This window comes from Ochotona princeps, chromosome 2 (genome assembly GCF_030435755.1).
Source record: "Ochotona princeps isolate mOchPri1 chromosome 2, mOchPri1.hap1, whole genome shotgun sequence".
In the NCBI taxonomy this organism is placed as follows: Eukaryota; Metazoa; Chordata; class Mammalia; order Lagomorpha; family Ochotonidae; genus Ochotona; species Ochotona princeps.
This window is the reverse complement of record NC_080833.1, coordinates 96,841,920-97,129,248: the sequence shown is the minus strand read 5'-3', so window position 1 is coordinate 97,129,248 and position 287,329 is coordinate 96,841,920. Positions and strand designations below refer to the sequence as shown.

General features: G+C 47.7%; 4 protein-coding genes across 9 annotated transcripts; 2 read left to right on the top strand and 2 right to left on the bottom strand.

The window, feature by feature from the left end:
- The first annotated feature begins 22,829 nt into the window (after positions 1–22,829).
- SYT6 (synaptotagmin 6) lies at positions 22,830–77,593 on the top strand. Its single transcript, XM_004581899.3, has 7 exons — positions 22,830–23,046; positions 33,565–33,913; positions 35,612–36,170; positions 65,709–65,829; positions 70,634–70,805; positions 72,062–72,212; positions 77,264–77,593. The coding sequence occupies exons 1-7, from the start codon at positions 22,884–22,886 to the stop codon at positions 77,333–77,335; spliced, it is 1,587 nt and encodes a 528-aa protein (XP_004581956.2). The 5' UTR covers positions 22,830–22,883; the 3' UTR covers positions 77,336–77,593.
- A 45,050-nt stretch (positions 77,594–122,643) lies between these two features.
- DCLRE1B (DNA cross-link repair 1B) lies at positions 122,644–267,759 on the bottom strand. Of its 2 annotated transcripts, XR_009244900.1 has the most exons (5): positions 267,453–267,759; positions 266,630–266,795; positions 265,514–265,696; positions 258,214–259,501; positions 122,644–122,654 (listed from the first exon to the last, which is right to left on the bottom strand). XR_009244900.1 is itself a non-coding variant. In XM_058660080.1 (4 exons), exons 1-4 carry the CDS (start codon positions 267,639–267,641, stop codon positions 258,423–258,425), a joined length of 1,617 nt encoding a protein of 538 aa, XP_058516063.1. In that variant the 5' UTR covers positions 267,642–267,759; the 3' UTR covers positions 256,934–258,422. The 2 variants fall into 2 exon arrangements, 1 of the variants encoding a protein (XP_058516063.1); XM_058660080.1 differs by lacking the exon at positions 122,644–122,654 and having other exon boundaries at positions 256,934–259,501.
- Positions 178,693–238,596, bottom strand: HIPK1 (homeodomain interacting protein kinase 1). 2 transcript variants are annotated; one of them, XM_058660079.1, is made up of 16 exons: positions 238,233–238,596; positions 225,605–226,682; positions 214,745–214,868; positions 209,428–209,547; positions 208,553–208,639; positions 206,318–206,502; positions 205,859–206,021; positions 203,842–204,067; positions 199,575–199,696; positions 198,571–198,705; positions 195,637–195,779; positions 195,076–195,258; positions 194,432–194,638; positions 190,210–190,451; positions 188,421–188,551; positions 182,645–187,282 (listed from the first exon to the last, which is right to left on the bottom strand). In XM_058660079.1, the coding sequence occupies exons 1-16, from the start codon at positions 238,435–238,437 to the stop codon at positions 186,791–186,793; spliced, it is 3,843 nt and encodes a 1,280-aa protein (XP_058516062.1). In that variant the 5' UTR covers positions 238,438–238,596; the 3' UTR covers positions 182,645–186,790. The 2 variants fall into 2 exon arrangements, with proteins under 2 accessions (XP_058516061.1, XP_058516062.1); XM_058660078.1 differs by lacking the exons at positions 182,645–187,282; positions 195,637–195,779; positions 198,571–198,705; ... (7 more) ...; positions 225,605–226,682; positions 238,233–238,596 and adding exons at positions 178,693–179,845; positions 180,106–180,391; positions 181,004–181,123 and having other exon boundaries at positions 188,421–188,476; positions 195,076–195,289.
- On the top strand, positions 267,372–279,974 carry AP4B1 (adaptor related protein complex 4 subunit beta 1). Of its 4 annotated transcripts, none has more exons than XM_058660077.1 (11): positions 267,372–267,473; positions 268,291–268,444; positions 269,673–269,897; positions 271,017–271,147; positions 271,500–271,647; positions 271,956–272,452; positions 274,879–274,962; positions 275,678–275,781; positions 278,568–278,775; positions 279,023–279,304; positions 279,543–279,974. In XM_058660077.1, exons 2-11 carry the CDS (start codon positions 268,332–268,334, stop codon positions 279,968–279,970), a joined length of 2,220 nt encoding a protein of 739 aa, XP_058516060.1. In that variant the 5' UTR covers positions 267,372–267,473; positions 268,291–268,331; the 3' UTR covers positions 279,971–279,974. The 4 variants fall into 4 exon arrangements, with proteins under 4 accessions (XP_058516060.1, XP_058516057.1, XP_058516058.1 ...); XM_058660074.1 differs by lacking the exon at positions 267,372–267,473 and adding an exon at positions 267,764–268,056; XM_058660075.1 differs by lacking the exon at positions 267,372–267,473 and adding an exon at positions 268,062–268,185.
- The last annotated feature ends 7,355 nt before the right edge of the window (positions 279,975–287,329 follow it).

Genomic DNA, 287,329 nt, shown 5'->3' with positions numbered 1-287,329 from the left:
AATGGCTGCAATGGCCAGAGTTGAGCCGATCTGAAGCCAGGAGCCAGGAACTAAGAAGCTCTAGGGTCATCATGGGTGCAGGGTTTCAAGGCTTTGCAGGGAGCTGGAAGGGAAGCGGAACAGCCAGCATGTGAACTGGTGCCCATATGCGATCCTGGCACATGCAAGGTGAGGACTTTAGCCACTAGGCTACTGCATCAGGCTCAATGGCAGAGATTTTTATTAAGGTTATTAAAAGTATATTTGAGAAGTAGAGAGACTGTGTGTCTCCCAGCTTCTAGTTCACTCCCAAATGCCCAAAACATCCAGGGCTGGGCCAAGCTGAAGCCAGGGGTCTAGAATTCCATCTATATCTCCACGTAGATGGTAAGGGCCTAAGTATTTGAGCCGTCTTTTACTGCTTTCCCAGGCACATCAGCACGGAGCTGGATCATAAGCAGAGCAGCCAAGACTCAAACAGGTGTTCCAGTATGGGAAGTCATCATTGCAAGTGGCAGTTCAATCCACTGTGCCAGCCCATACAGCATGGATTCTTTATGTGGAGCCTCTGCACCCCTTGGGAGGAGTGTGAAGCATGGATTCAGGATGAAGTGTGGACATCTGAAACATGTGAGTGCAATACATTATGCACATGTCCATTTTTTCCGGAAATGTAATTCCATAAATCTATAAGCCTTCCAAAGCGATTCACGACATTAAAGAAGCATAACAAATGCATATGCTTATGGGATGCTCGGCCTCAGCTTTCATGGAGAAGGGTTGGGCATAAGTTCTGACTGTGTGAGGAAGCCTTGCCATTTGCTGCACAGCCTGAGTGGTTGGCAGTAGCTCCCAGCCCCGCCACTCTACAGATCATATGTCACTCCACCTAAAATGGCTTAAGTGCCATCAGATTTTGAATAGCACTCAGAGTCCTGCCATTTTTTGGCTTTTTGAAAGTGATGGACTACAGAAGAGACACTGGGGAGCAGTCAGAGATGTTGGACTCCAGGTGGACAGGCAAGTTGCCTTGGGATACACAGAGGATTGCTGTATACAGGAGGCTCTGGAGGGTAGATCAATAGATGGATGAATGTGCACAGGGGCTCATTTCCTGCTTTTACAGAGGAGGAGCTATCTCCAGGTAAACCACTTAACAGGGGAATGGGGGATGTGTGTTTGGCCTCACGCTTAAGGCGCCTACATCTTATATGGAGTGATTGAGTTTGTTTTCTGGCTCAGCTCCTGGTTCCAGCTTCCTCCTAATTGCAGACTCTGAAGGCAGCAGGTGATGGCTCACGTGATTTGGTTTCTGCTGCCTATGTGGGAGACCTGGACCAAATTCCTGGCTTCAGTTTTGGACATATTCTGCTGCTGTCGCAAGCATTTAAGGAATGAACCAGTTAATGGGAACTCCATCTGTCCCTGTCTCTAACCTGGGATGCCCACATCCACCATCAAAGGACCTGCATTCAAGTCTGTGCTTTGCTTCTAATTTCAGATTCCTGCTAATGTGCACCTGGGAGCCATTGGGTGACGGCCCAAATACCAGGGCCTCGGCCACTCATGGATTAAGTTTTGATCCTGACTTCAGCCTGGCCCAGCTTGAAAAATGAACGAGAGAATGGAAAATCTCTTTCTTTCTCTGGACATGTGTATCTTTCAAATAAAATAAAAATACATAACTAAAAATGTTAAAAAAAAATGAAATGGTCATGTGGCCAACATTGTGATATAGCACATTAAGCTGTCACCTGCAATGTGGGCATCACATATTGGAGCACTGGTTCAAATCCTGACTGGTCTATTTGCAAGCCAGCTCCCTGCTAGTGCACCTGCTAAAGCTTCAGAAAATGGCCCAGCTGCTTGGGTCCCTGACACCCACTGGAGAGAACTGGATGGAATCCCAGGCTCGTGGCTTTGGCCTGGTTCAGCCCCCAGGTGTTGTCAGGTGGAAAGTGAATCAGTAGATAGAAGATCTCTTTTCTCTGTCTCTGTTTCTCCCTGTCACTCTGCCTTTCAAATACATAAAATAAATCTTTTTTTTAAAAAAATAGAGTGATCAGTCTCAAAAGGTTGTGAGTTCCTTGTCACCGGGGAAATTCAAGCCAAGGTTGATCAAGCATGAGGAATGCAGAATAGGTGCGGATTCTAGGGTTCAGTTTTCTTTCCAGTGTCTGCTTTTCAAGCAATTCCTTTCATTTTGAAAGCTATTTCACTTTTCTTCATTTGATTCCTGTAAGAAGCCCCTTTTCACCAACCTCACTCACTAGTTTTTAAGCTTTTGTCTCCAAGTTCAAATTAAGGGCTTATGCAGGCAGGCTGACACTAAATAAACTGATGGGATTCTAAGCAAAGTCTCTCTGGATAATGCAGTGAAATATATTATTCTAAAATCTGAAATAGATAAGTAAAATAGCTTTTATTCTCTTTCTTGAACATCCTAGAAGCCACCAGTCTTGAAGATTGAGCTGTCGGAGTCAAAGGCTCTGAAATTAATGGAATGCAATTTTCTGTCATTTGTGATAAATTTCTGGCCTTTTTATGCATACGAAAGTCTTAGGAGCCGAAGCAAACCACGCCCCCCCCCAAACAGGAGGTTATTTCAACAAGCTTCCTCAAGCCATCCCTCCATTGTCTTTTCCTGATCACAGCTTTTTGTTTCACATTGAAGAACAATAAAATTAAAAATGAGAACAAGTGAGAGAGAGGAAACCAGTGGCACAGTTTTAATGTTCAACCAGCAATGCAAAGTGAATAAAAATGTTCTTCCATTTTAGACAAAGAACTTGGTTTAAAAAAAAAACACCTGTAGCGCCTTACAGAAAGCAGGTATTGGAATCAATGACATTTTTCTTTGCCACACTAAAAGAATTCATCTCGAATGCTATTTGCAGTGCTGGTACATCCTTGAGTGTTGTTGACAAAAAAAGAAAATTCCAGTTCAGATCTTTGTTTCTGATTTCTCCTTCAAACTTGGAGTTCTGTCCCTGGGTCTGAAAGAATCCAGATTTTTCCTGTTTTTGCAACAAGCCTTCCATGCTTTGGAATTCATGTTCTTTTCCCCCCCTTGGCCTCAGACCTTCTCCTTCAGACCACCTGAGTTAAAACAGCCTCACTCCACACAAACCCTTCCTTCACACACACACACACACTCTCCCCCGTTCCCATCACTTCTCCTTTTCCTGCATAAATCACTGCTCATTATCTATTAGCACCTTCTCTATTCCTTTCTTTGCTTCCTCAGTTGAAATATTGTTTCCATACAACCAGGGTCCTGTCTGTCAGGTGTGTGGCTTCTTCCCAGCTCCAGCAACCATAGCCAGTGAAACTGGACTTGAACCCAGAGCCCTTATCTCTCTTTGCCATGTTCACACTGATCGCTTTGGCCTGTCTCCTAGAATTCTGCAGCTGCTTTACAGCACAGTCCACACTATGCGATGGCTTCCCATTCTGCAGTCCGCCCTCCTGAACTCACCCCCATTCGCTGATTACTTCATCGACCTGTTTACTGCTCTCTCTCTCCTTGTCAGTTGCTTGGTGATTTCCATAGTCACATAAAGGCCTCTGGTCCTTCATGTCTTGGTTTTCCCCTGCCCCTAACCCTGTCTCCTCTTCTTCAGCCCCCTGGCTACTCATCATTATCTGTGATGTCCTCCCATACATTATCAGGACCACCACACCATCCCTTCTGCTATCCCTCAGCCCTGCATCCCAGTGCTCCCAGTGCATGCTCTGCCTCCCTCCTTATCTTGTGTAGATGTTCACATCCAACCACATACACACTGCTTTGTATTGTTGCAATTAACTCTTTTGACCCTGTCTCATTCTTGGTTTTTGCCCGGCAAGATTTCAACCCTGATTAAATCCACCTTCCTGCCTATTCCTCACCTGCAATTATGGCTGGAGAAAAAATACACACCTGTATTGATTGGTAACATTTTCAGTTCCTCAGGTGCACTCTACATCCCGCCAGGCAATGCCCCTCCCTCACATGGTTAACTCACTCTCCTATTCCACTAAGAGGGCTAGTCTCCTCTCATCACAGAAGCCCTGTACCTATGGTCCCCTCCTGGCTCTAAGCCAAAGAGCCAGCAGGGTATTGCACTGAAAACATAGATATTTCTGCTGTGACTGTTACCTTGCACACTGGATACACAAAGTGGATGTCCCCTCCCCTTGTTACAAAAGAAGAAGGGCCAAGCCCTCTGTCTGAGCATTGGATCTCTCCCCTCCCCTGTTCAAGGTCATTGCTCCTGCACCTGCTCTTCTTTCTTCAGTATCATCACTTTCCTCTCCCAACTAGATAGATCATGCTTTACAACTCACAGACTAGTTAGAATACCCCTCATCTTGAAAGCTAACTTCATTGACCCCACAGTCCTCTCCAGCTTTATTTCTCTGGACCTCTTTATTGCAAGATCCCCCTGAAAAAGTTATCTCTATAACCTCTCCCACTGCTCTTTCTTGCATGCTCCTCTATCATGTGTCTCTTCAAGCTCATCAATGGACAGTCATTTGTCAAAATCCTCAGTAGCCAAACCCAGTGGTTAGCTTTTGGTCTCTTACTACTAGATCTCCTGGCTGCTTTTGTTTTTGTTTATTTACTTATTTTAAAATTTAAAAACTGACATAATTTAAAATAGAGTTTATTGAATGCTTTGAAAGGCAGAATTACAGAGAGAGGGAGAGACAGAGATCTTCAGTCCACTGGCTCGCTCCCCAGGAGGCTGTAAAGGTCAGGATTTGGCCATGCTGAACCAGGAGCCAGGAGCTTCACCTGAGGAGCCAGCTCAGAAACAGAGCAGCCAGGACCCTGATCCACACTCATAAGGATGCCGATTTCACAGGTGGTGACCCAACCAGTCCTGCCACTGCTCCATGTTGAAATGATGGTTTCCGGGACATTGATCTCTATTGTTCTCCCACGTTACCCTGGCACATAATTTTCCTCTTCGTAGCATACAAATGGTACAAGCCTGGGGGTTCGGTTCTTGGGCCTTATCTCCTCTACTTTTTCACTGTGTCAGTTCTTTCATACCTTAAATTAAGTAGCTTATAAACAGCAAATATTTGTGAAGTTCAAGATCGTGATGCTAGGAGGCACAGTGCTGGTAAGGGTCTGGGTCCCATAGATGATACTTCCTTAGGTAAAGCTCTCAGGGGCCTCTTAACAGGGCACAAACCTGTTCCTGAGCATAGAACAGGCTTCTTGATGTAATGATTTCACAAAGATTGCATATCCTCATATCATCATCTTGGGGGCTAAGAGTTCAACATATAGATTGAGGGGTAAGAGGAGCAAAACATTCAGAACATAACACCTCATTCCAACTCTAATCTCCAAGATTTCTACTTCCCTGACCTCTCTCTGGTACTCCAAACTTGAATAGTCAACTCCCTTCTTATCTGTGAGTTATCTAATATATCTATGTCACACTTGACACAAGACAACTGAACACACAATCATACCATCCCTCACCCCCACCTCTCTTCCCCAGGAATCTAGCTTTCTATATGGTACCACAATCATGATGCTTCTCAGATAAAAAAAAATCTGCAAGTCATTGTTGACTGTTTTTCCTCATTCTCTCTCTCTCTCTCTCTCTCTCTCTCTCTCTCTTTCTCTCTCTCTCTCTCTCTCTCCTAGACACACACAAACCACATTTAATCCATTGGCAAATTCTTTCCAGTTTTACCCTTAAAATGAAGATGATCCCTATCGTTTCAGTTTTACCTTTAAAATGCTGATGATCTCTAATTTAGAATGATTGTACTTTTAATTCTTGGACTTTGCAATGGTGCAAAAGCAATGCAGGTACAGTAGAAACTGTACTGGGAAGTTAAGACTTTTATCTTTCCCTGGGCTAGTTACATATACGCAGTAGGACTATCTTATGATGCCTGGTGATGGATGTAAAGCACATCCCAGCTACCTCAAAGCAACACAAACCATGCTCTATAGTGTATGGTGTTGCTAAGCAGAGAGGTTCGCCAAGTGAAGTGTATTAAGTGCATTTTCCACTTATGCTTTCAACTTTTGGTGGACCCATTGAGATATAACTCCATCATCAGACAAGGAACATCTGTGAACCCAAAGTCCCAATTGGATCCAAGCCCTCATCAAGGCTCTCTTGGACAATTGTCACATTCTCTCAACTGGTCTGGCCACTTCCATGCTTGCCCCTCTACACTGACTTCATGCAGCTATAATGATCCTTTAACATGTAAGCCCGATCATGATCATTATTGCCCAGAATCCTTGCAGAGTGTTCCACTGCATTCAGAATAAAATCCCACTAAGGTCTACAAAGCTCCATCCCAGAACACCCTCTGCAGTCATGGGAATGTCCTATCTCTGTGCCATCCTATATGATAACCACAGGTCACATACAGCCATTGAGCACTGGAGATGTGGCTACCGCAGCTAAAGAAAGTGATTTGAAAGTTCCTTCCACTCTGATTCATTAAAATGTAAATAGCGACCATCACATTGGCCAGCACAACCTACATAACCTCCCTGGCTTTGCCTCAGAACCTCTTTCCCTTCCTAACTCCACTCCAGCCACCGTGGCCCCCAGATGCTCTTTGAACATTTCAAGTGCATTCTTGGCTGCTGGCCTTTGCCCCGGTTCTTCTTTAGGGAACCAACTTTCCAGAGATATTCAAATGTCTCACTCCCTCAGTTTGTGCTGGTCAAATGTCATGGCCACAAAGACAGCACTTTCACTCCCCATCTTCTTTCTCTCACTTAATAGTTCAGCTTCACACTGCTTGCCTGACACAGGATCGTCACCCCTCTTCCCTGTTACTTTAACAGTTTCAAGAGCCTGCTTTTCTCACCACTGCATCTCCTGTGCTCATTAGTAGAATGAATGAATGATGAATGAAATAGGCTCTTACCAAGAGCAAGCACCTGTGAGAAATTTTATGGGAGGATAGAAAAGAACAACAGGGCAGGGCTGGCTATTCACGTTCATGTATTGACTTGACACAGGCAGTAAGACTCGTGCAATGTAAACAGGCCTAACTGAAGGGCTGTAGGCTGAATATTAGGGGCAGTGGTGGGGTCTTTGAGTGTGGGAGAGATGAGCAGGTCTGCAAACATCAACATGAAGAAAAGAAATGAGGGAGGGGGGTATCCTGCAAAAAGGCACGGAAGGATAGGATTTGGCTAAGATTCCAGCAAGGCCTGTAGGCCAGGCGACTATTCTGAGCAAAGACCTGGAGGCCACAGATTGGACAGGAAGCTCTCCCTGCAAACTGCTCAGCACCACTCCCCAGGGTACCCGCTAAGGAAGCTCTGATCCAATCATGATGATATCTTATCATGGTATGTGTGTTGGTGGGTGCTGGCACTGTGGCTCATGGCTATATCAGCTAATCATCTACCTACTAGTGCAGGCATCCCATATAGGTGCCAGTTCATGTCACAGCTTCTTCACTTCCCATCCAGCTCCCTGCTTATGGCTTGGGATAGCAGCAGAATATGGCACAAAGCCTTGGGACCCTGCACACATGTGGTAGACCCAGAATAAGTTCCTGGCTCCTCGCTTGAGATGGACTCAGCTCTGGCCATTGCAAGCATTTGGAGAGTAAACTAGTGGATGCAAAATCTTTGTTTATCTTTTCTTTTCTTTGTAAATCTGCCATACATTAAAAAAAAAAATCTTACCATCAGGGTGGCTTTTGTTGCGTGCTTCATTTGGTTGTCTGCACCCCGCTCCCTCCACTGCATTCAATCCCAAATCACTTATGATGAGGCACAGGGAACCCCTTGGGGTCTTGTATTTAAGCCATTGCTCTTAACCAGTTCACCTGTAGTAAAGCACATACTTAAACTCTGATTTTTGTGTCTGTTTTTGCTTTAGGTTCAGGGGTGGGGGTAAGGTAACTAGCTGGCTCCTTAGGAAACTCAAGGGACTGAGGTTGTGGCATGACTGCTTAAACCTCTTCCTGTCATTCTAGCATCACATAATGGGCTTGAGTTCCAGCTGCCTCACTTCCAATCAAGTTTGCCTGGTCTGTGAAGCCAGCAGAAGATGGTCCTAGACCATGGGCACCTTCGTGAGAGACCTGGATGAAACCCCTGGATCAAGGCTTTGGCTTGGCCCAACCTGGCCATTATGGTCATTTGGGGAGAGAACCAACAGATAGAAACTCTCTTGCTTGCTCTCTCTGTCTCTTCTTATTTTGCTCTGCAACTCTAACTTTCAAATAAATGAAACAATTTTCTTTAATAAAGAAGTCTCAATTCCTCCCAAATTAGCTCTTAGAAAAGATTTATTCATCTCCTTGAAAGATAGAGTTACAAAGAGAGGTAGAAGCAGAGACAGAGAGAGATCTCCCATTCCCTAGTTCACTCCCTAGATGGACCTGGCTGAATTCAGGAATCAAGAGTTTCAACCAAGATCTTCCACATGGGTGCTAGGGTACAAGCATTTAGACTTTCTCGCACTGCTTTCTCAAGCACATTAGCAGGGAGCTGAATCAGAAGTGGAGCAGCTGGACACAAACTGGTCCCCATATATTGGTCCCCAGAATCACTCTAAATGTCATTTTTTCTTTTCTGGAGCTTTTCCAGAATCCGGGTGGAGTCAGTAGCACCATCATCTGGCTCCTACATCTCTTTGCACACACTTGACAAGAGGATATGGCACTATCTTCATATTCCCTGGGTACAGACAGCAAGCTCTTTCATCACCTGCCCTCGTCAGCTCAGAACAGGCCCTTGTGCATGCTCAGTAAACCAGAGAATGAACAGACTCCATGAACATAGCCTGTGAGAAGCAAAGCAAAGCCTTCAGTGATGCCTCAAGTTGAGCTTCACAGTGATCATGAGAGAGCTGGGGTATAGGATGGCCATTGCCCTGTCTCCAAGGGCACCCAGGTGCTAAGACACATCCCCAAGAAGCTCAGATTTAAAACAGAATTTTCTGGAAACCAGGTCCTGTCTTTGGAAAATTACAGGTTGTTTTGGTTTTTTTCTTTCATTCATTCCCATCCCAATCCCACACTGATGACTGCTCATGCATGGCCAATGTGTAGCTCATTCCTGGACCACCAACTCTGGAAGAAGAGATCCAGTGGTTACTATCATAATATAAGGCTTAGAATTTGCTTTAAAATTCTTTAAGAAAATAAAGGGGTTGGGGGAGAGGGCCAGGGTGGTGGTACAGTGGGTTAAGACATTGCTTGCAACAATAGCATTCCATGTGGATGCTAGTTTGTGTCCTAGTTGCTCCATTTCTGATCCAGCTCCCTACTAATGACCTTAAAAAGATTTGAAACATGCCCCAGTGTTTGTCACCTGTCACCCATGTGGGAGACAGATGGAACTCCTGGCCTCTGGCAGGGCCCCTCGGGCCCCAGAGGGTCACCTCTCCTTCCAGTGTCTCGGACCCTGTCCCTGCCCCAGTTCTGTCAGCATTGACAACTTCACTAATGACCCTCAGTTTCAACCTTTTACAAAGCAACGAGGCAACCATGGCGTCAAGAAGCTAAACAGAAGGATGAAGTGGGTTCTGCCAAGGTTGTGTAGGGATTAGGGGACCCCAAGGGGGTCTGTCCCTGGATGAGGGCATGACCTTCATCACAGTGAGAGAAATTTCTAGAAATAGCTACAGAAACCTGGGTGGATGAAAGCCAAAACTCCAGGCCCCTGGCTCTGCCCCCTGGGAGCAGCACTCACCCTCCCAGGGCCTTGCGTCAGGGCCCAGACCACCCAGCAGTGACAGCAATTAAGTCAAGAAAGGTCACCGATTCATAATTGATGTCTGTGTCTCCTGGGTGCAATTCCCCTCCCTTTCTAGCATCCACCTAGTATTGCCAGGGAAGGTACCATCTGAAGGAGTGCAGGAGCAAACACACCTGCTGACCCTGCCTGGGAGGGCAGACCACTCCCTGCAGCTGAGCACAACTCTTATCATGGGAATGTTCCTTTTCTCCTGTGGTTTAGTGCATTCATTTGGTCACCTGTCACAGGCAACTTAATCAAGGTCATGCTCTTGGACTTGAGGTCACTGAGTATTCACAGATGGCAACCCAGAGCTCCCATGAATGGAGCACTTACTGTCTGCCCTTTTCTGGGATTATCATACTCACGCCTCCTGACAATTCTACTGTTTTTAATTTGAAAGGCAGAGAGAGAAAGAATACATTGGTTTAACCCCAAATGCCTGCAAGACCCAAACTGTTTGGGCCAAGCCCAAACTGGCAGCCCAGAACTTCATCTGGCTCTCCTGCATGGGGGTCGGGATGCACATTAGAGAGGAAGCTGGATTTGGAAGTAGAGGTGAGACTAAAACCCAGGTGTGCTGATACAGGATGGAAACATCCCAGGCAAGAGCTTAAGGGCTTAACCACTGCACCATGACATCTCCCTTCCCTGACAATACTAACAGGTAACTGTGTTATCCCCACTTACAGTCAAGGAAACACAGGCCTGGGAGGGTTATATGCATTGAAGGAGTTAGTTACACCTGCAGGATTTGGACCCTCCTCCATCTGACTAAGCCCAAGGCCCAGGTTCTTAATCTCTTCGGAGTCTCAGCAATTGGCAATGCATTGCATAGAGCTGAAAGTAAGGATCACCTAGCTCCCTAGGTGAGAGTTGACTATGGCTTTAAGGTTGTAGCAAAGATGTTGGCACGATGTGTCCAGGAGCTAGAAGGAAGGGAAGCTTTCTGTCCTGCCCCAAATCCTTCACTCTAGCCCAAGCCACAGTGCCAACATCCTCCTGCCAGTATATTCCAAGCATTGCCAGGTGTTGATGGCACTGCTCTAAGGGCTGCTGTGGGTGGAGCCCAGGCCTCCCCGCCTCTGACAGTCTGAGTTTTCAGTTGAAAACCTCACCTGTTGCCTCTGGTCCTGAGCGGCCTGCAAGTTTCTTCTCTGTGACGTATTGCACAGTGAAACTGCTGCTGCAGAGCCCATGGTGAATGTCAGGCCCCCTCCATTCTTGATGGTTCATGTTGTTGACTTCCTGCACCCCACGTGGGAGACCAGGACCAAGTCCTAGGCTCCTATCTTGGCTTGACACAGCCCTGGCTGTTAGCAAAATTTGGGGAGCAAATCAGTAGCTGGTGCATCTCTCTTTCAAATAGAAGCAAAATAAATATAAAAACAGAAATAATTTCTGGTGGAAGAGGAGGACATACTCCACAGTCAGCAACTCTTCCCTGTGTTTAGGTACTTGGCGGCTTTGCTTCGCTCCTCTGTGAGAATGGGTTGAGCTTGCTAAAAATAAGCTTTACACCTAGGACCAGATTGTGACACAGTGGAATAAGCTGCTCCTTGCAGCTCCAGCTATATTGGGTGCCAGTTCAAGTCCTGAATGCTCTCCATGGGATCCAGCTTCCTGCTCATGTAGCTGGGAGGCAAAGGAAAACAGTCCAAGTACTTGGACTTCAGTTGCTCATGTGGGAAACATGGCTTCTGGCTCTGACCTGGCCTAGACCTGGAGACTGTAGTCATTTGAGGAGTGAACCAGTGGATGGAAGAACTTCTGCTGTCTCCCACACTACCTATTACTCTTTCAAATAAATAAATACATCTTCAATACACACCTCCCCCCCGACAAGAATAGGGTTCAGCACAATAGCTTAGTGGCTAAAATTCTTGCCTTGTATGTGTCCCTGGGATACCATATGGGTGCCAGTTTGTGTCCCAGCTGCTCCACTTTCCATCTGGTTCCCTGCTTGTGGCCTGAGAAGGCAGTTGAGGATGAACCAAAGCTTTGAAACCCTGCACCCACGTGGGAGACCCAAAGGAGGCTCCTGGCTCCTGACTTCGGATCAGCTCAGCTCCGGCCATTGTGGCCACTTCGGGAATAAACCAGAGGACAGAAGATCTTTCTCTTGGTATCTTCTTCTTCCTGCAAATTTGACTTTCCAATAAAAAAATGAATCTTAAAAAAGGAAGAAGAGGAAGAAGTAGAGGAGGAAGAGAAAGAAAATAACCTAATTACAAGCTTTGAAACTTCTGTCTCATCTGATCCACCAACCAGGAGTTACTGAGCTTTTGCAGGTGACAGACAAAAATATTGCAAGGGGCCCGGCGGTGTGGCCTAGCGGCTTAAGTCCTCGCCTTGAAAACCCTGGGATCCCATATGGGCGCCGGTTCTAATCCCGGCAGCTCCACTTCCCATCCAGCTCCCTGCTTGTGGCCTGGGAAAGCAGTCGAGGACGGCCCAATGTATTGGGACCCTGCACCCATGTGGGAGACCTGGAGGAGGTTCCTGGTTCACCGGCTTCAGATCGGCGCAGCACTGGTCGTTGCGGCTCACTTGGGGAGTGAATCATCGGATGGAAGATCTTCCTCTCTGTCTCTCCTCCTCTCTGTATATCTGACTTTGTAATAAAATAAATAAATCTTTAAAAAAATATATTGCAAGGACTGGGAATTCCAAAGCAAAGGCAACAGGGAAAGAATGTGTTGCTTACGGCTGCTCCTGACTGCTTGTGTTTCTGTCTCTGTCTGATCTGGGTGACACCCAATTATTTTTGTTGTTTTTGTTTGCTTGTCTGTTTTTAATTTTATTTTCTTTTTAATATTATTTACATAGTTGAGAGAGATGCACGCCCATGTGGACCTCTGATTAGGGTGGGTAGGGTCAGGTGTGGAGAAAGGTGGGTGGAACAAATGGTTCGGGTTTTTTTTCTCCCGTGTCCACATGGGAGGAAGGGAACGGGGCCCCTCCTTCCTGTCAAACTACATCAGCAGCTGGGGATAGGGGACTGTCATTTGATGATGCTTTAGAGTGTTCTGAGGGTGCTACCTGAGTGGTCTTGGTAGTTCTGAAATGTCAGCTTCATTGCTCCAGAGTTGAGAAAATCCTTCCAAGGTCTGTTGGCTGACCAAGTCCACCTTAGCGCATCCACAGACCCAGGAACGTGCTGCAAAGCTTGGCCAGGAGAATTGTCCAACCTGCTCTGCCCTCCATCCTTTTTCAGAGCAGTCAACATATGACACCTAATTAAAGGACTAGTTATGGCTAATTGCCTCGAAGTCAGAAGGTACTCAAAAGAAGAAAGAAAAAGCAGAACTGGAGTCAAACTCAGAATAAGGGGACGCTTCTCCCAAAGATGCTCAAAAGAATCTTCCAAGTCAAGTGTGCCTGTGATGTGGGGGAGGGGCAGTCAGCATTCTTAGGAGGAGAAAGGGACCCAGGCAAGATGCTTGCATGGCTTTGAAACTTTCTTAGCAGGGCTTGAGAATAGCTGAGGGTAGGATGGGCTACCCAAGTTCAGCTCACCAATGTGGAGGCAGGCAGAAACCCCAAGGATGTCTCATCCCCCACCTCACTTGACAATCATAGCGGCTTTCAGAGTAAACAACTGACTCCCTTTTGTCACACTGTTTGGCTTGCACAGTTGCATCCCATAAATAATAAAAAGCCTTCCCATCCCCTTACCCCCTTCACCTCCAGCCGCCATCCTCCATGCCGCCCCCACTCCAGGTGAGTACAGCTGTGCTGAAAGCTGCTGGGTTTTGCCCATTTTCATGCATAAGAGTCATAAAAATTCAGATGTGAGACAAATCAGGCCATCCAATCCACCTCCTGCTGGGGCAGCAGGCTTGCTTACCCTCAGTGGCTTCCCTGAGCTGGGAATGGGAGGCCTAGTGCCACCCCTATACCTGCTCCCCTGGGAGTGGCTTCTGCATCTAGGTTCTAGGGTGTGCTCTCAGCAGCCTCCCCCTCCCAGAGGCCCTCTGCAGGAGAGACAGCCTTGACCATCCTACTCCCTTCTTGTTCTCCCCACTTCTTCTGCCCTCAATACTTCCCAGGCACAGGAGGGGTCGGGGACAGGGGACTCATCAGCCATCACTGATTTCCTCTGCCCAGGTCTATGGGACACTCTACAGCCCACGGTGGGGGAAGCCCAGGCAGGAACTGAGACCTTGTTGGGTCCTAGGCTCCTCAACCATTATTCTCAGAAGTTTTTAAACTTTCCCTTCACCTATCCAAGTTGCTGATAGGGGCAATCAGTTACCAGTATAGAACAAAACACATTCTTGGACTGGCACAATCGCTCAACTGGCTAATTCTTCATCTTGCAAGCACTGGCACACTATATAGGCGCCAGTTCATGTCCCAGCTGCTCCACTTCCCATCCAGCTCCCTGCTTATGGCTTGGGAAAGCAGTAGAGGATGGCCTAAACCCCTGGGACCCTGCACTTGCATGGGAGAAATAGAAGAAGCTCCTGGCTGCTATTATCATTTGAGGAGCAAACCAACGGATGGAAGATCTTTCTCTTTTTCTCTCATTCTCTCTCTCTCTCTGCCTTTCCAACAAAAATAAATAAATCTTTAAAAAGCAAAAAAAAAAAAATATATGTTCACACCAGGTTTGGCTTCTGCTCCTTCAAATATCCCAAATAGACACAGCAGCACCCCACAGTTCAGGCTTTGAATGGGTTGTCTCTCCATTGCTGGGCCCGTGCCCCCTTTACCAGGGCACAAGAGAATCTCCAGGTGGCAGAAGGGCAAGTTTCTGTCTCTCTTTTTGGACACTACGGTGGTCAAGTCCAAAGTCAGTTGCCCCCCCACCATGCCCCTGCTTTGTCCTCACCACTTTGTTCTCAGCCCTACTCCCAACTTCCAGGGCTCTTGGCTAATTTGGGAAGCCTGAGAATCAAACTGAAGACCCTGAGAGTTCCACTCTGAGTGACTCTGTGGTGGGGAGACAGGGGTCTGAGAGGAACAAGCAAGAAGGGAAACTGCAAAGAGAAGTAAGGGAAAGGAGGGAGGGAGGGAGTGGGAAGGGAAACTTGCCTTCCTCATTAGCGGTGTTAATTGCACAGTAATGACTTTGTGTTATTCTCAGAAATTTATCCTGGAAAACAGTCAGCTGCCACAGCACACATATGCTCGCTTCTCAGCCAAGGCTTGATACCGGGAAACACAAGCAAGCACTCAGAAACTTCTGGAGATCCAAGTTCATTTGTGTTTACAGGGCCGTTCTGAGCTGTTGCCTCCCAGCTTCCCACACTCTCAGCAGTACCTCCACCAGGGCGGGCAGGCACTCTGAGCCACCCTCTGCTTTGCTTCCTGCCTGGCTGGGACACTCTGGGCCCTTGAACAGCAGCCAGCTGAGTTAGCCAGAGCATCAGAGCAGTGGGCTTCTGGGGATGGGAGAGGGTCAAGGTCCATCTGCTCGCTTGTCCTTCAGCTTGGCTCCAGGCAAGAAAGTGTGTGTGTCTTCTTCGTTCATGGGAAGCTCTAATTTGTGCCTGAAAATATTCAGTCACGGGCTGCTACTGCAGCCTGGAGGAAGTATGCTTCCCATTCCTTCCTGTGAAAGCCTCACCTAGCAAGAAACAAACCAGGGCCCAGCGGTGTGGCACAGCTGGTTAGCAGGCATCCCAGATGGACTTCAGTTTGAGTCCCAGCAACTCCACTTCCAGTCCAGCTCTCAGCTAATACATTTGGAAAAGTAATGGAAGACAGCCCAAATACTTGGGTTCCTGTGTCCACATGGGAGCCCCAAATGAAATTCCTGGCTCCTGGCTTCAGCTTAGTCAAACACCGGCCATTGCAGCCACTTGGAGAGTTAGTCCATATATAACTCTCAACCTGTGAAATAATAAATTCTTAAAAAAGAAAAAAGTAACTCTCAAAACTCTACTCTTCCATAAGCCGTCCCTGATTTGGCCCATTTAAATTTACTGTGGGTTTCTCCACTATCCCCCCCACCAATCCCCTTTCACGCTCCTTGACACACATACACTATGTAATATATCATACCCATTCAACTCTCCTCAAAATGATGCACTTGCTGGATGTAGATTTGATGAAGTGCTGAGGAAACAAGGATGAACAAGAAGCAGACCCTAGCTCGTGGAGTTCACAGGCTAGTCACAGCAAGCACAAATGGCTAAATTCTATGGCAAAGGAGAGTATTGACCAGGGTTGACCGGGAAACAGCAGAGTCAGCTCTGGGAGTCAGGGAGGAGGCTATTCAGAGGTCTTCTTGCATAGCAGCTCATTTGAGCCCCTAGTAAACCAATGATCACTGCTAGTTTCACCTCCATTTCAGACAGGAAGACAGAGGAACAGAAAGGATCCGCACCTGCCCAAGTCACACAGTTCATTTGAACCCAGGCAGCCTGGCTCCAGAGTGTCCCCTCTCAACCTCTCTGATCCTCCTCATGCAGTGGGCAGCAGCTGGCTGGGAAGGACAGCAGGAGAGTGTTCATGGCAGAGCACGGGCAGTTGCAAAGCTTCAGGATCTGGAGCAGATTCAGGTGGGGAAGAAGAGGAACTGCAAGAACCAACCAGGGTGGCAGAGGATGGGAGAGTAAGGAGGAAGAACGGAAATGATCACTCAAGGATCCGGGACCACGCCCAGGCAGCCCACAGGAGACATCAGGATGCTGTAGGCCTGAAAGTGTAGCCTGCCTCCTGAGGAATACAGCACCAGGGATCCTAGGGTGAAGCCTGGACTGATGGCTCCGTGACTTGGGATCTGTCAACTGCAGAAAACAACTAAGTCTACAGGGAGAATTGAATGATAGGATCCATGCTGAACAAGCAGCCTAGTACTTGAAAGATAATAATTTTGGAATTAAAAAATTCAAAACTAGGTACGGGGACCTAATTGAAATTCTAATTTTGAATGATAATAGTATTTCCACATAATAGGGTTTTAAGCCCTCTAAGTGGCTCCCAGGACCCACAGCGAATGTTCTGAGACAAAAGGAGGAAGGTGTCAGAATTAAGCCCTGGAGAAAACAGAGTGGAAGAATTGAGAGGGAAGGGCAGTCCCAAGGCACTCATACACACAGGAGAATTTCTCAGTTAATGTGGGTTGGGCATCTGCACCAGAGAGAGGTCAAAGAACTTATTTTCAATCAATTTCACATGTGGCCTTTCCACCACCACTGCCAGGAGAGCACGCTCTCTCAAAACAGAGCCGGTGCGCTCAGGGCTCCACAGGCTGTGCAGTTCAAGGCCAGGCAGGACAACAGAGCAACACAGGGCCGTGCTACCATGTGCTAGCAAGACCCTCAGTGGATGCCGAATGAATGAGTACGTGCCTGAATGGATGAGAACGACATGATAGGTTCAAGTTCTGGCTCTGCCACTTGTGGGCCATGACTCCTGAGCCGATTATTTTTTGCCCCCCTGAGACCTCACAGTGAAATGAGAATAATAAAATCCACCTCTCAGGGTTGTTGTTGTAGAAAATGTGATAGCATACGCGGGAGTGTTGTGTAAATGGTGCCATACCTTACAGATGCACAGAGTATTAATAAAGACTGGGGGCTGACTCACTACATTCATTTTACTGCGCCTCCAGCAAACAGCAGGAGCGCAGTGAAGGGTTGGAGCTATGTCTGTGCTACCGAATTCACAGAAGCTAGAATTCAGCAAATTTGTGTTCTCCGGGGGTGGGTTGGGGAGAACAGCCCCTTAAGTCTACAGGGGGCTGCAGGCCCTTGACCCTGAAATATGCTCTGTTGACTCATTCCACCTGAATTCTGCCAAATTCAAGCAGTAAGACAGCTCTCACAGGGCCTTTTTGGATTTGTCACTTTAATTAGTTGTGGCATTTTTTAGCTGATTTCCTTTCATTAGTGGAACAGCCAGGGTCCTGAGATTGCAAACTCTTTTCCAGGCTGCTTGGGGAGAATTCTAGGGTTTGGGTTCCTGGCCTTATAAGAATCCCAGCCTGGTTCTTTCTTGGAAGCTGGGCTCTGACACAGGCCACCATCTGGGTGCAGCAGGGACTCCTCAGGCTGCTCTCTGAGCAGTCCTAGCTCTGCAAGAGGGGATCAACCAAGCATGTCCTGAGCCATGAAGCTGCCTGCCCCCAGCCCTGCTTCTGTCACAGACACTGTCTTTTCTTTGGACCTGCCACTGGGACCAAAGGCCCCCTGCCCCTAGGATGGCAAACAGCCCTGAGCTTTGCAAACAGAACAGAACACAGAACTCAATTGCTCACTGCTCTGCAATTCATTTCCAAACATTTTTATTTATTAGGAAGTCAATGTCAACATATTGTACCTTTTTCTAAGATAAGAAGAAGCATGATTCACATCTCCAGCATACTCACCCGGTTCGATAAGCAAAGAAAGGGAATTGATCTGGAATGGAGAGTATGGATTCCAGTTCTCTGCCACCCCCTAGCTTGTGTGACCAGGGCCCTGTCACTTAATCTACCCACCCACCAGGCGGGTCACTGGCAGGCACTCATCATATCTTCCAAGGCTATAAGAAGGATTACATGAGATCAATTCCTTTTTAGCAATTTTCAGGGACTTGTGGCATGAAAGAATGCATGGTAACCCATGGACAGTGCCTGCTGGATGTTCTTCTGGGACCTGAGAGAAGGGAACTGTCACTGGTTTGAACACATGCCAAAGGTCAGTTGCAGCACATTTGTCACTTAACCTAACCCAAGGAATACTTGCATGTTGTGCATTAGGCCTCGTGAGTCTTACTCCAGAGATGTTCGGACAACTGAAGAGATTTGAAACAGGTCTAGCTGACTCCAAAATTTGTGCTGTTTGTTTTGCAAGGCTTCCCTCCCAGCCCTTGCCTTCCAAGACCATTTGCACCTCTCAAACAATGCAGAAAGAACCTTGGGTTCTAGTTGGGTCTAGTTCTACAAGCCATTTCAGAGATGTGTATCGAGGCTCCTGGATCCCAGCTGGCTTTGGCTCACAAAGCCAGGCTGGAAGCAGCAAACCTTGTCTAACCTCCCTGAGTCGGATCTAGAATACCATGTACTTGAGCAGAGCACAGGATGGAGATGAGAACTTGAAATGGGGGAATAACGAGCCACCAACTTAATTCAGCTCTGGCTCACAAGGTTTGAACTGCCAAACACTTTTCCCACTAGCAAAGCAACATCCAATTCTTTCAAAGAGTACCTGGGCACTGGCAAGGCTCCATAACATGGTCCTTCCCAGTCCAGGAGAAATCCTTGAGAGCTCTGATGATGTATGAAGTGACATCTTCTAGAAATACTGACAAATCTGTTCTGGCTGAAACTCCATAGGGATTCTATAGCAGAGTTGTGTCAAACAGTGGTACAAAGTTACTCCTCACTCCCAAATATGGGACCTCAACTACTTTCTCTGCCAGCAGAAGGTCAGATTCACCTGTTGTCTGTTTTCATAGAGTACATTAGAAACCTTGCTGAAAGTAGTCACATACCTCCGTAAGCAGAGGATGGTGAAGAGGAATAGGGCCCCCATTTGCTGTGATCTGCTGAACAAAGCAGTGGGTCTCCCCATGTCCATGCTGTGTCTCTCCCTGCACATCAGACAATGGAGCAATGAACGTCACAGACTGCTGGTTTCCTTCACATCTCTGCCAGGGGCTTGTAGGGAGGAGGGATGGGGAAAGGGCTCCCTATTTAGAAATTGCATTGAGATGGAAAGACAATATGACACATCAGCTCATGTCAAAAGAGCTCATTCTTCCCGCCTACAGCATTAGCAATTTCCTACCAAGGTTCAAGATTTTTTTTTTTTAAGAAAACATTATTTGCCTTTAGTTTATTGGTAGCAGAATTCAACAGGACGTTACTATTCCTAACAGGGTGAGTACCTACCTAAGGACAGAGACTGGGTTGGGGGTGGAGGAGTGTGCTTTGGCTATTTCTGAGAAAAAAGAGGGTAGAGGAGTGGGGGAGTGGGAGGCCTCTATGTTTGCCTCCGTTCCTCCTCCCTGCTTCCAAGCAGTCTGCCCTGGAAGCTAAAGATTCAGGAAGCTCCAGCCTTGGGCTGCAATGGGGGCAGAGAGCAGATAGCAGGGAACTGGATATCTGAAATCAGCCCTTTTGTCAGAGCCAGGAATGTCTGTTCTTTGGATGCCTCCCAATCCACTCCTTCAGCTCCATAAGAAATCCTGGAGTGTTGTTGCTAGAAGCAGCCACAAAGAGCTCCTAAACCAACTTCAGAAAAGGACAGGGGAGCCCAGAGAGGCAAGGTGAGGACCACATGGATGATTTGCTGCACCAGTTCTGGAAGCCAGGCCTCTTGGTGCCCTGGTCAATGTCCTTATTTGTCACTACACCTTACTGTCACTGCTTCCCAGAACGCTTTTTCCAAAATGCAAGTTTGACGAACAAACAATTCTGCCTTCTTTCTGCCACCTTCCCTCCAGGTCTAGAGGGTCCCCAGGAGTCTGAATTTGGTATCTTTCTAAAGGACGAAGGATAAGTGCCTTTTAGGATCAGGCTTGTAAGGTTACAGAGAGGAGAGCTCCCATCCTTATGTGAGGATTTTTTTTTTCTACATTGTGACTAAAGATATGACCACAATGGCTCCAGCAACCAACTGGGGCAGGGACAGGACATGAAGAGGACAACTAAGCTGATTTGTCTTAATGTAAAAAAAAAAGCACACTTTTTTACATTTGGGGGAGTATATGTTGCTGTACAGATCTCCCTCTGCTCTGCTGCTCTCACTATGGCCCTCTGCATCTCCTACACTGGTCTCTCTGTGTGTCTCTGTCACACCCTCTGCCTCTGTTTGTGCCTTTCTCTCTCATCTCTGACTCCAACTCTGTGTCTCTCTGCATCTCTCTCTCACACACCCTTCACTCCCCTACTCCAAACCCCAGAGCTGCTGATGGATCAGGGCCCCTGCCTGCAGCCCTGTCAGGGCAGAGCCACCTTTGTCCTGGTGGACTGAGAAACGCCAGGTCTGGAGCAGCCATTGGAACATCAGAGATGCTGCAGAACTGCCTGCAGAGTGTAGCGGCTGAATCCGGGAACGATGAGAAATTATCTGTTAATTCTCAGCTTCAGCCACCTGCTCTGCTCTGAACAGGCTCCTTGGCCTTCAGTTAAGATGCAAATTCCCCCACTCGGCATAAGTAAAGTATTGATCTCCCTGCATCACAGGCCTGGGCCCTTGAAACAGTCCTGTGTTTTTTCATTCTCTGCAAAGGCAAAACAAGGCGCTTTGTTCCCCAGGAACTCGAGAGGGGGAGGGAGAAATCACCGCGGAGTGAAAAAGTTGCCATAAATACAGGCAGAGAACAGTTCCTCTCCATTTGTATTTTGCATAAACACAATCCCCCAGCTCCCGAAACTGCCAATGGGAGTGTGGCCAGGGGACCTCCAGATTCTTGTCTTTCCCAGATACTGAGGTCTGTGCTGGGTGGTGTAGGGGAAGGTGATGAGGCCTCTGGACTCCTCAGGTGAATTTTGGGAAAGTGGAGATGCCTGAACCTCATCTGTTCTTGGAACAGTAACTCAGTGTCACTCTCAGGAAGACGACCTGCATCAGATCCTGTGACCTGGATTATGCCTGCTCAGTCCTGCCCACCTAAATTCTCAGATGTCATAAAAGGCAGGGCCCAAGGGTCTTGTAGAAACTGTGAACCCACTTAATTGTGAAAGTCTTCTCTTCTAATCCCTTGACCCATGCTACTACTGCGCTAACTAGACCTTCAGCACCATGGACAGGTCCAGGGTGCTGGTCCCAGGACCAAAACCAAGCAGGTTAAGCGAGGGTCCTGTGGGGGGTCTCAGCTTAGCTGTAGGTGCCCTGGACACTCTCTGATGGGATTAACACAAATCCAGAAGCTAACCAGTGTGGGTGGCATACATAGCACACGATAGGAGACTCTGGAGAGCTGGAGCCCCAGAATTCCCTTCTCTTGGAACATGAGTCTGCCAGAGCTGCTTCCAGTTAGTGAATTCAGAGGAAAGACCCGTCTTTCCTTCCTCCACCAGCCACCTGGGCATACAGAAACCCATCAGTTTCCAGGGCCGTCAGCTAAAGTTTCCCTCCTGGCTCTGGGAAGGAAAGGGGATTCGAGTCAGGAGCTTCAGGTGGGCCCCACAGAGAACAAGACCCACAGACAACAGGTGGTGGGCCTAAGACTCCCGTGTGGAGCCTCACGAGGCTGGAGTTCTCTAGATGCCAGAAATGGCCCATAGGTTTCCAGGACCAAGTGTGACACCTCAAAGACCTTCAGCTCCTGGGCCTCACGCTCCAGATCTGGGGGAAGCTCAGCTTCCAGGTTAACCTCAAACCCCTTCCTCCCAGCTCCCCCATCCCATCTGGCCATGGTGGTTCTTAGTGATCTCCAGTGGGGTGAGACTGATGAGGGGAGGAGAGTCTGGCGGGAACCGGGTACCCTCTTCAAATGCCCCCCATTCCTATTCAGCAGAAACTTTCACCCTCCCAGTTGCCATGGAGAGAGACGGCCGCTGCCTCCCGTCTCCATAGCAACGTGCGGGTACCGTGGACCACAGAATTGCGGGGCCCTGAAAGTCCTCTCGCAGTTCTCTGGACCCCACGGTCCTCGAAGGTCTTGCATCCACGAAACTGGAACTTGGGACACATTTGACTAACTTCTCCCGTTAGGGAGCTCGGTCAGGTCTTCCCACTCCCAGGGGGGTCGTCCCTCAGTCCCCTAGAGGTTATCTGTTGTGGTGCTACTTACTTGGCACGTGACTGCGCCCCGGTTGTCTTCCCAAACACTTTCTCGGTAACTCCAGAGAGCCCGCGCAGCGTTCATAATCACACCTTTTCTCCGGAGAGGAAAATTGAGGCTCTATGATGCCCAAGGTCACAGCAGACTGTGAAAGTGAAGCCGGACGCGGGTTCTTTCCCTTGCCTTGCCCTGCTCCAGGATGCGGGAGGCGCCCCCATCCCGTCCTCGCCTCCAACGCCCCCAGACTTAGGTCGGTCCCCTAGTGGTGGGGTGCTTGGTGGAGATGGGGGTGGGGGAGCGGCCGGGAGGTGCCAGACTTGCCAGCTGCCGCGGGATGCCACGTGAGGGGGCGGGACCCTGTGGAGAAGTGATTAAAAGCTGAACGGAGCCGCAGGGGGGCCGCTACGGGCAGGGTCTTCAGGGGACCGTCTTGCCCCGGCCCAGTCTGGCCACAGCGCTGGTTTAAACGCCTACTGGGCAGGCCTGGGTGTCCCCGGGCATGACCGGAGTGTGGGAGACCGAGAAAACTCGGTGCCAGGCGGCGCTCGCGGTCCTGGCCTCGCTGTGCCGGGCCCGGCCGCCCCCTCTTGGGCTGGACGTGGAGACTTGTCGGAGCTTCGAGCTGCAGCCCCTGGAACGCAGTCCAAGTGCGGCCGACGCAGGTACTTGGGGAACCGGGCCCCTTCCTTCCCGATTCTCACCCTAGAGTCTCCAGCCTCCCAAACCACTGTCCCCGAGGGCTCCAGGACCTACAGAGAACACCAGCTCGGGATTCCGAATTCAGAACCCACCCCAACCCAGCCTTCTGGCCCACCATCGCCCTCATGGCAGGGGAGATCCACAGGGAGACAGGGGAGAGCGCGCGAGGCCCCTCACGCAAGTGCTGCAGATGCCGGGCTTCGGGGACGCGGACCCACCCGTGCCTCAGTTTCCCTCCCTCGAGTCTCTCTGCCAGCCACCTGCCATGGAGGGGTGGGCTCGTCCAGATGGAGACCCGGCCATCCCGGGAGGAAGAAGGCGCGTCTCCTGGGGGCATCGCTGTCCCGGGTCCATCCAGCTAGTCAGTCCTGGTGGTGAACGTGGGCCGGGCCCGCCTGGTCACCCCCAAAGAAACTTGAGTCTGCAACTGGCACGAGGTCTTTGTGCCTGGCGATTAGGCTCCCGCTGCGAGCGCGCCGGCCCGGCGTTCTCCGCCCGGGGAGGCGGGGGACGGGTTGGGGGAGGATGTCGCGGCGTCCTCCCCCACCCCCGCGCCCCTATAACTCGCTCCTGCGGTCTGTGACTCACTCGGACTCGCGGCCGGTGCGCGACTGAGCGGGTTCCTTTCGCCGACTTTGCCAAGAGAACGCCTCCCGCCCCAGCTGCGAGAACCCTGCGCCGGACGCAACCCTGCTGCCGGGTCCAGGCGGGGGACCGAGCCGGGTCGAGCTCGCCGGAGCCGGTGAGTCCCGAGCCCGATCCCACACCACCAGGGGATCCGGGGTCCGGAGCGCAGGGGCGATGTCTCCCAGGAGTCGTGACAGCAGCCATGGCGTGTCGCGCCCTGGCGGTGAGAGCCACGGAGGTTAGGTGGTGAGGCTCGGCCGGCTGGCCGGCCCCGGACTGCACCTGCTGCACCCGGGCCCTGCGGCCACGCTCGCACATTGCGGCGCGGCTGCTTTGTCCCGATGTCCGGAGAGTCCCAAGCAGGAGAGAGTAGGGGGTCGCGTTCCCTCCAAGGGATGAGAAGGTGGGCCTGGGTGGGGGGCGCAGTGAGAGGCCTGGAGAAAACGCAGCGTGGGGGTGGGGAGACACTGCCAAAACGCAGGGTTCTGTTGAGGGGAGGATGCAGCAGGCTGCCCTCCTCCCTGTCCCCCAACCTCCCTGGGCCAGGGGATACCTGGGAGTCTCCCCGCGGGAAAGGGAAGAGGGAGCTGTGAGAGGTGGGAACTGGATCCCCAGGGACTTCTCCAGGGAACAAGAAGCCAGAGACAGGGGAGCAGGTACAGGTGGGGTAAGCTACAGTGGTGGCAGGTTCCTGGGCCTTCCTGTCACTAGACGTCAAGGGGCAGAAGTAGAGGTAGAGTCTGTAGAGATAGGAACACTCATGGGGGGAAGGGGTAGCAAGCCAGGACAGTGTGTGTGTGTGTGTGTGTGTGTGTGTGTGTGTGTCGGATCCACCATGTACATTGGGTATAGGCGGCACTGCTTGCTCTGTCCCTGGCAGTGTTTAATCAATCAATGGGCTGATGACTGCAGTTGAAGAGATAAAGGTTAGACTTTAAAAAAGAACTTTCCAAAGAGCAGGATGGAGATGGAGGCTGTGGAGCTTGAGTCTCCCTCTCGCACATTTCTCAGTACACATGAGGCCCAGCAAGTATCATCAGGCTGGTTCTGGAGACTCATTCTCTTTACCACCACCCAATACCTCCCACCAGCCACCCACCTTGGTTTTTCCTCCAGAGGAGGGAGTCATTTCCCACCCCCACCCCCTTTTCCCCAGTTCCCTTCCATCTTTCCCTCCAGTGATCCATCTTCCAGTGTGGATCTGTATCTCTCAAAGCTTAAAAGGTGTGACAGGTGAGATACACCTGTTAGGTTCCACCTGGGATGGCAGCTGCCTCCTCTTGCCTGCCCAGGGTACAAAGGCTGAGGGTGGCACAGGGTGTGAAGGCATCTGTTTGTTTGCAGCATACCCTGATAGGAGTGGTACTGATGTTCAGATACCAGCAGGATGCTCCTTACCCTGGATGACAGGTACTGGGTTGAGGAGGAGGGCTGAGAGCCTACAGGCCCAGTTGACTCAATGTGCCTGCCCTGCCAGCTGCTTCAGAAGGCAAGTTGGAGTTATCAGCCCTGAGGAACTTTAACTTTGGCTGCTGAGTCACAGGCCCCAGGATGGCTTGAGGGCAAGCTAGCAGAACACAGGGTCTTTGGGAGCTGCTGTGGGGTTTGGGATTATTCCATCTCTCTGCCTGCCCACTGCCTCCCTGGGCCACAGCCTAGGTGCAGATTCTCCAGCCTGAGAAATGATTCACCTATTGTAAAAAATGTGAACACCCTGCTCCCTTCGCCCTTTGGTTTCCCCTACTTCCCTACCACTCTGAATGTCAAGAAACATTCTGAGAGTCTGCAGTCATGCAGACTCCACTGCCACTTGCTGGGACCTCCCCTGTCCTCCGGTGTCTCTGCTAGGAATTGCACCAGAAACCTCAGTTAATGGGACCCTGGTTTGGAAACCCTGAAGATAAACTATCCCAACAAAAAGTCAGCTGCCTTTTCCTTTAAAAGCTATGAAGACAAAGGGTCTCCTTTCCTCTGTAACAATCCCCTGCTACCCACAGCAGGACACAAGCTTTCCACCATTCCTTGAGTTATTTGCCCCCATGGAGGTGGATGAATGTTTTGCCTAGGTTAGGTCAGATTGTGAAGAGTTAGGTGTAGATAGTGTGGTGTCTGGGTTTATGGCAGTAAGCCAAGATTCAGATGTGCTGCAGAAAAGGCAGGAATTACCCCCTCCTGGCTAGCAGCCTGCCATGGTTATCCCCCAACTTAGCTTGATGCGCTATTTGCCCATTTTGCTCATGACTGTTTTGTGATTCAGCCACCTGGCTTTAAAGTTGGCTTTTGCAATAGAGTGTAGATAGGTGTGTGTGTGTGTGTGTGTGTGTGTGTGTGTGTGTGTGTTTAACCAGCCTACCATGACAAATTAAATGTACAAGTTTCCTATAAGGAAACAATCAAGTACTCCTTGCTGAATGGAAGCAGTCTGGTGGAGTTTGTCTTCTCTGTGGCAAAATGTAATGCACAGTTCATTAGAATCCACAGGGATGATGTTTTTACTTTGATGTGTTTTGAACTTCAGGATTCTAGAAGCAACATTCAGCACCTTTGAGTTGAAAGTTTTCTTCACTGGTTTCAGGGGACCTTCATCTTCCCCATCCCTTGAGACTCTATGGCTAAGACGTGCTCACTTCTGACTACTCTAACTGTACTTCGCCTTGCCTATATGAGACATGCTGTTGTAAATGATTAGGACTGGCCGGGAGACACATGGAAAAGGCAAGCTTTCCTTGGGGTCTGTGTCAGGTGGTTGAGCAGAGAGAGATTGCTAAAAGCAAGTCCTGTCTGAACTGGCTGGCACCTCCACTAGGCCTGCTTGTCCAAAGACAAGGACTGTAAGTCCTGGCCACACTTGGGAACTGCATCCAGAGCGCCAGGACAGCAGGCATGACATCCAGGAGCCATGGGTGTGATATCTCTGTCCCAGTGTTCAGGGACAGTGGACCCTTGTCTTGCTACAGAGCTTTCCTCTGGCTAGTTGCATAAACAGGGAGAGGAGCGTAGAAGAGCAAGGACTGGTGTTGGCTTTCTCTGCCCTTCTCTGCTGCTCCAGCCTCGATTCCACATCTACAGGGCCCACATACCCTGACCAATAAGGCAGAAAAGTACAGTTACCATCTGCCAAAATAATAATCCTAATAATTGCTAAATGGGTGCTCAGGCTCTGTTAGCTATAGCAGTTCGCATCAGTCTCCCATTTATCTCCAAGTCCCCTAATGATGGCAGAAGCGGGCGTCCAGTCATGAAGCCTGGTGTGACCGTCATCAGCATGGCATTGTCTCTCCTCTTGCCGGCTTTTCCAGCAGCATTAATTCCCTCTCTGTTTGGACTCTGCTAATTATTCTCATCGGTAGCGCAGCCCGAATTTCTGAAAGAAGCAAAGGCAGCAAAGCCCTCGGCTCCCTCTCTTCCCCCTCCCGCCCTGAATTTTAATTACACCCAGCTCTCCTAATGAATTTATAAGCCATGGCAGAGAGTGTTATTAATCGACATGTCTGTGAGCCTCACTCCAAACCACCCTTGTTCTCCCAACATATGCATGTGTACACACACACACAACACACACACCACACACACACACACACACACACAGTCAGATGTTCATCAGGTGCCTCTCTGGATGCAGCTTTGCCAGGGGTCTGCATCTGCTGGGTCTGTACTTCCAAGGAGAAAAAAAAGGTGGAACTATCAGGGTACACTTATGTCTCCAGGTTCAGAAGTATCAAACCAAAGAGCATAAGATGTGTGCACCCTCTGTTCCTTGCAACTAAAACTTCCCTGGATTTTCTCTCTGGTCTTCGACTCTGTGGTGAACCACCTGTCCTCCTTGGGTGATTCAAGAGCCTGTCCTTGGACCTCCAAAAGTCCCGAATACTTAATGTTCTGTACCCTTGCAATAATTAGTCAACATTGGCACACTTGCTTTCTTTGTGAGAGGTGAATAGCAACGATGTAAAGATATAACGGAAGGGGCATGATGCCTACTGGATTGAAATCAATAACAAGCAGTGTGGCAGTGTGGATATTTAGGGTTCTGCCTAGTCTCTCCCTTCCCAGATTAAGTGCTGTTCCTTCCTAGGCCCCATTTGCTTGCTTGCCTCTGCCCTGCATGCTTTTCCCAGGTCTCCGCTGGTTTCTGAACCCAAGCTCAACTGGGCAGCTCCTGCTGGGCACAGCCTGAGCCTTCCCCTCCTCTGTGAAGTCACCAGCCACCCTCTCCCCCAAGGCCCCTGAGGGCAGCCATCTCCACCTTAGGGGGTGAGCAAGGAAAACGATTCTTCCTTTTGGCTTTCTCTCCCAAGCTTATCTTTGCAATCACAATCTGTTAGTGAGAATGCCTGTTACTGTTAGAAAATGGATTTTCCTGACACGGGAGCCCATTAGGAAAAAATGGGAACAATAGCCAGCCAAGGGAGCTATTGATGGAGCCTAACGCTAGGGGTGGAGAGGCAGGGAGGGGGCTTCTCAGGCTCTGTTTGTGGAGAAAGAGAAGTGTCAATGGGGAAGATAAGAAAGCCCTGGGTGCTAATTAATAACCTGGTGTTTTCTGGAGGAGGAAGGAGGCAGTGGTATCATCTGTCATACCTCCAAAAAAGTCAGTCTCATTTAAGGTGCTAAGAAGGTGCTGGCCCCCCTTTAGAGGCTCTTAACTTTCCAGGAAAGAGAAAAAGAACAGGTGTGTGTGTGTGTGTGTGTGTGTGTGTGTGTGTGTGTTAACTGTTTTATCCTCTGATCTGCGGTCTGACCTGCCTTGAATCTGGGTATTGCTTTGGGGCCATTCTGCACACAGGAAAAGCCATGGAAAAATCACATCAAGGGAAATAACAGCAGATTACATTTGGGGGTATTCACCACCTTCAGGGGATTGTGCTTGAAAGTCTGAGCTTACTTCATATTCACTGTGATTCTGTAGGGTAGGAATAATTAGATCTCTTACTCCTTAAGAGGGGGAAACCAAGGTTTTTCAAGCTTCAGCAACTTGTTCAAGGTCACTTGGACAGAAAGCTGTGTGGGTGGACAGTGCTTGGGGGTTGTTCTGGTGCCACTGCCCACCTGGGATGACTGCCCTGGGTCGCCTGAATACCTGAGGAGGTCCAGTTGTCCAGCCAGCAATGGAAGCCATGCATTTGGCCTCCACACAATACCACATCCAAAGCCTGTGTCCAGGGCCCTTTCCTGTCCCAGAGCCCACTGGCTAATCGGCTATGCTGGCTTCCCCGCGCCAGGTGGAGCTCCACTGTGACAGCACCTTGAATGATGAACTTCTTTCCCTGGACTTCCAGGAAAACTTCCAGGATAGTTTCAGTTACAATTTTTCTTCTCTGGGTTTCTTCTCATTCCTAAGGAACCCACTAGCTGACTGGTGGTAGCAGCAAAACAGTTGAGAAACAAATGAATCTTAACAGAGAATTGGACAAAGTGTGATCTTTAATAGCGCATCATTATGTCTTGAGATATAGAGAGGCTTAGCTGTGAATGAAATAGTTCTATTATCTCTGCTAAGGAGATTGCTCTTGGCACATAATGATAGGGTTAAATATCTCTCTGTGTGAGTGTTCCTGGCTTATAAGTGATCTGTGTACTAGACAAATTTCAAAGCAATGGGATGTTCAAAATCAGACTGGGTACAGGTAATTTTAATTCAAATAGCTATTGTTTACTACATTGCCTTACTATGTTCTAGGCCCTGTTCTCAGCTCTTCTGATATACTTTTGAGCTGCTTAAACCTCACAGGGCCACTATGCAGTTGGTAATATTGTTATCTCCATTTTAAAAATGAGCAAATGAAGGCACATCATTGGGAGCAGTGGAGGTAGACTTTGCATAAGTCCAAATGGACTTCAGGGTAACACTTCTTTCTGTCTGGGTGGGAGAAATGAAGAAGGAAGAAGAGGAAAAGAGGGAATCCTGAAGTTCTTTCAATTTCTTTTTTTTTTTTTTTAAGATTTTATTATTATTGGAAAGCCGGATATACAGAGAGGAGGAGAGACAGAGAGGAAGATCTTCCATCCGATGTTTCACTCCCCAAGTGAGCCGCAACGGGCCGGTGCGCGCCGATCCGATGCCGGGAACCTGGAACCTCTTCCGGGTCTCCCACACAGGTGCAGGGTCCCAAAGGTTTGGGCCGTCCTCAACTGCTTTCCCAGGCCACAAGCAGGGAGCTGGATGGGAAGTGGAGCTGCCGGGATTAAAACCGGCGCCCATATGGGATCCCGGGGTTTTCAAGGCGAGGACTTTTAGCCGCTAGGCCACGCCGCCGGGCCCGTTCTTTCAATCTCAATGTATTTTCTCCCATGCTTGAAGCCGCCTCTGTCTTCTTTGGAAGCAAGCAGGCTTGATCTAAATAGGAAAAGGGACAGGTCAGGACTCAGAAGGGTGATGGAGTTATCCGTCAAAGTTCTTGGCCCTGGAGGGCCAAGCTTCGAACAAGGAAGGAGTTTGTGCTGTCAGATGTGTTGACTTCTAGAGTGCTGTGGTATCCTGGTATGTGGGCCCCAGCAGGCCTAGAGGATGGAGGCACACATCTTGCATCACCTGGGTCTCTGCATAGCCTTGGGTGGTTATGGGAACCTGCCTGCCTTCCCACCCTCAGTGCATCTTTCATCAGGGGCTGAGGGCTGAGTTTAAAGACACGTGCAATAATTGTAAAAAGGCTAAATTCTCTACAATAATTCCCCTCCCTCCTCACACCTGCTTCTACTCTTACAAACCATGTTCATCCCCTTGTACCCTTCTGGGGGTGATTCACTGTGTGCTTAGGACCTAATTCTCCTAACATTGCCTGCTTGTTTGGAATCAAAAGCCCAGGCTGCCCTAGTCCTGGAACGAGATTCTCCAAGCATTGAAAGGGCCCTTTTTGGTCTTAGTAAGCTGTGTTGTTGAGCACTGGACACTGGTTCCTAATAGTCCAGACCCCCTGCCTTCCCTAATCACAGGCCCGAGGGAGCAACAGCTGAGAGTCACGTGTAGCTGTGATTGAAATAGCAACCACACCAAGCCAAATGGACTCCTTTGGCCTGCTACCTTCTCCCATCCTACTTTTTATTTATGAATTCTGTTGTTTTTTTGGTAGGGCTGAACATTTGAATGCACTCTGTGCTCTCTCTGGGCACCCCTCCCCTCTCATTAACATTCTAATTATTACCAGAGCAAGTAAGATGTATGATCAAAGGAAAACAAAGCCTAGAAGTACCTTTTGTTTTAAGGTGACTCATAGTTCAGAGAATGCATCAGAACAGCTGTAATGGAGCAGACGCAAAGGTCTGGGGGTAGCCGGGCTCTTGCAGTAAGGACATGGGTATCTTCAGTGACTTTCCTGGCAATCCCAGTGGGATGAAGGTCTGGAGAAATAGTCTCCAAACCAGTTAGTCATGAATTCATAGCAACAACTATAAAACGAATTTTGCATTACGCACTTTGGATATAGTCATGTTGAATGCATTGGCCAAACCCAACAATGAAATGTCACCACTAGTATCAATCTAGATATTCAAATTTTTGTTTCTTATATTTTAGATAGTAAAGAAGGATCAAAGTGAGCTGTGTCTTCTCTTGGGGCTCCCCCGAGGATATTCCACCCATGGAGACCTTTAGTCTGCAAGTGAAGCTGAGATCAGTGTGAAGATGAAGAATGAATCTCAACCCCTTTGGCCAGGGAAACGCACTATCGTCTCTGTGCAGGGCTGGGCAGGAGGAAGGGAAGGGCAGTATAGGTGGCCAGGATGTGAAGACTCTTGGCCAATGGAGGCTCTACCTGATTCCTGGGGAAATGACCTGCAATGAGGGAGATGGGCAGGACCCCTGAAAGGGTCATAAGCCTTCTCAAATTTGCCTGGACATGGAACAGCACCCCCACAGCCTGTGACATGTGAGAGCACCCTGCATGCCCCCCGACCCAGGGCTTCTTAACAACCCAGGTCTAATCCAAAACCTGGCGCGTGGTTAATGTTTAGGTTTCACCTTGGCAGAACTTCACTAAGATGAGAGACAATTGCAGCTGTTCTGTATGCCACTCATTCATCCCCATATGTCAGTTTCTGTTCCAGTTCGTGCATCAGGCAAACTGGACTAACAGAGGGTCCCAGCAGCCAAATCAGGGACAAACAGGCTGAGATGGTGGGAAAAGTGCCAGGCTGGCCAGTGGACATCTGGACTCAGGTCCAACCAGGCTCTGAATCTGACTGGGTTGGGACCACAGGCAAGTCCTTCCTGCAGGCTGCCTCTCCCATGTATAAAACCCACTTTCATTTCTAAAAATGTTTTAGGGTATAGGGACAGGCTAACTCAGGAGCTGCATCCCTATGTGCCTGCAGGGGACATGGAGGGAGGGCTGAGCTCCCAAGGATGTGGCCAGTTCCTGAAGTCACAACCTCTGCGGCAGAAGCCAGGGATCTGCCTGTGTGGTGGCTGTGCAGTTCCTTGATGCTTCAGTCACTGCACAGAGAGCTCTCAGCTCTCTGCTGGCTTGTGCACAAGTGACCTTCTGGGGAGCCTGCCAGGCAGACCATTGCTATAGAAGCTTCTGACTTTTCTACTCAGAGCTGGAAGAAGCCTTGGCTCACAGGTTCATTCTTAGAATTGGAGAGGCATGATTGGAGAGCAGTCTGCTTTTAATGATGTCTCAGAAAAGGACCAGAGTCTGGCATAGCAGGTTAAGCCTACGCTTTCGGTGCTGGCATCCCCTATGGGCATCAGTTTGAGTTCTAGCTGCTCCACTTCTGATCTAGCTCCTTGCTTAATGGCCTGGGAAAGCAGTAGAGAATGGTGTGGGTCCTTGGGACCCTACACCCATGTGGGAGACCCGGACAAAGTTCCTGGCTTGATTGGCTCAGCTCTGGCCATTGTGGTCATTTGGGAATTAAATCAATCAAGGGATAGAAGATCTCTGTCTCTCCTTCTCTCTCTATAATTCTATTTTTCAAATACAAATAAATGAATCTCTTTTAAAAATAATGTCTCAGAAAGGGAAGCATCCAGCACAGCTTTCTGGGGACCATGGACACCTCCTAGGGTCAAGTAGGGACAGACTGGAAGTATAGCAGTGAGTGCCTATCCTAAGGCCCACTGCAACACAAAGGTCCCAGTGGAGTAGGCACGGAAAAGGACAGCTCTGAGAGTCCTTTGTATTGCCTTTGAAATACACCAGGCAGATCAGGCATCATCTGTGTACAGGTGTTTCTTGCATCCTACTATGTGGAGGGTTCTGTGGGTGCAGAAGCAGTCAAGATTTGCCTAGAAGGATGTGCTCAACCCCCTCGACTTGAAGTCAGCTGCATGTTCATTGCACTCCTGTCCTGATCACAGTAGAGGGGGACAGACTGGGGGAATGAGGAGGCAGGCAAGAAGCTAGGCCCACCAGCTTCTGCCCCCCAGGGCCTCCCAGCCTGTTCAGGAAAAGAGCCATGTACCATGTACAGAAATGACTCTGTTCTAAGTCTGGCTGTAGTAACAGCTCTAATAGAAATGCAAACAGCATCCAAACAGGAACGCTTCATGAGTTTGCACATTTGCTTAGGCTGCCGTGATTGAAATTGCTTTTTCTTCCCTGGGCACATGACAGCAGGTGGTAGGGAATCAGCCCAGGTGCTCCCCAAGCTGGTAGGGAGTGGAGGTAGGGATCTGGGGGAAACTGGGCTGAGGGTGACAGCAGGCTACAGCGATGGTATTGAGTGGATGATTGCAAGTCAGCCCCCGAGCCCCTCTTTCACCCTGACCTGGTGGCTTTTCTCATAACCTTTCTTTTCTCTTCTTCCGTCTTTGTCCTCCTGCGTGTGCCCCCCTTCTGGCATCCTCTCCCCACCTTTCCCCACCTCTTGTCTGTCTCTGTCCCTCCCTGCCTGGTGCGTGCCGAGGGCAGGCACCTCCATCAGCCTCCTTGCTGTGGTGGTTATTGTGTCTGGCGTGGCCCTGGTGGCAGTTTTTCTCTTTCTCTTTTGGAAGCTGTGTTGGAGATCCCGGAGGAGCAAGGAGACCTCCAGCCCCACGTCTGCTAACCCCACCTTGGAGGCCGTGCAGAGCCCCAGCCCTCCCGGCACCATGGCGGACAAGCTGAAGGACCCCAGCGGCCTGGGTTTCCTGGAAGCAGCTGTGAAGATCAGCCACACATCCCCAGACATCCCAGCTGAGGTGCAGATGTCAGTCAAGGAGCACATCATGCGCCACACGCGCCTGCAGCGGCAGACCACAGAGCCAGCCTCGTCCACCAGGTGAGGGGTGTCCTGACTGCCCTACGCCGTCCCAGCCTGTCCTTGGACAAAGGGCTATGTTCTGGGAAGGAGACACCAGGGATGACTTCCTGAAAGGAGAAACTGAGGCAAGGGAGTATGCAAGTGATATACAGCCACCTGTGGTTTGTGTAGCAGAGTGAGTCAGGGGTTTCAGGTGTTTGGAGAAAGGACAAGAGGTCAAACAAAAGAAAGACTATGCAAAGGCCTCCAGCAATTTTAAAGTTTGTGATGCATTTCCAGGGATGTCAGCTGGCAGGGCACAGGAGACCAGGCGAGAGTGCTGCCATGCTGGCAGGAGGCTGCTTAGAGGACTGGAAAACCTCTCCCTAGTGCCTGTACCATAGCAGGTGTCTATGACAGCCTTGTGCTGAACACACGGTGCCAAAGCCTCCTCTACACACAGGCACTCATGTTTAGAAGGTGTGGAATGTACGTCTGTGAAGAATTGTGTTTACTCCAACCCACAGGCTCTTATGGCCACCTAGTCCCTGCAGTGTGGCTCCTGGCTCCCTCCCAGAGACCCCACACAAGGGCAGGGGCTCTTGGAGCCAGCCTGGAGGCCAGCGACAGGAGTTCTAGGGGTACATGAACACACCTGTTCTGCAGCTTCAAACACCTTCCCTAAGCCTCACTTGTCCCCACCCCAAAGCAGGACTTTGGACTCCTGCAAGGTGCCTGTGAGAAGCCAGTGGTGGAGTGTATGATAATAAACCGTAACACACACGTATGTCACTTATTAGACACTACTCTTCTGAGTTCTTTGGTTGCAGTAATGTGTTTCACTCTCACAGCAATGTTATGTAATTGTGATTTTTAAAAAAGGTTTATTTATTTTTATTTGAAAAGGCAAATTTTTTACAGAGAGAAAGATGAAACAGAGAAAGCTCTTCACTCCCCAAATGGTTGCAGTGGCCAAAGCTGGTCTGATCTGAAGCCAGGAGCCAAGAGCCAGGAGCTTCTTCTGGGTCTCCACATGGGTGCAGGGTTCCAAGGACTTGGACCTTAAGCACAAAGCTGGAACAAAAGTGGAGCAGCCAGGCCACAGACCTCTACCCACATGAGATGCCAGCACCTCAGGGCAGAGGATTAGCCTGCTGCACCATGATACCAGCCCTGCAATTTTGAGTTTTATTGTCTTTGTTTTTATAGCACAGAGAGGCTAAACAATTTGCCCAAAGTCATACATCCAGAAAGGGACTAAGCCAAAATCAGCCTCTGCCCTGTGACTTTGACACCCATGTTCTTAACCACTCCAATATCTGCTGTGTAATAAATACTGCATAGGTGATGTAGTGATGACAAAAGGCGTGCACTGGGAGGGTGAGCTGTCTCCTAAGGCAGCTCATGGCTCAGTGAAGCAAAGAGTCATGCCTGCTAGCAAAGAATGCCAGGCAGCAGCTACCGGACAGGCAAGAAAAGTGGTGTTGAGAGCAATGGTTAACATTTACTGAGCTTAATATAGACCTGGCACCATTCCAGCTGCTTTCCATACTCTAAGACCTGCCCCATTCCCAGCCACTTCGTGTACAAAGTGTATGCACAGGAGGAGTGGGGTCAGCAAGAGGGAGAAAGGTGCTCCATGTGGGCTAGGATGAGCCAGTGCCACCAGGGCTGTGTCCAACACCACTCCCTCCTCCCCTGACCTCACTCTCCCTGCCCACTTCTTTCCTCCATCAGGCACACATCCTTTAAGCGCCACCTGCCCCGGCAGATGCACGTGTCTAGTGTAGACTACGGCAACGAGCTGCCACCAGCAGCAGAGCAGCCCACCAGCATCGGCCGCATCAAGCCCGAGCTCTACAAACAGAAGTCGGTGGACGGGGACGACGCCAAGTCCGAGGCCGCCAAGAGCTGCGGGAAGATCAACTTCAGCCTCCGCTACGACTATGAGGCTGAGACCCTGATCGTGCGCATCCTCAAGGCTTTTGACCTCCCTGCCAAGGACTTTTGCGGAAGCTCTGACCCTTACGTCAAGATCTACCTCCTGCCCGACCGCAAGTGCAAGCTACAGACCCGGGTTCACCGCAAGACCCTGAACCCCACTTTCGATGAGAACTTCCACTTCCCCGTGCCCTACGAGGAGCTGGCTGACCGCAAGCTGCACCTCAGTGTCTTCGACTTTGACCGCTTCTCCCGCCACGACATGATCGGAGAGGTGATCCTGGACAACCTCTTTGAAGCATCCGACCTGTCTCGGGAGACCTCCATCTGGAAGGACATCCAGTATGCCACGAGTGTGAGTACAGCTCTGGTTCCCTGGCTGCTGGACGATTAGCAGCTCTGGAGAGTGTTGGCAGGGGGTTGAGGGTGGAGGGGAAGACAGCCACCATGGCTTCCTAAATGGTTCTGCACTTTAGGATGTGAAGCAGGACTTTCCAGTGTCCGTGGCTCTGTCCACCCTGAGACATATGATGGGAGAATTCTCATGAGGGTGGGAAGAGGGGGTATTTTTTATCTATTGCTTCTCATCGCACCTTCTAGGGTGTGTGTCTACCGGCTGAACCACAGGTTTGCCACCTATCAAACGGTGTGATGCATCCCTTTGGTCGTGGCTGCGAACTAAGCCTGGCCCACAGACTAAACCAGACATCAGTGTCTGCTCACAGTGTCAGCGTGTTTTAGACGCTTGGGCTAGGGAGCCAGAGCAGGCTCTGTGCTTCCGGATACATGAGGTTGTGCTTCAGCAAGGAAGCACTCCCAAGATTTGGTGGCCTAAGATAACCAAGGTTTGCTTCTTGTTCATGTTACGTGCGCTTTGCAGCTTGGCTGGGGGCTCAGCTCTGTCGTGTTGCCCAGGGATCCAAGCCAACAGAGGCTCCCTCTCTACTTGAGCTCTTCTAGTTAAACATCGAAAGAGGATGTGCATATCATGCCCTGTTTCTTAAATAAGGCTTCCACATGAAAGTTAAACGTGTTGCTCTCCTGCACGTTTCATTAACCAGAGCAAAAACACAGCAACTGCTACTGTCCAAGGGGCAGGAGCCAAGCACTCCTCTCACATGGCCAGAAGCAGAACTGGAAGTGAGTGAAGGACACTAATCACCACACACAGTGGAGCCCCATCCTTGTCTTAAGCCTGTATTCCCAATGCAGTCTGGGAGTTGAGGGAGCCAGCCTGAAAGGAAACCAGGCTAATGCATACACGGTGGGGGACAAGTGCTGGGCTGTTGATAGCCAGTTGAAGTTCCCTAAGGAATCAAGGTGCTGAGACTCAGGAAGCACAGTGTCAGCACAGGAAACTGGAGAGGGCTTGTCCAGAGTCCGCAGAGCTGAGGTGGACAGGATGCTGCCATCCACTGGGTTGAGGAGTTGTGCGGTGCAGCCTACAGGTGCAGTGGCTTGACTTCTTTCTAACCTGCGAGCTGGGACCCCAGCAAGGAGATTCCCACCGACCTCCTCTTGTGTCCTGAGTGCTAGCTGGCTGAGGGTCTCCCTCTATCTATTTTTTAAAGCTTTATTTGCAAGATAGGCAATAGAGAGAGGGAGAGATGGAAACTCTAAGGGAGGAAGAGAGAGAGAGAGAGAGAGAGAGAGATCTTGTATCCACTGCTTCATTCCCTAAATAGCTGCAATAGACAGGACTGGCAGGCAGTCTGGAGCCAAGAGCCTGGAACTCCATGTGGGTCTCCTACATGGGTGCAGGGACCTAACCATTTAGGCCATCTTCCCAAGGTGCATTCACAGGGAGCTAGATCAGAAGTAGAGTTGTCCAGGGACCCAAATCAGCTCTCCAACATGGGGAGCTGGCACTGCCAGCCATGGCTTAATGCACCGCCCCACAACACCAGCTCCTCTTTGGATATTTCTTGCACCATTGTCTCAGGGGAGGGATAACCCAAATCTGCTGGAAGGCCCTTGCTTTGGTTCACTCTGAGTGCAGCATGTCAGGAGGGAGGCTGGGACACAGCCCCACTGTTGTGGGTAGAGGGTACGTGCCCTGATTTGTTCAGGGACACAGCATGGCAGGTGCTATTTCTGCCTTAGGAAGAGTGCCTGGATTTTTCATCCACTGGTGCTGACTTTGCTGAGTGCAGTCTGGTGTCCCAGTGCCTGCCTCACCTTTTGCTTTCCTGAAATGTCACTGCCAAGAACAGCACGTGCAGCCGGCTGGCAACCAGACGGGGCAGGCTGGAATGGCAGCTGTGCACACGCCCTGGGCCCAGGAGCTGCACTCCATAAATCACCATGAAGCATGTATGTGGTGCAGTTCTTTCCTGCGCTCTCCCAAGGCGTGGTTGAGGTAAAGGGGTGTGTCAGTCAGGCAGTGAGATCAAAGCATAGGGGATCAGGAGAAGCACCATGAAAAAGTCTTCCCCATGGTTGCGGGGCCTGCATGCTGCCCTTCTCTGACTCCTAGAGTTTGTATGGGAGTTGGGGTCAGCCCCAGCAGGTGCATCTGCTCAGGCCACTGCTCCAGTGCTGCAGTCTAAAGCAGCGAAGTCTGGAGGTTCCTGCGGTTTACTTGCATCCACTGACCCTGGTGCTCCTAGGCAGGTGAAGGGGAGTCAGCACTGTGCAAGCGTGACTCTGTGTGCATCACAAGTCCCAGGCCACCAGGGACCCTTGCGTGCCTACTCTAGGCTGATCTGGAGCAAGGCCTGGGCAGTGCAGCTGCTAACACACACCAGGGACTAGAGGGCAAGACCAGGGCAAACCTGACTGCCAAGACACTTGGAAGCCTTCGGCTGTCCACAGCCTCAGAAAGGAAGTGGAGAAAGTTCATCGCATCCATTACAGCCCCAGGGCAGTGCTGCCACTGACCCGACCAGACCCTCCCTGCTGTCCATCTGGCTTTAGTCCCTCTCTCTCCACCCTTCTCCCCTCCTGCCTCTCCCCCAGTCTCATTATTTCTATATGAAGTTGGAGATTCATCATGATAATACAGCTGCCATCACCAAGGTTTGCTAACATCTCCGTAATCTTGCAGTTATTGCTACAGAGGCGCCAGACCCCAGTGCACACAACAATTCCTGTCACTGTTCCCACTCCTGCACTGCCGCAGTGGGAGCTGGAGGCCATAATTGGGGCCATAAATATGTGTTGGGCTTGGTGGTAGTGCTCATGGACTTAGCCAGTTTCCTGCCTCACCAGGGCCCTGCTAGGTCAGTGTGTGTGTGTGTGTGTGATATCGGGGGTGACACACTGTTCTGTATGCTTCCAGGAAACCTGCACTTGGGACCTGCAGGGAGGAAGGGCAGCCATTAGTAGCGCAATACCCCCTAGGCCTGGGATGAGCAGAGCTATAATGGCAAGAGCTCAGGCTGTGGTGCTGAGCCAACCTGATGCTGCATTCTAGCTTCTTCAGTTGCAGCATCAGGAAAATGGGGGTAGTAATGGCATACAGGGCATTGCAGCGTTCTGCAATGACACTTAAATGAAATGAAACAGACTGGCTACACAGCCCAGCTTTGCCCATCCCGCAGGTGTCTTCCTTGCTGGCTCAACCTTGAGCTGCTTTCATATCTCTCTGGGCTTGGCCTGGCTTCAATACAGGCTACCTGTTCTAACTTCTTGGTGAAACAGCATTGTTCCAATTTCCTTTCTTGTCTTAGCTGTGTCTTGTGTTCACTGTGTAACTTTGGGATAGCAATGTCTGGTTTCTGGGCTGTAGTTCACCAGTGTTACACCATTTGTAAAGTTCTAGGGTTCTCAACTTCGTAGTTTTCTGTCCTAGAGAGTTTCCTGACTCTTGGATGGCCCAGACCAGCCCAATGCCCGGGAGTATAGAGCCTGAGCCCCAGGGTGGTAGTTTAGCACTGTACAGAATTTCTGGAAATCCTGATGGCAGGGACAGCCAATCCTCTTTATGTCCTCGGGCTTGGCTTCCACAAGATCCTTGCCCCAGGGGAGGCCCCGGCACCACTGGGATGTCCTCCTGTCCCCATGAGGCCCTCTGCTCCTCCCACCCAGCACCTCACATGTCCCAGCTGACAGGGGATCTGCTGGTTGTTGTTTGTCACTCTTCTCCCAATGCCAAGAGCACAAACCCCTTGAACACATTGCATTCCTGGCCCCGCCCCCTCTGTGGGATGACAAAACCGGGCATCAAGGCTAAGAGACCTGTCCAGTGTTACCCTGCGAAAAAGAAGGAAGGCCAAGATCCCACCCCTCAGTCCAAGTGTGGCTGGAGGAGAGCGTGGCTACACGCCTTGAGACAGACAGTTGGGGCTGAATGCATATGGCTCACAAGGGACTCGGGAGACTGTTTTTGTTCTGGTTTCTCAGTGGGCTGGTTAGATCGTATCAGTCCTCTTAAAATTTGTCCATTTGGGGAGCCAGATTTTTTTTTTTTTTTAGATTTAGTTTACTTGAAAGTCAGAGTTACAGAGAGATCTTCCATTTATTGGTTCACTTCCCAAATGCCACAACAGCCCAAACTGGGCCAAACTGGAGCTGGAAACCAGTAGATTCTTCCAGGTCTCCCACATGAGTGTGGGGGCCCAAGGCCTTGAACCATTGCCTATTGGGTTCCCAGGCCTTTACCAGGAAACTGTATTGGAAGTGGAGCTGCCTGGACTAGAATCGACACCCACGTGGGATGTGGCACTGCAGGCAAAGGATTAGCCTGTATGGCATGGTGCCTGCCTTCAGGAGCCAGCTTTTGTGCTGACACTGGGACCCCTATTCCTCCTATGCACATTGGGTCTGACGTTGTTCCTTTTCTGCTTAGCAAGCATCCATTGGGTGCCAACTGTGTGCTAGCCAGTTACCTTACTGGGCACTTGCTGGGCAGTGGAAAGAATGGCAAAATAAGAGTCTCCAGCTCAGAGCACCCAGGCTACGGGAACTACAAAGGAGGTCCTGTGGCCCTCAGCCCCCAACACATCTGGGTAATAAGATGCTCCAGGAATAATTATGCAACTGCAGCAGAAGCAATGTGCAGAAGTGTTGAGGAGACAGGGAAGAAGCAAATCAGAGTCAGATGGGGTTGATTTGGAGCAATTTCTAGAAAAAGCATTAGCCTAGGCTTTGAGGACAACAAAAACTAGGGAGTGAAAAAACAGCAACAGAAAGGTAGGGGATGTGTTTGTTTTGCTTGGACTAAAAGATCTGGAGAGACCATCCCTTACCTAAGCTTGGGTTACTTTGCTTTGTGTGTCATAACTATTTGTAGTGTCATTACCATGGCCTATGCACCAGGCTGCGAATGCAATGACTTCCACACCAGTCCTGTCCTCAAGACCTCACAGACAAGAAGGCAGATCTTTTCTTCTGGAGGACAGGCAGCGCCTCACTGGCCCGTCATGTTGAGGCAAGATGGGCCTCCTAGAATGGAATTTCCTTCCTTGGCAGAGATTTCTGTTTCTTCTTGAACCCCAGTGAGGTTCAAGGGTGGTCACAAAAACCAAAGTTTCAGCTGACTGATCCACTGTGACTCATTACTTGTCCTGTGATACAACCTCCTAAAGGCTCATTGACCATCCATGCAAGGTGCCCACTGCAGGGGCCCAGGTCCATTCTGAGCAAGCGGTGGGTAGGAACATCACAGGGAAGCAGAATGAGCCGTCATGCACCCAACACATCCTCAATGAGCCTCGAAGAAGACAGCTGGGACCCAGATAGCTGGGGGTGGAAAAATGTAGTCCTTGTTGTCAGGGACCTTCCAGCTGAGCAGAGGAATCAGAGCAAGTAAAAATGCAGTCAAAGCAGTGGCTATGTAGGATGTTCATTGAAGCTGGCAGAGTGGGTGAGTGTGGTGGTGGGTCAGATGGTATAAGGAGGATTGGGAAGGAAAACTGAGCTTTGGGAGCCCCACCACCAGGGAGAAAAAAGAAGCCGGGCAGCCGATCACGAGCACCAGGTGAGAGGAGATCCAAGCAAAAGAGAACCAAGGGAGATAAAGCAGGAAGAGTTGGCACAGCAATGATCTGTCGGAACATCTTCTGGTTGCCATGCCCCATCTTAGGCACTGGGATGCAGGGGTAAACAAAGTCTCTGTCTTTGTGGGGCAGGGTGCTTGGAGACCTCCTGTGGAGAGGGTGCCACTTGAGCAGACCTAAAAGAGGGCAAGGGGGAGAGCTAGGCCTGGAAAAGAGGTCCAGGCTGAGGGAAAGACAAGTTCAAAGGTAGGAGAGCACCTGCGTTGTTCAAGGAGGTGAAGCTGGGGGAAGGGGTGTGAGGCTGAGGCAGAAATGGAGCTGGGAGAGAGGAGAGTAAATGTTACCACAAGAGACGGATGGAGCAGGAGAGGTGATTCAGGGTCTACAACCGCTCACAAGAATCATTGGAGCCTGAAGGTTGGGATTTGGCTGGGCTGCCAGGTCAGAGACAGACATTGGTTGGTTGGGAGGCTCTTGCCTTAAAAATACAATAACAGGGGCTTGAACAAGGGTGGTGGTAGGAAAGAGAGATGTAGCTAATTGATGGATGTAGTAGAAAGTAGAATCAGCAGTATTTGCTGACAGACAGATTGAGTGTGGGGTCTAGGCTAGAGAAAAAGAAACATCAAGATTTTCAACTTGAACAATTCATATCGTTGGAGGATCTTGGCTTGAATGACTTGTGCAGTTGGGGGATCTTGGGGAAAGAACCCATTTGGGGAGGAAGCACAGGAGCTTGTATTGGGATTTGTGATAACAAGACAGCTTTTGGAAATGCAAGTGGTTAGATTGTTGGATATGGAGTCTAGGATTCAGGAGAGAGGCCTGGCTTAAGGAACTCAGTGTGTGGAGATGTCAGCATGTAAATGGTCCTCAAAGTCACCAGCTTTTGTGGGGGCAGCAGGTTAAGTCACTGCCTGGAATAACTACATCTCATGCCATGATGCTGTTGGAATCCCAGTTACTCCACACAACTGATCCATCTCCTTGCTACTGCAACAGGAAAGCAGTGGGTGATGGCCCAAGTCCTTGGATTCCAGCCACCCATGTGGGAGACCTGGCTGGAGATCCTGGCTTCTGGCATCAGTTTGGCCAACCCCTGGCTGTTGAGGGCATTTGGGAGAGTGAACCAGCAGTTCAAAGATTCACTCACTTGATTGCTCACTCTCTGTCATTCTGCTTTTCAAATAACAAGAGTTTGTGAAAAACCACCAGAATGGTTGAGCTCTCAATAGGAATGAGTTTAGACAGAGCTAAGATTGAGCTTTAGGACACTCACAAGCTTGATGTGGAATCGCAAAGAACAGTCGGGGGCGGGGGGACTGAAAACCAGCACCCAGGGAAATGGGGGAAAATCTGGGAGATTGCAGTGCCTGGGGAAAGCTGAAAGAGAGAGGGGAGGATTGACTCTTTGGCCGCTGTGAGCCAGAAGGCAATATGCAGTCGGGAGAACTGACTGCTCCACTCAGCGTGAAGGAGGCACTCATGCGTCTTGACAAGAGTCATTTTGGTGGAGCCTGACTGGGGAAGATCATGTGTCAGAGGACCCGGGCATGGCTTGCGTTATTTTTAAGAAGCTTTCTGGAGGGGATAGGCTCTGAAGTGACATATAAAGGCTGGCCTTGCTGGGTGTCCAGCAGGCTGGTTCCATGCATGGGCTGTCTCCTGGGGCGGCTGCAGTGTGGGAGTGGAATAGGCAGAGATGCCATGCAGAGCCACTCAGGCTGAGACAGCCCACTCCATCCACCAGAGATCTGGGGCAAGACCCCAGCACTGCTAGTGTTCTGCCATGAATTCCTGAGTGTCTGGACACTCTCCCATGCAGGACAGAGCCAGGCTTGAAGCAAGGAGGAAGAGCTTTCCAAGGGAGGCTTGCAGGGTAGACTAGGGAGGTTCAGCAGCCCCAGGAGGTGTGAAGAGAGCCAGACTGACTGGGAGGCCTGCCCAGAGCCACAAATACTGCTCCCTGAGGCCCGACCTTGCAGCTGGAGCACATTGTATAATGCATGAAGATGGGCAGCCCTTCCCTGCTCTTCGAGCAGCCCACGTGAGCCGGGCTATGGCTCGCTTAGCTGCCTGGTCCCTACCGACTTCAGCCAGAGGCTAGGACTTCAAGACAACCTTGTTTTCCTTGCTGCTTAGAGAGAACTGCCTCACAGTCACAGTGTCCTAACTGATGCTCCCTTAGCCACACTCCCAAGAGCTGGTCCCCCTTGCCGTCCCTATCCTCTGTGTCCCCTCTGTTCCTCTTACACCCCTCCCTCAGGCTGCAGGGTGGAAATACCCTCTGCCCAGTGTATTTTTTCACCCCCAGCAATGCCCAGAGCATCTGGATGGGACTGTCTGCTTGCTCTTCTCACTGGAGTATAGGGGAAGGACCTGGTCAGGTGGTGAGTTTGACAGTTCTTCCAACCCGCATTGCTTCACCTACACCCACCCTCCCACCCATACCTTCTCACTGGGGCCAGTCAGGCCCAGTGGTTGTTCTTGGGGCCATGGGGTTAAAAGTTTCCCATGTGGTGCTTGAAAACAAAGCTAATCTGTCTAGACAAGGCCCTGACCTGGCCTGAAGCAGAGTTGCTCAATAATTGCTCTGCTGGCCGCAGGTGTTTTTATTGAAGTCGTTTTGAACTTAGTCTTGCATGATAGGTCCTGTTCCTGCAGCATCAGAGGAAGTGGCCTTATGAAGCTGCCGGGGGCTGCACACAGTGGAGACAGCATCTTCTCTCTCCCCGGGTAAACTTCCAACATCCAGGCAGCCCACCACCCTCCTGGGCTAGCTGCTGCAGAGCCCAGCTCCTCCCCTGGCAGCCAGACCCAAACCTTGCCACTTGCTCTAGCCTGGAGCTGGTAGAGCATGATGACCCTGATTATCCCCCAATCCAACATACTCCCCTACCCCCATTTGTATGCTGTGCCTCTCAATGTTCAAATAGCCCATCTTTCCCTTACAACGGAATGAATGGAAAATCGTTAGGCAACAAGCTCATGCACCAACAGGGTTTCTCCAACAAGGGTGTGCTTTCTGGGCTTGCCCCAGCTTGCTACGAAGAGTGTATGTGCTTGTCAATCACTTCTATCACCTGGGAACATGCAGTGACATTTCCTCCTAGAGACAGATTATTTGATCAAGGTGGAACAGGAGCCAGGCAGCCCCTCTGGACACTGTTGTGGAGGTTCTAACTCTGGCATCTTTTCAGGAGGAAGGGACTGCACTGAGCTCCCTAGATCAGGAGTAATTCAGGGAGACATGTCACCCTCTTGGGGGAGCTGGGATAGTCCCTGCAGGGTTGTGGATTTTCTTGCAGACTGTAGTGTTAAAACTCGAAGTTCCCATGGATTTGGGGGACAGCCAAACTGCCAACAGCCCCAGAGATGATCTAGCCAAACCTCTACCTACCACTCAGGAGCAAATGATGACCCTAGAAGTCCCACAGCTTGACCAGAGTGGCTCAGGGACTTGATGCCAATCTGGGCCCTGGGCCCTGGGCCCCCTGTCAATACCCTTCCCACTGCCTTCCTTGTCTCTGTGTTTTCAGAGGGAATTCCCATGCTCTATGTTCTTGCTATGTTTATTCTTTTTACTGCCACCTCTCCTCCTTCCTCCCCAGTCCTCTGCCCATTCACTATCTTCATTCTGTGCCCATGAGCCTCTCCAACCTACAGGCAGAGGCAGCGAGAGCACCTGGAGCTCAAGACATGATGCGTTAAAGACCACAAAGTTAGTCTCTCTCTTGCAAGGAGATCTGCTAAAACTGGAAGCAGGCAAACCCATAAGCAACATCAACAGGGAAACCCGAAGGGGATGAAGACCGTTCATCTCAGTGCCTGCCCACTGAGCCCACTGACTGCCTCCCCCACCCAACTTACATAAATATGCCGAGCTTGGAGGAGGAAGAAGAGTCAGCTCCACAGTCTAGATAGGTCTTGTCCAGCAGCATATTTTTATGGCAATTGCATGTCAGCAGCAATAGAGAAAAATGTGGTGTCTCTGACAGCCAGGCTTCCCCTCTGTCCCAGTGTCCCTCAGGAACCTGTGTCCATCTGGCCCTCATTCATCCTCATCAGCTGTCCTCTGCTGCCACATTTTCCTGTCATGTCTGAATTGGCGCTTACCTATTCACTGTGCATGAATATTTCATGTCTTTCTTTCTGGGTGAAGTCCCTGACGCCTTGAGGGTCTGTTCTCCCTAGGGCATCATTGAAGCCTGACATGGAGAGCTCCTTGTGGAATCCACTTGGCCTTGGAGGAGGAAATTAGAGTAGAGAGACTAGCTCCTGAGATGGGAGTGCTGGGGCGAGATGTCCAAGTCCCAATGGCCTGAGAGACACCAGGTGATTGCTGGGGAAGACGTCCTTGTCTGTCATTCTAGACTTCTCCGGGCTGAGGTTCTAGGCTTTCCACGGCTTGACATTCTCCCATTCCTGGCTCTGGGATTGCTTTCTCAAAGATCAGGGAGGGAGCAGAAGTAAGGTTAGGAAAGGGTAAGAGAATAAGACTCAGACACCTGCTGGTAAACTCTTGCTGCCTGGAGCAGGGGCAGGGTAGGGGGAAAGGAGGGAGGCTTGCCCTCAGGCTGCTCGGCTCCCAGGGTGTGGCACTCTGAGCTCCTTAGCCAGGTCCTGCCATGATCCCCAGTGAGGCAGCCTGCTTGAGGTCCCAAGGTCTGTGAGCAGCCAGAGCACCGACGTGGGCCAGGCAGCACTGTGGTGCATGCTCCAGACTCCTCTCCATCTGACTGTGGACAGAAGGGGGAACTCACAGCTCTCCCCAGATCCCTGCCTCTTCCTTCCTGAGGTGGGGAGATCCTGGGCAAGGCCCTTCCAAAAGTACTGGGGAAAGGAAAATTAAAAGCCTAAGTTTGGGTGCAAAAAAGAATTTGAATGTCATTTATAATTTTTTTTCATAATACTCATTTTCGGTGCACTTTTTAAAGACATGGTATATGTCCCTGGTCCACTTTGTCTGCAGTTTTCTGCCTCCTCTTACAAGGTCAACCTCCAATGGTGCTTGCTTTGTGGATGCAGTCTCACACTCCAGCTCCACTACCCAGAGCCACACCCAGTGAGCAGCAACAGTGGAGGGAAGATCTGTTGTGAAACTCAGCCTTATCCTCCCTGGGGTGCAGCCGACTGCAGTGGCCACCTGAGCCTAGGACTCTTTCCAGAGTCCTCCTGGCTTCTTTCCACCTTCCCCAATTGTGCTGCCTCACAACTAGATTAACACCCAAGGCTTCTCTTTCTATCCCTTTCACCCCCAGGCCAATTTAATTCTTTCCAGCCCCAAAGCAGGCTCAGCTTCAGCCTCTTCCCGGCACATCCAAAAACCAGCAAGGATTTCAGAGAAATCACTGTTTGCCTTCTCCAGGCACAGCAGGGACAGTGGGATGGTGTTGGCCTGGATTCATCCTCAGGGAAAAGCCACTGTGGTTTCCATTTATTTTCTCTGGCCACAGCCATTGGCATTGTGGGGGGGCCAGAACAGTGGATGCCAGTAGCAGGGAGGAGCTCTTCTCCAGAGAGTGTGGCATGTGGCGTGAGCCTGGCCTTCCTTCTGGACACTCCCTGCTCTGCCCGTCAGTCAGCTCAGGACAGTATGAGATCAAGAGGGAGGTTGCAGAGGGGAGAATTGCATGATGTCTCCGCTGCAAAGGTGACAAGGAACAGATAGACCAATCCCCTCCCCAGCAATGGGTGGAGAGTTCCCAAGGATGGGCTGTGAAGGGGTCCCAGACTTTGGTGGCTGTATCCCTGTGGCTACAGACTCTGAAGGTGTTGACATTGGTTTTGTGTGTAGCTGTGTCCTGTGGCCACCTTGAGAAGGTACACAGCTTATTGCCATCAGTGGCCCATTGTGGGGATGCTGTGGGAGTCAGGAGTGGTCTCGGCGTCCACCCTTGGATCAGAACCTGAAAAGAGGGTACAGGGGCAGTGCCTGACAGGACAGCTAGAATCAAAGAGAAAACTCTGAAGGAAAAAAGGGGCACCTCAGGGATAAGGACGACGGCTGCAGTGGTCCACCATCCACTCCTGAGTCCTTTCTGCAACCCCTTCTGCCAGGCCTCCAGGAAAACCCTATGTGGTAAATCAAGAAGCCAGCTCTGTTGATGAGGACAGGGGCAAAGCTGAACAGCCTTCCTTGGGGGGCAGGGGCGGGTGCTGGGTGAGCTCCCTGCCTCTCCAAGCCAGGACTGACTTATCCCTCTAGTGACACACTGCACTGTGGACTCGTAACAATCCAACTCGCAGGGACAGGAAAGCCACTCTGGTAGCGTGTCAGCTATGGTATGTGACACAGCTCCCAACTTAATGGGATAGGGCTGGCTTTAGGACTCCAGGCAGCTGCGTGACAACACTTCCCTCAGTCCTCAGTCAAACCATCTCCTGCTGAGTCGCTAGGGAAGGGCCCTGTGACAGCCACCCTGTGGAGAGCCCTGCCCACAATCCGTGGGTCTGAGAGTTGGCTGGGAAGGTAACTGGCAGGAACAGGTGTACAGAGCTGGGAAGGGCTGAGTGAGCACCTGCAGGTGCATGGGGCCTCAGGCGGGTTCTGGACCTGGGCTGCCAGCCCTGGGCAGGCTTTTAAGGGGGGGAAATAATGAGAACCAAGTTCTCCTGTTGTTTCTGGACCTTTTGGGCAAACTTAGGGGAGAGGAAAGAAGCTGGGAAAGAAATGGGTAGTGGAAGCCTTTGTAATTCTAAGTCTCTAAATCAGGCTGATTGATGCTTTTTTTTTTTTTTTTAAGTAAATTCCATCTGGGACACCCAGCTCTTTGGGAGTGTTCCCTAAGGAAGCATATTCCCTCCGCCTGATTTGGAGAGTTTCACCAGAGAAACACGGACCCAGCTCCTTTGTTCTCCCGTGTTACGGGAAAGGAGACACCCTCAGCATCCCTACCACCCACTGGAGCAGCTGTGCACACACACACACACACACACACACATATACATGTGTGCATGTACCAGCAGCCAGGGCTTTCTCCCATCCAATCTCACTTGACTGTTTTTCAGTTACCCTGCCCACCCCAGATGCCCCAATGAGGAGATCCTTCAGGATTCTAGTAAGAAAATGCTTTAGGAAGAAGAGGGTTTGCCAGACACCTTGTGTCCCGAGGACTAAGTAGCCACCTCTGACCCCTACTCCAGCTTGTGTCTCTCACAAGTTGGGAAGGATAAAGGCTGCCTCTGGGTTTTATCCAAGGGAAACCTGAGGTACCAATGAGGAGGCCCTACAACCGGCTCTTGCAGGGGCTGTGAGTTCCAGCGCAGGTGGTGCCAGCCTCAAGAAGCCTTGGGGAAATAGATTTGGAATGAGAGTCTGCTGTGTGGCCTCAGGCCGGTCACAGGCCCTTCTTGGACATCTCCACCAGGAAAATCCCTGGGCTGTGCTTGGGTCGTAGGACAGTGGCAAGGACATCAGCTTAGCTTCTTGCCACAACCGATTGCTCCTGAATCTGACAAAAGCATGCCCAAATGTTTATAAAGAACTTTTCCAATAAAGAACTTTCTCAGGGCAGGAAGCAATGCATATGCCCAGTTTATGGATGAGGGCAGCTGAGGAAATTTCCTGGAGTGACAATTTTAGCTGGTTATTGCTGTGTTTTATCGTTCCATGGCTCCAGGTAAAGTGTCCCGTCCTTGTTGTAGAGACTTTGAAAGATACACAAAGCTGTGAAAGAAGACATACAATGCACTAGAAGGTTCTAGAAAGAGGAGTGTGGAGAGCAGAGGGAGAGAGAATGTGAGGTGTGCTGGGCCAAAGCACCCAGTGGGGTGGTGAGGACGGGCCTGCAGCTGTGGTGGCGCCAGGGCCAGCCCCTCGCCATGGACCTCTGTCATCAGTAACTCCCCGAGTTCCTTGAGATGGAAGGAGAAGGAACAGCTGCTGCACCTCTCTTCCCAGACTTTGGGAGCCAGACCACCTCAAGGCTTCCTCCCCGCAGCCCCAAAGCATCGCGCCGCTGTTCAGCCAGTCAGCTCCACAGTGGGCGGAGCAGAGGGACAGTTTCAGGTTAGCCCCGCCTCCAGGCGTTAGGTGGCAGCGGGAGGTCTGGCAGGGACCAGTCCCCTCTAACAGGGTAGCGTCGACAGTCCCTCAGTGCCTGCCGATTTTGAGGGGGAGTACACCACTTCCCGTGATGCAAGGCTGGTCCCTCCCCACCAAGGCCCAGGTCCAGGCACTCCTGGTACAGGGACTGCATCTTGTTATTAACAAGAACAGCATTCACAACCCTCACCTTCTCTACAGCACAAATGATTGCTGTACTGTGTAACCCCAGGGCAAGCTTTTCTGGGAGGAATTACCCTAATTCTGCCAATAGAGAAATTTAAGCAGAGAAGGACCCAGTGAGTGGTCTAAGGCTGCACAGCAGGAGATCAAAGCCTTGGTGCATTTCATTTGTCGCCTTGCATGCTCCCAAAAGGATGGAATTAGCCCACAAGATACTTGGTAAGCTTTAAAATAAGTTTGAGTCATAATACAAAAGTGGCAAGTGATAGAGAACTATTGGTGTCCTACACGCCCTGCAGTCCCAATGCCACACTTGGCAATCAGGCCACAAAACCCAGTGTCCAGATGCTCAGTAAAACAGCAAAGCTACTCCTGGGACCTCAGACAGGAGAGAATTTTCTGCCAGGGGCCAGATGGAGAAGCCGTCACCTAAGGAGTCACATTACAGGTTCTTTGAATTCCAAAAACTTGCTTTGATGCCTTCGAGTGTATTTTTCCATCCATTACAAGAGGGTAATCATTAAAACTTGGCTCACGAATTTGTTGTGATGCATCAAGGAGATTCTTTTTTATTTGAAAGAGACAGATTAAAAAAAAGAAAGAAAGAAAAAGAAAGAGATAAATCTTTCACCTGTTAGCTTACTGCCCAAATAGTCATAACAGCCAGGGGTAGACCAAGTTGAAGCCAGAAGCCAAGAACTCCATCCTGCTCTCCCACGTGGAAAGCAGGAGCCCAAGGACCTGGCCTGTCTTTGGTTTTCTCAGACACATTAACAAGCAGCTGAATTGGGAATGAAGCAGCCAGGACTTGAAGCAGTGCTCTGATATGGGCCGCTGGAGTAGCAGGTGGCGTCAAGCCCTGGGGGACTTTTTGAAAATGAGTAACTGGGAGAACATCGGTGAAGCGCTGTCACACACCACTCTGCTCCAGACACATCTGCAGAGACCAACACCTGGGGTGGCACATGTAGCAATTCTCAGTGACTCTGGCTGTGAATCAGGCTGCAGTGCCAGGGGGCTTGGCAGCATGGCCCCAGGGTCTGTCTGGCGGGCTTCGAGCGCCATCTCCTTTCTTTTGAGCTGAGTGGGCTGTCCAATTCCATACACCTCTGCTTGTCTCCTCATCTGAGTCACAGGGGGATGACTGATTCCCATTTCCTAACGTGGAGCATTTCCCAGTGGCCAGCACACAGCAGGTGTTCTGGGAATACTGCTGTGTTAGAGGCAGGCAGCCCTTTCCCTTGAATCCTCACTGCCTTGCATGGGTCTTGTTGATTTGTGCACTCTGAGCCCTGGCCTTGTAGCTAGTAGGTACACACACACACGCATGGGAGACAGGCTTGGGAAGTCAGAGAAAGGGACTCTGGCATAGTCAGAGTACTGGAAAACTCCATCTGGCATCAACAGGGCTACACAGCCCCCCAAAGCCTATTTTCTCATCTGTAAACTGGAAAAGGTCTTTTCCACTGGTCACCAGAGGGTTCTTTCCTTGGGATGCTGCTGACTGCAGAAGGGACTCTGTCGGGACCAGTTCTCCCACCTGCCAGGTGCTGACCACCCCTCCCTGCAGAGCCAGGGCCAGTGGGTGTGGTGGCAGGAGTCACAGGCAGCAGAAACCACCACAGGGCAGAGTCTTCGGGCCTCCCACGCACTGCTGGGAGCCTGGGTCTGTTTGAGAACCTGTCTACCTCCTTGAGGCAGAGCTGCCTTGGCTGCTACAGCCAGCGAGATGGCTCTGTCTGGTGTGAGAGGAGAGGCAGATGGGGGCGGAGGAGGGAGGAAGAGGTGAGAGGAAATGTTGGCTGCTGTGTGGGAGGGCAGGAAATGCTGGGCAGGACTTGGAGCCAGCACCAGTGCCTGGGGGTAGCCAGGAGGCTGCGGGAGTCCAGGACACCTGCCACCTACCTGGGTCATGGGCGAGTGGCCTGCTTCTACTGTCAGGCCAGCTACTCCTGAGCTGGGAGCCAGTGTCAGTGCAAAGACACATCATCTTTAGGACAGGGAAGGAAAGATCTAGAAATCTCTGCCACGGAGCTCAGGCATGCTCCCATCCCAGCTCCAGGGCCAGAGCTCTGAGGATGCCGCCCCACTTCTCACCACTCTCCTGCTCTGTGCTGGTGCCTGGGAGGGAGGAGCTAGCCACCACCAGGGTCACCTGCTCACCAGCAGGAGTCATAAGCGAGCTAGGGCTGCGGATGACAGAGCTAATGTGGGATTCTGTCACTGTGGCTTGGGATGAGGAGAGAAGGAGAGGACGCCACTTCCCAAGAGTTCTACACTTCTGGGGCATTTTTGGGGTTCTAGAGCCAGGCTGCATCCTCTCTTGTCCTCTCCCATGCACCCTCACTTCTTCTCTGGGAGGAGTGCGTGGTGGGAACGCACATGGGGATAAGTGAGGCTGCCCAGGAGGATGGAGCTGGAAACCTGAGGTGTGAAGGTATGCTCCACACTGAGCCGTGAACCCTGCAGGAACACCCTCATCTGGTCCCAGGTTGCCAGTGGAGGCCCGGTGACTTCTCCACACCATTCTGCTGGCCTGCAGGACCAGGCTCTGAACCAGGCCTCTCGGCAGCTCACTTTGCTGCTTCCTCCAAGCTCATGCTGTGTGGAGAACTCCTGAACTGGAGCGTGGGGACCCGGAGAGGGCTTCAGGATGTCCTCTCCGACCCTGTTTGTTGAAGATGTGGCAGGCAGCGACATCCAGGGCCAGGATGGAAGACAGAGGCAGCCTGCAAGGGAGGGAATCCTGAAGCTGGAACTGTAGCTTCTGAAATGCAAGCTAGAAACATCCTCAAGTCCACCTTGCCAGAAACATCCTCAAGTCCACCATCCCTGGGGATGATGCCAGGGCAGCTGTCCCTTCCTCCTCTTCTCACTCACTCAGACACCCGCAGGGCACACCTGGGCCAGCACCTGTGGTGGGCATGGAGCCTCCGCCTACCCCAAGGCAAGATAGCAAGAGAATGAGGGGTTTGCAAACAAATGTGGCTTGGGTTCTCTTTAGATGCTGCCCAGTCAGGGATCTAGGGTTCCACAGGGAGCTGCCTCAAGCCTGTATCAGAGTGGGTCCAGGAGGTCGGCAGCTTTTAATGTTTTTTTTAGAAAAGAATTCATGGGCCCGGCGGCGTGGCCTAGCGGCTAAAGTCCTCGCCTTGAAAGCCCCGGGATCCCATATGGGCGCCGGTTCCTATCCTGGCAGCTCCACTTCCCATCCAGCTCCCTGCTTGTGGCCTGGGAAAGCAGTCGAGGACGGCCCAATGCATTGGGACACTGCACCTGCGTGGGAGACCTGGAAGATGTTCCTGGTTCCCGGCTTCGGATCGGCGCGCATCGGCCCGTTGCGGCTCACTTGGGGAGTGAATCATTGGACGGAAGATCATCCTCTCTGTCTCTCCTCCTCTCTGTATATCTGACTGTAATAAAATGAATAAATCTTTAAAAAAAAAAAAAAGAAAAGAATTCATGATATGGTTCCATAGGCTCAGGGATTCCCCCTTCTACCCACCACCATTTCCCCTACCACTGCTTTCCCACATATTATTACAGTAGTATAGCCCTTGAACCACAGTCACAAGTCCAACATTCTTTTTCGTAGGGTATCATGGCATTGTAGGTGTAGACAATGTTAGGTAGTCTAGTATCCTATTGTCAAAATACATGTAACAGTTTTATTGGGAGTGCTTTTACTTGGGAATAGAGATGCATACTGCAATGTATCTAAACTTCTCAGTATGAAAGTCTCCATTATACTGTTCATCTATGAGAATATATGTGTATACCTGTTTACCTATATTATTTCTTTAACTTGTGTTTTGCATGAAGGTTGCTTTATATCAGAGAGAACGTACGATCTTTGTTCTTTGGGGCTTGGCTTATTTTTTTTTTAAAGATTTATTCATTTTTATTGGAAAGCCGGATATACAGAGAGGAGGAGAGACAGAGAGGATGATCTTCCGTCCAATGATTCACTCCCCAAGTGAGCCGCAACGACCGGTGCTGCGCCGATCCGAAGCTGGGAACCTGGAAGCTCTTCCAGGTCTCCCATGCGGGTGCAGAGTCCCAAAGCTTTGGGCCGTCCTCCACTGCTTTCCCAGGCCACAAGCAGGGAGCTGGATGGGAAGTGGAGCTGCCAGGATAGGAACCGGCGCCCATATGGGATCCCGGGGCGTTCAAGGCGAGGACTTTAGCCACTATGCCACGCCGCCAGCAGGGGCTTGGCTTATTTCAGTGAACACAATGGTCTCTAGTTGTACATTCTGTTGCAAATGGTGTTGTTTTTCATGGCTGACCAGGCAACTGTCACAGTCACACATCTGGGAAGCAGTCAGAGGGGACAGATGTTCATTGACATATGCAAATTATACGCACCTGTGCATACTATGCGATCTACTTTCTCCTAACTATAACTTAGGGTGTCCTCCCTCCCCCTCCTCTAGAAACTTCTATTCTGCTCTCTCCTTCCATGAGACCAACTTTTGAAGATGTTGCACGTGAGTGAAATCACACAGGATGTTGCTTTCTGTGAAGAAGAGGATTCAAACAAGCCCCTAGGCCTGCCTGTACTAATTCCCTCTCAGAGCAAACTCACTTATGGTCGGATGACCATCCAAGACCCCAGCCCAGCCTCCCAGCTAAGACTCAGAACAGAGTTCTTTTTCTCGATGCTTAGCTGTGAATCTATCTGAAGGCCAAAAAAAAAAAAAAAAACCTGAAACATTTAGAAGGTGAAAGAAACCAAGTTCTTTGGTTTTGGAAGGGGAGGAGATGGTATAAACTGGGGCAGTCTTTAAAGTTGCTGTGTGTCAGTTATGATGGAACGATGGGTGGGGATTGGTGGATGGTGGGGCAGTGAAGGGCAGATGAGGTACATAGTGTCCCATGAGGCATCAGTGAGACGTCATGGAGAACTTGTGGAGTCCCAGAATGCAAAGCACCAGGAACTGGGAGTGAATGTTTTAAAGTGAATGTCCATTGCTCCATGCAGCCCCACATGGAGGCTGGGACTGCGAGATGGACCAATTAATTCCTCATGCCTCTCACAGCCCTCATGGCAGAAGGACATTGTCCTGCTTGGATCTCACACCAGGTGACCCAAGTTTGAGATATGATGCCATCTGCAATCCCAGGAAGCCCATGGGGACTGCAGACCACGTCCTCATGCACCCTCAAGACTTAAAGAAGCAAGGAAATGCAAGTGAAGAAGGATCAGCGAATAGCTCATTTGCCCGGTGCTTCTACATGTATGGGTCGGAGGGAAGGGCCTCTTGGTTCAGTTTCTATACTGATCGTAAAAAGAGGCTTATTATCTCCAAGTTCCAGGGATCCAGAAGTCTCAGGGCATGACACCTGCATCTGCTCTGCCTCTGGTGAGGGTCTTCCTGCTGTGTCATAAGAGGAGGGAGGGACTGATTGGCAGGCCAGAGGATGCAAGCCAAGTCAGGCCAACACCATCCCGGAGACCCCAGCCTCATGAGCCCCTTTAATCCTGATGGCCTCCCACACCCCATTAACACATGACTTCCAGGACTGAGTGTCCAGCACAGTGCACTCAGCAGGGGACATATTCAAAAACCAAAGCAGGTGCCTCCCAAGTTCTGGTTGGAGAGACATGTGCAGCGGGCATGGGGTCCTGCCAAGGAGCTGCTGCCACATGACTGTGGCCCGGGGGCTCTGGCCACTGCTGCTCCAACTTCCTCCCTCCCATCTCAATCTGCCATGCTGCACAGCACTTAGGAAGATTGTGAATGACATAGCATCAAGAAGTGACAGGCTAAGGTCAGGGCCATAGGAACTGGGTGAACAGGAGGCAGATCTTGCAGTCTGAAATGCCAGGTGTCACCACCTATCTGTCTCCTTTCCAAAGGGGACAGACAGGGGCAGGCAGAGGAGCAGGCAATACTCCAAGTTCCGGAAACTCCTCTCCAGTGCTTTCCAATAGCAGAACAGCAAGGAATTTCACCTCTGAAAACTTCAGAGGACTTTAGCACTGCTGAGCCTCAGTAACCGGCAGTGGCAGGTGGCAGCCTGGGCGGGGTGGGGAGGAACAGTGGTTCTTCCAGAGAGAGCTGAGTAGAGAGATGAGGAAGAGCCTGTTCTTCCCAGTCAACACACTAGAGTTCGAGCCAAACTCAGCACCAGGAAGCCACAAGCAAATGATGTTGCATTGACGAATTTCAGTGTAATTTAGTGATCATCATGAATTCTCCTGCAGAATATCAGGTGAACATAATAAATCTAGTATGTATTAAGTTCCCAGCATGTGGTCTACACAACTCAGAGATGCTCCCTAATAGCTAGCCCCCTTGTCCTCTCTTGACTTTGATCACCAAAATAAGTAGGTTAAAAGAAGGGGAGCAAACTTCAAAATCCTGGCCAGGGGGCAAATGCTGTCAGTCCTTCTGCCTCCAGAAATTCGAAGTCATGTCTGTTCCTGAGGCTTCTCCAGAGCTCAGGAAAACACAGGTGTTAGACTGTGCCTGCTGCTGAGGGTGCAGTCCAGGATGTGGCATTACTGATGATTTTCAAGTGCTGGTGATGCTGCCCATCAGGGCACACACTTGGACAGCTATGGTAAGAAGCAACCTTTGCAGACCAGTGTCCAGCGTCTGTTAAAACACTTGAGAGCTGTTTTCCTAAGCCTGCTAAACTCAAGGGAAGCCAAAGCCCTTGTCAAAATGTAGCCATCCAGTAGAAAGGAAAAGGGCAAAAAAAAAAAAAAGTGAGTAAATCAGTATGAGGACCAGGACCAGTTTAGCATGTGCCTAGCTCCATCCATCCAGGACCTCATCTGTGTCCAGCAGAGACTCTGTTATGGTCCTGCCTTTTGTGTGACAGCTGTGCTATCACATGACTATGGGCACATTAGGACATGATGCACTTCACTGAGAATCTGATGATGCATGACCCCGGGCAGGTGTAGAGTCTCCTCGTTGGGCTTAATACTATAAACCCAGGCTAGCTAAGACTACCCCAAGGGGCTCATCAATAATTCAGATCCAGATCCCATCTGCAAAGGTTGCGAGTCAGTGCATCCTGGGGACAGCTCAGGAATCAAGTCCCCCACCTCGTCAACTGACTAATGCAAGTGCTTTCTGAGTGATCCCCTAAGTCATTGCACAGTGACTCAGAAGCCCAAGCGGACCAAAGCTGAAGTTCAGCAAGAGCCCACTCCATCACCAGCTCTTTCTACCACCCCCTTAACCATAAAGCTGAGCTGTGGATGAATTCAACAGAGGTTTTATCAGTGTGGATTATATACCAGATGCTGTGCATCCTCTGAGGATACAGTGGTGATGTGAAATACGGAGTCAGGACCAGGGCAAGGCAAGCAAGGCAGATAAGGGGCTAAATTGAAGCAGATGCACACTGTTGGGGTACAGAAAGGAGCCAGAACTTGTCAGGGGCTGGAAGAGAACCTGTGAGGCTACAGCCTGGTGAAGGAGACATGGCCTGGGGTGACTCTGAAGCTAACCCCAGGGCAGATGTTTGGACAGAGGATAAGTTACTGCCTTGGATGCTCACATCACATGTCAGAATCCCTGAGTTCCAGCTCTAGCTCTGCTTACTGTGTTTTGTTTTTTGTTTTCTCTATGAGCTAGCTCCAACTCTATAGGACCCAACTCTGTAGACCCTGTAGCTCTTCAAATCACTTTGCTGTTTATTCCTCATATGAAGGAAAGCCATGGAAGGGCTTTGGTTTTGCGCATGCCTGTAAGCCTCTGGGCAGTCATAGATTTTTGTGTTGTGGTTGTACATTGAAGTCATGGTGGACAGGTGGGTCAGGGCTCTTGGAGTTACACAGGAGGAGGTCAGTAGGATAGGCACCCTGAGCCAGGAGCTGGGTGGTGGCACTGAAAGCACCCAGGCCCGAGGAGGGGTTACTGAGCAGTGGGAGAGAGACCAGGGAAAGAGAGAAGTCCAGGAGGAAAAGAAGGTATTCAGATGTGGGAAGCTGGATGGAAGCTCCTCCCAGAGCAGCCCCCGCAAGAGACCACTCCACAGAGACCAGGGTACCGCTCCCCAACCGCTGTACTGACAGCCTTTGCAAACAGGGCCTAGTAAGGGGCAGGGGCTGTGAAGCAGCTGTTGCTTTTTGCTTGGGAGACTGCAGCTGTGTGTCAGCCACACAGTGGGGGATAGCCAGCCACAAAAACCCAAGACAGATGCTTACTGTCCAGGAACTTCATCAGCTTGCAGTCCACTCTGCCTACCTCCTTGATCCCGCCCCCAGACCATCGGAAGGACCAGCCCAGAGCAAAGGGCATCTCCTGCAGTCTTTGTTGCATACCAGGTGATTTTAGAGATTTGGGCTTTGGGAGATATCCATGCTGGGGACTATGGCACTGGGGATTGTGTCTCCAAATGCTGGTGGCCCAAGTCCAATGCTGCTACCTCTTGTAGAAATCTCCCAGCCTTGTCCCTGTCCATGCCCTGGTAGCCCCTCTCCCTCTCCACTCATCTAAGTCATCAAGAAAAGGGCTGCACCACCCCCACCCCTGGTGTAATTCTGACTCCTGGCTTCCGCCCCACAGTGATGCTGTGCCTCAGGCATTCTAGGGCTCTTTGCCAGAGCAGGTTCTGGAAGAGGAGGCTCAGAAGAGGCTTATTCAGTGAGAACCTGCTCCCCTGAAGATGTCTGGATACAATGGTGGTTGACACAGGCAGCTTCAACCATCTCTCCGCTGTCCCCCGCTTCCTCCCAACACTCTTGCTGTGTCCTAGCTGCCCCATTCCCAGTGCTGCTCAGTATGGTATCCACATCGCTGGCTGAAGCAGGGAATGTGTTGAGTTCGTTGAAGGTGCTTTCGTTCTGTTGATCATTTATTCATAATTCTGCCAGGCCCTTGAGGCAGAAAAGCACTTGAGAGAAAAAGAAGGCATGGAACACAGAACAAACAGAACCTGCCCCAGCATCTGGCAGGAAGCCCTGGGCCAGCTGCACCACAGCCACAGTGACCTTCCTGTTTCCCACCACTGCCATCCACAGTGTTCCTGCCTGGGCCTGGGGACCCCCAGGCCAAGGAGGAGCAGAGAACCAACACAAGGGTAACCCAGGCCTGGGGCTCCCAACAGGAGGAGTGTCCAGCTCCTGGAAACCCAGTTCCAGGCATAGCTTCTGTCTCCTCACCCAGGGGGACACCATGCCTTACCTCAGCATCAAGGTATTTGCCACATATGTTCCTGGGCCTTTAAGACCACAGGGTTGTAAGACCACACCCCTAAGTCACATCAGGTGATCCTAGAAGGCAACAGAACAATTGGGTTGGAAAGACACATGTGGTCAGTCAGAGGTGTGGAAAGGCTGCTTCAGGCAGCAGGAAGAACAGGGTATAGGCAAGCAGGTGATACAAATCTCAGCTTGGGGAGAGGAGTCCCAGGGCAGGCAGCATACAGTGGCAGTTGAAGCTGAGCTCTCAAGCCTGAGTCACCTCTAAGTTCTGGAATTCTGTGGCTGTACATCCCTGAGCCTGTTACACAATCTCTCTTTAGTGTCCCCAAGTGAAGAGTAGGACAATAATAATGGCCATGCCTTGAGACCTAGCTCTTAGCCTTGATAAGTCCTGATGGCAGAATGGGTAGGCTGAATGATGGTAATAGCTGTTATGATTTATGGTTGGAGCAGAGGGGCACCTAGGACAGAATGGTGCAAGGTGAGGCTGGGAAAACAAACGAACAACAAGGAAAAAGGCCAGGGCTGGCCAGGAGGAGGCCAAATTCCCCTGGATGCTGTGGGTAAGTTGTGTTCAGGCTGACCCTTGGAGGCCAGGGGCTGGAGGTAAGAGCTCTGGATGTCTCTGTGCCGCTTTGCATCTGTTGGACCTGCTTGGGCCTTTGGAGAATACTTCACTTGGAGAATGGGTTGTCCACCTACAAAGTAAGTGTGCAATGGGGTCTACCTGAGAACCCCAAGAACTGTGACTAGTCAGGGGCTGGGGTGAAGGGGGCCCCCAGGTCAGGGGAGAGATGGTGCAGGCCAGAATTAAGGTAACATGCAGGAACCAGAGGGCCTTGGAGATGGGGGACACTTAGAAGGAGGACTTCATGGTTTGGTGGTGAGCAGATGTGGGGCTGCAGCAGGGCAAGGAATCCAAGGCTGTTCTCACTCCCCCTTGGGGCTCTGCTAGTCTCATGACTGCAGCTCTGCTCGTCTCCTGGTGCAAAGCCCAAGGGTGCACTGAGTTTCCCTTGACCTCCTCTTATCCCCACCCCACTGCATTCCTCACTGTGCCCAGGGACACAGCCCCACACCCCTTGCACTTGGGGACCCTCTGCTGGATGTTCCTCTTCCATTCCCAGTTGCTGTCTTTTCAGCACCCCTTGCCCCACTCCGTACCCTCTGTGATGTCACTGTGCCCTCACTGCCCTCCTGCACTCACTTGCTTTGTCTGTTTTCATCTCTTCCCCTGGAACACAGGTATCTTGGGGTTTGGAACTTGACCCCTCTAGATGTATAGCTAGTTGACAGGTGTGTAGGAATGGATGACAACAACTGGAAATGGTCTCTGATTCGGGGGTCTGGATGGAAAGCGATCACACAAGCTGAGAAGGACATAGAGAAGGATGGGCAAGTATAGACACAGAGACCCATCTCCTGCAAATGACGGAGTATAGGTGACCAGGAGGCCAGACAGGGCCCTGTTCCTGTTCCTGACTCATCTCGCTGTTCTCTGCTCCCATCTTGTGCCTGCCATGCTGCAGCTCAGCCACAGGGAGCCTCTCATGCCCACCTCCAGCCACACCCCTCCTTGTCTGTGCACCGCTGGCTCCTCCCCCTGGAATGCTTGTTTTTCTCTGCTGACAAACTCCCCTCACCACCCTTTCTAGATGCCTTGCCTTGGGGACAGCTATGCTGACAGCCCTGGTGGAGTTTATTGTCCCCCTCCTCAGGTCTGCACACTTGTTCATGTCTCTGTTACACCACTGATGACACCAAACCTTATAACTTAGGTGTCTTCCTGTCCCCTGCTCCTACCCAGGACTGTGAGCTCCTAACAAACACAGTAATAACCCTGACAGCACCCAGCACTGAGTGTCCAGCCTTTTGCACGAAGTGCCTGCTTTAACTTTGTAGCAACCTTAACCTGTGCATTCTGCTCCAGGCTTAGTGTTGCAGGTTAAGACACCAGGGTGATGACAGTGATGCCTGTCCCCAAATTCATGTTCTCAAGCATTTTTCATCAGCCAATACTTCCTGAGCGTTTATATGTGTGTGTGTGATCAGTGAAACCAGGCCCATCCCTGCCCTCGAAGGGCCTATAGTCTGGCAAAGAGCACAGGCATGCATCCTATGATCTCCAAGTCAGCACAGACAATGCAGTGGCAGCGTGCATCAGTAAAAGGAGCCATGCACTGCCATGGGGGATGCCACAGGGCAGTTGGCATGGCTCCAAGCCTCCATCCTGCTCCTCACCTTCCATACGGCAATACTCAGCCTCAGGCACAAGCACAGGGAGGCTTGCTGGCTGTTTCTTGACCTACTAGAGCCAAATTGGCTTCCACGCTGTCTGCGCTCCAGGATAACAGACCTTCCTGCCCAGTGCTTCTGAGATCTGCTTTACGTTCTCCTGGGGCTTTCCTCAAAGTGTAGCGGATGGATCTCTGCTGATGGTGAGAGATTCGGACCAGCACTTAAATGATGAAGAGGTGAGGTGGGCTCTCTAAGAGCTGGGGAAGCATTGTGCTGGCTTTGCCCAGCCTGCATCCCTGAGTGCGATCACTGGCACTGCTCACTGCCTGTTTGGGAGGGAGCGTGTCTAATCCTGGAAAAGAGCAGAGCATGAAGCAGGGGGAGGGTGAAGAAGACGGGCGTGCAGGAACAACTTCGCTTGCACCATAAAGTTGCTAGGTTCCTGAAGGTGGGCCATAGACACCAATTATGCATCTTCAGACCCTCTCCATCGAGTAGCAGTTGAAGTTAGATCTGCCAGTGTGAGTTCTCCATTCTCATGACTGACAGGGCCTCCAAGGATCCAGTACTCTCCCTTGTTTTTGCAGAGCCACCAAATGACCTGCTCAAGGTCTCATGGCTAATGAGGGACCATGGTCTACAGACTTGTGAGTCACTGCTCTTCTCAGCAGCCCACAGGGATATGAGTAACTCCATGCCTTAGGGTGACGTGAGTACTTCTAGGAGAGAACAGCGCTTTAAGGATGTGTTGCAAATGGGCTGCAGTGAGGGTGGGCCTGGGAGAGCAATGCCAAGGGATGGGTGGGCCTTCCAGACCTCACAGGCACTGTGGGCAGAGTACTAGAATGGGCAGTGACAGGTGAATATGTTGTCGCTTGAAGGACAGATCTTTCTAGGAGCCAATGTCCTGGTTTGCCCCTGCTCCCCCAGCAGAAGATGCATCTACTCCAAGCACCTGCCAGAACATCCAGGCAGCTGCTGCTGAGCTCAAGGTCCGCCTGTCCACCTTCAAATGCTAGATGAGGAGTCAAGAGGGTCAAGCTGGACAACAGTGACCTCTGGCTTGCTGGGGAACTCATTACCTGGCAGGGACCCCAAGGCAACCTCTCTTGACAGCAGGTAGAGAAGAAAGCAATAATATATGAGCTCTACTCCAGCCCTGGTCACCGCCGGTTTTATTAAAGTCCAACGTCTCCGCCACCTGCAGTGAAGATGAAAGGGTCCTGCGGTGCACAGGCTGCAGGGCTGAGACCTCTCGGGATGCAGAGGAAGAACTCAGCAAGCACAGCCACAGGCTGAGCTGGAGCCAGCTCCCAGGCAACGAGGGTGGCTCCTGGGAGATGCCAACTCTGTGTTCCACGTCTCTATTGACTCCAAATTAACTTATTTATTTCCCTTTATCCAATAAGTCAGTCCTCTGCTGCCTGCATGCATGTTCAGAGGAGTCAGCCACCGAGCCAGGACCTGCCAACTTTCTGGCAGGCTCTGCTGCTCCCATGCCTGGAACCGGGCTAGCTGCCTTGACCCCTGTTTCCTCACTGCCTGTAAGTCACAGGGGAATCTTGGGCCACTCCTTTCTCTATCTGGACTGCTCTATGAAGAGGATGGAGGTTATGGCTGCAGACTGAACACCCCCTTGCCTCTCCTCTCCCCCCTCATCCCCCAACTGCCTTAGTTCTTTAAGAAAGGGCAGCCCAGAAAACACAGACTTTCTTTCATGGAGTGGCTACTCTGAAACCCAAGTCAGTGCCAGGCAAGCACCAGGCCCACTGGGCCTCTTGTGCCAAGATATTGGGGCAGGGTTTCTTGGTGACCCCTGCCAGCTCCTCTGGGGAGGGAAGCCCTGCAGAATGTGGGCCGAGTGATGGACATTCACTTTGGGATGGATGCTGGGCCAGAGGTCCTGGGGAGAACAACCCTGGGTCCTGCAGAAGTTTGGTATTCTCCAAGTGAAGGAAAAGAAAGGGAGGAATCTTGGTAAATGGGGCTGAAATTCTTAGCAGTCTTGGGGAGCAGAGGATACACAGAAACCCATTGAGAGTCCCCAGTGCAAGCTGAGAGAAGTCTCAATTCCAGGGAGCGTCAAGGGGACCAAAACAGGGAGGAGGGTGATGGCCTGCTGTGTCACCCACTGTTGGTGCTGCCTTGGGCAGGCACTGGCCCTCAGGCGTGGTCGCTTGCTCCTGTGCGCAGCGAGGCTATGAGAGCCCCTCCCTCATGCACTTGCTGAGGTAATTTAGCAAAGGACGGAGCAGAGGACCCTGTGCCTGGTCTGCTTGCTGGCTCTAGTTCTGGGCTTATTTAGCCTTGAACAAGTTTACATAACTGCTGCAGGAGCAAGCCTTAAGGGGCTAAGGGAAGTCAGGGGTCAGGGGTTCTCCTTGTACCTCGGGAAAGGGGACATTGGTCCACGTGGACACTAATCTGGGAGTCACTGCCCTCCGATAAGGCTGAGGCACAAGGCAGATTCTGTCTCCCTCCTTTAGATGGGTGGGGCTGGGGAGCTGGGAGATGCGTAAGATGAGGATGCTGGTCCCTTCTTTCAACTGGCTGCACCCCACTAGGCTACACTGTCTGTGAAAGGGGTGCAGTCTGTAGCTTGGCCCCAAACTATGGGCCTCTGGCTGGCACTCAGGAAGTGTAAGAGCAAAAATGAACGGCCAGTTGAACCAAGTGGCACCCAAGGTTGGAGAGGAGCCAGGGCTGCCCGAAGATGCCCATGGACAAGCTGGCAGGTGAGCATGGTGGAGGCCATGAACATTCTCCAAAAACTGAGGAGTGCCCTTGGCTGGGCAGGGTCTTTCTGTGAAGCCAAGAGGATGGTGGCCACAGTCCCTACTGCACAGAGATAGCAAGGGCCTCCAAAGTGGACATGCTCCATGTTGCTGGTTTTAGCAAGCTCTGTAGGGGCCGCAGGGTCCTGTGTGCTCAAGGGGATGGTTCCAGTCAGACTGCATTCTGCGGAGCCCCGAGATTCACCTTGTGTTAGGGCTGGATTTGACTGGGATGAGGTGGGAGACAGGGAGGTGCAATGGGTGGGCTCAGCGCCACCTGAAGCAGAACATTGGGACTGAATGCTCTGGAAGGCAGTGGGGAGGACTAGATTGAAGGAATGTTTGCAGTAGCCCCCTCTTTCTCTCTGAGAAGTCATCACCTCGGGGAGGCCTTCCCTATCTGAAAATCCAGCTGCAGTAGCTTCCCTCATGTTTGATGTGCCCCTTCTCTGCTTCCTTTCTTTTTGATGCTTTGGACTATACTATGCGTCAATTCACCTCTCTCATCCTTGACCCTATAAAGTGACATCTCCACTGAGGCAGGGATTTTTGTCTATTTTGCTCCTACTTACCTGCCCAGCACCAATTTCAACACCTTGTTCATAGCAAGTGCTTAGTAAATATTTGGCGAATGAATGAACAAATAAATAGACGGTCCATCTCAAGTCAGAATCACCCAACCCCTCATCTCCAACCTGGCCCAGCGAGGCCTAAGGGGGAAGACATCTCAGTGTTGGGGAGCCCAGAGAACGTCACACCTGTAAGACAGAATGAGCAATGACAGTGCCCCTCCTCTTTTCCTCATGGGGAGCAGGAAGAGGAAGCACTCTGGCAACGCGCTACTTAATACAGCAATGATTAAACATGCCAACCGTCTCTAGGAAGACAGTTACACCTGAAAGCTTTTGTCTTAGGCACTCCCAAGGAAGTTTGCTCCCGGTGCTTCTTAGGGGCAGGAGGGCTGGCAGAGGGCGTGGCCCCTGCTGTGTTTGTTTTTGAAGGAAGTGAATCCTGTGGCTCCATGACCTGATGGCAAAGGTGGCATCAATCCCTCGTGCTCCCCCATCAAGACTGCTGGGTGTGTTCTGGGACAGAGCCACTGGGCTGAAGGACAGAAGCAGGAAATAACTACAGATTGGCTGGCAAGGGATCTTTTGTGGTTTGCAGCCTGGGTCTTGTCCAGGACTACACACATGCCTGGGCAGGCAGAGGGCAGCCTGGGGGCTCAGTGAACTTGGGAACAGGCCTGGGCTCCCAGGGACAGGTGGTGGATGAAGGCTGTCGTGAGTGGTACCCATTGTGCTGCATGGACCAGGGAGTGTCCATGAAGGAGACAGATTCTGCCGTGGGGGCCATACTGTGATCTTGGCCTATTCTCCCCAAGTACACCCAGCACAGTGGCTTCTCCAGGGTCTTCCTTACCTACATGGCAATGAGTCTCTGAGAATCTCCTCCCAAGTTCCCACAGCTGCTGTTGCTACTGCACAGAGAGAGAGGCCTGCACATCGCTCCCTCACCTGCCCTCTCATTTACTTCTTTACAGGAAAGCGTGGACCTGGGAGAGATCATGTTCTCTCTGTGCTACCTGCCCACGGCCGGCAGGCTCACACTCACAGTGATCAAGTGTCGGAATCTGAAGGCCATGGACATCACAGGCTACTCAGGTACCTCCCTGACCCTCCCTATAGAATAAACCTTATGAGGCTGAAGGGTGTTTGATGAGAAGGGCAAAGAACTGCCAGTGTCTCCCAAATGAACATCAGCAGAGGGTAGAGGCAGAAAGCCTGGGCACCACCCCTGCCATCTTCCCATTGTGTAGACACCTCAGCTGCTGAATATGAAAAGCAGACATGATAATCCCTTGCTTGGGTTGCACGCCCAATGCACAAATCGCCCCATGGAAATGTTGATCTCTGTGCTTCACTGTACTATAAGAAGCACTCAGTAGGGACCGGTTTGTGTTCTTGTTCATTTTCTTAGAGGAAAGAGGCAATCAGAAGGCAGGCTACAGGAGAAACAAAAAGCCCAAGGACAATTTTTTGAGTGCCTGTGGGGTCCCAAGACTGGCAGCAGGACTCCCAGGAATTGGAGCATAGATACCTGCAGATGCACACGGGCCTGGAGCGGCAGCCCTGGATCTTGGTTCAAAGGACAATGATCTTCTCAAAGCAGAGATCACTGCTGTTGGAGTTTCTCTTGCAGAGCTCCTGGCCTCCTCCTTGGCACCGAAGGAGCTGCTGAGAAGAACTGGTGCAGTCCTGCTTTCCCACACCAGAGGCAAAGCTAGCACAGGTGTATCTGCAGCATCTTATGGGCGTGAGCTTCCATCCCTCTGCAACAGCCCAGCAAGTCGGTGTAAGAACTGGGGAATAATCCAGGGGGCAGGCATTTGGCCTGGCAGTTTGGTGATACCCGCCATTTACCATATAAGAATACCTGGGTTTGCTACCCAGCTCTGCTGCTGGCAGTGCATGCCCTGCCAAGTGATGATCTCTGTCCCTCACTTGGGAGACCTGGATTGAGTTCCCGGCTCCTGGCTTTCCTGGGCCATTGTGGGCACTTGGAAGTGCATCAGTGAATGCTCTCTTTCTGCCTCCTTTCCTCCTCAAATAAATTTAAATCAAAGTAAGCTCAAAATAACAAAGCCCTGGCTTGAGAGCTCGGGTCTGCACTGCCTCCTGCCCTGCCCTGATGGGTGCAGAGTGGTCTGGACAAAGACTGAGAGGCTGGCTCTGGCTCCCAAGACCCCTGCCCGAAAGGCCTTCTGATGACCGTGGTTACCACCCAGAAGCCACGCAGGAGGTACCTCTGAACTGGGCTGGAAATACAAATGTATTGAAGATTTCCCTTACACTTGCTTTGTATTCATGAATTATTCATCCGCTGGCTGACTCTGATATAACCACAGTTACCAGAAAGAGACGAGGCTGCAGCTGCAAACCCCTGGGCCCAGGTGCAACCCAGTGCAATGGAGAGGAATGGAAGGCAGTGGGGAACCCCAAAGGCATGGACATTTGTTGCATGCTGATGATTCCTGTGATCAAGAGTCTAGAACATATTGCTGGTCCCCAACCTTTTGTGGTGTCAACACACACACACACACACACACACACACACACACACACCAAGAGTGTCACTCTCACAGTCCTCCCCCTGAAGCTTCCCGGAATGCAGCAGGGGGTGGCCAAGAGTTCAACAGACCTGTCCCAGCCTAAACGCTAGAAAGTGCTTAGACAGCAACAAGCCTGCTTCTCCCAGAATGCAGCCAAGTTGAATTTGTTTTCATTTCAAAATAAGCTTGTAGCAGGGATGGAAATTCACTGAGGCCTCTCCAGGCTGCAGAGGGAAATGGGATTTCGCTGCCCGAGTCCCCACAGTGTTTGCCCTGGTGTCACTGAATAGATGTGCTGGAGAAGAGAGCTCATGGTGAGGCCAGAGAGGTCACTGCACAGGCCACTGTTCGGGCTGTGAGACTGCTTTCATACCAAGTTCTAACATCCCCTCCTTTGCTACCCAGGTTTGGAACCTGGTACTACCTCTCAGCTGGATTCTGGAAATGCAGGGGGTCCTAACTGCATTGCAGCTCTGTGTTTAGTGTGTTCCCCTTTGCAAGTGTCTGCAACAGCATGTAGAACATGAGCTTTTGATGAACTGAATGGCTGAGTCAATGAATGGAGAGTCTGAGGAAGCTGGCTCAGGGTTACACAGAATAAGATGCACACACCACGGGCTTCTCAAACTACAGCTACTGTTGTTATTTGTTTAAGATCTATTTACTTAGTTGAAAGAATTAGAGAGAATCTTCCATCCACTTTCTCATTCCCCAAATAGCTGCAGAGTCCAGGGCTGAGCAAAGCATAAGTCAAGAGCCAGGTGCTTCATCCAGGTCTCTCAGATGGGTGGCAGAGATGGGCCATCTTCCACTGCTTTTCCCAGGCCATTAGCAGCAATACTGGATTAGAAATGGAGCAGCCAGGACACTAACCCAGTGCCCACATGGGATGCCAGAGTTGTAGGCAGCAGCCTTACCCACTGCACCACAGTGCCAACCCAAGATCTCCTATTTTTTGAGGATAAGTGAGAGAGTACTTTCAGCTCTGGCTAGTTTGATGTTGGAATAAACTGAGGAATACATAGAGCTAATGAACCACCTGTTCTTGCATGGCCTTGACCTCTAAAAATCTCTATTCTTCTTGAGCTAAACTAGTTTTAAATCAGTTCCCTAAACCTACCTGCCAGAAGCATAAATATAAAAGTCACACAGCACAATAGCAAGAGGCTACACTGCAGAGGCACAAAGAGTAAGCCAGCCCACCCATCTCTGCCACAGCTGGTCTGTACTGCTTTGAATTGGGTGCTCAAAAACGAACACTCCAAGTCACACAGACCTGGGTCCAAATCTTGAGCAATTTCCTTAATCCCTTTAAGCTTCAGTTTTCCTATCTGTAAAATGGAGATGTGATAATTGTTTTAGGGTTGATGTAAAGTTCAAGAAACCTGATGCAGGTCCATCTCTAAGCCCAATGCCTGGCATATACTAATTTCTGATTCCTATGACAAAGAGTCTGAAATACACTGCTTGTCTTGGTGCTTGTATCTTGGCCACCAGAGTATCACAGAATGGAAACGACCCAAGGACTTCATGGAGCCAGCATTTCATTGGACACCATCGACCTCTGCCCCCAGAGAACCTCAGGGGACAGTCATGGCCACTGGTGGGAACATTTGTTCCTACAAGGGGGAGGTAACCAGAGGGTTCTACAACTTGGATGTGTCATAGAAGGTGAACGGAGGTAGAGAAGAACGCCAAGGCCTTTGCCCAGTGGCCCGTGGCACCAGCAGGCATGCTTCTATTTTCCCAAGCTTTGTGATCTGGAAAGGTGCTTCAGGTGGCAGTCCTGGAAATAGGTAAAATAGGAAAATGACCCTCAAGCCTGAAGACAGACACTTCTGCAGCTTCGTGCACCCTTGGGGGCTTAGAAGCTGTCCTGTTAATGACAAGTCTCAGGGCTAGCCCTTGCCACCTGAGTGAACTAAGCAGCATGCTGGGGTATATTGGGGTGTATCCATGGGCAAAGCAGCTCCTGAGAACCCAAAAGCTCTCTCCCCACTCTTTCTCAGGAGCTGTTTTGTTCTGAAAAGCTCCCTGACACCGGGCCCCAGCAAAGTGGTCATAGGAGACAGCAGGTTAATGCAGCGCTTCGTGAGCTCCCCAGTTCCCCCATAAACCCAAGTGTCGCCATAGCTGAGAGGTAGTCACTGCTGTCATGCTGGTTAATCAGGCCACTTGAGGTGTCTGTAGACGTGTCTTCGAGGCTCAGTGCTTCTGGCCAGGTGTCGCAGTTTCTGTAGCTTCTACCGTACTTGTCAGAGGGAACTAGCAGGTGCTCTGATGTCCAGGAGAGAGAAGCATGCGTCTGTGACTCGTGGAGCTGGGGGAGCAGCTGCCTGGGCCAGCAACTCTGACAGGTTCCTATGAGCCCTGGCTCCTGCGCACGAAGATGGCTCTGTACATCAGCATCCCCAAAGCTATTATTACCTACGCTCTCCTTTCCTGAGCTGTAACATCTAAATAACAATGATGACGGTGACCAAGACACCTGTGCCCTGAGATATAATAGGTGTCACTTCATCTAGGTGAGCAGAAAATTCCAGGGTAGAAAGACAACTGGGAAAGACTCATTCCAAGAACTGAAGGAGAGAGGAGGTTGGGAGCCATGTGGAGGTTCAGTAAAAAGGCACCTCAGGACAGGATGGGAAGAACTCCAAGACCCCACTGAGAAATGAAATGTCAGCCAGCTGCCCTGAGCCTCAGGGACCGCCTCGCTCACTCCTCTGGCCACAGCTCCCTCCACCCCTGCTGGGAAGTGGACAGGAAATGGCTGCCAGCGAAGCAGGACCACCCACCCCTGAACACCCCGAGTGGAAATGAGATTGTGGCAACAATGGGTAGGTAGGCATGGTGATTACTGCTGCTCACTTTCACTCTGACACACATTGCTACTCCCTGGGCATTGTCGAGTTCTATTTTTATGCCCCTTCTCCTCTGGTTAACAATGCTGGCAGCATCCTCTTGGGAAGAGAAGGCGCTACTTAGAGGAAAGAAATTGAGCATCCTTGTTGAGCTCCACTACCCTTTGGGGCCAAGCCAGCCACAGTGGGATGGAGGCTTAGGATCATGAAAACGGCATACCTGTGAGCAGGTGTCCCCTGTGATTTGGGGCCAGTTTTCCTCTTAGCAAAAATCCATCAGGCTCTCTCCCAAGAAAACAGAGGCAGCTAAAGACTGTTTATCAAGCACAGGGCGTCCTTCGAGACAGGTGTGCTACATAAGTACAAGGTGATTTAATTATGTTAACAACCTGCTGAATCCGGCTGTGGAGCAGCAGTGGGTGTGGGGTTGCAGGCCTGCAGCTGCAGATGGAATCTGAGGACATCTGTTTAACTTGCTCCCTTCCCTCCGCCCAGATCCATACGTCAAAGTGTCCCTGCTTTGTGACGGACGGAGACTGAAGAAGAAAAAAACCACCATTAAGAAGAACACGCTCAATCCCGTCTATAACGAGGCCATCATTTTTGACATTCCCCCAGAAAACATGGATCAAGTCAGCCTGCTCATCTCCGTGATGGACTATGACCGGTGTGTACATCTTCCACGCAAGGGATACTTGTCCCCGACGCTCATCATCCCCACTCCCTTAGGGCTCCCTAACCTTGCACCTTGCAGTTCAGGGCTCACACATCTTATTGACCTCAAACCCATGTCCTCCAAAGCCAAGTCCAGGAAGTTGACGAAAGGCATGGGTTTCACCTTGGCAAGGGGCATAAGCCTTCCTTCCCTACTGGCCTGTTTCCATCAGGGATGGGTCCACCTTTTAACCCCTTGCTCCTGCCCCACCCCAATCAAGCCCTTACTGTTCCCCTTCTTTCACTGACTCCCAGCAACTCCCCCTCCCCTCCTCCTCCTCCATCTTCTTTCTTATTCATTCATTCATTTATTATTTGAAAGGTAGATTTACAGAGAGGAGACACACAGAGAAAGATATTCTGTCCACTGGTTTACTCCCCAAGTGGCTGCAATGGCCAGAGCTGAGTCAATCCAAGCCCAGGAACCAGGCGCCTCCTCTGGGTCTCCCTCCCAGGTGCAGGGTCCCAAGGGCTCTCCTCCACTGCTTTATAGGCACAAGTAGGGAGCTGGATGGGGAGTGGAGCAGCCGGGACACAAAACAGCACCCACATTAAACCCCAAAACTTATAAGGGGAGCGATTAGCCAATTGAGTCATTGTGCCAGGCCCCCAGCACGTTTTCTAAAATGACTTTTCACCCTCTCTATTCCTGCTACTTTTGCCACCCTTTCTCTGGGACTGCTATGCAACCCACTGGCAGAGTGAAGACCCACTTGCTCTCTGAGCTTGCCCTACTCAAGAACCATCAATGGCTGCTGGGGTCCAGGCTTCCCCCACCCTTGTCTCTCAAGGCCTCCCATCCCCTGGGCCCAGCGTGCGTCCCACCTGAGATGTATTTTTCTTCTACTCATCCTGCGGTCTTCATCAAGACTGGCTCTAAAACACTTTGCAAGCAGTCAACCCTCAGGGCAGGTTCTTTGCAGCTGTCCATACAGCAGAGCGAGAGCGAGAGCGAGAGAGGAGAATGCAACAAAGCCTCAGGCAGGGCTGTCTGCACAGGTGCTTGAGGAGCAGACTTGAGTGCTGATTGAGGCTCCCCTTGGATAAACTCATCACAGCCTGGCTGCTGGGGGCTAAGGCGCCTAGAGCAGCTTGATTTCACCCGTGGGACTTGGCCCAGCGAGTTAGCACAATTTCTCTCCATGCATGGCCTCGCCTGGATGAAGGCACAGGTGATAGCCAATACAATGGTTTTGTTTTCTCCCTCAGAGTGGGCCACAATGAGATCATAGGAGTCTGCCGCGTGGGCATTAGTGCTGAAGGTCTGGGCAGAGACCACTGGAACGAGATGCTGGCGTACCCACGCAAGCCCATTGCACACTGGCACTCCCTGGTGGAGGTAAAGAAATCCTTCAAAGAGGTGGGTGAGGTTGCCTGGTCCTTGGCATGCTTGCTGCATGGTGGTGTGGGCTGGAGAATGGCAGTTGGCGGCTGCGAGACCCTTGGCCTTCAGTGGGGTGGAGGGGTCGGGGGGGACGTGGGTCCCAGGTGCTTCTCATGCACTGCATCACAGGCACAAACGCAAGAGGAGAAGGAGGGGGAGTGCAAAGGCTGCTGACAGGAAGCAGCAAGGCCAGGCAATTTTAAATTCTCATTGGAAAACTAGAGCTTGCAGGGAGTCTGTCCCGTGGGCCCCAAAAAGCTTTCACAAAGCTCTTGGGCCCAGGCCATAAGAGTAGAAGCTGGCGAGAAATTCTGCTCCTGCCGGAACAGGAAGTCCCCTGAGACCCAAGACAGGCCATCACTTGGCAGTTCTCACTGCTTAGAGGGAGATCACGAAGGAACAGATTTCTCTCTGTGGCCCCGAGATGTCTCGCTTTGTGGCTAAACCCCCTTAGCAGAGGAGAGAGAGAACAATCACTGGGCTGGAAGTCCTGCACTTGGTTCCAGCTTTGAGCATCCTGGCTGGCTCATGTCTGGAATCTGTCACTTCTCCCTCAGCAGCAAGGGACAGGCCCCTGTCAGGGACACTTGCAGCCTGCACCCATCCCCTCCCTGTACCCTGCCAACTTCAGAGCCTCTGATCTGCCGGCTCAGGGGTCCCCCAGGCCTGCTTTTCCTTCCTTGGCTTGGGAATGAGCCCTAAGCATCCTTTTCAGGATGTCAGACCCTGGGGCCATATCCTGCAAAGCTGAGAGATCACTCGCCCACCCTCACAGGCTCCATGCCCTGCGAGTCCGGAGAGCAGTGTGAGTGGGGATCCCACTCATGCCCATCTAAAGCGCTGTCCCTTCTTGCACTTGGCCCCACAGCTTCAATGCAGTCACCTTGAAGACAGGATTCCCCAACCCCAGGACAGATCCTGAAGGAGCTGCTGGCTCCCTGCCCTCTCAGGGTGGGTGAACCTGCTTGTAGCAATGGGAGAGGATTGGAGGTGTGGGGATCATGGCTTTTGGGGAGCCAAGCTGCTGTGTTCACCTTCCTGGGTGTGATTTGTGAGCTCCTGCCCCAGGGCCTTTGGGTTGGCGTCAAGGAATAAGGCACTGACGCAGGGTCCCTGCCCTTGGGGAGCTTTAACAAGGAAGGCTGGTCCTGGGTTCCCCTGTGGGAACTTCCACCCTTACCACCCTTGCCCACTGCACAGATTCCCCAGTCCACGTGGACGTGACATCTGGTACCTCACTACGTGCAATGTTGCCTCAACCAGAGCCCAGGGCAGCTGCTGCCCTGTTCGCCTTTCAAGATGCTTCAAAGTAGGGATCTCTGGTGGGCTGGGGATCCCTGGTAACTCACTGCCTGGCTCTGGTCTTTTTTCTTGTACCTATTTACTTAAAAGGCAGACTTACAGAGATGGAGAGAGATCTTCTATCTGCTGATTCACAACAATACATGACCTCAATAGCCAGGGTTCTGCCAAGCCAAAGCTAGGAGCCAGGAGCTTCCTCCAAATCTTCCACATGGCTATAGGAGCACAAACATGTCAGCCATGTTCTGCTGCTTTTTCCGGGTCATGAGCACGGAACTAGATCAGAAGTGGAACAGCCGGGACACAAATCAGGAGATGCTGGTGTTGCAGGTTGCCTTGCCCGTTATACCAGGGTGTGTCCCCACCCCCTGCCCCAGCTCTAGTCTTTGGTCCCTTGATTGGTAAAATGAGGAGACAGGCCCCTCACATCTCTGCTTTTCTGGGGCTGCTGAGCCCATGAGACCACATCTTGCACTGTGGCTGCCCGTGGCAAGCAGGAAACCAGTCGCAAAGCAGCTACTGGAACCAAGGTGCAGGGTACCATGGGGCCCTTCTTCAAGATGAATACGACCCAATTAAGGCACATCATGAATCCCCAGTCCTGTTTCTTTGAGTAGTCTGACTCACTAGTCCAGACGACAAAAGAAAAAGACGAAGTAGCATATCAAGTCCTTGAAAATGAATATTTGATAAGGCAGTAAAGGGGAAAAAATAGCGGTATGTGACAAAACAAGAAGAGAAGAGATGGCTTCATGTTTGTTTACTTTTTCCACTGACCTTCCACACTCAGCTTCCAGGCTTGTCTCCGCCATGCGCTCTGCGGCTCAGCCGATGGCTGGTCCATGTGAAGAAGCTGAAAATGTCATTCGTCTTGGCAACTTAGGATGTCGACAGCACTGCTTTGTATGAGATTGTTATCAGCCACTGTTTTGTTACCAGCGCCATTAGCACACGCAGCTTACATACCTTTATGAGAATGCATCCGAACCCTCACTCAACTAATAGGATTAATTTCCACTTTGTGGCACCGTGAGAGGTGTTGTACATGAACGTGAGAAGGCCTCCCTGCCCGGTCATCCTCACGGCTCAGCCTTCTCTAGTTCTGTACTAGACAGTGAGCAAGGGCCTGGCTCCTGTAATTTGAATTGCCCATTTGTTCAATACATTAAAAAAACCTTCCTCCTCAGCTCCCAGGCAAGATAAATGGCACCAGATCTGGAAAGCACTGTCTTTCTCTTGTGCCTTTCTTTGTGGAGTTTCAAGTGCTGTGATCGTTTCTTTTTTTTATTAATGAGAACAGAGGGCACCATGCCTGCTTGCCTGTTTGCAGTTTAAAAAATCAGTTTGAAGGAAGTAAATTAACTGAGAAGACATCCCCGCCCACCAGCCCTCCCCTCCTTGGCTGGGATTCTTTCCTGAAGCCCTCCCGGGTGCCCCTCCCTAGCTCCAGTGCCAGCAGCTGCTCCCCCACCCCCACCCCTTCCCTCTCAGTTCTCCTGCCCAGAGCCACGTTGTCATCGCTGTCACCAGGCAGAGTTCAGGTCACCCGCCAGGGATTTTAGATCTCTGTGGGAACGTGACCCATTTCAGAGCAACAAAGAACCTCTGGGAATACAGCCCCTGGGGAGCAATCAGCTTGCTGCGTGCCCAGGATGTGCAGAATCACCCTGCTCAACTCACCCCCTGGAATCATTCACCTCTCCGTGGCCCGTAGCCCGTGAGCCTCATCTCCTTCCTTTGTTTATTAGGGGCGAGCTGAGGAGCCGCAGCGCTCCTGGTCCATTTGTTCCGGATAAACTGCCATGCTCTGTGGGACTCCTCTTAGTAACTGTTATGTAAAGACAGATAAATGCTGTGTGCAGTCATTTTACATTTCCCTCCTGCTCTGACTGGGCCCATCCATCAGGTTGTCTAAGTGGCATGCTTTTTACCCAGGGGCCAAACCAGTAATTACCATGTCCCTTTTGTGGACATCACAGATTGTCACAAGAGACATAGAATTCCTAAAATGCAGATCTATTCCATGAGCTCATCCGTGGTCGTCCCATGTTGCCTTCTGAAGTCACAGCTTGGGCTCGCCAATCAGGCATGTATTGATCTAAAATATTTCACCAGGGAACCCCTCGGTTGTGAGTTCACTCACGTGGAGGCTGCCAGCAGAGGGACTGCCACCCGGAGTTAGGAGTAAGTACCTGGAGTGGACCCCAAAGAGGTTAGGTTCCTTGTTACATTGTGTGTCTCCTTCTTCCCATGGCGTGGCCCATGCTGGGACAGCGGTGGGATGGAATGGAAAGGAGCGCTGGACTGTGCTGGAGGTCAGAGGAGCCCTGGTTCTGCCTCTGGCTCTGCCCACACTTGCTGCACTTGACTTTTTTCTGTTTTCTCTTGTGCAAGAGCTAGATGGCTTCACTGGAAACATCTCTCCCAAGCCTGTGTCTCTAGTCATGACCATGATGAAATAGCCCAGGTCTAGGTCACAGGGTTGGTGGTGGCTGATGCCTGATCTGTGTGGCCTGCAGTTGGTTGGAAAGATCTACAGATGGGCCAGCCCAAGATGTGTGGGGTCCCGAGAGGGACAGCTGGGTGCTTTTAGCTCTTTAGTAGGTCTGTCGCCTTTCGGCTTTATGAGCTTCCCATCTGCTCTATAGGTAGCACTGGATGGCAAACAGTCTGCTCCCTAGGTAGCTCTGTCTAGAAATGGCTGTGTATGAGGGGAATGTACCCTCCCTGCTCACCCCTGACATGTGCCTGATGCATAGCTGCAGACTTAGCCCCATTCCTCTAATGTGGAGACCTCAACAGCTCGTGAGAAGAGAGGTCCAGGGAGACCATCTCCCTGCCTGCCTCGGCTGTCCCTTTGGAGCCCAGTCCAGTAGGCAGCTAAGAGAAGACTGCATCTCCACAGTGAAAGAATGAGTAAGCATTGGCCCAGTCTCACCTTGCAGGTGAGGAACAGTGTTGGGAACACTCACAGGTTTGAGCCTTGCCTGGGACACATTGCCACAGCAACGACTGGCTCACTCACTTAGAGCAGGTAGGGTGGCTCAGGCCACAGGTCCATTGGTCCTCTGTTATGCTCATGACATCAGCAACTTTCATGGAGGACTCAGAGGAGGGCCAAGGAGAGAGCTGCAGAGGACAAAGGGGTTAGGCAGACCTAAAAAGGAGGAGGGGCTGCCATCTCCCCCACTTCCTACTTAAGCACCCACCTGTGTATGAATGCCCCTAGGCGGCATTGGGACTGAGGCAGAGAGTCCATAACTAAAGCAATACCAGGTTGTCAGCTGTATAACAGGACCTAGACAAATGGCTAATAATTCATGATCACTGGCTCTTGGCAGTAAGGGCACCCTCTGCCTGCTGCCTCCTTCACTGTGAATATAATCCGATTGTCAGTGTGGAATATGGCTGACACCCTCCAACACGGGGGCCAGTCTTAGCTCCTCATCACAACACAGACACACACTCACTCTGTGGAGGGAAGAGGGCTTTTATTATCCCTGCAGTAGGTCTTAGCTCTGCCAATCAGGAATTCCACCCTAGAAGCTGCTCAAAGCTGGTTGTTGCATGGCTCACAGCACAATTCCAGAGAGCTTAGAAGCCGAGAAGCTGGGAGAAGTGAATTCAGTGCATGGGCTAACCAGCAAAGCTGTTGCAAGTTGCAGTGTAAATCCCTCTGGCCACCAATAACCCTTCCCCTCCACCCCTTTCTCGCCTCTCTGCAGTGGCAGGGCCGAGCTGCCAGCTTTGACAGTGAGAGCTCATGCCCGTCTCCGAAGCCACCTCCAACACCGTGAGCTGCCTGGCCCAGCCACACAAATGGGACTGAGTGATGACGTTCCTTTTGCACCTGTCCTCCTGTCTAAGTGCAGTGTTGTGCAGTCACAGCGGCGACGGCCACCTCAGCAGCCGTCTCTTCACTCAAGTCTGAACTGCTCTTGTGGAGGCCAGAGCCCGGGGTACTTGTCGTGTGGTCAGATCTGTCTTAGTCTTTCTGTCTCCCCAAGTGATACTTCTGTGACTTTTCCTCCCACTTTTTATGGGTCTGCTGTGAAAGTAAGACAAAACAAAGGGTAGGGAGCCCAAAAGTTGGTTCTATAAAATACAATGTAAAATAGCAATTTTTTTTTTGGAGGGGCTGGAGGATGTGGCTATAAGTTGCTGAAATTGTGTATCTCCATCAAGTTCTGCCCCCTAGAGAAAAGAAGTGGGAGGAGCTATGTATGCACGTGCAGAACTGGGCGAGAGTACTCACACGGATGGAAGAGCCTTTATAAGGCCGACGACTGGTCTACGAAGCTCTTCTCTGCAATGGTATAAGCCAAGACTTGGACTCCCAGTCCCATGCAGAAATCACAAGATCTCCAAAGGTGTTTGTGGCCCACCAGACAGTGGACTTACAGGGCCTCTTGCTCCCCAGTCTTGTTGTCTTTCCTCATTGGTTGGAAACATCTGATTCCTCCTGGGAACTGACTTTCCTTATGAAGGAGTCTTCCAGAGGGGAAAAAGAAAAACCTTGATGCACCATATGCTTTCTGATGCACCACAGTGAGCGACCCCATTTGTTTGAAAATTGGATCTTTTTTCTTGAAAATAACCTTCGCTGTGCAGAAAGAGAGGCACATGCATTCTGGAATGATCTCTGCGTTATACATAACTCTCATTCCAGGAGCTATCTAAGTATCAGCTGTTTAAAACGCCTCGGTAGATCAAAGAAATGCTTAACTAGAACATTCTCGTCTGAATGGGGAGTTTTGGCATCCTAGTTGGAGTTTGAGTTCATTTTGCTGTGACACATGTTTTCATGACAGAGACCCAGACAGTGTCACCCTGTTTTAGCAACCCCTGACTTTGAGACAGTATTCATCTTAAGCTTTAGTTCTATAAATTCCTAAGTACTTCTGTGTCGTTTGTCTCAGTGGTCATGAGGGGTCTGGCTTGGTTACCTTTAGATCTCTACCTTAAGCCAGCTTGACTTTAGAAAAAGAAAAAAAAAAAGCATATACTTGAACTGTCGTGTCTTGTCATGGCAAAATTCTGTTTTCATGGTGACCTTTAAGCCCCTCAGCTGTAGCAATGCTGGTGCCACATGCAAGGGGAAGGTCCCCCTTGAACATGTATACCTGCACAGGACCATCTCCAGAGCTGTATGTGCAACTTGCAAGAGATCAGGCCATTGGAGACCCTGTGCTTTTACCCATCCAAGGTCAAGAGCATCAGAGTTACTCATGCACCTTGTGTCTTACTCTTTATATGCACTGTGTGCTATGAGGAGCAGCCACTTGGGACAGCAACCTTCATTCCAAGTTAGATTGGCAGGTTTCTCTGCCAAACTGGCTTTGGATATTGTCTTCTAGCCCTAACATGGGCTACTATGGTTCCAAAACTCCACCACTTAGAAAAATCAATGTAGAGAAATCTAAACTTCACCCTGTACTGAGCCCTATCCAGGGGCCTCATATATAAAGACGGCTTTTCTCCCCCAAATAGCTTGGGACTGACAGACCTTCTGTTCTTGAGAATGAGGGAAATAAAACCTAAGGTCACAGCATTCTTCCTGGAAGGTGAGAAACCACTTTGTCTCTTGACCCTAGACTGGTCCCTCCATCTATTTAGTAGGTGCTACGGCTGTTGCCACCGTTAAGGGGACAGTGCAGTTGCCTGGGTCACAGGAACCCAAGAATTAGCATGAGAGTCTGTCCAAGAATTGAGCTCATAAAGTACCTACCCAGGCATCACCTTGAGACCCTTAGGCAGTGAGGATGACCCACTGTAACTTTTTGGAGAGGGTACGTGATCAGTATGAGCTGTGGGAGGGCGTTGCCTGTTGAGAGGGTGTGCTTTGGAGATGCTTTCCTGAGTGAAGTGTGGCCCCCAACCCTACCCCACCTTGACCAACAGTAACCACTCTCTCCGCTCCCCCTATCCCACTCCAGGAAGGCTCTTAGCTCCAGGAGCCTCACTCCCCACCCTGCATCTGTGCCTCCGGGGAACAGTCCTGGGTCTGAAGCACGAATGAATCCTGAACGCCTACTAGCCTGGTGACTGGGCCCAGTCTCTCCAGCTCAGAGATGAGAAAAGGAAACACAAGTTATGTGGAGCACAAGGAAACACAACGTGGATGCTTTTGTTGGCTTTCCTCTGGCATTAAGAAACCTTCAGGGTTGCCGTGGGCTTTGCTGACCTTGCTGCGGCTGGAGTCCTTTGCACACAGATGTTTTGTTAAAACACACACACACAAAGCTCCCATCTTTGTTTAGCAGTGGTTCGGGGCTGAAAGATGCCCCTCTACCCCATCCTCACTCCCACCACGCGGCGCCAACCTAGTGAATTGCATCTTCATTTACAATTATGTTGTTAATTACTGCTTTGTGTCTCCCACTCCTGTCACAGCCTAGAGTTTTTATTCAATTAAATCTCTGTCTCTTGCCCACATCTCTTGTCACTCTGCGTTCCTAAGGGTAAGCAGTCAGCTTATTTCCCCACCTTGTGGCACAGTCAGAGGGAGAGCTGAAAGGCTCCTGTGGTTTTCATCCTGCCCGAGGAATACCTACCTGTGCATCCTGCCATTGGCTCATTCCCCCTGTGCACCTGCCGTTGGCTCACTCCACCTGCGCTGCCTCGGGCAGCACTTGATATATGGGACACAGCTGCTCCCTCAGCTGTTGAGCTGCACACACAGTCCCTCCAGATGCCCCAGCATCTCTGGGGAAATGGGTCCCAGCCTCTCTGCACAGTACAGTGCCTTCACCCACCAGGCAAGCAATCCCTGCTGACATCCATAATACCCAAAACGTGGTGAAGCCAGGAGAAAATACAATTACAGACTTGAACAGATGAAATGAACATTCTGCTTCATAGACTATCCTCTCTGCTCACTCCCTCCCCATGTGCCCAGTTTTTAACTAAGAAGGCAGACTGTGAATTGGGGAGTAGAAGGCAGCATCGCTTTCTTGCATGACTGCAGCTGAAGGAAGTGAGCTGCGCTGAGAGGTGCTCCACTGCCTAAGGAGGCCACTCCCTCCGGGCTGGTGCCTCCCCATCGAGGCAGCCAGCAGCATTTGCTGAAGCCCACGCTGTGTCCAGAGCCCACCAGCAGGCTGAATGAGTCAGTCTGAATGGACTGTATTACACTGCAATGACAAACGCAGATGCCAGGGGCTGAAAATCACGAAGGTTTATTTCTCCTTCATGATTGTCCCATCACTATGGGGTCTTGTTCCTTGCATGTATTCAGGGATACTCAGGGTGACAGAATGGCCAACATTTCACACATGGTTAGGCCCAAAGTCACTGGGAAGAGTCACATGACCAAGAAGTAACACATGTTACTACCCTCCCCTGTTCATTGCCAGAGTTCCTTCCCAGACATACAGGGTTCAAGTGTCCAGGAGAGGAAGAGCAGGAAATACCAAGCTAGCAAGTCCCAGGGAAGACCCCTGTGAACTTATCAGGCCTGAGGAAGGGAGACAGGTATACGTGGCTGATTCCAAGACACTGACAAAGGAAAGCAGTGTGTTCTGTTCATTCTTGAAAGCCTTTAGTCTTGAAAGCTATAGAAAGCCTTCAGTCTAGAAAGATGGCAATGAGAACCAATAGACCAAGGAGAACATGATTATTCCATGGAATCAAAGGCTATAAAAGTCCTAGAAAAACTAACACAGCCCCCATGGAAGGAAGACCAACCTTTGGAAAGAGGTGGTATCTGTCCTTTAGAGGTGAGTGGGATTTTGAGGTGTGGTACTTGGGAGGAGGCGTCTGTCCCAGGATACAGGGGCTAAACGGGAATCCCTGGAGTTTGCCAAGCTCCTTCATATAGGACTTCAGCCTGATAACTCTGCCTGTTCCTTGTGGAACATGGTGGCTCAGCACTACCATGCTCTAGCTCTGCTTCTTTCTAGTTCCTGCCAACTCATTCTGCCACTCAGCTGCACCTGCAAAACCTGCCTGGCCATGAGCATCTCTCCAACCATCATACCCATCCCTTGCCCCTCCTCTGCTTCTTGGGCTAGGACTCAACCTGAAGCCCCTCTGGATTTTACAATTTATACAGTGTCTTGTCCTGCTCCAAGGTGAGCCCTTTCCTGATGTCTGGATTCTCTGGTACAAGAAACTGGACCAGCTTCTCCCTGGCTTTCCCCTGGCTCTGCTTCATGGTATCCATCCCATGAACAGTGATGGGAAGGGAAGGGAGCAGCAGGCTGTGGAAGCAGCCATGCAAGAGGGACCATGGACTGGGCTGAGCCCAGACCATGCACAGGGACATATGGGAGGTGGTCACAGGTGAAAATGCTCAGCTGATCTGGAAAGAGAGGGAGAAGGAAGGTGGATTCATGAATGCCATACACAGTACACATGGCAGCCAAGTGCTGTGTGCTTCCCACAGCCACCAGCAATGTGGAGGAGCAAGGTTCAGGCAACATGGAGTGTGAGACGGTGGGGGATATTGAGCAGATGGCTGAAAATTCACTGGGAATCTGGACAGCAAGGCCAAGAGTGATGTGTGAGTGTCCCAGAGGCCCACACATCAAAAGGGGCTGTAGAGATAGGAGGCTGACACCACACAGCAGGTGCAAGGAGACCAGGAGTGTCTCCAGAGGAGCTTCTTAGAAATTGTCAATAGTAAGAGGTCAGGGAAAAAGAAAGTGATGTGAATGATAAGGGAGAGATACCCAAGCAAAACTAATCGATGCCAGTGCTAATGAACAAAAGCAGATCAATCAAGCACTTCATCATCAAACGATTCATCACAGCAAGCTGATCCAAGGTGCTTAACTATGACCCAATTCACACAAGTCCACATTACCCCACTTTTGCAAGCCCCAACTCGTTTGTCCTCCCCTCAGCACTGCTCTTGACTTTCACTTTTTTCATCAATGAAGGTAAAAATATGAGAGTGGGTGTTTAACTCGATGATTAAGATGCCCCATTTCATATCTGAGTGCCTGGATTCAATTCCAGGTTCTAGCTCCCTGCTAATGCAGGCAGTGGGGATGTGGTTCAAGTCATTGAGTTCTGCCGCCTGTGCTGGATTTAGTTCCTGGCTCTTGGCTCCAGCCCTGACCCAACCTCAGCTGAACAGTGAATCAGAGGATGGGATAGTCTTTCTCTCTAAATAAATAAATAAATAAATAAATTAGGAAATAGCAATTTTTAAAGAACTTTTCAGTTGAAGGAAAACACACACTATTATAAAATGTACCCTTTTAACCTTTTCTAGGTACCAAGTTAGTATCATTCACATTGCTGCATAACCACTACCAACATCCACCTGAAGTTTTTCTGCTTGAGCAACCAAAACTCTATCCAGCAGACAATAACATCCCATTCCCTACTCCCTCCAGTCACCCTGGCCTGACCTGCCAATCAACCTGCAGCTCTCCTCCTCTCTCCTACTGCAGTCCAGCACACTGGTTACTCATTCACTCACTTATCAAGCACACAGTGAACAGCTTGTGTGTCAGACCGTGTGCTGGGGCTGAGAGTCTGCAAATAAACATTCCAACTAACATGCAACAAGTACGTCCTCTCTGCCAGGTGCTGTTTTCAGTGCTTTAGAGTAGAATCTCATTCAATTTCCCCTCCAACTTGGGGAGGTCAAGGAACTTGCCTAGAGTCACACAGCTGCACACAAGGAACCCCAGCCAGGGCTCCCATGCTGAGGCATGCTGCTAAGTCACCTCCCAATAAAACACAACTCTTCAAGGTCAAGCAGACAGACACCTCAATAGAAAATGTTCTATAGCTTGGCAGGAGCAATGCAAGAGGCAGAGGAAACCAGGCATCCTAGAGAGGGATTCCTGAACCCCAGCATCTATGCAAGTGTCCTCCCTGGTGCACTCCCAAGTGTGCCCCACCCCTAAAACCTAGTCTCACCCTTTTGGAGAGAAGGCCTCTCCATGGCCTGTTTGAGAACCATCTGTCCTGCACACTCACTTGATCCCACACCTCACCTGAGGAATCATGGGGTTCTCCCATCACACCTGCGGGGTCTCCCCCACAGATTCCTCTAATACCCCATTGTCAGAGGTGGTGAGCCTGCTGCCCGCCATCCAGCCTCCCAGCATGCGAGGCACAAACAGACGCAACAGGAGTTCCGTCCAAGCAGTTCCAGTTTGTTTAGGGAATATAAACTCTTATATGGAGCAGTGAATAGCCTCAGTCCAGCAATTCCAGGAGGGGAGAACTAGGAGCCAATTGTCATGAGCATAACTGCAGAAGCCACCTCTCATAGGCCAGGGACAGTTGAGCAAAACAGTCCTGGCCAATCAATCTTTCTTTAAAACAACTTGATCCCCACCCTGGTTCATGCCCAGGGCCCTTCCGTTGGCCGCCATCTTGTTCTCCACATGTAACCCAGTGACCTGGATCATTGGTCTCCATCTTGTTGACTTAGTGATCTATTCACCATTGAGCCCCACATCACCCAGTCCCAGCCATTCACCCCACAACCACATACCAGGAGGGGTGATGCCAGAACAGGGAAGCTTGGGGTAACTTAACCAGAAAGCAAAGCTGAGCTCAATAAAGGCAGGAGGGCATAGCAGCTCTGGGCAAAAGCTGAGCTGTTGGACTGGATGAAAAGGGAAATTCAGGGAGGAGTGGTCCCTGGAGAGGCAGGCAAGGGACGGGGCTTCCATAGACCCACTGGCGGTTGGCTGGCTCCCATTTTCTTGCCCCTCTCAGTTCTCCACTCTCTGGCTCTCTTAGCAAAGCTGTGGCCTCCTTCTACAGGCATCTCAGCTGAGTACTGCTCACTCTCAGTCAATGGGTGCTGCAGGGAGGTGGGAGTGGGATGGAGACATCTGTGACTTTTCCCTGAGGTGGCTCTTTCTTCCAGATGGCTAGGAGAAGTGTGGTGACACATCAGGAACTATCCAGAGAAAACCTGAGCACCTGTGTGGGCAGACGCCTTCGGCTTTCCTGAAACATGCATAGTACTTTCACTCTGTGGCTTCAGCTTGTTGCCAAGCCTGTGTTGGCCAGATAGAGAACCTGTAAGCTGGAGCACCAAGGAAAGCAAACATGTGGCTCAGCACTGAGGAGCTGTGCACTCCTGAGCATTGCAAGGACTTTGGCCCCTCATGCCCAGGTCCGCCCTCTCCCAGAAGTGACCCAGCATGCCACACAGCACGTTATGACATCAAAGAAGCCAACAAAGTGGGAGCCTGTCTTGCTCACACTGTCAACATTTGCTTTTCCAAATACTCCACCTGTACTTGCCTCACGGGACAGGCATGGCAGCGCCTGCTCACATGCCTCCTGGCATTCACTGGCTTCTCCAGTTGGCTGCTTGGCATTTAATGTTCCTTCCTGCCAGAGTTGTCCAACGAAGGTGGAATCTTCTCTTTGAAGCCAATACAATTGACGAACTTCGGAGCCCAGAGAAAGCAGATCTGGGTGAAGTCCTGGCCCCTCGAACTTTTCCAGATGCTGTGGCTCCGATGCCCCTCCAAAACCCATGTCAAAAGGGCAAGCACTATGGAGTAGCAGGAAAAGCTGCTGCCTGCAGTGCTGGAATTCCATAAGAGTCCCAACTACTCCACTTTTTAACTAGTTTTCTGCTAATAGCCTGGGAAAAAGTGGAAGCCCCTGTACCCATGTGGGATGGCCAGATGAAACTCCTGGCTCCTGACTTCAGCCTGGTTCAGCCCTGGCAACTGGGGAGTGAACCAGTGGATGGAAGACACTGGCGTGTGTGTGTGTGTGTGTGTGTGTCCCTCTATATAACTCTTACTTTCAAATAAATAATAAATCTTAAAAAAAAAAAGAAAAGAAAACTGCTCAGAAGAAAGAGGGGATTAAGTTACAAGGCTTGCGACCTCATTAGTGGGTACAGTTTTCACAGGAGTGGGGTTGTTATCAGGAGTGGGTTTCTGATAGAAGATGCACTTGCCTGATTCTCTCTCTCTCTCCACACACACATGCTTGTGTCTCTGCCATATTATGATCAAGTACAAAGCCTTCACCAGAAGTCAGCCCCATGCTTATGTGCATCCCAGCCCGGCAGAAATGTGAAACCGTGAGGCACATGAACTTGGCTTGCTCATTAGCTACCCAAGCCTCATTGATCCATCACAGCCAGAGTTCAGCAGCCTACCCCTACAGGGCTCACCTGCCCTCAGGGAGCCCTACATGGCTGCTCTGATGGCCATGTCCAGGCTGGGCCTCTGGCAGCAGCTCCTTGATGAGCTCACACAGCAGGCCAGGATGCTTCACTTGGATCTCTAAAGGCCCCAGTCCTCTCTCACAACTGGAAGCCTGCAGAACAAAGGGAGGAGGCCACTGTGCTGCTGGGAAGGCTTGGGAGGGGGTGAGGACTAGCTAGGAGCGGGATGGAAGGAATAAATTGAGTGACTGTGTAATTTATCTAGAATAACTTAAGCACTGAGCGTTGAAGAAAAAACCAAAGTGGTGACATTTAATGAATGTGTCAGTCGATATCTCACCCATTCCAGTAGTCTTTGGAAATGTCAGAGAGCTTACAAACTCTACTCCTTGCAGCTGGAGGGTTGGTGCTAACCAGCAGCAGCAGCAGCGGTTCTGGTTCCTGGCTGTTGCGTTACTGCAGGCACAGGACTTGGGGGCACAGTTCTCCGGTGCTCTCAGCCACTCCTCGGGCCCCAGGGACCTTCCCCTCCAGCCTGGCCACCAGCTATGCAAAGCACAGAGGAGAGGGCCACCAGAGGAAGGGGCAGTGTGTCACACTGGTGACTCGCCCTTCTGTGCCTCTTTGAACTTCTCAGAGCTTTGAGCACATTCCAGAGAAAACCTTAGCTGAACTCCAGGGAGCGAACAAGTCAGAAGATAGTTGTTCCAGAGACTCCAGGCTCAGAAGTTTCCATTCTGAGCTGATTGGCCCTTAGTTCAGTCCTCTATAAATACCAGAAACTGCTTCAGAAACAGGCCAGGGGGAAAAAAACCAGCTGGATTTTCACTTTGGAGGCAGGCAGGGAGTGGGTAGACATGAAGCCAAGCCACCCTGAAAGATTTTCTCCCCAAACGCTGCCTGTCCCAGCTATGTGAGAGTGAGAGTGCCAACTTCCGGCCCCTGAGTATCCAGTCCACTCCAATCTTGCAAAGGTGGAAGTGGCTTACGGCCTTCTCAGAAAATACATCGACATTCAATCAGCCTGGAGTTGTAAGTGGCCTTGGCAGATGCCACAGACCCAAACTAGCTCATCCGGCTCGTTTAGCAGAGCCCAGCTCTGAGGTTTTCCAGGCCACCTGGGGAAAAGGCAGGGCTTGCCAGCTAGAGACAATTGCCAACTCCCAGGCTTGGTCAGGCATAGTTGCTCTGGGAATACAATGTGACATGACCAAGGAGAGGCCACCCCTGCCATTGCCCAATTTACAGCCAGGCATGCAGGAACCCCGGGCCAGCCTGTGGGACCACACTAAAGGCATAGGATGTCCACACCAGTGTGCACTCTGATGTGGAGAAAGAGCCAAACCAGAAGGACCCTAGGCTCTACTGCCTCTCACTGGCACACAAAGCCAACGGCTCATCCAACAAAGCACTCTCAGTCCATCTCTTTCATGGCTTCCTGCTATAGTCTGGATATTGGCTTGAGTGCTTCCCAAGGCCTTGCATGTTGACATTGAGGCCTTGGCTGGGGCAGGGGGCAGCGATGTGATATGGTATCTGCCATTTGGAGCACCTGCACCGCATACTAGAGAGCCTGGGTCAAGCCCTGACTCCTCTACTTCTGATTCAATTTTCTGTTAACACGCATCCTAGGAGGCAGCAGGTGACAGGTCAAGTACTTGGGCCCAAACTCCCCTAGTGGGTAAAGTAGCTCCAGTTGTTGGCTAATGTGTGAGTTGGTTTTAGAAAGGGGCAGACTGGGACCCAGCTATCCCACTCCTAGGAATATACTCAAAAGAAATTAAACTGCATATGGGAAGGAGAATTATAATCCTATATTTACAGCAGCACAATCTACAATAGCAAGGACATGGAAACAACCCTGATGTCCACCCAAAGAGGAGTGACTAAAGAAACTGTGGTACATCTACTCCATGGGATATTATTCAGCATTAAAAAGAATGAAATTATACAATTTGAAACTAGATGGTCCCAACTAGAAACCATTATGCTCAGTGAAATAAGTCAATCACAAAAAGAGAAATACCATATGTTCTCTCTAATATAAGGACCCCATCATGCAAATTAGAATGTATAGTGGTGGAGTAATGGAGACTATCATATCAGATGTGAAGACACAATGCAACATGCATCTCTACTTCCAAACAAAATATGGACTCCCAATAAAAGTGTTGGACATATCTAGACAATGGGATGATGGACTGTCTGACATTGTCTGTACCAATAATGTCGGGGCACACTTAATAGCAGACTGATGGAATTATAACTCCTTATGAAGAGTTGTGGCATTATGGGAAAAATCAATCAGGGGGTGGAAATTGGGGGGAGGGGAAACCCAGAATATACAGAATTGTACAGTAAACTTCAAAAATAAAAATTAAAAATAAAAGAATTTTAAAAAGAAGGGGGCAGACCTGGCAGGGTTGAGCAAACCTTAGCTCACTGGCAAGAGCAGAAACCAGGCTGGAGCACAGGTCATGCCAGGCTAGGCTGTTACACCTACTGGTTTGCACGTGCCAGTGATGGGAGCAGACTGAGCAGGGTCAGGTTCCAGGACCTGCCAGTGAGAGTCAGGACTGGGGACAGGCCAGGTCGGGCCAGGCTACAGCATCCAAAGGCAAAGATTATGACAGGTGAGGGATTATACCAAGCTGGGTCAGAGCAACCACTTGCATGTGCGGGATCTATGGCTGGGAACAGGCTTGGTTGGGGAGCTAGGGGGACACCCTGGCTGGTGAGTTGTGGGGACCCAGAGTGGGAGCTGCGTTCTGATCTGGATATGGCTGCAGCGTCCCTCGGCACAAATGTAGACTGGGCTAGGCACACTGGACTGGGCTAGACTCCAGCACCTTCTGGTGCACATGAGTACCAGGGTAGGTATAAGATGGGCTAGGCTAGGTCTCTGCCCTTAATGAGCCATGTGTGAGCTGTGTCTGGGTGTGGACAAGCCTTGGCTGGGCTGAAACATCCAACAGTAGCAGCCGGAATGGATTGAAGGCCAGTCAAGAAAGGCCATTGCTCCTGCTAAGTCAGGAGATGGACTAAGTAGCGCTGGCCTGTGGACCCACTGGTGTGCAAGGTCTGGCATTGGGAGAGGTTCTGATGGAGGAGCTTGGAAACTCCTCTGTCAAGACACAGTCCCTGCAGGTGAGTGCAAGAACCATGATAAGGAGCAGCCCAGCCCAGGCCAGGTAATGGCATCCACCAGCATACATTTGGCATAGGTCAGGGGTGGAATGGGACTAGGCCTAGTAGAGGAATAGGGGGCATCTCCCTCTTGGGCCACCACTCCCACTGGTGAGCATGAGAACCAGGACAGGGGCACACATGGCTGGACAAAATGGTACCCACAGGCACATGTGTGGGCTGGATAGTGGGGCTGGTTGGGTTGAACTAGGCTTCAACACCCATCGACATATATGAGAGCTGAATGGGATGTACGACAGACTGGACCAGTACACTGTACATACTGGCAAGCACAGGAACCAGGGCAGGGGGCAGGCCTGGTGGGGGTTATTATGGGTTGCTCCAACTAGGCTGCTGCTCCCACTGGTTTGTATGATGACCAAGTGTGTGGTGGGCAGGATCAGGCTGGACTGCAACACTCATTGGTTCATGTAGATGACAGAGTTGGAAACAGAACTGACCCAGCAATTGCAACCACTAGCATATATATAAGCTGATTGAGGCAGTGGTCTGTGCCTCAGGAAACACAATTGCCCTCATCCTCCAAAGCCTAACTCCAGCCCCCTCCTGAAAAGCACTTGCAAACCCTGTGGAGGAAGAGTTATCCCATGCCTTGGGTTCAGTGCTGGACACAGTCCCTCATGAGACACCTATGACTTGTTCTTTCTCCCATCCTCTGTCACTGAGCAGGACTGCCTTTCTCATCTGGTTCCCTCTCCATACCTTGCATAGGCAGATACCCCATGGTGCTAAACAAAGCAAGACACATGATGCCCAGGACTAGGAGGAGAGAGGAAAGACATACAAGTTGAGACTAGGATCAAATAATCAGATTCAGAAGATCAGCCCTGGGGTTTGGAGAAGTTTCTAGAAAACCAAGCTGAATGGTCATGGAGAGCAGTCTCCACTTTCCTGTACACTAGAACCATGTGGAAACCTGGGTAAAAACAGACTTCTACCCACAGAGATCCTGACGCTCCCGAGCCGTGCTGGAGCTGGGAGTCAGCATCTGACCCTCCGGCAGGTGATTGTGAGGCACACCAAAATCCAGGCCATACATTAAGAAACATTTTGTCTCAGAACTAGAGCTCTGGCTTTTTCCTGGAGCAGGATGCTTGTTCCTGAATAAAGACCTTGCCGAGACCTAGAGGTTCACAGGGTGATTGTGTTCTGAATTCCATCTTGCAGGGCAGGTGTCTAAACCCTGGTCTGACCACAAACAGCTTTGGGTGTGATGATCTGAGCTGCACACCTGTCGGAAGCTCCCTGAGCATCATACTGCTAGCTTGAACACAAAGCGCTACCAGCAGCAAAGGCCCTCATTCTGAAAGCTGTGCCCAGTGCCCTGGAAGTCACTCTGCCCCTGCTATCATTCAGTACCCACTACTTCATGGCCAGCCATCTGCCTCCTGTGACCACAGCTCTGCCTCTGACTCTACAGAGCAAAAGCAGAAACAGACGGCTGAACGTGACTAACAGCATCTGCTATCATCAGGCTGACCAGAGAGGCTGGGGACAAGTGGGACCAGGAAACAGTAGTATCTCGGAAAGACTACCAGACCCTCTCAACCCAGACCTCACCCTATCCCAGCCTTTTCCTCCCTGTAGCTGACATGCAATGTCAGGCTTTGCGGGACAGGTGCAGAATTTTAGGAGGCAGACTCAAGACTGAGCAACTGGTGGGGACAGGAGAGAGACAAGGGCACAAGAGGAGTGGCAGGGCACTAGTCCTGTTGTTGGTCTCAGGATGGAAAGGTAGTTGAGACCCAATCTTCCTGCTAGTGAAACAATGGCTTGAGTTGCTCTAAGCAGTGATTACCCTTCCAAGCTTGCCATGACATCACTTCTTGCAGATGGCTGCAAGGAGCTTACACTCAGCGCCCCCACCCCTGAAGACTCCTCTTCCTGGTCACTGGTCCACCTGTACCCCTTCTCTTAGTTCTCCTCCCAGGCCCACAGTCTTGGAATCATCTCATTGTCCATTCCAGAACAGCAAGTGTCCTTCCTGTCCCTTGCCTTAGTCAGGGTCCTCTTCACCCTGACCCAAGAGACGAGAGTTGATGTCCATGGTACTTTGTACGGTGCCAGGCACACAAAGGGTGCATGATTAATGTTTGGTGGATAAGTAAAAGTGTGAACAAATGGATAAATGACTTCTATAGGCTGCAAGTGGGACCAACACAATGACCCAGCTTATTCTACCTCTCCCACAGAGAATAAGATCGTGTTTGGGAGAAATCGTCTAGAAAGAGAACAACTTTTGGAGATTGTCTAAGTTCTCCCTCTTCTCTATGGTCTCAAGTGCTGCCTAGGGTCAGAATAACCATTGTCTTCTGCTGATTTGGATTCTAATCATAGGCGCTATCATCTGTTACATGATTATCCTGGGCCTGCCAACATGCCCAGGTTTCTGCATGTATTATCTACCATCTCCGCACATGGACAAAAGCAACAAGTAAGAGAAGTAAAGGAACTTGCCTGAGATCAGGTGGAGACACTGAGATTCAGTCACCATGAGTCTCGCCTTGGCTGCTTGGTTCTGTCCCTGGAGGGCGCAGGCACCTACCCAGCCTGTGCTTCATTGAGTGTGAACCACTTTTCTGTTGCCGAGAAGGTTGAGAGCTCCACACAGCAGAGTCGACCCAGGCCACAATAGTCCATTGACTGGGTTTGAGGGGCCCTGGCTAAAATGCAGCTCCCCCAACAGGCTCCCAGCTTTTGCCCAAAAAAACCTCTTCCTTTCTGACTTAGATACCTGGGCCCAGACCATTGAGTGTCATGAGATTGAAAGACTGCTTCTGCCCTGTGCCAATCCTCCTGCTTCCACAGGATGGTCCTGGGGCTCAAGGGACTCCATGACTGATGCTTTCAAGATCTCAGCCAGAGCCACTCAGAAGGCTTGAATGTAAGCTGAGCGGAGATAATCAGGTGGGCCGACTAGCAGGTGTCAGTCCAGGGATCTGATCTCAGTATACATTTAATTTAGCATCACAGTTCTGTTCATACACGCGATGCCAACACATGACACATTCTCAACCAGTCTCTTTGCTCAAAAACTCCTAATGGGGCAGAAGAAAGAGGACAAGCCCTGCCCCATCCCCCAGCCTCCTCATCCCCACCCCCTGACATCCCAAAGCAAGAAACAGTCACCATTCCAAGCCTTGTTCTGCAGGCTCAGCTTTTGACTATGAAAATAATGATAATAATAACCCAGAGAGAACCCTAGCGTAGACCACCCCAGGGTAGACAAAAGAAAATCAGAGGACTGGGAAGGAATGCTTAAAGCTCAGTTGGGCAATAGCTTCTAGTCATCCCATTTAGATTCTAACAAGGCCGTACTCTGAGATAACAAAGGCCACTGTGTTTAATTAAGGGTATAAATGGTAGAAATAGGAGACAGGAGCTTTACCGGTGGTTAATGAGGTGGATGGGAAACCTCTAAAAATAAACTACAGCAAGTTGAAAGGGTAATTAGGAGTGCAAAAATAAACAGAAGATGTTCACCTCTGAGCACTACGCTTTGCACTGGAATCCTCGGCAGGTAGGGCAGCCAAGAGAGAGAGGCCTCCGAGGAGACAGAGACATCCAACAGAAGTAGAATGCCAGCTCAATGAGCTTCTCTCCTTCCTAGACTTGGAAGAGTGGTGATGAGTACCCACACCACCACCCACAACAACCAGCGCAAGCTGCTGCCAAGCAGACCACGCCTTGCTTAACAGGGGGTCCCCAAGGAAAATAGGGCAAATATTAGGGGATGAGAAGCCTTAAGAATGAAGTTCTAAAAATCAGTCCCATCTGTAAGGAGTGACTAGACAGGTGGCCCGGAAGACTGAGACCCTGCCATCTTACCCAGTGCCACCTTAAATACCTGCTTCCCCTAGGTCTTGACCTCCATAGGGCCCACTTGTGTAAACTTCCTGTCCGTTATGTTTAAATTAAATTCTCAGCCAATCTGCTGTACTTCCTGACACTGTACCTGACTACCAGATGGCCCTATTCACCAGCCCCCTGAGGCACTAATCCTGCTGGCCACTTTATACCCCTGCATCCCCAAGACCCACCTCTAGGCTATACAGTTGCCTTCCCTTTGTTTTGCGCTCTCACTCTCTCGTGGGCGCTCTCTCTCTCTCTCTCTCTCTCTCTCTCTCTCTCTCGGAACTCTCTCTCTGGGTACTCTCTCTACTCTCTGCTTTTCCACCTCCTTTGTTCTCTTTCTCTCTTCCCGCCCCCCCATGCTCTCTCAGTCCTGCCCCATGACTGCCCATCCCGCCAGAATAAAGACCTCTTCTATGATTCGTTGAGTCTGCCATCTTGGGTTTATGGCAAAAATAGCTGACACTCTTCCCGCCTTGATCCCAATAGGGAGGAATCTTGCCTGTGTGCATGGGTGCACAAACACACAGTTGTTCACATTTCACAAATACAGAAACACACAACCACTTAATCAAGATCTCCAGCCAAGGCCAGCTTCCTCCTGAATATAGCCTCAGTGACAGCTAATCCTGGAGGTGGATCTGAGAGCTTCTTAGAGACCTGCTCCCTCCTGCTTTACGCCTCCACAAGAGTCCCTCAGCCCTGCCTCCCATCCCAATGGCCTTCCCACTTACAGCATAAAGGATGAGGCCACATCAGATAGTTCCTAGAAAATGGAACTTAGGAATCAGTTGATTTGGGTGTAGAAAAGCTGAAACTCATGCTCTATAGCGGGCTTCAAAAAAATCACAGAAAACACAATTTCTACATGGATTTCAAAATCTCCATGTAAACATCTTTTTTTTTAAGGATTTATTTATTTTATTACAGTCAGATATACAGAGAGGAGGAGAGACAGAGAGGAAGATCTTCCGTCCGATGATTCACTCCCCAAGTGAGCCGCAACGGGCCGGTGCTGCGCCGATCCGAAGGCGGGAACCTGGAACATCTTCCGGGTCTCCCACACAGGTGCAGGGTCCCAATGCATTGGGCCGTCCTCGACTGCTTTCCCAGGCCACAAGCAGGGAGCTGGATGGGAACTGGAGCTGCTGGGATTAGAACCGGCGCCCATATGGGATCCTGGGGCGTTCAAGGCGAGGACTTTAGCCTCTAGGCCATGCCACCGGGCCCATGTAAACATCTTAAACCTTCATTTTCTGTGCTTTCTGAAATTCCCTGGTACTATCACATTAAGAAGTTGTTTTACAGTCAAGGAAGTTGAGAAAAGTCTCCCTCTAAGCTCTCTTCTACGTGCATATTGTTAATGCTTTCAACTTCCTGAGACCAGAAACTTTTTGTTTGTTTAACTCATTCCCAAGCCATCTAACCATGTAACCCTCTTTCCACAAAATACCACTTAACTGTCCCTTATTGCTACCCACGTCCAACCCATAAACTGTGGGGGCACTGAAAACAGCTCCAGGGGCTGGGAATTGGTCACAGGGAGGACTCTGCATGGAGTCAGGGCAGGACAGGCGTCTCCCCTGAGGGCCAGAGCAGCCGGGTCAGTTGTGGGGGGTGAGCAAGGAGAAAATCCACACAGGGAAACCAGGGCCCTGGGGCAGCCATCCTTCACTCCACTTGTTTACTTTCTGGACAACTTCCCTGCAAATATCGGATGATGCTGAACTTTTTTGATTGTGAAGTGGTGCCCCAGCTGCTGGTGTGAGACATGGAGCTGTGCCCTGCGTATTCTCAGTCGTTTCTGCTAGTAATGGAACTGGAAAATGGACTCAGTCGGCAGACCATCACAGCTGCTGCCCCAGGCAAAGCAGCTGAGCTATTTTTTTTTCTTTTAAGATTTATTTGTTTGAAAGACAGAGTTACACAGAGAGAAGAGAGATCTTTCAACTACTCCCCTCCTGGCCACAAGAAGCAGGACTGAAGCCAAGTCTTAGGCTTAATCTAAGAGTCTGGAACTCTATTCACGCCTCCCATGTGGATGGCAGGAGCCCAAGGTTTTGGGCCATCTTCTGCTGCTTCTCCAGGTGTGTTAGCAGGAAGCTAGGTTGGAAGTAGAGCAGCTGGGACTCTGCTATGGGATGTGGCTGTGCCAAGCGGTAGTATAACCCTTTGTATCATCATGCCTACCCCAAGTATTTTTTTTAAGATTTATTTATTTTTATTGAAAAGGCGGATATACAGAGAGGAGGAGAGACAGAGAGGAAGATCTTCCATCCGATGATTCACTCCCCAAGCAGCCTCAATGGCTGGAGCTGAGCCAGTCCAAAGCCAGGAGCCAGGAGCCAGGAGCCTCCTCTAAGTCTCCCAAGTGAGTGCAGGGTCCCAAAGCTTTGAGCTATCCTTGACTGCTTTCCCAGGCCACAAGCAGGGAGCTGGTGGGAAGTATGGCTGCCGGAATTAGAACCGGCGCCCAAATGGGATCCCAGTGCATTCAAGGTCAGGACTTTAACCGCTACGCTATTGTGCCGGGTCCAACCAACCTTTTTTTTAAAAACCACATTTCCTCTATTTGTAAACTCAGGGCAATAATAGTAACTACTTGCAAGGGCGAATCAAATAATATGTGCAAATCTTTCATAGCCTGTGACTTAGTATGTCCTGTAAGGTATTGAATACAATCAGAACACCAACATTTTCTCTCTTCTTCTGCACCCTCCTTAAGTAATGTTATCCACTCCCAGGGTCTTGATTCCAGGGAAACGCAACAGGATCTGAAAACCACACTTCCCCCAGCGCACTCTCCTAAGCTGCAGATTTTTACGACAGAGATTTATTGTAAGTGAGCAGAATTGGATAAGTACTAAGGATGGGGAAATAAACTGCTGTCTGATTTCAGACGGCCTGGGAACCAGACAGGCCCATTAAGGACTGAAGCAACCCTCTTGTCTCTCCCTTCTTGGGGTCCCCAGCTTCTTCAGACATTTGATCCGTTTTTCTCCTATACCCTGCCACTTTCCTCTGCCTACTCATTCATCTCAACGTGTAGGACCCATCCCCAGAGCCCACTCCAAATGGGAACAGACTCCAAGTCCCCTTGCCCATGTTTTGGGAGCCAGAGTCTGCCTGGATAAGCCTCTCCTTGCAACACAAGACTGGCTACCCTGGATTAGTTGTCCCTGCCAGGGCACTCTAGAGGGAAGGGATTGTGTGTGTGTATGGAGCTGTTCCTCCAGCATCACTGATAGGACATATGATGAAAGCCTTCATATTTTCCTACTGCTTACCTGCCTGACACCCATAACCCATCCTCTATTCCAACATTTCCAAAGGAGCTTGCACCAAACTTGACCACCTTTATGACTACGAATCACACCTCTCCTCCCCACTGGGAACAACTTGAAGTTAGCCTCCACTCTGTACCTAGAGTCAGGGAACGTCACCAGGCTGTCTCAGAGGTCACTTCCATGTCTCAGGGTCTGCAACGGTCAGGTTGTGTCCACTCGCATTCTAGATCTGCAAGGTCTTTTCCAGAGACAACCTCCCATCTTCTTAAAATCTCTGAGCTGAATTGTACATTTAGCCTATCACACCCCCAATACCCAGTGATGGAGCAAACATCGAGATGGTAGAGGAAAAAAAAATCTTGGAAAAATAAGGGAAAGGAGGCTGTTTGTTGAGGCACAATGTGAAAAGTTATTGCCTGCAGTGCCTTTAACCCATATGAGCACCAGTTTCTATCCTGGCTACTCTGCTTCTGATCTGACTCCCTGCTAACGCTCCTGGGAATGCAGAAGAGGAAAGCCCAAGTGTTTGGGACTCTACACCAGGTGGAAGACCCAAATGCAGCTCCTGGCTTTGGACTAGCCCAGCTAGGCCATTTGGAGTGTGGCCCATCCGATAGAAGATATCAGAACACTTCTTCCTCTCTCTGCAGCTCTGCCTTTCAAATAGAATAATTTTAAAGAGGAAAATAAAGAAATATCTTTTAAAAAGGAAGTATATCATGGCTTCCTTGTTCAAGTACATCTTAAGCCCTGTTCCTACAGAGGATCTTGGAGGCACTATTAGACCAATGTGCTTATGAGGCGTCCCATTCTTAACAGCTGAGTGAATCCTGAGGACAAGGTTCCTGAATCTCCTTCATTTAGAACTCATGATTAGCTTCTTCAATCTACCAGCCCTTCTTTTAGTGGCTGATACAATATTTTACAAGAAGAAACCAAAAACACTAGGTGTATTTTCTTGCCATCTGTCTTTCCGGCCCATCTCTCAACCCCAGTTGTGAGACCCACCTTCAGTGGAAAGAGTCTTCTTATTTTGGGGAGAAGACAAAGTAAAAAATGTCTTGGAGGAGCTTGAAGGGGTGTGGTGTTGAGCAGGAACCCCTTCTTGTATCCAATAATCCCTGTACAGCGGCCTGAATATCTGTTGTTATCAATCAGACTTTTAGCTTTAGCACTAGAAACTCAATGAGACAGAAAATTAGGACTAGACCATAGCTTAGCAAGGCCCATTAGTTTCTGAACTTGGTCTAAGCACTCAGAGGGCTCTAGCTACAGGCACCAGAGTTACATAAGTACCCTGTTTTCTGATTTGCTAATAAGAAGGCATTCTGGATAGAAACTGTGTTTGCTACTGCTCTTTACCTAAGCAACAAATAATCTTCTTCATGACTTTATCCATTCATCAAGTTTCCCAAAGCTTCACTTGCATATGGCATGTGGTCTGCATCACCAGGGATGGTAGGTGATGGCTAATGAATTGTTCCCCACCAAAAACCACAGACTGAATGTCTCATCCTGTAGTAGTCTCTTTATTCCATCCCAATGATACCATAAATACTCCATCATTTTAAGGTTCTATCACTTAAAATCCCACTCCTGTTACCAATTGCTATCTGATTCCACTATTTCTGGGGACATGCTCAAAAGGGCTAAAGTAAAAAATTCCAATATTTATCATTTAAATGAACACACACACACACACACACACACATACACACTGTGGAAGGCACATAAGGACAGGCAGGCTCAAGGAAATTGGAACTGAAGGCTAAAATATATAAAAAGCATCTTTTCATTCTGTCTCTGTTTTGCTTAAGATTTATTTGTTTGTCTATTTGAAGGGCAGAATTAGAGAGAAAAGGAGACACAGAGAGATCTTCCATCTGCTGGCTTGCTTCCTAAATGGCTGTAACAGCTGGGGCTGGGTCAGGCTGGTGCCAGGAGCCTGGAAAATCATCCTAGTCTCTGACAAGGCTGGCAAGGGTCCAAGTACTCGGTACATCATCTTGCTATTTTCCCAGGCACATCATTAGAGAGCAGGACGGACAGCAGAGCATCTAGGACTTGAACTGGAGTTCACAGGAGATGTTAGTATCACACATGGTGGCTCAGTGTGCTGCACTATACCAGTCCCTGTGTCACCTTCTCTCAGGATCTTTCACAGTCTCCCAGTTCTTCATCAGTCTACATTAGTTCCATTCACTTCTCAGCCCTTTGAGAAAGGGACCAGCATATTGCTGCCCCCTGAGCCACTCTGACAGAGACTCGCTGACTACCATGGCTCCTGAGTCTATCAAACTTTAAACACCAGGGTCACTTTCTGACCAGCAGTACTCAGTGACTTGGTTGTTTAAAACTGCCTGGAGACGGAATCTGATGAGCACAGCTCCTTTGTTTGGGTCAGACCACACATGAAACAGCACCAGCTATCCAGTGCATTCATTACCTTTGGATCTTACCTCTGCTCCATGCCTGGCAAATATTGGCAGCCACATGGAAAATGTATAGTCTGTCACTCTGTCCCTTCCTGGAATTGTGAGCATCCAGCAACACGAAACATACATACCACAGTGTTCAAGTGCCAAATACATTTCTACAGGAAACCCACAATCCCTGAAAATGAATGCTAACCTAAACCGAAATGCTCATCTTTACATACCCCAATCTTCTGCTTCTTAAATCCTTCTTAGTAAATGATGCCACCATCTGTATGGTTTCCCAAACTAGAAGTGTGGATGTTCCCCTTCACTGTCTCTTCAATTCCATTCTCCATCCCTAATTAAGCAGGAAATGTTTCTAGTTTTACTTCCCAATTGCCTCTTGAAACCACCCACTTCTCTTAAAGCCTGTAGCATTATGTTAGGTCATACTATTACAGCTTCATCTTATCCTAGCAATCTTCTATTTGACCTTCCTCCTCCTTCCAAAATGTTCTCCCTGGGCATCAGACAAATCAGACCACGCCACTCTTTGCTTAAAACTTTTCAGTAGTGCTCCAGCATCCAAAATACCTCAGAGTCTGGGTTCTACCCACAGCTTCTAGTCTTGCTGTTCACTCTTAAATGGCTCCATACTGAACAGCTTAGAACTCCCAGAAGTGACACATCACTCAGGTCCAGCACCTCTCCAGGAGGCCCTCAATGACCCCCCTTACTCTACCTTCGATGTGTTTTTTCTGTGTGTGTTCTCATAAGGGATTCTCATTGTAAGGAGAGCTAGGGTTGTGGTCCCTGGTGATATCTTCCCTTGAAAATACAACACTTTGTGGGCCCAGCGCCATGGCCTAGCCGCTAAAGTCCTCGCCTTGAACGCCCCGGGAACCCATATGGGCGCCGGTTCTAATCCCAGCAGCTCCACTTCCCAACCAGCTCCCTGCTTGTGGCCTGGAAAAGCAGTCGAGGACGGCCCAAAGCCTTGGGACCCAGCATCTGTGTGGAAGACCCGGAGGAGGTTCCTGGCTCCTGGCTTCAAATCGGCGCAGCACTGGCCATTGCAGTCACTTGGGGAGTGAATCATTGGACAGAAGATCTTCCTCTCTGTCTCTCCTCCTCTCTGTATATTTCTCTTTGCCCCTTTAGAAAGGCACATTTCTTCTGGCTCCTGGTTTTACCATAAGAATAGTAACTGGTGAGTTAGGTGAACGCCTATTAGAATGTGAGTTCCTCCTCTCTAAGTTTCAGCTTTATCAAAGATAGAAAAAGTCAGGAGACTCCCATTGAGGGAATGACTGCAAAGAGCCTCCCTAAACGCTGTTTTTGACCAGATCAAAATGTCAGTCCCATCACTTTGAATCTTTATCGTGAAGAAGCAAGGCGACAGTGTCTGAGATTCGTTTATCATGAAAATAGGAGGAGAAGGTAGACTACCATATCCTTCTTATGGCTTTTCACTTCTACCAAGTAAGACCAGATAACCAGCCTGTGATTATTAATTGCTGCTCTTGCTTTTTTTCCCCCCTCTCTCAAAATTATGTTGTGGCATATCAGGCTATTCCTCCACCTGTGATGCAGACATCCCATAAAGGTCCTGTTCATGTCCCAGCTGCTCCACCTTCAATCCTGTTCACTGCCTATGGCCTGATGAAGCAGCGGGGGATGACCCAAGTTCTTGGTATCCTATACCCATGTGGGAGACCTGAATGTGATTCTGGCTCCTGGCTTTGGATTAGCTCAGCTCTAGCTATTGCAGCCATTTGGGGAATGAACCAATGATGGAAGGTCTCTCTCTCTCTGTCTCTCCTTCTCTCTCAGTAAAAATCTGCCTTTCAAATAAAAGAATAAGATTATATATATATATATATATATATATATATATATATATATATATATATTTAAATTGTGCTTTAAAAGACTCCATTTCTACCACTTTATCAGGTCTTTCTTGAAAACCCCCTCCTGATCATGCAGTAGGAAGTTTCCATCTTTAATGCCTTTAATAAACCTTGCTTTGCTCACTGAAATTACCCACATGAAAATCCTTCTTTTGGAGATAAGACTGAAGTCACTTTTGTCTTCTCTCGTGAAATTCCCCACAACAGTGTTATCACAGCTCTTCTCACTCTGCACTGTAACACAAAAGACTTAAAGGTCCTTAAAGGCAGGGCCTGTGTCTTTTTGATCATCGTGCTTGACATAAAGCAATATGCATCTGCTGAATTTAAAAAGACACACTAACTCCTATATGTAGGGTCTGTTGCTTCATGAAGGATATTCACAAGTCATAGCTCTTTGGAGCATCTTGGAAAACCCTGCATAAAAGCTTCTTAGCCATGGCACAATGCCAAGAAATAAGGACATATGTTGAAGATATTTACTTGCAAGGGAATGCAATTCAATATATTAAGTGGCTTGTCTGATGGTCAGTGGATAGGACTGATTCCTGTTGAGGAAATCCCCAAACGACAGCAGAGACAACACAAGAACAAAAACATGCTAAAGAAACAAGTACTGGGAGTGCTAAGATTTGAGACCCTAGCTCGGAAGATACTGGGGCTATTAGGAAGCCAATGGGAGACCTATTCCAGGAGTGTGCAACTGCCACCAGGACATGAGGGAGGAGTGATGGCTTGGTGTCCTGGCTATTAGAATGGATATTGTGGTCCTTAAGTGGTGATTTGTGATATTTCCTAATGACAGCACAAATGGCTGGCTTGAGAAAAGATCAGATACCATACAAGCTCAGGAAGTGGCTAAAAAAAATCATTGGCCAGGGAAAAGTTAGGGACAGGGTGACCTGAATTTCCATAGAACAACACAACAGAGTAGTTCATGCAGAACGAAAAAATTAAGGGTCAGGAAGATGAGAGAACACAGACTACATTAAGCAGGTGCCCGATCTACCACTCCCACCTGACACTGTCCCTGCTGTATCCCAAGCACCAGAGGCTGTTCTCTTGATGATCAGTAAGAGCACAATTTGATGTTATTGTTGTCGTTATTGTTATTATAGTGCCAGAACATCAGAGTACTACAGCAATTAAAAAAAAATTCCCATGGGACTAGCACTGTAGTGCAATGAAGTCAAGCTGCCACTTGCAATTCCGGCATCCCATGGGAGTGCCAGTTCAAGTCCCAGCCATTCCATTTCTGGTCCAGCTCTCTGCTAATGCACCTAGAAAAACAGCACAGTATGGGCACAAGTACTTGTGCTCCTGGACCCATGTGAGAGACTGGGTAGTGATACAGGACCCAGCCCCATCCACTGCAGCTATTTGGAGAGTGAACATGGAAGATCTCTCTCTCTCTCTTTTTCTTTCTTTGTATAACTGTCTTTCAAGTAACTAAACCTTAAAAACAAAATGCTTCTCACATAAGGGGGAAAATCCTGTTAAAAAAAGAAAAAGACCTCGGGACTGGCACCCTGATATAGGAGGCTACGCCCCTGCCTGTGGCACCAGCATCATATACTGGCACTGGTTTGTCTTCCAGTTGTCCCACTTGCCATTCAGCTCCTTGCTTACAGCCTGGAAAGCAATGAAGGATGGCTCAATGCATGGGCCCCTGCAACCACATGGGAGACCAGAAGAAGCTCCTGCCTCCTGGTTTAGGATTAGCTCAGCTCTGGCCTTTGCAGTTACTTGGGGGAGTGGACAAGTGGATAAAAAAAAAATTCTTTCTCCCTCTTTCTCTCTCTTTCTCTCCTCTCTCTGTAAAACGTGCCTTTCAAATAAAAATAAATAAATCTTTTTTTTTAAAAAAGCCTGGCTCCATCCGATAATCATATTCAGTTAACCTAACCTATGACCGATCCACAGGGACAGATTCATGTCTCCATTTACATTTGCAGTTGTACAGAAGGGAACAGGAAAGAGCAACACCAAAAACAAACAGCTCTGCTTCTGGGCCCATCTCAGGCTGTTGTGAACTCCTTTGCTGGGTCCAGAACTGGTGGCTGAATTTAAGCACCCTTGAATGCTGACATAGTAGCTCTGGAAACTGTGTGTTTGCATGATTGACCTAACAAAGAGATCTGTGCTCCTGGACTCCTCTGTTGAAAGGCGCTACGGTTATGATCTAGTTTATCTGTGTATGTGGTTGTTGGAAGGGGTGAGAACCAATTAATTCTAGGAGCTAATAAACCAAGAGTTTTGCCTGAAGATTGAGAACTGCAAAGTGAGCTGGCAGTGATTTCTTCCAGCTGCCCACTTCATAGCATTACGGAATTGCCAGCTATTTTCAGACTTCTCAGCCAGGCCTCCCAGTTCGCTTGCCTCTCCCCTAGCTGCCCGTAGTTGCGCTGCTAATTTGAACTTAGCCCAGTCCCAATTCCAAGAACAGAAATTTAACTGGAAGCATGAATCATTTGAAGAACCTTATGCTGCTGCCTAAGCCGGTGAGGATTAATTTGAAAATGCAAATCCTGGTGCAGCAAATGGGTCTCCCTTTTTGTCCCCCAGATCACTCTTAGGGTACTCTCATCTAGACCGCTGCCACAAGGCTCACTTTGACTTGCAGGCTCTGTAGACTCTGGCTGCAGAATCTCCCACGCCTTCCACCTCCAGCCCCACCCCCACCACCCCAAACCAGCCTCACCTCTTCCTTCCTTTTTTTAGACTACCAAAAAGCACTCAGAAGTGGTCTCCTTCCTTACACTCCTGTTTTCTGTGATCCATCCTCCATACAACAGCTGGATTATTTTTCTTGTGATTTTTAATATGCATCCTTTGGAGGGGGAACACATAAAAGTGGAATTCACGTTATAATAATTTTTCTGGACTATCTTGAGGGACTCTTAGACACAATATATCACCCATAAACACTTCTGCATTCTACATCTCAAACTAATGCAAGGGAGTTGCAAAAGGCTCTTGGAAAACGGAACTAAAATGTGTTGTGATTTTGATGCAAAAAAGAAATTTGAGATTCACTGGTTCAAGGAGTCTTTTAAAAATTCACAGGAAAAAAATGTAAAACAAACAAAAATTCACAGAAAAAGAGACATGTATTATGAGAAGACTGCGTGGATTTCCTTTTTTTTTTTTTTTGCACAAAAATAAGCATCTTTTAATTCCATTTTCCACAACCCTTTGAAATATCTTGTACAAATTTTTTAACCTAAAAATCATGCTAATATCACACTTAGCAAAATTGAAGACTGTTACTTAATGTCATCCAAAACCAAGTCCATATTAAAATTCCCAAGGTTGTCGCAAGTTTCTCTCTCTTTAAAAAAATAGATTTATTTATTTTCATTGGAAAGGCAGATCTTACAAAGAGAAGAAAAGATAGAGAGGAAGATTTTCTATCCACTGATTCACTCTCCAAACAGTTGCAGTGACTAGAACTGAACCCTTCTGAAGCCAGGAGCCAGAAGCCTCCCTTGGCCTCCCATATGGGTGTTTAAGAGAACATCAATTACAGGAGGTGTTAATTCAACCTCTGGATGAAATTGAGGCATAGGACATTTCAGTTTATGATTCAAGACTGTTTTTAGAATGTGCTGTTATAAGATTGGCTATAACCTAAGGATGCAGAGTAGTCACATTTCCACTGTGAGAACTGATTGTCAGCACCTGCGGTGGGGATTAAGAAGTCATGCTTTGATGCTCCAAGTCATGTGCTCAGCATGTCAGCCTGCTCTCTATAACCATCCAGTGGCGTGTAAGGCTCACAAGACATCCCAATGTTGTGCCTCAAAACCAGGAGGAAGGTCTGGCATGTACAAGGCACCCCTACTTTATTCTTAAATTAAATGTCCAAGATGAAGCAATGGGTTCATGTTCAGGTTACAAATGCTTTGGAGTTCATTGGGAGTTTCTAGCATAGCTGTATCGGGTAAGTTCACTGCCTTGACAACAACCCTCCCAGATAGGACTAAGTTAGCACAATGTAAGCTTATTTCTTTTTTTAAATTAACTTAGTTATTTTATGATACAGTTCCACATGCACTGGGATTTCCCTCTTAACCTCCTTAAATCTCCTGCCCCCTACTGACTTCACTATGTATTAGAATAGTATAGACCTTCAAAAACAATCATAAGTCCATCATTTTGCTATTTAAGAGTATCCTGACATTGGAGGTGTGCACAATGACAGAATCCAGCATCCTATTGTCAAGATATATATAACAGCTCCATTGGGAGTCCATCTTTGGTTTGGAAGTGAAATATGGAATATTACTCAACCATTAAAAAGAATGAGATGCTGCCATTTGCAACGAAATGGTCTCAACTAGAGACCATTATGCTCAGTGAAATAAGCTGTTCTCTTTATTATAAAGCAACCTTCATGCAAAATATAAAATCAATAGATATAAAAGTAAACATGCATATGCATATAGTCATCTAGAGGAATTGTGTAACAGAGGCTATTGCCTTGACATGTGATGATACAAGTTTAGTTCTTGGTTATGAAAGTCCATTGAGAACATTGTTGAGAAGCTCTCCTCCACACAGTAGCACAGGGACCCAGTGATATATTACATCTTGTAATGTAGCCATCTTTAACATGCAGTGCCCAGGGATGAGACAGAGGAAAGCGCAGCCAGTCATTAATCTCCTACAGGTCCCAGGGCAATAGCCTAGTGACCAAATCCTCATCTTGCATACTCTGGGATTCCATATGGACACCAGTTTGTATCCTGGCTGCTTCACTTCCCATCCAGCTCCCTGCCTGTGGCCTGGGAAAGCAGTTGAGGACGGCCCAAAACTTTGGGACCCTGCACCTGCATGGGAGAATAGGAAGACCTGGCTCCTGGCTTTGGATCAGCGCAGTTCCAGCCATTGTGACCATTGCTGGGGAGTGAACCAGCAGATGGAAGAGCTTTCCCAAAAAAAAGATAATATTCATCATTGTATTCTTTTGACCAGAGCTGGTATCTTGGGTTTGGGGAACAGACTAGCTGATATCTGGCAGGACCATTGTATGCTAATGTTGCATTTTTGGTGGCTTATTACCTTTATGGTTTTAGTGGCCACCTGGAAGGCTTTGCCTCCCTTACACACACTGTCTGGATGTCACGTTCCACAAAGATCTTCACATCCAAGACTTTGTCTCAGGCTCTTCTTTCTAGAAAACCCAGATGAAGACAGAGGCAGAGAGGGTTGTCCTTAAGAATGCTTGGTCAAGTCCTTTGTCACAGGGAGCAGCACGCTGCCTGGGACACCTACACCTCACACATAAAGTGCCTGGGTTTGGTCCAGACTCTGCTCCTTATAGCAACTCCCTGGGAGGGAACGGGTGATGTTGAAGGACTTGAGTCGTTCCCTCCCACATAGAAGATCTTGATTGCATTGGCTTCATCCTGGCTGTTGCAGGCATTTGGGGAATAAGTCAGCAGAGAGAATGAATCAATCTCTCTCTCTCTCTCTCTCTCTCCCTTTCAAATAAGTAAATATATTTTTAAAAGCTAGAAGAGTGGCTGGCTGGCCAGATGCCTCACTTGCGAGCATGTTAGTCTTGGTTAATTCACCACTTTCTTTGCCTAGTCCATAGCCACGCTGGTTCAGAGTGAGCAGCTTGCACTGCCCAGGCCCGCAGGATGCCAGTCAATTTGGTTACCATAGAGATCCAACTGTCCAATAGGCTTGAGTGTTGGATGTAGCTAACCAGGACATCTTCTCCTTATGGATGAGATACTTGAGTCCCCAGGTGAGCTGCAAATCCTCTAGCAGTTGTAGGAGATTCTAATGATCTTGTAAGTAGCTTAGAACACACTAGAAGTGGTTTGTCAAGGAGACCCCCTTCTAGTGTGTCAACTAGTCCAAGAGCCCCTCTCCCAGAATAGTGCTTCCATAGGCACTGTCATATTAGCACGGTAACACTCCCAAATGTATGCTTTAATGTCCTAATTAGTGTTTTACTGTTGTTGCTATTACTGCAAAGAAAGCTGGGTTTAGAAAAAATGGTTACTGTGCTTTTGTCTTGGCTTCCAAAGGATAAAACCTTTTTCCCTGGTTGTATACCTGGTTTCAAATGTGCACCTGCCTGGGGAGAGATTAAATCGTTACAGACTAATGCAAGAAGAAATAAGGAGTTAATACTCCGCTACTGACATTTAAAATGAGTTTTCTCAGCAAGGCACTAATCCTTCTATCCAGACTGTTGTCTTGAGGGAGGTAGAATTGGTCACTGGCCAAAACGACAGACCCAAAGGCATGGCATCCATAGGAAACCAGGTTCTGACATGCATCACTTGTGTGGCTTTGGGTGGGTTACTGAATTTCTCCATGACTTTGTCTCCTATCCATAAAATGGAAGTAATGAAGGCACCCACCTATGGAATTATGATGAGAATTTCACAAGCACATATTCAACACATATTTATGAAATTTCTTCTGGATGTTAAGCGCTACAACTTGTACCAGGAGCCAGAAAGCAATCAATGATACAGGCTTGCATCCTCACAATCCCTGCCTCCACCCCGTGAGAGCATCCAGACCAGCTGCAAACGCAGGGCAGCCCTGGGGCTCTCTGCAGGAGATGGGGATGCAACCCAAGGCAGGAAAGCCTTTCCATCAGTGTGAGGGGTTGTGGGGAAAGAAGGCTGAAAAGGAGTGGGAGAAAATTCCCCCTCATCTCTCACATACACACACCACACACTGTGCTCACTTGGCAGCACATATACTAAAATTGGAACAAACACACCACGCACACCATACCTACACCATACCTTACATGTGCACATGCCATGTACATACCACGTACCACACATCTTACACACAACACATGCCATATACACTCACATGCAGCACACCAACACATATGTCAGGTATGTGCATACATGTCACATTGCACACATCCACCATTCTCACACATATACGCACACACTACACACCACATACACATACACATACTACACCGTACAAATCTATCACACCACACACCATGTACCAGACACATATACGCATACACCACACATACTCACCCCACACATCACACTTATACACACACACATCACATCACATACCCAACCTAAACTCCCCTCTCCTCACCGCAAACACACAGTCACACACACACACACACACACACACACACACACACACACCATGATTAGACAAAAATAGAAAGCACTAAGAACGTAGAGTGTGGCATAGCACCGCAGTGAGGGTCAATAAGACTTGCTTTGCTGTGCTTCTCTCGGTTCCAGAGCCTTCCTGGTGTTGCAGTTCACAGAAGACCACAGACACTAGAGTTGGGGAGGTGGGTGGAGGACACGGAAGAGCCTCCCAGGGCCAGCCAGGGAGGAGTGCAGGGCCCTGACCGGGGCAATCAGAGCACAGGGACCTCCTAGCGGCTGGTTTCAGCAGTGCAGGCAGTGACTGGGAACTAAGGACTTCATCCTATCATGCTAAGGGTCCAGGCGAGGTGGGAGCAGGTGGACAGAAGCTGTGCAAGCTGGGAAATCAGTATCGCCTACAGGTATTGTTTACATTGTTGTCTTGGATTGAGCTATTTCCAGATGTTTTCCCCCAGCTACCCACACTGGAGACAAAATAGATACCAGTTCCTTCTGGATTTCTGAGGCATGGTTTATTGTGTCTTTGTTTAGTATTTACTGTTGTTGGTATGTCAGTGGAAACTGATTTGGGCATTCTTTTTTTCCAGAAGTTTCCCTCCCCATCTGTAGGGTAGTCCCAGCAAACAAAACCATCACTCACCCCCAGTCTCAAGAATGATTGGTCCAGAGCCTATGAAACTATGTCATAAAATGAAATAATAAAATAAAAAGAATGATTGGTCCAGGGTGACCCATGGCACAACTAGGGTCCAGCAGAACCTCTGTCTTGGGATGTGGAGCTGGCATCTGAGGAAGTGGAGCTTCAGGTTGCTGAGACAAGCATGTGAGAATTTCCAGAGCAAGGAATCCCAGAGTCCAACAGCAACTGCCTGGTGAGTCTCCAACTGACCCAAAACTCAAGTCCTAGGTGCAAGGGACTTCCATACATCTTGCCATGAGTTTTTATAAGTCCTAAGGACTATTTTCTTTATTTAAAATAAAAACTTTTTTTTTTGAAGAGCAGATTTACAAAAAGAGAGATCTTCCATTTGCTGATTCTCTCCCCAAACAGCAAGGGCCAGACCAGGTCAAAATCAGCAACCTGAAAATTCCTTCTGGGGCTCCCACATGGGTGGAAGGGGTGCAAGTAGTGGAGCCACACTCTACTACATTCTTTAGTGCATTAGCGGTAAGCTGTGTAGGCAACTGGGCAACTGGGACTTGAGCTGGTACACATATGGGAATCCAGCATTCCAGGCAGTGGTTTAACTCGCTGCACCCCCATGCCAACCCCTATTTTCTGATCATCCACTGCATAGTCATTATAGGTCACCAATATTTGGAGCATGCATTCTGGAACAGCTATCCTCGGAGTGTGCAAGAATGCTAATCCAGGGTTCTGTTCAGGAGGCTGACTGTTTCTCAGTCAGAAGTCACAGCATGCGGGCACACAGGGAGCTGGGCTTCTCAGCCAAGGAAATGGCATTTGGCACTCAGTGCTTTGTCATTGCTGTTTCTAATTGGCATGGGTTTTGAGAGCTGAATTACAGCACTCTTTGATTTTAAATGATTGTAAAATTTTCTTCACCATTACTTAGCTTTATAATTGTCTGCTTTGCTCGATGAGGTTGTGTATGGTGATCTTTTGGGCCACCAATCTTTCAATAATTATCATAGCTCAGTAGTTAAAACCTTGCATGCTAGGGGCCGGCATTGTGGTGCAGTGGGTTACATCTCTGCCTTGTGAGTGCTGCTTGAATTATAGCTTCTCTACTTCTCGTCCAACTCCCTGCTAATGTGCCTTGGGAAAGCACTACCTGACTATTGTTACCATCTGTGGAGTGACCCAGCGGATAGAAGGTCTCTCTGTCTATCTCTCCACTTCTCTGTAACTGTGCCTTTCTTTTTTTTTCTCTTAATTATTTTTTAATAATCTTACTTAGTTGATTAGGGAAAAAAGTGTCAAGGGCTACAGGGTGAAAGTGGGTAATACCATTGTTTCCACAGCAATATCATTTTACCCTGTATCTGGGGTCAGGGAAAAAAACAAAGGGAAAAGCCCCACCCAACCTCCCACCCATCCCAGATTCCATATGGGAGGCACACTCTGAGGGTCCTGCTCATACAGTTTTGATAGTTCATCAGTTCTAGATTGCTGCCAATCTCTCAGTTCCAATCGCAATGAATCCTATTCAGAATCCACTGGCTAACAGTCTCTTCATGGTTGGGGTTCTAAGATCAGCAGTTCAGTTGGAGGGATCTCCAAAGAAACTTCATCTGAGATGATCCCAGGCCTGATTCTTGTGCGAGTTTGCTAGTACAGAGTCCGACACTGTCCGTCACACCAATCAGCTTATGCTCATGCTGGTCGTTGGGATTGTTGGGTTCATTGTGTTTCCAGCCCTGTCTTCCTCGTGAACCAACAGATGTTGTAGTCCAGTTCGATCCGGCCCACTTTATACTTGGTCCTCACGCAAACTGGTTGGAGCTGCAGCCTAGTTGGGGTGACTCCCCATAACCCCCACCAGTTCTTCCCCCTACCCTGGTTCCCATGGTTGCCAGTACACACCGCAGGCTTGTCAAGTCTGTCCCACATCCTGTTTAGCTCTCGCACGTACATGTCGATGGGCATTGAAGCCCAGCTCAAACCAACCCACCTACTATCCAGCCCACACACCTACTGGCAGGTGCCCTTCTGTCCAGCCACCCCTGCCCCTGTCCTGGTGTTCGTGCTGTCCAATGAGAGTGGTAGCCCCAAAGGAGGTGCCCACTATTTCCCTTCTAGGCCACACTCACTCCCAGATTATGCACTCTCCAGGTAGGTCTGGCATTAGACTTGACAGAATTAGCTCCAAGTGCCAGCCTCTGCCACCTAGTACTGTGGCTAGCCCAACCAACCCTCACCCACTCTAGTTTTTGCTTGCACCAGTCGGAACAGTCAGCCCACCGTGGCCCTTCCCTTATCTAACCCACATGAGGCCCACAGGTGTAACAGCCCTGCCTATTCTGATCTGCTCCCATCCCGACCCACGCTTTTCAATGGAAGTAGTTGTCCAGCAGGGGAGCCCACATTCCCCTGTCAGCTTTGCCTCCTCCCCCTGATTATCACATGTGCTGTTTGGGCGCTACAACCACATCTGGCACAGCTCATCTCACCTTGGCATTCCTTATTATGTACTAGTATGTGTCGCAACCGAACCTGACTCGACCCACACTCTGTTCTGGCGCTCAGACTCACCAGTGGGTGATGTGAACAGGTTCAGCCTGGTCTGCCCCCAATCCATGCCATGTGTATACCAGTGGGATAATTTCCATATCCTGTTCTGGGCTGTTTCCTATTGTGCTTCTTGTGTTTACCTGCAGGGACTGTGTCCTGCCAGAGGAGTTGCCCAGGCTCCATCAGAAACTCTCCCAGTGCCAGGTTTCGCGCATACCAGTGAGTCCATGAGCCAGCCCTGTTCAGTTCACCTCCTGTCCTAGCAGGAACAGTGGTGTTTCCTGATTGTTCTTCAACCCAATCTGGTTCTTATTGTTGGATGTTTCAACCCAGCCATGGCTCTTCCATACCCCCACACAGTTTACACATGGTTCAGTAAGAGCTGAGACCTAGCCTAGTCTATCATACATTTCCCCTGGTCCTGCAGAGCACCAGATGGTGTTGGAGTCTGGCCCGGCTTGGTGCTTCCATTCCCAGTCCACACTTGTGCCAAGTGGGATTACACTCGTATCCTGATTGGAACGCAGTCCCATTTACAGCCCATGCGCTCATTGGTGGGAAACTCAACCCAGCTAGAGTATCCCCTTAGCTACCCAGCTGGGCCTGTTCCCAGCCTTAGATCTCGTGAAGGCTAGTGGTTGCTCTGATTCAACTTGGTAGAGACCCTCTCTTGTCCTGTCCCCTTAGACGCTGTGGCTTAGCATCCCTGTCTTATGCAGATCAGTAGATGCAAGGACCTACTTGGCATGACCTGTGCTCCAACCTGATTTCTGTTGTTTCTTGTGAGTTAAAATTTGTTCAGCCCTGCCCTTTCTGTCCCCTTTCAGTGGCAGCACAGCCCACGCCGCATCCTGTTAATGGATGCACTTTCAGGTGCTGCTGCCTTGACCTGCACTGACTGTTTTGGGTTCCTGCACCCGTGTGTGATGGCAGGTGGCATGGTCACATCTAGCTTAGTCCATCCCAACCCCAGCTTGCGAGCTAACCAGGGGAACTTGTATTTCCACAGGGTTGGGCCCGCACAACCCCATAGAGTCTACCCTCAGACCAAGTTCTCTTGCGTGCTGGATAGAGTCTTGACCCTGCCAGATGTGACCACTCCACCACTCCACCAAACAGTTGGGTAATGGTACCCATTACTGCCAAAGAGGCCCCCATCCATAGCATTGGTGTGGGCTGGTGTGTGATGATCAGTGATGTTCTAGTCTAACAGGCCATTTCTGTATTCCGAATTGGGTTGGTGTATCTGACTAACCATAATTGTCTCCTGCTTACTTCCCTCCAAATCACCAGGTCTCACTCCCCACACATGCCTAAAACTTCCATGACCCTGTCACTGGGAATCACCCAAGATTCACTACTCACCTACACTAAAGTTGGACTTAGTCATGGGTGTCCCCAGGCAGCAAACATATCTTTTTTTTTTTTAAAGATTTATTCATTTTTATTATAGCCAGATATACACAGAGGAGGAGAGACAGAGAGGAAGATCTTCCATCCGATGATTCACTCCTCAAGTGAGCCACAACGGGCCTATGCGCGCCGATCTGAAGCCGGGAACCAGGAACCTCTTCTGGGTCTCCCATGCAGGTGCAGTGTCCCAATGCATTGGGCTGTCCTCAACTGCTTTCCCAGGCCACAAGCAGGGAGCTGGATGGAACGTGGAGCTGCCGAGATTAGAACCGGTGCCCATATGGGATCCCGGGGCTTTCAAGGCGAGGACTTTAGCCACTAAGCCACGCCGCTGGGCCCAGCAAACATATCTTAAAAAACCCCAGAGTTTGCCACCGGGCGGCCAGCAGGCAAAGCCTGGCACCACATGGTGCACTGGCCGCCCTGGGGGAGGCCGAGGACTCGTTTACTGCCTTGCGGCAGTGTCTCTGGCGTGAGCCCCCAGCATTGGGTCCGACCCAGCAGGGGCACCCCCCACAGCCGCCACACTGTGAGGAGCGGCACTTGTCCCCAAACCCAAGGCCCGAACCCCTCCCAAACTCACCCAGCCACAAGATATTAGCAGCTGGGCGGGGCTAGGAATTTTAACCCAGTTCCCAAGTTCCCTCATGGTGGACTTACCCTGAGGAAAGAGCTCTCTTGGGTCCTGGGGGAGGCCGAGGACTCTTTCACTGCCTTGCGGTAGTGTCTTTGGCGTGAGCCCCCAGCATTGGGTCCGACCTGGCGGGGGCACCCCCCACAGCCGCCACACTGTGAGGAGCGGCACTTGCCCCCAAACCCAATGCCTGAACCTGTGCCTTTCAAATAAATAAATAAATCATATGATAGTTCAAACAAGAATCATGACGCATCGTACATGCATATTCCCTCTTCCAGTTTTCTTCAAGTTTCATGTACGTGCTGCTGATTTCTTAAACCCCTAGAAGCTGGGAATGAGAGCTTCAGTGTTTTCGCCCTTTTCCTGTGGGTCACGGTGAAATACGTAAGACAAATATTCTGAAGGAAGCACCCACAGATATCTGAGACTCAATCCCGAGAGCCGCCCTGGATTCTCACACTGTCACATGCCCCACTAGTCAGCTCTGTTTTGATGCCCTGCCTTTGTGGAAGAAATCCCCCCTTTGGATTGCTTGCATCAAAGAGCCTTAACCCATGAAGGCCTTGCGTTCTAGATCAGGACTAATAGATCCATGTAGTCCATCTTCCCCCCTCCCTCTGCTCTCTGAAGACATTTCTCTACTCTCTTAATTTGGGCATTAGTAGAACGAAGAAGGTTAACGGCCCACCAGATTTATGCTACAAGAAATGTGGTACCAAGGACAAAAAGAGGGACTCGGAAGAGAGGCTGAGTGACCCAGAGAGGAGTGTTAGGAAAAACAAAGCATTAACTGCCTGTTGGTCTGACTAAACAGATTTGTGTTAACAAACACTCCTTGTCTAATAAGTATTTGTTTACTGTATTGCCTTAGAGAAACAGAGGCCCTTCTGAAAGATTTTTTTCAGAATTTACAAATAAACAAATACTTGCATTGGCATCACATGAAATATAAAATTAGCAGTATTAGCTGCTAATCAGCAGAGTCCTTGTTAACTGGTTTAAGCAGGAAATTAAGTCATTAAAGCGTATTGGAAGAGTCCGTCTCTAGAAAACACAGAGTGGGCCCAGAGGTTGCACCGTTAGGAGCAATGCCTGTGACTCTGACATCCCATATGAGCACCAGTTTGAGACCCAGCTGCTCCACTGCAGCTCTGGTTTCCTGCTAATGTGCTTGGGAATGAAGCTGAAGGTGGCCCAAATTGGACCCCTGCCATTCATATAGGAGTCCCTGATGGAGTTTCTGGCCCCTGGCTTTGATCTGCCCCAAGCCCAACCATTGTGGCCACTTAGGGCATAAACCAACAGATCTCTCTCTGTCTCCCTCTCTCCAACTCCGCCTTTCAAACAGATCTTGAAAAGAAGTCCCAGCACTGGCATCTCTGGAAAGCAGAAAGCTCCACTCATCAAAGGGTAGATTGTGTTTCTCCTGCCGCTCACTCTTGAGTCAGCGCTCATGTGGTCCAGTGTTGGTGGATTCACAAGTCTGAACAGAAGCTGTAAGAGAGTGGGTGAGTAGGGCTTGAGCTGGAAACTGAATGAGGATATCTGGCCCCAGATTCATTCACAGAGTGAAGTTCAAATCCTCAATGTGATCCAACATCTGTTTCTCTCTCCCTTTCCCACTACCCTTCCACCCTCATTCTGCTAGTTCCTTTTGTCTGTGTCGAAGATATAACTAGACCATCTGCAAGCTGGATAGGATGCTCTCACCAGACACCAGTCTGCAGGTGCCTGGATCTTGGCCTTCTCAGGCTCTGGAGCTGGGATAAAAAAAACTTAGGCTGGCAATCTACCCAGTCTGTGGCCTTTCCTACTAAGAGAGCCCAGGGCAATTACTCTGAGTGATAGTACAAGGCATTGGCATAGGAAGTGACCCAGAGCAGGATGCTGGAGCCTGAGAGGGCAGAGAAGGATATACAAGTGGGGAGGGGACAGCCCAACCTGGGCAGCAGAGCTTGGAAGGGGTGAGGAGGGTCTTGGTAGAGGGGTGGCCCAAGCAGGCGTTTTAGAGCCTGGGCATGGGGGAAGAGACCATTCCTACATAGGATAGTGGATCTGCACCACATTTCAGAACCAGAAAGGCTGAGTCGGGATCCTTGCTGTGGGTAGGGCAGCAACCAACAGGGAAATTGATCATTAGGGTGTCAGTGCTGTGTCATAGTAGGCTAAGTGTCGGCCTATGACACCGATATCCCCATATGAGTGCCAGTTCAAGTCCCAGCTACTCCACTTTCAATTTAGTTCCCTGTTAATGCACCTGGAAAAGCAGCAGAAGATGGTCCAAGTCCTTGGGCCCTGTACCAATGTGGAAGACTCACAAGACACACCAGGCTCCTGGTTTCAGATTGGCTCATCTCTGGTCATTGAAGCCATTTGGGGAGTGAATCAATGAATGAAAGATCTCTCTCTCTCTATTTCTCCTTCTCTCTGTAACACTGCCTTTCAAATATAAATAAATAAACCTCAAAAGGAAGAAGAAAAAGAAGAATGAGAACACCCTGCTCTGGGTGTTGGAAATGGGAATTACAAACAGGGAAGAGGGATGGCTGGCACTAATAGCAACCCAAGCCGCCTCCTACAGTGCCAGCATCCTAATATGGCTGCCAGTTCAGGTTCCAGATACTCTAGTCTGATCCAGCTCCCTGCTAATGTGCCGGAGAAAGCAGCAGAGGGTGCCCCAAATGGGGTTCCTGCACCCATGTGGGAGACAGAGAAGAAGATCCTGGCTTCAGATAGGCCAGCTCCGGCCATCGTGGCCATTTGAGGAATGAACCAGCAGACAGAAGAACTGCTTCTGTGTCTGTCCTTCTCTCTGTAAATCTGCCTTTCCAATAAAAATAAATACATTGTTAAAGGATTGAATAACAAAAAGTATAACATGTAATAAATATAAAATAAATGAATGAATGAATGAAAAACTCTGTTTGGAGGACAGAGCAATAGATTTTCACTGGTTTGTTCACTCTCATTTGGTTATATATCAGAAGGTGCTGGATATATACTATCTGATATATAACCAAATGAGTTCCAAGGGCTTGGAATTCTCTATTCAGATCTCCCATGGTGAGGGGGCAGGCAGGAACCCAAGTATTTGAGCTATCATCTACAGCCTTCCAGGGGTATCACAGGACCAGGATCACAAAAGGGGGGTAAAACTTGACCCCAGACATTCTGAGGAGATACAACTGTCCCAGGTGGCAGCTTAACCTGCTATGCCAAAACACCAGCCCCACAGAGCTTATTAGTTACAAAAGGAAAAGTAGCTTTATTGTGGAGAAAGCTGATAGAAACTACTTTAGTCATCAAAGTTAGTGAAATAACAGGCTTGCTACGAAGGACTCCATGTTGAGCTGGGCTCCAGCTTAGGTGAGATTACCCCCTACCCACCTATGAGACTATAACCTGATCAAAACAACTCTATTCTATTTGGCAAGAATACTTCAACCCCTGGCTAGGCTAATTAAGCATGACTAGGGAAAAAAATGAGTTTCACCTATTCAAACCCCTGGCTGACTGGTCAAGCACGACCAGGAGAAAAATGAGTTTCACTTGGTTCAATAATAAAGAGTGTAGCAGCAAAGGCTTGCAAAGTTCATGAGTAGTCATTTTTCATCCCTAAGATAGTTCTACATGAACTCAGGGTATGAGCTCGGTCCCCCTGAACCGCTTCCAGTTTGTGGTTTTTATCTTTACAAACCCTGCTGTTCTGTAGTTGAGTGTCAAGAGACACTTGGGAGACACAATCCCACTGTCAGCCACTTGCAAAAAAAGGACTTTGAAATCTTATCAGTGCATGGTGCTCCTCCATACCGGCCTGCCGGGCTACAACAGTAGCATTCTGAGTGATGAAACGATAGAAGATACAACCCACTTGACAGAGTGGAGCAAGGGCATTATGCCCTGTGATATTGGTACCACAGGAACACATAACAGTGGGGAATAGTTTGGGTTCTCCCAAAGAAACATGAGTTGAAAGCTTGGTTCATGTGGCTGGCACAGTAATTCAAAAAGCTAATCATGGGCCCGGCGGCGTGGCCTAGTGGCTTAAGTCCTCACCTTGAAAGCCCCGGGATCCCATATGGGCACCGGTTCTAATCCCGGCAGCTCCACTTCCCATCCAGCTCCCTGCTTGTGGCCTGGGAAAGCAGTCGAGGACGGCCCAAGGCTTTGGGACCCTGCACCCGCGTGGGAGACCTGGAAGAGGTTCCAGGTTCCCGGCTTCGGATCGTCGCGCACCGGCCGTTGCGGCTCACTTGGGGAGTGAATCATCGGATGGAAGATCTTCCTCTCTGTCTCTCCTCCTCTGTGTATATCTGGCTGTAATAAAAATGAATAAATCTTTAAAAAAAAAAAAGCTAATCATCTGCTTGCAAGTGCTGGCATCCCATATGGGCGCTGGATCGTGTCCCACCTACTCCACTTCCCATCCAGCTCCCTGCTTATGACCTGGGAAAGCAGTAGTGGATGACCCAAAGCCTTGGGACCCTGTGCTTGCTTGGGAGACTGGGAAGAAGCTCCTGGCTTCGGATTGGCTTAGCCAATTTGTAGAGCAGCCATTTGGGGATTGAACCAGTGGATGGAAGATCTTTCTCTCTTTCTCTCTATAAATCTGCCTTTTGAATTGAAATAGTAATAATAATAATAATCTTTAAGAAAATAAGAAAGAAATTTGGTTCCAGCTGGCATGAGCACTTCCCCCCAACATAAACACCTGGCTTCTGCCAGCTGTTAGCAGGCTTATAGGGGCCTGGATGTGCAGCCTTGCAGGGGTCCTGGGAGCAGCCAATTCATAACACCCAATTCATAACACCCACTGGCAGATGTGAGAACAAGGACAAGGTGCAGGAAGGCCAGATTGGGCTGTATCACCAGCCAGTTCACATTAGGGCCAGGACGGGGGACACTCCAAGTTGGACTAGGCTGTAGCACCCATCAGTATGAGCTGGAACTGGGGGCTGTCTAGGCCAGGCTGGGTTACAGTACCCATTGGCAAATGCCAAGGTGAGGCAGGCCATGCCAGACTGGGCCGTAGCTCCCACCAGCACATGTAACACTTGCAGCCAGTGGGGCTCCCCTGCTGGGCTACTGCTCCCACCGGGACACATAAGAACTGGGACTGGAAGCAGACCAGGCTAGGCAAGGCTACAATACCCATTGGCCTGCATATGGTCTGGGTTAGGGTGAGAGCTAGGCTGGTCTAAGTGACCATATCCACTGGTGCATGCATAAGTCGGAGTAAGTGCAGGCTGGTCAGGCTTTGCCACAGCATCAGCTGGCAGGTGCTGGGACTGGGCACAAGTCCTGTTGAGCTAGACGCACAACCACCGGGAAAGTGCAAGATCCATGGCTTGGAATAGGCCTAGTAGGGAAACTGAACACTCCTCTGATGGGCTTCAGCTCCCACTCATGAGCATGAGAACCAGGGCTGGGGATGTACTTGTCTAGACAGGCGGTAGCATCCCCCAGCATAAGAATAGGTTAGGTTATGGGGTTGGTTGGGTTGAACCAGGTTACAGCACCCATTGTTGTATACAAAAGCCAAATGGGTTGTAAGACAAACTGGACCAATCTGCTGCACATACTGGAATGTACAGGAACCATGGCTGAGGACGAACCTGGTGAAGGTTATTGGGGGTCGGTCTGACTAGGCTTCAGTTCCCACTGGTGTATGTGAGGGCCAAGTGTGTGATGGGCAGTGTTGGGCTGGACCACAACATCCATTGGTTTGCATAAAAGATGGAGCTGGAGATGAACTAACCCAATAACTACAGCCATTTGTGTGTGTGTGTAGACTGATGTGGGTGACAAACTGAGCTAGACCCCATATTAGCTGGCAAACACAGAAGCCATTTCCGGGGTTACCTCTAGTCAGGTTTCTTTGGGGACACCCCCCCCACACACACACACACACACACTGAACCACTGGACTTGTAACTCCAACCATGAGGAGAGTCACAAAATCTGTGATCTGACCATGGAGTGCATGTGTCAGAACTGGACCTCTTCAGTTGCTGAAGATGGTGCAGTGGACAACATGCCCAGATGTACAAAGGGATATGGCAGGTAACTGAGGTCTTCAGAGGATTTCTAGTACCACAGCAGAGGATGGAGGTCAAAACAAATCGGATAACTCTGTCAGCCAAGTATCTGGGCAAATGGAGACTCAACCAATGGACCTTGGAAAGATTTTCTCATCTTTGGAACAACAAAGTCAGTAGCATTTTATAACTATTGAAACTATCTGAGTCATACCTTCAGAGCATGGTCCACATCAGGGACCCTGGGATGACATCGGCTGGCCATCCCACATCCCTGGGTACTAATGCAGTTAAGGATGCTGAATGTGGCTTCTCCCCATCTCTCACTCCTTCCCCCACATACAGGAAGAAGAAAAAAGAAAAATCGGGTCTTAGGATGGGGCGTCTCATGCCTGGATCCCAGACGCCAGCCACCACGTGCACATGGTGAGCTGTCCCGGGGCCTGCCTGGGCTCCGAGGGCTGCTCCCTTCGGGGTGAGTACACCAAGGGGGAAGGTCTCCGTGACCGGGCAGGTCCAGGGCCCACCTGCCACCCTCATTGGGTGGTGAATGGGATTGGGGAGGGGCACAACCTTGGGCCTGGGAGTTTAAACTTCCAGAAGCCTCCCGGTTGCTGGTGGGTCTCAGGATGGGGCGTCTCACTCCTGGATCCCAGATGCCAGCCACCACGTGTACATGGTGAGCTGTCCCCAGGTGGCCAGTGCGCCTTTTGGTGCCAGGCTCCACCTGCTGGCCGCCCTCATTGGGCAGTTCGGGGGTTTTGGTTCTTTGAATCGCTGCTTAGGTAGCTCCAGGTTGAACCCAATGAGCTTCTAGGACGTGAATCAATCGTAAAGATTCCCAATGACAGTAACTCTTCCTTTGAAAATCCTATAATCACTGAACAATGCTGACCACCAAATACCAGTCCATGCAAAAGCTATGACTCTGGGCTTGTCCAGCAGAATCATATCCTGTTACCTGACATGATGATGGATCAGGAGAATGGTCACATTAAGCAGGGCCATTATATTAACTAGCACTCAAGAACCATATCCGGGGGTAGATTCTGTGAGGGATGTGTGGGCCAAACCCTGTGGAAATTCTAGCCACACTGGTTAGCTCGAGGGTTGGGGTGGTGATGGATTAAGCTAGGTGTGACCAAGGACCCTGCCATCAATCACAGGTAAAGGAACCTGCAACTGTCTGGACTGGTCAAGGCAGCAGCACCCAAATGTGCATCCTGAATAGGGTGTGGGATGGGCCGGGCTGCAACGTTCACCAGCTCATACAAGGCCAAATGGAAAGCCAGACTACGCCGGGCACTGGTCTAAACCCAATGGCATGTATGAGAACTGGGTCCGGGGGTGGATTAAGTGGAGGATCTTGGGAAACTCCCTTGGCGAGTCATAGCTCCCGCTGGTGAACATGTGGTCCAGACCTGGGGTTCGGACAAGCTGGGCAAAGTAGCTCCAACAACTGGGTAATGTGTCAATTGGTAATGGAACAGGGTGGACCGAGCAGGACTGAGCAAACCTTAGCCCACTAGCAAAACTAGAGACCAGGATGGAGCACAGGTCATGTCGAGCTCGGCTCTTGCACCTACTGGTCTGCGTGAGCCAGGAACGCTAAACCACAGTGTCTAAGGCAGAAGTCAGGACAGGTGAGGGGCTGAGCCAAGTTGAGTCAGAGCAACCAGTGGCAGGCGTGTGATCTATAGCTGGAAACAGGCCCAGATGGGGAGCTAAGGGGACAACCCTAGCTGGATGGAGGTTCCCACCAAGGGGTGCGTGGCCTGGAATGGAGGCTGTGTTCTGACCAGGAAACGGTTGTAGCCTCCCTTGGTACTAGTGTGGACTGGGGTTGGATGCACCAAGCCAGGTCAGACTCCAACACCCTCTGGTGTCCTGGAGGACCAGGGTAGATGTGGGATGGTCTAGGCAAGGTCTCAATCCCTACTGAGCCATGTGTAAGCCATATGTGGGTATGGACGAGCCATGGCTGGGCTGAAACATCCAACAGCATGAACCAAAATGGGTTGAAAGCCAGCCAAGAAAAGCCACTGTTCCTGCTAGGACAGGAGGTGAACTGAGTAGGGCTGGCTCATGGACCACTGGTATGCGCAAAATCTGGCATTGGGAGAGGTTCTGGTGGAGGAGCCTGGGCAACTCCTCTGGCAGGACATAGACCCGGCATGTAAGTGCAAGAAACATGATAAGAAACAGCCCAGAACAGGCCATGGAAAGTTACCCACTGGCATACATTTGGCATGGGTACGGGGAAGACCAGGCTGAATCAGTTCTTGTCATCTACTGGCAAATCCGAGCACCAGAACAGGGTGGGTCGAGCCAGGTTTGGTCACAACAAAAACTAGTGCACAATACAGAATGCCAAGGTGAGGTTACCTGTACCGGATGTGACCACAGCGCCCAACCAGCACGCATGAGAACCAGGAAGGGATGGGGCAGAGCCGGCAGGGGAATAACGGGTGGTTCCCTTGCTGGACAGCTACTCCCATGGGAGAGTGTGAGCTGGGATGGGGCAGACCAGACTGGGCAAGGCTACAACACCTGTGCGCCTCATGTGGACCAGATCAGGGAAAAGCCAGGCTGGGCTGATTATTCCTTTGGTGCAAGTAAAATTAGAGTGGGTGAGGGTTGTTTGGGCTTAGCCACAGCATCAGCTGGCAGAAGCTGGAACTGGGATCTAATTCTGTCAAGTCAAACCACAGAACCACCTGGAGAGTGCATAATCTGGGAGTGGGAGAGACCTGGGAGGGAAATAGTGGGCTCCTCCCTCTTGGGTTACCACTTCCACAGGAGGGCACGAAAACTAGGGCAGGGGCTGGGGTGGCTAGACAGATACCCAACAGCATCTGTGTGGGCTGCATAGTGGAGCCGGTTAGATGGAACAAAGCTTTAATACCCATTAACATGTACAAGAGCCAAATGGGATATGGAGCAGACTGGACTAGTCTGCTACACATACTGGCAAACCAGGGTAGGGGGCGGGCCCGGTAGGGGTTATTGTGGGTCGCCCCAACTAGGCTGCAGCTCCCACTGGTTTATGCGAGAGCCGAGTATGTGCTGGGCAGAAGCAGGCTGGACTGCAACACCCATTGGTTCCAGTGGAAGTCGGGGCTGAAAACAGAACCAACCCAGCAACTGCAACCACCAGCTGATCAGGGTGATGGACTGTGCCAGGCCCTGTACTTGCTAGTACACACAAGAATCTGGTCTGAGAACACCTCAGACGAAGTTTGTTTGGAGATCTCCCCAATCGAAATGGCAGACTCAGAACCCTAACCAAGAAAAGACAAAAGACAGAAGACAGAACAGGTCAATCAACCATCTCAGCTATATGTTGGCAGCGAAATATGGGGCAAACAGAGACTCTATGATGGACTATGTCAATCAGTGGATTCTTCAAAGACCTCATCGTGCTTGGAGTGGCAAGACTGGCAGCGATTCATAATTGGTGAAACATCAAAATCACTTGAACAAGAACCTCAGAGCATGCCCTACATCCGGGACCTGGGGAGGGTGGGAAATTGGGTGGGCCTTCTCCCTTAATACACCCCTTTAAACATGAAGGAAACAATATGGAAATAATAGTCTTACCCACTTCCCTATAAAAAAAAAAAAAGAAAATTAGAAACAATGGTCTCATCCACATTCCCCTCTTCTTTAACTCTTCGCATCATAGTCAGTGGTTCACATGGGCATACACCCTTCCCAATTATATAATCACCATCAAAAATAAAATTTAAAAAAAAATTTTGGCTCCCAGGTCTGGCACTTGGTACAGTGAGTTGAGCCACCATCGTGATGCCAGTATCTTTTATGAGAGCCAGTTCAAGTCCCCAGTGTCTTACTTCCAAATCAGCTCCCTACTAATGTGTGTGGGAAAGCAGCAAATAATGATCCAAGTGCTTGTGCCTCTCTGTGCCATGTGGGAGACTCAAAGGAAGTTCCTGTCTCCTGGCTTCAACACGGCCCAACCCCTGACGTTGCAGCCATGTAGGGCGTGAACTAGCAGATGAATGAGTCCTCTTTCAAATAAATAAATAAAACCTCTGTTTAAAAAGAGAGAAAAAAAGGAAAGAAAGCAAGGAAGCTTAGTTCCGGAAACTCTTCTATAAAGTGGTGAATGGATTAAGAGTGGGGACTTGATCTAATTATAGCATGTAAGAAGTGGACCCGGTGAGTGGTGTTTAGGTCACTGAGAGGCAGTTCTTGCAGGAGGGTTGGTTACAGAGGCCGAACTGGGTCCAGCTGCCCACTGTGCCTGACCCACCACGTGACTCTCCATCCTCATGAGTTCTGCACCCATGACCCTCATCAGAAGCCAGACCAATGGAGCCATCTGATGTGGGCCTGTGAACCTCCAAAACTATGAATAAAATAGATCTTTCCTCTTGTCAGTTAGCTCATCTCAGACATTGTAGTTGTAGTCTTGAAAATCGGAGAAATGCAGGGCATACTTAAATATAATCACAAAGAAACAACAAACACACTCAAGTTGAAGAATATTCTCTATAACAACCGGTCTGTGATCTTCAAAAGTATCAAAGTCATGAAAACCAAAGAAATATTAAGGAACCCTATAAGGTCCAAGGAGACTAAAGACAATACCAGGTCTTCTTCTAAGCTGGCTCCTTTTGCTACAATGGGCAGAACTGGAACAATCAGGGAAATTCGAATATGGCCTGAGAATAAACGGTAGCAATGATCTCCTCAAGTTTCTCTACTTTGACGGGTGTGTGGTGGTTATGTAAGAGAGTGTTCTGTTTTATAGAAAAGACACACTAAAGCATTTGGAGGATTAGGGAATAGGACACTGGCAAATCAAATGATTCGGGAACAAAACTCTTTGAACTATACTTGCAATTTTTGTGTATGAATAAGATTAATTCTAAATAAGAAAAGGAATTTGTACAAAAAAGCTAACACACTGCAAGAACAGCTGTGTGTCCCATCCCCCATGGAACCTTGTTTCTCTCACCACAGAACAGAGAGGCCCCCTGCCTCCACTTCCTCCACTCCTGCCTTCTTAGCAGGTGCCATCCTTTCCTTCAGCTGCCCTCTAAGCTATGCCACAGCAGGGTTCTTCCTCCCCAGGGCCAGCCCTGCCACTTGTGCCCTGAGTCCCATGTGTCCCACCTGCCTCTCCTTCACATTCTCGGCTGACCACTTAGTCCTTCTCAACGCTTGAGCTTCAGCCTTCTCTCTCTAAGGGTTCTTTTCCTCAACAGCCAGCCATGCACAGATATGTTCCACTGTTAAAATACAGTATATTTTCCAAGAATCCTCCCCTTCCTCCACAATTACCATTCCTGGCCATCAGTATTCCTCAAGCTTGTTGTTTCATCAAGGATTCTCCATTTTAAACAAAACCAAAACAAACAGAAAAACATTCTGGTAGTCAACCAGAAAAAATAAAGAGACTTTATCAGATGCCTTTATTACATAATTCAGCATCTCGGGGAAAACCAGATATTCAAACACTGAAGATGCATGACTAGAAGCAGCCACTGCCTGCATTTCTTAACAGCTCCTCTTCTCCACTTCACAACCATTTTGCAAATTCTACTCTAGTTGCCTCCTCTCCCTTTCTTTCATTGTCACTCCTGGTCTCCTTATTCCATTGAAACTGTCTTTGCCACAATCACTTTTGGCCCCACCCCCCACCCCCACACACACACACCAATTCCCAACTGCAGGGACACTTGAATTCCAAGCCCCTGGAATCTCCACAGCAGCTGAAAGTTTTGCCCTTGTCCTCTTTCTCAACATTGTCTTTTCACCTCACTTTCCTTACCCCACAGCCCTTGCCCCAACCCTGTCTCCTACCTCTCTGGTTGGCACTTCTTATTCTCTCCCATGAGTCCTTCATCCTTACCCAGCTCATATGGGCTGCTACGGCAGCAGCTACTCAAATTCCATCTGACCCTCTTTTTCCTGTTAGGGTGCACATCTACTTCACTGGCTTCAACTCCACCTCACACACTGTTGGCTCCTAGGTGTACCTCTTTAGCTCAGTGTGTCCTGAGTTTTTGACCTATAGACAGCATCCAGTTTTCACACTTACAACAGTCAAGGCCTACTTGGACCGAAAACAGGAGCCAGGAACTCAACATGGGTCTCCTCTATGTGTGGCAGAGAAATACCTACTTGAGCCAACACTTGCTGCCTACCAGGGTACACATTAGCATTAAACTAGAATCAGGTGTGGAATCAGGACTTGGAGCAGGACACTCTGATAATGGATCCAGGCATCCCATACAATGTCTTTAACCACTAGGCAAAATTCCTGCCTTCCAAAATGCTTTAAGTGGAAGACAAAATCATTGGAAGCATGACAGATGGTTTGGAATTACATAGCATTTGATCCAGAAGCTCAAAGGATGTCATTAGGTCACAAATCTCTCTCCCTGTCTTCCTCTCCCTCCTTCTCTCTTCACTCCCTCTGTATTGGATGCATTCTCATACTGACTTTTCTTTCTTCATCACAAGAGGGTTATCAGCTATACTACCATCAAATGCAGTGGAGGAGAGAGAGGCCCTTTGTCCCAGTATGCCCTTCAGAAGTCCTTTCACTCATTCTGTCTTTGCAATCTCAGGTCACACACCCAACCCTGAGTCAGTCCCTAGCCCAGGAGATTATAACACACCCGTCTGAGCTAAAGTCAGTGGTAACAACATGGGAGAGAAGCAAAGCAGAAGACTAGTTAGAAAGAAGAGGAGCAGATGTGGAGATGGGAAGCACAGGTGTACAGTACAGTGTCCCTTGGAGACTGTGAAATCATTCCCATCTCCTCGTCAACCTTGGCTCCACAGCCACTCTTAGAACAGCTCTCCCTTCTCCTTCCTGGGCCCACAGCCCCTGCGCATCAGGTCTTCACCAGACCTGATGTCCCTGCTTCAATGGGTACAGAGCAACTGCTGTGGGTCAGACATCCTCCCTAAGGGATTCATGGGCCTCCCCAAGTTGTGGAAGGAAGAGAGAAAATGAGCAAGTAAACAAGAACATATGACACTTTTTGTGCTAAATGCTATGAGGGACACTGAAAGACAGCGGTGGGGAGTCCCCCAGATGAGGCAGTCAACAAACTCTCTCCACTGAAGATGACCCTCCCCCTGCAGAGGCCTGGGGCGTGAGGCAGCTGGGGAGAGGAGATGGAGGCAAAGAGGAAGGCCAGATGCCAGTGGAAGAAACAGAGTACAGCAAAACCTCCAGGTGTGTTTGAGCAACCAAGAGGAAGAAGGGTGACTAAAGCTTAGAAAACACCAGGAGAAGCCAGAGAGGCAGGCCAGGGCCAAGGAGGGAGAAAATGATGGTGAGAATCTGCAACTTGCATTTTATTCAAAATGAAATTCAAAGCCATTGAAGAAATTTTTTTTAGGATTTATTTTGTTTGAAAGGAAAGGTTACAGAGAAAGGAGAGAGAGACTTTCCATCCACTGGTTCACTTGTCAGATGGCCAGAGCTGGGCTGGTCCATAGCCAGGAGTCTCTTCCGGGCCTCCCACACTGCTGCCTTAGGTGCACCAGCATGGAGTTGGATCAGAAGGGACGCAGCCCATCCCAGCGATACATAAAATTAGTCACCACGAAGTCTTTCACATCTTTTCTCAGATGTATCCACAGTTCCTATTCTTATGTGACTATAATGTTTCTTACAAATTTCATTTTCTAATTATTCATTGGTAGTATATATAAATAAAACTGATTTTTATTTATATGCATCCCACGGTTTTGCTAGACTCACTTATTAGTTCTAACAGCTTTTTCACTTTTGATGATGAGTCCATCAGACTTGCTACATCAACATCATATTGTGTGAGAATAAAGCATGTTTCACTTCCTTTCCCATCTGTACACCTTTCCTTCTTCCTCTTGCCTGATCCATGCTGGCCAGAACTTTCAGTACAGTGCTGCATAGAAGTGATGGAAAAGGATGGTGGGTGTCAAAGTCTATAGATGTAATTAGATCAAGTCTAGAATGATGTGAGAGACGCGGCAGCCACTCACACACACGCACATGGCATTTGTGCTACTAAGAAAAGCGAGGTGGGAGAATGAGGCTTAGGTGCGGCGACAATGAGCTTTCGAATGGCTGATGCTCAGAAATGCACAGAGTCACCACCCCCTCACACAGACACACACACAGACCCAGGAACAAGCAGTTGTATATGGCAACAGGTCCCTTCTAGGGGATCATTCCCATACAGCTCTGGGTGGAGAAGCAGAGCACAGCACACACATCCATAGCAGTCAGGTTCTAGAGCGATGCCCAGTGACTTCCCTCCTCCTGCAGACCACTCCTTGGCATAATTTCTTTTCCTTGAGAGCTGGTAGAATCTGTGATTTGCTTCTCTTCAGTAGAAAACAGCAAAGATGATGAGATGCTACCTTCTTCATCTAATTATGCTACGTGGCAAAGGCACATATAGATCACCTCTGTGGCTATATTTCCTCATCCTTTTTTTTTTTTAAAGATTTATTTTATTTTTATTACAAAGTCAGATATACTGAGAGGAGGAGAGACAGAGAGGAAGTGGAGCTGCCGGGATTAGAACCAGCGGCCATATGGGATCAAGGCGAGGACCTTAGCCACTAGGCCACGCTGCCGAGCCCTTTCCTCATCCTTTTTATAAATTGTTTATTTGAAAGGCAAATTGTGTGTGTCTGTATATGTGAGTGAGAGAGAAAGAGATTTCGCCTTTACTGATTTAATACCTATATAGCTACAATGGCCAACACTGGTCCAAGCCAAAGCCAGCAGCCAGTAACTCCAACTGGGACTTCCTATGTGGGTTACAGTTACCCAAGTATTTCAGCCAACATCCACTGCTCTCCCGGGTGCAGTAGCAGAGCTTTGCTTAACCCACTCTGCCACAATGTAAGCCAACCAACTCATTAGGAATTCCTAATATGGGCCTTGGCCCTTGCAGGCTGAGTCTCAGCTGCCTTGAAGAAGGCCACATGAGGGACTGCACGCAGTCCCCAAGGCCTGGGGGTGGCCCTCAGTGGAGGGCCAGCCATGTTAGGCTCACGAGACTACCTGGCAATAACCTGGCTGAATCTGCAAGTGGATTCTCCCAAAGTCGAGTCTCTTGATTATAATTTTGCAAGACCCATACAGAAGACCAAGTTCAACCCTGCCAGGGCTGCTGGCCCACAGAAGCTGCCAGACAGCCTGTTGCCTTAAACTGCTACATTTGTAGTGTCTTTTTATATGGCCACAGGGGCTGCTAGATCCCACTGGGAGAACAGGTACACAGATCATGTCACGTGCACTTGTCTCTGTTGCTGCCCTCACCTCTTACATTCCCAAAAGAGACAAGGGCTGTTCACCTAGGAGTGGTATCCCTGTGTGGAAACATGGGAACAGTGAGACATGGAGCCACTCCTTTTCAGCCTTACCACTGCTTCAACAGAAAACAGGAGTGGAAAGCAAGGGAGAGGATGCTGCTAGGAAGGTACAACTGAGGTGCAGACAAGAGATACCGGCAGTTTGACTGCTGAGGTGGCCAGATGCACAGAAGTAAATGGATCTGAGGCCAACTTGAAGGAGAGAAATTGTGGCTCTGTTGTTATGATGAGGTGGGTTAAGCTGCTGCCTGTAATGCTGGCATCCAACATCGAAGTGATCAGTTCAAATCCTGGCTATTCCACTTCTGATCCGGCTCCATGCTAATGCTGCCTGGGAAAGTCATCGAAGATGGCCCAAGAGTTTGGGCCCCTGTCTCCATGTGGGAGGTCTGGTTTCAATCTGACCCAGCCCTGGCCATCCATGGCCTTTTGGGAAAGTAAGCCAGCAGATGGCAAGTCTGTCTCGGTCTGTGTTTCTCCCCACTCCCCTGCTCTGTTGATCTGCCTTTCAACTAAAAACAAATACTTTCTGCTTTGAAAAAGAGAGAGAAAGAGTTTCGATGTGCCCATCTGTAGGCTGAGTCCTATGAGACACCCATGTAGAGCTGTCAGTCAAGTGGCTGGAGCTGCCAATCAGGACCAAGGCTGGGGCCAGAGATGGAAACATGGGAGTGACCAGCATCAAGATGTGAGCTCAAGGCAGGGAAAGGTCTAGAGCCATGGGAGAGGGCTGGAGCCTGGTGCCCCCCCAACCCCACTCTCCTCTCCTCACTCCTGCTCATTCTAGAATGCAAATCCTACCACTTGTCATACTGCTGAAAATCATGCAGTGGCAAGCAAGGGAGGTTTTTTTCTTTTCTCCTTTTGAATTCAGTTTCACTAAAATCGTGTTTAAACTGTAAAAGGGAAGCTGTGTTAACACGTTGTACATTGACCTAGTTTCGCAGGAGAAATTACATAGCACTGATTAGAAGCCGATACAATATTTGGAAAGTCGGGGAAAAAACAGAGGACGCAAAGAAAGTATAATGAAAGCAAGGGAATAATTCAATTACAGCCATTGCATTGCTTTCTAGCCTTGCTTTCTTGGGGTAATCAACATAATTCACACACTCAGCCAAGGACTTTAATTGCTGAAAAGGCCACTCCGAGCTGTGTGACCTAGGAGACTGCTCCGACCTTTCTCTGTCTCGCTGGCTTTATCTGAGAGGTGAGGATAATCATGCTTGCATCACCTTGCTGGAGAGGTTCCCGAGAAGGCCAAGCAAGATGACAGAAATAACAAACACCCTAAACAGGTTATAAGAGAAGGAGACAATAAGTTCAGGGACTGTAACGTAGTCTCCTCAGCCCAACACCTGAAGTTCATCATCGCTTCTTCCTCTTTTGTTTGAATCAGAAAAGGGAGTCGTTGGGGAGATGTTTCCAGACTCCCCGTTGCCATCTGTGAGCATCTCTGTCAAGTTCCCCTGTGAGCAGAGGCGCAGAGGAAGGCTGAGGTATAGGTCAGTGACAAGGCTTTTCAGAAAGCCAGAGCAAGAGAGTGGAGAGAGAGACAACAAGAGAAAGCCAACAGGTAAGTGCCATGGGCCAGGCTGCTGAAGTTAGTGGAGGCTCAGATCTATGAAAAGCCCCCAGTTCTCACTGAGTCCCTTGCAGAACTGTCACCCCGGGGCTCACCCATCAGCTTCTGTGGCCAGAGGCTATCCTGGGGCACTCTGACCCTCCCCCTGCCCCAAAGGAGCATTTCCTGTGTCTCCCCCATCCCCACCACCTCCATCCCACAACTTCATATGTCAGAAACATAATCCCCATCACCACCTGCTATAGCGCTGAGCGGTAGGTCCCTTAAGAAGCAATGGTGTTGTTCAGTGAGGGTTCTGCCCCCAAGGACGTATTTATGCTGCTTCTGTGGAAGTGGGTTGCTGGCCTCAAGGGTGAGTGCAATCCCATTCCTTCTCGCTCATACTCTTTCACTCTCTCATCATGAAGGGCCCTTCTGCCACACCACAAAACAGCAATAAGGTGCTCGCCACAAGTGGACCCAAGGCCATGAACTTCTCTGCCTCCAGGATTGAGTCAAACAAACTTCAATTATTTATAAATAGCCCAGTCCTCAGGTATTTGGTGATAGAAGCACAACAGGCTAAGATTTCCTCCCCACAGCTCATGATCCCTCCTACACACTGTGTATGCCTCACACTCCACTGAAGAGGCGACTCCATGAGGTTCTTTTTGCACTGTTATGTGACTGAGTCAATGACTTGACTCAGGTGTCAGAAGAGAAGTGGGGAATCTTAGAGGGTGCAGCCAGTGATAGCCAGCACCCCTTGGCAGTGGGCAAATGGAATGTGGCTGTGTCCCCTACCCTCTGTCCTGAAGGGGGGCCTAACAGCAATGGAATGTTAATTCCATCCTTAGGGAGAAGCCCTTAGCTGCTCCCCTCACCCCCTAGGTGCTCCCTCCTGCCCACCTGTGACTCTCAGCTATCACCTGAGGGGGCGGTATTGCATTGTTGTGTAACCACTCCCCTCACAAGCCCCTATAAACGCTCATGATAAGGAGGGACTCGCTCTGGCACCACGACTCTTGGCAGCCCCAGGACAGGTATGCCCTGAGCATGGCCCCTGTGAGTTTGTACTCCTCACCCTCTGTTTACTGCTTAGGTAGGACAATGAAGATAGCAATGTTAAGATACTTTGTATTTCTGGTTTGTGTACTGTCAGCAGTTCCAGGAAAGGTGAGGCCTAGCAGTAGTGGAATGTGGGCAGAGAAGCCAGGGAAAGGTGAATGTCTGCAGCTTTGTAAGTGTATCCAGGTTATTCGTTGCATGTCTCTTAGGATAATTTACATTGTCAGGGAAGCTGGGACATAGGTCTTCAGCTTAATGGATGGACTTCAGGGTAATGACCATTTGTTCCTCTGGGGGCTATGATTGATTGGATTATGATTGGTTGGATTGCCATGTGGACTCGTGATTTGCTACTTCTAATGGGCCATTATCGCCAAGCTTGGTTAATAAAGGCTCCTTAATAAACCTTAGACATGTCTGATGTGAGCTTGCTCGCACCCCATAACAGCACCTCACACTTCTCTGCTTCTCTGTGCCACAAGTGGTTGAGTTAGGGTCAGGTGCTTGTCCCAAGGGCAGCCAAACTTCCAGCTGGCTGGAAATTCATGACCAGAGCAGATCAGTCAATCATGTTCTCAACTCTGGGGAATTCAAGGCAGAAAAATCAAGAGAAGAAACCCGTCATCACAGGTGCTGAGACCTAGTGGATGAAGGGTAAGGATGGGGCTGGGGCTATAAGAATAAACAAATTCAGGTCCGGCGGCGTGGCCTAGCAGCTGAAGTCCTCGCCTTAAACGTGCCAGGATCCCATATGGGCACCGGTTCTAATCCCGGCAGCTCCACTTCCCATCCAGCTCCCTGCTTGTGGCCTGGGAAAGCAGTTGAAGACGGCCCAATGCATTGGGACCCTGCACCCACGTGGGAGACCCGGAAGAGGTTCCAGGTTCCCGGCTTCGGATCGGCCCGCACCGGCCCGTTGCGGCTCACTTGGGGAGTGAATCATCGGACGGAAGATCTTCCTCTCTGTCTCTCCTCCTCTCTGTATATCTGGCTGTAATAAAATGAATAAATCTTTAAAAAAAAAGAATAAACAAATTTGGGGCCCAGTACAGTAGCCTAGCAGCTAAAGTCCTCGCCATGCACGCACCAGGAGCCCATTTGGGCACCAGTTATAATCCAGGCAGCCTTGCTTCCTATTAAGCTCCCTGCTTGTGGCATGGGAAAGCTGTCGAGGACAGCCCAAAGCCTTGGGACCCTGCACCCATGTGGGAGACCCAGAAGAGGCCCTGGGCTCCTGGCTTCGGATCGGCTCAGCTCTCGCCATTGTGGCTGCTCAGGGAGTGAATTAGCAGATGGAAGATCTTTCTGTACTCCTCCTCTCTGTATATCTAATTTTCCAATTAAAATAAAATAAATCTTTTTAAAAAGAATAAACAAGTTTACCGGGAAATAGGAGTAGTTGATCAGGATATTTTCATTCAGTAATTCTTGAACTGAGTCTTGGAGGAGAGCCATCTGTTACCCAGGCAGGCAAAATGAGTTGAAGTATGAACAGACCACATGTAGAGCAACTGAAAGACAAAGTAGAGAAAAAGTGAGGCTGAGAAGAAGGTGGTGAGTGGACGGAGAGGAGATGCATACAGACTGACCTTGCTTAAAAGCCTGAACAGGGGGCTGGCGTGGTGGCATAGCATGCTAATTCTCCCCCTGTGCTTCCAGCATCTCATATGGGCACTGGTTCGCATCCTGGCTACTTCACTTCAAATCCAGCTCTCTGCTAATGGCCTGGGAAAGCAGTGGAAGATGGCTCAAGTCCTTGAACTCCTGCAACTATGTAAAAGGCCTAGAAGCTCTTGGCTTCTGGCTTTGGATCAGCTCAGCTCCAGCCACGTTGGTCATCTGAGGAGTTAATCAGCAGATAGAAGACTCTCTCTGGCTCTCCTAACTGTTCCTTTTAGATAAAAATAAATATTAAAAAACAGAAGAGCAGAGCTGTACTCACAATATTCCTGTTGTCCCCAGTGCCAGGTCAGGACACTTTCCCACTGCCAAACCCCTTCAAATAAAGGCTCAAGGGGTCCCCAGATCCCTAAACTCTCTAACTCTATCTGTCACATGCTCTCCTAACAGGACTATCTCCAGTTTCTGGCAATTCCTTATCCATTAAAACTCAGACATCAGGGGCCCAGCACAATAGCTTAGTGGCTAAAGTCCTCGCCTTGCACGCGCCGGAATCCCGTATGGGGCCCAGTTCTAACTCTGGCGGCTCCACTTCCCATCCAGTCCCCTACTTTTGGCCTGGGAAAGCAGTAGAGGATGGCCCAAAGCCTTGGGACCCTGCACTGGCATGGGAAACCTGAATGAGGCTCCAGGCTCCTGGCTTCGGATTGGCACAGCTCTGGCCGTTGTGGCCGCTTGGGGAGTGAATCTACCAATGAAAGATCTTCCTCTCTGTGTGTCTGACTTTCTAGTAAAAATACATAACTTTTGAAAAAACTCAGACAGCAGAGCCTTCCTAATGCCACTGTATCCCTACATCCTTTGGGTTGTGTGCTTTTCCTGCCCGCTGGGCTCCCCACGCCTAGCCGTACTGCAGCGTTCTGAGTTCCAGCAATTGGTACTCACGTCAGCTGCCATTACACAGAGACTCCGCTGAAGAGAGGAACCAACTGTTATGTGTTCATTTAACAAATACACACTGCTGCCTCTGTGTCAGGTGGCCATGGCTATGGCCATCAGAGATGAAAATGAGTAGGGCAGACGTTTGTGCCCTCATGGAATTTGAACTTGAAGCGATTTTAGATACATAAGTGGATGGTTGGGTGGATGGGTGAGTAGAAAGTTGGAAGGATAGATGGATGGGTAGGTGGGAGAACAATTGAGTGACTGGCTGCGTAGGTGGGAGGTGGGTAGGTGGGTGAATGGATAAGGGCATGCAGCTTTGGGGGCGGGAATCAACAGTAAGGGAATAAAAGATTCTCCCTTGGACTAAACTTTTAAAGTCACTCCTTCCTTCCAAGCCAGATCCGTGTTCAACTTTGTATCAGCTGTCTAGTACTGTGGTTTCAAACAACACTAACTACTACCTCACACTCAGACAAGGCACACCAGGAATACCCTGTCTCCGCCCCACAGCCTCTGAGGTCACTCCTAGGGAACTTGAGTGCTGGAAACATCTGGATTGAAGGTGGACTGTCTGCTTCCAAGTTGGCTCTCCCACAGAGCTGTGCCAGTTGGTACGTCTCAGAGGGCTTCTTGTGCATCCTTGGGGTGAACAGTACGGGAGCAGAAGCAGTGCCACCTAGCACGATCTGGTTGGAAGTCACACACCAGCACTTGGCCCACGTGCTGCTCATTAGAAGCCAATGAGTCCGTCTGGGCTTGGTTGGAGCGGCAGGAACGCACCTCAGTCCTTAAGGGGCTGTGTCAGACCAGGCATGTATCATTTAGAACGCCCATGATCCTCCTTCAGGCTACACATTGATTTGTTGTCTTTTCTCCTGCTGTGGCCACCCACAGTCACACTCCAACCTCCATAAACTCTCCCTAAAGTCAGCTCTGCCAGCCTTTTCTACATAAGCAATAGCCCACTGCCTGGTAAGGGTCTGACTGCTGATCCTGACAGAGAAAAAGTAAAAGGGAGTTCAAAGCAAGAGTTGAGGGGAATTACAAAGTTGCAAGAACATTGAGGGAAAAACAGGAAGCTTGCTACCCCTGGGACTCCCTGAAGCCCTCAAGCCCTCATTTCCATGGCTCCCAGACTCCTGCTCAAGTGCTCCCACAGGAGCTGCCACCTGCTGTCTGGACTGCACAAAGCCCTCCCTAGACTGTAACCAAGGGTATCATAGGACACCTATTTGATGGAATTTCTGATCTCTTTCAGAATGTTCTTCCGAATTCCCTCACTCACTATGGACATCCATAGCTGTACGCTTTTTTCTGCTTTTAAAGATTTATTTATTTATTTTTATTGGAAAGGCAGAAAAGCAGAAAAATCTTCCTATCTGGTGGTTCACTCCCCAAGTAGCTGCAACGACCGGAGCTGAGACAATCCAAAGCCAGGAACCAGGAGCCTCCTCTAAGTCTCCCACACAAGTTCAGGGTCCCAAGGCTTTGGGCCATCCTCTACTACCTCCCTCCACAGGCCACAAGCAGGGAGCTGGTTGGAAGTAGAGCAGCCAGGATATGAATCAACACCCATGTGGGATCCCAGCGTGTGAGGAGTCAGAGCGGATAGTATGCGGTTAGGGCTTTTTTGGTCCCTGGTGTAGTTTTGTCTTGTTTTGTTTTTAATATAAAGTTATATTTCTCCCCCATGTGTTAATTTCCCTTGGAGGACACAGGGGCGGAATTAACATATCAATCCATCATCTAGAAGTGATCCACCTAATCTCATCTCTCAGCCACTGTCAAAGAGATGATACCTGAATGATCAGCGTAGCATTAGAATGGGAGGAGGAGGTTAACCAGTACCCATTGAGGTTTGATTCGAAACCAGACGCCATTGTGAACAATTTTGTCTTTTGAGTAACTCCCCTGAGATGGTGCATAAAAGACGCCATCTCCACCAGTAACTCAGGGTTTTCTCTCCTCCTGCCACTATGACAGGAGATGTGGGGCTTTTCCCCAGGACACGTGGAACTCCCTCCTGCCACCATGGGAGGAGCCCTTTTCCTTTTTTTTTCCTAAATAAATCCTGCTTTGCACACTGGAATTGTCTGCATGAAGATTTTTCTTCAGTGTTAGACAAGAAACGAGGTTGCTGCCATGTTTTCGTTCTGAACATCCTATAACACCAGCACATGCAAGGTGAAGACTTTAGCCACTAGGCTATCACACTGAGCCCAAACTCTTCTGTTTTTAAATCCATCAACTACCCTCACTGGAACTTCTGGACTGTTCCTGGATACTGACAAAGGCAGATGGGGCTCCAAGCCTCTCCCTCCGTGGAGATGGCCTACACAGGCCAGAGGGGCCCAGCACTGCCATTTCTTGCTTGGAGAATTTCAATAGTCCCCTCACTGATATCCCTTCCAACTGCCCTCATAGCCTTAGCCTGAGTGACTGCAGCACACTTTCGATGCTGCTGCTCCTGGTCTTAACACTTTGTAGTGGTTCCTCCTTGCCCTAAAACCAACTCCACACTCCTTGACCAAGCCCACAAGACCATTCACAGCATTGCTTTGGTTCTTCTCCCTGACACTTGCTTTCAAACAAAAAGCACTAGATTCCTCAAGTTCTGTCCTCCGGGGGAGGGGGGGCTTTGACATGCCATCTGCTGCTCCCTCTAAAACTTCACCACCCCTGCCAGCCACCTCCAGCCCAGACCTGCCTCACTCCCACTCATTGCCAGGCATCAGCTTAGACCTTACCTATTCCAGTATCATGCCTGACTCCCATTGTAAGGAGTTATCCAAACATCCTACCCTGGACCCTGCACCATTTCCTCTTCCTCACGGCTCGTGAAATTCGTGCAGGTCCATCCATCCACCAATCAGATGTAACCTGGCATTTCACCTGAGAATCCCACCCCCAATCTCCCAGCTCCTCCCCAACCCACTCACTTACCAATCATCCTTAGACAATCATCTGTGACAGTCACAGGCACCAATCTCCTGTGGCCTGGCCTCAATCCCGCCCAATCCCCGCCCCCCACACCTTGTGGACTTACCTGAATGACATAAAAGACCCCCCCTCCCAGGTGCCTGCTCTCTCTCTCTCTCCCCTCTCTTTCTTGTCTCTCTCCCACCACCTCCATCTGTTCCTGCCCCACTGCAGTAAACCTCCTAAAGTACCTCGTTGTGTCTGGTGTTTTTTGGCTAACAGTAAAAGAACTTGGCTGCGACAATTAGCTGCACGTAATAACCTAAGACCTTTAAGTCCGTTAAATAACTAACACCCATCCTCTCCTAGCTGGCTTCCTCCCAGTCTTCACACTCAACCGTATTTGGCTTGATTGTTTGTTTTTTTGTTACATCCTTGAAAACATGAGCCAGGGCTAGTATTCTTGTCCCCTAGCGCCACATCTGCCTCCTTGAGCACCTGTGGATGGAACAAGCAATGGAGGCCCTTCACCAGATGTGGTATGTTCTCTTGAAGACTGGGCTGGACCCTGGCCTGTTTCTATCACATGCAGTAGCCTGAAGAATCCTGACTTGAGAGCCATAGGGGCACTAACGTGAGTCCAGCTCTTAGGTAACTTCTGATGTGCTGGGCTGCCTGCCCTATGGCAGGCTAGTACCACCACTACCTGCAAGGTTCAAGGCCACAGTCCACAGGACAGGTCCTGCCTTCCCCCGGATCTCCAAATCACAGCGAATCATCACCAGCTATCGGATCATCCTTTCTACTTGACCCCCAGAGCTGTCACCTGAGCTATGTGTGATGCCAGTGAGTGTGGGCGCTTCTCTTTTCTAATTCAGTGAGCCTCTGCAGACTATCTCTGGAGACGGTCGAAGCTGTCCTTTACCAAAGGTGTTTGAAGCTAGAATGACCCAGAGCACTGAGGGGTGCAACCGTTTCAGTCCCATTGCCCCATGCCAGTATCCATGAGTTGGAGAGCCTGAACGTTGCACTGTGCTTGAGTCACCCCACCACCTGGGGCTAGTGTTGGAACTTAGCAGGTAGTGTTGCCTCCTGCCATGCTGATATTCCCATGCAGGCACCGGTTCAAGTCCCAGCTGTTACACTTTCAATCCAGTGCCCTGTTAATGTGACTGGGAAAAACAGCACAAAAAGGATCAAGGGATTGGGTCCCTGCCACCCATGTGGGAGACCTGAAAGAAGCTCCGCTCTGGTTTGTGCTTCAGCCTGGCTCAGCCCTGGTTATTGTGGCCACTTGGGGAGTGAATAGTGGATGGAACATATCTCTCTGTCTCTCCTCTCAGTGACTCTGACTTTGAAATAAATGAGTCTTTAAAAAAACATAAACATTAAAAAAAAACTCACCTCCTTGAATGTTTCCATTACTCACTACTGAAATGAGCCTGAGAAAGTCATGGAAATTTGACTCCTTTGGTTCTCCATTCAATGGAGATAGTAACCACACTTTCTTTGAGGATTATCACGAGGACTATCTGAGACTGTCAGTGTAAAGGCGCTTAGAACAGAATATGTACCTAAATTAAGGACAGCAGCCAGGCCCAGAGCATACTTCCCCCCACATTCCCTCCCTCCCCTACAGTTTGGAAATCCTTGGCTAAGCCAAAAATTCAGCCCCTTCTCTTCTCGGTCCTGCCATTCCCTCCACAGTCAGCATGGTCTCTAGTGCTGAGCCTGTGTTGGGGGAGGGGTGATGAGCAGAGGGTAAGCATTTCTATCCCATTTCTGCTTCTCTCCCCAGCAAATGTTGCAGGCTGCTTCACCCGGGATGACCCCAAAGCAAACACCCATGCTGTAGCATCACAGTCCGGGACCTGCGAGGAATGCGCTTTCTAACCATTAACATAGCTCTGACCCCACTGTTAGGGAAGTAATTATCCCGGCCTTAATATGCTAAAGGCCGATCTCCTCCTTCCTGGGCTGGTTTTTATTACCAAACAGCTCTCCATTAGTTAGCTCAGAAGGCTGCTGCCTGAATCGGGAAACCAGTGTCATAATTCTCTCAGATCCCCAAATTTCTCTTCGATCATAGCTGTTCTCACTGCTCATGGCTCTGTCCACTCCCACCTTCCCCTTGCAAAGCTACAGCCCCTCTGTGAACTCCCACTCAGCCGCCATTTCCAGCCTGAAGGACTCTACATGGTCCCCGCTTCCCACAGAGATGACTAACGCATCCCGAACCCACAGATGAATCCTGCAGAGTCCCAGCACCTTCCAGTTCCTCACAGACCCTGTGACCTACCCTCACCCATGTCCTCCTGTCTTGTCCCTGCCTGCTCAGCCCACATGACACTTGTACCCATGCTCCTAGCACCAGGGCATCCTTGCATTTTATTAACTTTGATGTTCTGTAGCATGAATCAGCCAGTCCACGGGTAATATTCATGTGGAACTCTGAATCTCCCCTCGACTGAGCAGCACTCCCCAGCTCCATTCAGAATCTCTTCTCCATCTACTGCTTTCTGGGGCTATGCTGCCTACAAATTTCTTAAACACACAATAACTACAAACACAATTCCTTCCAGGGGAAGAGGAAGCTGCCCGCACCCCTAACCAAGTCCCTAAGAAACCAGTGTTAATCCCAGCTAAATCCCGAACTCCACACTCCCAGAAGCATCCAATAACCAAACATTCTCAATGGGCTTTCCAGCTCACACACCCTCCCCCTCACCTCCGCCCCAGTTTCCTAAATCTGCTCAGCAACTACAGCCATTAAATCCAGAAACTAATTTGTAAGGAAAACAATGAGAAGAGTAATCGTCTCTCTGTAGGATACCAATGGGATAGTCCCTAAAGGGACTGTTACCCCCATAAGTCACAGAGAAGGGCACCTGGAGAGAAATGCCTATTAACACCAAACTCCCTTGGTGGACTGGAAGCTGACCCGCTGCCAAATGGAAGCCTGCCCCCAGTCCAAAGAGGCCAGCACTCAGGTTGACATGATTTATCCTGCAAACAGAGCTGCTCACAGCACACCCTGCAGAGCCGGCCCCAGGACGCATGCCTGGGTGGCTTTGGAGCCGTGCTATTTGGAAAAGGAGAAAAAAAAAAGGAGGGGGGGGTGGCGCAGAGTAAGGAAGAGGAAAGAGCCAGAAAGGCTGGAGAGAGAATAAGCAGGAGGTGGTCTTTGCACAGCACCAACTGAGACAGCCAGCCTTGCTGGGAGGGAAATGGTGATGGGATCTTGTGTTCTACATGGAAGGGGCTGGGAAGAGATCAACCTGAGTCATCCAGTGAGTCACAGGCAGGAGGCAGAAATAGATTGTATGGCCCACGATTCCTTGTCACAGATGTCTTAGAGCATCTGTAGCCAGCTCTCCCTGAGTGGGCACGGATACGTGAGCTCCTGGTAGCCAGGTTGACTCATTTGATAAAATATCTGTCCTCTTCGAACCCAAAGCAACTGATGGAAAGTCAAGTAGGACCTGGATCTCCAAGCAAACTTTTCTTGCCGGGGCCACCTCTCTGCTCACAGCTCAGATGCCTTTGCCTCCTGTCCTGAGCAAGGTGCAGCTCATCTGCTTTTCATGATTCCGTCGCCTCTGCTGCCTGCTGGTTTCCCTGCCCACACCACTAGGTCCTTCCAAGAATTGTAAAACTCAAAGCAAGCACACACTCTCCAAAAACCTTCTTGGTTGAATTGCCCCACTTTCTGGTACTCCTCTTGCTTGCATGTCCTGAGGGCTTGCTTTCCCTTACAGTTGATAAAGATTGCTCTCTCAACATCTCCCTTCAGCTTCCCTATGCTCATGTTGATGAACTTTTCCCGTAAGGAGATTACTGTTTTTACAATGTAGCTTATATTGCTGTTCAGTAATGGTGAGGCCAACAGAAGATGATTGCCATTGAAAACACAATTTGTTGGGCCCGGCGGCATGGCCTAGCAGCTAAAGTCTTCGCCTTAAACATGCCAGGATCCCATATGGGCACTGGTTCTAATCCCGGCAGCTCCACTTCCCATCCAGCTCCCTGCTTGTGGCCTGGGAAAGTAATTGAGTATGGCCCAATGCTTTGGGACCCTGCACCCATGTGGGAGACCTGGAGGAGGTTGCTGGCTCCTGGCTCCGGATCGACACAGCACTGGCCATTGCGCTCACTTAGGGAGTGAATCATCGGGTGGAGGGTCTTCCTCTCTGTCTCTCCTCCTCTCTGTATATTTGACTTTGTAATAAAAATAAATAAATCTTTTTTTAAAAAAAGGGAAAACACAGTTTGTTGTGACTGGCGTTGTGGTGGAGGGACTTAAGCTGCCCCCTGCAATGCCAGCATCCCACATAAGCTCTAGTTTGAGTCCCAGCTGCTCCACTTCTGATCCAGCTCCCTGTTAATGCACCTGGGAGAGCAGCAGGAGATGACAAGCATGCTTGAGTCCTGATGTTCCAGGCTGCTGGCTTCAGCCCGGCCCAGCCCTGGCTGTTGCAGCCACTGGGAAGCGAACCAGTGGATGGAAGATCCCTCTGTCTCTCCATGCACCCATCCGTAACTCTGCCTTCAAATAAACAAATACATTTTATCCCTCCACCCAAGAAAAAAGAGCTTGCCAAATTCCCTAGATGATAAGATATATCATGCAATGGAGCTGCAGCAAGGAGATGCCAGGAGACCAAGAGGGAAAGCATAAACTGTAGTAGGGGAGGCAAGGCAAGCAAGCTCAGGACTGGCTGGTTCAGATGATGTCAGTGAGCCACAGGACAGAGGGATTGTCCCCAGGTGCCTGGTACCTGACCCTGGGGTGACTAGGGAGAGTGGTAGTAGCCAAGAATTTGAGAACCTTACAGGTTTGGAAGCTGAGTGTGGTTTAAACAGGAAGTCATGCACCCAGGCAAGGAATTCACTACCTCTAGGAATTTTCATCAGCCCTGGGAGGCTCAGGGTCTCAAGTGTCAACAAGGCCCCAAGAGGTCAAAGCATCAGAATTATAAAACACAGCGAGGTATGATTAAGACAATCATCAGGGACAGTGTTGTGGCTCAAACAGTTAAGTCACTGCTAGAGGTGTCAGCATCTCATATAGAAGCCAGTTCGAAACCCAGTGGCTCCACTTCCAGTCCAACTCCCTGCTAATACGCCTGAGATAGCAGCAGAAGATGGCCCAAGTGTGTGGGCCCCTGCACCCACGTGGAAGACCCGGGTGAAGCTTCTGACTTCTGGGTTCCTCCTAGCCCAGCCCAACCCATTGTGGTCCTTTGGTGAGTAAACCAACATGGAAGAAAAATCTGTGTCTTGCTGTCTGTGTCTTTTCATCTTGCTCTCTCTATAACTTTGCAATTCAAATAAATACACATACACACACAAAAAAATTTTTTTAAAGACAGTTGTCCTTGGGGCAGTTCATCATGTGGTTACAGGAAGAAGTCAATGAAATTCCATAAAAGCACTCCAGGCACCCTGGACCTGATGGACATCCTACTTTGGCAACCCTGAAGTGTCTTACTCTGATGTCCTCATTAAGTAACAAATCCCTATGGTTTTACACACTTTTATTTAGCTATTATTAGTTGCAGTTGAAGGCAACCTCACCAATATGGGATATAAGTTTTCAATCTAAAAGTAATAATTAAACTAAAGGTAAAAATCCTAACTCCAGCTTATTTGCTTTTTAAAGAATGAGTTCCTTGAAATAACCTAATTCCCAGGTTGTAGGAGCCACAGATGAAGTCATAATATCTATCACATTAGTTTAGGGATTTATATGTTGTTTTCCAAGATTCATTTATTTGAAAGGCAGAGGTACAGAAATAGAGGGAGAGTCGAAATGGCAGACTAGAGTAAGGACACATTTAAACAGATGGAGAAACATTAGCTAGTGTGAAACAGAGGGCACACTCCAAGAAATATGAGAGGACAGAACAACAGCAGAGGAGTACTTGGAGACTGACAGACACAGGAAAGCAGCAAAAAAAAAGCAGTGTGGTGTTGCAGTGACTGATACCCCAATGGCATTCAGCAAGTGGCAGTCAGAAATACACCAGCAGCCAGAACTCTACCAGTAACAAGGTGGGAAGAGACTTTCACCAGGGGAGCTCAAGAAGTGAGCCCAGACAAAGAACTGCCCATCCTGGTGGTCTATTTGATTTGACCAGGAGCAGAAAGATCAGCAGAGCCCAGTGCGAGAACAGGGTGGATTTTACAACCCAGTTCACCACCACCTAGAGCCATATCGAGTGCCATTTTGTTTAAGGAAGCAAGGGCTGTGGACAGTACTGTGCATGCACTGAGCTGGGAGTAAACTCATTTCTGACTCAGTGAACTGTACCAACATGGCATCCTACAGGTTCCATCCAAGATAGGTTTGGGTAGCCTTCAGACCTGACATCCAGCAGGTCAAGAATTCTAGTAGTGGAACATCAGGCACCATTTCTTACAGTGTGGCAAATAATTTAAGACTGCAGGGACAACAACAGTGAGCTGTGCATGCGCTGAACTTGGCGAAAACTCACTGAGCTCCATGAATAGCACTGGCCCCACAGGAAAATAATATCAACTATGGCATCATATGGGTCAAAATAGGTCCGTGTGGCACCCAGACCTAACAGCCAACAGGTTCCCGCAAGATCAGCACCAACAACAACCTAGCTATATAGGACACCTGGTGTCTCCCTAATCCTGAGACCTGCTCCAACCCCAAGTGGGAGAAAGGTTGTACAGACAACAATGCAGCCTCAGCATGGTCTCAAAGAAGGCAGAGAAGTGGTGAGCCAGGAGCTGGGGCTGTGGAGACCACGGTGGAAATCTAAAATAAGAACCCAGACCTGCAGAAAGTGGCACAACTGGCTGCAAACAAAGAGCTTTGTACCAGCTGCAATAAGTAAAATCAAACTGTAGACCTGTGGGGCAGAAACCTGCCCCAAGGAGAAGAATCTGATAACCAGAGGCTCAACGATCAAGAACAAAAGAAGCGACAAAGACATGATGACTATTACTGAAGACTCCCCTGCAAAAGGAACAAAACCCTTTGCCAAACTCACAGTTAATTAAGGAAGACATCAAGAAAATGGGGGATACAGAATTAAAAGCACTTGTTATAAAGCTTCTTATCAACAACAAGAAGCACATAAAGCAGGCATTCAAAAAATTTAAGGAATATGTCACACTGGAAATGAATCATATGAAAGCTGATCTATCAGAAATGAAGAATACAGTGGAGCAAATGAAAAGTACAGTGGAGAGTCTCCAAAATAGAATGAAGGAGACAGAAGAAAAAAATCTCAAAATTAGAAGATATTTTCTGCCACCAGGAGGAAATAAACAAAAACCTGGAAGCAGAGCTGGATCAGGCCAAAAAAAGTATTCAAGCATTGAAAGACACTATTAAAAGGCAAAATATAAGAGTTATGGGAGTCCCAAAAGGTGCAGAAAGAGAAGCTGAGTTTACAAATGTATTTAATGAAATAATGAGGAAAATTTTTCCTAATTTAGAGAAAGAATTGGGAAACAACATCCAGGAGGGGCACAGAACTCCCAACTGGCTTGACCAAAAGTGATCTTCACCAAGACACATGATCATCAAGCTCTCTTCAATCGAACATAAGTAAAAGATCCTTGGGCCCGGCGGCGTGGCATAGCGGCTAAAGTCCTTGCCTTGAAAGCCCCAGGATCCCATATGGGCACCGGTTCTAATCCCGGCAGCTCCACTTCCCATCCAGCTCCCTGCTTGTAGCCTGGGAAAGCAGTCAAGGACGGCCCAATGCATTGGGACTCTGCACCCGTGTGGGAGACCTGGAAGAGGTTCCAGGTTCCCGGCTTCGGATCGTCGCGCACCAGCCCATTGCGGCTCACTTGGGGAGTGAATCATCAGGCGGAAGATCTTCCTCTCTGTCTTTCCTCCTCTGTGTATATCTGGCTGTAATAAAAATGAATAAATCTTTAAAAAAAAGAAAAAGATCCTTAAATGTGAAAGTGAAAAAAATCAACTGACATAAGAAGGAATGCCAATTAAACTCACAGGGGACCTCTCACAGGAAACTCGTACAGGCAAGAAGAGAATGGAGAGACATATTCCAGATTCTAAAAGCAAAAAATTGTTGGCTCAGGATAATGTACCCAGCAAAACATTCCCTTGTATTTGAAAATGGAATAAAATTCTTTCACAGTAAAGAAAAGTTACAAGAATATGCCTCTTTCAAATCTGCCCTACAAATGATACTCAAAGATGTTCTCTTGACAGAGAAGAGAAATAGCGCCCACCAAAACCAAAGGCAAATGTGAAGAACATCCCAATAGAATAACAGAAGACTAAACCAATGAACAACCCATTGTTAAAATGACAGGACAAAATTACCACCTATTTATATTAACCCTAAATGTAAATGGCTTAAACTCATCAATCAAACATCACAGATTAGTAGACTGGATTAAAAAACAAAACCCATCTATTTGTTGCCTACAGAAGACACATTTCACCAACAAAAATCAGCAGAAACTGTATCTCAAGGATTTTGATTTTTTTTTGTTGGTTTCACCTCTTCAAAACACTTTCTTCTGATCAAATTATTGAATGACTCATAGATCATACAGAAGCATTTTTTTCTTCAAGAAGGTTCTTGATTTTCTTTTTCATTTGTTCAGCGACACATTAGTCATTCAGTAGCATGTTATTTAACTTCATGATGTTGTTAATTTCTTTTTTCTTTCTGTTGATTTGTTTTGTAACTTTTCATTTAAGGGGATGTACAGTAACTGTGTAACGGGGACTCTCCTATCCAGATGTGAGGATGCAATGCAGTATGAATCTCTACTTCCAGACAAAGATGGACTCCCAATGAAACTGTTTATATCTTGACAATAGCATGCTGGACTCTCTGCCATTGTCCATGCCTACAATGATGGACATATGACTTTGTCTGAAGAACTATACTATAGTAATGATACAGGGGAACTCAGTGAACAGGAAGGAGCTTGGGGAGGGAATAGGAATAAGGAAAATCCTATGGCCTATGAACTGTGTCATAAAAATGATAATAATAAAAAAAACTAAATTTTTTAAATAGAAAAAAAAAAAACAGAAATAGAGAGAGAAAGAGCGCTCTTCCATTCTTTGATTCACTCACCAAATGGCTTCAACAGCTTAGGTATGGACAGACTGAATCCAGGAGCCAAAAGCCAGGAACTCCACGCAGGTCTCTCACATGAGTGGTGCAGAGTCCAAACATTTACGCCCCCTCCTTCTGCTTTGCCAAGCCCACTGTTAGAGAGCTAGATCTGAACTGAAGCAGCTAGAACCAGAACAGGTGCTCATATGGGATGTTGGCATTGCAGGCGGCAACTTAATCCACTGTGCCAAAATTTTGGCCCCTGGAGTTTTATAATTTCAATTTCTCTTAGCTGCTACATAATCTCTCCAGGGACAAGTGTGTTATTAGTTTCTCTCTCTCCCTCTCTCCAATTAGAGTGTACACTCCCTGAGCAGCAGAGGCCTTGTCCACTCAGCTGCAGCTGTTCATTGCAATGCCCTCAACAGTGTCTGGCAGGCCACAGACACTTCCACGAAACAAGTTTGGCACTAAGGTTTTTGTTACAGGGTCTGTGCTTTTGGTGTCCTGTTACGGCTATTTATTTATATATTTATTGATCTTCTGCTCTTAGTTCAGTCCTTTAGCAAATGTTCCCCAAGGACTTCCTGGAGGAGTGATCAGAGAAGCATATCTTCCAGAATTTCAGATCATCCTGAACAGACAGGCTTCAAGGTCGTCCCTGGAGTCCCAGCCTCTGCCCAGCACACCCCATGCAGAGGTGGGACTCAGAAGAGCGTCCTCCATGTTTTGTCTAGAGGTTGTTTCTGCTCAGCAAGACAGCCACCCTCCTCGTGCCTGCAGCCTTTCCTGCCCCAGACCCAGGACCTGACCGCCCAGCAAAGCTCATATGTGTAACTACATCCTGGGTTTTTAATCACGTCCAACACAGAGAACACATTTGGAGCCCCTCACCAGTCATTTTGCATATCTTACCACTCCAAACTGCATGAGAAAATGAGCTTTTCTGCCACAGGGGAACAGAGAAGCAAACTGTGGACTATTTTTTTTTAATTAAGTCCATATTTTGAATTATACTCAGATGCATTGCATCTCTTTATAATAAATGGATTTGTGTCTCTCATAGATTGATTTTTTCATTTGCCTCATTACTCTTTTTTTTTTTCTTTTTTTCTTATGCTGGCTCGTTGACTTATAAACCTCTCCAAAAGTCATATTCAACTCAACATCCACTGGGCTTTGGGCAGGTTATCCAGGTCCAACAGCAACAAGAGCAGGGGCAGGTTGCTTACGGCCCTTGCCAAGCGTGCAGAAGGCAGCCAGGTGAGTAGAAGGGGCACCTTATATGGCGAGTCCTGGGTACCTCTATGCCATCTGCTGGGCCCATCACATAGGACGTCAGTGACCCATGCCCTGGTACTGCTCCCCCATCACCACAATTACCTGTCCCCATTCCCACTGTTGTACCCAGATTTTGAGATCCCCAGAAATCATCAGGAGCCTGAAGTCAATGCAAATGCATAAGGGTGGTTTACTTAGACTAGTCTGGGCTCCCAGCCGCCTCCAATCCAGCAGGACCAGGGGAGAGCAACAGCAGCAGCCCTGAGTTTGGACAGCACAGGGTTTTTATACACTTTAGGCCAATCCCACAGTCATGATTGGTCAGTTTAACTGTTAACTTTTTTTTTAAAGATTTATTTATTTTATTACAAAGTCAGATATACAGGGAGGAGGAGAGACAGAGAGGAAGATCTTCCACCCCATGATTCACTCCCTAAGTGAGCTGCAACGGGCTGGTGCGCGTCGAACCAAAGCCAGGAACCTGGGACCTGGAACCTCTTCCGGGTCTCCCATGCGGGTGCAGGGTCCCAATGCATTGGGCCGTCCTCAACTGCTTTCCCAGGCCACAAGCAGGGAGCTGGATGGGAAGTGGAGCTGCCGGGATTAGAACCGGTGCCCATATGGGATCCTGGGGCATTCAAGGCAAGGACTTTAGCCGCTAGGCCACGCCGCCTGGCCCTAACTGTTAACTTTTTAAAAAAGCAAGTTGGTAGGCTTCTATTGGTGGGTTTGAAGCAAGCAACTTCCAAATAGTATGAACTGGTGGGCTGTGGGGTAGTGAGCAAGTGTTCTTTAAAAAACACCACAAGGGGCCTTCTTCCTGAGGAGTGCTCTGATTATGTGACCTGTCAGGTGTCCCTTAGGCTGTCAGGCCTGAAGTTCACACAGCGCCCCCAGCCAAGCAAGCAAGGCAGAAGCCACAAAAGCAGAAAACACTGAGGTTCCTCACCACGAGTCAGTACGGAGAAGAGGGGAAGTGATTTAAAGGGAGCTAACTCAGTGTGGGGTTAGCTTCTAAGAAGCAAGCAGCAGCATCTATTCTGGGCAATATTATCTCTCCTCAAGCTGTCCCAAATCCTCTGCCTTGAGCAGAAAGTCCTAGGAATGCAATGTGACTAAACATCATGTATTGGTTAAGAGTTTGTCGAGTTTTGGTTTTTTTTTTTTTTTTTTTTTTTTTTTTTTTGAGGAGGGGAGCTGATTGTAAATTGCAAAATTCCATTTGAGAGGGATTAAATGAAGGCTACGTGATTATCACAGTACCCAAACTCAGTGAGGCAAGCAAAGTCCTGGCAGAGATCCAACCCAGGAGCCATTCCTTGCCTTCAGTTCGCACCAGGATCACACCGACCCTCACTTGGACTATCATCTTCGTGTCTGTGTCAATACTTTGCTCTCTCCGCAGACTTGCTTTTTATACTTCCCTCCACTGGACAGTTTCCACGCAACGCCTAAGTTCTACCTGCTCTCAGGCTTAGCCACACACAAGAACTCACAATTCCAAATTCCCAGAATAAAAGAATCAGATTGACTCAGCTGGGGTCAAGAACCCACTTGCAATCCATTCCAGTCCTGACCAGGCAAACACATTTGGAAATCATCTCACAAGTGCTAGAACAAGCCAGGGAGGGTTCTTAGACAAAAGTGCTACTGAAAGCATGTTGTTTCACTTCATGTTGATGATAACTTTCAGTTTTTCTCCTTGTTGTGTTTTCTGACTCTGTATTTAAGGGGATGTGTAATAGAAGTATAGCAGAGGCTGACACGCCCAGATGTGGAGACATAGTGCAGTATGTCTCTCTGCATCCTGACTAAAGATGGACTCCCAGTTGAATATATCCTGACAGTAGGATGCTGGACTCTCTGACATTGTCCCTGCCTACAATATCGGGAAACACTTCGAATAGCGGAATGAGGGGACTTATTACTGTTCATGGAAGACCGCCAAGAGTCTATGGAACTGTATCATAAAACAATAATAATTTTTTAAAAAGTGCTACTGAGAAATCACCCCTAAATCTCTAAAGCTTGGTGATACCCTGCATGGCCAGATGGCCACTTGTTCACACTGCTGCTGTTGCTACTGTGTGCCTTTGCCTTGAAGATCGACCCTAGGCTGGCCCTTTCTGTTTGGCTCAGCTGAAAAAATATCATTTGTGATCAGAAATCTCTAGTAACTCCAAAAATCATTTGTAGTTGTGTTTTCCTCCTATCTAGATGTATAAACAGGGGTCTCTGGACTCCCAGGTATTAATCATCCTCTGGCACTAGGAAGTAATGTGGTAGGACTGAGACTATGCCCGTTAAGATTAAGCTACAACAATATGAGCAGCAGTGGTCACAAGAAGAGGGAGGGTGATGAAGAGGAAACAGAAGTTAACAGCTGACAGAGAACAGCCAGCATGCTAGGGACTCGGTGGCCAAACCCTTTCTCTAGCAATTTACAGACCCTGGTAGCTCTAATTGTATTTCCCACCCACACACAGGATTACCGCTCTCCCCAGAAATCTCAGCAAGTGCTTGGTTTGATTGCACAAAATATTACGGATGATTTTCATCTACACAAATAGCTTTCATTTATACCTAATCACCATGTAGCACAAAGATGATTATGTGTTGATTAACTTTGCTTTAAGATTAATTCAGACATTAAACTCTGCACATCGTTTTAGTCTTCTTAGTTTGTTGTGTGTACAGAATTGATTGTCTACTCAAACTTAGAAATAATTAGGGGAAACATCATATCCTGAGATCCTGGCCTAGAATACAGATGGCACACACTCCCTTCCCCACGCAGTTGAGGATAATTGGATATTCTGAACAATTCATCTTCAGGTAGCTGAATATCTTTTTGAAGTGGAAAGAATTTGAAAGTCACAGAAGTATACAAGATGGTGTGGTTGCATTTTTAAGGTGCTGAAGAGAGAGGAAGGCAATGTGATACAGTGGAAGAGTACTGGGAACGAAGTCAAGGGCCTGGCCAGCCTGCCCCCACCAATCATTATGGAATCGAGAATGTGGAGCCATGCAGAGGAAATGATCTATTATAAAATTATTACTGCCAGATACTTTATCAAGTATGGGGGTAGTAATGACATCCATGATACAGAAACAACAAAACGAAATACCCAGCATCTAATGAGCTCTTGGCACGTGCCCTGTCATAACACATTTAATCCCCCCCTCAAAAAATCCTAAGGGATTGACTGACACTATTACCATCCTCATTTGACAGAAGAGGAAACCAGTGCTTCAAGATGCAACTTATAGCCATTTTAAGGTATATAGCAGCAGGTCCTGTATACAAACTAAAATTGAAATGTCAATGAGCAAATCATAGGTTGTGGTTAAGAACTTGTTTTTTGGTTTTTTTTAACATACTGGTTACGCAAAACCATGTCAATTCCATAATGTTACAAATTGCTGTTAATGTTATATTGGGACTCTTAATTGACTGGGATGATATTCTACCAGCTCTAACTTTGGACCAGAAATGGTCTCCCCAAGAAACTGTTCAACCCATCTGGACAATAAGTAGCTGGACTCTATGTTTGGTATATGTTTGCAAGGAAAGAATCTTGATTGAATTTGAACTGTAATACTGCATCAAGGTGGAGGAATCCACCAGGGGGGAGGGGCGTGGGGAGGGGTGGGAGGATTCCCAGAGCCTATGAAACTGTCACATAATGCATAATAATTAATAAAAAAAGAAGTAAAAAAAAAAAAAGATGCAACGTAATGGGCCGGCAGCGTGGTCTAGTGGCTAAAGTCCTCGCCTTAAATGCACCAGGATCCCATATAGGAGCCCGTTCTAATCCCGGCAGCTCCACTTCCCATCCAGCTCCCTGCTTGTGGCCTGGGAAAGCAGTCGAGGACAGCCCAAAGCTTTGGGACCCTGCACCCACATGGGAGACCCGGAAGAATGTTCCAGGTTCCCCCTTTGGATCGGCGCAGCACTGGCCATTGCGCTCACTTGGGGAATGAATCATCGGACGGAAGATCTTCCTCTCTGTCTCTCTTCCTCTCTGTATATCTGACTTTCCAATAAAAATAAATAAATCTTAAAAAAAAAAAAAAAAGATACAACGTAACTAGAGCAAGGTCATGCTGATAAATCTTAGGCAGTCTGGATTTGTAGCCAGGTGTGTTGGGCATCAAGACTCAAGGTCTTTCAGTTCTTGTAGGTCATCTCCAAGGAAAAATGAGCCAGGATCCCACAGTCCTTGCTTGTAAATCTGGATAATGATATTTTACCTAAAACACGTCGCCTTTATGTAGCTCATTCAATAGGATCATCTACCTGAAACAGCATACAATGCATAAATTCACTAGAGACTTAGAAAATGTGTCTGTTTACCTTAAGGAAAGGAGACAAACTCTCCTTCCGCCCCTCTCTCTCCCTACTCTGCTTCTTCTTCCTATCTCCTGCACACATACACTCTATTCCTTTGTCCCCCTCTTTGGATTCCTTTTGCTTTCTTCTATCCTGCAGCAACTCTACCTCCGCCCCCACCCCGCCCCTTGCCTGGTTTGGAAATAATTAACCAGAGAGCTTAGGAAAGTGTGCATTTTATTAGTCATCCATGATTCACTAGGAATGGCTTTTTTCTCTGAAGATAGAAGGGGACCTGAAAGTGTCTCACACAGCTCTGAGTGCTCACCCAGCAGGGGCCCAAGGCATTGCTAAACAAGAGATGATCTTCTTGCCGCAGGTGGGAACTGGATGGAGACACATGAGCAATGCCTTCTTATAGGATTATCTTTATACTGAGTATCAGGCAACATTCAGGAATACTCCGACCGAGAAACTAGACAAGCCCCCTTGACTGGTATACCACCAGAGAAGACACAGCTTCCACAATTAGATCTATATCTGAGACCCAACCTGGAATCCATTTTTTTTTTTTTTTACATTCATTGGAAACCTTGGAAAAGTGATTTGCCCTCTCTGAGCCCCGCTTTTCTCAAACATAAAATACAATATGTGTTGGAGATGTGACTCTTAAATGAAGCAATACGTACTTTGCAAACAGTGTGCTAGTGATTAATCGTTAGTATCAGCTGCAAATACAGCTAGGTGTGCTAGACGCATGCAGAGTATCAGTACTGGATCTGGAAAAAAAAGTGGTTCTGAAGAGAAACATAATATAAGCCGCATTTATATAAGTTAAAAATAAATGCCCACAGAGCGGGTCAGCGGCCTAGAATCATCAGGCCAGGGTCCTCAGGCCCCACTGATGGCTTTTGGAGTCTGCAAGAAGTCCACGATTTCGTATACTGTTGACCTCAGACATGGCAGGATCTCTGATCTCAGGGACCAGAGCTTGTGGGGGTATGCCCTGGTCTCAGTGCAAACTTTCCATGTTAGGCCACCTCTGTTGCTGCCTCCTTTGCAAAGGAGAAGAACATACCCAGGTGTACACAAAACGTAAGTCTGCCTACTCTTGTGAACCAACAGGAAACCTCAAATAACTTCATAAGGCAAAAAGATGAGCACAGCCTTTTCCCTTGCTATATCCAGGCTCCTAAACTTTAAGGTAGACATGTTTTTCCCTACTTCTCTTGATCCTCTGCGATGTTAGAAGATACCAGTATATCACAAAAAGCTGATTTTAAAAACCTAACTATTGTTTTAGGTAATTTGGTCTACTCTTCAGGCCAATTTTTACAGCAAGTGCCCAAGTCTGTGGCCACTCTGCCTTAAGTAGTCATGGACACTGACAAGGCCTTGGAACACACGCCTGTAGAACAAGGAGGAGCCTGTGCACTGATGAACGGAATCTGCCGTCTGTACTCTGACAGTAGTCTGTTCACTGAAAAGGATATTAAAGGTCTTGATTCTCAAGCCAGGTGATTTGACAATACATCATCACTCAGTATTTGGGAAATAAGAAAATACAATCTTCTCTTCCCTAAAGAACACTCCACCTGCAATTTGTTTCTTTCCAATTTTTCTCATGCTGATTGATAAACTTGTTTGTTTCAGAAGACAACAACTTCTCACTGTGATGATGACAATATTGGGAACCACAGCCATAAGTATGGATGGGAAATTCTTCAGCTTATGGAATGGACCCATTAAATGATATGGGGAGAAATTTCCAAACCTGGGATGGGTATACCCCTAATCAGCAGGACGTAGCTGCAGAAGATGTGATGGATCTACATCCTTCAGCTACATCCTTTGGAAATCTCTGAGTGCAGCAATGAAAGGGGATAGTTAGTTAATGACTCATCCTCCAGGATGGGGATGGAGAGACCAAGAGAGGTTGTGAGAATGTTCAATGTAGGATCCAGGATTCTATTTGATTGGTGTCTGAATAAACATGGGAAGAGAAGGGATACAAGAGGATCAAAGATTATGTCCACGATCGTGACTCAGAAACCAAGGTGAGCCTACCATTCTCCAGATTAAAACAGAGGCAAGAAGGGTCAACCTTGGATAAGACACTAAAAACTGACTCACACACACATAAACACACACACACACACACACACACAACCTGGAGAGAACCCCACATTAGAAACATATGTCTTTGGAACCCTGCAGTGAAAAGCCACGAGAGGTGATAGATCCAGGATCAAGAAAGACAGGACCAAAAATGCTCTGTCCCTGGAAGAGATGTTTGGAAATCAGAACCTGCAGAAAGAAGGAAAAGAGAGGAGAAGAAATGAAGAACAAGTCAAGAAGGGGAGAGGTTTCCAGGAAAGAAGCTTGGGTCCAGAGATAATGCAAATAGGTCGGATTACATAAGGTCCAACAGGGAGTGTCTCACACTACAATGGGTTGAGAAACAGAGGAGAGGCTGCAGTTGGTGGCGAGTGAAGGAAAAAGATTGAACTGTGACTTGAGGACTCAAGAAAGGAATTCTTAAATGACCAAAACAACTTGTCTAGATATAGACAGAGAAGTCAAAAGAAACAGAAGAGAAGGGAAGGCAGAGAGGATAGAAACGAAGATCAAGATGGAGTGCAGGGTGCAGCCACCTCGTTCCATGGATTCAATGCTTTTTCCACTTTCCCCATGGTGAACACAGCCATCTGAACATAGCTATCTGCTCAGTGTAAGATGAGAGTAGTATCTGTTAGTTAAATTACTATAAAGATATTCTGCTTCATATTTTGCCTCTCTCCAGCCTCCTCCAACAATGGTAACAATGGATGCAGGGGGAGGATGAAAAATAAGGAGGAACAGGGTCCAGGAGCCAATAGTGGTGGAGCTGGGAAAAAGGAAGCCAGCCTGTAATGGGACCTAGAGAGGTTTGATGACGTCCCTGTAATCCTTAGCTGAACAAGATGATGAAAACTCAGCCAATTCACTGGGAACTGTCCCAACTTCTGCACAATTAGACCTCATCCCACTTTCCTCTGGTTCCCATCTCTGGATCTTCCCTCGATTTTTAAAATGTATTTGTTTGAAAGGCAGAGCTGCAGAGAGAGCTGGAAAAACAGAGAGAGATTTTCCTTGTGTTGGTTCACTCCTCAAATGGCCAAAATGGCCAGGGCTGGGCCAGACCAAAGCTGGGAGCCAGGAGCTTATTCCAGGTTCCCCGTATGGGTGCAGGGGCTCAGAGACTCAGGCCATCTTCTGTTGGTTTCCCAGGTGCACTAACATGGGAAATGGCTTAAATGGCTGCCACTAGAGAAGGATGCCTGACATGGAGATAAGGACACGGCTGAGGACTACTGCAATCCGTAGCTAAGTGCTGATTCCAGTCCTGGCTCCACTTTGAATCCACTCATGCAAGCAATGGAAGGCAGTAGATAATGACTCAGGTGGTTGGGGTCTCTAGCACCAGAATGGAGCTCTGGGTTCCTGGCTTCAGCTTGGCCCAGCCTTGGCTGTTGTGAGCATCCTAAGATTTCTTTTTCTCAGGACTGGCATTGTGGTAAAGCTGCAGCACTGGCATCCCACAAGGGCACCAGTACGAGTTCTGTTTTCTCCACTTCCACTTCATCTCCCTACTGATGTGCCTGGGAAAACAGGGAAGAATGACTCCCACCCTGAGCCCCCGCATTCATGTGGGGGACCTGAAAAAAGCTCCAAGTTCCTGACTTTGGACTGGTCCAGCTCCAGTTATTGCGGCCATTTGGGAAGTGAATCAACAGGTAGAAGGTCTCTTTCTTTGTGTTTCTCCCTCTCTCTCTTTGTAACACTGCCTTTCAAATAAAACATAAATGCATCTCTTTTAAAAACAAGAAAAATATTATTTTAGGAAAGAAAATGGTGAAAGCTACAGCTATCCTTTATGATGTAGCATCAGAACTCTTATTCTGTGTTTCCAGTCTACCCTAGTTGGTCATTACACAGCTCAGCTCTACTCCACATGAAGTAACTACACCAGGGCATGAGTTATTAGGAGGCAAGGACAATTTAGGGACATTTGGGAATTGCCAGGCAGCTGTTCAAAAAGTAGAAACCTGCCTGCTACAGTGAACCTTATCCTTAATGTTCTCAGTGAGAGGTACATGAGAGTCGGGCTGGTGGCCTGGCTGGACAGCTCTGTCCAAAAGAGCAAGCCCACCGGAGGCTGGAACCATGTGTTCAGGCACAGTTCCATGAAGGTCTTAGGATCTGTCTGACGTCTCCAGGATAAAACTCAAGGAATCTAGAGGAATGGTGGGAACACACGTCTCTCAACTCCCTTACATGCTATTTTTTGCAGCCAGGCGTTTGGTAAATGTTGAGCTGCAGAGAGCTCAATGTTATGTTATCTGACAAGTACATGGGGTTCAGCTCCTCCTTGTTACCAATTAAAGGCAGAGCCACACTCCATTCTGTGTGAGCTGGATGGCAACAGGCTGTCAGGAGGCTGGGAAAGTTCAGGAGCCTGCCTGGGACACAAGCCTGGATCGAAGCAGAGTCGCGTGCGTGTAAAACCTATCCTAGATGCAGACAGCCTTGGCATTTCGACCTTAAATCCACACCCTTCCTCCTCACTCAAGAGCAGAAAAACAGTTCATGCCATCTTAAATTCCATCAGTCCTTCAAAGTCCGGCTGGAGAGCTCTCTTTTGCTCTTTCTCTCAGCTAGGGCTGTGGTGCAGTAGGTAATACCTCCCTCCACAGTACCAGCATCCCAAATGGGCACCAGTTCAAGTCCTGGCTGCTCTACTTCCAATCCAGCTCCCTACTTATGACCTGGGAAAGCAGTAGAGGCTGACTCAAGTGCTTGACCCCTACAAATATATGGAAAGCCTGGAAGATGCCCCCAGCTCTTGGCTATGCGGCTATTTGAGGAGTGAACCAGCAGACAGAAGATCTCTATCTCTCCATCACTCCTTCTGTCTCAATCTAACTCTGCCTTTCACATAAATCTTAAAACAAAAACAAAAAACAAAACAAAACAAAAAAACCCTACTACTGAGTCTTTCTCACCATCAGTGTCCAGGCCTCTGGGCTGCTTCCCTGTCCAAGCTTGCTAACCTCTGCTTATTACCAGGGAAGGTAGATGCAAGCATTCGATTAATGGGACACACAGAGGCGGTCTTGCTGATTGTCTCATCCAGTTACAGGACACACCTGGGTCAGCTTGTGCCTTACCAGAGCCCAGGTCCATTTCAGGAGCCCTTGTCGCTGTGGCCTTGGCAAAGGATGCCGTTAGCAAAACCTGCTTCTGGTAATACAGACAGGATCGCCCAGGAACGAGAACCAGAATCTCGTGCTTGTTCGGGCTTTGTAGTCCTGAGAACGCCTGAAATTTTTCATTAGATTCGCTACACCCAAAGAGGTTAAAGTTCCATGGCAGCAGACACAAATCACAGCCTGCAGGCCAGATGGGCCCCGCCTGGGGTTATTGCTTTGGACTGTGCGGTGTTTGGGGACTGGGGGTGGAGGGTGGGGAGGAGATTTGCCAACACATAAAACTCAGAGAATCTCACACAAAAGTCCAGATTTTTGGCTTTTAGGAAAGCATTTGGAAACACGAGGCCATCCAGAGTCCACAGTCCCGAGCGGCAGGCATTGGCGGGCTCAGGGCAGCAGCTGCCTTTCAGATGGAACACGGCTGCCCCGCATGCCCTGCCTGACCCATTTCTCTTTGATGGTGCTTCCTGCCCACCCCCATGTAGGTCCTTTGCTGGAGATCCTCACAAGTGGGTAGATACTGCTCTCCGGATCTGGGCTTCACTGGTTCAAGCCATCACTCTGGGCCCCTCCCTCAGCCCTGAACCACTCTCAGCAGGAGCACTTGTACACTCTGGTGGTTCACAAGGGTGTTCCCTCACCTGCAGAGTGGCTCACCTGAGCAGTGCCTGGCTCCACCCTTTCACCTTGTTCCTGGATGCAGGCTGGATGGAAAGCAGCCAGACACCACGGCTTTCCTCCCCTTTTCCTCCTAGCCTTGCCAAATGCATAGGTCTGTGCATCTGCCAGTGACAAGGGCAGGTCCGTGGCTGGAGGCTGGACAGGCATTCATGGTCTCATTTTGCTCCCGATGTGAAAGCTTTCATTTGTAAGAAAGGGGATACTTGCTTCACTATCAATCTCTCTGTTTTCTCTCTATGTGTCATGGATTTGATACCAGATAGTCAGGGACCATGTATGGGCCACTGTGGCCGCAGGTGAGTCCTTGACTTCAGCAAGAGATGGAAATAAATCATGAACTGAATTTGATTAAACAGAGCATTAAGGAACAAGTCACTCCAAAGACAGCAGCCCTGTGTGCAGTTGACATTCTACGTTTATAGAGTCCAGAAAATGTGCATTAACATCTGGGTGGAATATATTCATCTTCTTTCCTGGAAAGGGGTGTTGACTTCCAAGAATTGGAGATCTGTCCTTCCAGAGTCACTTCCGTTAAGTTGTCAAGGTACAAGGGAGAGTGGTTTCTATTGGGTTAATGCATGTAACAAGGAAACATTGTGGGTCCAGGTTTCCTTGAGGCTGGGTTAGGGCCATCTGGATTTAACTGATGCCATGCAGTTCTTTTGCCCATATCCGGTGGGTGTGTTGTTGTTGTTGTTGTTGTCTGCTTCCTGCTAAGGGCCTGCTAGATACCAGCTCAGATTCCAAAATCACTCCCTGCTCATCATTTCCTGGCTGGATTAGCCTTGGACAAATCACTTGCTCTCTCTCGGCCTCAGTTCTCTGGGCTGTGGAAGGATAATACGAGTTTTTCCAGCCTCATAGAGCTGTCACAGGAAAAAACAAGAGAATCCAGCCTTGACTGCTTAGCCCAACATCCAGCACATAGTAAGAACTCAAGGAGTGAAAACTGGTATTATTTCTGTTGTTACTCCTTTAAAAATTGAGACAAAGGGCCCGGCGGCGTGGCCTAGCGGCTAAAGTCCTCGCCTTGAAAGCCCCGGGATCCCATATGGGCACCGGTTCTAATCCCGGCAGCTCCACTTCCCATCCAGCTCCCTGCTTGTGGCCTGGGAAAGCAGTCGAGGACGGCCCAATGCATTGGGACCCTGCACCTGCGTGGGAGACCCGGAAGAGGTTCCAGTTTCCAGGTTCCCTGCTTCGGATCGGCGCGCATCGGCCCGTTGCGGTTCACTTGGGGAGTGAATCATCGGACGGAAGATCTTCCTCTCTGTCTCTCCTCCTCTGTGTATATCTGGCTGTAATAAAATGAATAAATCTTTTTTAAAAAATTGAGACAAAACACAGAGAAATGTTCATTTCCTTTGGTTGGAACTTGGTCCCCCAGCTCTCCCATCCTCCCCTCTATGGCTTCTAAGTGACTTCAGAGAACTCCTGGTCCCTGCCCCCAGGGGTCCCCTGAACTGTGTAACACCACACTTGGTGCTATAGAAGGGTTCCCAGACCCAGACTGCTGCAGAGCACCCTAGGGTGTCCTTGACTCCTCTCCTTCTCACCCCTTGCAATCGCTGCTAGTCTCTCTCTCTCCTCTTCACCACCTCTTGGCCTCCCAAAGTCCTGACAGTATCTCCAGGGTGTCCAGCCCCTTCTGCACATGGTGGCCATGTGCAGGTGCATGCTTTATGCTGCTGGTCACTGAGCAGCAGTGCTGGCCACTCCCAGAGTCTGTACCCAACGGCCTGGATTGACCAACATCTCCCTTGTGGCACAGGGAGATCAACACACGTAGGTGTTATTTCCTAATTGTGACCAGGAATTTGCTCTCCAGCTCTGTGCTTTCCTGGCTGATTTAGTCGCGATGGGAATGAAATAAATATATATATAAATATAAATATATACATATACACACATATATGTCGCCTATTAGAGGAAGCTTTAAAAATATAATCCAAAAACACTTAAAGGATAATTGAGTAGGTGAGAGGAGATGGAGGGGAAGTGTTAATTGCATCACTGGGTTTTAAATGGAGATAAGAGTAATCTCATTTAAACCAAGAACCTTGGTAGTCATTTGAAGGTCTGTAAATTGCAGACAAATTATCAGCCATAAACTGTGATTTATGTTCCACGGGTTTTTAATGAGGGCAAACGAGGCAGAAAAACACTTGTATTGATTTGTTGTCTGCAACAATCAGGCTGGCTTGCATTGCCTCCAAGAGCAGGTTGGTTGCAAGAAGCAAGCATCAAAGGCATACACTGGAAATCAGCTGTTTTCTGCCTGTGGGATCTCAGTTTCCTCATCTTTAAAATAGTGTCATTAGTGTTTCCCTCATGGAGATGGTGTGATTACTCAATGTCATAACGTATGTGCAAGCAATTTATGAATCATAAGGCTGCACTAATAATGCCTGCTGTCACCACTCACTTAATACTTGGAGTAGGGTGAGTGACTTGTGTCTGTGCTGGCTTCGGGTAGTCAAGGATTAGGCTGGGCCAGGAGTCGGCCTGGGAAGAAGCAAAAGGGAGAAGATAAGGGACCAGCGTTGTGGTGCAACCAACTGGGCTGCCACCCGTAACACTGAGTGCAGGTTCAAGTCCCACTGCTCCACTTCTAATCCAGCTCCCTGCTAAGGCACCTGGGATGGAAGCAGACTATGGCCCAGGTGTTGGGCCCCTGTCACCCATGTGGGAGACCTGGATGGAGTTCTAGGCTCCTAGTTAGTACTAGGCTCCTAGTTCTGGGCTCCTTGCAGTCTTTCCTGGATCATGTAATGGGATTGAACTGCTATGGGTGGTGATCAGCAGGCAGGAAATGCAAAGCCAACAATAGTTTCCCAACAGCAGAGTCAGGGCAGGGGCAATGAGGAGCAAGACCCGGTGCCTGGCTTGATGGGCAGGTAGGAATGGTGAGAGAGCGGGAAGGCCACAAACAGACAGCTGTTGACATCTGAATGGCATCCACCAGAGAGGCAAGGCAGGATCCACGTGAGCACTTAAGTGTCAAAGCCAACAGGGACAGACTACTGATTCATTAAAAATGCAATGAATGTTGATGGCATATTTACTGCATGCTATGTAAGGCCTTCATTCACGACAGTGAATAAAACAGATGTTGATTTGTCTTAACAGCCTGTGGACTGGTTGAATAAAGCAGAGTAAACAGACTGTGACAGTGTGACAAGGGCATGTGGCAGGAGAACCTTCTCTCCCAGCCTTGCCAGGGCAAAGGGAATGAGCCCCTTCGGCTTGGGTAGCACCTGGCCACACCCATGATCACTCACCAGCAGTGTCACAGGGTTGGCGCCACTGGTTCTGCTGGCCTAAGCACACATGAGCCAGCCTCAGTGGACATCACCAGTTGTTGGCACACCTGCCTGTCTCTAAAAACTATCCTTTTTAAATTATTTTACTTGATAATCCTTTCATAGTTGCTTAGGGCACAAAGGGTTATGGGTTATAGGAACATGGGTAAGGCCATTGTTTTCATATTATTATTATTATTATTATTATTATTATTATTATTTTCTGTATCTGGGGTTAGAGGGGAGATAAAGGGAGAAACTCCACCAAGCCTCCCACTCATCCCAGCTCCCCGGCGTGGGGGATGCTCTGAGGGTCCTACTCATGTGGTTTTGATAGTTCAACAGTTCTGAATTGCTGCCAATCTTGCCATTCCAGCCAGAATCCACTGGCTGACATAATTCATTTTAGAGTCTCTGTGCCCAGATTTTCATTTTCATTGCCAACACATGGCTGGGGTATTTGACTGATTTGTTCCATCCTCCATCTTCTGTTGTGGTACTAAGTGTTCTCTGCCAGTTCCGATGGACTGCCATATCCTCCGTGTGCACCTGGATATGCTGTCCATTGCTCCGTCTGAGCCTTTGAGGAAGCTCAGCTTTGACACTTGCACTCTATGCTCAGACCATGGCACCTGCACTTCTCTTTGTGGCTGGGGTTCTGAGATCAGCAGTTCAGTGGGAGGGATACCCAAAGAAACTTCGTCTGAGGTGATCCCAGACCTGATTCTTGTGTGTGCCACAGTCTGTCACCCCAATCAACGTATGCACATGCTGGCGGTTGCAATTGCTGGGTCAATTCTGTTTCCAGCCATGTCTTCCACATGAAACAATCAGTGTGGCAGTCCAGCCTGATTCTGCCCAGCTCACACTTGGCCCTCACACAAACCAGTGGGAGCTGCAGCCTAGTTGGGGCAACTCCCTGTAACCCCCACCAGGCCCGCCCCCTACCATGGTTCCCATGCTTGCCAGTATGTACTGCAGACTTGTCCAGTCTGTCTCACATCCCATTCAGCTCTCATACATGTCGATGGGCATTGATGCTTAGTTCAACCCAACCAGCCCCACTATTGAGGCCACACACATGCTGGCGGGTGCCATTCTGTCTAGCCACATCTGCCCCAGTCCTTGTTTTCATGTTCTACAGTGAGAATGGTAGCCCAAGAGGGAGGTGCCCACTATTTCCCTACTGGGCCAATCCCATTCCCAGATCTTGCACTCTCCAGGTGATTCTGTAGTTTAACTTGACAGAATTAGCCCCTAGCGCTAGCATCTGACCAACTGATACTGCAGTTAAGCCCAACCAACCCTCACCCACTCTGATTTATGCTTGTACCAGTAGAAGCAGTCAGCCCAGTTGGCTTTCCCCTGATCTAGCTCACCTGAGGCCCACAGATGTTGTAGCCCTGACTGGCCTGGTCCTAGCAGTACAATGGCCTTTCCTGCCTGGACTTCAACCCATTCTGGTTCTTACTGCTGGATGTTTCAGCCCAGACAAGCCTGGAACACACCCAGACACACCTTACACATGGCTCAGTAGGGGCAGAGACCTAGCCTAGTCTGTCCTACATCTACTACCCTGGTCCTCATGAGCACCAGATGGTGCTGGAGTCTTGCCCTGCTTGGTACCACCAGCCCCAGTTCACACTTGTGCCAAGGGAGATTGCAGCCATTTCCAAGCCAGAATGCAGCCCCCACTCGGGCCCCCACACTCACCAGTGGGAACCCCAACCCAGCCAGGGTGTCCTCTTAGCTCCCCAACCAAGCCTGTTCCCAGCCTTAGATCACGTACATGCATTGCTCTGACCCAGCTTGGCGTAGCCCGTCACCTGCCTCGGCCTTTGCCTTAGATGCTGTAGCCTGGCCTCCCTGGCTCATGCAAACCAGCCAGTGTAAGAGCCTAGCCCGGCATGACCTATGCTTCAGCCTGGTTTTTGTTCTTGCTGGTGAGCTAAGGCTTGCTTGGCCATGCCCAATCCACCCTCTTCCATAACCAACCCACACATTAGGCAACAGTTGGAGCTACTTTGCCCAGCTTGCCCGACCCCCAGGCCTGGACTATGTGATCGTCAGTGAGAGTTATGGCCTACTAGGGGAGTTTCCCAAGTTTTCCCAGGTGACGCACTCCCGGACCCAGATCTCATGCATGCCTATAGGTGTTAGGCTGGTGCCCGGCGTAGTTTACCCTTCCATCTTGGCCTTATATGAGCTGGTGAACGTTGCAGCAGGGGTCCACCCTACACCCTGTTTAGGATGCACATTCGGGTGATGCTGCCTTGACCTGCCCAGACTGTGGTCGGTTGGTTTCTTTACCTGTGAGTGATGGCAGGTTCCATGAATCACTACCCCAACTATTAAGCTAACCAGCAGAACTTGTATTTCCACAGGGTTTGGCCCATTTATCCCCCACAGAAATCTACCCCCATACCTGGTTCTCTCGAGTGCTGGTTGGTGTCATGACCCTTCCAAATATGACCCATCCCCTGTTCCAACACACAGTCAGGTTCTGGGATCTAGCCCTGCCAGACATGCCCTCAGCCATAGGTTTCATGTGGGCTGGCATGTAGCAGTCAGTGATGTTGTGCATTAACAGCCCATCTCAGGACTCCCATGTATTCTGACACGAACAGATCCTATGGACTCTCCCCTCCAAACCACCGGGTTTCAGACCCCATGCTTGCCAGCAATTTCAGTGATCCTATCGCTGGGAGTCACACTGGATTCATCCCTCACCTACACTCACATTGGCCTTATCCATGGATGTTTCTAGGCAGCAATTATACCCATAAACACTAGAGCTTGCCACCAGGCAGCCAACAGGTCGATCCGCCCAAAAGGTCAGGACTCGCTCACCACATGGCGACTGTGTGCATGGCCAGAGTCCCAACCATTGGGTCTGACCTGGCTCTGGTTCCCTTCCCTTCACAGCTGCCACGCCACTGACGGCTCCTTTTACCCGAACCCCGTGGTCAAACACCCACCCCCTAGGTTCCTCTGCCACAAGGTGGTCGTGGCAGAGGAAGACCAGAGACCTAATCCCATTTCCAAGATTCCCTCATGGTGTACTCACCATGGGGGTGGAAATTTCTCAGGTCTCCCAGAAACTCAGGACTCGCTCACTGCATGGCGACGGTGTCCATGGCTAGAATCCCAAGCATTGGGTTCAACCTGGCTCTGATACCCTTTGCACTTTTTATTTTATTTTATTTTAAGGTTTATTTATCTGAAAGGTGAAGTGATAAAGGAACAGAGAGGAAGAGAGAGAAAGACAGAGACAGAGAGGCATATCTTCCCTCTACTGGTTCGCTTCACAAATGGCCACAATGACTATAGCTGGTTTGGGCCAGCCAAAACTAAGACCCTAGAACTCCATCTGGGTCTCCCACTTAGGTGGCAGGGTCCCAAGTGCTCGGGCAAAATTTCCACTGTGTTCCCAGGTGCATTAGCAGGGAACTCAATCAGAAATGGTGCAACCAGGGCTTAAAGCTGTGCTTGCTTGGGGTGCTGGCACCACAAGTGACAACTGCAAGTGTGCCCCAGGAACTGTCTCTTTCGGTGTAGAACCAGCCCCTTAATGGCCAGGACAGTAACTCTGTGGCTTCAGTGCCCAGGGATCAGGCTGCACGCATGTTTGAAGATGACAAGGAGAAGGAAGGAGGTGGGTCTCAGCGGGACTGTCCTCTCCAAGAGCTTGTGCTGCAAGGGCCCAGGTGCATTCCCCAGGATCTTCTTCCTGAAGAGGCTGCTTGTGTCCTGAGGGTAGAACTCTGCCTAAGGAGCAGTAGAACCCAGGAGGCCCCAAAGCCCCATTCCTTTGGCACAGAGCTTTCTTTGTGAGTCTCCTGGGAACAACTCAGCATCCCTGACACCTGCAATAACTCCATTCAACTGGGAATTTGTCTTTGCTCGGGCTGCAGCTTTGGAGGGGCGTTTGCCTCTGGCTTCTGCTCTTTGCCAAATCTTTTCCATCTGCTGAACAGAGCATCAAAAAGATTGCTTCACTGCATTTTAAAAAATGTTTATTTATTTGTTTAATTTGAAAGGCAGATTTTTAAAGAGAAGGAGAGACAGAGAGAAAGATCTTCTTCCTATTGGTTCACTCCCCAAGTGGTCGCAATGGCCAGAGCTGAGCTATCTGAAGCCAGGAGTCAGGAGCTTCTTCCAGGTCTCCCACATGGGTTCAGGGCCCCAAGACCTGGGCCATTCTCAACTGCTTTCCCAGACCACAAGCAGGGAGCTGTGTAGAAGTGAAACAGCCAGGATATCAACCTGTGCTCATATGGGATCCTGACGCATGCAAGGTGAGGACTTTAGCTACTAGGCTACTGTGCTGGGCCCTTCACTGTATTTTCAAACAGTTCATCCTACTGACAGACGTTTAAGCAGCCCCAGGTTTTGTGCTAGGGGTGAGGAAGACCCCTGAAGACTCCTAGACTACAGGAATTTATATTCCAGTTAAGATGGTCAGAGTAGAATAAGATAAGCATGCATTTCCCACCACTACCCAAGACCACCTAAATTATGTAAGATAAGTGCCTTGGGGCCCATGTGGTGGTACAGCACATTAGGATGCTGTCTGAGATGCCAGAATATCATATTGGAGTTATGGTTCAAGTCCAGGTTGCTAAGTTTTCAATTCTGTTAATGTGCCTGGGAAAACAGCAGAAGTAGCCCAAGTGCTGGGTTCCCTGCCACCTACAAGGGAAACCCCAGACAGAGTTCTGAGCTCTTGACTTTGGCCTGTCCCAGTCCTGGGTTATCAAAGCCATTTGTTGAGTGAACCAGGGACACACACACTCTCTCTCTCTCTCTCTCTCTCTCTCTCTCTCTCTCTCTCTCTCTCTCTCCAGACACGCATTTGGATTAAGGTAAATACATGCATTAAAACTGTGTAAATATGTTGATATGAGGTAGCGGTTCCTCATCTCCAAGTAATGGCACATGTGAAAAATTGTGAGTGGGGGCCCAGCGTGATGGCCAAGCAGCTAAAGTCCTCGCCTTGAACATGCCGAGATCCCATATGGGTGCCAGTTCTAATCCGGCAGCCCTGCTTCCCATCCAGCTCCCTGCTTGTGGCCTGAGAAAGCAGTCAAGGACAGCCCAAAGCCTTAGGACTCTGCACCCGTATGGGATACCTGGAAAAGGCTCCTGGCTGCTGGCTTCAGATCAGCTCAACACCAGCCGTTGTAGTCATTTTGTGAGTGAATCACTGGACAGAAGATCTCCCTCTGTGTCTCTCCTCCTCTCTGTATATCTGACTTTCCAAAAAACATAAAATAAATCTTTTATAAAATAATAATAAACAACTGAAATATTTATTAAAACTGTGTAAATAACTAGTAGCATATATTGATTCAAAGGTATATGCATCTTCTGTTTTCTTTTGTTATTTTATCATTTTAAGGTTTATTTTTACTTTTATTTGACAGGCAGAGTTACGGAAAGAAGGAGAGATACGTCTTCTATCTACTGGTTTACTCCTCCAATGGCTGCAACAGCCGGAGCTAGGCCAAGCTGAAGCCAGGAGCCAGGAGCTTCTTCTGGGATCCAAGCACGTGAACCATTATCTGCTGCTTTCCCAGGCACATTAGTCGCAGCTGGATCAGAAGGAGAGAGGCCGGTAGCCCAGCTGGGCGGCCAGTGCCAGAGGTAGTGAGGCTTAGCTGGCTATGCCTTGGCACTGGCTCCAGTGTGTACATTTTTTTTACTTACTCCTTATAAGCCTACCAGTTAAGGTTGTTAGAATTCCCCTTTTAATAACAAAACTAAGATTAGGCTACATCATTCACCCCAGAACAGAAGCCACTGCCTCACACCTGCATTCCCTTCTGATTCAGAAATTGCACCAAAGGAGCCTGTGCAGCTACAAAGCTGCTTGGCTGTACGGCTGTGTGGGCATCTGAGCCTTTGGATGGGGTGGGTATCGGTGGACAGCTGCTGTGTGGTGAGGGCAGTGGAGGGCGGCGGCCGAGCACGTGGGCAGCCAAGGTCCTCCCATGGGCCCTGAAGCTGACAGGGAACAGGAGCCTGTACTTCACTCAGGCTTCTGCAGTCACACCCCGGGCATCTAAGGACTTCCCAGCCGCTATAATTGGATTAAGTCTCTACTCTCCTAGTGCCATTCACTGGTTACTTTGGGGTTTAAACATCTGCATGAGTTTAGGAGCTTAATCCTGTGCAAACCATAACAATAATATAATTGGAAACCATGAACCACTATTCAGGCTTGCTACTGATCTTTCCCTCCTATTAAAAAAAGAAGAAAAAGAAAAAGGGACCAACTGGGGTCAATGCCATGGTGAAGCAGGCTAGCCCTTCACCTGAGGCTCTGGCATCCGGCATGGGCTCTTGTTTGAGACCTGGCTGCTCCGCTTCTTATCCAGCATTCTGCTTATGCACCTGGAAAAGCAGTGCAGGATGGCCCAAGTGCCTGGGCCTTCCACCTATATGGGAAATCTGGAAGAAACTTCTGGCTCCTGGCTTCAGAATGGCCATTTGCAGAGTGAATCAGCAGCTAGAAGATCTCTCTGGTTCTCTCACTCTCTCTGTCTCTTCTTCTCTGTAACTCTGCCCTTCGAATTAAAAAAGAAAAAAAAAGCAACAAGCATACATATGCAGCTAACCCCTCCCTCATGCTCAGCTTTCCCTTCTGCCCTCCCACGGGCAATCCCATCCTCACTTTACAGTCCTTCCCAGGCCTTTTACGAAATGTCTGTTCTTCAAGTATACATGTACCAACACAGTTTATATATTGGGGTTTTATGATTTATTTATTTTAATGGCACATTTACAGAGAGAGGAGAGGCAGAGAGAACTTCCATCCACTGATGAAGTTCCCAAAGGGCTGCCATGAACAGAGCCATTGAGTCAGGAGCTTCCTCTGGGTCTCCCCCATGGGTGCAGAAGCCCAAGAATTTGTTCTGGGTTTCCCATGTGGGTACAGCGTCCCAAAGGCTTTGGCCATCCTCGGATGCTTCCCCAGGCACATCAGCAGAGAACTGGATCAGAAATGGAGCAGCCAGGACTCAGACAGGTTCCCATATAGAATGCTTGTACTACAGTTGGAGGCTTAACCTACTCTGCCATGTGCTGGCCCCTATAATTGTTTTTAACACTTACACTGTAAGTATCCACTGTAAATACAATTAATGCAATTTTTAAAAGATTATTTTAGTTTTATTGGAAAGTCAGATATACAGAGAGGAGGAGAGAGAGAGGAAGATCTTCCATCTGCTGATTCACTCCCCAAGTGGCCGCAATGGCTGGAGCTGCGCCGATCTGAAGCCAGGAGCCAGGAGCCTCTTCCATGTCTGCCATGCAGGTGCAGGGTCCCAAGCCTTTGGGTTGACCTTGACTGCTTTCCCAGGCCACAAACAGGGGGCTGGACAGGAAGCGGGGCTGCTGGGATTAGAACCAGTGCCTATATGGGATCCTAGCGTGAGCAAGGCGAGGACTTTAGCTGCTAGGCTACCACAACAGGCCTGATTTATGCAGTTTTTACAAATTACTGTAGTCCTTCTGAGATGGCTCATGATAATAAAACTGTGGTCTGTTCATCTGAACTTTCCCTGCGCTACTGGGCTGCCCATTTGGCTGTTGTGGTTTGCCTGTTAGAAACAGTACCAAACCAATGAGCCTGGTCCCCGTGCTCAAGTGACAGCCACTCTATGGGCCCCTAGAAGCTGCAGCGCTGTGTTTGGCCATTTGTTGCAGCACTTCAGACCCACCAGGGACACCCACATGTCACCCTGCAGTGCCTAGGTTCAAGTCCCAGTCCTGCCCCCATTGCCAGCTTCCGGCCCATGCATACCCTGGAAGGCAGAAAGGACAGTGTTTGTCTTACCTGGCCCCAAAATGTGCCCTCAGTGCTTGTCAATGACACCAAGAGAAAAGAGTCACAATTAACAAAGAAAGGGTTGGCTCCCAGGCCAGCCTCCAAGTCCCACACATGCGAGAAAAGGACTTTTTCTGGTCATGCTCTGTCCCCTCTTCCCTCCAACTCTACTCCTCCCCCTCTGTCTCCATCCCCCTGCCAAAATGGGACCCAAGGCCAAGTCTCCTGGGAGAGTGGGAAGAGGAAGTGTTAGTCTGTGGGTTTCTGCCTCACCAGCTGGGCTCAGACCAGGCAGGTGGCCTGCTGCAGTTGCAAGCTGATCTCTTTGCGCTTCTGCAGCCACCCCGTGCCTGGTGGTGAAGGGGGAGCTTGGCGCGTCACCGAATCCTCCAGACGTTGAGTCATGAGCTTGCTCCCTGCCTCCAGAGGAGGGGAATCAACCGGCTTCCTACAACCTGGCCGGGCCTGGTAGTTAGCACCAGTGCTACCCTGTGGAACTTGCTAGCTAGCTTTTCCACGCACCTGATCACTCCTCAACTGCAGGTGATTTACGGCAACACCTCCTATTAAAAGTTCTGAGTGAGACCAGCAAACTGAATAATGTGCAGTGGTGAATTTCTTCTCTGTTTTCAAAAACAAGTGACTGGAGAGAGAGAGAGAGAGACAGACAGACAGACAGACAACAGTGTTGGACCAGGGAAAGACCAGGATGCCCTGTGAGTTCTTCAGCATTCTGGAGAGAAAAATCATCAGAAACCCATTTAACAAAAATTCCACAATCTGATCTCACTTAGAAATTCTCATTAATTTTACAATAGAAGATGGCTTGACATCTTTCTGGTATTCTTAAAATAGATAAATCTGCAGTCACGTTCAGAAACAGAGGAAGGGGCCTTTATGGTCTGGTGTGTAAGTCATCTTGGCTGGTTTGCGATTTGCATACATATGACAAGGTATGGCCCTGTTCCCCAGATGGCCTGCTGTGACAGGGGGCTCCCGAACCAGGCAAATGCACTGACAGGTGAGGAGGCACTGGGATTTCCCGTCACCTCCTCTGCATGTGATATCCATGCCAAGCCTTCACCCTCTGGGCCAGGGGTCCTGCCGCAGGCCCTGGGCCACTCCAGCCTCCTGGGCATGTGAACCGGGTTTGGTTGAATGCTCTGCTGTTGCCTTCTTGAAATTCTTGGGGGTTTTTTTTTGTTTTGGTTTTTGTTTGTTTGTTTGTTTGTTTGTTTTTTTAAAGGCACTCCACATTTTCCTTTTGCCCTGGGCACCACAACCAGCAGAGCTGCACCTGACTCTGTAAGGTCAAGGGCTCTGCCCTTTCCCAAGGTTGTCTTTTCTCAGGGACAAAGTAACCAAACGTTTATTCTAAATGTGTCAGAATCGGGTCAAAGTGCATATCTCTTTTTCAGAAAAACAATTTGATGTTTCTGTTTTCTTTTGTTTCCTGATTTTAAAAATAATATATGCAAGGCCCAGCACAATGGTTCAACTGGATAATCCTCCCCACACAAACACCACAATCCCATCTGGGCACCACTTTGTGTCCTGACTATTCCACTTCCCATCTAGCTCCCTGCTTGTGGCCATAGGATGGCCCAAGCCCATGGGACACAACACCCGTGAAGGAGGCCTAGAAGAAGCTCGTGGCTCCTGGCTTTGGATCGGCTCAGCTCTGGCTTTTGCGACCATTTGGAGAGTGAACCAGTGTATGGAAAAATCTCTCTTTCCTTCTCTCTGTGAATCTTCTTTTCCAATAAAAATAAATAAATCTTAAAAAAAAAAAAAAAAAAGAATGCCAATTGTGGAAATTTGAAAACCATAAAGAAAAAATTTGTCTTCATATCCACCGGATAACCATATATCTTTCCAGTCATTTTTTTTTAAAGATTTATTTTATTTTTATTACAAAGTGAGATATACTGAGAGGAGGAGAGATAGAGAGGAAGTGGAGCTGCCGGGATTAGAACCAGCAGCCATATGGGATCAAGGTGAGGACCTTAGCCACTAGGCCACGCTGCCAAGCTCTTTCCAGTCATTTTTAAAATCTATTTATTTTTATTTGAAAGTCAGAGTTACAGGGAGAGAAGGAGAGACAGAGAGAGAGGTATTCCAGCTGCTGCTTCACTCCCTAAATGGCAGTAATCGCCAGAGCTGGGCAGATCCAAAACCAGGAACCACAAGCTTCTTCCGGGTGCCCCACATGGGTGCAGGGACCAAGCACTTGAGCCATATTCTACTACTTTCCAGGCACATTGGCAGAAAACTGGATTGGAAATGGAGCAGCTGGGACTTGAGCTGGCACCCAAATGAAAGGCTTAACCTGGCAAAAATTTTTGTTTTTGTTGTTGTTTTTAAGGTTTATTTTATTTTTAGTGGAAAGGCAGATCATATTTATAGATAGCAGGAGAAACAGAGAGAAAAATTTTTCATCTGTTGGTTCATCTGTGGTTCAAGGCCACAATACCCAGAGCTGAGCCAATCTGAAGCCAGAAGCTTCTTCCAGGTCTCCCATGTAGGTGCAGGGTCCCATGGTTTTGGGTCATCCTCTGTTACTTTCCCAGGCCACAGGCAGGGAGCTGGATAGGAAGTGGAATAGTCAGGACATGAACAAGCACTCATAGGGGATGTTGGCACTTGCCACTTGCAAAGGGAGGACTCAGCCATTGAGCCATTACACCAGGCTGCACACTCCCCTCCCCCACCAATCATTTTCTATGCATATTCTTGTTTTGTCTATACACTGAAATAATGCTTTAGAAAATGCTTATTAAAAATTCCCCCAATAGCACAAGCTTTTTTTGCATATCATTATTTTCCAAGTTTTTAATGGCTGCGTAGTTCTCTACTATACAAAATCTTGCTGTCTGTTCCCTCTGCTACGGCTGGGTCACTTGTGCTTATTAAACATGACACTGCAAAGAAAACACACACAGACTTAAAAAACAAACCAGATTGTTTTTCTGGGGGTAAAGTCTTACAAACCTACAATGACCGTTGACACTCACTGCCCAGGAGCTCTCTGGAAAGCTCTGCCCATTGAGTGGTGAAGCAGGGGAGTGTGGTTTGGCTGCTCAGGGCTGATGATTCCGCTTCTCTTTCAGAGCCAGCAGATCACGGCACACTAGAGGTTTCGATGGAGCTAGTGCTTCCCCAAAGTCCAAACTCATTCCTGTGCTACAGGATTCATGAACCGAGAAGTGAGATACCAAGGCCTCTAACAGGAAGCAGTCCTTATTATTATTATTACTATTTTTAAATATTTTTTTTATTAGGCAAATTTACACAGAAGGAGAAACAGATCTTCCCTCCACTGGTTCATTCCCCAGATGGCTACAACTGCCAGAGCTGAGCTGACCCAAAGTCAGGAGACTGAGAGAGAGAAATCCTCCATTTGCTCACAACAACCAGGTTTGGGCTAGGTTGAATCCACTAGCCCAGAAGTTAATCCCAGAAACCCAAATATGTATTCCCCCAAGCTGCCTAAGGGGAATCTCGGTGGCAGGAAACTGGAATTGGTATTGGAGCCGGGACTTGGAAACGGGCTCTCTGTTACAGGATGTAAGCATCATAAACAGTGGCTTCAGCGCTGTGGTCAATGTCTGTTCCCACAGATGACTTTAAGATTCCCACTAGCTTAAAATAGGTGATGTTTCTGGTCTGTGGACTATTCTTCCTCGCTGCTGTGGCCCCAGCAAAGAACCAGTGATGTGCACCAACTTTAAACCTTTCAAGTCCATTTCATTCCTGTCCTACTCCGGATGAGAGGAGACAGCCAATTAGGAACGGTGTGAAGAACCTTTAGCGTGGGCCCAGTGGCTGCAGGGAGAGCTGGCAGATGTCAGTAAGAAAAAACACCAAGTGAAAAAGCATGAGAGCTTCGACCTCCGAGGTGTAATTGGTTCTGAAGGCATCACGGACTCTCAGCAAAGGGTAGTCATAGAGGCTGACATCAAGAGTGGTGGAAGCCAGCCTGTACTGCTGGGAGTTGGTCATTCTACTTCATTACAAAACATCTCCTCAACTCCCACTGTGCACCCGACTCAGGCTGGGAACAGAACGATGGATGAAGGGCAGATGCTGCCCCCAAAAGGCATTCTGAACTTCAATTTCTTCCAGATCAACGAGCCAAAACAAGTGACTCTGAGGAGTCCTCCCTGTACCTTCTGATTGCTTTACACCTAGGAGCTTGAACCTCAACAACCCTAGAGCCCTAAAAAGTGGACAAATCATCACAGGTTTCTGCTTTGCAAACCTGCAAACCGAAGTGCAGAGGGTTGGCAGCCTGCTTAATGTCACACTTCCAGGACGAGGCTGAGCCAGAACCAATCACCCAGAAACACCAAGGCCTCCTTACTCTGAAGCCTGGAGCTCGCTCACTCCCAGCCTTCCTCCTCCAAAAGGACAGTCACCATCGATGCAGAGCAATGCCGCACTTGACAACTGAGTGCATGTACAGGAACACAAAATTCAGTAGCTACAAAATGAAAATGCACGTGCCATCAGACAAAGATAAATACCTGTAAGAGGAAGAGCACCCCAAACAGCCCTGATACATCTGTCAAAATCAGCCACAAATAGGCAATAATGATGGCTCCTGGGGACACCTGCTGAAATCTAAAATATGTGGTAAGAAAAATGTGGCAGCTTTGGAGCACTACGAGAGCACACACACACATTCTCACACGCACACACCCCACAATCGTTGCGGTCAGGGTTGGTCCAGGTACAGAGAGAAGGAGATGCTTTGGTATACCTGTTGGCTGGTGTGGATGGCTGTGCAGAACACCTGCCACCTACCAGGCCCACCATGGCTGATAACACAGAGTTCTGAACTGGGAAATAGGTGCCTGGTCTTCCCATGGAATGATGTACACGTGGAGAAGGAAGAGGCTTGGATGTAAGCTGAAGAGCCCTTGATTCAAGACAGATGGCTTACAAGGGCAAGCAGACACAGCCACTTGGCAGACCTCCAACAGCCAGACAGCAGGAGTCACGGGCCTGGGACTGAACATTTACTAAGTCTCCACGGTTCTGGATGCTTTGCTACATGTCACACATGGGCCCATTCATCCACTCGTCACACAGTCTGCAAGTCAGGAATCATTGCTGGGGCTCTGAGAGGTGATTTGCCCAAGATTATTCAGCTGGCAAGTGCCTGGAGCATGATTTGCAGTCAGCCTGAGTTCACATCTGCTCTCTTGGCCTCCAGGATGTCAGTCCCAATATTTATGTATGAACTACATGGCCCATGGCAGGTCATCTTAGTCTCCTTAATCCTCAGGTTCCTGAGGTTGACCTGTTTCATGAGATTAATAAGAAACCCCAAGGAGATAAAAAGCATGAATGCTTTGTTATCAGAAAAGACGTACGCCAGACTTTTGATGTGAGTAATCTTTTTTCTTCTAAAGATTTATTTATTTTTATGGAAAAGCAGATTTAGAGAGAGAAGGAGAGATCAAGAGAAAGATCTTCCTTCTCTGGTTCACTCCCCAAGAAGCCTCAACAGCCAGAGCTGAGCCAATCCGAAACTAGGAGCCTCTTCCAGGTCTCCCACACAGGTGCAGGGTTCCAAGGCTTTGGGGCATCCTTCACTGCTTTCCCAGGCCATAAGCAGGGAACTGGATGGGAAGTGGGACATCCGGGACATGAACCAGTGCCTGTATAGGATGCTAGCACTTGCGTGAGGAGGATTAACCAACTGAGCTATTGTGCCATGCCCAATGTAAGTAATCTTTACTGAGTATCAACTATGTGCCAGGATGGGAGTCTGGGTTTAACTACTGCTGGAAGTCAGATGCTGAGCACTGGCTCTCCTCCACAACCCAGGGCTGTGTTACTGCCTTCCTGCTCGGACCACAGGGCACAGCTGTGCTAGCCTGGCGCGGGAGCTTCCCCTTTGCAGTGGACCGCAGCAACCCTCACTGAGGGGAATGCAGGCAATGTGCCACTCCTGAGTCAGGTTCCTGAGTTAGGAGACATGCCCACACTTTGCAGACTCCTTCCCCAGGCTGCCCGTCAGCACACACAGCGTCAGCTTAGTCATCGAGCATTCCCAGACCGCCTTCTCAGAACTAGGCCCTGAGTCAGGCTCTGAAGCCCAGAGATGAGCACACAGCGAGCCCGCCCCCCGACAACAGATACGCACAGAGTGGTTGGGGTCATGGGAAAGAAAGGCACCAGCGTCGGGTGGAGAGGAGTGCCAATGGCAAAAAAAAAGAGAGAGATTTATATATTTATTTTTATTGAAAAGGCAGATTTGCAGAGAGAGATCTTCCATCCACTGGTTCACTCCCCAAATAGCCACAAGAACTAGACCTGAGCTAATCCAAACCTAGGAGCCAGGAGCTTCTTCCAGGTCTCCCATGCAGGTGCAGGACCTCAAGGTTTTGGGCCATCCTCAACTGCTTTCCTAGCTCACAAGCAGGGAGCTGGATGGGAAGTGGGGCTGCCAGGACATGAACAAGTGCTGGGATGACATGCTGGCACCTGGACTGCCTGCAAACAGTTCCCAGCTGCAAACTATCTGCCATGCCAAAGCTGCTGGGGACAAAACCTGAGGTTTCCCCTTGGGGCCACCCCTGCTGAGGCTCCAGGAGTCAGGGTAGACCTCCTTCCATCTACCACACCAGCCAGGTCATGCAGGAATGTACTGGAAATGTGGGGTTTTTTGCTTTTTAAGATTTATTTATTTTTACTGAAAAGGCAGATATATGGAGAGGAGGAGACAGAGAGGAAGATCTTCTGTCCATTGATTCACTCTCCAAGTGAGCGCAATGGCTGGTGCTGCACTAATCCGAAGCCAGGAGCCAGGAGCTCCCTCCTAGTCTCCCACATGGGTGCAGGGTCCCAAGGCTTTAGGCCGTCCTCAACTGCTTTCCCAGGCCACAAACAGAGAGCTGGATGGGAAGCGGGGCTACCGGGATTAGAGTCTCTCCCATATGGGATCCTGGCACGTTCAAGGCGAGGACTTTAGCTGCTACGCTATTGCGCTGGGCCCCAAATATGGGTTTTTGTCACAACCCAAGTTCTTACAAGAGGAGACTGAAGATTCTGTTTGTATTTCTTCACTCTGCCCCCTTTAAGTAATTCATGGGCTGCCACCTTGACCCTCCTTCTGTGGGCTTATTAAATCCATAAATAAGGATTTAATCTTTTAAGCCCTCGACTGGTACAACTGAAGTTTAAGAGCAGTCCTGCGGGTGAAGGGGGCCACAGGGACTGAGGAACAGAATTTTTCCTGGGCCACACTACAAAGGCAGGCGTGGAGAGGCTGCCTGCAGGCCACACAGACAGACTGCCGTGGTTCGTGTGTCTGCAAGAGCCTGTGGTGATCAGGAGCTTGGTCCCCACAGTGGAAAGCGGTGTGAGCCAATAAGGGGAGAAGAAACATAGGGACTGGTGCTGTAGCATAGCAGGCTAAAGCTGCAGCCTTTGGTAGCATCCTATGTGGGAGCTGGTTCGAGTCCTGGCTACTTCACTTCCAATCCAGCTCCCTGCTAATATGCCCGAAAAAGCAGCAGAGGATGGCCGTAGTGCTTGGGCCTCTGTACTCATCCCAGCTCTGACCATTGTGGCCATTTGTGGAGTGAATAGTAGGTAGAAGAGCTTTCTCTGTAACTCTTTCAAGTAAATAACTAATTTTATTTTTTTTAAGAAAATGGGCTTGGGGCACCTAATCAGAGACCCACATGGGCATGCATCCCTCTGAACTACATAAATAATATTAAAAAGAAAATTAAGAATTAAAAAAAAATCTAAAACAAGTGTGGGGAAGCCTCATGAGCCTCATGGAGGTCCTCGGGCTGACTGGCACAGTCCTTGTAGGGGATGGTGGTACCCAGCCTTTCTCTGAGTTTGAGGCGTGACCCACTTGTCCTAACACAGAGTCACGCAACCAAAGTCCCTCCTCAGAACCAAGCGGATGCCAGGGCTGTGCCTTTGAGTCTCTAAAATGGTGAGCTACACCCACCCTTCTTCTTCCTAAGTAACCTGTGTCTGGCACTTGGTGATTGTGGTGAGGGAAAGCAGACATGGAGACTCACTCTGAAGGCTGCAGCAACACCTATGCAGTCCCAGCAGCACTTCACAGGAGTGTGTGCTGACCCACGCCAGGTGCAGACTACGGTGAGGCTGTGGGAAGGCTCGGGGAAGAGGCACCTGCACTCCGAGAGGGTTGGAAAAGGGTTCCAGAGATGCTGAGCCTGAAGGAGGCGGAGGACGAGGAGGAGGAGGAATGTGCTCTGGTTCCGGTGTAGCCCAGAGCCTCAGCCCAGGGGAAGCCGCTGCTGCAGCTGAATCAACAACTTCCTTCTTGACATCTTTGCTCCCTGCCTCCCGGCCAGGGCTCCAGCAATGTTGGCTCAGGTCCCTTGATTGAAGTGAGCAAGATTAACACTTCGTTTGCTGTGGCAGGCAGATGTTAAAGGCAGCGGTCCTGAGCACAGAGAAGAGAGCTGGGCACTTGGGGCAGGAAACTTTTGGAACCAGTGTTGGTCCCTCTCCGGGACCAAGCCCCCTCAAGGCTGCCTGGGGACCTGGCGGTAGCTGGCTCCACTGTGATGGCACCTGCTGGCCCTCCCATCCTGGCCACTCTCTCTCTGCCTTCTGGCAACTGTCGAAGGTGCAGGGGGAACTTCTCAGCCCTCCGTTCTCTCTGAGCACCTGCTTCTTGCACTATTTTTGTTGTTGTTCTACCAAACTGAAGGTGGGAACCTGTTTCCGCCCCCGAGATGGGTGGCAGAGGGTCTGAAAGGGGTGAAGAGCTGTCCTCTGACAACAGGACTGAGCTCCGGAGGCTGTCTCCTGGAGCAGCAGACAATTTAAAATAATGAATTTGGACAGTTCACTGGGTCTGCCCACACAGTTGCACTCACCTTCCAGAATGCTTCCAAAATAGCACTAGCTATCTTGTCCAGGAAGCAAAAGGGAAAGGTAGGGGAGAAAAAAGGAAACACCAAAAGGTAAGAAATGGTAAGGCCCCAGAGATGTCTGCCCTTTCAGAAAAGTCTGAGTTAACTTTTCCAAAGAAATTTTCAGCAAAAACAAACAAACAAATAAACAAAACCCTGCATTTTCCTTTCTCACCTAGGAACAAAGCAGGGAAAGATACCACAATGACAGACACATACGGGATGGAGGAAGCCTTGAGAGTGGACTCGGACTGCTTGCTCCTGACACTGATGTGAACTGCACACAGCGGCAGTGGCTCGGGCTCCAGCTCCAGGACAGAGAGCTAGGACAACCAGTCTGGTCCCATCTCTGAAAGCTTCTGCTCAGATGCAGGCAAACATAGTCCCGCTGGAAGAGACCAACACTCCCCACCGTGCACACACGCACACGCGTGATCGCAGCCTGGACCCTGCTCCTCAGGCCTCTGCCGTGAACGGCGCCCCCTCCTCCACAGCCTCGCACGCACCCTGTGTTAGATCCAGATGTTCCGTGGGCAGACCCCGCTGTGGGCTGACAGGCGGTGATTATGGCTGCCAGCCCCACATTAAGGGAGCGCTGAATGGGAGCGCACCCCAACCGCCTGGGGCTCCCTATAATAGTGCCTTTGTGAGACGGCTCGTGGCTGTTTTTCTGTCAGAGAAAAGCAAAGAAGACAAAGGAGGATGTAATGGGGGGGCCCTGCCTGAGGCCCCCAGCCTGGACTGGGAAGGAGGAAAGACTTGCTCTTCCCTCTCCACCCGGATAAAGCAACCCAGAGCTCTCTGGGGACAGTTTAAGGACAAGTCCCCAAGTGACTCCTATCCTAGGGGTTCCTGTCCATACACCAGCCTAGCCCCTGAAGGCTGAACATCCAGATGTGGCTGGGATTGCAGGGAGGGCGGGGAAAGCCAGGGAGCAGATCCGCAGATTCCCAGAGACCAGAATCCAAAAGCTGCAACTTGCCTCCTGCGGGGCCCGTGATCTGCAACCCCATGCAGGAGGGAGGCTGGGCTGCTTGGGTCAGGAAGGGTTAAGTTGCCAAGACTTCCGACTTCCGGTCAGGTTCCAGGCCTGCAGTGGTTTATGGGGGGTGCATGAGGATGGAGGGCGGAGGGAATGCAAAGTAAGATGCGTGGAGGGTAGGGAGAAACAGTCCCACCAACATCTGGGACATGGCCACTGCCCCTCCTCCCTGCCCAAACCGCAGACGCTGTGGCAGCAGGAAAATCGGAGCGGTTCAGACCCAGAGCGGTTGTGCAAGCTGGCCCTGGGGAGGAGCTGGAGGCCACATAGAAGTGGGTGTGGTGTGTACACACACACACACCCCTACCCTGGCTGAGACTTCAAGTTCTCATGCGTTCCCGGCACCAGTTTCCACATCAAACTTCAACTCAGCAGACATCCATTTCCAGTTCAGAATCCTCGGCGAAGTGGAGCTGGAAGCCCTGCCCAGGATGGGGGGAGTCTAGTGTGTCAGGGCCAGAGGCACAGAGCCATAGGTCCATCTGAGACTGTTGGATGGCCAATCCCACAACCAAGGGCCTCTCGGTAAAGACTGTTACTGGACAAGTTCCCTCTCCCCTGGGCTGGGGAACCCAGCCAAGTCCCTTAATGTGGCTGTGGGAGTAGGGAGGGCGTGGAAGAGGAAGAGAAGGGGAGGGTGGTAATGGGAAGACATTTTATCTGAGGGCTACCCCAAACACACACGCGTGCGCACGCGCACACACACACACGCGTGCGCACACACACACACACACACACAGAAAAAGAGGAGTGGGTTTTCCTTTTAATGCAAACTATTGCAACAAAAAATAGAGAAAGGGAGGAGGGGAATGTAAAGTCTTTTTTTTCTTCTGCTCTCCCTGAAGTCACACGGAGAGCAAGAACACACAGGGTGCCACTTGCTGGGTCTGGGTTATTTGCAGGCCCAAGATGGTAGGGCATGGAGCAGAAGAGCAGGAGTGAACCTTCAGAATTTTGACTGTTGGCTCCGAAATGATGCCTTGGTTTCTGGAGTTTCATCCGACACAATGCGAGCTACGAGAAACCTGGCCTCCCATGGGCTAAAATAGAGGAGGGGATGTGAGAGAGAATCCAGAACCCACACCAGCTCCTCAGACTTCCTCCTCTTTCCTTCTCATCTCCAGCTTGTAGATAATCTGGTAGCCATCATCCCAGGCATAGAGCTGGCGCTCCCGGGGGTTATAGCGGAGGCTGGCATGTGCACCGTATCGGCGGGGAAAGTAAGAGAGTGCCGCCCGTTCGGGGGTGAGGGTACCACTGGCATCAAAGGAACACTGGATACGGGCCCGACTGGCAGGGCGTGTGTTATAGACGACGTAGAGGGTTCCACAGATGACAAAGGCAGCCTCGGCATTCTCCCTGGGACACGGTGTGTCCCACTGCTGCTCTGTGTCTAGTGTCTGTGGATCTAACTTGGCCAGACACAGGTGCCTGTCATCCTCGCGTGTGGCGTAGACGGCCCATAGGCCCTCCTCGTCAGCTGCCAGGTCGATGTAGGTGTCTGCTGTGAGCCCGTATGGGGGTATCAACCCCTCTGCTGGGAACACTGAGCTGTCCACCACGGTTCGGTTGGCCAGGTGGAATTTGATGAGCTGCAAAGTGTTCAACTCACCGCCCCCTCCAGGACCTCCAGGAGGCCTCCGGGCGTAATACAGAAAGCCATCGTATACCAGCTGCCCGGTGCCCACCCAAGGGAAGGGCACTCGCACTCGGGATGCCTTCCGGGCTGCCATGGCCAAGGTGAAGTCCCGCAGCCTTGGGAAGACAAAGGCTGTGTCATTTAGCGTCCCATCTAACACGTATATCTTCTCAGTTGGCCCCATCGGGTCCTTGGTCCACAGACCAGCCGGGCCACCGAACCGTTTCAGGATCTTCATGGATCTCACCTGGGAGATGGTGTAGCTGCAGTCTGGTCGGGGGAGAAGGAGCACAGGAAAAGGAAATAAGAGGCGGAAGTAGGATACCTTGGGCAGGAACTCCACCCACCAGTGCGGGCTATGGGGAGAATGAGGGTAGTCACTTGCCCAGTGGATGTCTAGACTCTTGGGTCCCCAGGAAGTCTCCTTAGTAGACCTGTCACTCCAGAAGTTGGAGTCACAGTGGTCAAAGAGGACCAAGGGACAGGACACAGAGAACATGAGGGCCCTGCTCTAACATCTTTTTTTTTACCTGTTACCATGTCATACTTCTCGTTTCTTCTGCCCTTGCCTTTGGCCTCAGGGCCTCCGGTCCCCTTCTCCTCCAGCTCCACACAGGGCAGAGCTGGGTTCTGGGTTTCCAGATAGTCAACCTCCCGCTCCAGACGGTCCACCCTCCCCGAGATGGTGTCAGCCTCGGTTCTGAGCGCCTCCCGCTCCTTCTCCGCCACTTCCAGCAGCGGCAGCATCTTGTTCTTGAAGTCTCGCAGCTCGGCGGCCTGCCGACTACTCTGGTCCTGGCACTGGGCCAGGCGCTCCTGAAGGGACGAGGGATCGGGAGAGAAAGAGCTGCAGGATTACAAGTCCCACGCAGAAGTGGGGAGGCCCAAGCAGAGAGTCAGCAATGTGAAAAAGAACAAACTCAAGCCAGTCTTTGATAGCCCATCCACTCCCAACAGAAAAGGAAACCAGATGTCCAGAGGTGCTAAGCGTGCAAACAGGCCAGCTCGGCCTCACCTTGACTCCTAGCCTACCCCAGCCTCCCCACCGCTGGAGAGGAGTCCCTCCTGCCCCATCCAGTTCTTACAGGGATTAGGATGCTACAGCCATGACAATGCTTTCAAAGGCAGCAAGCTAGATTCCCTGGGAACCTCCACTGCGGCAGAATCATCTGCTGCTCTGGCACCCCAATCCTGGCTCCTGTTTCCTCGCTGTCCCCTACCCCATCTAATTCCAGAGGTCTGTTCAGGATTGCTCAGTGTGGCAGGAGAGGAGGACCTGTACTTGGAGCATTCACTCGCCAGGACAGACTTTTCCGTAGGTTCTTGCAGCCTCCCATCCTGTCACCCCAGATGCCTGACAAATCAGTTGAATTAACAGAAGCTGTGGAGTCCTTCCCAGCTGGGCTGCAAGAGAAAACAGTCCCTCACCTCTAAGGCAGCCAGTCGGCGTTCCATGTACTCCACAAGGTGGTGCTGCTGTCCTTGAAGGGGTCCTGACCATGACAAAAAGAACAAGAAGAGGAGAGGAGTGCTGGGCCCCATGGCAGCCTGGAGAGTGGGGCGAAAGAAGGCAGGAGTGTGTTGGGCCTGGCCTCTTCCCTTCAAGCCCGCGGGCTGGCTGGGGAGGCGGGGTGGGGGCGGCGCCTTCTTTCTGATCTCCCTCACTACTCTGGAATGCCTTCCCAGTTTCTTCACAACCCCCACCCGCTCCTTTCCGTCTAGATTGATCAAACACAGATGGTCCACTGCACAGCAGCCGAGAGCGAGGCCTTCCGGGCAGTCACTCAGGGAAAGGAGCTGGCTGCAGGAGCAAGCTCTACCCTTCAACTTTAGGAAAGTGCTTCCCATGCTGCTGACTTAAGAAACTGTCTTCCCTTCCCCGCAGAAACAAAATAGGATTTTTTGCTGCCTTATTCAGTGGAAGCCTGCAGGGGGGAGGAGGGCAAAGTTTGAGGGGAGGAGGTGGTGATTAGGAACCGCGGCGGTCAAGTCAATGAACTTTTTTTGTAGCTCACTGGCGCCACCTTGTGCCAGGCACATGGTGCTCTCTTGCAGGATCAACAGCAATCAAGCATGCCTTGGACTTCACCCCATGTGGAACAGCTTCCCCAGAGCAAGCCAAGGAAACTGAATTTATAGGGGGTTTCATAATTAAAATGCAGACTTGCCCACGGACTACCCAATTATTTTAGGGCCCATGCCAGTCTCCCTCATCCCTTCTCCATCTATCTGCTTTATTTTCTGAAAGAGAATAAGGCAGATCAAGATAAAGCAATCATGAAACAAGTCAGTGAACTGACTTGATTATCTGCAAGTGAGAACGGCAGCTCAGCCAATCTACATGTTTCTTGTTTTTGTGGGTTCCCCCCTCCAAAAGCATTCTGGGATACTCTCTTCTCAAACTGAGGCACATTCACATCAACTTCCATTATCCAGAGTAGGAGACAAATTTGTGCCCTGCAGTCTAATGCCACAACCAAATTAATCCTCACATTGCTACTACTGAAAGAAAACAGACCACAATCATTTCCCTGGGCTATGGTCCAATAAAGCCTCTCCTGGTGTTTCTACTACAGCTGCAGGAGACCAAATAAACCAATGGCTACAGCAAGGCAGACCTGGCCAGAAACATTATCACAAGATGTCAAATACAGAGTATTTATCCAGAGATCTGCAGTCAGCAATCTAGATAAACCCTTCTTTATCCAGACAAATCTTTAGGATAAAAATAGTTTAATCAGAGGTGACCCTTCCCCAAAAAGGACCACATGTCGGTGCAACTTTCAAAGGTGAGGTGGGACAAGCATCTTCTGCTAGGGACTTGGTTTCATTCTGCTTCTTTAGATGTCTGGTAAGAGACGCCAGGAAGCAAATTCCACCTCTTCCAGAGGGTGAGAGCCTGACGGTCCCGCACATCACCTCCCCATTCCCACTGCGGGGGTCTGCAGGGAGAAGGCAGTTGTCTACCACTCTACTGACGCCCAGACAGCCGCAATAGTCTTCCTCGCTCCAAAGAAGTCCTTTGGCGATCTCGTAAGTATCCCATTAAGGAAGTAAAAAGCAGTCACGTGAGTCAGAAAACTTACTCATTTTATTGATGCATTGCAATTGCTCTACATTTTACCATATTATGTAGAAAATACTGAAAATACAAGCTACTTTGTAAAACCAAAGACAAACGTTGAATCCAAAGATAAACTATGTTTTACACAATGGACCCTTTTCCCGTAGTTAGTATTAAATTTTAAATATCTATTTCTTTTGTTAAAATGATTATTTTACATACTCCCTAAGTACATCTGCAATACAAACATAGCTCAGTAATTCTCAGAAACTGTTTCTAGAGGCTTGTTGTAAAAGGAAGCACACAACCAGAAAAGGGAGAAAGCAAAAAGAAAGTCTAAATCGCACACAATAACTAGCATATCAAATACATTTAATAAAGTAGGAATTCCATTGCAATATCGAAGCAGAAATACTAACATTACATATAATGTACATATAATGTACTGCTACATGTAGTGAGATTATTTGTCAAGCTGAATTGAAACCATACATTATATAAAGTTTAGCAACAAACAACCATATAGACATGCTGCACCATTCATCAGTTTCAAACAAATCGAAATAGGAAGCAGGCTCGGGTCATTCCTGTCACTGAGAGGCAATTCCACTTCCTAGTCTAAAACAAACAATCTTAACTTGTGAAGTTTTGCATAAGAAATGCTGAGTAACGCACACATTCCTGTGCTTGCCTGGCTACTGCAGTCAAGCTTGGCCCCTCTAGTGGAGGACTATGAAATGAGCCATTCCAAACGTGGGCTCAGAATGGTCAGGACTGCTGGAAAGGGAGTTCTCCTTCTGGGGATGGTATGTCGTAGCTGAACAGGGTGGGATCAGCTCCTGGGAGTGATCTAGCGTCCCCACGAGCCTGATGCTTCACTACTCCCCACTTCCTCTGTCACCCAGAAGGGAAGACACTGGAGACCCTAGTTCTGAGAGGACTTACACCAAATCCTTGTGGTTTTCCCCACGCTGCCCGGGCCAGCTGCTTTCAGGCCCAGGGATAGAATCTAAAGCCACATCAAACACATACACATTTGGCAGACACGGGTGAATCTGTATCTTGGTAAATCTGAAATGTCAATCTGAAGTCTGACAGAAAATCTGCAGTTTTTCTAAAGACACACTGCTAGTTAGGGTGACAAAGCAGCAAACACAACAAGCTCTTGGTATTCTCTTTTCCCACAGAATGAAGACTCCTATCTTAAATGGCATCTACTTGGTGGAATCAGGCAGGGGGATCTTTTCTTCTTGCATCTCATTTTATACAAAAACAATACATTATGTCCCTTGAGGAAGAGAAAGATAAGGAACAAAAACTGTCTCCCTTAGGAACTAGGCATGTGTTTGAACCAGGAAGTCAGAATGCGCTTGGCAAAAAAAAGGTGGCACAAAGATCACATGTTTTGACCAGTAAACAATTTAACACTAACAACAGAAACCGAACTGTTTGTTTTGACCAATATGGTGCTGAAAATACATCACAGCAGAACAGTTTAAAGAACCACGCACACGCACACATATGTGTATTTCTGGGTAGGTTGCACCGACTGCCCACCCCATCTTGGAAGCCCTTCCTCCTTACAATAAAGAAACTCCAAATACTTAGCTCCTCGGTGTTCAACCCAGTTCAGAATTTGCTGACCAGGTTCCACGAAATCTCCCATCTCCATCGGGCACCTCCTTGACACCATCTCCACAGAGAACCAGTCCTACAATTACTCCTCATGTATACAATTTCCAGCTCAGATGGAACACATCTGTATGTTAGGGTTAGCCTTCTTCTTCGTGGCCTTTGTAGGCAGGAATGTTCCCAAGTCCCCGTACCTTCTACCTGCCCCAGATCCGCACAGGAGCTGAGAGTACAAGGACAATTTCACAGCTTGAAGGGCCCCAAGAATATACAAGTTATAAGAAAGAAACTTCAAAAGCCCCAATGATGCAACAGGTTTCGGTTCCTTCCTAGTATCCTTCACTGGTTAAGAAACTTTGCTGTGAGTTCCTTGAACCAGCAGCACCACAAACTCTTCCTCCACAGTGTGGGGGCTATAGTAAGCAATACAACAGGCTCTTTGGTATAAACACATCTGTTAAATTTCTTTTTCAACAAGCAAAAATTTTATTATCAATGTTAACTATTTGCAGGAAGGACTGCCACATGGGGAAAAAAATCGCATTCTAAAAGTGATTGCACATACTTTTTAAAAAATGCATATTTAATATTGGCTTCACTCCTCTCACCCGCTTCCCGAATTCTCACAAAAGCACGGTAGCAACACACAGTGAGACAGCAACGCAGGGAAAATGCTTCTGTGAGAATTCAGCTCAGAACCCAAAGTGGAAACAGGCAGAGGTGGCGGTAAAGAAAAGCTGCTGTTTTTATTCTTCCAAGTCAGCAGGGAAACTGAGAACAATGCATTTACACAGCACAGCTACTACTCCTGTCCCGATACATCCCAGTGAACTGCTTAGGGTTCACGGGGGCTTGCTGGTCCATCCTAAGGCAAGCTCACTGTAAACGCTATGAACCACTACATTATCATATAAGGCACTACAATAAGGGGAGGAAGAGGGGAAAGACACACACAAACAACTCCTCACCAGACACACCTGTGCAAAACAATTCCAAGGGTTTCCTCTCCTTGCAGGCAATGCCCCTGCTCACTCAGCACTACAGTAATATGCTCTAATATAATTGCAATTAGTTCACATACATTCCAACAAGTATCAGTTCATTTTGGTTTAAATACAATGGAGACATCAATTCCATCTCCGGGGGTAACACTGGAGGATCAGATACACACTAAATACACAATTCAAGTGTAATCACTACACATTTGATTACAAATAACATTTGGGGTTAGCAGGAAAAATTGCTTGTTATATTTTTCTAATCGATATGTACATATTTAATTATGCAAAATATTAAAACACCACCATTACAAAACTTCTAAAATATTTTTAAATTCAGTAATAAATTTTTAAAATATTTTTTGCAATTCCTACATGCACTTATTACATAAGTTTTAATAAGAGAGCATTCAATTTGCTGCTGGCATACAAAGAAAACTACTTAAAAGTATAAAAGCTATACACAACGTTCTTACCTGGTTTCAGATTCTTTAGCTTCTCCCCAAATAAATCACATGAAACAGAAGGGGAGATGAGGAAAACGCAGGGATGTATTATTGAAAATTCATACTACCTTTAGGCAAAGCTCATCAATACCACCATTTCATAATAGCTATTTTGCATATAATACAATAACCACCATACAACAATAACCACCTTAATGGCTTTTCCCATGACATTTAGGCTGAATCGGAGAGAGGAAAGCTTTAAAATAACTTAAAAAAGAATTCATGGTGCTCATTTTAAAAGATGACTTGGTACTTTCATGGTAGGTATGATTGGATTCTCTCACACACTATGTTACCAGAAAGTGGTGAACTGCCTTTCTAATACCACTTCAATATACACAGGAGCAACTGAGGGAATCCTAGGAGTAACACAGAATGAAACATACCACCAGTTTATAAAACTGATCATTAGGTATAATGCAACATGAAAACAAAACTAACACATCAGTTTACATGCTTCATAAACAAAGATAAAATTTTGAGGAGAAATGCCTGATAGTACAGAACAGCCTCGACTAAGCTGCTTTCCAAATAAAACGGGCAGACAAGCTTGGCTTTCAAATAAACAAAAAGTAATGACTTTCCTCTTTGGACTTTTCAGACTTTCAATCCTTCTATCAGCATTTTTCCTCTGATGCAGTAAAACAAAGAGGGACTTAAAAGCACTTATAGAAATCAAGTCAGAGAGACAATCTCATTTTCAAAGGGCAACCTCAGAATCATCTCTCTTCCTTGGTCACTGCAGAAGATGGGAATCTAAACTTGTCCAATGCCAGAAATGCTGTCACAAAAATAAAGAGTTAAAAAATAGGGCAAACTTTGGGAGACTACAACAATGCAGTCAACACTGAGACAGGTTCCCCAGAGAAGAACCTTCTGCTTCAGTGAGCCCCTGCAGAACAAGCTGCTGGCTAAAGAGTTTCAGGAGTGAGGAGGAGCTCACCACAGCCACTATCAGCCTCTCAGGGACTGGAGCCGGCAGCCATGAGTCCTCCTCCCTCATGCTCACCAACTACAAGTAGGAATACTGGCTGATTTTGGTCGGACTCAGCGGGTACCCAGTGTAAATTGCTGAGCCTCGAGAGGACCCAATGTATGACTGGGTGGCAAACTGGTGTTGGTACTGAGCAGGGGCCACACTGGCAGAAGTGAGGAGGCTGGGCCCCATACTGACAGGAACTTGGTGCACCAGAGTGCTTGGGTGGGTGGTATAGGCTGTGGCATGCCTTGAAGAGCCCTGGGGAGAGAAGAGATGAGCAATGGAGCTGGTGGAACCCAATGCAGCAGCAGCAGAGGTGGGGGCAGCATACGTATACAGGTGAGGCTGGCTTGGCAGGTGAGCAGGGGCTGGGGCCAGATGTGGGTGCCCCGTCGAGTGCAGTGGGCTGCCATGCTGAAAGGCGTAGGGGGCTTGGGAGAGCGGGGCCACAAACGCCTGCTGCCTGCGAGGGGCAGGGTTGCCGCTTCTCTCCTGAGAGGCTGGAGCTGAAGATGACTGCTGGTTCTGGAAGGAGGAAGAAGGAAGTGAGGAATCTTTTTTTTTTTTTTAATTTTATTTTTTTAATGATTACATGGTTGATCAAGGTGGGAAGCATTGAGCTTTAAGAGAAAATTGGGTGAATTCATTGCTTCCAAATTTGCTATTTCTTCTTGTTGTTCCTGGGAGTGAGGAATCACTGGTTCAGGGTACCAGAAACCCAGCTGACAGTTAAGGTTCTGACCTGTGCTTGTTTCTGGACTGCCATGGTCCAGACTCTCCCACACTGGCCATGAATGCTGCTGGCCACCCATCACTCCGCTTCTTGGAAAAACAGATCCTAGATAAGATCAGATAGCTGAGGAAGGAGGAGAATCAAGAGGTGACAGGGCTGCCCACTCCTGCAAGTTAGGAACTTGTTAACTCACCCTATTCTGGCGTCAGGGAATTTAAATTTTTCCTAACCTTTCTTGCCATTGTTTGCTTTTGTTCTCCTCTAAGTTCTTCAAATCTCTCTTGAATTGTGGCACCTAAAACAGATGCACTAAACTCATACTTACATTTGCATTTTCATGTGTTCTCTCTCTCATACACACACACAGTTAACATTCTCTATCGACACTCACTACTGGTAGTCACCATACATGTATTAGAACTTAAGTGAACACAATAAAGGGACCCTCCCCACCCCACTGGAGGATCACACAGCTGAGGAAAGAGGGAAGGCAGATCCTGGACACTAAACAACAGATAGGATAGAAGCAGTTGATTCAATTAAGCAGCTGGGACACTCTCACTGTCTCAATTCAATAAACACTGTAAGCTCAGGTTATTTATGGCCTGGGAGATAGAGGGAGAGAATCTGGTCTCAAAGCATGTGGTAGTGTAAAACCAGGCATGTTTTAAAACATCGTAGGCTCTTTTTCAATTTCTGACACTTCTCCAGTCTTCTAGTACAGATGAAGGAGGTCCGATGAAAAATACGGGAAGTCCATCCAAGCACACCTACACAGCACATGCAGATATGACACAGGCCACAAAACACCAAACTGACACAGAAAGGGCTTCATTTGGCTTTATTTGGCAATCCAGCCCGAAGCAAGATTCTCCACAGAGTAACAAGGGGGGAGGGGGTAAACAGAAGTCAGCAGCCCCTAGCGCTTACCTGGCTAAGGTTGAGTGGCTGGGCTGCGTTGGTGCCCCCACGCTGAGCTCGATACCCTGTAGGGGTAATACAGCATCCAGATGACTGCCCACTCACTGAGGCCACTGGCTTGGTCTTACTGTTCAGGAGACCTAAAATGAGTCAGGACTCAGTTGTGAGTGAGTCAGCAGCGCTCAGCTAATCTCACCGGCATATCACTAGGTCCCCATCTACAGATACTTATCAAGATGAAGGTCTTACATGCATCCTACTTGCTCGGTTACTTTTACACTGGAAGAACGAAAACTATCTTACCCATTTCTTTGCTCTTGCTACAAAATCTCCAAATGGTTCATTTAAGTAAATATTATCTAACCTCCTATTAGATACAAGAACTATTAGAAATACATACATAAAAAAGACCCAGTCCCTAACCCAAAGGAGGTTACAGCTTCCTGCAATGGGTTCAACAAGTACTCAACGGCAGTGTGAAGCTGAGAAAGATGGTGGTAGTTCTCAGAAGATTTAACTGTCAGAGAGGCTTAAAGGTAGGCAAAATTCCATCTTGTTGGGTTCAAATTCTAAGAAATTACAATCCACTAAATACAGAATGGCATTTCCTTCTGCATTCTCAGTAGAAAAACTGGAGCATTTACTCAATGACTTATGAATAGTCTATATACTTGGACCTAACAGTTTAGGTCCTAATAATCTTACTCCAGCTTGGCAACAGCTCTGTGTTCACTGCAATGGGACTAATTCTAAGGAGAACCACAGTGAGGCTTAACACAATACCCGCAAATTAGAACTCAGCTTATTCCTATGGCAATAACAACCCAAATGCAAGTACAGCATAGATGACTACACGGACACCAAACATTCACTTCCCATCCTTGGTATAAAGTTCACACTGGAAAGCAGTGGCCTGGACAAAAGCTAAAATGGCCAGAAATGTACATGCCCCTTCAAACTAGTTTCCTCCTCCTCCTCACTGGATGTGGAGGTTCCAAAGCTGCGGCTCTTAACTCACTGTAAATTGATCAACTTAAGTGAGAACTTTTATGAGTAAGAAATGAATTTCTTTCCCCTTAAATTAGGAGTAGGGAATGTGGCCACAGGCTGCCTGCAAAATCATTTGGTCTGGCCCTGCCAAGGCAACTACATTCAGGATTACAAAGTCAATAAATCTATAGTGGCCTAATCTTGAAGTAGATAATTTTGTGTGGCCTGTACATGTTATAAATACACAAATGGCCCTTAGCAGAAAAAAGGCTCCTCGAGCCTGCTGAGCCATGAAAATTTGGATTTGTTACTGCAGGTAATATTATCGAACAAATATAACTAATGAACCAGGGAAAACACAAGACTAGTATCTAGTAGAGCAAAAAGATGGAGGTGATTAAGTTGATAGTAAAAACAGTAATAGCATCATTACTATGGCACTGGTTTAAAAAAAAATATAAGACATACTATTTTCTGAAACACTTGTGTAGTCCAAAATGATCAAGTCCTGTTCACTTCTACATTGCCAACCCAGACTTATTTGTTCAAATCTAACAACCTAATCATTTTCTCCACCACACGAACTGCCCACTTCCTCCCATCAAAAGCTAATGTGTTTTTAAGACTACAATTTCACTTTCATATTAACCCCAATTTTTTCTTTAACTCATGGCCAAAAATAACTTCACAGTATAGGCAACTGGTACTTGAATTAAAAGTTAATCTATTGTTAAAGAGTTATCTAATGCCACTGGTCCCTATGACTGTCATAAGTAGATTGAAGCTGTAGAGATAAAGGTCCACTTACTTGATGCCTGGGTTGCTGCTGTGCAGTCACCCAGCTGAGCTTTCAGCGGAGGCACAATGATGGTACGGGTGCCAGTGCCATCTGCCACAACTCTGCCTGGCCCCTCCAGAAGAGCCCCACTATTGCCCCGGAGAGCACTCAGGGTGTCAGTGGGATACGGGCTACTCGAGGAAGAGTCAGAGTCCGGGGAATCATTGACAGTGACATAGCTGATGACGTTGGATCTTGGCTTTAGGCCAGAGCTGAGGGGAGGAAAAAATCACATCAAAGTTCAGTCGCCCTTTATAAGCAATGTTCTGAACAACCTCTGGCCTTCTGATGACGATGATAAGAATAATGCAAATAGTAACAGCAGCAAGCTTCGGAGAGTTTACTACATGTCAAGCACTACTCAGGCTCAACACACCTTCCTCAAGCCTTACAACAATCCTAACCAGTAGATATTATTATCCTCATATTGCAGTTCAAGTTCAAGCGTTAAATAATGAAGGCAGGATTCAGATACAAAAGAGAGATTCCAGAGTCCACACTTCTAACACCTATTCCATATCTTAGCCATTCCTATTCAGTCATTTCATTATTTATCACTCTTATCAACATCTAGTCAAACTTCTCACCATACTGTAAAAAATATATATTTTTTAATGATTTTCTTTATTCGAAGGGCATAGTGACAGAAAGACAACAAGACACAGAGAAAGAAATCTTTCATCAGCTGGTTTACTTCTCAAATGACTGGAACAGATGGGACTGGGCCAGTCAAGGGTCAGAGCCCAGAACTCCATGCAGATATCTCAGGTGAACAGCGGGCATGTGGGCCATCATCTGCTGCTTTCTAAGGTGCTCAGGCAGGAAGCCAAATCAGAAGTGGAGAAGCCTGGACTCACAAGTGGTGCTCTGATATAGGATGCCAGTTTCACAGGCAACAGCTCACCACACAGGGCTATAATGTCGGTCCCAATACATTTTAAAAAAATTCTTTTATTTTGATAATTTTACATAGTGACTAGGGCACAAAGGGTCAAGGGCTACAGGAAAGTGGGTAAGACCATTGTTTCCACATTAATATTATTATTATTTTTTCTGTATCCAGGGTAAGGAGAGAGATAAATGGAGAAGCCCCAGCCAGTCTCCCACCCATCCCAGATCCCCGATGTGGGGCATGCTCTGAGGGTCCTGCTCAAGCAGTTTTGATAGTTCAACTATTCTGAATTGCTGACAATCTCGCCATTTCAAGTACAATCAACTGTCTTCAGAATCCACTGGCTGACACAGTCTCTTCATGACTGGGGTTCTGATATCAGCAGTTCAGTTGGACGGATCTCCAAACAAACTACGTCTGAGGTGATCCCAGACCTGATTCTTGTGTGTACTTGCCAGTACAGGGTCCGGCACAGTCCGTCGCCCCAATCAGCTTATACACGTGCTGGTGGTTGGAAAGGCTGGGTCACATCTGCTTCCAACCCTGTCTTCCACATGAAACAATCAGTGTGGCAGTCCAGCCTGATTCTGCCCATCTCACACTTGGCCCTCACACAAACCAGAGGGAGCTGCAGCCTAGTTGGGGCGACTCCCTGTAACCCCCACCAATCCGGCCCCTTACCCTGGTTCCCGTGCTTGCCAGTATGTACTGCAGACTTGTCCAGTCTATCCCACATCCCATTCAGTTATCATACATGTCAATGGGCATTGAAGCCTAGTTCAACCCATCCAGCCCTACTTTCCAGCCCACATACATACTGGCGGGTGCCATTCTGTCTATCCACATCTGCCCCAGTCCTTGTTTTCATGTTCTACAGTGAGAGTGGTAGCCCAAGAGGGAGGTGCCCATTATTTCCCTATTGGACTAATCCCACTCCCAGATCATGTACTCTTCAGGTGGTTCTGTAATTTAATTTGACAGAATTAGCCCCTAGTGCTAGCATCTGCCAGTTGATGCTGAGGCGAAGCCCAACCAACCCTCACCCATTCTGATTTATGTTTGTACCATTAGGAACAGTCAGTCCAGTTGGCTTTTCCCTGATCTAGCTCACATGAGGTCCACAGGTGTTGTAGCTCTGCCTGGTCTGGTCTGCCCCCATCCCAACTCATGCTCTCCAGCAGTGGGAGTGGTGATCCAGCAGGGGAGCCCTCCAGATTCCCCCTACCAGGTTTTCCCCCGTGTGCTGGTTGGGTACTGCGGCCCAGTCTGACATAGCCCCCTCGCCTCGCATTTGCCAGTGGATGAAGTAGTTTGGCCTGGCTCACCCCCAATTCCAGCTGACGCTGCTGAGGGATACAGCCTAGCCCAGCCGGCACCCTGTCCTAGCTGTAATGTGTACTGGTATGTGTTGTGTCCAAACCTGGCACAACCCACACTCTGTCCTGGTGCTTGGATTCGCCAGCAGGTGATTTGAACTGGTTCAGCCTGATCGTCCCCAACCTGTGTCAAATGCCTGATGGTGGGTACCTTGCCCTGGCCTGGTCTGGGCTGCTCCATCTCGTGGTTCTTGTGATCACCTACAGGTACTATGTCCTGCCAGAGAAGTTGCCCAAGCTCCTACATCAGAACCTCTCTCAATGCCAGATCTTACACATATCGGTGGGTCTATGGGCCAGCCCTACTTAGTTTACCTCCTCTCCTGGCAGGAACAGTGGCCTTTCCTGACTGGCCTTCAACCCATTCTGGTTCTTACTGTTGGATGTTTCAGCCCAGACAAGGCTTGTCCATACCCAGACACAGTTCATACATGACTTAGTAGGGGCAGAGACCTAGCCTAGTCCGTCCTACATCTACCCTGGTCCTCATGAGCACCACATGGTGCTGGAGTCTAGCCTGGCTCAAATCACCCAGCCCACACTTGTGCCAAGGGACACTACAGCCATACCCAGACCAGAAAGCAGCCCCTACTCGGGTCCCCACACTCACCAGTGGAAACCCAATCCAGCCAGGCCTGCTCCCAGCCACAGATCGCTCATGTGCCAGTGGTTGCTCTGACCCATCTTGGCACAGCCCCCCACCTGTCCTGGCCTCCCTGGCTCATGCAAACTAGCCAGTGTAACAGCCTAGCTCAGCATGACCTGTGCTCCATCCTGATTTGTGTTCTTGCTGGTGAGCTAAGGTTTGCTCCGTCCTGCCCCGTCCGCCCCCTTTGCCCAATACTTTTATGGGGAGAGAACAAAAAATTTTACAACACCAGTTCCATTCCAACTCCATGTTTATAGAGTGGGAAAGTGATGAAGGTTTGGCTCATATCCTTGGGAGAATGGAAAGAAGCTCTTGGCTTTCAATTTCTGATCAGTCCAGCTCTGGCTATTCTGACAATTTGGGAAGTGAATCAACAGATGAAAGATCTCTCTTAACACTTTCAATTAAACTAAATAAATCTTTAACAAAGAAAAAAAAATTTTTCATGTCAGTTGTCTTATAGACAGTCTTTTTGAACTGAAAGGATCTAACTTAATTCTAAATTCCTTCTAACCAATAAATAAATACACCCAAATGTATTAAATAAATTCAAATTTATTAAAATTATTTGCATGAATCCTTAAAGTCTAAGTTAATTTCATGTGTGAAAGCGACCTCCTCAAACACAAGAAGGCTTATTTTCTTCTAAATGCCAACACCAAAAGCCCAATAAATATAACCCAGAACAATCACGGCAACTGACTACATAATGAGGTGTGCAGCATAGTTCAAGTAGTCACTTCTTCTTCCTTAACTGCCCAATGCCTTGATACAAGCTCTTAACAGGGCAGTTTACTAAGAGCAAGTAGCTAAAGGAGAAATAATATGGCACTTAAATTAGTTAGCTTTCAGCTCATGTACTAGAGGAAGAAGAAAAGGAAGTTCTAAGCAGAGTTATACCTCTTTCAAACAGAACTTTTCAGATCAACAAACTGCACAGCTTTCAAATAACCTCTTCTCGCCTACTCTTTCTGTTTAGGCTATTTATTTTCAGACTATAACATTCCTTGGAAGAAAGCAGTAGTTCACACTACAATGTGCATTCCAAGCTAGAGCAGTCTGTCTACTTATATCAATGTGCTTTCTAATGTATCTGAAAGGATGAATTAATTAACCAGTATGTGAATATTATACAAAACTTGGCAATTCCTGGTTATGGGCATCCTTCCAAAACACATTTTTTAACCCTTAATCTCACAGCCAAGTCTTGATTTATTTGCTGGAAAACAGTGGTCTAAGCCCAAACAAAACCAGGGAACCATCCACCTGTCTTACCTATTGGGCTTGTATTTGTTGTCCTCTTCCTCATCAGTGTCACTACGGATAGTGATGACACTCACAGGAGGGCTGGGAGTGTCTGGAATGATGATTGGTTGATGCTGATCTTGGACAGGGACTAGGGAATTATAAGAAGATGTGGTGCGGAGAGGACTGCTCCCAACCAGAGAATAAACTTGGGAAGGCAGAGTTTCCAGAGAGGATCTATAGGAGAGTTCACAAGGAAAAATGTCAGTCTTCAGCCACTTAGATTGTACATCTTTTCTTCAACTTGCATTCTAACATGCTCTTTGACCACAAAAGTTCCAATGAAAAGTAAACTAATCCCTTTGGCCAGAATTTCCAAGGGAAAAAACACCAAAATACAAAGGCTTTTCTATTTTTGCATGCCATTTCCCCATGGTTAAATTTCACTAATAAACAGAAAAAAATATCATAAAGAAAGCCCAGATTTTAGGTGATAGGGCAGCGTATCATTACAACTAGGACACCCCTGGCTGCATGCCCAGATGTAAAGGTTAGCTCTTCCTCAATTCAGCAGGTACCTGCTGTTTCCTATCAACAGCATCTACACCACATTTTCAGTGCTGGGCAACTTACGTCTCAAACCACTTTAAACACTGGCTTTACTGCAGACTTACTTGGAACAGACTGCAGCAGCCTGCTTATTCTTCTTTGAAGGGAGGGAACTGGATTGCTGCTGTCGGACAACATGGGCAACACCAACATTGAGGGGCTGAGCAGTGGCCAGCGTCACATGGTTAGTCAGCAAGGATGGCTGCTGCATGATGGTGCTATACTGGTTGCCGTGAGAGTGGGCATTTCTGTGCCAAGAGAATAAAATAAACAAGTGAATCCTGAAACCACTGGGAACTGGAACCAAACAGGTAGTCAAACAACTAAAAACAGTTACTTTTTAAAAGTCAGGGACCTGAATTGTATACAAAGCTTCAGAATCTCACTGTGTGACTTCCCCTATTCCTTTCTTTAAACTAGGAGAAAATGATCTCTGACCTTAGAACCCACTATTTTCCTGTAGTCAATTTCCTTACAATGTCACCTCCTAACCCGATATGGGTTCTTGGAGAATTTCAAGCATAGATAGATTTTATTTTCTTCTTGGTTTCTTCACATATCAAGTGCTCCTACTCCCAAGGAATCTGCCCTAGCAAACCCCACACAGAGAAACGCAGGGCACTTGCCTCCAGTCGGCTAGCTGTTGGCCACTCCCCAGGGCCTCTGGAATCACTGCGGCAGGCTGCACAGAGTTGTGTAAAGCTACGCCAGGCAACTGCTGCCAAGTTGAAGGCAGGAGAATTTGTTGAGTTCCTCCAGGCCAAGCCTGCTGTAAGGAAACACACAGAAAAAGATCCAGACTTGACTCATTCTTGACTTTTTCCTGTTTTTGAAAGAAAAATTCTTATCTTAGAAAAAGTGACTTGTAGATTGTTAACTTGCAGAGATTTAAAAAAGAAAGGTCAGAGGGGCTCGGGGCTAACAAGTCTTAGGAAAGGGGAAAGGGAACATCCTGCTATCTCAGGTCACCTCCATAACCTGACCGCCAGTGCGGTCAGATCCCTCCGGCCAAGTTTCTGTTACACTGTGGAGAAAAGGAGTCTGAAAATTCAGAGCTAAGTTCTGGTTAAAAGGGGAGTATTATTTGTGCAAAAACTGCAAAATATATCCCTTGAGAGAGTTAAGCAGACTCCCTGGGGACTAAAATCAGGAATTTGAACATCTAAATGCCAATCAGATATCAGATCTAATCAAGACATCAAACAAAGGGCAACATCTGTCCTTGCTTAAAAGATGTTTAGAAAATAGATCTAGGAGAGGCTCACCAAAGGCTGAAGTCTTTGGTGAACAAAGTGCTTGCCAGCAAGAACAAGCAAAAGCTTAACTTACAGCCATATGAGGGATTAAAAGTTAAGACACTAAGTAAAACACCTTTGATGCATAAAGCAGTTCACTTGTAAGCTTCCTAGAAATGTTTTACTAGTTTGCAGAGCATTTCAACATAAAACTAATCACTAAAAATACATATTATTTCTAGCTTTTAACAAGCCATGTCATTTGCAACAGACTGAATATCAAGTATATATTCTGTACTTGCAGAAATTTCGACATTTTCTGAAAAAAAAAAAAAAAAGAAACAGATTTGAATTTTTTTTTTAACTTGAATTCTGCAGTAAAATTACCTAAAATGCTTGGGTACATATGGTTCTGTCTCATGAATTTCAAACTTCAAGGCCATCAAACACTATTTTAAAAATATTTTGCAAGTTAACAGATCCACTTGTTACAAATATTGGTTCCCAACAAGAAGCCTTCAAAGCATAAAAACTGCAAACATGTCTGTTACCATAAGCAGAATTTCAAACAAAACAAAAACAAAACATAAGAGAAGTATGTTAAGTCACACCATGCGTCTTTCCATAAGCCAACACCTGCACAAGACAAAGTATGTAGTTTAATACAAAGCAAGAAATAACATTCCAACGTGAGGCAGAAATCTGGCGTTCCAAGCGACGAACTGTTTTGACAGAGAAAGAACAAAAATATGCAAAGCTTAGCAAATGACTAGAACAAGCTTATAAAAGCAGCAAAGGGAAGTGTCAACTAAACTAATATTCCTGATCTCAAAACCACATGTGAGCAGGTTCAACAGTGGCTATGGGTTAGCACAGGGGAATAGCAAGCTAAGCCTCCACATGCAGCACCAGTTTGAGTTCCAGCTCCTCCACTTTCAATCCAGCTCCCTGCTAAAGTGCCTAGAAAAACAGGAGAATGGCCCAAGTTTTTGGGCCTCTTTTTCACATGGTAGACCCAGAAGACGCTCCTGGCTTCAGACCAGCCCAACTCTGGCTTTTGGGGCCTTTTGGGAAGTGAACCAGAGAATGGAAGATCTCTCTATCTCTGTCTCTTTCTCTTTCTGAAAATGAATTTAAAAATAAATAACAGTCGCTAGATCACTCCAGTTAAAAATACATATAACCCCTTGCATTCAGATTCTGTTTATGAGAAAACTAACCCAGAAGTGACAAAGAGTTACAAACTGACAACAGAACACCTTCCAATCCAAGTGTATCTCCAGAAGTGTTTTACTCACACTTGGGGAAAAAAATGCGTTGAATCCTGAGGAATATTAGGATTCAATAATTGATAACTACTTCCAAATGCTTACCTAACTTTAAATTTCAAATGAGGAAACATTAGACAGCCAATGAATAATTCTAACTCTCCCAATTTGCCAAAATACATCCGAAGATCATTCTTAAAGTTAAAAATCCTAAAATAAACCTTGCAATCCAGTTTGTTTTTCTTATCTCTAAGCTCAATACAATTGCAGCCACATTCACGGGTTCTTCTCCATGACTTTTAATAACAAAGATTATATTTGCATAGTCTGTCATACTTTCACCTTTGTATAATCATTCGTAAATCTCTCCAAAAATTCCTAAAAATGACACTTTTAATTTCAACCAACAATATGCTCCAAAACACATTCTGAAAGCAATGTCTTTAAATGAAGATTGTAAGCTGCCAGTGATCACCTAGAGCAGAAAGCGCTATTTCCATGCACTCACAGAAGGAACATTAACAAACCGTTACAGTGAGAGCTGCTTAAGCATTTCTACCTGTACCCAAGTTTCATAAGTTTAAAACCACAAAAACAAAGCTAACTTGCTAAAGAATTCAAATTTTGGCCATCCAGGTACCTGTAGCAAAGCCAAACTAAAGGCCATTTCCTTCATTCTCAAGGATTAGAGGCTAAAAAGGTAGAAACCAGGGAACAGAGCTGAAACTCTTCCAAGGCTACACGCAGAGCTTTTTACCACTCTAGGCTGCTAAGAAGGAACCAAGGATCTGCCTTCTTATAGAGCAACACTGAACATCAGAGTGCAACAGTGGGTGCCACAACAAGTGTCAGGGAAGAGAACGAGACATTAGAGATAGAGCAAGAACAGCCACAAGATGGCACATGCTCCCATACCCTCCGCAAAGACTACACTAAAGAACTGCCTTTAGAAAATAAAAAACCAGAAGAAAATAGAACAGAAACAAACAGGAGAAAGTAAAAAAATAAAGAAACCAAAGAAACTCTGTTAGTAACACAATCAAGTGAGGGGCATTACCAGTACAGCGGCAGTCTGTTCAACCAGCGCCGGCCGGCCGGCTGCGCAGCTCAGAGTAAAGGGCACCGCATACTGCGGTGCGATGGTGGCTACTTGAGGGTGGAGAGTTGCTACCATTAGTGGTGTACAGCTTCCCTGAAATGTAGATTAGGCAGGTGAGTGAAACAAGCATGGAGGCTGGATTCAGAAGGGGTTTCATTCCCCCCAAGCTATTACCAACAACAAATAGTAATCTCATAGGCATAAAATGCAGGAACCAAACACAACTTTCCCTTCAACTGTGCACAGCACTGGCCCACTAGGAGATCAACTGTCAATGGCCTAAAGTAAAAAAAGGGATTAGAATCCTTTCTTGGGTCTGATTCAGAGGATCAGTTTCATGACACAAAGGCCTTTATTAAGAATCCTTCTTGCCACATTCACAAAATAGTTATGGTTTTCACAAGGGTCTGTGTGTTGTAACTCACAAATATTAACATACAGAATTTAAAACATGGTATTTGATGCTGTATAAATACTTCATGATTTTTAAGGTCCCCTTAGTTCTATGTTCATGGCAAGCATATAATTTTAAAGTTTCAAACAGCCTGAACACCACAAATCAGACACTATTATACTTTGGAAAACCATCTAAATATCCTGTCTGATGAGTTTCTAAAAGAGTAAAAGGAAGTCAAAATGAAACTTTGAATTTAGAATCAAAACGTTTCACGTTTACTCTATTTCTTTACAAGCTGCAAAATTAAAAGGAAAACATAACAAAAACTTTTCTCAAAAAAAATCAAAGGACCATTTGTCAAGTCCAAGGAGTCACTAAAAGAGCTGGGAGAGCGTGAGAGAGAAGCACTGTATTCTATACAGATCATACAGACATATTCTTTCAAGACCACTGAATCATGACCCAGAAAGATCTTATAGGCAAAGTAATACAGTGTCTAAGGCAAAATATCCAATTCTCTGTAGTGCTTCAGCATTACTAATGACCATGGTCCTCTGGCCCTTACCTGCGTGAGAACGCCTGACTGAATCTGCAGTGGCTGAGCAGCAGGGGCCTGGGGTACAATGGGCACGGCATTATCCATCCTCACAGGGAATCCAGAATGCTTTGTTGTTGCTTGCAGTCCAGCTGCTGAAACACATCACAGGTCACGTGCTCTGGCAGTCTAGAGCACCGTGTGTTCTGAGGGTTCTGTGGGGTGGCTTTCAGCTACTCTGCTCAAATAATCACAACCCAGGTTTTGGCTCTAGACACTTTAGATACTTAGACAAAGAAATTTTATTCAGATGAGTCTCAGGACATATAAGTTAAATAAAAGGGAGACTAAGTAAGTTCCCTGGAAAGATTTTTGATAAAAGTAACTCTGGTTCATCAGGGAGATTCTAATTGTTTTTAGTGCTATAGAGCTATAGAACTTAAAACACAATATACATTAACAGTATGGGAAAAAACTGAAAACATGCACTTATATAAGTTCCATATATTGTTTAAATCATTAGGAAGGGAAAATCTGAGAAGTGTTTCTTAAACTATAACATAATACTTGTATACAATTACAACTTTTGGTTATTAGTTAAGAAATAATATGAAAAGTTCAACAATTCAAAATCTTATCTGTTTCACAAGATGCTGGACGTTATTGCAAAAAACAGTGCAGGTCACAAACTAGTCAGTTTTTCAAACCTTTACCTACTAAGCGAACTGAAGAAATTACACCTGGAATATAAATACTTTAAAAGTAGACGTTTGGGCTTACAGGGAACTTGCTTTACTTATTTTAGGAACCTGCTCTTGCCTTTCACAGCTTTATGCTGAAACTCTTCTGTGGTTAATAGCTAAACAAGCAAGAGCTCTGCTGTCTTGAAAACATACACCATGTCTTATCTGTCTTTGTGTGTATTATTCTCTTAGCATGACACTAAATAAGAAGAAAACAGGAACATCTCATTCTGAGAATAAGAGGGGGCTAACGGCAGCTCTCTTTTCATTAAGACTTGGAAATCTTCAAAGCTTTTCTCTAAACCTACCCTGCTTCAAAACTTGTAATTTATAGAATTTACATTTCTGTTGTTTATAAGCAACTAATGCCTATAATTTTGTTAAATGAGAATATGAACATTTCATTAGAAGATTTCTCAGTGATATTTTCTAAGTTATCATTAACCATTTTTTCCTTAACAGTGCTATAAAGGTATCAAAAGAGCATAACTCAATGCTGGCATTGCAACACAACGGGTTAAGCCACCTCCTGCAATGCTGGCATCCCAAGGGGGGGCTGTTTTGAGTCCTACTGCTCCACTTATCTTGTTCCCAGCTAATGCACCTGGGAAAGCAGTGAATGATGTCCGAACTACTTGGACCCTGAACCCTCAATGGAGACCTGGATGAAGCTCCTAGCGTCTCCCAGGCCCAACATTGGCCGTTGCGGACATTTGGGGAGCGAATCAGAAGATGGCAAATTTCTTCCTCTCTGTAACACTGCCTTTCAAATAAACAAAAAGATAAATTTTTTTAAAAAATCCAATTATAAGGCTGTTATTTTCTGTAAGTCAGTCTTAGAAACAAATAATCCAGAAATACATGAAGAACTAGTAAAATCAAAATTAAAAACACTACAACATTTTTAAAAAATGCTTTTTATACAAAAAAAGTAATAAACCCAGATAAAGTAATGAAAAAGTTGCCTGTCATACTTCCTTAGACAATTTTATCTAGGAACCTAAGCAACACAAAATTTTTGTCAGTAATCCCAGGACTTCTGCTATGATAAGACAGTGTTGCTATAACAGGCCCCTACAGATTGGTAGGAATTGAGGCGGCAAAACCTGGGAGGAAATGTCCACTAGAACAGTTCGTCTGTGGCTCTTGGAGTGGTAAAGTAAAAGAGATAAAATGACAGAATAAGTTACCACTGAGAAAATTATCTATTTTGGGCAACTGGTAGAGTAGGAAAGCATTATTTACAGTACTGACCTACAAATGTGACTCGAAAGTATTAGACTGCTGCAGCATTTAGGTTAAACCTTAACAGTCAAGCTAGTTTAAAACTAGCTACTTATTCCTACCACAAATGTAAACAAAGAATCAGCAAACAGTAACACTTTTAGAAGGTTCTCCCTAAACCCTAAAAAGAATTATAGCTTTGGTTTTGCTATTTAAGCTTCAGTGAACACAGCCCTTTAAGAACCACAGATAAATGAACAGAGTCAAACCTGCCCAGCTGATGATGCTCTAGCCTTTTCTAAATACGGGCACCTTGTGAAAGATCAGACAGCAACGGCAAAAGGGCTAACCTGGAATCCAGCGCTGCTGCTTAGAAACCCACACACAGGAGTGGCTGGCACCAGACAACTCCTCACAGCTATTCTAGTTTAAATTCTGACAGGCAGTATGGAATAATACTACAAAATGCCCAAGTGATGAACTCCACTGCCTGATTTCAAATCATGGTTCTGCCACAGTTACTTAAAAGACACTGGGCAAATGAGGAAGTGTGCTTAATTTTCTCACTCACAAACTGAGTACAACATGCTCACCACCTTGTAGGGTTGTTTGTGAGGAAGAATTAATACATATAAAAGGTATTAGAACATTATCTAGTATATGTGGAAGTAGATACTAGATATCATCCTCATTTTAATTTCAAAACTCCCTTTCTTTTGGGGATTTTAAATTTGCTATATTACCTCCTTGGGCTATTTAGACGTTCTACATTGGGGGGGGGGGGAACCTGTCCAAGGCTTATTATTTACCTAATTACCCCCTTCCTTTGTTCTGCTTCACCCCTTAACCATCACCTGAGAAGCAGCAGAAGACATCAGGGTGCTAAATCTAAACTTGACCCAATGAAACTCACTTTGGAAAAAAGGTGGGAAAAGGTATGGATAATTTGCTATCAGTACAGTAAATCAACCACTCAACATATAGCATAGAAGTTACTATTATGAAACAACATACAAAAAATAATTTGGTAATTTAGGCTAAGTGTGCATTTACGGATTGTGCATCTGCTCCTCCGCTCGCCCTGTGGCTCCTCCCTGGTTTACATGGCTATTGCTCTCCTGTCCTCCCGGTAATCTCTCAGTCTCCCCGCCTAGCCCCTCATTGCCTTCAGCTTGCTCCGACGCTGTCAGAAACCAAACAGACAAAAGAGTCATGGTCAGCATGTAACTGAAGTAGAGGAGAAAAATGCTACCTACATCTATATAAAGTGCCAAGGGAAGCTAAAGTCCTGGTTTATTCTCCAGGATTCTTAATATAATGTAACCTTGAAATGGCTTATGCAATCAAGCAACACCCATTTCCCATATTTCAGAAAAAAATGAACTGGACAAACTATACTGTGGAACCATCATGATAACATGAAGGACAGAAATGAGAAAATTAAAATGTTACTGTTCCACATGGAGTCAACCTCCTTCTTCAGCTCTTTTCTTCCTTTGTAGCCGGGCATTTACAGAATATGATTCATAAGCCAAAGCAGATAATCTTACTGCCTTCCCCACACAAGCACTTCACCTAAATTTTTTCAGTTCAATAAATAATGACCTTTATTCTTGAACATAATTTAAAAGGCTTCCATATTTTTAAACATGATTTTTACATTTTAGGATAAAATTATCTCTTATTTGGAACATTATAATGGAAATAAGCCTCAATGTGTAATAATCCAGCTTACCGCATATTTTTCAATGCGCACATTCTGCATATTGAGAGATACATGCTTATACAAGATACATGATATTGAAACAGGCTTCTACTGACAAGAAAACTGATCCCAAGAAACTGAAATAAGGAACCAGGGGTGGGAATTGTGGCACAGCGAGTTCAGTCACCACTTGTGGTGCCTACCACTCATGCTGGAACACTGCTTCCAATCCAGCTCCCTCTCAATATGCCCAGGAAGCAGCAGATAAAGGTTCAAGTACCTGAGTCCGTGCCAGTCACATGGGATACTCAGAGTTCCTGATTGCTGGCTTCAGCCTGGCCCAGCCCTGGCTATTTCCAACACTGGCTATTTCCCTCTCTCCTCCTTCAGTCTTTCAATAATTTGTTTTAATGGAAACAAAGAGTGCTCTGACCAGGTGTCAGATAATACCACAATTTTACATAGAAAAGGGAAATTTACTTTGTAGTATCACCCAGTTTCAGGTACCCTTTCAGCACAGAGATAGAATTTAAAAACTTGTCAAAAGATCAGCACTAAACAAGCGTATCTGCCCAAACAAGTAAGATGATAAGCTATCACACTGTAGAGGAGTTTTTGCACTTACTTTGGAAAGCAGGTGGACACACTATAAACGTCTGTTGGAATGGGTCTGTCTGAGTGCAAATCTGAGTTGTTCCTGGCTGCAAAGAAACACCTTGCTGGGCCACTCCAGGAACCGGGGCTGCAGAGGAAGGATATAAAGCTGACTGGTAGCTTAGCAGCGAGACATCTGAATTAGCCAGAGAAAGAGTAGCAGCAGCTGCAGTGGAACTGGAAGCTAGAACACTGGCCTGAAAAAACAGAAAGATTATTTTATTTGTACACTAGTATGAAGTAGATAGAAGACATTTTTATACATACAAAGTCTATCCAGAGGCTGGCACTGTGGCATTAGGTGATTAAGCTTTTTATGCAATGCCAGAATCTCACAGGGGTGTCGGTCTCTGTCCTGGCTGTTCTATTTTCGATTTAGCTCCGTGCTAATTGACTGGGCAAAGCAGTGGAAGATGGTCCAAGAGCTTGGTCCTCCACCAGTCACAAAGGAGACCTGGATGCAGCTCCTGGCTTTGGCCTTGCTCAGCCCAGGCCACTGCGGCCACTGGGAAGTGAATCAGCAGAAGAAGATCTCTGTCTCTCCCTGTCTATAACTCTTGCAAATAAATAAATAAACCTTAAAAATTTCCTAGGATTGGGTGCTGTGGCATAACATGATAAGCCTCTACCTGCAGTGCTAGCATCCCAAACATACACCTCTTTGAATCCCACTGCTCCATTTCTGATCTAGCTCCCCACTAATCCATCCGGGAAAACAGGAAGGAAGGGAGGGAGGGAAGGAGGGAAGGAAGGGAGAGAGGGAGGGAGGGAGGGAAGGCGAGAGGAAGGGAAGAAGAAAGGAAGGAAGACAGAAAAAAAATGGCCTAAGTGTTTGTGCCCCTGCACCCACGTGGGAGGAAGCTCCTGGCTCCTGACTTCAGCCCAGCACAGCTCTGGCTGTTGCAGCTGTTTGCACAGTGAACGAGCAAATGGGAGAGCCTTCTCACTAAATAACTCCACCATTCAACCAAAAAAAAATTTTTCTTAAGATTTATTTTTACTAGAAAGTCAGATAAATATAGAGGAGCAGAGAGGAAGATCTTCTGTCCACTGGTTCACTCCCTAAGCAGCTGCAACAGCTGAAGCTGAGCCAATCCGATGCCAGGAGCCCAGAGCCTCTTCCGGGTCTCCCACACGGGTGCAGGGTCCCAAGGCTTTGTGCCACCCTTGACTGCTTTCCGAGGCCACAAGCAGGGAACTGGAAGTGAAGCGGGGCTGCTGGGTCAGAACCGGCGCCCATATGGGATCTCAGCATGTTCAAGGTGAGGGCTTTGGCCACAAGGCTACTGCACCAGGCCCTCAAATCTTTTAAAAAATGTTCTCCCAAAATAACTCAGAACAAAGTTTTAAAGTATAACGTTAACTATCTCTGAAATAATTCTCTGCTTAAGAAATCTCCCCAATTCCCAAATTTCAGGCAACAGTATAAGGTCAAACAGGCAAAGAATAACAAATGGTCTACACTAGCTGCAGCTATATAACGCCAAACACTCCATGCAAAAACAATGCTGGACCAGGAACCCTATCAAATCTCATATTCTCCTCCAATTAAAAAGGAGAGCTAGCTAATAAACTGCGGAGCTAATACTTTCAGAAGCAAGCTTAAATGTAAATGTCACTGGTCAGCAAATACGAAACCACCCTTAAAGTTTATTATTGGAAATTTCACTCAATAAATTAATGAGACACATGGACTCCTTCTCCTAGAGAGGAAAGTCACTTGGCTAAAGTGAACAGTAAAGCAGTCTACCACTCGAAGCACATTTACTTGACTGCTGAGACAGACGAAGTCAGGGATCAGACTGTGTTTCATTGTCAGCATGGCAGCGACAGGTATTATCAGTCCATCCCATCTTCCATCACTTCTGCCAAGAAAACAAACCTCAAGCAATAGGAAATACCAAAACAAAGCCTGTTTATCTCACACTGTACTCTTAGGTGTTTCTGTCCTACCTAAGTCTGAGTTTCCAAAATAGTTTATTGAATACCTGATTGTGCACGGTGTTGAGCTGGTTGCTGAAGCTCATTGTTAGGTTTGTGCTTGTATTTGGGGCCACATGTGTAGTGAAGGGACTCTTGATCTGACTCACTGTGTCATACATGTGAACCCTCCGCTTGCAGATCTCCATGTTCTGGAAGCAAGACTTAACACTGAAAAGACATCAATGTCACTAAATGAGTGCTACAATTTAAACAGACGGTAAATAAATCAAGACAAGGCTTTTTAAAGTACTTTCATATCAAATCAATCAAGAGTTTTGATATCATAAAGACAGAAAAATACAAACGATTTTTAATCTTATGCATTTTCAGTAAGAAAGAAAAGCATTACAGAGCCTCATACACAAATACTAAAGTTGCTGCTCAGCTACCATTTCCATTTAAAAGGCTGTAAGGCAACCAAGAATCACATCACAGCAAAAAGTCCCAGACCCTGTCATACTCACTGATTGCTATGTGGAAAATCCAGAAGATGGGTCATGGTTACAAACTGATGGTTAAGAGTTTTCAGAGGAGTAATTCTCTTGTCTGCATCAATCGTTAACATTTTTTTCAAAAGGTCAATGTATTCTCTTCGATCCGCCTTCTCTGCCAACATGTCTGTTCCCTCTAAGTCTGTAGACATATTCACCTTCAAGGAAAATTTACAAATAATATACCTTTTCACCTAAGCAGCATATTTAGCATTGAATCTATTTCCTTTTCTCATTTTGGAAATATTTAATGGCAACACAGAAGTTTCTCTTTTCTCAAAAAGAAAAACCTAGGGAAAATTCTTTAGTATAGGATTATCACTTTCACAGGAGCAAACTCTTCTTAAACTACATAATTTCAATCTTTGTCTAAATTTCGTGGTAGAATAAAACTGAATAAATTTTTGCCATTAAAAATTTAGAACAAGGGGCCAGCAATGTGCCACGGTGGGCAAGGTCACAACCTTAAGGACTGAGAGTTGCCAGCATTACCAGTTTGAGTCTAGGAGGCTCCACTTCCAATCCAGCTCCCTGCTAGCTTGCAAAAGCAGAAGAGGAAACCCAGATCCTTGGACCCCGGCATTCACATGAGAGACCTGGAAGAAACTCCTGCATTGTGGTTCTGATCTGGCCAGCCCTGGTTACTGAAGCCATTTGGAGAAGGAATCAGCAGAAGGAAGATGTCTCTCCATAATTTTTTTTTAAGATTTATTTTTATTGGAAAGGCAGATACACAGAGAGGAGAAGAGACAGAGAGAGAAGATCTATTGTCCACTGATTCACTCCCCAAGTGACCACAACGGCCGGTGCTGCACTGATCTGAAGCCAGGAGCTTCTTCTGGGTCTCCCACGCAGGTGCAGGGTCCCAAGGCTTTGGGCCGTCCTCGACTGCTTTCCCAGCCCACAAGCAGGGGAGCTGGATGGGAAATGGGGCTGCTGGAATAAGAACAGCCACCCATATGGGATCCCAGGCAAGAAAGGCAAGGCCTTAGGCACTAAGCTACTGGGCCACGCCATAATTTCGCTTTTCAAGCAAATAAATAAATCTTAAAAAAAAAAAAATTTTAGAGTAACCTTGGAGTTCTCATTACAGAGCAAAGGGTAGGTTAAGCCGCCATGTAAGTGCAGGTAACAGTTTGAGTGTTTGCTGCTCCACCTCTCCATTCATGTGCCTGAGAAAGCAGTGGGAAACAGTCCAAGAAATTGGGCCTCTGGCATCCACAGGGCAGACCCAGATGAAGTTTCTGGCTCTGGCTATGGCCTGGACCAACCTGGGCTATTGCAGCAATTGCCGAGTGAGCATTAAGAGTCTGTAACTCTGCTTTTCAAATAAACAAATAAAAATATTTTAAACAAATAAATAATAAAAACGAAATTTTGTGCAAGAAAAAGCATTTGTGATTACTCAAATATAAACAGTTCTATTATTGAAAGGATTAAATGACAAAGGTTTAAGCAGAGCTGAAAACATAATCAGCATTCAAATTTAGTTCCTCCATATTTAGTAGAAAAAAATCAAACAAGAAATCTTAGAAAATAATATCTAAAAATATGGATATGAGGGCCCGGCGGCGTGGCCTAGCAGCTAAGGTCCTCGCCTTGAACGCGCCAGGAATCCCATATGGGCACCGGTTCTAATCCCGGCAGCTCCACTTCCCATCCAGCTCCCTGCTTGTGGCCTGGGAAAGCAGTTGAGGACGGCCCAAAGCATTGGGACACTGCACCCGCGTGGGAGACCCGGAAGAGGTTCCAGGTTCCCGGCTTCGGATCGGCGCGCATCGGCCCGTTGCGGCTCACTTGGGGAGTGAATCATCGGACAGAAGATCTTCCTCTCTGTCTCTCCTCCTCTCTGTATATCTGACTTTGTAATAAAAATAAATAAATCTTTAAAAAAAATATATGGAAATGTAAGATCAGTTAGGCAAATGCAGAAGAGAAATACATACAAGCTAAATACCTCTATCTGAAATGTTTAAGATTTTGGAGTCTCCGATTTTTACATTAAGGGTGCTTATTAACTGGTAATTCTAAAAGTATCCTTCTTAGGACTCAGATAGAACTATAAGGCAGAGTATCAATATATTTTTTTTCTGTGAAAAATAAGAACACATACTTGAAAGATAACATCTTTCTTTTGCATAAGCAGTAGAAATTCGTCTCTACTTAAAGTGAATAGATGTCTGACGTTGTAAAACTCTGCATGCTCACCTGAGCCATGTCATCTAGACAGTTGAAAATATATTTCCGAGCTTCTTTTGATTTTATTCCAGTCTCCAACTCATGTTCCTCAGGTGTCTATAAAACAATAATTTTTAAATTCCATCTGTATTTTATCTTCAAACTTTATTTTAAAGCCAATATGTACAAGTGCTTTCACTTTGCCAAAAGAGATGGCAAACCTGAAAATGATTTACAACACAGCAATCTTCCAGTGGCTACTTATCCCTTGATATCTGGCCTCCCTTTCAACCGTGACAGAATACACACACAAGTGATGATGCAGTTCCTGAACAACATCAAGTAAGAAGAGACAATCGCATTTTTCTCGTAGGACTATTCTGTAAAGAAATTATACCTCAAATGCTAACTGTTCAAGAGGCTCAGGAAGTCAGCGAGTTAATCAAACTACTCAGTAATTTTTCACATCGAAAGGAAAGGCTCAGACACAAAAAACAAATATTTGGGGATTTTTTTTCTTTTTTTTTTTTTTTTTCAAATATTTGTTTTAATACAGAATGCCTGAATGTGGAAAGTTAGAAAATTACATTGCTTTGTCTTGTTTATTGAGAATTTTCTCTTTAAGTCATTACTAAACTTCTCTGGGTCTCTGGATCACTGAAGAGTGAACACCATTATATAAAACAGCCCAAATAGCCTCCAGCCACTGAAGTGGCACTTGGTAATTTGTTTTAAACTAAAGATAATGCCAAATGCGAATAAAAAATTCATCAGTCTTCCCATCTAAAAACATATATCCCTCTATTCTTTTCCTTGCTCCACCTCAAAGACTTAACAGCTAAATTTTGAATTCAAATTTGGGAGTGGGAAGCGTGGGAAACGGCAGAACAACAAAGCAGACAGACCTTAAGCCTCCACAGTGGGTAGCCCAGGGTAGGGTCTCTGCTGAAGAACCTGGTTGTTTTTGTTCCAGCACTGAGAAGATATTCAGCCGGTAGGCCTTGCGTTTGTGAAATATAACGAATCTGAAACATCAAAACCATCAAACATCAATTTGGAGTTAAAAAGATTGTTACACACTATGTTTTACATGTAACTCCAGCAAAAAAAAAAAAAAGTACAGCAAAATAAATAAATAAACTCCTTAATCAATAAAGTGAAATTTATCTATAAATACAAACAAGGAAACAACAGAAAGTTCATGGAAAATGTGCATTATATTTTAGTTACAGTTTCCTTGAGCTGTTATGAGATATTACATTTATTTATGTGAAAGTCACTGAGTGTTGAAACTGTGGCATAGTGTAAAGCCTCCTCCTATAACACCAGCATCCCCTATCAGCGCCAGTTCAAGCCCTGACTACTCCACTTCTGATCCCACTCCCTGCTAATGTGTCTGGGAAAGCAGAGGAAGATGGCCCAAGAGCTTGGGCCCTGTACTCACATTAGAAGTCCAGAATAAGCCCCTGACTCGTAACTTCAGCTTGGCCCAGCCACAATCAAAGTGATCACTTGGGGAGTGAGCCAGTAAAAGGAAGATCTATCTCTATAATTCTTTCGAATAAATAAATTCCTTTAAAAAGCAGAGAGGGCCCAGTACGGTAGCCTAGCAGCTAAAGTCCTCGCCTTGAACGCCCCGGGATCCCATATGGGCGCCGGTTCTAATCCCGGCAGCTCCACTTCCCATCCAGCCACTCCCTGCTTGTGGCCTGGGAAAGCAGTCGAGGACGGCCCAAAGCCTTGTGAGCCTGCACCCATGTGGGAGACCTGGAAGAGGCTCTGGGCTCCTGGCTTTGAATCAGCGCAGCTCTGGTCACTGCAGTCACTTGGGGAGTGAATCAGTTGAAAGAAGATCTTCCTCTCTGTCCTCCTCTTCTCTATATATCTGACTTTCCAAGAAAAATAAATAAATCTTTAAAAAAAAAAAAAAAGCAAAGAGAATGGAGAGAGGGAGAACAGGAGAGATGGAAGATAGAAAAGCAGAGAGAGAAGTAGAGAGAGAAGCAGATACAGACAGAATGAATGAGACAGGGAGAGAGATCTCCCTCCAGTTTCACTCCTCAGAAGGCTGCAAACGCTGGGGCTGGATCAGGCCACAGCCAGGAGATTCTTCTGGGTCTTACACCATCTTCCACTGCTTTTCCCAGGCCATTAACAGGAAGCTTGATTAGAGGTGAAGTAGCCAGGAGTCAAACCACGATCTCTATGAGACAGTCTTTGCAGTTGGTGGTTTTACCTATTCTGCTACAACAGCCACTATGAACTTTGTTTTGTTTTTTTAAGGTTTTATTTATTAACTTAATTCATTGGAAAGGCAAATGCACAGCGAGAAAGATCTTCCGTCCACCTGTTCACTGCTCAACTGGCTGTAACAGCTGGAGCTGAGCCAACTTGAAGCCAAGAGCCAGGAGCTTCTTCCCCGTCTCCCACGCAGATGTATACTCCCAAGGCTTTAGGTTATCTTCTATTGCTTTCCCAGGCCACAAGCAGGGAGTGGATGGGAAGTGGAGCAGCCAGGACAGGAACCAGCACCGATATGGGATCCTGGCAGATGCAGGGCAAGGACTTTAACAACTAGGCTATGATGCTGAGCCCTGCTATGAACATTTTTAAGTACCCTTAAACATGTTAACCTATCCACAGCCAATTACCAAATTATTTCTTTGTTACTATAGCTGTAATTTCAAGGAAATTCAGTTTTTGATACTTTTGCGTATAATCTTTTTAAATTTTTATAGACTTGCAAACTTCAGAACAAACTATTCAGAACATTTTCTAACAACCCCTTGCATGGTTTATCAACATTTTTTTGACACATTCAATGAGAAACATTAGGGAAATTTTTCCTCAACCCTCTTTCTTCTTGGAGTATCTAGCTCTCAGCTGCCCCACTCTTAGTCACAGAGCTTCTATCTTATACCATAAAACCTAGCCCTTAATTTAGCAATTCTATCCTCCTATCATAGAGGATAGGCACCATACTTCATTTAACACTGAATCTACCACAACCTAGGCCAAGATTTCCTCAAACAGTGGTCTGAATACCTGGAGTTCCCAAAACTTTTATGGGTGGGTCTAAAAAATAAAAACTATTTTCATCATAATAATAATCAGGAGTTACTTGTCCTTTTGAGTGATTAGCATGGATTCCCAGAAGTGTCATGTGATGTTACTGCGTATATCTCTGCTTCATTTTTTATTGTTCACATTTCTACAATTCTCCCAAGACAGAAAACGATATAATCAGTGGTTTGCTTCTCTTCTCACCCTCAATGGCAATACAAAAAGCAATTTTTTATAATCTCCCTACCTCATATCTTAAAAATAATAAAAAAAATTCATGCAGAAGGAAATAAATCCTACTTCTGATTTCCCACAGTCCAAACATTCTCAGCTTTAATTTCTAACACAACACATATTAACTGATCTAAGCCACATAAACAGAGCTCTTCAGAATCTTCAGGAATTGTTATGAAGGTAAAGCAGGTCAGTACACTACATTCTATAGGCCGAATCTGGTCCACCATCACAGACCATTCTAGACAAGAGCAAGGTGTTACTCCAAACACCTGGAAACCAAAACACAGCACTGGAAAATAATTAATTAATTAATTAATCTAAAAAAAGATCATCACTTTCTATGTGATTTTCTTTCACATATCAAACTTATTAAATAGTTTTTAAAATCCTGGATAAAATTATACAATGAAATACTGTGCAGACATTTCAAAATAAAGTAAAAGTACATGAACTGCCACCTAAAGATACTTTACAATATATTAAACAAAAAAGCAGATTACAAATTAAAAATAGTTATTTTTCTAAAAAAAGATTTCGTTGATTCTAACAAACATATTTTTCCACTAGCATCTTTGGAATCAGGATATGACTTAGAACTGACATGGTTTCATTACCAGCATTCTTTCTTAGAGGTACGAAAAAACACTGTGTCTTTAAACCAGCGGTGTCTCAGATTTGATAAAGTACAAAACATATCCTCTCCTGTATATCCACAAGGTTATATGTGGAACACAACAATATGAAGAACATATTCTCTCATTGTATATTCACTAGGGCAAGCAATAATGACTTTTTTGAGCATTCGTGCTCTCATAGAGTTTTCAGTTTACTAAGGAAAACTGATACTGAATGTATAATTCAAACTGTGTCAGCATTCTGAGGAAAATAATTAGGCTTCTATAAAAATACAGAACAAAGGAACCTGACCTAGACTGGGGACTGGAGAGAAGAAGCTCCTTTGGGAAGTGGCACTTGAGCTGACAGGAGAACAGCATGCGCACAAATCCTTATTCAGTGCTGCAATAATGCCAAGGAGGCAACAGCACCGACAGGAAGTAATGGCCTAAACCCAATCCAGACAGGAAGAAAGGCAGGCCCCTGATGCACGTGGAGTCCCATGTCAGGGAGCTCAGGGGTCATACTAAAGACAGCCCATGTATTTCAAAAGCAATGGGAAATTACTGAGGCACAACAGGGTGACACGTCCAAATTTATGCTTTGAAAAAATATCACTCTGGATTAAAAAAAAAAATTGGAGAAATACTAGAGTAGAAAAACAGACATGGTCCAGTAGCCCTGGTAAGTGATCAAGACAGCCTGAACAACAGCACAATAGCAATGGGAGAAAATGAGTAAAGTGGCAGACAGGCATGTGGGGCAGAAACCTCAAGCCCACTCTGAATCTCCTGCTCCCTGCCCGCCACCCCCCGCCACCCCTTCCCTCTGCCTCTCAAATAAGTTTTTTAAATGTACATTTTTAAAAATTACAAAGCACTGAAGAACCTAGATGTTTTCTGCTTTTGTGATTCTGCCTTAATTGCTTAGCTGGGGGCTGTGTGAACTCCAGGCCTGATAGTCTACATGACACCCGGCAAGACACCTGGCAGGTCACATAGGCAGACCACTCCTCAGGAAGGAGGTACCTGGTATTTGATAAGATCCATCGCCCTATAGCTCATCAATTTGTACCTTTTGAAAGTTGCTTGCTTCAAACCCACCAATAGAAGCCTGCTAAATCATGACTGTATAATTAATAGCCTAAAATGTATAAGAACCTCTGTGCTGTTCAACGGGGGGGTGGGGGGGGTTTCTCTCTCCTCTTTTGTCCTCCCTGCTGATCCTGCAGTAGCCTCAGCTGCAGCGGCCCCTCCCCCTCCAGCCCTGCTGGGCTTGGGAAGGTGGCTGGGAGACCTAGGCTAACCTGAATAAACCACCTTTATGCCTTAGCACCGACTTCCGACTTGATTTTCTGAGAATATCAAAATCCGGCACAACAGCACCAAGTTACTAATTATTTATTACATGGGCAACTCATTTTTTATACTGCAATTAAAACACTAAATTTTTACAAGTCGGTGAATTCTACACCCATTCAAATAGATTAAGGGAACAATTTTTTTTTAGATTAATAGGTAGAACACTGTTTCGTTTTGTTTTTTTAAATTTCAGATAATCATTTAATTCTCCAGAAAGGTAAGACAGAAGGTAGGCAGACAGACAAGCAGACAAACTCGGCCCCCTCCTGCGTGCTAGCGCCAAGAGCTGAGAGCACATGGCGGCACAGGAGTCTCCAACCTCAAAGAACTTATAGTACGGAGGGTTCATTTTTTTTAAAAGAACAAGAAATTAAAAATGTACAATTTACTTCAGTGGCAAACTCTTTTCCCTCAGTGCCCCAATTTCTTAAGAAACTGTGGCACAGCTAACACTAATGTGTGTCTTATTTTCAAACAGGTTTATTACAGTACTGTGTAACTCAGTGCCTTCCTTAATAAGTACTGTTTTAAAGTCACTATGTATACATACATATTAATTCCCAGAACCTAATGTGTTTCAAGTTCAAGAGAGTAATTTTTTCACTGTATGTCATACAGAAAAGAATATAAAACTTCTGAGTGATCGAAAGTTCACTTTTCAAATTCTAGGTCCACATCTTTGTTTCTTCATGTTTCAACATGTATATGAAATACAACAAAGCAATACAGATATATAAATATAACACTCTTTAATATAAAATAAAATCTTTGTAATGCTTTATACATATACGAGTAACTTTAGATTATGAAACAGGTAAAGGCAATTCTACATTCTGGTACAAATTTATAGCAGTGATTGGAGGACTCTTCCACAGCTACTTCTCTTGCCGTAGCAGCCACCTCACTGTAACTGTGTGCTTCCCGATTTCCAGTCAGTCACTCTTACCTGATCATATTCTGAAGCACCAGGATACAGTGGCCATCCCAGGAACAGCTCAGCTATCACACAGCCCAGGGACCACATGTCAATAGCTTCACAAAAAGGCAACCCAAGAATAATTTCAGGGGCTCTAGAAAAACAAAAACATGTGATTAAAAAGATCTTGTTGTGGAAATTAATGTTAAGTCCTATTTCAGAATTAGCTAAATGTACATTTATTTAATGAAACTAAAAACAATTCATCATCTGGAACTATTAGAGCTACGTGTATTCTCAAAAAATTTTTTCAAGTTTCAGAAATAGAACAAACTATGTATTTCAAAGAGCATATTTCTGCAACAAAACACTCAGTAGTCACATACAGTTGGCTAAAGACATAATACTGCATCTTAAAACCAATGCCCCCCCTTTTAAGTATTATCCCATTTTACAGATAAAGAATCTAAGCACTAAGAGATTAAACAATTTGCCATGTTACACAACTACCAAACAATGGCTCCAGGCAATCTGGATCAGGATCTGAGCTCTCAAACACCTTAGACAGAGAGAGAATATCTACTGTCCACTGATTCACTCCAATTGACCACAACGGCTGGTGCTGCACTGATCCGAAGCCAGGAGCTTCTTCTGGGTCTCCCACACGGGTGCAGGGTCCCAATGCTTTGGGCCATCTTTGACTGCTTTCCCAGGCCACAAGCAGGGAGCTGGATGGAAAGTGGAGCTGCTGGGATTAGGATCGGTGCCAATATGGCTTCCCGGCATATGCAAGGCGAAGACTTAAGCTGCTAGGCTATTGAGTCAGAGCCAACATCTTTTTTCTTCTCCTTAAATATCATGATACCATGGCATCTGCATTTTCAAAGGACATCCCAGACTCTTCATTAACAGGAAATAAAATAGCTCTTCATGTAGAACTATCTAACTGGTCATGTTTTCTTCCAATTGATGCCTAGTTTCAAGTGACTGGTATGCTTTTCCTGTTTTATGTGATTAGCAGAGGGCTGGGTCTGAGCAGAGGGTACAGGTATTTCTTTAAACAGGAAATCCTCCCCAAGTAATTATATATGATTAGCAGGCCTGATAAAATGAGGATAGTGGCAGGCATCTGGCTACTAACTCAGAATCCGGTTAAAACGTACATATCCCAAATGTGTCAGTGGGATACCGCCCTCCAGCTTTCTGCTAGTGTACATACCCTGGGAGGTGGTGGTGACTGCAAGTAATTCGATGCTGCCACCCCTTTGGGAGACTGGCACTGAGTGTCCAGTAACGACTACAACCCCAGTGAGTGGACATCTTGAGCATTTGGAGAACCAACCAGGAAACAAGAGCTCTTGTCTGCCTCATCCTCTCCCTGCTTACGAAGTCAAGTAAAATGAAGAAAACAGTTGGAAGGTGCTAGAGGTTCCAACAGCTTTTCTGGTCTTTGACTGTTTGACAGCTATAGATGGAACCACCAGTATCACCAGCTTTTGCAGTTTGATATGAATTGTGGGTCTGTTAAAAGACCTTTAAAAGTGGTATTCTATGGACCAACACCATGGTTCAACAGGCTAATTTCCACCTTCAAGCGCCAGCAGCCCACACAGGTACCAGTTCCTGTTCCGGCAGTTCCCATTCAGCTCCCTGCTTACGACCTAGGAAAGCAGTGGAGAACGGCTCAAAGCCTGGGGACCCTGTACCTCTGTGGCAAGAAGCTTCTGGCTGCTGGCTTTGGATCAGCTCAGCTCTGGCCTTTGCAGCCAGTTGGGGAGTGAACCAGCACATAGAAGATCTTTCCCTCTCTGTCTTTCCTTCTCTCAGTAAATCTTCCTTTCAGATAAAGTAAGTAAATCTTAAAAGAAAAGAAAGGAAAAGAAAAAAGAAAAGAAAAGAAAAGAAAAGAAAAGAAAAGAAAAGAAAAGAAAAGAAAAGAAAAGGAAAGGAAAGGAAAGGAAAGGAAAATGGTAGTATTCCAGACCCAACATTATGGTGCAGCAAGTTAAGCAGCCATTTGTGACACCAGCATCCCACAGTGGAGTGCCGATATGAGTGCCAGCTGCATCGCTTCCAACTTAGCTTCCTGTCAATGCACCTGGGAAAGCAGAGGAAGCTGGCCCAACCACTTGGAACCCTGTCACTCGCATGGGAGATCAGCATGGAGCTCCTAACTCCTGCCTTTGGCTAGGCCCAACCCCACTATTGCTGCCCTTTGGGCAGTGAACCAACAGGTGCAGATGAAAGAATTCTCTCTCTCCCTCATCATCTTTTTTTTTTTCGTTACTTTTTTTTTTTAAAGATTTATTCATTTTTTATTACAGCCAGATATACACAGAGGAGGAGAGACAGACAGGAAGATCTTCCGTCCGATGATTCACTCCCCAAGTGAGCCGTAACGGCCAATGCGCGCCGATCCAATGCCGGGAACCTGGAACCTCTTCCGGGTCTCCCATGCAGGTGCAGGATCCCAATGCATTGGGCCGTCCTCCACTGCTTTCCCAGGCCACAAGCAGGGAGCTGGATGGGAAGTGGAGCTTCCGGGATTAGAACCGGCGCCCATATGGGATCCCGGGGCGTTCAAGGCGAGGACTTCAGCCACTAGGCCACACCGCTGGGCCCCCTCATCATCTTTCAAATGAACAACTTTTTAAAAAATGATTATTTTGCTGGACGTGGAAGCCACATATTACTGACAAAATTTCAGAGTTCAGATAAATCTCAACGATTATGACATGTTTTTAAGATGGCACAAGTTTCATAGGACTATTAATACAGCTAAGAGTACTGAAATAATATAAAGGTTTTTCTATAATTGAAAAAGAACAAAAATGTTCTACTCTCAGCGAGTAGAATCATTAATTTCTAAGTTCATAACAGTGCCAAAAATAGCTGGCAGGGAAAGTGCAAATGGCTTTGTGCCAAAATAAAAACTGGGTTTACAACATTCTGAAGCATCAATTAGAGAGCAACAGATTTTGCCATTCCTATCATACCAGGAAGACATTTTGAAGCCCAAAAGGTTGGTCTCAGAGAATGTCCAGGACACCCCAATAACTACTTTCATGTATAAAAAAAAGGTAACAACAACATAACACTCTTTCTTTTTAAGAATATATTTATTCTGAAAGGCAGAGATTCAGAGAAGTGGCAAAAGCAGAGAGAGAGATCTATCTAGAGAGAGAGATCTATCTATCTTCAGTCCAGTGTTTCACTGCCCAAATGACCACAATGCCCAGGGCTGTGTCCAGTTGAAGCTAGAAGTCAGGAGCTTCATCCAGGTCTCCTACGTGGGTGGGTCCAAGTGCCCAAACAGTTGGGCCATCCTCCAGCAAGAAGCTGGGTTGAAAGTGGAACAGCTGTCACCTAAACGGGCAGACAGCGGCTTTACCTACTATACACAGCACTGGCTTCTAAGTCTTCCTAAAAGGTTTCAGAGAAATTAAAGAGAACACTAATTCCAGCCCTCAAGCCCCAGTTAAAAACAAATTACAAAATGAAAGACTGGCTGAAATTTCTTTTTTTAATTTAGTCTGACCCTGTTTCTGTACTGACAGGACATGCCAAGATTTCTAGCAAAGTTTACTCAAAATGACAATTCTCCTACATATATTCTTTTTTAAAAAAAGATTTATTTATTTTTATTACAAAGTCAGATATACAGAGAGGAGAAACAGAGAGGAAGATCTTCGTCCAATGAATCACTCCCCAAGTGACCACAACGGCCGGTGCTGCACCGATCAGAAGCCAGGAGCCTGGAACCTCTTCCGGGTCTCCCATGCGGGTACAGGGTCCCAAAGCTTTGGGCCGTCCTCGACTGCTTTCCCAGGCCACAAGCAAGGAGCTGGATGGGAAGTGGAGCTGCCGGGATTAGAACCGGCGCCCATATGGGATCCCGGTGAGTTTAAAGTGAGGATTTTAGCCACTAAGCCATGCTCCCAGGCCCTCTCCTACATATATTCTATTACGAAACAAGAATGGCTCAATTGGTTATTCTTCCCCCTGCAGATAGATATCAGGATCTCATATGGGCGCTGGTTTTGTCCCAGTGTTCCACTTCGCATCCAGCTCCGTGCTTCTGCCTGGGAAAGCAGTGGAAGATGGTCCAAAGCCTTGGGATCCTAAACCCACGTGGGAGACCAGAAGAAGCTCTTGACTCCTAGCTCCAGACTAGCTCAGCTGTGCGGACTAAATCAGCAGGTGAAAGATCTCTCTCTGTCTCCCTCACTGTCTATAACTCTTGAGTTTCAAGTACAATAAGGAAGGAAAGGAAGGAAAGGAAGGAAGGAAGGAAGGAAGGAAGGAAGGAAGGAAGGAAGGAAGGAAAGGAAGGAAGGAAGGAAGGAAGGAAGGAAGGAAGGAAGGAAGGAAGGAAGGAAGGAAGGAAGGAAACGAAGGAAGGAAGGAAACGAAGGAAGGAAGGAAAGGAGGAACAGAGGAAGGGAGGAAAAACTGTCAGCCTTAAACTTGAGGAAGCAAGACGCTAGGTTATTTTCCTCTTCACTGAGTAAGGCACTATTTGGGTAGGTATATCTACAAGGACTGAACATTTCTAACTCTGGATTCAATCATAATTCTTGAAAGTATTTTTGCTTAGTCTTTCCCCTGGCTTCCATTATTTTTCAATCTCTCAATATGTATTTTGTGTACACTGAAATTCTGCTTCCATTTCATCTGCATAACAGGAAGCCTAAATTAAATAATTAACTCTTCTAGCTCTGATAGCCTAATAACCAGACAGAAACACACACCACACACATGTGCACATACACACACATATCCACCGAAGCACAGGAAAGGAAGAAAGAAAGAAGCAAAATAAAAATGGTAACCTTCACTTCAGGAGGAAAATAGCATGAGCTGCGCTTTGACAGGACGGGTTTCCTTTTGGAAGATACATCCATCGCATTCTTAGTGAACAAATGATAAACAGGCCCTAATTACTAAAGTCAAGTAGAGAAATAATTATAATCCCTCCTTTCTGATTTCTCGACTTCAACCTCTTTACAAAGGGGACTTCAAAAAGTTTGTAAAAAAAATTAAAGGATACTTCTGATATAAAAAAAATCTCAAAATCCAGTTTTTTCATAGTATGCACTTTCCATGAACTCCTTGAACACCCCCCTCCTTGTATGTAACAAAAATTCCTCCAAGGGTCAGAAACCTTCACTCCCTGGCAACCACAGCAATCTGAGGTTAGGATCACTGGACAGCATAAATTCTCTAGTCACGTTCATGAAATACTTGCTTCTTTCCTCCTATTGCAAAGGCATCAAAGCTACTACTTATTAGATTGAGGTTATTATATAACCTACAACTTCCTATATCTGTGACATTAAAACTATAAGCTTGTGAATGTCAGAGGAAATTAAAATGTTTGACTAGGATCAACTGAAAACACACTTTACTTCCCCAGACTTAGTCCTTCCATAAATGACAAAGCAATCTCACCTTGAAAATAAAAGACTGGCTGGTTTGTTCTGAGTGGGAAAGCACTGAGCTTATAAGCATGATGGACCTTTGTACCAAAACTCAGGCCTCAAAGCATCAACTTTCTTGGGAATCAGTCTATATTCACAGTGAACCGGAAAATAAAGTATTATTTCTACTGCCTGAATCACATAGCTAAACCCGCTGTCAATGGAGACAGAACGGTGGCATATTCTGGCATGAAATCAAGACAAAGCAGTATAGTGAGTTTTTTAAAAAAAAAAAAAGCTAGTCTGAAATGCCCCATTAGACAAAAACGGCTTCACAGAGGTATTCTGAAATACAAGAGACTGGCAAAAGGGCCTGCATGGTAGCCTAGCAGCTAAAGTCCTCACTTTGCACGTGCCGGGATTCCATGCGTGCACTGGTTCTAATCCCGGAGGCCCTGCTTCCCACCCAGCTCCCTGCTTGTGGCCTGGGAAAGCAATCAAGGACGGCCCAAAGCCTCGGGACCCTGCACCCGCATGGGAGACCTGGAGAAGTTCCAGGCTCCTGGCTTCAGATTGTCCAGCACCAGCCGTTGCGGTCACTTGGGGAGTGAATCAACCAATGGAAGATCTTCCTCTCTGTCTCTCCTCCTCTCTGTATATCTGACCTTCCAATAAAAATAAGTAAATCTTAAAAAAAAAAAAGTGACTAAATAATGGATCCTAAAACAGTAATAAAGCAATAGGAAAGGAAGCTTAAGAGGACCACCACTGTGAATAAAACCAATGACAAAGGAGGAATGCTATTCCATCTGCCTTACATTTAAGTATTACTGTGACATAATAAAGCATTCATTTGAATTCTAAACACAGCCAAGCTGTAGCTACTGAACCTCAGTACACACAGTAATGAGTCCTATTTATAAGGGGTAAAATTAGTTCCACCTAAAATTAGTCAGCAACGGTTTATAGAAAGCTTTGTTCAATACTAATTCTTAAAATTTAAAAATCCTGGCGCAGGGCAATGGCATAGCAGGTAAAAGCTGACACCTGCAGCACCAACATCCCCTATGGACCTTGGATAAAGCCCCAGCTGCTCTACTTCCCACCCAGCTCCCTGCTAACACCTCTGGGAAAGCAGCAGCAGCGGACAGCCCAAACCCTTAGGCCTCCGCACCAACAAGGCAGACACAGAAGTTCCCAGCTCCTGGCTCCAGACCAGCCCAGCTCTGACCACTGTGGCCATTAGGAGAGTGAATTAGTGGATGGAGGATCTCTCTGTAAATCTGCCTTTCAAACAATAAAATAAAATCTTACCTTTCATAAGAGAAACCCAAATTGCTCAAGTGGCAGATTAAATTATAAGGACTGGAAGGATGTGAAGATCAGTACAACCAGGGCAGGTTCAGCATTAGACACCAGTGAAAGGCCCGGCACGATAGCATAGAGGTTAAAGTCCTCGCCTTGCATATGCCGGGATCCTGTATTGGTGCAGGTTCTAATCCCGGCCGTCCCGCTTCCCATCCAGCTCCCTGCTTGTGGCCTGGGAAAGCAGTCAAGGATGGCCCAAAGCCTTGGGACCCTGCACCCGTATGGGAGACCCAGAGGAGGTTCCAGGCTCCTGGCTTTGGATTGTCCAGCACCAGCTGTTGCGGTCACTTGGGGAGTGAATCAACCAATGGAAGATCTTCCTCTCTGTCTCTCCTCCTCTCTGTATATCTGACTTTCCAATAAAAATAAACAAATGAACCTCAAAAAAAAAAAAAAGGGAAAAGAAAAGAAAAGAAAAACAACAACAAAAAATTCTAGATCCAGGGAAAATCTCAGGGACTTCCAACAAAAGAAAAAAAGAAAAAAGAAATAGTTGTAGGTCTCACACATCCTGATTTGCCTGCATTGTAGTGTAGCAAACTAACCCTTTACTTGCAACACCAGCAATTTCATATGGTCATCACTTCATGTCCCAGGTGCTCTTCTTCTAATGCAGCTCTCTGATAATGTGCCTAGAAAAGCAGTGGAAGATGTCCCAAGTACTGGGGCTCTTGTACCCACGTGGGAGATTCAGAGAAAATTCCAGGCTCCTGGCTTCAGCCTTGGGCAAGACCAGGATGGGAAATCTCAATCTCTTCCTCTCTCTCCTTCTCTTGGTCCTTTCCAAATAAACAAAACAAAACAACCACAAGAGGGCCCGGTATAGTAGCCTAGTTGATAAACTCTTCACCTTGCATGCACCAGGATTCCCATGTGTGCCAGTTCCTGTTCTAGCTGCTCCACTTTCCTTCCAGCTCCCTGCCTGCGGCCTGGAAGATGGCCCAAAGCCTTGGGACCCTGCACCCACATGGGAGACACAGAAGAAGCTCATGGCTCCTGGCTTCAGGTTGGATCAGCTCTGGCCAATGCGGTCACCTGGTGAGTGAACCGTTAGACAGAAGATCTTCCTTTCCTCTCTGTCTCTCTGTAAATTTGCCTTTCCAAAAAAACAAAAAAAAATTCTTAAAAAAAAAAAACTAGAGAAAAAAAAAGACAACCCATAAAAAGGAAGAAAAATTTGTAAAGCAGGTTTGATAAAGAATTAACTGTCCAAAAAAAGAATTAACTGTTAGGGCCCGGCGGCGTGGCCTAGCGGCTAAAGTCCTCGCCTTGAAAGCCCCGGGATCCCATATGGGCGCCGGTTCTAGTCCCGGCAGCTCCACTTCCCATCCACCTCCCTGCTTGTGGCCTGGGAAAGCAGTCGAGGACGGCCCAAAGCCTTGGGACCCTGCACCCGCGTGGGAGACCTGGAAGAGGTTCCTGGTTCCCGGCATCGGATCGGCGCGCATCGGCCCGTTGCGGCTCACTTGGGGAGTGAAACATCAGATGGAAGATCTTCCTCTCTGTCTTTCCTCCTCTCTGTATATCTGGCTTTCCAATAATAATAAAATCTTTAAAAAAAAAAAAAGAATTAACTGTCATCCAGTCAACAATAAACAACTACATTCAAAATTGGGCCATGGCTTGTCGTGAGCACCTGCTGTGCGTTACTTGCAGGCCCAACACAGATGCCTTTAGTTCGCTGGAGGGACCCAGCCACCCAGAAGTGGAGAGGTCCTGAGCACTTGCTAACTATGGGAAGAGGGTTTGCTTGTGTTTTCCCAGAAACTGAGTCACAGCCTGTGTGGGTGCCTGGACCCCATCCACTGGAGGAAGCCCCTCCAGTAAGACAACTTCGGGACCTCATCCTGAAAGATCCATCACCATCAAGGAGACAATGGAGAACGAAGAGGTCAGACCCCCCCCCCCAAACATGGGGAGTGACATGGGGGATTTTAAGAGATTGGCACATGAAGCACAACTGTCCCTGACCTTATGATGTATTTGATCAAACAACTGAATGATTGATATTCTGGAACACTAATTATTTGTGGGAAAGGTTATGCTCTTATCCCTAGAATTTCCTGATGGATCCTCAAAGCTGTGGGTTTCCCTATGGCTCATCTGACCCCAGAAGTGCAGCAACTCCCTTAAATACAACGCTGCCCCTGGGAAAGATGGAATCCTCAGTTAAACTGCCTCTAAGAACTGAAAAACTAAATTTGTTTAATATTCCTCTTGTTTCACTACAGGTCAGGAGTGCAGAGAAATTCTCCACCTTCTTAGAATGTTTGAGGAAGACTTTAAGTGTAACTTATTATTTATAGATAACAAATTTTTAACGGCCTGAGACAATAGAAAAACCATAGAAATCTGTGGTGAGATCCAAGAACAACCCTGACATCTTCTTAAAAGGAGGTTGTGTGTACAGAGCAGGAGGGGATCTCAGGGTGGAACAGGAGGATAAGAGGTCTGTATCCTAGTCCCGGAGACTCCAGGAGGCATCCCAAGTGCTTTCGCAGACCAGGTCACCATAGTCGCAGGTAGGCAAGGGAGCTGAGACAAAGCGTTTTAGGAGGGGAAACCTAAGGGTACGTCTGAGTCAGGCCAAGGCACCAGCCCATGTGGGAGACCTGGGCTGTGCTAAATAGCATCAGCCACTGCCCACAGGCACACACAAAATCTGGGGCTATAGTTAGTACCCACCCGCAAGTGTCAGACCAGGGAGCAGGCCACGTCAGGCTGCACTGCAGCATCCATCAATTCATAGGAGACATGGGGCTGGAACAGAACTGACTTGGCAACTGCGTACACCAGTATGTACACTGGCTTGTACAGCTGGAATAATGATCCAGACCCTGCACTGGTCAACACACCAAGAGTCAAGTATGAGATCACCCAGGTGAGACTTCTTGGGGCACTCAACAACTCAAACGATGGCCAGAGGGAAAATCACAATAGATACAGTACAACCTTGGAGTGCATGCATTGGGACCGGGCACCCTCAGTTGCTGATGCCTGTGCAGAGGACAGCATGTCCAGATACACACGGAGGACATGAAAGCCAGCTTATCTAGGCCAGCAGAGGACATCTACTGCCTCACCAGAGGATGGAAAGCAGAACAGGTTGGACAATTCTGGCCAAGCTTTACAGCATGTTTCTGGGTCTGTGGACACACTAAGGTGGACTTTGTCAACCAACAAACCTTGGAAAAATTTTCTCAACCCTGATGCAACGAAACCAACAACTTCTCAGAACTATCAAAACCACTCAAGTAACACCCTCAGAACACTCTATCCCATATCCGGGTCTCTAAGGCACCATCAAATGACCACCCCCCATCCTCAGGTGCAGATGTAGTTTGACAGCAAGTACAGGCTCCCTCCCCTTCCTCCTCAAGGAGACAGGAGAAAAAACTGGAACACTTGTCCTATCCACTTTCCTCCATATCTAACCCTCCCCACCCTAATCAGAGGCTCACATGGGCTGCATCCCTCTCAACTATGTAAACAATATTAAAAGGAAAACAGAAATTTTAAAATATATTTTTAAAATAGAAAAACTGATAATGATGTAAGATGTGCTGTAGTATACATCTTTACTCCCACATGAAAGGAATCCTCGTAATAAAAGTTAAACATCCCCTGACACTATGATACTAGATTTTCCACCCTTGCCTATAACTACAGTGCCATGACACACTTAAATAGCAGAATGTTAAACTTGTAACTGTTACTAAAGGACTGTACTACCATAATAATATAAGGGAAAATGGTGGGAGAAGAAAATGAAGAGGGAGAGAGGGGAGGGAAAGAGAGGAGTCCCTGTTATCATTAAACATAATAACAACTGAATGTTTAAACATGGTATTAAAAAATAAATCAGATAGAATTCAATCAGCCTTCAAGTCATATTGAGTTAATTTTTCTGGTTCCAAGTAAAATTTCAGAAATAAGATAAGGTTACATAAAGCAACATCATACAAATGAGCTAAAAAAAAAAAACCTTGTTTTTGTCTTGGGATCTATAAATAAATTAATCATTATATGTACCTCTTTGCAACATGTTAAATGCAAGAATAGCTCTGTGTGTACAATACGGTTTTCATAATTTACCACTTACCTGTAGTAGCGTGACTGTAAGTAGGTGGAGCACACAGCTTTGGAAACGTGACTAGCAGAACCAAAGTCAATGACCTTCACTCGGTAGGGTTGGCGAACTGGATCAACCAGCATTATGTTTTCAGGTTTAAGGTCTGCATGAATCAAACCAAGGCTCTTGAGTTTCATCAAGGCTGTGGCCACCTGCTGCAAGATTGGCCTGATATACTTGAGTGGCAGTGGGCTAAACTTGTTCTGCTTTAGAAAATCATACAAGTTCTGCTCCAACATCTCAAAAACAAGGCAGGTATGATTCTTGTGTTGAAAGCACTCATAAGAACGGACAAAATTATACTCGTCAGCATTTTCACTGCTTAACCGGGAAAGAATGCTCACTTCAATCTGCCCTTGTCTAGCATAGGAGGGGTGGTTCTTCAAGATTTTAATAGCCACAATTTCCTTTGTGCTCCGCTTCCAGCATTTTGCTACCTGTCCAAAGGTTCCACGGCCCAGGAACTCCAAGACTTCATAGCTGTTGGTCATAGAGCAAAGGATCTCATGCTGGACCAGCTGGTAATCCCCTTCTCCGCTGGAACTGCTGCTTTTTGTGGTCACCGTGGTGGTCGTGGCAGCAGCACCCACCACAGTCCTGTTTTGCAGCATGAGAGGGGGATGTTCTTCTATGATCTGCACACTACCGTTGCTATCAACTTCCTCACTTTTTCTTTTCAATCCACATTTTTGATATGGCTCGAGCAAAGTCACGTTGCTTCTGTGAGTCAGGGTCTGGCTGCTCTGGAAGGTTGATGTAGCAGCACTTGCTGAGCTATCAGCAGCTGTTACAACAATGTGCTCCACTGCAGGGGCTGGAAGCAAGAGACCCTGGTCGTAAGCAGGGATGTTGAAATTTGCTACCTGCTGAGAGGAGTTGGCTTGTCCCTGTGTGGCTGGGAGGGTTTTGCTGTGGGTATAATATTTTTCGTTGCTGCTCTGTCCTGAAACATCCCAGCCAGAGGGCTCTATTTTCAGTTTCTTCGCACTGCAGAAGGCACTCGACGACACTGATGGGGGGGAAAACACCTGCAGCTGTGATGCCATACCTACAACCAAGGAAGGGAAGAATGAAACCACAAGGGTAAGTAAGCCACCCCATCCAAAAGTTGTAGTTGATAAAAGAAACATGTAGTAACGTTTCCCTCCTATTAGAAGCTAATTCAATCCTAGTCTACACTCAGAAAAGCGAAACCTTCCACTCTAGTCAGGTCCTACATGAAATACTGTTCAGCTCTGCCTAACAGATTTTAAAAGGATCCTCCATAAACTGACCAAAACAAAGTAACCAGGATGCTGAGAAAGCTGGAGGGTATCTTCTGAAGATCCAAGGAAAGCTAGAAAAGTACAGGAAAAAGGGAAACCAGTCCAGCTTTTTGCCTGAGTATTCCACAGTCACCTCAAGCTCCATAAAGCCCCAAACAAAACAAAAACAAAAGCAATTTTTTGGGCCCAGCAGCATAGCCAAGTGGCGAAAGCCCTCGCCTTGAACGTGGCCAGGATCCCATATGGGCGCCGGTTCTAATTCTGGCAGCTCCACTTCCCAGCCAGCTCCCTGCTTGTGGCCTGGGAAAGCAGTCGAGGACAGCCTAAAGCCTTGGGACCCTGTACCCACGTGGGAGACCCAGAAGAGGTTCCTGGTGCCCAGCTCAGATCGGCATAGCACTGACCGTTGCGGCTCACTTGGGGAGTGAATCATCGGACGGAAGATCTTCCTCTCTGTCTTTCCTCCTCTCTGTATATCTGACTTTGTAATAAAAATAAATAAATCTTTTAAAAAAAAAAAAGCAATTTTTTTTTTCAGGATAAAGTCCAAACGTGACGTAGCACCCAAACCACTTTACACTTAAATTCTTCATTCCCAATCATCTGACCCTCACAGGACTCGGGGTTCCAAAGCAATCCCTAACCCCTTCTTCCACGCATCCGCCTTCTCTAGTCCCCAGGGTTAGTCAGTCATCTTCAAGACAGTAAAATCTGTCTAATCCACACTTTTCTCTCTTGAACTCCAAACCCTACTTTCAAATGCATACTTAATACTGGAACCTGAATGTCTTAGATAATTCAAATTTAGCATCTCCATATTTAAATGTATGGGTTTCTGTGTCAATTATGAGATGCCACTAAATACCCAACAGCTCAAGTGAAAAAATCAGGGAAGCAACGAGCCCGAGACTCCTCATGAATGCACTGGTGACACAATAACCTATCTCACATGAGTTTTCTGAGCATTAATATATGTGGAGTGGCAGTGTCTGCCACACATTCATTACCCTGACTCACTCCTCCACATTTATATCTAATTAGTCCTATCACCTAAGCGTATTTCAAACCAGCTTTTTTTCTCAATCCCTTCCGGTATCATTCTAGTTCAAAACTGAAAACACATGCTTTTAAACCACACAAATGAATTAGCTGTTCTCTCCTTAACCATCTCTTTCCTTTTCCCCACAATTTTTCTTTGCTTTAGTGATAAGGCCCCAAACCCTCTCACCCTGTATTAAAAAGCCTCCAAAAATCTGCTTGCCTGGCATCCGATATCCTCCAGGTTGAATTCTCCACTCCAGCCACATCAACCTCAATCATCTTACCTCCAAATGCTCAGAACGTGTTGAAAAACTGTTCCCCCAACACTTGTGTTGCATATACACACATATATATACTCCCATCAATCACCCTCTCAAGTACTCCCATAGCAACCATGAAGTCCCCTGTAACTTGATATTCTTTATTTAATGTCACAATCCTTGCCATCTCATCTTCACTTAAATCTTCAGAACCTACCAGAGACTGACGATACAGAATACGTACTGCTGTTATGATCTGACAGGATTTGTTTCCTCAAATGCATGCAGATGCTTAAATAACAAAGTCTTACAATAAGTTAGCAGATTAATGTTGATGCCTGATGAATTAAAGCGGGCTTGATCCAATCATGGGTTTTTAGGGTGAGATCTTCAGGAAGTGACTGGGTTGGACAGGCGGCTAGGGAAGGGTCCTCCGTGGAAACACTCCACAAAGGTAAGATAAAAGAAAGCTTCCTGGCTCACCAAGTGACTTTCTTGCTACCACCCTCTGTCCTGTCAGGTGCAAACATCTATGGGACAGCCCAGTCTTGATCAGTGAACCTTCAAAACTGTAAGCTGAAATAAACCTCTTTCCTTTCAGACATTTGAAAGTAACTAACACAGGTGGAAAAAGCCTTGATCCCTGTCTACAAATATCATTATCTACCAAAAACCCTCTAACAATCAAAATAAAATTACAGTATTTCCAAATGTTTTTCTGTTTTTTTATATCTTGTTTCTTATCTATGTGATTCTTCAGATACTAACAGAAAACACCACTCCTGTCCATATAGTATAGTTTTACTAGCCATAAGACAAACATACACAATTAAAAAGCGATGAAATGTGACAAAGGACATTACAGAGCATAAAAAAAAGGTGTGGGAACCAGCACTGTAGCTGCATTTTTGACACCAGCACCCTGTGAGCTCGGTTCATGTCCAGCAGCTCCACTTCCAAGCCAGCTCCCTGGTAATGACCCAGAAAAGTAGAAGATGGGCCAAGTGCTGTGGTCCCTACCACTCACAGGGGAGACCCAGAGGAAGCTCCTAGTTTCAGCCTGGTTCAGCCCTGGCCGTTGTGGCCACCTGAGAGAGTGAACCAAGTAGCTCTTTTACCAAATTTACCTACTAAAATATATGCAAAAAAATACATGCAAAAATACTTCCTGTCATCTTAAAACTGTATCAAACTGGGGCCACTGTTGTGATGTAGCTTGTTAAGCAGCCATCTACAAGGCCTGCATCCAGTATGGGCCAGACCAGAGTCCCAGCTGCCCCACTTCTAATCCAACTCCTTACTAATGTGCCTGGGAATCAGTGGAAGATGGTCCAAGCACTTGGGTACTTGGATCCCTGAATCCAACTAAATAAAACTCCTGACTTCAGCCAGGCCCAGCCTGAGTCACTGTGGCCATCTGAAGACAACGGATCCAAAGTCTGTCTTTCCCTCTGTTTTCTGCAACTCAACCTTTCTGATACATGAATCAATCTTTTTTTAATTTCACCAAGCTGTTGAACAAAAGGAAGCAAATTTCCTAAATTTATTTTCCATATCTGTTGAAAATTTTAACAATCTATCAAAACTCATAAATACCAAAGTATTCACTGAAAGAACACGAAATGTAAAATGTGTAACTTGCAAGAACTATTTAGGAATAAGGTGTCATGGAGTTGTAATACTGCAAAGAACTCATGAAATGTAATCTCGAGATTTTAAAATTACATTCATAATTATGCTCTCTGGGTCACAGGGATTAAGCTGCTACTTGCCACCTGTGTTAGCAGCATCCCACTCAGAACTCCAGTTTTGATTTCAGCTGCTCGGTTTCTTTCCAGCATCCTGCTGACACATGGAAAAGCAACAGAAGATGCCCAGAGTACTAGGGTTCCTGCTACCCACATGTGAGATATGGATGGAATTCCAAGTTCTTGGCTTCAGTCTGTTGTAGCCTTTTGGGGAGCACATCGGTGAGTGGAAGATCCCTTTCTTATCCCTGTGGAATTCCAATGTCACAGACCACAGCTTTATCTGCTACGTAAAATTCAGGCCCAGCAGCTAAAGTCCTCGCCTTGACCACACCAGGATCCCCTACGGGCGCCGGTTCTAATCCCAGCGCCCCAATTCCCATCCAGCTCCCTGCTTGTGGCCTGGGAAAGCAGTTGAGGACAGCCCAAAATCTTGGGATCCTGCACCAGCATGGGAGACCTGGAGGAAGTTCCTGGTTCCTGGCTTTGGATTGGCGCAGCACGGGCCATTGCGTTCACTTCGGGAGGAAATCATTAGACAGAAGCTCTTTCTTTTTTTTTTTTTTTAAAGATTTATTTTATTTTCATTACAAAGTCAGATATACTGAGAGGAGGCGAGACAGAGAGGAAGTGGAGCTGCCGGGACCAGAACCAGCAGCCATATGGGATCAAGGCGAGGACCTTAGCCACCAGGCCACGCTGCCGAGCCCGACAGAAGCTCTTTCTCTCTGTCTCTCCTCCTCTCTGTATATCTGACTTTGCAATAAATAAATCTTTTTTTTAAATGCCCATCTTAAAAAAATTAAAATATTACATTTATCAGAGGATTGTCATTATCAACTTTTTACCCAATAACCAAAATATACTGGATTTAAAATTTTCATTCTTGGCACTACAAAAAAGCACTAAGTTGTAGAATATTCTTCAGAATATTTTACTACACAAATGAATACATGCTTATCTGGAAAAATTTTAAAAACTTAATTCAATTGAAACAAAAGAACAATCCAAAATTTCACTGACTTTTCACATGGTAAAAGATCAGAAAGATTTTTTTTTTATAACGCAACCCTGATTATGATTTCAACTAACAAAGAAAAAAGAAAATACAGAATCAAAATGGCAAAAAGCAACAGATTCTTATTATACTCCTTCTGAAACTCAACTCAAAAGTAGTATCTAGACACAGTATAATACTATAATCCACAAAATATTATTTTGGCAAAGAAAGAAATTCTCTTCCTCAGAAAAATCTCACAAACAAAAACACAGAACAGAAATAACATGTGTGCAAAACTGCTTATGTGTAACATTCAGTTAAGGACTATCACAAATATGTTCAATTCACATGAGAATATCTCCCAATAAGCTACAATTTATGACTTCCTGAAAGTGCTGAACCTCTTAACTTCGCAATGAACAGTCTCTTCCTTCAAACTTAACTTTCCAAGGACTTGACATTATCAATATAACGATAAATTTGCACACGGCCTTAAACTAGCTCTCAAACTAGAACTAAAAAACAAAAAGTTATTATTACTTACACTTAGTGCTAACAAGAGAGCTGAGTCTTGCTAGACCAAGGCTTTCAAAAATAATCAAATTTAACAGCTTTCCAAGCCCCTGGCATTGTCACATTATACACTGGGGGACCTTAGGGGTCAATAGTCATACTACACAATATCCAAGAATCATTACCCTCAGTGGACAGCTGGGTGTGACAATCAAGGTAATCATTTCTCAATGTTTCACCATTAAAAACCTCAGTGACTTCCATATTTTCCTCAACAATAAGTTTTTGTTGTTTTAGTTCAGTGCCACATTTGCGTCTTGAATACAACTGAACAGCTGGTGATCCAAATAAACTCAAATCAGTAGTGGATATTGGTTTCTTCCTCAAAAATTTGCTCCCAGCTGATACGTACACAGGTGTATACACAGATATACTTTTTTATAATAGATTATTTATTTTTATTACAAAGTCAGATATACATAGAGAGGAGGAGAGACAGAGAGGAAGATCTTCCATCCGATGATTTACGCCCCAAGAGACCACAACGGCCAGTGCTGCGCCAATCCGAAGTTAGGAGCCAGGAGCTCTTCCTCCAGGTCTCCCACGTGGGTGCAGGGTCCCAAGGCTTTGGGCCATCCTTGACTGCTTTCCCAGACCACAAGCAGGGAGCTGGATGGGAAGCAGGGCCATGGGGATTAGAACCGGCGCCCATATGGGATCCCAGTGCTTTCAAGTTTCAAGGTGAGGTCTTTAGCCGCTAGGCCACCATGCCGGGCCCCAGATATGCTTTAAAAAATCTGTGGGAAACACAATTAGAAGGGGCAGGCATTGTGGTACATTAGGTTGTGCCACTGCCTGCAACACCAGCACCCCACATCACACTGATCTAAGTGCCAGTCCCTCTGCTCTGATCCAGCTTAGGCTGACAGGCCTGAGAAGGCAGAGGAAAAGGACAACTTCCTGAGCCACTGTTCAGGGCAGAGACCAGAGCGGAGCTGCTGGCCCAGACCTGGCTGTTGTAGACAGAAAGTCACTCTCTCCATCTTTCCCACTCTCTATTGCTCTGCCTTTCAAATAAATAAATAAAAAGAATTTTTTTTTAAAGTTTGCTTAGGAACAAAAAAAAAATTTGAAACCCTATGCATAGTTCTTAAATTACATAAAATTTTCACAGACTTTCTGAAAAATATACCATGGCCTTGTAAATACAAGAATATTCTTACATTAGATAAAAAGTAAGAGTACATTTTAGAAAAATAAAGCAAGACCTGTGTGGAAAGAAAATTCTTCCACCAGAACACCTAAATATCTCTCTACTCCAAGTTTTTTTTTTCCCCCTTACTACAGTTCTACTTACTTAAATAGCCTAGCTGGTTTTCCCAAGTTGTATTCTTAAGTCCCTTGCTAAGTCCTACTTTCCAAATTATTCACCACCTTTACCTGTCACTTTGAAAGCATTAATCTTTTTTTTTAAAAGATTTATTCATTTTATTAGAGCCAGATATACAGAGAGGAGGACAGACAGAGAGGAAGATCTTCCGTCCGATGATTCACTCCCCAAGTGAGCCACAATGGGCCGATGCGCGCCGATCCGAAGCCAGGAACCTGGAGCCTCTTCCGGGTCTCCCACGCGGGTGCAGGGTCCCAATGCATTGGGCCGTCCTCAACTGCTTTCCCAGGCCACAAGCAGGGAGGTGGATGGGAAGTGGAGCTGCCGGGATTAGAACCGGTGCCCATATGGGATCCCGGGGCTTTCAAGACGAGGACTTTAGCCGCTAGGCCACGCTGCCGGGCCCGAAAGCATTAATCTTACACACCATGCTTCAAACCTGCGGCTAATGCCCCAAAGCTCTAATTTGCATCAGCAGGCCTAGTGTGGTCCTGCTTCATCTGGGCTTCTCCCCCACAATCCCTTTCAGGACGGGCGAACCCCATAGGCTGCCTTTCTTCTTGGCCTCCATTCTCCAGGCACAGTGCCCCCAAAACTTCATTTTCCCCTCCTGGCCTTCTTTTCCTAACTTCTATTCATACTCTCCCTCATGTCTCCACTTAATTCATTTGTTCCATGTGGCAGAGGCTTTCAAATTTTTATCAAAATCTACTCTCCCCTTCATCTCACACATGGCTAAATCATGTTCACCCATCCCCCTCATCAATTGGATGCCTTTTTAATGTTCCCTTCTATCTGCAGGTTCCCCAGGAGACCCAGCCTCCTTTCACTGTGAGACAGTACCTAAGGGATGGGAAGAATGTGAATCCCAGAACAGTCGTGCAAAGCACAGAAGCCTGCCAACCTACAATACATCCTCTTATATATCCACACATGAGTATACTCTTCAACCCCTTCATTTTAAAGGAGGTCCTCTGGTAAAGGTTCCCATAACACTCAAATAGTTCTTTGCACTTACCACACTTGTACATGTTTGTCATGTATTCATTTAACAAGCATTTTGAGCAGCTACTATTTCTGCCATGGACTATTCTAAACACAAGAGATAATAACAGTGTTCAGATGGACAAGATATCTTATCTCCTAGAGTCTACATTCAACTTGAAATACATACATACAAAACCAAGAAAATAGTAGTTAGTAAGCGCTATGAGGTAAACAAAACACAATGATATGGTAAGGAGGGAAGGTCTTAAAGTGGTGGCATTTAAGCTGAAACGTAATTGACAAAAAAGCCATTTCTGTGAAAAAGAATAGTACAAACACCGGACCATTCTTGGCCCCACTGGAAGAAGAGACCCACGTGGATGGAGCGGAGCAATGGAAAGAGCAGCAGTCTGCTGCGTCCCCAGAAGTGAGCAAGGGCCAGATCACAGGCCACTCTCTAGGCCACTCTGGACTGTATGACCACTGATGCTCACTCAAAACGTCTGCATGGCAAGAGCCATAAGGACAATCCGCAGCGGCCGAGCGGGTGTTGGGCTGTTTTTTTATCCCTAGCATCTATCACAATGGCTGGCATACAGTATGTGCCAAATGTCTGTTAGAATGAGTGATCAGGAAATGAACATTACCTCTCCATAGATAAATCTGAGAGGACCTCAGAAGCCATTCCGACTAATTAGAGAAATGCTCACGTGAAGATGTAAATTATGGTCTCGTCTATAAGTGTCCTATACATAATATCACAAGCGAAAAAGTAAGCTAGAAACCTCACAGCACCATTTGAATCAAAATTCCCCACCCCCTTTCCTGTGGTATTTCCTTCCTTCATATGGAACTTATGACAGGCCAGTTCCCTAACTGGTATTGCAATAATAGGATGTAGAATAGAGGATACCAGTGGAGTAACTCCACAATTCTATGTAATGTCCACCCTTCTAAGCCAATTTCTAGCATTTTAGCAAACTAAGGGATACTCTCCTTCTAGTCAGGATGTTTTCTGCTAAATTCCAATAGTTGTCTTAGATTTGGAATGATGACTATAGCAACAGAACAAGTAGGTCCTTTGTGTTCAGCAAAAGGGAACTGCTACAGTACATGGACAGGATAGTCCATAAAGTTCAGAATAAAGAACAACATACCTCAAAGAGTTTCAAGTGTCTATAGGAAACCCCAGAGTGAAAGAAATCTATTTCCTAGGGAATCATGAACTGTGAAATTATCTTCTTTTTTTCTTTTAGGAGGGTCCTGGCTAGAGCAGACAGCAAAGGTTGAAAGGAAGCGGGAGTGGAAGGTAGAAGAGGCTGCTTCAGGAGGACAAGGTGACCTCTGCCAGGGTGCCAAGGGATGTGGAAAAATGAGAAAGTGATGAAAACTGTAGAGTAGAAAACATTGGCAAAAAACCAAAATTATATACACACAGGGACTCCAACAGCTTACAAGCAACCTTAAAAGATTCTTTCTAAACTTCCCTAATTCCAAGATGAGAAGAAACCCAAAAAAGCCAAACAAGTTTTACAAAGTTAATGAGCAGCCAGGCTGGCAAAGAATTCAGGTCTTCTGGTTGTTTTCCATTGGACACTCTGGGAAAGCCCAGTACCAAGTGCTTTAAAGATCCAAAAGAACGACAATGACATTTCCCTACGTTGCAAAATCACAGAATGCTGAAGCGATATGACCAAAAAAAAAAAAAAAAAAAAAGTAAATTATTTCAAAATGCCAAATTATACACTAAAGAAATATATTAACCATTTCGGATCTAGGCTTCAACAACTAAAACAAAAAAAATAGTAACAAAAAAACAGAACTAAAAAAGCAAATCAGTGATTGTTGAAGTGGTACTTGAAAGCAAATGATCTTGATGACATGCTCAGAACAGCATGAAATGTAAGAAGAAACAGGCAAAGAGCTAATAATAGTAAGTCCTAAAAAAAGACCTAAAAATATATAGATTGCTGTCATAGTTATGAAAAGAAAAAAATAAAAGGGCAGATGGCAGATTAAGCAGCTCACATTTGCAAAATAACTTCAAATTACACAAGAACCAGTTAGAACCAATAAGCTGCACAAGTTCCAAATTTAAAAAGTTTGGTTCACTGTTTTTTTTTTTTCAAAACAACAAACCACTGATGGAGCTATGATTATATAAATAAAACCCCAGAATGAAAGAATTCTATTTCCTAAGGAACTGTGAACTTTGAGAGTATCTTCTTTTTTTTTTTTCTTTTAGGAGGGCACTTTCATTTGGCTTAAAATCCGAAGTTAGCAATCAACTAGCTCTTAAAAAAAACACACTACAACCCTGTTCAGAGACAGGACGAGCTATTGGTGCAGAGTGAAGACACTGCCAGCAGAAGACCTGACTGCCAACCTCAGCCAGCACAGTTAGAGGATCTCACCATCTTACTGGCTTGGCTGTCCCCCTTCCCACCATCCAACCAAAACTACATGCAAACATCCCTTGGGTCAGGAACAATATCTTCAACAATACCTTCATCTCACCAACACTACATACTAAAGAACCTGAAGATAATGAGGGGCCCACCTGTGGTGCCGTGGGGGCAGCCTCTCTGCACCCTGGCATCCCTTTTAGGCGCCACTTCCCAGCTTGCGGCACTTCCCATTCAGCTCCCTGCTAATGCCCCTTGAGTGCCACAGACATTAGGGGAGTGAACCAGCAGACGAAAGATCTATCTATCCCTCTCTGTAACAGTGCCTTTCAAATAAGTAAATACACACACATATAAAGAGATGTGAAGATACAAAATCAACTGAATGGTAATGATTAGGTTAAAATACTTGTCAGGGTTTTGTGTTTTGTTTTGTTTTGCTGAAAGCTTTTAGCATCCATATGAAAACAAAATTTAAAACGCTGGTAATGGTTTGCATTCTCTATAATCTCACACACATACACAACTACAGACCAAGAATCAAAAATAGCTTTACACAAACAAGAGCGAAATTGTAGGTTCTGCTAAGGGCATCAGCCACTTAATTGAACCCTGCTTCATCAGGAACAGGAAAGCACGCTGCTGTTTTCATTAGCAGTGCCTAAGAAACAAATGAGATAAACGGCAGAGCCCGCACCAGAGTCCATAGAGCAAAACTCACGTTTGAGGCAGTACTTGAGATGCCAAGGGCGAGCATCTAAGGCATCCTCAAAACGTGTCTAACACCCTCGGGGTTCAGTGAAGTTAAGATTTATAGAAACTCTGGGTCGCCCCTGCCTCCTCTCTTACCGCCCCCCCTCCACACACACACCCTCATTCTCCACCCCAAACAGGAAAGAAAACGCGCCCAGCATAAACACAGGCCATTGCTCAAGGCTCGTCACCACAACAAACTGGAGTTAGACCAGCGCTCCCGGGAGACGGAGCCCCAGGTCTTGGTTGCTAGGCACAAAAACCGACTCTTTCCCGCAAACCCGGGAACGCTGCGAGCTGGAACCACGAGCTCTGCTTGTTTTCCCATCTTCTCTTGGGGGGTGGGGGTGTCGCAACAGGCAAGCCAAAGTTCCCCCTTCCCTTGAAAACAGATCTGGAGATGTGCCCTGCACGGGTGCACGTTAGAGGGGGCTGGTCCCGCGGTGGGCTCCCACCGGCGCTAACAAGTTACAAACCTAACCAGCACCCCACAGAAGAGAACAGCAAAGCAAAGCTTCCACACCCACCCCGCGCCTCCCCGGTCCCCCCAAAAGCACCGGGACCCCCCTCAAAGCCGCGGCGCTGAGCCGCGCGGAGAAACGCACACGCACAAGCCACACACCGGGAACCTGCCCCGGCAGCCGGGTCAGACCGGCCCGGCCCCCCGAAAACAGCCCCCGAGCCTGCGCTCCCCCGGGGGTCCCCGGCCGGCACCCGGAGCAGGCGCCCCCCGCAGGCCGGGCGTTCCAGCTGGAGCCCGCGGGGCGACCCGGCCCCGCCTCGGAGCGCGCTCCGAGGAAGGAGGTCGGCGCCCGCCGCAGCCCCCCGTCCCGTCCGCCCTGACTCACCGCCGGTGTGCGTGGTTCTCAGCCGCGAGCTGGGGCTGCCGTGGGGAGGCGGCGGACGAGACGCGATCCGGGGCCCCGCTGCCGGCTCATCCTCGCATCCCCCCGCGCGAACCGGCCCGGGCCTCGACCCCCGCCGCCCGGAGCCGTCCCGGCGCCGTCCTCAGCCTCCCGCCCGCCCCGCCAGCCGGCCCCTTCCCGCCGCCACCGCCGCCGCCGCTCGCGCGCTCCCGCCTCGGCCTCCCGCTGCCGTCCGGGGCCGCCGCCGGGCCCCTCACTCGGCTGCCGCCGTTGTCACCAGACTCGACCAGAGGAGCGCCGAGCGGCCGCCTTTCTCCGGCCGGCCCCGCCTCGCCGGAACTGCTCGACCGCCGGGCGCCATGACACTTACTGAGACGGAAGTGAGAAGGCGGAGTTGCGCTTCTAGGACGGCTGCACGGTCTTAACGGCCTTGGGAGTGGGTGGGCCTCCGTGGGGAGCCAGGGTGGAACGCGGCCCGGGGACGGACTCCCCACCCCTCCGCAAGGCGGGCTCCGCAGTGATTTAAAAAATGCCTGGGAGCAGTAGGGAGGGGGGATCGGACTGCAAAATGTCATCCCAGCCAATGTGACATCACCACCTAATGTGACTCCCCGGAGCCCCGGGGAGGCAGTCGTGCCTACCTACCGGGGAAGGACTTCACTGCGGTTCAGACCTTAAAAGTGTCGTTGTCACCTAGACATTCCAGCAGTGTGACATCTGTGGACCGGTCCCGGAGGCCTCCCGGTTCGTAAGGAGCCACTTATGGAGAGGGGGTATCTAACATTGCATATATCGGGGGTGGAAACCGATCCTTCCAAACATTCTGTGAGCTCATGTTCACATTCTCTCGCTGGGGACTAGGTATTGAAAAAACAAAAGACGTTAGACACAGGATTCTGAGAAATAAACGTTAAGTGAAAACGAAGTAATTGCCATCCCCAAGCATGGTGAAATTCTGTAAGGTTTCAGATATACGCCTACTGTGTCATATGGTCTGATTCTTGAAGTGGGCTGGGCTGTTGAGGAGCCTGATATAATCTGTTCAGTGTCAGTGTTTCATCCCACAAGTGCTAGAGGCAACAACCAGCTGAGTCCTAGAAAGTCACTGGCCCTTGGGGCAATGGCTCAGTGAGCTCATCCAATATTGGCACCAGTTCCCGTCCCAGTTGCTCCATTTCCCATCCAGCTTCCTGCTTGAGGCGTGGGAAAGCAGTGGTGGCCGAAAGTCCTTGAGATCCTACAGACCTGTGTGGACCTAGAAGAAACTTCTGGGTCCTGGCTTTGGATGGGTCAGCTCTCTTGGGGACTTTCTGTCCCTCCTCTTTGTAACTCACCTTTTGTAATAAAAATAAATAAATCTTTTTTAAAAAAAGAAAAACCTGTCCCAGCTACCGGTGATGTTCACACATACCTGGCCAAGTTGTTTCTCAGAGATCTCACACGTTTTCATCCGTGATCCCTTTCAACCCCCACATCTCCTCACACACAAAAAAAAAAAGAAGGAAAGAAAAGAGAGAACAATTTTGTCAAAGGCGCTCAAGTACCTTTTAAGGGAAGCCACTTGAGTTTCTCACTGGCTTAACACTGGGAGAAGTTCCATTTCACTGGGAACAGGGACACACATTTCCCTAGAGGGCATGGGTTAGTGAGCGATCAGTCCCATGGGGTGGCTTTTGTTTGCTTATTTTCACAGACTTTCATAGAAACATCCTTCTTGCTGTTTAGAGAACATAAAGTCCCCACGTTGGGCTGACATGGGAAACATCAAGACGTGAAGAGGGACTTGAGTGTGCCTGCCTGTGAGCCAGGGAGAAGGCAGAAAACTTGAGGTCTGGGGAAGCACAAGCCACGTTCAAACTGCCATGCGTTGGCTCATCACAACTCTAAACAATGCTCCTCATCCGGTACTCTCCCAAGCCATGTCCCTCTGCACTTTCCCAACATGCCTGAAATGTCACCTCTTGAAGCCATCCCTGATGCACTCACATGGACTTCATTTGGCATCATCCTCTGACCCCTCACTGGTGCCTCATGGATTTATGCTTGTTGGTCTCTATTTTTATTGCTCTCAGGTCATTTCCTCAGTCTGTCCAGCACACAGGGAGCTGTTTAAACTCTAGAATTTTTTTCCCTTCCAATAAAGATTCAGCGAACTCCTGTGCGCCTGCTCTGTGTAACACTCTCCTAGATACTGCACCAAATGCAAGATGAATAAGATGGTCTTTGTCCCTCAGGGAACTTTCACTCTAGTGATACAGACAATGCATGCAGATCTGAAAGACTTCAAGAAAACGTCAGAGAAGGTGATACTTGAGGAGAACATCAAAGAACTTTCATAGTGAGAGGTCACTTTCCATTCAGCTAATATTCAACAAGCATCTTGTGTGTACAGGAACTGTGTTAGAAAACAAAGATTCCATGACCAAAAAAGCCAAAATAAATAGACACACACAAAAAAAGAAAAAAGGGTAATGCCCATACCCTATAGAAACTCAAAGTTAATGTAAAAGTGGTTAGATAAGCAGGATATCAAATTCGTAAAGTATGTTGAATCATATTGTGAAAGGCAGTGAAGGGCTTTTAGAATTTAGCCAAGAGAGCCTGGCACGATGGCTCAACTGATTAATCCTCCCCTGCAAGAGTTGGGATCCCACATGGGTTCCTGTCCTAGCCGCCGCTCTTCCCATTTCAGCTCCCTGTTTCTGGTTTAGGAAAGCAACCAAAAATGCCCCCCCAAACCTTGGGATCCTACAACCATGTGGAAGACTGAAAGAAGCTCCTACTGCTGGCTTCAGCTAGGCTCATCTCCGGCCATTGAAGTCATTTGGGGAGAGAAACAGAGAATGGAAGATCTCTGGGTCTCTCCTGTCAATCAGCGTTTTCAATAAGGATATTGGGCTACCACACTCATGTGGGAGACCTGGAAGAGGTTCCTGGCTCCTGGCTCCAGCATAGTTGTTTCAGCAAATTGGAGAATAAAGCAGAGGATGGAAGATCTGTCTCTCTCCCTCTCTTTTTCTGTTTGTCTTTCTGTGTAACTCTACCTTTCAAAGGAATAAAATAAATATTTGGAAAAAATGAAAGTCTGAAATAAAAGAAGGCAGAACCTGTGAAAATACCTTGAACTAACAGGAAAGAGGCCGCTATTTTTTTTTATTTATTTAAAATCTAGACCTCAAAAAACTGTTTTGGAAATAATTTCAAATGTGGAAAATTGCAAGAATAGGAAGCTAATTTATATATTCTTTATTTGGACTCACTAACATTGCATCTTTTGCTTCATCCTTTGCCTTCTTCAATGGGATTGATAAAGATATTTTGCACCTTCTGCTTTCACCCCTTATTTCTTGAATATCCTAAGAATAAGAACATTCTTTTACCTAAATATAATACATGGAATTAATAACAGCAGGCAATTCAACAAGGTTATAATACTTTGCCATCTGTTATGGATTGAATAGAATTTGGCTACCCAAATTCATAGAGACCCTTGTACTCTAAAGCCTTTTGCATTAACGGTTAATGGATTAACACTAATGATTAGGGTGGAGGTGAGATACAGTTATGGAGTCTGAAGGCAGGGCCCTGGGGAAGTAATCGAATTGGATTTGGTTGCAAGAGTGGAGCCTCATAACCAGATCATAATGTTGTTATAAGGAGAAACCCTCTGGGGGAAGAAGAGTGGAGCCCCGGTGTCTGGCTGCTGTAGCTGGCTATGTGATGGTTCCTTTACCATCCTTCAACCTGAACCAATGGAGCCACCTGGTTTTGAACTGCAAACTCCCAAACTATATGCTGAAATAAACTTTCTCCTTCTCAAGAGGCTCCTCTCAGACATTTTAGCCATATGTTCCAATTGTGTCCATCAAAAAGCACTCCTCTTTAGTATCTTTTTTCTCTTCCAACTCAAGTATCAGGTTAGGCGCTCCAGCATTGTGGTGGAGTGGGTAAAGCTGCCTCCTGGTTCACTGGCATCATGTAAGAGCACAGGTTTGTGCCCTGGCTATGAAGAACCTAAGTGTTTTCTGCTTTTGTGATTTCTGACTTACTTGCTTGGCTGGGGGCTGTGTGAACTCCAGGCCTGACAGTCTACGTGACACCTGGCAGGACACCTGGCAGGTCATGTAGGCAGACCACTCCTCAGGAAGGAGGTCCCTGGTGTTAGATAAGACCCACTGCCCTATAGCCCATCAGTTTGTACTTTTTGAAAGCTGCATGCTTCAAACCCACCAATAAATAGAAGTCGGCCAACTTGCTCTTTTTAAAAGTTAACAGTTAAACTGACCAATCATGACTGTCTAATTGTGTGGAATTGGCTGAAATGTATAAAAACCCTGTGCTGTTGAATCTCTCTCTCTTTTTGGATCTTCTTCTGCCCCTTCTGTTGCAGTTTTTCCTGCTTTGGCCACCTTGGCAGCGGAAACTACTCACGCATCCTGCTGGGCTGGGAGCCTAGGTTAATTTTGAATAAACTACCTTTATGCATTTGTGTTGACTTCAGATTCCTGATGATTTTCTGGGGATCACACAACTATGCCACTTCCCATCCAGCTCCCTGCTAATGGCCTGGGGAAATCAACAGAAAATGGCTTAAGTACTCTAATCCCTGCTACTCTTATGGTAGACCATGAAGAAGCTCCTGGCTGGCTCCCTGCTTGGCCGCACAGCAGCTATTGCAGCCATCTAGGGAGGGTAGTGAACCAACAGATGGAAGAGCTCTCTGTTTGTCTCTTTCTTCTCTTCCTCTCTGTAACTCACTTTCAAATAAATACATAAAGGGATCTTTATATAGACCTATTTTTATAATAGGATTTTTCCTATTTTAGATTTATCATTTCTGTTTATCTCATGTTTTATTCATTACATTCAAGTTACATTCCTGGCCAAGATACTACTACAGGAGTGATGTTATGTCCTTAAGATATTACACCCAGGGCCCAGCATTGTGGCCTAGTGGCCAAAGTCCTCGCCTTGTACATGCTGGGATCCTGTATGGTTGCCAGTTCTAATCCCAGCAGCCCTGCTTCCCATCCAGCAGCCCTGCTTGTGGCCTGGGAGGCAGTTGAGGATGGCCCAAAGCCTTGGGACTCCGCATCCACATGAGAGACCCGGAAGGGGCTCATGGCTTCAGATCAGTGCAGCACTGGCCATTGCAGTCACTTGGGGAGTGAATCATTGGACAGAAGATCTTCTTCTGTGTCTCTCCTCCTCTCTGTGTATCTGACTTTCCAATAAAAATAAATAAATCCTTAAAAAAAAAGATACTACACCCAAATTCACAGGATATCTCTGCCTCATTGATTATGCTAATTTTGATCAACTGGTCAAGGTGTTTGGTTTCTCCATAGTATATTTTTTCCTTTGCAATTAATAAGCAATCTGCACGGAGACACCTGACATGGTATTCTGTTCCTCCCTGAGCCTGTCTCCTGTTAGTCATTCTAGCCTGTGCCACCCCTCTGTTACTTGCTATTTACTTAGCTACTAATTAGTGACATAGCCTAATGGATTACAGTCTTTCAAGAGTTTATAATTAGCTACTGTCCTTTACTATTTTAGTGTCAGATGTTTCCAGATTTAGTACCCTTAAAAGTTGGTTTCTGTGTCGTCTTTAGCAAAATGAGATGTCTCTAATTCATCTTGTACTTTCCTTTCCCTAACCCTACGATCGGCTCATTCTCTGAGGAGCCTTGAGTTTAGTTTTGTATGTGAGTATGCGTGTGTGTTTAGTGGAGAATTATGTTAGAAAATAAAGTCTGGGTAGTAGGCTTGTTGTGATCTCCCATCAGATGCTTCAGGCCCCTGCTATACATGAGCAGGTTCTCATTCTTCCCCACAGGGTTGCAAGGCTGAGGCATATCCAGGATTTTTTCTTTTCAAGACTCTTTAGGGTATCTTTAGCAGAGAAAACTTGCAAGTGAGATGTGGCAGACATTGCTCATTGCTTACTCAATGAACAGTTAGGTTTCAGCCAACTCCAGTGACAACTCCCTTAACACAAGTGTTATTGCTTGTTTCTATCATCAGTCAAGTGTGAGTGGTTAAGGGTAAGGGGTTAGCTCTGTTCCATGGGGTCATTCAGGGATTCAGACGGCTTGTGTCTAGAGTCGTGTGGCTTCATCACTCCTTGGAGTCTTGGATTTCTTCTCTGGACACTTTGTGTCTGGCCAGGGGGAAAAAAATAAAAGAGAAAACATAAATGATTATGTGGGGGAATTTTGTTTTTAGTTCAGGCCTACCAAAGCAAATCTATTCAGCACACATTACATTGGTGGGAACTCTGGTACGCGGAGTTCTTCGCCACTAGTCACAAGGAAAAGTTAGGAGATACAATCTTGCTCTGTGCAAGGAAGAAAAGGTAATTATTAAAATAAAAACTAAACCAGATTCAGTCACACTCATCCAAATACCATTCCATTTATTTCTTCTTCCTTATTGATAGAACTCCAGTTTTGTTCAAGTGCAAGGGAGATCTTTGATCTCAAGCAAGTTAAGTTCCTCCCTCAAACTCAGAATAAATCAGTGTGGTCTAAACCAAACCTGGTAATTTCATTTCTCTTAGCCATTACTAGATATAGAGATGGGGCATGTAACTATACTAACAAGTGAACTAGGAAAGGAAATCTGCTGTGGGCAATTGCCTGCTACCTGCTGGGCTAGCTCTGAGCTTCCCTCCCCATGGCTTGAGGCACGACTCCCAGGCCTACAAGTGTAGTGTGACTTCTGACATGGCTAGAAGGTCAAGGGGAATACACATGGAACATGACCGGAAGGTCAAGGGAAATAGAAATGTCATGTAGCCAATTGTAGTGTCTTTGGAGGGCAGGGAGGTGGTGGGAAGGTGGGATGGGAAGGAGGGTTGCCTGCCCTTCCCTTCAGTAACCTTTATAACACTGGCATCTGCATTGAATAAACGGATATTCCTTGTCGGTTTGTCTCTGGTGGTTCTTTGGCCGAAGAACACTCGAGAACTGGCGCCCATCTAAATAAAGATCCCTGGGAGGGAGGAACTCTGTATAGAAACATCAACACTTCGGGAGAGAAAAGAGTGTTGTGCTTCTACTTCTATCTTCTTCCTGAGACAAGGCATGAAGACATGAGGCCTGGAGCTAACATGACCATCTTGTGGCCACAAATAACAACAAAAACTTCTGTGGTTTGGAAATGGTTTGAGCGTGTCTTCTGAATGCCCGTGTGTTGGGAGCTTAGTCTCCAGTGTGACAGGGGTGGCACGAGGAGGAAGGGGAGGGTGGCTTTACAAGATGTGAACTATTTAGAGGATATTAAATCATTGAGGACATTACCCTCAGAAGGGATTCAACCTGGTTAGTTTTCAGGAAGGCACTGTAGTAAAAGTACGAGCCCGGCCCCTCCCTGATCTTCTTGGCTCTTCACCTCACCATGTGACCTCTCACATGCTCCCTTGCCATGATGGGATGTAGCTACAGAGCCCCTCCTCAGAGCCAACACCAAGTGATGTGGACTGTAAATCTCCAAAGTGGCAAGCTAAATAAGCCTCCTTTCTTGTTCTTTCACCCAGCCTCAAGTACTTTGTTATAGCAGTGGAAAACAACTGACAGAAACAGCATGCTGAGGAGGAAAGGAGAATCCCATGAGCTCCATCTTGATCTCCTCTGTGGGGAGCAGGGATAGAGATGAGGGAGCCTGGGATTAAAGCAGGCCAGACCCAGGCCATCTCACAGCTCCTTGCCAGCACACACACTAAGAAAAACAAGTGGGAAACCCCCTGTAACAAACATTTAACATTGATGACAAGATCTAGGTTTTCGTAGAAACAAGCTAGAAAGAGTTCCATGAAAACTGCCCCACCCCAGGCTGGCATGATGGCTCAGCGGTTAAATCCTTGTCTTGCATCTGCTGAGATCCGATATGGTTCAGGTTTGTGTCCTGGCTGCTCCACCTCGCATTCAGCTCCCTGCTTGTGGCCTAGAAAAGCTATCGAGGATGGCCCAAAGCCTTGGGATCCTCCATCCATGTGGGAGACCTAAAAAGGCTCCTGGCTCTTGACTTTGGATCGGCGCAGCTCTGGCCATTGTGGCCACTTGGAGAGTGAATCAGTGGACAGAAGATCATTCTCTCTGTCTCTCCTCCTCTCTGTATATCTGACTTTCCTGATAAAAATAAAAATAAATCTTTACAAAAAAGATTTATTTTCATTTTTATCAGAACAGCAGATTTACAGAGAGGAGGAGAGACAAAGATTTTCCATCTGCTGGGTCACTCCCTAAATGGCTATAATGGCCAAAACTGAGCCAATCTGAAGCCAGGAACCAGGAGCCAGGAGCTTCTTCTGGGTCTCTCACACAGGTACAGGTTTCCAAGGACTTAGACCATCCTCCACTACTTTCCCAGGCTGTTAGCAGGAAGCTGGATGGGAAATGGAGCATCTGGAGCACAAACTGGTGTCCATATGGAATGCTGGCACTTGTAGGTAGAGAATTAGCAAATTAAGCCATAATGTTAGTCTGCTTATCCCTTCCTCTGTCTCTACTATTCTTGCTTTCAAACAAATAAATAAATTGTTTACAATGTAATCAGGGAGTGGGTATAGCCTAATAGTTAAGACTCCTGAATTTTTTTTTAAAGTTTTTTTTTTTTTTTTTTAATGGAAAGGCAGATATACAAAGAGGAAGATCTGTCTGATGGTTCACTCCCCAAGCGGCCGCAACAGCTGGAGCTGAGCCAATCCGAAGCCAGGAGCCTCCTCTGGGTCTCCCACGCGGGTGCAGGGTCCCTAAGTCTTGGGCCATCCTCGACTGCATTCCCAGACCACAGGCAGGGAGTTGGATGGGAAGCAGGGCTGCTAGGGTTAGAACCAGTGCCCATGGGCCCGGCAGCGTGGCCTAGTGGCTAAAGTCCTCGCCTTGAAAGCCCCGGGATCCCATATGGGCGCCGGTTCTAATCCCAGCAGCTCCACTTTCCATTCAGCTCCCTGCTTATAGCCTGGGAAAGCAGTTGAGGACGGCCCAATGCTTTGGGATCCTGCACCCACGTGGGAGACCTGGAGGAAGTTCCAGGCTCCTGGCTTTGGATTGGCGCAGCACCAGCCATTGCGCTCACTTGGGGAGTGAATCATCGGACGGAAGATCTTCCTCTCTGTTTCTCGTCTCTATATCTGACTTTGTAATAAAAATAAAATAAACCTGAAAACAAACAAACAAACAAAAGAACCAGTGCCCATATGGGATCCTGGTGCATTCATGGCGAGGACCTTAACTGCTACGCTGTCGCGCCGGGCCTGAGACTCTTGAATTTTGTATTGCAGCGCCTGGGTTGAACTTCAGCCTTCAGCTCTGTACTATGGCTTCCTAGGAATGAAAAACCTGAGAGGCTGTGGTAATGGCTCTAGTGATTGGGTTCTTGACCCCATGGAATCAAGACTGAGTTTCTGTTAGTCAGCTTCAGCTCTGACTGCTGTGGGCATTTGGGGGAGTATATCAACAAATGGAAAATCTCCTTGTCTCTTCTTGTCTGTCACTCTGCTTTCAGATGAACAGATAAATTGGCCTGATTGAATGATTTTTCCAACAATACCTCACTGCTCCAACATGAGCAAAGAGTAGATCGATGAGATGATTTATCCAGAATTAGAATTTTTCAAAGCAAGTATCTCTCAGACGGAACCAAGGTGGGATACTCTACCGGCAAGCCATGGGATACATAAAGTCATGTCAAGATGGGAGTGATACCCAGGGGCTTATGAACGGTAAGCCTTTGGCAGGGAAGACTTGAGCAAAGCTGGGACTGAAGATCTCAGACAGATTTCAGGTGCAGGATAACTTCTAGTAATGGCAGGATGGTGAGGTACAGGAAGAACAATGTCTTTAGAGACAACAAGTCAAGGAAACTGAATGACCAGACTGTTGAAGTCATCCAACATGATGACAGAGTTATGAGGGAGGAGAAGGCCATGAGTCAGTGGTTCAAATCTGGATAAACAAGTAAGGAAGAAGACAGTGTGGCTAGACAGCATGCCCTTCTAAGGATGAGAGACTGCCACAGGCGGGAACTAGAATGATGGTCAGGAGAAGCTAGGAAAGCAAGGAGAACATCAACTTCTGACGTAAAGGCCTCTGTCTGAGATGGCTGGACAGAAAGCAGTTGCTCAGAGAGCCAGTGCTCAGTTCAGGCAAGATGGGCAAAGGGGATCTTCCAGAAAGATTTTGAGGAACCAAGTGTTGGTTACTCAGTGACGCATTTTTTCATGTTGCTGTAATTTGTTGTTGTTGTTGTTGTTGTTGAGGTTGTTGTTCTAACTCATACCGGTTGTTGACCTTGTTTCACGGCTTCTCAATTATGGAAATGTTTAATGATGGAGTACTGGGGTCTACCATATCCAGATGTGGGGGTATAATGCAACATGCATCCCTGCTTCCAGATGAAAGATGGATTCCCATCAAAACTGTTGGACATGTGTAGACAATGGCAATGGGATGATGGACTGACTTTGTACCAGCAATGTTGGGGTACACTTAAATAAGAGACTAATGGAATTATATTCCTCATGAAGGATTATACCACTGTAGTAAAGAGGGGAAAATCTGTTGGGGGGTCGGAGTTTGGGGGGAAATCCCAGTCTACATAAAATTGTACCACATCATTCAAAATTAAAAAAAAAAATTTTTTGAGGACATGAAAATTACAGGCCCCAGAGCAAGGGACCTGGGGACTTAATGAAAGAATCAGAGGGCAAGGTGATTAAGCACTTGATTTCTCGGTGGTTACTAGGTTTAAACAGGGCTGCAAGATATTAGAGGGATTAATTTTGCCATCTCTGTGAGGAGGATGGGTAATCAGACCTGTTTCTGTGGTCCAGGGAAGCTGACTCAGGATACTGCAGGTCCAGACCCGTGGAGCCTAAAGGTGTCTTTCGATGGCTTCATATGTTGTAAGAGTTTGAGTCATAAAGGTTTGAAATATCACTGAAGTACACAGGAGTGTACTTATACACAGGAGTATACAAGAAGAGGAGAGGGCAGATCAAGCACATGTGGAAAGGAGTAGCATCATGGACCCCAAGAGAGGCCACACTTTGTGGTGATACCAGTTATTCCTTTTCCCAGTGGTTCTGCTCTCCTTGAATTGGAGTTGACTGATTCAAGCGCTAATAGTTTAAAGAGCTAGTGTGGGGTAAGAACCTACAACTGGAGCAAGTGTAAGGTCAGCCCCTTTGTTTCCCTACGACATTCTGAAATTCTCAACCAAATCTAGTCTCTCTATTCTGTACGTATAGTCACTCTCTGGGCCTCTCTTGTATCACTTGTTCGTCTGTTGTAATTTGTCCTTGTCTTTTTTAAAAAAATTTATTCATTTTGAACTTATTTTTATTTGCTTGAAAGGCAGAGAGAGAGAGATCTCCCAATTAAAAAATAAAATACATCTTTAAAAAAGAGCATTTTTAAAAAGATTTATTTATTTTTATTGGAAAGTCAGATATACAGAAAGGAAGAGAGACAGAGAGGAAAGGAAGATCTTCTGTCTAACGGTTCACTCCGCAAGTGGCCCCAATGGCTGGAGCTGAGCCAATCCAGAGCCAGGATCCAGGAACTTCTTCCAGGTATCCCATGTGGGTGCAGGGTCCCAAGGCTTTGGGCCATCCTCAACTGCTTTCCCAGGCCACAAGCAGGAAGCTGATTGGGAGACAGAGCTGCCGGGATTAGAACCAGCAACCATATGGGATCCTGGCGCGTTCAAGGCGAGGACTTTAGCCATCAGGCCATCATGCCAGGCCCTCTTTTTAAGTCTCTTTATTTTTGTCTGACTAGATTATTTCAGAAGTTTGGTTGGTCTATTCTGCTCTTGACACTCTCAACTGCATGATTCCACTTGTTGAAGTTTTCCACTCCAACATTTCTGTTTGGTTCTTTTTACAGCTTCTTTCTATTGAGGTTCTCCTTCACATCCTCTTATTTTCCTACATCTTTAAACTATCTGGATTGTCTTACATCTAGCTGAGTTTCCTTAGGGTCACTATTTTGAGTCCTTCTTCAGTCATTTCATAGCATTCCCTTAGATCAAGATCTATTTCTGGAGGACCACTGTGTTCTTCAAGAGGTAGCATGAGTCTTTGCTTCTTCTTGTATCCTGTGTCTTTACATTGCCATCTGCATATCTGATGCAACAGTTCCTTTTTTGATGGAATAAGCTTTCCTGGACAAGCCTTTTTTTGTTTAGATGGCATGCGGGATGTCACTTAGGCTTGAGTTATAATCTCTGAGTGATTTTTTTCATGTGGTAACCAGTGTCTAGACAACCACAGTTATCTATTCTGAAATAATTTGCATAGGTAGTTGTACGACTTTGAAGTGGATGTGAGCTTCCAAAAATGTATGTCTTTAATCCACAAAGAGTTAGATGTCAATTACTCTAGAATTCTGATGGCTGTAACCAGGTTTCCGGTGGTGTGGGACACAGAGGGAGCTGTCCCCTTGTCCTAAGAAGCAAGCCTGAGTGATGCTTGTGGCACTAATGGCTATGACCCTTGGACTAAAAATGTATATAAAACCTTCTTTAGGTCCTGCCTTGTGGGTGTAACTAATGTTGGGGCTTATAGCACCAATAACTCAAGCCCCAACCTCAGGAAATTTTAAGGAGACTTTGACTCAGTCCTTCAGGGTGAATACAGGCTATTCCTAAGGTTGCACATTGGCAAATGTGGGTCTGGAGAACTCAGTTGCGGGTAGGTTCTTCCCTAGGTCCTGGAAGCTCTGTTCCAATGACCATGAAGCATACAGTATTAATTTTCACAGTCCTGGAGCTGCTGGAAACAGTGGGGTCCTTACCCAGGTCTCACAAGATGAACGCCAGTTATTTCAGGGATTGTCTACAGGCAGTCACCACTCCAAGGCACAGGAATATAGGCAGGGCCTCTAGATCCTAGTGGTCAGTGCAAGTTACTCTAGGGGTTCTAGTACCAGCAGTGACAGTCCCAGAGTTGCAGGGTACAGCAGGGACTGTACCCAATGCAAGGGTGAGGTTGGGGTTTGTGTTCTCAGCCCCCAGTATCCCATGGTAAAACGCACTAAAGGGGCTTCCTTCCGGTCTGGTCCTCTGGGTTGAGTAAGGGCTGCTGTTGGTGATAAGCTCAAGAAACCATAGGAAACTTCCCTAGATGGCCCAGAGCAAGCAAGTATAGCTCCAGGGTTTGTGTTCAGAATGCCCATGGCTGCACAAATCGCATGGACCTGTTCTCTGCCCTGGAAAGTGCTGTGTTATCAAGGAGGGCTTCTGGTATACATATAAAAAAGCCTACTTGCTTCCTCCTAAGACAGATGGAATTTAGCAACAGCTCAAGTCTGGTGCTTTGGGGCAAAGGTAAGCAGTGTGGGTTCCTTCTTTGGAGCAAACTAGCTGCTTGAACCCAAGTCAGACCTCAAGTCAGTGAGCTGGCCATTTGCAGTAGTGTCAGGAGTCATGGCATTTTTCTGGTCACCTCCTCCTGGCAAGCAGACGCTCCCTGGCAGAGAGCTGGGGAAGGAAGGGTGGACTGCATCAGCAGGCATTGTGTTTTGTTCCTCTCTTTTCAGTTCTAGTATTTTACATATAAAACCCTTTTCTCAGCAACCTGGTGTCCCCTGGCAGAAGGGCAGCAGCAGTGGCAGGCCTTGTTTTTCTCAATCTGCTGGTTTTCAGTCTACACTGTTGGTAGCTCAGGTCACTTCCTCAATCTTGTGCAAATGTACTTCTGACAACTTTTCCTGTGTGAGACGGATATATACCCTCTCTATTCAGTCGTGTTCATCTCCCACAGCTATGAATCCTGCTGTCTTTTGATATCTGGATAAATGCATCTTTGGATGCTTCGGGTAATGGTCCTTCCAGCTGGACTGAACTCCAGGAAACTGCCTACCAGGAAATACATCATCAGCCAATCTCCTGGTGTACTTCTCCAGGCCTGAAAGGTAGATTAGCCAGGGTATCCACCCACAATGTCACCCTTTGTGTTGTAAACAGAATTCAAGGTCTGGCAAAGATAACAGGAAAAAAAATCTTCTCTAAAATGGATAGAATGCTTCTGTGAACTTTGGTCACTTTTCCCCCCATGTCATTCTCCCCTAAACCCGATGATGAGTTGGGCATTGTTCCCTAACAAAAAACCAAAAAGCTAAGTAACTGGCTGTAGAATACACAAAGCTAGGAAGTCACAGGTTGTCTGCTCCTTAAATGCCCATGCCTTTCCTATTATGACATATTAATCTCACAGATAGGGAAATCCTGATCACATGAACCAAAATCATATGGACCAAAAATATTCCTGTCCTAGTTTGAATTCTGAGTGAAGAATAAACATATTAGGGGCTGTCAGCAGTAGTGTAGCAGGCTAGTCCTTCACCTTGTAGCGCCAGCATCCATATGGACACCTGTTCATGTCCTGGCTGCTCCACTTCTGCTTATGGCCTGGGAAAGCAGCAGAGGGTGGACCAAGTCTTTGGGATCCAGCATCCATAATGGAGACTCAGAGGAAGCTTCTAGCCCCAGGTTAAGATTAGCTCAGCTCTAGCCCTTGCAGCTATTTGGGGACTAACCGAGCAGATGAAAGACTTTTCTTTCTGTAAAAATCTTCCTTTCAAATAAAAATAATTTTTTTTAATAAGCATCTTCTTAGAAGAGGTAAAGTTGTTGTTGTTGTTTCCCAACATTGAATGGGAAATAGGAAGTAGATAAAATGAGCCTGGAAAATAGGCAGGAATTTGAAGGCATGGAGCTGATTTTATTTTCCACCTGAAGGCAGGTTTTCTCCTAACTCTTTATCACTAATTCCTTAAATACCAGGTGTCTAATCCCATCCTGATACTTTGTCTCTGCAAAGGTTGATTAGCAGGGTAAATGAGCTTGACCCAATTTTCTTAGCTCCTCTGAAACATATGTTGAAGTGAGTACACTGAGGCTAGGATGCAGCATTGAGGAAACATTTCACCTTCCAGCAGTCTAACCTGATAATTGAAATGGGGATCCAAGACTACTGATAGCTATAATTCAAGCTTTTTAAAAAAGATTTATTTATTGTTATTCGAAAGGCAGATTTTTTATTCCCGTGACTTTTTTTTTTTAAAGATTTATTCATTTTATTAGAGTCAGATATACACAGAGGAGGAGAGACAGAGAGGAAGATCTTCCATCCGATGCTTCACTCCCCAAGTGAGCCGCAACGGGCCGATGCGCGCCGATCCAAAGCCGGGAACCAGGAACCTCTTCCGGGTCTCCCACATGGGTGCAGGGTCCCAATGCTTTGGGCCGTCCTCAACTGCTTTCCCAGGCCACAAGCAGGGAGCTGGATGGGAAGTGGAGCATCCGGGATTAGAACCGGCGCCCATATGGGATCCTGGGGCTTTCAAGGCGAGGACTTTAGCTGCTAGGCCACGCCGCCGGGCCCTATTCCCGTGACTTTTTAAAATTCATTTTTTTCTAAAATCACTGGTGCAAAACTTCCATAAACTAAAATTCATTTAATTTAAGAGTAAACTCCAATAAATTCTGATGTATGTTTCATCTTTATTTTTTTTAATAATCTTACATAGTTGATTAGGATACAAAGGGTCAAGGGCTACAGGAAAGTGGGTAAGACCATTGCTTCCATACCAATATCATTATTTTTTTTTTCTGTATCTGGGGTCAGGGGAGAAAGAGAGAAGCCCCATCCAGCCTCCCACCCATCCCAGATCCCCGATGTGGGGCATGCTCCGAGGGTCCTGCTCAAGCAGTTTTGATAGCTCAACTATTTTGAGTTGCTCCCTGTTTCAAGTACAATGAAATCTCTTCAGAATCCACTGGCTGACGTAGTCTCTTCATGACTGGGGTTCTGAGATCAGCAGTTCAGTTGGACGGATCTCCAAAGAAACTTCGTCTGCGGTGATCCCAGACCTGATTCTTTTTTTTTTTTTTTTTTTTAAGATTTATTTATTGATTTTTACAAAGTCAGATATACAGAGAGGAGGAGACAGAGAGGAAGATCTCGCGTCCGATGATTCACTCCCAAAGTGAGCACAATGGCCAGTGCTGCGCCAATCCAAAGCCAGGAGCCAGGAACCTCTTCCAGGTCTCCCACGTGGGTGCAGGGTCCCAAGGCTTTGGGCCGTCCTAGACTGCTTTCCCAGGCCACAAGCAGGGAGTTGGATGGGAAGTGGAGCTTCCGGGATTAGAACCGGTGCCCATATGGGATCCCGGCGCGTTCAAGGCAAGGACTTAAGCCACTAGGCCATGTCGTCGGGCCCAAGACCTGATTCTTGAGTGTGCTTGCCAGTACAGGGTCTGGCACAGTCTGTCGCCCCAATCAGCTTATACACATGCTGGTGGCTGCAACTGCTGGGTCAATTCTGTTTCCAGCCCTGTCTTCCACATGAAACAATGGTTGTTGCAGTTCAGCCCAATCCTACCCACTTTACATTTGGCCCTCATGCAAACCAGTGGGAGCTGCAGCCTAGTTGGGACGACTCCCCAAAACCCCACCAGTCAGCCCCCTACCTTGGTTTCCATGCTTGCCAGTATATACTGCAGACTTGTTGAACTTATCTGGACAATAAGATGCTGAACTCTATGCTTGGTATATGCCTGCAAGAAAAGAATCTCATGTGAACTTGAACTGTGGTAATGCAACAAGGTGGAGGAATCCACCGTGGGGGGAGGGTTTGGGGAGGGGTGGGGGGAATCCCAGTGCCTATAAAACTGTGTCACATAATGCAATGTAATTAATAAAAAAAGAAGAAGAAGAACATGTGTGACACAGCACATCCCAAGAGTGAGCAAGCTCCCTTGTGGCCAGAAGATAGCACCAGCAGGGTCCTTGTACTGAGAAGTCCCTTATCTGTCCCAGCCACCTTTGGGTGTCACAGGGGCGGAGGTTCTGAGTGAAGTCAGGCTGAGTCTTCCCCACACACTTCAGAAAATGTTTATTGATTTAACATAAGGTGACTTTCCACACGTTAGCATGTACCATTCTAGTGACATCATTGAAACTTGATGTCTTCAGGCTATCTTAATGGTACTTTTTATGCAGAAAAGATGGTAAGGAAACTTTTTTGAAAGGCAGTTTGGCACTATTTGTGTCAAGAACTCAAGTCCCACTTCTGGTCATCTTCTCTAAAGAAATAAAAGGGCTAAGTTATATGCACAAGTATGTTCATTGTGGTGTGTACAATTTTAAAAAATGGGTCACAAAATGTTGAATGATATGGGGATGAAACCATAGTATATTCATACAGGAGGAAGTTGTTCAACTATTAAGAATGACACTTTGGGGCCCAGAGCAGTAGACTAGCAGCCAAAGATCTCAGCTTGCACTCATGGGGATCCCATATGGGTGCCAATTCTAATCCCAGTGGTCCTGCTTCCCATCCAGCTCCCTGCTTGTGGCCTAGGAAGGCAGTTAGTGACAGCCCAAAGACTTGAGACCCTGCACCTGCATGGGAGACCCAGAGGAAGCTTTGGGCTCCAGGCTTCGGATCAGCGTACCTCTGGCCATTGTGGCTGCTTGGAGAGTAGATCAGTGGACAGAGGATCTCCCTTTCCTCTCTGTCTCTCCTACTCTCTGTATATCTGCCTTTCCAATAAAAATAAATACATCTTTTTTTTTTAAGATTTATTTATTTTATTACAAAGATATACAGAGAGGAGAAGAGACAGAGGGGAAGATCTTCCGTCCGATGATTCACTCCCCAAGTGACCTCAACGGCCAGTGCTGCGCCGATCCGAAGCCAGGAACCAGGAACCTCTTCCAGGTCTCCCACACGGGTGCAGGGTCCCAAAGCTTTGGGCCGTCCTCAACTGCTTTCCCAGGCAACAAGCAGGGAGTTGGATGGGAAGTGGAGCTGCCGGGATTAGAACTGGCACCCATATGGGATCCCGGTGTGTTCAAGGTGAGGACTTTTAGCCACTAGGCCACGCCGCCGGACCCAAAAATAAATACATCTTAAAAAAAAAAAAATGACACTGGGGGCCTGGTACAATAGACTATTGGCTAAACTCCTCACCTTGCATGCGCTGAAATTCCATGAGTGCCAGTTCGTGTCCAGGATGCTCTAATTCCCACCCAAGCTTCCTGCTTGTGGCCTGGGAAGGCAGCTGATGACGGCCCAAAGCCTTGGAACCCTGCACCTGCATGGGACACCCAGGAGAAACTCCTGGCTCCTGATCAGTTCAGTTCCAGCCATTGTGGCTGCTTGGGGAGTAAGCCAGCAAATAGAAGACCTTTCTCTCTGTCTCTATTTCTGTAAATCTGACTTTCCAAATAAATTAATAAATCTTAAAAAAAAGACACTGTGGGGGTGAGGAGTGATGCGATATTGTGACATAGCAGCTCCCCTATCGGCATTGTTTCATTTTGGATTCAGCTCCCTGTAAATGGCCTGGGAAAAACAGAGCAAGATGGCCCAAGCATTTGGGCCCCTGTCGGAAACCTGGCAAGTTTCTAGCTCCTGACTTTGCTTTGGCCCAGTGCTGGTTACTGCAGCCATCTGAGGAGTGAACTGGTAGATGCAAGATCTCCCTCCCTCCGTTTCTGTAACTCTTTCAAGATAAAATAATCTTTTTTTTTTAATGACATTTGGGGGCAAGCATTTAGGGTATCATTTAAGATGCAATTGGCTTCAAGTCTTGGCCCTGCACCCAAATGGAGCTCTCTGCTGGTGTGCACTCTAGACAGCAGGCAATGGTTCAAGTTCTCAGGTCCGTGCCATTTACATGGGAGACCAGGATCAAGTTCTAGCTCTTGCCTTCAGACTGTCCAGTCCCAGCTGTGAAATATAGGGGCTCTTTGTCTATGCCCAACTGAATTTCAAATAAAGTTTAAAAATTTTCAAAAGACATTTTTAAGATTTAATGACATAAAATGATTCAGATATTAAGAAAAGTTCAAGCTATAAATTATCCAGATTTTGAAAACATATATATGACATATTGTCATTACAGAAAGACTAAAAGCATAGCAACTGATGTACATGAGAGAAATAAAATATATTTTTGCTTACATTTATATATATTCCCAAAGCTTCTTATTTCATATAAAGAACATTAAAAATTTAAAACAAGGTAAGACACACAATTTTGAAACCCATCATGTGGCACATACCAAACCAGAATTTTACTGTTATTGACGCGCCATAGCAATGATGAGCAGGTATCTCATCCCTGTTTAATACCTGTGAGCCCAAGGCTCCACCAAGCAATTTGCAGAGGGTGCCCTGGATTCAAGCACAGCCAGGGGCCAGGTTTCCTGCTGTACTGCATGCCTCCTGTACCACCGTTCCTGGTGGGCCCTCAGGAGGCTCACGGTGAAGGTCACTGATAAAACAGCTTGTCCAAAAGCAAGCCCTTATTTTGCCTCCTAAACTCTTCACTGCTCCCTCCAAAAGTAACAACTTCCTTCCCCGGGCTAGGAAACTGAGCCTTCTGCAGGCTAAGATGGGCGGTTTCATTCTGAAGCAGTTTTATCCACCTGCCCAGCTCCATGGATCTGTGGCCTTTCTTAAAGCCCACTTTCTCATCCTGCTTACTGGCTTGGCACTTTGTCAGGTTGGGAACAGAAGGACAGGGCAGCACTGCACATCCCATCCCTTCCAGCCAGCTGGTTCCGTGGTCTCTTCCCTGGATACTAAAACAAACAGGCTGTGTGCTCTGGCTCCTTCCTCAAACCAAGGGGGTGGGGGGAGCAACAAACATCCCAGCTATGTGAACAATCAGAGCAATATCTGGCAGCACATTTGATCTTTTGTAACTATTTCAGCCAAATAATCAGGGCCTCCACATAACTGGGAGTCCTGTCACGGCTGTCATACCCTAGGCCTTAATGGTCACATGGATTCCCGGTACTGCTGCCTTGAGTGCTGCCCAGCCTCCCCGCCCCCCAACTGGCTCTGTTCCAGAAGGTTCCCCCAGCTCACTAATTGCACAGCCTGATGCGGGAGACAGGGGTGGAATTTTTCACCCCTGTTCCAAGCAAGCTCTCTTCATGGCTTCCTGTTCCCTCCCAGAGGCAGAGGCAGGAAGTGACTTGGATGGGGTCACAGCAAGTTCGGAACACAGGAGAGGAACCTGCTGCTGGAGCCACCGCTTTAGCCTCTAGCACCACAGTTCATGATTAATGATTATCCTCCAGCACCACAGTTCTCAATTAAAAACTAGAGCTCCTCCTTCACTGAAGGAGGAGGGTGAGGGGGCATGCTATGTGCCACCGAGCACACAAAAGAACAGTGGGAATGATGTGCTCCTTTTAAATTCAGATTCATCTCTTCCTGTACCCACGCAAGAAGATTGCATGTTCGCAAAAGCCTGAGCAATACTGGGTTAAACAGATTAAGTTACTGAAGACCTCTAAGAACCTTTAACATGCTGTGCACACACCAAAGAGTTTACAATGAAAAGCTTTTTATAAACAGTCATCGGCACAACTAGGGATCCCATAGGTGCCAAGATTCCAATAAACAAGCTCAAGTTCTGGGGATTACTGCTCCAGGGCAAACCCATAAGGATCCAGTAAAGATACATGGACAAGCCCCAAATAAACTCCACTGTCTTTGAAACTGCAGTGTGGGATCGAAGAGCGCTGTTATGCTGTACTCTCCTGTGTATGTTTCTGTAAGAGCTGGTGGTATTTTTCCACTTGCTGGTCAAAACTCCTGGAAGAGAACTCTGTCCGGAAAAAGTTCACTGGAGTCAGGAGATACTTCAGAGCCAGTCCCTTGAACTTGGCAGCTAGAAGAGGGGCAGCCTTGCTATGACACAGGGGAGAGTCATGGCCCACCCAAGTGCTGAGGTTTCCTGAGGTTTCTGGGCTACAGTCTCCCCTGGGTACCAGGGGCCTTAAACTGATTTCCTCCCTGGTGTCTGGAGAGATGAACTCCTCATCCACAGCCCTTAACTGCACAGAACATCCCACAGGGGCAGTCAACTCTGTCACCACTTTCTGGGACGCAGAGAGAGGGACTGACCCATCCCATTCATTGCTGCAGACGTCTGCAAACAACTGCTTCTGGACTAGCAAAGGAGCATGGGAAGGCTGCTTTTCAAGGTCCCCAGGCCAAGGAGAAAGGTTGTCTTTCTTGATTTTCTTCGGGTCTCTGTTAGCTTGAGATGGATCAGCATCTTCCTCAGGGGATTCAAACACAACACCCTGGGTCCTCGGCCTCTTCAGCCTCCTTTCCCACAGCCAGAGGAATCTGGACTTTCTAGAAGAGGAACACATGTACTGCTGCACAGAGTCTGGGATCAGAGGCAAGGAGAGCCTGGGGCTCAGGCTGTCCTGAAAGTAGTTGCCCCAGGGCTGGTGCCTGATGATGGGGACCACCTGGCATGGCCTCAGGGCTGAGACAAAGGCATGAAGCTCAGAGTAGGATGAATGGTCAGAGTAAGGGACAGTGTGGATATTGGGGTGGGAGGTGGGGATTCTCCGGCTGGTGGGAAGGATAGCAATGGTAGGGTGGATCTGGTTCCAACGCAGCATGGCGGAATGGCAAATCTCTGTGTGGTCCACGGCGTGGATGCGGCCCGCCTTCTCCTCCACTGTGAACACATCTGCCAGGCCCAGCATCTGCACCAGCTCCAGGCGCTGAGGACTCAACACTACCCAGGTCCGCAACTCCAGGGCCAGATGCTCCAGCAGGGATTCCTTTCCCAGGCGATAGAGTCCTGAATTGTGTGAATGGGGTTAGGGGAAGTAAGAGGAGAAAGCTATTGGGGAATCCTAAGACATCAACCAAGTACATAATAAAGATATACAGAATTCATGGGACCACCAGTAAGAGGTGGCATGTGAACTGAGAAACAAGGAGAATGGGGAGGAAGGAGACACACAGAATCCACCTAATCATTAGGTTTAAATAAGAAAGCATCCACCGGGCTCGGCAGTGTGGCCTAGTGGCTAAGGTCCTCGCCTTGATCCCATATGGCCGCTAGTTCTAATCCCGGCAGCTCCACTTCCTCTCTATCTCTCCTCCTCTCAGTATATCTGACTTTGTAATAAAAATAAATCTTTAAAAAAAAAAAAAAAAAAAAAAAGCATCCACCAAGCGTTAAGCCCATGAAAAGTAACAAACCAACCAAAAGAGATCTGGGCTACAAGGAGACCCAGAAGCCATGCAGTACAGGGCAATGCTGGAGACAGGCAGACAGCCCTAGGAAAGCACAGACAGAGTATTGACCGACTAACGGAGTTAGAGACTTTCCTGACTCAAACTCCAACCACAGGGAAAAACCACAGGATCTGTTCCTTTGAAATGTCAAAAACACTCTACCAGCTCTACGTTCAGACCAGAGATGGTCTCCACAACGAACTGATGAACTTATCTGGACAATATGATGCTGGACTTTATGCCTGGTAGATGCTTCCAATGAAAGAATCTCAGCTGAATTTGAAATGTGGTAATGCAACAGGGTGGAGGAGTCCACCATGGGGGAGGGCTGGGGGGTTTGGGAGGGGTGGGGGGAATCCCACTGCCTGTTAAACTGTGTCACATAATGCAATGTAACCAATTAAAAAATAGTATAAATTAAAAAAAAAAAAAAAACACAGGATCTGTGGTCTGACTGTGTAGTCCTTGGTTGCTGAAGCCGGCGCAGGGATGGCGTGCCCAGATGTACATGGGGGACATGACAATCACTTCATTGAGGCCTACAGAGGATATACAGAGGGCAGAACAAATTGGACAGCTCTCCTAGACAAGCTTCAACATCAAGCGTCTGGGCAAGTGGAGGGTGTAAAGTGGACTATGTCAGCCAATAGACATCAGAAGGATTTCTTCAACCTCAGAAAATGAACTCAACAGCCTCTCAGAACTATCCAAACCCACTTCAGCAGTACTCTCGGAATCTGCTCCACATCCGGGACCCTGGGATCACATTGAGTGGCCATCCCACATCCCCAGCACTGATGCGGTTAGGCTGCTGGGAGCCGCTCTTTCCCCTTCTTTCTCCACTTCCCCCAGATATAGGAAGAAGAAAAAGAAAATTGGAAACAATGGTCTCATCCACTTTCTCCTATTCCTCAACCCTTCCCACTGTATCAGTGGTCCACATGGGCATGCATGCTTTTCAACTATGTAAACATCATCAAAAAGAAAACAAAATACCTCTAAAATTTTAAAAAATTAAAAAAAGAATCCTTGCAAAGAAAAAAGATAAAAAACTGACAAAAATAGCACTAGAGAGTTAGGTAGGGAACACCTGTTAGATGGCCTTGTGTATACTGCTGAAAACCTTTCATTTAACTCTGGAAGAGAAGGAGAGGAGTTGCTGAAGTCTGAAAAGAAAAATGGCTAATTCTAATCCCAGGAATCACATGATCAGAGCAGGGCTTTAGAAAAAAGCATAGCAGCAATGCTGTTCAAATGAGAGCAAGCTGAAAGCAGAAGTTCCAGTCTGAAGGTCCCAACAGCAGTTACACAGAAATGGAGATGTGAACTTGGGTAACAGTTACAGTAACAGATACGGGAGCTATTAATAGTCGGTTCTCATATCTTTATTGAGCGCCTATTTCTAATCCACAGCCATATGTGAACTCTTTAAAGGAACATGTTTCTCTTACCTGTTTGTCTTTAAATTTGTAATTATTCCAAAAGCAGTGAGATAGAAGAACTCTCATGTGCTGGTTCAGTCCTAAGTGCCAGCGATGGCTCTGATGCTGGGCCAGGCTGCAGCCAGGAGTTAAGAACTTAAAGCTGTTGTCTCACATGCCAATGACTCAACAATTTGAGCAACCCCCTGGCACCTCCCAGTGTGGGCATTAGCAGGATACTGCGGATGTAGTCAGCAGCAGAGATAGGACGGGAATCCGGGTGCTCCAATAAGGAATGCACGTATCCAGATTAGTATCTTAATTGCTTGGCCAAACACCTGCGCTGTAGTTCTTCTTAATCTACATTGTTCTTGATTATGATTCAAAATCTTACCCTTTGGGTACAACTATAGCCAATTTCATTTTCTCCACTATACATATACATTTTATTTCCCTTTCTAGGTCCTGCCCTACTATTCTGTAAACTCTCAAAACCTGAGCAATATTTTACTCATGTTTATATCTCCACTGTCTATTGGATAGTTGGCCCAACGTAGAGATTTTTATACTATTTAGTATACTAATCATGCATTACCACAGCACCCTCCTAGCCAGCTCTGCCTCTGGGAAATTTTTGCTTTGAAAACCATAACTGGTATTTCCTCATGAACAGTTAAGCAATCTAACATTTCTCAATTGCTTAGTTGCCCAGGGAAGTATATCACCTTGTCACTACCTTTTATTTAATCTCACTTTGAAACTCCTTTTAGAATTTGGACATGTCATTTTTTTTAAAACATTCATTATTTTTATTGGAAAGGCGGCTATACAGAGAGGAGAGACAGAGAGGAAGATCTTCCATCCAATGATTCACCCCTCAAGTGACCACAACGGCCAGTGCTGCGCCGATCTGAAGCCAGGACCCCGGGGCCTCTTCCAGGTCTCCCACATGGGTGCAGGGCCCAAAGCTTTGGGCCGTCCTCCACTGCTTTCCCAGGCCACAAGCAGGGAGCTGGATGGCAAGCGGAGCTGCCAGGAATAGAACCGGCACCCATATGGGATCCTGGTGTGTTCAAGGCAAGGACTTTAGTTGCCAGGCTACTGCACCGGGCCCCGACATGTGCATTATAAAACATTCACAATGGTGCCAAACCTTTTCCCTCTTGTGTATCAATTAGAAAAGATATCAGAACTACATGCCACAAATTTTTTTTTTAAATTTTCATTGTATTTGAAAGGCAGAGGAACAGAGAGAGACAGACATGGATCTTCCATTCACTGGTTAATTTCTCAAATGTCCACAACAGCCAGGGTTGGACAGCCCAAAGGCAGGAGCCAATAATTCTTTCTGGGTCTCCATGCGGACGGCAGGGACCCAGGTACTTGAGCCATCACTCATTGTCTCCCAGGCTGTATATCTGCAGGAAGCTGGATTAGAAATGCAATTAGGACTTGAACTTAGACAAGTTCAAGTCGGTGTCCAAAGCAGTGTCTTAGGGCTTGACTGCTGCACCCGTGTTGTTGCTGTTGTTACTGTCTTTTAAGACATTTTTATTTGAAAGGCAGAGTTATATGGGGGATAAGGAGAGACAGAGATATTTATTATACTTTTCTAGAAACAAACTCGGGGGCGGGGTGATGGGGGCACACTGAGGTAGAGCAGATGCCTGTGATGCCAGCAGCCCATAGAAGTGCCAGTTCAAGTCCCAGCTGCTCCACTTTTGATCTAACTCCATGCTAATACACCTGGGAAGAGCAGGAAAAGATGTTCCAAGTACTTGCACCCCTGCCATCCATATGGGAGACCCAGAAGAAATTCTGGGCTCTTGATTTCAGTCTTAGCCCAGCTCTAGCCATTGAGGTCATTTGGGGAGCGAACCAGCAGATTGACAGATTGACAGTAAGATTGACAGATCTCTCTTACTTGCTCTCTCTATAACTATCTAAATAAACAAAATAAATCTTTTAAAAAAGTGATTTTTCACAAACTTTCTCAAAGGCAACTCTGAAAAAGAGTTCCAAAAATGTTTTGTTATCATTGTAGAATCACTAGGACAAACATGCTTCTTCAATGTCTCTATTTTAAAGTACAATGTCCAAACAACAATGTTCGAATAATTTTCAATCATATAACAGAATATTTTAAAAAGATTTATTTATTTTAATTGGAAAGGCAGATATACAGAGAGGAGGAGAGAGAGAGAGGAAGATCTTCCAACTGATGGTTCACTCCCCAAGTGATTGCAACAGCTGGAGCTGAGAAAATCCGAAACCAGGAGCCAGAAGCTCTCCCAGGTCTCTCACATGGATGCAGGATCCCAAGGTTTTGGGCCATCCTCAACTGCTTTCCCAGGCCACACGCAGGGAGCTGGATGGGAAGTGGAGCTGCTGGGATTAGAACCGGCACCCTAATGGGATCCTGGCGTGTGGAAGGCGAGGACTTTAACTACTACGCTATCGTGTCGGACCCATATAACAGAATTTTTAAAAGATTCATTCATTCATTTGTTTGAAAGGTAAAGTAAAGGAGACAGAGACATACAGACAAATCTTCCATTCAGTGATTCATTCCCCACATGGCTGTAATGGCTAAAACTGGGCCAGGCCAAAGCCAGGAGACAGGAATGTCAACTGGTTCTCTGATAGGTTCCAGAGCCCTAGTTACTTGAGCCATCTTTTGCTGTTTTCCCATGCACGCTAGCAGGAAGCTAAACTGAAAGCAGAGCAATCAGGACTCAAACCGGCAGTCTGACACAGGATGCCAGCATCACAATCGGCATCTGCACCTACCACTCCCTGACGGTAGCCCCAACAAGTATTTCCTGAAGGCCTCTGGATCAGGCATCAATTAGGCATTCAGGATATAAATCTTCAATAAAACAAAGAGCCCCCTGGGTCCTGATTCTTTCTGCTAACGCAGACCCTGATTGTAATGAGGATGACTCAGGTAATTATATTCTTGGGTCTGCTGCAATGGCTCAATTGGCTAATCCTCCTCCCTGCAAACGTTGGGATCCCAAATGGGCACCAGTTCCTGTCCCAGCTGTTCCATTTCCCATCCAGCTCCCTGCCAGTGGCCTGGGAAAGCTCTCAAGGATGGCCTAAAGCCTTGAGACCCTGCACTCATGTGGCAAAATCAAAAGAAGCTCCTGGCTCCCGGTTTAGATTGGCTCAGCTCTGGCCATTGTAGCCATCTGGGAAGTGAACCAATGGATGGAATATCTTTCTCTCAGTGACTCTGCTTCTCTCTGTAAATCTACCTTTCCAATAACAATAAGCAGATTGGAAAAGAAAAATAGGTTCCTGTCATTCACATGGGACACATAGCTCAGGCTCCCGGTTGCTGGCCTTGACCCAGTCAGCTGTCGTGGGCACCTGAGGAGTGATCCATCTCCCTCTCCCTCTCAAATAAATGAAAAAAAAAAAAATCCTTCCACAGCTCTGTGTTGAGTTCAGGATTAGCAGAGCTCCAGGGTGCTTGCCACCCCCCCTTACTGCTCCTCTAGTCCCCAAAAGCCTGTGTGTGCATACACATAACTTCTCCCCACTTCTATCCATATTCTCAAAGCATTTACTTCTGTGTGTGGGGGGGTATTTACTGCACATCCAGAGTAGTGAAGGACAGATAATAGGTAGCAGGCAATAGCATAATAATAAATGCACAGAGAATATTGGGAGGTGAAAAGTGATATAGAAATAGTAAAAGTTAAATTGGTATAGAGGACCAGGAACTGGGAATGCATTTTTTTTTTAAGGATTTATTTTATTTTTATTAGAAAGTCAGATATATAGAGAGGAGGAGAGACAGAGAGGAAGAGCAATGGCTGGTACTGAGCCAATCTGAAGTCAAGAGCCTCCTCCAGGTCTCCCACAGGGGTGCGGGGTCCCAAGGCCCTCTGTCATCCTTCACTGCCCTCCCAGTCTACAAGCAGGGAGCTGAATGGGAAGCAAGGCTGCCAGGACTAGAACTGATGCCCATAGGGGATCCTGGCACGTGCGAGGTAAGGACAGGCAGGCTACCATGCTGGGCCCTGGGAATGGCCAGGGTAACCTGTCATGGAGGAAGCAAGAGCTGGTACAGACTTGAAAGATGCAAGAACCTCCAAAGAACATAGCTGTGGCTGAGCAAAGGGAAGGAATTCACTCACCAATCTTTATCATATGTTGAGGATGCTGTCGAATGAGCTGGACAATCTGCCGGGCAGCTTCTTGTCGCGTAGGAAGAACCAGGGCTGGGTTGCAGTTGGTGTTGTCTAAGTATAAAACGTGGATCTCTTTCCCCCGTGTCAGAGCTGGCTCCTTCAGCATAGACGGTGTAAAGCGAAAATCGCCTAGAAGAATGGATATATGGGACAGAGGGCAGATACAAGATGGGAAGAGCCTCTTCTGCTGCATCCACAGATGGGTGTTTTCTCACTATTCTGTATCATATGGAACACAGTTTCTTTGCAGGAGCATCTACATTCTACCCCTGCTTTTTATTTACAAACTCTTCACAAGGTTTGGATCATTATAACAGTGGCATTAGAGTCAGCACTGTGGCATAGCACACTAAGCCTCTGTTAGCATCCCATATGGGCAGCTCTTCTTACCATCCAGCTCTCTGCTTATGGCCTGGGAAGGCAGAGAGGATAACCCAAGTGCTTGGGCTCTGAATTCATGTGGGAGACCTGGAAGAAACTCCTGGCTCCTGGCTTTGGATCAGCTCAGCTCTGGCCCTTGTGGCCATTTGGGGAGTGAACTGGTAGATAGAAGCTCTGTCCCTTCTCTCTTAGTAACTTTACCTTTCCAGTAAAAATAAATACATTTTTAAAATTTATTTTTTAAAAGATTTATTTATTTTTATTGCAGAGTCAGATATATATATATACGCAGAGAAGAGGAGAGACAGAGGAAGATCTTCCATCCAATGATTCACTCCTCAAGTGACCGCAATGGCCAGTGCTGTGCCGATCTGAAGCCAGGAGCCAGGAACTTCCTCAAGGTCTCCCAGGCGGGTGCAGGGTCCCAAGGCTTTGGGCCGTCCTCGACTGCTTTCCCAGGTCACAAACAGGGAGCTGGATGGGAAGTGGAACTGATGGGATTAGAGCCGGCACCCATATGGCCTCCAGGCCACGGTGCCGGGCCCATTTTTTTTTTAACAGTGGAATCAGGTGTGAAGGTGATAACCCTAAAGGTGTCCAGATTGCTAGTCTGTGTGCAGGTTGCTCAAGAAAAGTAATCCCCAGGCTGGGAGGAAGGGCAGGGACCCCGGGGAGGCCCACCTGTGTAGAGGATGGTTCCAAAATATCCTTCAAAGAGAAACATGACTGCTCCAGGGCAGTGATTGGCATCCAGGAGGGTCACGGTCATGGTCTCTCGGCCAATCTCATCAAGCGGCAACACATGGCTCTCACCCACCTCCAGGGCATGAATCCACTCCTTGGACACCTGGAGAGATGGCAGGTCACACAAGTGACCACAGACATTACGGTCCCCACCCCCCCCAGTACTGGACCAGAGACTGTCCTGTACACAAACCAAGTGAAAGCCAACACAGCCCTGAGTCACCGAGAACAGATGCTGTGATGAGGGTGGCCAAGCAGCCATCATCCTCCACACTGCCCTTCGTACAACTGCAAGGAGAACATGAGCTGTTTTCTGGAACAGTCGCCCATTCCCAGATTTTCTCCTGATCCCAATGATCCCTTGGGGTGACTGTTAACAAAAAAATCCAGCCATATTTTCAAGAGCCACACCAACCACATCTAGCAGATCTGAAGGGGTTGTGTGTAGAGGCTGGACAATCTTGTTTATTCATCCAGCACCTTCGGTGGATTCTTGTTAAGGCAAGTTTAGGAGACACTGGCCTGGCTTCTTTGGAAAGGTGGTGGTGGGGGTGATCTCCAGGGGGTGGACTAAAAGATTTCTCAAGCTTCACAGCTAGAATCTCAAGTCGGTGAGTTGAAAGCCACGCTCCCAATGTTCTGGATCCAAGCTGCTGCTGGGCGTCCTCTCCGAGTCGCCGTGGCAGTGACAGGAGGCCCCTCCCAGACGCCAGGACCAGCTGTCAGGGGCCACCTCCAGTCCCCACCAGAGCCCCCATACCTGTCGGTAGCGATGCAAGAGGTGGGCAGTGATTGGGGAGCAGTAGAGGGGCCGGGCCCAGGTGCTGGACAGGCCCACTGTGTGGTCCGAGTGCATGTGGGACAAGAAGAAGAGCCGCGCGGACCCAGCCCTGCGCAGGCTCCAGAAGTCCACGGCAATGGGCGTGTGAGGGATCAGGACCCCGTTCATGGCGGCGGGGCTGCAGGGGCACCACAGGGGTCTTCATGGGCACAAGATGTCCCAGCGCCAGGCTTCCAGAGCGACGCCCCACCTCCCCCTACCCCGAGTCAGACGAGAACAGAGCGAGAGATCCCAGGGAGGGGGGAGTCAGCTCAGCAAGGCGGGAGGTGGAAGCAAGGAAGGAAGCGGCGGTGCGGGCGCGGAGACCGGGCGCCACTCCCACCACCCGCGCGGAGCGCAGGCAGCCCCGCACTCAAAGCGCGCGCTGCGGGGCGGAGACAGGCCGAGGCAGCCGAGGGCCGAGGGCCCGGCGGAGAGAAGGGGGAAGGGCACCCCGCAGTGGGATCCCGGCCGAGCTCGGCGCTCCGGGAGGGCCCTCGCGAGGGGGCGGGACTTCCGCCGACAGCGTGCGCCGGCCTATCGGGTGCGGGCCCGGGCCGGGCCTCGGAGAGGAAGGGGTTTGGCTGACTGGCGGCGGCTGCGGGGTTGCCAATGGGACGCGGAGTGTAGGGCCGTGGCAGCCACCTTGTGGGGTGGGGCGACGAGCGAGCAGGTGCTGGAGCGGGTTAGGGCGTGAGTCCTCCCCCGGATTAGGGTTCCGGGGCCCGATCCCGCCCCTGGTCTGGTCGGTCACTGACTTGACGTTTCCTTCCCTCAGGACCCGAAGGCGCCCGCGGTTTCCCGGGCCTCCGGGCCGAGATGCCGTACCTGGGCTCCGAGGACGTGGTGAAGGAGCTGAAGAAGGGTCTGTGTAACCCTCACATTCAGGCGGATAGGCTGCGCTACCGGAATGTCATCCAGCGAGTGATTAGGTACCGCCCGCCTCTGAGTGTGCAGCCCCAGCCGGGCTCCTGGTCCCGCGCCCGGGAGGAAGCCAAGGCTGTTGGCACGCGCTGCAGACTGCCCCCCCTCTGCCCGGTGCCAGCTCAGTCTCGCTTGAGGGGCATGGTTTCCTCTCTCTCCCTCAGGCCTGATGACTCCCGGACCTATGGTAGAACTAGCACAGGCCTCTCTCAGTTGCTTGTCCTACCCGGCTGCCTGGCTTGTGTTTCCTCCAGGATAATTGATCAAAGTTTTATCCCTAAAGAGCTCTGGCATCCTTCCCTGCTCCCCAAACTTGCTCTTCCGCTTCTGTCCCTGTGGAAGGCTGGCAACAGCCAGCCTGCTTGTATGAGTCAGCTGGGCACCTGGTCCTGCTAGCGGCGATGAATTCATAATTCTCAAAGCTATCCTCTCCTTTGTTTTAATTGGCACTTGGTGCTGTTCTGGTTCAGGTCTTCAGTACCAAAGCCACCTGTGGTACCTATCTAGTAGCAGGTCACCTTGCCTCATTTCTGTCCAAACTTTTCCCTGTCTAAATCCTGAGATTTTTTTTTTTAAAGAATATATATATATATATATATATCCAGCCCATTGATGGTTCTGATTTCAAAAGAAGGGCTGGAAACCAGGAATCTGTATTTTTAACAAATATCTCAGCTGATTCCAGCAGGAGACCAGTGTGAAAAAGTGGCATCTATGGAAGGAAAGCTAAACTTATTGTGGCAGAGAGCATCCTGCTAATTCTGCTGCTTGCATTCTTTCCCAGGACTGAATCATCCTTGCACACGTTGTCGCATGACCTGTCTGTCACATCTGCCTTGAATAACTGCTTCTTCAGCTTCTCCGTGAGGAATGCTTTCTGGCTTCCTAGCCCGGGGTCCCCTCAGAGCCTTGTGCTTTGTTTGTTCCCATCACTTAGCTGTGGTGCTGTAATTAGTGGTATTCTTGTCTCCCTCCTGAATAGATTTTGGATTCCTCAAGGTCTGAGGTCATGCCTTTTCCTTCAGGATTCCCTCCCTGGAGTATATTCTTGGAGTGAACTAGGCACTGAATAAGTTAATTGAATGAGAACAATGTTACTGGCCCAAGGTGTGAAACACTATGTGTAGACTTGCTGGAAGAGATCCTACTGTGGTTGGGTAAGGAGTCAGTAAAAGCTATCTGCTAGGTTGGGCGTTTTGTGTCTCACTTGTGCCTGCTGTGTTGTGTTACTTTCAGGCACATGACGCAGGGTGTGGATATGTCTGGTGTTTTCATGGAGATGGTCAAGGCCAGTGCCACTGTAGACATTGTTCAGAAGAAGTTGGTCTATCTGTACATGTGCACGTACGCGCCCCTGAAACCAGATCTGGCACTCCTGGCCATCAACACCCTGTGCAAAGACTGCTCGGACCCCAACCCCATGGTGCGAGGGTTGGCGCTACGGAGCATGTGCAGCCTCAGGTGAGCTGCTCCTCCCTGCTTGGTCCAAAGCAACTGGATCTTTTTTTTTTTTTTTAAAGATTTATTTATTTTATTACAAAGTCAGATATACAGAGAGCAGGAGAGACAGAGAGGAAGATCTTCCGTCCGATGATTCACTCCCCAAGTGAGCCGCAACGGGTCGATGCGCGCCGATCCGATGCCGGGAACCAGGAACCTCTTCCGGGTCTCCCACGCGGGTGCAGTGTCCCAATGCATTGGGCCGTCCTCAACTGCTTTCCCAGGCCACAAGCAGGGAGCTGGATGGGAAGTGGAGCATCCGGGATTAGAACCGGCGCCCATATGGGATCCTGGCGCATTCAAGGCGAGGACTTTAGCCGCTAGGCCACGCCGCCAGGCCCGCAACTGGATCTTAAAAGGACCAGGGGGGATGAGCATTTGGCCTTGTGGATGAGATGCCCAAGTCTCATACAGGAATACCTGGCTTGGAATCCTAGCTCTGGTTCCCAATCCCAGCTTCTTGTTAGCGCAGACTCTGGTGGGGTTGGGTGTGCGGGGGGTGGGACATCAGGTAATGATGGTTCCAGTAGCTGGTCCTGTTGCCCACGTGCAAGAGCTAGATTAAATTCCCAACTCGTGGCTTTGGCATGACCTAGCTCCGGCCGCGGCAGGCATATGGGACGTGAACCAATGGCTGGGAGCCCTCCCTGTGTCTTAGCTCTCTGCTCTGAGAAACTGAAAGAAGGTCAGGAGGCAGATTTTTAATCAGGATGATTTATTCAGAAACCTTAAACCTAGGGAAAACACTGTTAGACCCCAGTTGAGCTCGGATTTCCAGCCATTGTCACACAGTTTTATTAACAGCAGTTTTCCTTTTTCATATCTGCAAAGTAGTCCTCAGCTTTGGTTGGAGATTTTAAGTAATCATGTATCTGTCATTTTTGCTGCCTGTGCAGCATTGGTTCAAGTGAAAAGCCAAGTGATAGCTTTCTAAGTTTGCTTACAGCTTTCTCTCTCTCTTTCATGATCTGATGAAAGCATGTTCAAACAGCCACTAAACTTTCCGTTAGGTACACAGGGGTTTCATTTGGTCCAAGCCAGTATTTCAGAATCCAGCTGACTCCAGAATGTCTTTGTCAGGATGCCTGGTGTGCGGGAGTATATCCAACAGCCCATTCTCAATGGGCTAAGGGATAACGCTTCCTATGTCAGGAGGGTGGCAGTCCTTGGCTGTGCTAAGATGCATAATCTTCATGGAGACTCTGAAGTGGGTAAGTTCAATGTTATCCATCGTGGTTCCTGTTCATTTGTGCCTCCAGTAGATACATATTTTTAAAAAATGATCTACTTTTGTAGAAATTAATGTGGTTCCACTTCTGTATATGTGGCCCTATAAGATGGAATGTAGGTCTTGGTATTTTCTGAGAGGTCCTATCTTTGGAGACCAAGTCAGATCCTTTATAAAAGCTCCTTAGGGCAGTCTGGAGATGGCCAGATTTTTTGCCTTTGTCATTTGTTTAAGCAGAGAAGGTCGGTGGTCCCTGCCAGAGGCCATTACTCTGGCTGTGTCTTTGTGTCTGTGATGCCTTTGTTCTTTTCTGAGATCCTCGTTCTTTTTTCTAGATGGTGCCCTGGTAAATGAGTTATACAGTTTGCTGCGTGACCAGGATCCAATTGTGGTCGTCAACTGCCTGAGGTCCCTAGAGGAGATTCTGAAACAGGAAGGAGGCGTTGTCATCAACAAGCCCATCGCCCACCATCTCTTAAATCGGTTTGGATGCCTCCGTGCCCTTCTCCGTATTGTGAGATCTGCATCCTGGTGGGACCTTGTTGATGTATTGAGTTAAGGAGAAGTCTTGAGCCGTGTCTATAGAGTAGAAAAGAAAGTTGACAATAATTATTACTGGTATTTCACTGAGGAGTCTCCTTGTATTTGCCTTAATTTCCCACACTAACACAGGGAGATGGCAGAAACATCCTGTTTGAACTCTCCCCTTGTTATGGTGAGCAGCTAAGACAGTAGTAGCATGGAGATCGTCCTAATTTTGTTACTAAAATAGCACTTTTGTTTTCGGACAGAATGTCAAAACTGGACCAGTGGGGCCAAGCTGAAGTATTGCACTTTCTGCTGCGCTACCAGCCCCGCAGCGAGGAGGAACTGTTTGACATTCTCAACCTGTTGGACAGCTATCTCAAGAGCAGCAGTCCAGGTGTGGTGATGGGAGCCACCAAACTCTTCCTGATCTTGGCCAAAAAGTTCCCTCACGTGCAGACCGACGTGCTGGTGCGCATCAAGGGACCGCTGCTGGCTGCCTGTTCTTCCGAGAGCCGTGAGCTCTGTTTTGCTGCCCTGTGTCACGTGCGCCAGATCTTGCGCAGCTTGCCAGGGCACTTTAGCAGCCACTACAAAAAGTTCTTCTGCTCCTATTCGGAGCCTCACTACATTAAGCTGCAGAAGGTGGAGGTGCTGTGTGAGCTGGTGAATGACGAGAACGTGCAGCAGGTGCTGGAGGAGCTACGAGGCTACTGCACTGATGTGTCTGCTGACTTTGCGCAGGCCGCTGTCTTTGCCATAGGTAAGTGTCCACTGTTTTTTGCCTCCTGAGAGCCCAGCCCCAGCCAGCCCTGCATAGCTGTGGTCAGAGGACCTGTAGAAGGTGAAAGGGAATAAACCTTGTCTCAACGTGCCATGCACCCAAGAATCAAATCTGTGATTATAGCCATGCAGGAAGACAGATTGTAGTTGTGGTGTTTGGTCAAGACTAATATTGCTAGTACTTACCAGGATATAGAATACAATCCATAAAATTCACATTACCTTTTGTTGTCTCCCATCCAAAATGCTTTCCTATAATCATCTCACAGAAAAAGCAGAAAAAGTGAACAAATGCTATTACTTTATATCATTTTTACAACATATGTATGTATTTATTTTGAAAGTCAGGATTGCCGTAAAAGAAAGAGTAAGTCATCTATTGGTTCACTCCCCCATATGGCCACAATAGACAGGGCTAGGCCAGGCTGAAGCCAGGAGCTTCTTCTGGATCGCCCACAAGAGTGGCAGGGTCCCAAGCACCTGGACCATCTTCTACTGCTTTTGGCAGGCCACTAAAAGATCACAATGGAGCAGCTGGATCATGACCCGGAGCCCATATAGGATGCTCGCATTGCAGGCTACACTTTTGTTTGTTAAGACACAGTGCGACCCCCTTAGCTTCATTTTTTTTTTTAAGATTTATTTATTTTATTACAAAGTCGGATATACAGAGAGGAGGAGAGACAGAGGAAGATCTTCCGTCCGATGATTCATTCCCCAAGTGACCGCAACAGCCGGTGCTGTGCCAATCTGAAGCCAGGTACCAGGTCTCCCACGCGGGTACTGGGTCCCAAAGCATTGGGCCGTCCTCGACTGTTTTCCCAGGCCACAAGCAGGGAGCTGGATGGGAAGTGGAGCTGCCGGGATTAGAACTGCTGCCCATGTGAGATCCCAGCGCGTTCAAGGCGAGGACTTTAGCCACTAGGCCACGCCGCCGGGCCCTTCTTAGTTTCATTTTTAAAGATGAAGAAAACATTGCACAAGGAAAGGTTAATAAACTGCCTAAAAGGTAATATAATTCCTGCACTTGGTCTGAAACCCAGTTTACTGACTCTAGGACCATGAACACGCTGGGATCCTATATGGGCGCTGGTTCTAATCCCGGCTGCTCCACTTCCCATCCTGCTCCCTGCTTGTGGCCTGGGAAAGCAGTGGAGGACGGCCCAAAGCTTTGGGATCCTGCACCCGTGTGGGAGACCTGGAGCAGGTTCCTGGCTCCTGGGTTCAGATCAGCACAGCACCGGCCGTTGCGGCTCACTTGGGGAGTGAAACATCGGACGGAAGATCTTGCTCTCTCTCTCTCTCCTCCTCTCTGTATATCTGACTTTGTAATAAAAATAAATCTTGGGCCCGGCAGCATGGCCTAGTGGCTAAAGTCCTCGCCTTGAATGCACCAGGATCCCATATGGGCGCCGGTTCTAATCCCAGCAGCCCCACTTCCCATGCTGCTCCCTGCTTGTGGCCTGGAAAAGCAGTCGAGGACGTCCTAAAGCTTTGGGACACTGCATCCACGTGGGAGACCTGGAAGAAGTTCCTGGTTCCTGGCTTCGGATCTGCACAGCACCGGCCCATTGCAGCTCACTTGGGGAGTGAATCATCGGATGGAAGATCTTCCTCTCTGTCTCTCCTCCTCTCTGTATATCCAACTTCGTAATGAAAATAAATAAATCTTTAAAAAAAATAAATAAATCTTTGAAAAAAAAAAAGAAATCCTTGGAGTTAATCAACTGCTATTAGTGCCCCCTGCAGCTGTAATGTTCCTGTACAGGTGTGCTGGAACCAGAAGGCTGCCTCCTGCCTGCCTGCCATATAAATACCTTTGTTACTGCAAGTTTGTCTAATGGGAAATTCCTCAACATTAACACTTCTTTCAGAACTTCCCAATTTCTAGCTATTAAAAAAAGTTGATTATTTAAAAATATTTATTTATCTGAAAGTCAGAGTTACAGAGGGGGAGAGAGAGGGGAAGAGAGAATCCACTGATACATTCCCCAAATGGCTACAACAGCAGGGCTGGGCCAGCCCAGAGCCAGGACTCAAGAGCTTCTTCCAGGTCTCCCACTTGGGTAGCAGGGGCCCAAGCACTTGAGCCATGCTTCACTGCTTTTCAAGGCCATCAGCAGGCATCTGAATTGGAAGTAGAGCAGCTGGGACTTGAAATGGCACCCATATGGGACGCTGGCATGGTGCAGGTAGCAGCTTACTGCACTATACCACAAATGGCCCTCACCAGGATTTTTACTAAGGTTTCCTTTATAGCAAACTTAGATTCTTTGTATTTCATCAAGTAAGGGATTATTTCCCCCCCCAAGGTACTTCTGGTCCTCCTTGTCTTTGGTAGAAAGTGATCTTAGATAAGGTGCTAGTATTTGGCTTTGTCATTTCCTGCCTTTCCTCCTTTGGTAGGTAGCATTGCCAGGACTTATACGGATCAGTGTGTACAGATTCTTACAGAACTGCTGGAGCTGCGACAAGAACACATTACCACAGGTAATAGCTGTCTTTCCAGGATTGTTTCGGTCACGTGTCTGGCCTGTGGAGGGTGCTGAACAAATATTTGCTGTTGAATGAATATTGACAGAAAGATCTTTCTTGTATCGTCATTTCGGAGAAGCACATGGGCTACAGAGCTCATAGAGAAGCTTTAGGATGCCTCCTCTCTTCTGTGGATATGAAACCCATCAGGATGGCCTTGCCTGTTGTTTTCGCCATCTTTACCCGTTCTTGCTTTAAGACGTAATACAATAGGCAGTGGCTTCCAGGGCTGGAACTGTGGTGAGGCAAGCAAAGTATATAGGATGCAAACCAGAAAAAGGCATTTATTAAGGGCTCACACAAGTGCCAGTTGTGCATGTCTTAGGTTTTATACCTGAAGCGCCCTTCTTGCTTCACCAGAGACCTAATCCTGGTGGCTCCATTAATACTGTCTTCAGAGTGATCTTTTACCAGCGACACCATTCCACAATTTACAAGAACTGTACACGTGACGAAATGCTTTCCCACACAGTACTACGTCTGTCCTCAGCCCAGTCTGGTACATCCATTCCAGGTGTTCTTGCCCATTTGCCAAGTCCTCAGTGACTCCCCTGCAAAACTCATTTCACAGAAAGCTAGCAGAAGTCTGAGCTGAGTACATGACTCCTGCGGTGACTTCTTCCCGCGTGGAGTTCTAACCCCGTGCTCCTGTGCCCCGGCTGTGTTGTAGTGGTGGTGCAGACCTTCCGCGACCTGGTCTGGCTGTGTCCTCAGTGTACCGAAGCCGTGTGTCGAGCCCTACCTGGCTGTGAGCAGTACATTCAGGACAATGAGGTAGGGTGCTAGCCTCTTTTATTTCTGGCCAGAAGGGGAATTCATGGGAAGCCTGCCCTCTGAAATGGATTCGATTTCTTTTAAGTAATTTCTTTATTTAAAGATTTATTTATTTATTTTTATTGGAAAGATGGATATACAGAGAGGAGGAGAGACAGAGAAGAAGATCTTCCGTCTGATGATTAACTCCCCAAGTGACCGCAACAGCTGGTGCTGCGCTGATCCAAAGCTAGGACCCAGGAACTTTCCTCTGGGTCTCCCATATGGATGCAGGGTCCCAAGGCTTTGGGCTGTCCTTGACTGCTTTCCCAGGCCACAAGCAGGGAGCTGGATGGGAAGCAGGGCTGCCAGGATTAGAGCCGCGCCCATATGGGATCCTGGCACATGAATGGCGGGGGCTTTAACTAATATGCCAATATGCCGGGCCCCTTATTTATTTATTTTTAATCTACTTATTTTGTCAGAAGTGGAAACTCCAAAAACTGACTGCCATTTCACATTCTCTTCAGGATGTGGATGACATATAAATTATGCAAACAGAAATAATCTGATTATTGTTAGAATTCTTTACACTGTCTTTTGCTCTTAAAAAAAAGGACAGATTTGGGCCTGGCACAATGGCTTAATTGGCTAATCCTCCTCCTTCCAGTGCCAGGATCCCCTATGGGTATTGGGTCATGTTTCAGCTGCCCCATTTCCCATCCAGCTCCCTGCTTATGGCCTGGGAAAGGAGTAGAGGATGGCCAAAGTCCTTGGGACCTGCACCCACGTGGGAAGACCCAAAAGAAGCTCCTGGCTCCTGGCTTTGGATCAGCTCTGCTCTGCTGTTGCAGTCATTTATGGAGTGATCCAGCAGATGGAGGATCTTTCTATGTCTCCTCCTCTCTGTAAATATGCCTTTTCAATCACAGTAAAAACATTTTTAAAAACATTTTTTTAAAAAGAAATTTTAAAAAGGATTTGTTTGTGCATTTTAAAGGCAGAGTTACAGAGAAAGATCTTTACTGTTGATTCACTCCCAAGTGGATACAATGGCTGGGGCTAAGCCAGGCTGAAACCAGGAGCCTGGATTTCCACATGAGAGAAGGAGCCCAGGCGCCTGGGCCATGTTCTGCTGCTTTTCCAGGTGCTTCAGCAGGGAGCTGAATCAGAAGTGGAGCAGCCAGCACACAAACTGGCACTCATATGGGGTGCCAGTTAACAGCTTAGCTCAGTGTGCCGCAACATCAGCCACTTTCCCCCAACCTCACATGGCTTTCTTGAACAGTTCTGAGCTAGAGATTGAAACCATGCAATTTACAGATAGAATCAGAAGCAGAATAATCTGTGAAAGTTTTACAAAGATTTGGCTTCACCACAAGTTTGCAGATTTAAGTATTATAGCATAGTGGATATAAGGTGCTCTTTGAAAATTTTATTTTATTTATTTGAAAGTGAGAGGCATGGAGGGAAGATGAGGAAGTAAAAAAAAAAGAGGAGGTAGAGTGAAAAGAGACACAAAAACAAAAATATTTATCTGCTAGTTCATTCCTCAAATGTACACAATAGCTGGGGCTTGGTCAGGTTGAAGCCAGGAGCCAGGAACTCACTTGTGGTTTCCCACATGGGCAGCAGTGACCCAAGAACTCGTACCATCACCTGCTGCTTCTCAGGGTACACATTAGCAGAAAGCTGGAGTGAGAAGCAGAGCCAGGATCCAACACTGCGATACAGTGAGTAAAGCCACTGTCTGTGTGATGCCAGCATCCCATACAGGTGTCGGTTCATGTCTGACCTGCTTCACTTCCAAGCTCCCATTAATGGCCTGCAATAAACAAGAGTAGATGGCCCAAATGTTTGGACCCCTGCACTCACATGGGAGACCAGATGAAACTCCTGGCTCCTGGCTTCATCCGGGCTTAGCCCTGGCCATTGTGGCCAACTCGGGAATGAAATAGCAGATGGAAGATCTACTGAGAGGTAGCTCTGACTTCCTACTAAATTAATCTTCAAAAAATAAGAAGAAACAACAGCAAAGCCAGGATTCAAACCCAGCAACCCCACTGTGGGATGTGTGATTACAGGCAGCACACCAGATGCTGCCCCAAAGAGATCTTCTTTAAATATTTGTTTATTTTTATTGGAAAGTCAGATCCACAGAGAGGAGGTACACAGAGAAAGATCTTCCATCTGCTGGTTCATTCCCCAAGTGGCCTCAATGGCTAGAGCTGAGCTGATCCGAAGCCAGGATCCCAGAGCTTCTGACTCTCCCATGCAGGTGCAGGGTCTCAAGGCCTTGAGCCATCCTCTGCTGCTTTCCCAGGCCGTAAGCAGGGAACTGGACGGGAAGTGGTGGGGCGGCCAGGACATCCTGGCACATGGCAAGGTCAGGATTTAGCCACCAGGCTGTTGTGCTGGGCCTTCAAGAGAGATTTTTCAAAAAGCTTCACAAATGATTCTCAGGTGCACTCTAGGTTAATAAGCTTCCATGAAACACTGAGAGAAATTCTGTCAGGAGATTCTACTGAAACACTAAGCCCCAGATTGAGCCAGAGGCCCCAAAAGCAGAAGCAGCCTACTATGGTTTAATCAACATAGGTTGTAGAACTGTGAAGTTCCCTCTTGTGCTTGAGAATTTCATGCCTGTGTGTTGTGTAGAATACAGGAGGGGACATCCATGCAGTGCAAGCTGAAAGATGACACCTTTCCTTCTGGTGCCAGGGGAAAAGCAATGCCATAAAGCCTTCCTGTCTCCTGCGTTTAGACAGCCACCTCCCGAACACCTGTTGTTACTCCTTCGTTCCCAGGGGAAGCAGGCTCTGATCTGGCTCCTCGGGGTCCACGGGGAAAGGATCCCCAATGCCCCGTATGTGTTAGAGGACTTTGTGGAGAACGTGAAGTCGGAGACGTTCGCAGCTGTGAAGATGGAGCTGCTCACGGCCCTGCTGCGCCTCTTCTTCTCTCGCCCTGCCGAGTGCCAGGACATGCTGGGACGGTTGTTCCATTACTGCATAGGTAGGCTTTGCTTTCCGGAAGAAAGCAGGACTTGCCAAGATGCCTCGTGAAATTCTCATCTTTTTTTTTTCTTTCTTTTTTTTTTTTGGTTGATGAATCATCTCTTGGACCTGAAAAAATAATACTAATATTCATGCTTTCTAGACTTTTTTCACTTCTCCATTTTTTTTCTCCCTAATGATTGGCACAAGGGTAAGAGGAGAATGTCCTTGGATTTTTGCTAACTCCCTCTGTTGTCTTACCCCAGAAGAAGAAAAGGATATGGCCGTGCGGGACCGAGGTCTCTTCTGTTACCGGCTCCTCTTAGTCGGCATTGAGGAAGCTAAGCGGATCCTGTGTAGCCCTAAATCTGACCCTTCCCTTCGACTTCTGGAGGATCAGGCCGAAAGACCTGTGAACAGCTGGGCCACAGACTTCAACACATTGGTGCCAGTGTATGGCAAGGCCCGCTGGGCAGTGATCACTAAGTGCCAGGGGGCAGAGCGCTATGGCCTGGAGCTTCCCAGCACAGCCTCGCTTGTCACAGCAGGTAAAAGTGGTCCCTCCCTTACTGCTTATCATGCTAAATCTTCACCTGTTGCAATGACTGGTAGACCAATGGACTGTTGCCTGGATTTGAAGCCGTTGTGAGGAAAAAAAGAAGTTTACCCTTGGTTTTTTAAGCCATTTCTCCAAAGACCAATTCATTGTGACTCTTTGAGAATTTAGATGAAACATGTAACTCTTCTAGATGAAGAACACCTCTCACACGAACTTTCTGTTTTTAGGACCCTTGATTCCCGAAGAGGACCAAGAGAGGGCACAGGATCTTCCTGACTCTGGAGCCCTCATGCTAGTCCCCGACCGGCAGCTGACTGCTGAGTGTTTTGAGAAGACTTGGCTGAGCCTCCAGGTTGCCCATCAGCAGGTGTTGCCGTGGCAGGGCGCAGTCCATCCTGATACGCTGCAGATGGCTCTGCAAGTCGTCAACATCCAGACCATCGCCATGAGCAGGGCTGGGGCCCAGCCCTGGAAAGCCTACCTCAGTGCTCAGGACGACACTGACTGTGTGTTTCTAGCAGAGCTGCTCTTGGAGCCCATGGACTCAGAACTGCGGCTCTCAGTGAAGCAGAGTGAGGCAAGGCCAGAGAAGCTCAGCAGCTTCGTGTCTGTGTTAGAAACCGTGGTTGGAACAGTCGGAGACATGAAGTCATAACAGACGCGTGCTATTCTTCCTGAAGGAGATGAGTAGCCATCAGAGTTCCTTATCTTTCTTGTCAGAGCTGCTGGAAGTCAGATACTATCAGAGACAAAGGAGAATGGGAAGTCTAGGAATCAGGATAGGTACTTTTTTTTTTTGTCCAAAGACAAGTGACTTAATTCTTTCCATGGCTTTGGTGAATGACCCCATTTTTTAATGGATGATCTTATAAAGGTGAATCTTGGTAAGGGAGTTGGAATGGTGTGAGATTTGGATTGGGATCTGTTCCAACCCATTCCGGTGTAACCTGTTTTACAATTAAAGATGGTTGATATCGGAGGAAACTTGTGGGAGTCGCTATTGGTGGGGCTCATTTTTTCTCTCCTGGGTTATAAAATTAATGTCTTGGGCCTGGCGTCATGGCCTAGCAGCTAAAGTCCTCACCTTACACGTGCCAGGATCCCATATGGGTGCCAGTTTTAATCCCGGCAGCTCCATTTCCCATCCTGCTCCCTGCTTGTGGCCTGGGAAAGCAGTTGAGGATGGCCCAAAGCCTTAGGACCCTACACCCATGTGGGAGACCTGGAAGAGCTCCTGGCTCCTGGCTTTGGATCCGCGCAGCACCGGCCATTACAGTTACTTGGGGAGTGAATCATCGGATGGAAGATATTTCTGTCTCTCCTCCTCCCTATATATCTGACTTTGCAGTAAAAATAAATCTAAAAAAAAAAAAAGATTTAAAATAAATAAAACAAAATTAACGTCTTTTTAAAAATTTATATATTTTTTATTGATTACATTGCATTATGTGACACAGTTTTATAGGCACTGGGTTCCCCCCACCATGGTGGATTCCTCCACCTTGAAATTAACATCTTTCTGTCCTCATGTTTTCAGTTTTGTTCTTGAAGCCAGAGTCCAAAGTCTGGTGGCAGCTAAAGTGTCTCTTTGATCTCATGTCTTGCTACTCCCTTAACACCCTGTCTTCTGGCAAAAGCAGGCAACTTGGCAGCTCCCTGAAGGTACCAGGCTCTCTCTTACCTCTGTGTTTCTCCCCCAACCCCAACTCTTTTTTTTTACATTTTATTTTATTGGAAAGGCAGTTTACAGAGAAGGAGAGATGAAGATAAAGATGTTACATCGGCTAGATCAGAAGTGGAGCATCCAGTACTCAATCTGGCACCCATATGGGAGGCAGGTGTTGCAGGCAGAGGATTAGCTTGCTAAGCACCACGTTGGCACCTCCAATTCTTAATTTCTACAAGAAAATTACATCCTTCATATATATATGTATCTGGGAAGCTGGTAAAGGGTTTATACCTGACTGTTTGCTTTAAGACTTCTTTATTTGTTGAAAGGCAGAGTTAGAGGGAGAGAGAGTCTTTCATCCACTGGTTCATTCCCCAAATGGCTGCAAAGGCTGGAGCTGGGCTGCTCTAAAGCCAGGAGACAAGACTTTCTTCTGGGGTCTTAGACGTGAGTACAGGGGTCCAAAGACTTGGACTATCTTCCACTGCTTTCTCAAGCACCTTAGCAGGGAGCTGGATCAAAAATGGTGCAGCTGGTATGTAAACCGGTGCCCATATGGGATGCCTAGCACCACAGGTGGTGTTTTGACCCACTATGCCACAGTGCTATCCCTATGACTCACTCTGTCAGTAATTTTCAGTAAAAGCAGAGTGTAATTTTAGCATGAGGCATAAATAAGGCATTTCTCAAGGACTTGGGATAACATGATCCAATGTATAGCCTTCATCATCCAGTTTAATTCCAGAACTCTTACTACCCACGTACAGACTGCATAGCCTTCAGATCATGTCTCACCCAGCACTCTCAACTAGGCTCTTCACAGAGCAGGGAACAGGTGGGCAGTTTAGACTTTTTTAGTTTTCTTAAAGATCTCCCCGTACTGGACAGCTACGAAGGATAGCGAAGGTATTTGTTTCCTGCTGTTTCCACAGTGCCTACCTAGTGACTGAATGAGTGGCTACAAGTAATTAGATTCTGGTGGTGGTTGGGGATTGGTGTTTTGAAGATACAGAAAATAATGGGATCCCATCTAGACAGATTTTCTTAACAATGGCAGTATTGACATTTGGGCTAGATGATTCTATGTACAGCATCTCTGGCTTCCACTTGTTAGATGCCTGTCAAAACCCCAGGCATGTCAACATATCAACAGAAAAAACATCTCCAGAAACTGCCAAAGATCCCCCTGGGTGGGCACTGTTGCCTCCGATAAGAACCACAGTCTTGGCTGTGGAGCCCCAGCATCGGAAGAGAGGAACCAGAACAGCTTCAGAGTTGCCTTTCTGTGTTTTCATTTGTTCAGTGAGACCCATAAATATTTACAGAAGTGTAAAGAGCTGCCAGTTTAAAGTGTGACAAGGGGAAAGAATGCAGGTGGTGGAGATCGAGTAAATGAGCTGGCTTTTGAAAATTAAAGACCAGGCTGGGAGAGTGACACCATGGCGTAACAGGTAAAGGTGTAAAGGTGCCAGTTCAAGTCCCCACTGCTGCAGTTTCCATCCAGCTCCCTTCTGAGCCTGGGAAATCAGTGGAGGATGGCCCAAGTCTTTGGGTCTCAGCACTCATGTGGGAGACCTGCAGAAAGTTCCTGGCTCCTGGCTTTGGACCAGTTCAGTTCTGCCACTGCAGGCATTTGTGAAGTGAATCAGTAGGTGGAAGATCTCTGTTTCTCGCTCTCTCTCTGTAACTCTGAATTTCAAATCTTTAAAGATTATGAATATAGGGCCTGGTGTAGTGGCCTAGCAGCTAAAGTCCTTGCCTTGAACACACCAGGATCCCATATGGTCACAAGTTCTAATCCTGGCAGTCCCACTTTCCATCCAGCTCCCTGCCTGTGGCCTGGGAAAGCAATTGAGGATGGCTCAGGGCCTTGGGACCCCGCACCAATGTGGGAAATCTGGAGGAAGTTCCTGGCTTCTAGTTTTGGATCAGTGCTGCACTGGCCGTTGCGGTCACTTGGGGAGTGAATCATTGGATGGAGGATCATCCTCACTGTCTCTCCTCCTCTCTGTATATCTGACTTTCAAATAAAAATAAATCTTTTTAAAAAAAGACTATGAATATAATTAAGAAGCCAACCTGAAGAAAATTGAGTATGGTTCAGCAATTTTGAATGAATAATTTATCAAAGAAATCCCAACTATCAGAACCTCAAGGTTCAGTTTGTTGCCAGCATTGTGGCTCAGAGGGTTAAGCTGTCACTTGCAAAGCTGTCAGAGTTCTGGTTTGCATGCTGTTCCTTTGTTTCTGATCTAGTTCCTGATAGTGTGTCTGGGAAAGCAGCAGAGGATGACCCAGGTGCTTGGTCCATTGACTACCATGTGGGAGACCAGAATGGTGTTCTAGGCTCTTGGCTCAGTCCTAACTATTGATGACATTTGGAGAGTGAACCAGCAGATGGAAGCTTTCTCTACTTCTCCCTTTCTCTCTGTGTGGGATCTGCCTTTCAAATGATTTTTTTTTTTAAAAGATTTTATTATTATTGGAAAGCCGGATATACAGAGAGGAGGAGAGACAGAGAGGAAGATCTTCCATCCGATGATTCACTCCCCAAGTGAGCCACAACGGGCCGGTACGCGCCAATCCGATGCCGGGACCAGGAACCTCTTCCGGGTCTCCCAGGCGGGTGCAGGGTCCCAAAGCTTTGGGCCATCCTCGACTGCTTTCCCAGGCCACAAGCAGGGAGCTGGCTGGGAAGTGAAGCTGCCGGGATTAGAACCGGTGCCCATATGGGATCCTGGGGCTTTCAAGGCGAGGACTTTAGCCGGTAGGCCACGCCGCTGGGCCCTCAAATGAATTTTTAAAAACAGAAAATTAAGTTCTACTTAGTTGCTTTTTTATAAAGTAAGAGGTGTACCCAGCAGGCCAGTGTGGTTGCTCAATTGGCTAATCCTTCACCTGTAAGTACTGGGTCCTGTGTGGGCTCTGGTTCATGTCCTGGCTGCTCTATTTTCATCCAGCTCCCTGCTGATGGCCTGGGAAGGTAGTGAAGAATGGCTCAACCCCTTGGAACCTTGCTCCCATGTGGGAGACCTGGAAGAAGCTCCTGGCTTTGGATTGACTCAGCTCTGGCCGTTTCAGCCATATGGGGAGTGAACAAATGGATGGCAGATCTTCCCCTTTCTGTCTCTAAATCTCTCTGTAAATCTGTCTTTCCAATAAAAAACAAACAAATAAATCTTGAAAGAAAAAAAATCCAGAGAACATGAAACTGTTGCTTTTGGAAACTATGGTTTTATTTATTTATTTTTATTGGACAAGAAAAGCAGAGAGAACTCTGCTTATGGCCTAGGGACAGTGGAGGACGGCTCAAGTCTTTGGGCTTCTGCACCCACATGGCAGACCCAGAAGAAGCTCCTAGCTCCTGCATTGGGTTTGTTCAGTTCAGGCCATTGCGGCCATTTAGGGAATGAATCAGCAAATGGAGAACCTCTCTCTGATCCCCCACTCTGTAAATCTTTCAAATAAATAATGAAATAAATAAAATCTTAATTAAAAACCACTGGAAAAACTGAAAACACATTCATTTTGTTTATAGAAAAATAGTGCTAGAAAACAACAAATGAAAATGACCTTTTATTTGTATTTGTTTTTAAGTATTCTTTTATTTATTTATTTGAAAAACAGACTTACAGAAAGAGAGGGAGAGACAGATCTTCCATCTGCCAGTTCACTACCGAAATGGCTGCAATGACCAGGGCTACACCAGGCCAAAGCCAGAAGCTTCATCTAGGTTTGCCTTGTAGGTGTCGGAACTCAAGTGTGTGGACTATTTTCCACTGCTCTCCCAGGTACATTAGCAGGAAGCTGGATGGGAAGTGGAGCAGCTAAGACCTAAACTGGCTCATATGTGATACTGATGCTTCAGGTGGCAGCTAGAAGTATGATGCCACAAAGCCAGCCCTAAAAATGAGCATTTAGAGCTTATGTACTAGGCCCAGCACAGTGGCTTAGCGGTTAAAGTCTTCATCTTGAATGCGCCGGGATCCCATATGGGTGCTGGTTCTAATCCCAGCAGCCCCACTTCCCATGTTGCTCCCTGCTTGTGGCCTGGGAAAGCAGTCTAGGATGACCTAGGGCCTTGGGATCCTGCACTCACGTGGGAGACCTAGAAGAGCTCCTGACTCCTGGCTTCAGACTGATGCAGCACTGGCCGTTGCAGTCAGTTGGGGAGTGAAACATCGGACGGAAGGTATTTCTCTCTGTCTCTCCTGTCTGTATATCTGCCTTTCCAATAAAAATAAAATAAATTTTATTTATTTTTGTGAAGATTTATTTATTTTTATTACAAAGTCAGACCTACACAGAGGAGGAGAGACAGAGAGGAAGATCTTCCATCCGATGATTCACTCCCCAAGTGACCACAACAGTTGGTGCTGCGCCGATCCGAAGCTGGGAACCAGGAACCTCTTTCGGGTCTCCCACGCGGGTGCAGGGTGCCAAAGCTTTGGGCCATCCTCAACTGCTTTCCCGGGTCACAAGCAGGGAGCTGGATGGGAAGTGGAGCTTCCGGGACTAGAACCGGCACCCACATGGGATCCCGGATGTTCAAGGCGAGGACTTTAGCCGCTAGGCCACACCATGCCGGGCCCAAAAAATAAAATAGATTTTAAAAAAGCTTATGTACTAATGCAATGGGTTAAGCCACCATCTGTGATGCCAACATTCCATATGATTGCATTTTAAGTCCAGGCTGTCTCTCTTCCCATAATTTCACCAGTTCTGACAGGTTTGTGCAACAAATTGAGTGGTAGACAGGCTGCTTGAGAGGTTTCAGTGTGTCGTACAACACCAAACCCACAGTCTGGGTTTAGCTACACTAAGAAGGCAGCTATGGGCCTACAGTGATGGCTCAAGGGCTAAATCCTCCCTTTGCATGTGTCAGGATCTCATATGGGTGCCCATTTGTATCCTGGCTACTACACTTCCCATCCAGCTCCCTGCATGTGGCCTAGGAAAGCAGTAGAGGCTGGCCGAAAGCCTTGGGACCCTGTATCCACATGGGAGACCTGAAAGAAGCTCCTGGCTCCTGGCTTCCGATCGGTTCAGCTTCGGCTGTTGCGAATACTTGGGGAGTGAACCAGTTAACAGAAGACCTTTCTGTCTCTGTAAATCTGTCTTTCCAATAAAAATAAATACATCCTTTAAAAAAGAAGGCAGTCACAACATTTAAGTAATCAATCCTAAAATATCTTAAAACAATAATGGAGTCCACTCCTGTTAGGAAAATCCCTTTTTTTGGTGAATGTCAGATCTGTCTTGTCCTAATTATTAGGCCTTGGGCTAAATGGAAGACAAGCATTTGTTGCATGCCAGACAGGGCTGAGTCGTTCCATATAACATCATCTTATTTAATATTCATAATGTCCCTGTGAATCGCTTCATATTGTCACCATGTATGATCCTTCAAATGGCCAAGTTGTTTGTTTGCAGCTTCAAAGCCTGAATTCTGCGTGTACTCTCCTGCACTTGGAACATTCTTATTTCCTTCTTTTCACCTAGCAAATCTCTTTATTTTTATTTTTAAAGAGATTTTATCTAGTTTTTTTAATTAAAAAGTCAGATATACAGAGAGGAGCAGAGACAGAGAGGAAGATTTTATATCTGATGGTTCACTCCCCAGGCAGCCACTGCAGCTAGAGTTAAGCTAGGAGCAGTAACTTCTTCCAGGTCTCCCATGCGGGTGCAGGGTCAAGGCTGTGCTCGACTGCTTTTCCAGGCCACAAGCAGGCAGCTGATGGGAAGTGGGGCCACTGGAATTAGAATCAGCGCCCGTATGGGATCCTGGCGTGTGCAAGGCAAGGACTTTAACCACTATGCTATCGCACCGGGCCCTGTTTCCCTATTATATCTCAATTCACCATATCACAATAGGCTAAATAACTGTGTGATTAGAAATTCAATAGCAGTCATTTCTGCTGAAGTGTAAGCTCTAGAACAGAGTAGTTCTGCTTGTATCATTTTTTTCTGTGTTGTTTTTAGTGTGCCAAAGCTCTTTGCACATAGCTTTTCCATAAATAATCCTTTTTTAAAAAAGATTTATTTCTTTTTATTGGAAAGTCAGATATACAGAGAGGAGAGACAGAGAAATATCTTCCGTCCGATGATTCATTCCCCAAGTGAGCGCAACGGCCGGTGCTGCGCCAATCCAAAGCCAGGAGTCAGGAACTTCCTCCAGATCTTCCATGTGAGTACAGGGTCCCAAGGCCCTGGGCCATCCTCAACTGCTTTCCCAGGCCACAAACAGAGAGCTGGATGGGAAGTGGAGCTGCCGGGATTAGAACAGCCGTCCATATGGGATCCTGGCTGGTTCAAGGCGAGGACTTAGCTGCTAGGCCACCGTGC

Bases quoted from the DNA above. Each gene is read 5' to 3' on its own strand.
- AP4B1 (XM_058660077.1), top strand. From the start codon at position 268,332: ATGCCGTACCTGGGCTCCGAGGACGTGGTGAAGGAGCTGAAGAAGGGT. The intron at 271,148-271,499 runs GTAAGTTCAATG...TCTTTTTTCTAG, and splicing joins TCATGGAGACTCTGAAGTGG to ATGGTGCCCTGGTAAATGAG. The intron at 279,305-279,542 runs GTAAAAGTGGTC...TTCTGTTTTTAG, and splicing joins AGCCTCGCTTGTCACAGCAG to GACCCTTGATTCCCGAAGAG.
- SYT6 (XM_004581899.3), top strand. From the start codon at position 22,884: ATGACCGGAGTGTGGGAGACCGAGAAAACTCGGTGCCAGGCGGCGCTC. The intron at 70,806-72,061 runs GTGTGTACATCT...TTTCTCCCTCAG, and splicing joins TCCGTGATGGACTATGACCG to AGTGGGCCACAATGAGATCA. The intron at 72,213-77,263 runs GTGGGTGAGGTT...GCCTCTCTGCAG, and splicing joins TAAAGAAATCCTTCAAAGAG to TGGCAGGGCCGAGCTGCCAG.
- HIPK1 (XM_058660079.1), bottom strand. From the start codon at position 238,437: ATGACATTTTGCAGTCCGATCCCCCCTCCCTACTGCTCCCAGGCATTT. The intron at 198,706-199,574 runs GTAAGGGCCAGA...TCTACATTTCAG, and splicing joins AGTCAGGCGTTCTCACGCAG to GGAAGCTGTACACCACTAAT. The intron at 195,259-195,636 runs GCAAGTGCCCTG...CTCTTGGCACAG, and splicing joins CAACAGCTAGCCGACTGGAG to AAATGCCCACTCTCACGGCA.
- DCLRE1B (XM_058660080.1), bottom strand. From the start codon at position 267,641: ATGAACGGGGTCCTGATCCCTCACACGCCCATTGCCGTGGACTTCTGG. The intron at 266,796-267,452 runs GTATGGGGGCTC...CCATCTCTCCAG, and splicing joins TCTTGCATCGCTACCGACAG to GTGTCCAAGGAGTGGATTCA. The intron at 265,697-266,629 runs GTGGGCCTCCCC...CCATTCTTCTAG, and splicing joins TGGAACCATCCTCTACACAG to GCGATTTTCGCTTTACACCG.